Here is a 273,915-nt window from a genome sequence, read left to right as displayed (position 1 = left end):
GACACCTGTTTTCATTGCCATAAACTACGATCATTCATTTGTCTCCATGGAGATTGCTTTTATTTTGTGGAAAACTCCAACAAAAACATCTCCACGGTGAATAGAAGGTATCAGACCCACCTCATCCACTTAAAATCCTATATAGTGCCTCTTTAATTCATACAAAATTTGAATCTTCAATCGATTTTATGAGCTCAACATTCCACGACATGTTTCTAAGTGCCCTGTGCCCGCTTCTGTCCTCTGTGTCCTATGTGTGTCCTGTTACCATGCATTCTGGTGAAAAGTGCAGTTTGAATAGTGCATCTGTCCCTGTCTGTGAGTGGACCTGCTGTTTAGGCCTATGGCAATGTGGGTCGTACCAAATGCTGGCTAAAGAGGGGGGTGTTCTCCTGTGAATGTAGCACGTGCTGGAATAATGTGATTTCAAATACAAGCTGGATACAATGTGAAACAAATCAGATCAACACTGGACCTTCAAGCAAGATTTACCATTTTATGTGATTTATTGTTTTTATTTATACCGTAACTTCAACTTTTAACTCGTTGCTATGCTAACGTATGCAATGGATGTTTCTGAAAATGGAGGTAAGCCAAGTGGATGCATTAGAAGAGAATTCAGTTAGGCAAAAATATTGAATCTAACCAAGAATAAATACTGAAAAGACTGCAACAAGTCACAAGTAATTGAATCGAATCATAATCTGGTCTTTTAAAATATTCTTTAATTTCGTCAGATTTTTTTGTTTAAAAATAATTTGCCAAAAACTAAATCAGTACTAACACTACATTAAAATATTATTGATAAGAAATAACATTAATTAAAACTAGCCTAAACATGTTAACTTTTGTATCTGGTACTATTTTTATTAAGCTCTCTACGTTTAAGTTTGATCATATTAGTTTCAGAATTTACATTTCCATTTGTTTCAGTCATTTTGCAAGGTTTTCACAAAAATACAACAAAAAACTTGCTTGTAAATAATATGACTTAGTTGGTTTGTGTGATTTTGTTTTGGTCTTTTTTGTTTTTTGGCTGTAAAAGGCTTTCTGACTGGCCAAGGACAGAGCCATTGACACCTACAGATGCAGCAGGATTTTGAAAGTAAAGCGAAACAGAAAACTCGATTTAGCCGAAAATGACTTACGTACTGTAGCTATCGATCCATATTCGTTTACGTTATCCTATGAGGCCAGATTTGTGAGTTTAGAAAGAAGCATTTCCTTGGTCCCATATTGTTGACAATACTTTTGCAGCCACCCTCTCTGAGCTTGACAGTACCAGCTAAAGCCCTTTACTGCTGACAACATTTCAGATCTAATATATATTTTTACAGTGTCAGCGGGTTCTGTACATCAGGGTTGTCCGGAGATGTTCTTGGTCAGCGTTATGTGTTGTAGTCTTACATATAAGAAAATAGGAAATAAGAGCAAGGCTATAGCTACTGACAAATACATGTGGAACGGTGGTACTTGAAGCATTCTCTTGTTAAAATCCATAGAACCAAAAAAACACTTTCTTTATAGTAACTACACCTCAATTAGCCTTAATAAACCATGAAGAAAGACTTAATTCATCATGAACAAATAGCTAGTTCAGTTTAAATGGTTTGCACCTGTCCAAAGTTATTCCTCACTTACCTAATTACTCACCATGATGAGTTTATAAGCACTTTTCACAACTTTCAGGGGCTAGATTGGAGTTTTGACATCACGATAATGCTAAAAATAACAAGCATGCTAACCATCCACTTCCTGATTATCGGGCAGAGAAGAAAATGCTTTATTATGACTAATTAAGGTGCAGTTATTAGTGTCACCAGGATATTTGAACACCAAAAGGGTTAAAATAATGAACGTGTATGGACTTTAAAAACACATAGGAGCAATTCTTGATTACCACTATAGCTAATTGCTTGATATCCAGGTGAAATTCATTGGTACTGAACTAATGTATTCAAGTATTTAATAACTTACAATGGGAAAAATATTTGAAAGTTAAAAATCCACTTTGTTTTTCCTTTTAAAAAATTGTAAAGTTTATTTTCACGCACAATTACATTATAATGTTTACTCAGCCAGACTCTTTAGTATGCCAATCCCTTTATTGTCCTATACCTGAGCCAATTCAACACTGCCGATTATGTTCCACACTTACAAATGAATATTATAACATTCCATAACAACAAAATTAATTTAAAAATGGATGCCAATTTTCCTGTTTACAGTTCCAGAATTTAAGGGCTTGGAAAAGACATTTGGACCACTCCTCTATTGTAATTATACGTCGTCACTTTTGTCTATTAGTTTCATCTGTGGATAAATGTAGTGCAATTTTGGATTTTTAATGATTACTTTTTTTTTTTTTTTTTTGGCAATGTCTGTCGATTTGTTTAAACTGTAGATATTATTGTGTAAATATTTTGGATTGTAAAATTATTGTTTACACCATGGCTGTTACTGTAAATGACCCATTCAAGCTGTTTTATTGCTGTAGATTGATTTTTTTCATTTCAATTTTTAATGAATTTTAATAATTATTTTGTTGTTACTGTACGTGAGATTTTTGGCTTGTCAGCAACTGCACTTTTTCCTCAGCCTTTATTCCATTAGCTCATTGTACTGTACTTAAAAATGGTCCTACATTTTCGAGTTAAAATATTATTATTATTATTATTATTATTATTATTATTATTATTATTATTATTATTATTATTATTGAAGCATGGATTGTCATGGACCTGTCAATAAACGTTGTGATTCTACAGTCATATGGTTTGATCAGATTCTGGAACTCAGGGTAGAGCCGCTGCTCCTCCACATGGAGCCTGTGAGACTATGTTTAAGGTGCCACCTTGAAACCAAGGGCCTTGTCCAGACCACAGACTGTGTATATAAATGGACATAGGACTCACTGCTCCTCTCGACATGGAGGAGCAGTGACTCTACTCAGAGCTCTTCCCATGTGACAGTGCTCTCAGGGAGTGCCCTGCCACTCTGTGGAGGAAACTTGTATCCACGACCACTTATCTGCTTAACACGATCTTGGTATTTTTATTTTGCTATTTTGTCTGTAAATCAATATATGGACATTTTAATAGACAAACCTAATCTAACAGACAAATCAGGTGCCTTCTTTCCCTGAGGTTGTTCCCACTAGCATTAGCAACATCTTTGATTGACAACGGTGACAAGTGCCCACTCCCTGCTACAAGATGGATTCTTGCGATGTTGAATCCATCTTGCATCCATCTTGCATCCATCTTGCATCCATCTTGCATCCATCTTGCATCCATCTAGCGTTTAGGTTTGTGTGGAGCTAAAGGCGAAGTGCCCACCAGAACCAAAACAAACAAGACAACGTCACTTTAGACTATTTTAGCTTCAATATGGACAGTTTGGTTTGTGAAAAACATGCAGAAGGTAAACGGTTTGTGGATTTGTGGACAGGGAAGATGTCTGTTTTTCATGGACTCCCTTAGTCCACTTCTTTATACAGTCTATGGTCCAGACGTGTTTTTTTAGGTGTCTCAAAGGTAGCACCAGCATTAAACTCACATATCTCCATAAAGACAAGCAGGTTACAGGTCAGCTCTGTGGTGGGGTGACCCTGCAGATCCTAAGAATGCTTATATTTACAAGGTATTTTCTGGTCATAAAAACACCTGTTGTTCAATAAATGCAAGACAAATACATTTCATGCCATACTGTTGAACATTCCAGGCAAGGAGACAATTAGGTGGACCCCTTACCAGAAAGGTTACATAGTGCACCTTTAACCTCAACCTTAAATAAATGGAAAGATGAGATGACCTGACTGGTCTGCAACAGGTACAATATTGTCATCTGTCTTTCCTTTATTTATTTTTTTCATGGTGCACAAGTCTTCGCACATCTGGTTGTATAAACCAGCACCCACTTGCTACACTGCAGCAACAAACACTAATGACTTTCCAATTCTCTCTCCTAAACTTAAGTCTGTAGCATGACCTTTTGACTGTGTCCGTCCACTCACTGTTGTATCCCCTCCCTCCTCCTCAGACCCCCACAGTCTTTATCAGCCTGACATTTCCAGTTCAGTGAAGACGGAACATACTATTATTTCCCCATGTTCGGTTCAATCTGCCACTCGCGCCACAAAACAAAGCCCAGCCCTAGCAAGCTAATTACGGGCCATTGTTCGCTCCAGCCTGCAGCGCGCCTCTGATAATACAATAGATAGACTTTGACTCCTGCAACTTTGAAGAAACAAAGAACGACTAAGTTTGTCTTGTGAAGGTTCTTACACGGTTGTTTTATAAGCATGACATGTATAGTCTACAAAAGAAACTGAACAAAAGGAGAGGACTTCTGGAGGAGGACAAAAGGGAGAGAATATGTGCAGTTATATGATGGCACAGAGGTTAGCGCACGTTGTATTGTCGGCCATACTCATACCACCTTGAAAATGCACAATCTCATATTTTCCTGTGCATTGCCCTTGGGTAAAGTATTCACCCACTTTACCTCCTGTGTGTGAGTCAGCTACGTTCACTAAAGGTACCCAATTTTTTCCCCCATGTATTGGAGCATGATTTGTCTCGCCTCAGTACATATATATTGCATAAGCAGCTCTTGACGTCAAAATAAGTCTGCAGTTTATTGTCTAATAATCATAAAATCATTGCGGTGACTTTGGATGCTCAGAATGCATAAGGTAAGTCAGGAATAACTTTGAGCCTCTGCAAACCATTTAAAATGAACTAGATCTGTTTTTCACGATTTTAAGACAATGAAAATCAGGTACAGCGCCTAAAACAGGGGTGTCAATCATGCGGCCCGGGGGCCGGATCTGGCCCGCCTACAGACTTGATCCAGCCCTCAGCTGATTTGTAATTAAAAATACACTCAGCAAAAATTGATTTTTTTTTTTTTTTTTTTTCCCTTATTGCTAGCAAAATAGCATCATCAAAACCATAGCACTTAAAAGACATTTTGAAATTGGCAGCTCCTCGGGATATGATGCCTGATATTGATGCACTTGTGCAGACTAAAAGATGCCAAGTTTCTGGATCAAAAACGAAGCATGACTAAATCCTGTAAAATAAAAAAGTAAAATGCTGATGATTTTAGGTCTGGATCTTTTTTTTTGTTGTTGTGTTTTTTATGTGCAGAATGTTGAGTTTGTCGTAACGGGTGTGTGTGGCAGACCAAAGGATGCAGACTCGGGGAATATTTACAGGATTTATTGTAGAAAATAGGACAATGTACAACCAGTGGGTGATCCGGAGGTGAGCAGGTGAGCAGGTGAGCAGGAACACAGGACACAGGAACAGACCACATGAAGGGACGACAGGGCGACAGGCAGACCAGACGGGCATAGGGCAGAGCAGGCAGGAGACATCCAGGACCGGAGCACGACAAGAACACAAGGGCGACAGGAATGCAGGCAGGAAAGACGTGACACGACAGGGTCAAGTGAACATGACAATGATCCCGCGCTGAGTCTCCTCTCCCAGCTCCTTTTATGCCCAGCAGGCATGTTGATTGCACTGATGGGCTGCAGGTGCGCACGGGAGGAGCCAGGAGCCCAGCCCAGATCTGGCAGGTGAGGGAGGGAAGGAGCACGCAGGGAGGAACACCAGGAGTGGTCATGCGGATCATGACAGAGTTCAAATCATTTCTGTATTAATCTGCAGATGCTCTAATAAAATCTAAATCTTTTTATTTATTTATTTATTTTTCAAAATTACTGTATTGAATTGTACTGCACAAAAATGAGACAGTTTCAGGTTGTTCTTAATATTTTATAAAGGAACAGTTCTCTTCAATAAAAATATTTTACATGTTTCGCAGCACAAATGTTTCGACTTATTGCTAGTATTTATGCTGTGAGTTTTCTGGTCTGGCCCCCTTGAGATCAAATTAAGTCATATGTGGCCCCCAGACCAAAATGAGATTGACACCCCTGTCAATATACAATATACTGCCATTGTGTCCTTTGGCAAGACACTTCACCCACCTACATTTTGGAATATCCAATAACAAGCTATATAGTGTAAACCATAAAGACATTATCACTTTTTATTGTCCTTATCGTATTATTCAATGGGGTAAAGAGTGGGAGAGACATTCGACAAGACATGAGAGACACGCTAGCACAGAACCAACTACCAATGACGACACAGACAGTTTAAAGGTATTATCAAACATCTTTATTTGAACTGGGGCACAGTGATGCAGCGTAGCATGGACTCCCTGTTACATACAGACCACATGCTAGTCCGCTTAGCATTAGCGGACAATGTCAATCTTCAATATCTTAACATTCTGTACTCAGTCACTTAACAATAGCACAAAAGGTTCTGCTATGTTTACATTTCTCCATACCTCACATAAAACAATACGCTTTATTTATTTATTTTTTTATTGGAAAAAAAAACCTAAAAAAAAACAGAGAACTTTGAAGAGTATTTTTGGAATGCCCTTATTAAAAACCATATCTCAGTACTGTTCCTGCTTCTCATCTTGTACATACTGGTTGCATTCACTTACAGTTTCTTGAGCTAAACTGCCTTGGACTACAGCCTAAATGGTAAATATGTCATCTTTACATAGGGGGATTATTCTAGCCTCTGTTCTGTGCGGCAGTAGGATTTTAACGGACGTGGGCGGAAGATGCATTTTTATTGGCTTTTCGTGGACGTACTGCGGCGCGTATAGTAGGGGGCCATCTTGTTTTGTTTACATGATGTCCTGCTGGTGCTGTGTGGACTCGCTCACCACCTGGAAAACAAAAACATAGCGTTAATGCATGGAGATTTAAAAGTTAATAGTGGTCAGTATGGAAGCGTGTACAACTTTGTGTTACCAATTACAACATATGAGTGTGTTGACCAAAAAAAAAGTGGAATTCTGTGAACCAAACAAACATTTTGGCCATTGAAAGTAAAACAGTGGCCTCAATAGTAGAAATGACATTAAAAAAGACTTATTTTGGGTCCAACCTAGTAGATTTTTTTGCGTATCTATTATAAAATTATTATATTATAAAATATCCATCATAAATACTTAAGATGCACTATGTAACTTCTAGTAAAGGGCTTGCTTGTCTCCATGGAGATGTTGTTTTGTTTCTCAGACAGGAATGTTCCACAGCATGGCATTATTTAACTACGCTAAGATATTGATTACATATCTGTAATAATTTGCATGAATTCTTAAATAAAGACAATGTTTTTAAAATAAAGTAACATAGTCCTCTGCCTTGAGAAACTTAATATCTTAATTTTCACTATATTGTCTATTTCATACATTAAATTAACAGTTAGAAGTGATTATGAGTATTTAGTTCTTGCTTCCGTGCTCCCTGGGTGACAAAATGACCAGTCATAGATATTACCAAATCTAAAGGTGCATTATGTAATATTTCCAGTTGAGGGTCCTACACCTGATTGTCAGTTTGTTCTTGTCACCTGGAATATTCCACAATAGCAGGTGACGTCAACAGGCCCGTTCAGTTCTGTTAGAGCAATAAAAGCAATTTTCTTCGAGTAAATGCAAGATATCTAAGTATGATGACACTGTAGAACTTTCCCCAACAGAAAAGTTACATAGGGCACCTTTAATTAAGATACAAGTGAATTAAGTGAGGTTGACATAAATAATGGTCCATTGAGTTAGTTTGATGATTCACAGGGCCACTTCAAGCTTTATAGGGGCCTTTTAAGATGCCTTTTATTTTATTTTTTTATTTATTTTTTTTTTTTTTTGGGGGGGGGGGGCACCATTCTGAAGAACTACAATGACTAGATTTGTACATAACATAACTAAATTTTCAAATTGAGTAAAGGTAAGGTATAAATAGATGTAAAGGTATCATCAGATTTTGCTGTATTTTATATTTTTTTGAATATAATCCTCCTTTGTGGCTTTTCCCCCCTATTTTATTTATTTATTTATTTATCTATTCTCGTCTATTCAGTCTCGTCTATTCAGAGAACCAGAAATGCCCGCCCACAGTTGTGCTCAAAGTGGTCACTCCAACCAACATGATGACAAAATATTATGGAACCCATCATCTAATCCAATCTAAAATCTAATACTGTACTCCTAATGCGATGCTGAATATTTAACCATGGAGCCCCCTGGTGGTTTGTGTGGCCCAGTGCATGTGCTTTTGGTAGAAATGGCCCTGCAGATGGATTGTGTTAGTTTTATTTCCATTTGGTTTCATGTTGTGCCCACAGTCCTTCAGTGGTTACTCTCAGTGAGGATGGACTTACAGCGTGGGCACTAGCACCCTGGCTCACACAGTACTTCATCTGATGGACACAGCACATGGACATGAGGATGAAATGAGCATGATACGTGAGTGGGTTCTTGTCTGGTTCTAGTCTGGTACTGGTCTGGTTCTAATTTGGTTCTGGTCTGGTCTTGGGCTGGTTCTGGGCTGGTTCTGGTGTTGTCCTGTTTCTAGTCTGGTCCTGTCCTATTCCTGGTTTGGTTCTAGTCTGATTTTAGTCTGGTCCTGGCCTGGTTCCGTTATGGTCCTGGTCTGATCCTGTTTTTGGTGTAGTCCCGGTATGGTTCTGGTCTTAGTCTCATCCTGGTCTGGTCCGGTCCTGGTCTAGGTGAAATCCTTGTCTGCTCCTGAACTGGGTCTAGCCCTGCCTTGTCCTTGTCTGGTCTGGGCCTGATCCTGGTCTGGTCCTGGTCTCATCCTGGTTTAGTGCTGAAGTAGACTTGGTTTGGTCCTGTTCTAGTCCTGGTTTAGTCCCAGTGCAGTTATGGTGTCAGGGGAGCACACACCTCTCCGTCACGGGTCTCGATGGTCTTGATGAGCACAGTCTTCTTGGAGTGGACCTCAGAGGAACGCTGCTTCTGGGACTCAGGGCTGGTCTCTGTGGACAAACACAAACACGCATTAAAAGCCTGGAAACATACAGTAAAGCTGGTCTGAGGCAACATTTATACTTATAAATCATGAAAATTAAAGACCTGCGCGATTCCATGGAAATAGAAAGTTAAAAGCATACTTTGGAAGATTCTCCATGGAGATAGATACATTTTATGCCATACTGTAGAATATTATAGTCAAAAGAACAACATTTCCATGGAAACAAGCAGGAGCAGGCCCTCTTGCAGGCCAAATAAGAGAGAGGTTTGTGGAGATGCAAGCCCCAAAAAACATACTTTTATTTTAGCCTATTTCTTTAAACTAGAACATATAGAACATTTTGATATTTTGTTTTTTGAAATTAAACATCAATCTTGATGTAAAACAGATTAATAATAAAAACAGGTCCATTCAAAACTATAGAAGTGATAAGTCCTGCCTCTTTAAACTAGTATTGCACCATAGTAAGTAACAGATTTTCATTTATTTGTTTTTATTGTTGAATATTTGCTCCAAGACAGGGAACAATGTTATAACAAGGCAAAAGTTTTAAAAAGTCAATTTAGCATAATATGCCCCCTTAAAATGATTAAGAATACATCATTCTAATAGAATATCTAATATTTAATTTTCCCCAACATAATGAAACGTCATTATAATCTGCTCTCATAAATGTATTAATATTATAAAGACAAATACACTGAACTACTCCTTCACCAGTATGGCCTGTTTGCATAAGCAGCCCTCCAGTGAATTAGGTCATAGATGGATGTATATGAACAACCTCCACATATTAGCTATGATTGCTCATCTAAACCAATGTACGTAAACCAGCCACACATCTCCTCCCTGTGGCCACAACATGTCACTGCAGAACGTGACAGCTGCCATATACAGTCATGGGTTATATTTAGATATTCAGACATGTAAGACAGATGTCATCATTAATGTGCATCTAAATACAGTGACATTCATTGTGTCATAACACTTTATTTCTTTATTTAACACTTTATTCATTTATCGTGAATATGTCGAATGTAAAGCTTTGGGTCTTACCTCTAAAGCCGATGGAGGAGTAGGCAGTCTGCATGGGCAATGTGGTTGTGATCCTGTAACACAATGTATTATGTTTACAGGTAATAAAAACATTTAAACACAAAATAGAGCTTATAGATGATTAAAAAAGTTAATGTACACTCAAGATGTAGAATGGATTAATAGGACTATGTTTTAGAGACAATATTTTGAATGCAGATAACACAATTCCAGATGAAGTGTGTTTCAGTGTGGTGAGAATCATGTACCTGGTCTCCTCTCCTTCCAGCAGCTTCCTGTAGGTGGCGATCTCGATGTCCAGGGCCATCTTCACATTGAGCAGGTCCTGGTACTCCCTCAGGTGACGAGCCATGTCGTCCTGGAACAACAACAAAGGTGTCAGTTTACTTTCAGTAAGTTTAAATATAGACATATAAAATTAGTATCTCTCATAGCATTAGCAACAGTTGCCTAGTGCTAATATTATTACTGATCATAACCTCCCTGTCCATGCACACTGGTGGTGGGCTTTTCTTAGACTAATCCTGGACTGAAGCCACTTTTCCTAACTTTATTTATAAAGTTATATGAGTATAAAAGAGTTACTTCCTCAATAGCTTCGATATTGCACCATGCAAAGAAGCCACAGCAGTCTGGTCTACAGTTACAGATATTCATGCCAAAGTCCTTCTACTCATATCATAACACAAACATACTGCAATCTACAGATCTACACTATAATACTTTTATACTCTTGTTTTACAGTGTGGCATTTATAAAGCCTATAAATTGTTCAAAACTGTACATGTTAATGCACCCACATGGTTCTCATGAGCCGGATATTTCTAGTATCTCACTTCACTCCTGACAACGTACCTTCATCTTAGCGATGTCCCCCTCCAGGCGGCCGATGGTCTCCTGGTAGGTGCCGGCCTCACGGCCCATGCGGTCCTCCAGGTCCCTCATCTGGCGCAGCAGAGACTCGTTCTGCACAGACAGAGGCAGGTCAGTGGTGTCAGGATCTATAGCACTGCGTTCAGTGTGACAGTGTGTGTGAACTCACAGTGCCCTTGAGAGAGTCGATCTCACAGGTGTAGGACTGGATCTGGTGCCTGAACTCCATGCTCTCCTGCTTGGCCTGGCGCAGGGCGTCGTTGTTCTTGTTCACAGTCTGGTTCAGGTCAGACACCTGCAGCAAAAGCCAACAAACGTTTTAGAATCACAAGATCACACACATTTGTATGTCTAAGAGTCAGGCTCATTTTCAGCTCAATGGTGGGAATGAAATAAAGAGAAACTATTAATGGATTAACTAGTAACAGGTTTGGCTGAGGCTTGAGTCTAATTAGAATCAGCTGACTCCACTGTCCACTCTAAAAACTAAATCTACAGGTGGACAAACTCCAGCAACTGAGTTACACTGTTTTATTAGAAACCCAATTTGGGATGAGGAAATGTTGCCTAATACTTAAAATGAATAAATATAAATATATATCCTGGTTTAAATATATTTAAGCCAGGACTATAAATATAGGGTTAAGTATAACAATGCTCTACCTCATAACGCAGATATTCTGTATGCAGGGTGCCCAAACTTTTTTCCTTGGTGGGTCGAAATTAATATGTATTAGCATGTCTGGTAACCCATGCTTAGACTGCTGCCCCCCCGACCCGGCCCCGGATAAGCGGAAGAAAATGGATGGATGGATGGTAACCCATGTTTTTATGTAAAAAGACTATATGAGCTATCATCCATCTCCTGACAATCTTTTCAGTGTAACACTGAATCAAAATAAATATTTCAGCACACTCTCATAGGCCAAGTTTAGTTTGTGACTCCACTTGGGACACGTCTGTGTTAGACTGTACCTTACAGTTGTACCAGTCTTCCGCCTCATACTCATAGGTCCACATGTTAACCCAAGTTATAGCCTGTACCTTAGACTTGTACTTGTCCTCAGACTCATACTGTAGATCCCTGTGTTAGTCTATGTTATAGTCTGTACCTTGGACTTGTACCACTCTTCAGCCTCTGCGATGTTCTTGGCAGCGATGGCTTCGTACTGCACTCTGATGTCCCTGAGAGCAGCGGTCAGATCGGGTTTGGACATGTCCATCTGGACCTGGATCTGAGTCTCCTGCATCTGGCTCTGCAGCTCACGGATCTCCTGCCAAGACATAACATAAGGTTTGTAAGGTTTGTCTTCTACTCATACTATTATAAACCCACTCCAATGAATGCACTCTGGATACAAGCAGCTATTCAAATAAGTCATTCATTTATTTCTTTACATTTTTGGTCATTTTAGCAGTATTTTTTCTCCAATAAACTCTTTCTTAAATCAGGAAAGGCATTTTATCACAATGGTTAGCCTCTGTCATGCCTTTGAACTCTTTATATTTGAATTGTTTTTGAAAAGTCTATGGGAAAAACAAATGGAAAATTTATTTTCTGAAACCACAACAGGTCTCAAAGTGGGTGGGACTGTTGAGCTTCATAACTCAGCAGTCCTCTTGTTAATTTTTGCTCTCCACTCCTCCTGGTGGAAAAGACTAGAACTACATGTCCATTTTCACATTGAATCCAGTAGCTGGGTGTTGGCTAATTCCTGGACTGGTATGTCCCTCTGTCTGCAGCTGTCTCTCGGCCTTGTGCTCACTGGTTAAAAATACCCATGCATCTGCTCACACACGCAGCAGATGACAGGCCTCTTCAGCCAATCAGAGTGCACATAGCTCTAGGGTCAAGGGTCGACTCCCAGCGAGAGAGAAGCATGTGTCCCCATCCATAACTTCATATGGGCTTTGATGAACCGCAAATATTTAGCTATGTGTCAACAGAAAGCTGCCGGTAGCCTGGCTTAAAATATGTGAATAGAATTTTATTAAGTGACAAAGGTAGAAAAAAGTGCTAAGTGCTAATGGACCATATGGTGTGAAAATAATACAGAATATTAACAGATTCTATTGTCTATAGAGATTAAATACCATGCAAGTCACAATCTTAGTTTTATTAAAGATGGGATTTTAAGATTTTGTTTTAGATTTCATTAACATGACCTATATGTTACCCCAGCAATGAGGAAACATGTTCAAATCTAATATAACTTTTATTGATAACAATAGTAATACAGATTTATTCTTAGTTACAAAAGCATTGAATATGATGTCCCATTGATGTTACAATTTGATGTTTTGGTTCTCGAGATAATTATCCTATCGGAAAACAGAATGAGCCTCACATGAGTCTGTCATTTGGGTTGCCAGTTTCAATGCTAAAATCCAGTTGGTTTAGACCTAAAAGGCCTCTCTCCGATCTCAAACATCACTATCTAAACTTCAGCACCTGCAGCCAATCATTAAACAGTGCTAGTGCAGCCTCTGCAGCTCGGTGAGTGAATTCAGGAGGTTCTGAGCTTTCAAAACATATACTGATGCAATTGTTCAAAGATCAACAATATATTTTTTGTTTTGTAGGAAACCTTCAATAATGGAAGTGAAGTTAATACATAAATTGAATAGGGTGTGATTTTAATACTATCATTTCAGGTTCAATTTTCAAAATAAAAAGTTATTTTATTTTGATATTTGATATTTGTACATATTTAGGTTAATATTATGTTTCCCACCATTTCACAGATAATAATAAATTATTATTGATTTGATTAATTGTATTGTTCAAATAGCGAATCATTTCAATTGAAGATAAAGTCATAGTAATAAAGTTAGATAAAGTTGAGTTGCTAATCCATAACTTAATTTTAAAAATGTATGTATAAATTAATTCCTGTTTTCTAGATTCTTAACTGTATTTTAAGGTTGTAAGTTTTCTGAAATATGATATATCCGGATGTGTGTCATGTGATATCATATCTTTCTTTAGCCAGTACTAGAGCAGATAGAGTTACCCAGACTTTCAAACATAGCCTACGCTATATACATAGCCTGTACTACTATATGACTATAGCACAAGGAAGAATGTTATCTTTCACTGATGTAAATTCAGCTAGGGATGCAATAATAACTGAAATGATATTGTACTGTCAAAAGTCTCACAATATTTCAAATTACAAGCTGCTTTGCTTAAATGTGCTGTTTTGTTGCAGCAGCAGCAAAAAACAGAGAAAACAAGCAGAACTTGGTCCGAACTGGAATTGATTCTGTGACTTTCAGGTTAGGGGACCAACACTCTAATCACTGAGCCTACAATTCTACTAGCCTCTTCAAAATATCACAATAAATTCTGTACAGAACGTGATAAATATTGCACTGAGAAATTTAGATATTGTAACATCCCTAAACTCAAGACAGTATTTCCTTGTTCCTATATACTATCACTTGCCTGTCACTGTAAGCATATCACAGATCACTACTTTTGACTGTCAACCAATCACCTCTCAAGGAATTCTTATCAATAAATGCACTCTCTCTCCTCTCTGTCACCCTGATATTTTAGCTTAAACCATAATTTGTTAAACCTCTGGGCCAGCAGCAGAACCAACAGGCTCCTCAGCTTCTTCATCTCCTTCACCACCATCACTGTACAGGATATTATCTATCACACACTCCCTGCATCAGATTACTGATAATTCCCCTGGTTTGTACAGTTCGTTTCATGGAGGGCAGTTACTGAGGAGGTGAAGAGGTCCATCCAGAATAATGGTCACATGGGCTGAGCCTTTACATAAGCAAAGCCCAACTGCCCTTACACTTAACATTTGTTGACAGACACAGAACTTACCTCCTCGTGGATCTTCTTGAGGAATGCGATCTCCTCCTGCAGGCTCTCGATGCGCCTCTCCAGGTCCAGTCTGGCCAGAGTGGCATTATCCACATCCTGTAAAGAATAAAGAAAATAAAAGCCTTATCACATGTTCAATATTCAATAGACATACTGTATTTAGTGTAAATAGTGTAATATTTACATAAGTCTAGTGAATAAAGCTTATCCTAAAGTTTCCTTTGATAAAGGGTACAGCACTGAACAGAACATCTGTAAACGTTTACAAAGGTAACAAAGGTGTATTAATCACATTTGCATGAGTCTGTGTTGTTTTTATAGGTCCTAAATCCTTTGGGAAGCTATTTGAAATAGGGTGGAGAACTACTGTAGTTCCTGAGCTACAGATCAGAGACCCCTGCTGTAAAGTATAAAAATGCTCAAAATGTAACTTGTCAAGTTAAACCCTTGATATATTGTGTACACAGTGTGATAGTGTGTGTACTTACAGCTCTGAAAGCAGACAGGTTATTCTCAGCCTCTTCTTTCTGATGAATCTCCTCCTGCAGTCTGTAAACAAACAAGAGAATGAAATGTATTTCAGTGGAAGTAAATATTTACAGGTAATTTAAAGGCATTGAAAATAGATAGAGATGTTAGAGAACATACAAATCAGAGATGGGTTTTTCCATGGTCAATTAAATCTAGAGCAGCTTCACTTTTAAAACATGCATTTTCTGGTTTCACCTGCTTGTATAGACAGTTGAAATTGAGCATTTTGTCAGTTCAGAGATTACCTCTCTAAGCCCCAGTTAATTGTGTGTACTATGTGACCTTTAAGGACTCTAATAGTAGACCCATTCACTCCTGACTGTTCTGTGCTCGGACCTGTTGCCCTTTGACTTTGCCATTGACTTTTAAACCTTACTGGGTGTGAGCGGTGCAGCTGCTGTCTAAAGTCACATTCTGACTGAACCAATGCCATAACACTAATAAAGACGTCTGCTCCTGCTTTTACAGGTTTCCACTGCTGGTATCAGCCCGCCCTGAGCCAAAAGGACTAGGTGATGAAAACATAGACACTGGCACTTCGTTCTAACTGGGCTGTCGGACATTTTGAAATCAAAGGCGATCAGAAGCTAATATTATGTATTAGCAAATTATTGTCATTCTTGGTTCCAAACAATATGATACATACAAGTGAATTTTTAAACTTTGTGGTAGAAAATATATGACAATTCTTCTTTAAAAGTGCACTGTGTAACTTTTCTGTGTACTTGCATGCACGTCTTGTTATTACTTTAACTGAAATATTTTCTCCACAGATCTGACCTGTGACTGTAATGCCACTCTGTGAAACATTCCGGCAGAGCAGCTACATCAAGCGAGTGGCAGACCTTTCACCAGAAAAGTTACATAGTGCCTCTTTAAGTAAGTTTAACAGGTCTAACATCTTCATTTATTCAATTATAGGCATTTTATTACAAAACAGTTAACAAAAATACTTTTAGTTTAGTAAAGTCACTCATGTCTCCATGGAGATTAAGTTTTATTTCATGCATTCTGTGCATTTATGCAAAACAACACCATCAAATGCTTAAAAAGTACCTTTAAAGCATTTGAACAGTAGTTTTCAGTGTAGTACTTTATTGTTACTTGACTAGGTTACTTCCTGCCATTTACCCTTTGACCTCTCATCATATGCAATCAGTTGTTGCCCTATTTCCTTTCTATATTGTTTGTGGAACTGTTGTTTTAACATCTGGCTTGACACATGTTTTTCCATTTCCACATGGGAGGACGGTAGAGATGGTCAGCGATCAACAAGAGGCATTGTTTGGTTGTATCAATAAAAGTCATAGACTGTAAGAAATGGACTAAGGGAATGTGATGTCACGCATAGCATTCGACTCCAGTCAAATGAAGCTCATTGAGGCGAGCAGTTAAAAGGGCAAGGCTGTTGAAGGTAACACCCCTTCCGGCCTGCACCACTGGTTTAGCTTGGAGTGGGCGCTGTCAATCAAACCTGTTGCTAACGCTAGAAGAAATGACCTTGGGGAAAGAAGGTGCCTGATTTGTCTGTTATTAATGTTCATGTCTGGATTTACGGACACAATAGTAAAATTAAATTTGCAGGATCATGTGGAGCAGGTTAATAGAAACATTTTAAGACCAAAATGAAGAGCCTGACAGCAGCAGTTATGGAGACAGGGGCTGCAGTTTTTCAATAGAAAGTGAATTTGAGGCATGTATTGGAGGAATGCAGTGGCTAGCAAGTGATCTATATCCATTTATATATACAGTCTATGATAAACTAGATTTTTTTATGTCTTAGAAATGTGAAAAAGACTAGTTTCTCTTGAATAGTTTGCAGTGGTTATTCCTCAGAGCGGATACAAAATAACACTCAATGCAGAAGACAAATTTCCCTACAGGGACAATAAAGGGTACCATAACTTTACCTTTAATGCTAACAACAACTAGCATGCTACCAGTACACTGAATACATTTGAAGTCTATGTGAATGAGTTTAAATTTTTGAAATACTAAAAGTAAGTACAGGAACGTGGGCGGGGATAGTTGAAAAACACATTTTCTGAGCGTCAGATACAGGACATTACAGGATTACTCAAAGATGCAGGAAATAATCGAAAAATATAACTGTGAGTAAGCTAATTATCGGGAAACACCATTATAGCATGGGTCAAAGCTCATAGAAGTTTGCATAATATGTCTCCTTTAGCTACATACTAATTGTCTGATGTCACTGTCGGTAATAGGCTGTCACTTTCATTTTAGCTAACATGGCTAATTCCGATTTGTCATCAACTGCTCAGAGCACAAGTTAACATAAGAACATAATATTAGTAACAAAGCTAGCTTCTCTAGCTTATCATGGACATTTGCACTCATTCTGTGCGTGTGTGCCACAGCTGTCTGAGAGGATTATTTTGAGCTGAGAGAAGCAGGTGCTCTGGCTACTCTTCACTCACAACCATTTCAGCATGTCTGATCTGAAGGAGACTGTAGATACCAGGTCAAGCTCTGACAAGCAGCACTTAAAGTCTGTATACGTCTCATTTAATCTATGTTAAAATGTTGTATCCTCATCAAAAACATACCCAGAGCTGTTTTTGTCATTCACATGTTTAACACACAAACAGAAAACACTTGTGATGTCAAGTGGCAATAGGAGAAGTGCTCCAGTGTGTTTTTACATTCCATCTTCAGTGGAATCATTTGGATGATTTCAGCCCTGGAATTGCCGATCTCTACTGGACTAAAGGTAAAGCTATTACCTATCACCACATGACATCACAAGGTGGCACAGAACATTTTGAACTTAAATGAGTAAATAAATGAAGGATTACGCAAACACGTGTGAATGAAACAAAACACAAGTTCAGATATGTTTTTGAGGAGGTAACGGCATTATAACATGGCTTAAAGCTCACAAGAGCCTATTTTGTTTAATATAGGACCTTTAAAAGCAGCAGGACTAGAGCTGTGATGCACGAGGCAGACTACTGGACACAAATAGACTGTTTTGTAACACTCCCACTTGTCTGTGTGTGACTAATGTGGTCTGTCTCGTTCTCTCAGATAGTGCTGAGAGCCAAGAGCTGAGGGCTGTGCTGAGATCCACAAATAAAATGATTCCACTGAACAATAAGCCCATATCTCTGTATTTATGCAACTGCTGATGACTCACAGAGTTCAGGTGGGTATAGACTGAGACATATTGAAAATATGTCCTGCTTGTTTACATTGTGAAACTAGTTTAACAAAAATTATTTGAATTTGGATCTAGTTTTTCTATAAACTATGTTTATCTATATTATTTTAACGGTAAACCAAAGCTTGTGTGGTCAGCCTTCTTTGGGGGTTATCTACTATTGTACAATATAACAAGTTTTCTGATAGTTTTGTGAAATTACAGCATTTATAAAACATTTAACCTAATTGTCACAGATGTCACTACTTATAGATGTGAATTTGTGGTTTTGAACATGTCATTGAGAATATGTGCCACAGCAGCTAATGCATCACGCCTCCATTGTTCATTTGAAAGATTCCCATATGGATTATTTAATTTAGTCTAACTTGGTGAAAAAAGTGTGTAAGACTAATTTAGATTACACTATGATGTTTATGCACAGGAGTAAAACCATGGTATATTTGTATGTAGCTTTCTTTCTAGTAACCAAAAAAGGGTTCATGCGGCAAGGTTGTCCACTTAGCCCACCTGAGTTTGAGCTTCTGCAGGTCGTCAGCCAGGTTGTCTCTCTCCACCTCCACCCTGGCTCTCTGATTGGCCATTGCTTCGATCTGCCTCCTCAGCTCCCTCATCTCCTCCTCATACATGTCGGCCACGCGCCCAGGCCCCTCCCTGACCCTCAACTTCTCCACTTCTGCGGTCAGGGCGGCGTTCTGCTGCTCCAGGAAGCGCACCTTCTCAATGTAGCTGGCGAAGCGGTCGTTGAGGTGCTGCAGCTCGGCCTTCTCATTGGTCCTGGTGTTGAGGAAGTCTTGGTTCATGGCGTCGGCCAGGTTGAAGTCCAATTTCTCCCCAGAGAAGGTCCTGAGGGCGCTGGAGGAGCCGATGCCAGCCCCTGCCCCAGAGGACATTCTGGACAAACAAAGTGAGCTTAGATAAAATATTTTTACCCAAGCTTAAAATCAAGGAAGTTGCTTATACTGGTATAATGAGGCAATACTGAAAGCCAACATCAATAAATAAATGTCTTACTGCTGTAGTTTTCATATTTAATTTACACCGGAAATTATTCATTACTTTATTTTGTATTTATTTCAGCAAATCATCAGTAAAATATGTCTACACATAGAATATAAATAATTGTATTGGAAACTCACTAATGTATGTTGTAAGACACAGTATTTCTGACATTCTTAGTTCAAGACATTTTGAGTCTTATTATTTTCAATGGCCCAGTAAACTTCAAATAGCATAACTTAACTATGGAGTGTGAAACAAAGTGACCAGAAATATTCACGGTAAATAAAATGTAGTACCTGTAGCTGGAGAGGGACGGGGATCCCATCGTCTTCACTTCATAGACCCTGGACATGTGGCTGGAGCTGCGGCCTCCTCCCAGAGACGAGAACATGGAGGACATGGGAGAGGAGCCTACGCCGGTGCCGAAGGTGCGGCGGTAGGATGAGGCGTTCTGGGCGGAGGACGAGTAGGACTTGCTCATGGTTGCGGTGGCTGGTGTGAAGGGCTCGGTCTGGAGGTTTAGCTGGAGGTGCTGAGACCCAAGTGGGTGACTGGAAGTGGGATTGTGACAGCCAGCACCTCTAAGGACATCTATTTGTAGACACACCACACCCACTGCAGCCTGAGCCCAGAGGGGTGGTCCAGTCCAGGAAGGATGGCAGTGGGGGGAAGGGGGGGTCCACACAGACACCATCAGAGTCCAGTTGAGTGTGACTCAAGGCTTTTGGTTAACTGTGTTGCTTTTTACATTTAGCATAGTATCACATTTGAGTATAGTCAGAACAGTTGCTCATTTACCACAAGGCCTGAGTTGTTATTACACACTAAAAACTGAGAAAATATGATAAGAAACAATACATTTTCTGAAGAATAAGCATCAAGAATAGAAACTGAATTTGCCAGTATCATTAACAGCAAAGCCTGCCCCATTATTCTCTTTGATATTCAAATAGTAAAAGCTAAGAATGAGTAGCAACTTCACAGCAGATATTAAAGAACACTATTCAAATGAGTAGGAGATGAAATGATCAGTTAAATCCTCTTGACATCTCTCCTCTACACACCTTGTTTGGTTGACAGAGAAAGTAGAGGTGCAGCATTTAGTGAAAGTGACTAAGCTTCACTTCCTTCCATTTACTAAAAAGTAGAATCCTGTAATCAACTGAGGTCCATACTTAACCAAGAAAGAACGTATTGAAAACCTAAATATATCAGTATTGGCATATTTACATCAGGTGCCCTTCCTGACCCAACTTCTCTTGAGTCTGGGCTCCTTGTGTGGTAATGTAACCCATGACCTCTCACCCCAAGTATGGGGTCACTGTCCATTTCACATTTTTGGAAACTAATGAATACTACTTTTGACCTGTGTCTTAAAACAAAATGACCATTACCGTAGGAATAAACAAACATGTTTTGTCATTGGATTTGCTGTATATTTTAAAATCAACAGTTCATAGCATATGGTATATTAGCATTAGCAGAAGACAGACACGTGCATTAACTGCTCATTCTAAGTGCAATTCAGTACAGGTCTAAACTATGTGATGAGCAGGTAGTCACATAAGAAGGCCCAGTATACACAAGGGAATGTTAAATGAAGTTAATAAATAAGTTTAATCTTCTGTTAATCTAATTATTAGTTGACCAAATAGCAATTTACATTTGATTTTCAACTTTTACTCCTGTCTTAATTTCTTAAAAATGCACTAGGTTTTCTGGAGGAAGGTCCACCACTTGTTTGTTTCCATGGAGATATTATTGCTTTGTTTGTAATGTTCCTTAGTAAGGCATTAAATGTATCTGTCTTGCATTGATTCAATATCAGGTGATATTGCTAAAAGATTTGTTGAAATACATGCATTCCTTAGCCTGATGTCCACTGGTTTGCTTTGCTTTCGGTTCAGATCATAAGTGTCTCCATTGTCTAAAGTGAAAAGTACTGCCCACTCTGAGTAGTCTGAAGCAGACCCTGGAGGACTTGATCTTGTCATAAATTTCTATTTCCAGTTATGGCAACTCAACAATGTTGAGCCAACATGCTCAGCAAAACAAAGCTAGCACATTATCAGCTGTATCCTGTTAATGGATGCACGGCACTCGAATATAAAGACGTGAAATAATATATTTCCAGTGCATTATATGTCTAACATGAGCCAATCCTATGTATTACATACACTGGGGTTGGCACATAAAGAGAGGTTAAAGCACGACGCAGAGGCACAGAGAGGTGAAATAAAGGCAGAAAAAGCTGATGATAAACCTGTTTTTTAGCTTTAGGTTTAGCTATGTCTCAGTGCCACAAACTTGGAATTACTATTTTTGTGAATTGAGTATAAATCATATATGGTTTAGATTTTATTTATTAATATTACTTATATTTGGGTGATGTCAGTGTCTCACATAGCAGAGCCCTGCCCCTGGACTCTAAGCCATGCCCAGAGCACAAAAAAGACCCACGCCAAGGCGGCCCCAAGCGAACCTAGCCAATGGAAAAGAGGCATTACTGTGAGCAGGGTCACCTCTACAGAGATCTGATCTCTAACTCTGCCTTGTCTCCATAGAGATACATTGAATACAATACAATGTATGGCTGAATGATTTGGGAAAAATATCTTTTGTTTGTGGTTAATCTTGTAGCCCTAATACAATGCAGAAAAAGTTACTTAGTGAAGAATGCTTGAAGAATGCACATTCTTCACACCCCCACTCCTCCCCGCGCCCTGTGTCCCCTGGTTGGGTCATTTCTCACTCCTGTGGACGCCTGTTACCTCAGCTGTCCAGGGCTCTGCTTTCACACAAGGCCACAAAAGATCTGATGGGGGGTGGGGGGTGGACACATGAATGAGTGAGTCAATGGAGCTGGAATCTTCGATATAAACTATGGGTCATTCTGGAGTTGGCTAATTTTAATAGAGTCATGTCTAATGGTCAGTGATGTGTCTGTTTAATGGAGAGGTCTACAGCCAATCCTCTGTTAGTAAAAACATGTGATTTGGAGCAGACACAAAACTTCAGAGAAAGACATTGGGCTGTTTTTGTGTTTAATAGCAATTAAATGTCTGTCTTGGTTATGTTCACAAAATCAATACTGAAAGTCATTTTAATGCTGTTTTTGAAAAGAAATCATAAATTTGAAAACTGAAAATGATTTTTTGTCATAACTACTTTGTAGCTACGCCTTTGTAGCCTCCAAAAAGGATGGATTATGATATTTACAGAGAAATGATTTGTAAGATAACATAAGTCTGGATAAACTCTGGATGTTAAGTTAGACTGCAAATAATAAGGTTTCTCACAAGCAATAATAAAGATCAGATCACTGTGTTGTAATGTGCATTTTTGCAGAAGAAATACTATGGCATATTGTTTATTTAACTTAAAGTGATAAAAAGGTTAGGCTCACGATGAAATTTTGTGAAACAATATACATTACAAGCCTACAATTGTTACAGTGAACACTTCTTTTCTGGGTGCTATGATAGGGTGAGGAGCTCAGTCATAGTCTCCGTATGCCTCCTGGACACCGGCCTGGGGGATGTCCTGCGCATGTCCCACCAGGAGGAAAGCCCTGGGGAAAACCCTGGACACGCTGGAGGGACTGGGGAGCTGGAGGAATTGGGAAGTCTGGGAGTCAATGCTCTGACTGCTGCATCAGCGACCTGGCCCCGATAAGCAGAAGAAAATGGATGGAAAATGGTTTATAAGGGCTTGAATAATAAAAATTTCAAAAAAAAAAAGCCTTTTGTTTGAGCACAGTGGTGGCAACACAGGTCGGAAAGTAGATTTTGATTTTGCCCAAGTACAAGGACAGCCAGCTCCCATCAAAAGAACACATTACACGTTAACAGTACACAGCTGAGGGTCTAGTTTGGATGGTGTGTGAGACAATGTGAAAGCTGCTGTTTATAGAGTTCATGCCGTTTGACCTTTGGAGCTCAGGCATGTCTGGTATTAACTTTGACCAATGTTTTGATTTTTATTATTACACAAAATCTAAAGAGGATTACTGAGTGGCTTTTTCTTACAGTGAGTTGAGAGAGATAACTTTACTCTATCCTTGACAAACGAGGCTATTTCCTGCCCCTGGTGTTTCTTCTGCTATAGTCTCTGTGCATTTAGCCTGCTTATATAAGAAACGCTGCAGTGCCACTGATTGGGCCTGAGCAATGACTCAAGAGTATCATGGACAAATTCTATGCTTTATGCTTCAGTGACCTTTACCTCGCCAGCCAATATACAGTCATATAGTGTGTATAACTATCTCAATCTACCTAGAGTTATTTTTGTACTTGTGCTGTTTCCTCATCTATTATAATATTCATGAATACACAGTACATACATTTGCCGTTTTGGGCTGATGTTGTTAAGACTCTGCTGTATAGAATTATTGCTATGTTAATCTCTGTTTACAAGTGCATGGTAACGGCAGAGGAATGGTCTTCAATGCCTGTGCACTAATGCAATGGTTACATAAGAGTCTCCTGTATGCCCCAGTCTCATACACAAACATGGTCCCTCCAGAGAAAGTATGGACGCCTAGTAAGAAATAACATAATATAAACTCTGAGGATCGCAATTGTCATCATTATTCACAAAAAATCACTTTTCTAGAACATGCCATAATCATGTTTCAGTTTCCTGTCAACATTTTAAGCACTTTTCACCATTAAAAAGATATCATAGTTTGTTTTGAATTGTTAATTGCCATAGTAACGGTACTTAGTTTTCATCACTTTGAAACCCATGGAAAGGTCATCCCAGATAGAGAAATTACACAAATACAAAAATACATGTTACTGAAGTTGAGTAGATTTTTGCGGTACATTTTTTAAACGTGAGTATAATTTTAGCCATGTAGTTGTTATTAGTTACATTTAAAAACAAGTCAAGTCATTTAAAAACAAGTCATCACACACATCACATCCCTGCATCGTCTGCTCTAACTGGCCAGAGCTCAGAGAATATGTGGATTGTGGTTTAAAATGATTAAAGTAAACTTGTTTGAGTTATATAAGATATTGATCTTAAATGCTGCAAAAAATCTGAGTAATATTTTTCATGTGCACTTTTTACTTTTACTTAAGTACAATTTTGGCAGCAGTACTTGTAATTGAGTACATTTTAGCCATGTAACTGTACTTTTACTTGAGTACAGCTTTACAGAACTCTTTTATTCAATTAGCTAGTTGGCGATTATTTAGTCACAATTATCTGATTAGCACTTGTGATGTGATGCTTGTGAATGAGTCGGCTCTTTTGAACAGTTCATTAACATGGATGGTTGGAACCGGATCTCATTTTTGTAAAGAGCCGAATCTTTTACGTTCTAACTTTTGTGCTTGTTTATAATGATTAATGCTGAACCTACACAAGCATCACCACAGAAGCCATGCTCATTTCTCTCTGTGATTGGTTAGTCGTTAAAAAGAGTTCTCACATTAACTTCTGTCATACAAATAAACATAAAAAGAGCCAGTCTTTTGAACAACTCTTTGACATGACCCGAACCCACAAAAGAGCTGAAAGTCCCATCACTAGCCCTAGCGTACAATAAATAATTATGATTATGCCCAAATCTTTTCATAGCTCTAGGAATCAAGATTTGTGACAATCCTAAAAGAACAGGGTTTTTTTCCCAGACATAGTAGCATCATGAGCATTACTCGAAAGTCCATTTACTTTAGAAACCCTTAGTGAAAACATATCCCCTTCCTCTCCCATGGCTCTGTACGACAGCTGTATAAATGATCTGGACGAGGTACAATATGGCTTTAATGACCCCTGACACTCACATTTGATCTGGATGTTTGTTTAGTGGGATTTCCCGCTGAACTAAGTGCTGTCGTGGTGTGAAGTCAGCCGCTCGTTTCGGTCAGCATTAGTATATTAGCATGTGTCTGCTCATTTGCATTGTGTCAGCTGTTGTGAGGTCAGTGCTATTTTAGCCACAGTTTGTCCGGAGTTTTGTGTCACTGAAGGCCTTTTCACATTATGATCATACTTTCTCTAAATGTTGTTAGCATATCCCAATAACTATGGGCCTTAGGCAGGGTCTTGGACAGTAACTTCGACAGTCAGAAGGAGATACACATAGACAACCACTGTGAGATCCTTATGTTAAAGGTGATAGATAGCTTCATTGTTATTATCACATTTTTAAATTTGATTTTTGACTTGTGTTCAAATTCATTAGAATATCTTGTTTACTAGTTCTTAGGATATATAAGCAGCACGCAGAGTTGGGCTGGGCTTGTGTTGTTGGTGCCACTGTGGGGTTTCAGTGGCTCTATTAGTATTAGTAATGTTGTTGTGTCCTTAGGCAAGACACCTCACCCACATTGCCTATTAAATAAGTGGTGTGTGAGTGTGCTGGTGGTGGTCGATGGTGATGTGAAGTGCTTTGGGTGTCATGAAAGGTGCTAAATAACTCTTGTCTGGCCAGCCAAAACCACACACTTTGACAAAACTTTACAAACATGTGTGGATCTGAAATCATGCCCTGTCTTTGTGATTTCAGATGGATGTGATTGACAGGTGGATTAACCAATCAGAGAGATGCATGGTTCAATTTTATCAAAACAAACATGGACTCTTACAATTAAGAAAGAGACAAAAATAACAATGCATATCTGGGGCCTGTTGTACCAGTGACGGCCGTTCTCTCAACTTGCACGGGACGAGAAAGCTTTTTCCAAGGCAGACATAAGTTGAAGGCTTCACCCACTCCTTCATCATTTCAAGAGCTGGTCTACCCTTGGTGGGGTCATAGGCTGCATCCATGACCTCTGCCTTCTGTATATCGGTCAGACCTGAGTGGTCTGACCATAGATCTCAGCGACAGCCTCAGATAGCTCCATGTGCAGAGCGTAGCATGAGGTCATTCACCACACAGATTTCATCCCAGAGGATCAGGTTTGGTGTACCCCAGTCCAATTGTTGGCCCATTTCCCCATGGTAACTGGACAGCAAAGACAGAGTATTCAGCACACATGCAGTCTGTGCTGCATATTTATACGTGCACTGAAAAATGGAGGAAGTGAGCCTTTCTTTTATTAGGCAGGGGAATGTTACTTGAAGCTGAGATGGTGTGGTGATTAGGATGCAGGTGGCCTGCCACTGAGGACTCCACTGAGGTTTCAGCCAACTCCAACTCTTTCATGCCAGGTTTTTTCAGTTTAGAGTAGCCCTTAACAGGGAGCTTGCTCCTGAGCGGGCTAGTGACTCATGTATGTAATTAAAATTTACAACAAACTTACATACAGCCCTTTTTTTAATCACAAATCCATAAAAGAGCTGTGTAGTCACACTTGGTACAGTTATCTCTTCACACTTAAGTATTCAAATAAAGCTTTATGCATACTCTTAGGGCAGCAGGTCGACTAAAATGAACATTGTCCTGTGCTGGATATTTAAGTCTAATAGCCAATATGTTACAAAATTATAATTATTATTATCATCATGTTGAGAGTAATAAGGCCAAACACTAAAACATCAAAGTGTATTTCATGTGTTACAATTATAATCATTACAATGTGAAGAATATGAATAATATTTTCATTCATAGCAAATATATACAAACGTTAGCATTTAATTGTGCATTTTAATAAACCCATTTTTCCTCAGTGTTGTCTCATCAAACATGCCTTATAAACCAGAAATAATGAGTGATCTGTGATGCACAGATTGAAAGCTGGGGTGATATTTTGATACCCACACAAACTTCCCGTCAGTGGGCCTCTGACACGCTGGTTGCTACACAACCGCAGACACATACAGCTCCTATCTGACCCAACATGCTTAAATTAGCCCTCACATCCAAGCATGACTGGGAAAATTATTTTTGCACATGCTATAACGCTCTGAAAATACCTGCGCCAGCCGCTAAAGGTACAGGCTATTTAAGGCTCATGTAGGTAAAGCTACATGAGCAGAGGAGTAAATGGTGACTGCGTGATTGCACACTCGTATGCAACATGTTATTTTTAAGCACTGGGAATTTCAAGCTAAGTTTAGTGTGACCTCAAGGATAAAATAAAAAGATAAATTAATGCAACATCCACTCATCATTTCGTTTAAGGCTGTTTTTCAAACACGCTCTACCTGATTTTTACTGTCTTAAAAACGTTAACAACTCAACTAGTCTGCAGTGGGCCAAAGTTATACCTGACTTACCTGATGCATTCAGTGCATCCTCATTATTCACCAAGATGAGTTTATAATTGCCTTTACAACTTTTAAAAGAGCAGACTAACAACAACTAACATGCTATGTAACTTCTCAAAAGCTCCACAGTAAATGGCATCAAACTCATTTATCTAAGTTTGATTTAATAACAAGTGTTTTCATTGATAAAAACAAAAAACAAAAAAACATTCTTACAGTAATTATAGTTATTTCTCCACAGACTTGTCTAATTTGTGGCAGTTATGCCAGAATTATGGAAAATGGGGCATGTTCTGCCTCTACATAAAGGTGGGAAAACTAAAATTGTAAATAATTTCTGGCCAATATCTTAATTACCTTGTCTAGTAAAATGTTTACACAAGTAAGTTACAAACCAAATTACAATTTACTTAAATTAATGCTCCATTTTGAAGTCCATAGTACTGTCACTGCAACCGCAAAAGTTTTAAATGACATTTTTACAGCCCTTGACGACAATCAAGATTGTGTAGCTCTGTTTATTAATTTAACTAAAGCTTTTGATTCAATAGATCACAACAGTAGTAGCCAATGGGTTTAAATCAATTGTTTTAATTTTATGCAAAGGTGTCCCCAAGGATCAATTTTGGACCTGCTACTTTTTATTATATTGATTAATCCCATTAGTTGCACTTTAAGAGAGAGCCTCATGCATTTATATGTAGATGATCATGTTTTGTATGTGCTCCTTCTAATGAAATCTAACGATTTTAAAACTGCAGCAAGATTTTAATGAAATCCAAAATTCCCTCAGAAATCATAAATTATCATTGAATGTAAACAAAGTATATTATTTTTTTCTAAAAAAAAACCAAACAAACAAAAAACAAACAAACAAACAAACAAACAAACAAACAAACATTTAAGTGATGTATAAGCTACAAATTTTAAACACTAAATGCTGCATTGTTTGAAAGAGTCACCACAATTGATGAAAACTTTCTTTATGTACTCCCAAAAATGAAATACATTTCAACGATATACAAAACTAGATACACTGGTGCCGCTAATGTATTTTGATAATCTGGTGATAAACATTTATAATCACCATACGTGATTATACGCATGGACCATGCGTTTCCCTGATTGGCTAATCCACCTGTCAGTCACACCCATCTGAACTCATATCTGGTATTGGAGAAGTGTGTGTTCCTGGCTGGCCTGGAAAATAGGGTACTGCAATCTAACTATAACATACAGATACAAAGCTAAAAGGGAGTCTTGTTGTTGATGTGTGATGATGCTGGGTTAGTCTCAGTGTCACAGAAATTTGGATCACCTTACAGCAGGGTCCCAGGTTCAGGTCTCACACCGTGTGGGGTCTGTCAGTGGACAGGTGGCACGTTGTGTTTGAGTCGGTTTCCTCCGGTGCTCTGGTGACCACCTGAATGTGCACAATAATGTTTAGATCCAGAGAAGGCAGCACTGTGTTTCATTGACTGAAATGGCTCAAATCCAAAGCCATTTTAGGAGAATGTACTGAAGAAAACATAGAAACTCTACAAGAATTTGAGTAAAATTCTAAATACAATGTTGATAAGTATGTTTTTGTGAAATTAGTAGTCTAACCTGTCATGCACTTTAATGGGCTTGTTCGCACTGTCCCTCTTCAAGATTCATGGTTTAGCATCATTCATCCACTGACCTTGTGAATGCATCCATAACTCACATGGAGAGGGTCAGGTCGGGTAGAATCCAGAACGCAGCAGTGTGGTCTTCTTTCTGAATGCATCTTTTAATACCACATGTTCGGTGCTTGGTCACTTCTGCAGACTTCACCATTGTCAAACTTGTCGTTGTGAAAGAAGGTATCAGTGATTTGAAGATTTTGTGTATTACAAAACTTCATGAGACAATTTATGGTTGTGCCAAACTAATAAACAGTATATAATCACCTCAAGTGATTCAAGGCAATACCAGTGAGGATGACAGACAGAGATGTATGATGAGAGGCTATGGTGGGCAATAATAGTCCTCTTTTATCTACATCTTCACCTTTTAGCTTCTTGTATGATCATAAAATCACCACACAATATATACTTAAACTTTTCTTGGTATTGCATTGTGTAATATTAGAAACAAAATAAGTCTTATTGACTTCCAGCGTGCCCTGGTCAGACAGTGAGTGGCCTGAAATGCAATGGCGTCTCGGTTTCATCACTCGGGGTGTTCCAAAGGTATGTGTGTACTCGTGTTTGGATTGTCACCTAGCAACCTTTTATGAGGGGTAACGAGACCACTACAATTCACCTTCATAATACTTAAAAAATGTGGATGTGTTTTTATCATTCAATGTAAAATAGGGTTGTCAAAAATCTGACATTTTTGTATTAGAAAGATTTTGTACTAATACCTGTAGTTTAACCACTGATACTACTAATACTTTAAAAAAAACTAATATTTTATTTATATACATTTCATGAAGATTAACTAAAAAATAAGCACTCTTTGTATAAAATATTCATTTAATATACATTTTTATTTAATATTAATGTTTCCCTATTTACACAGGATAGTAGCCCTATATAATATAATAATATATTTTTAAAGAATAAAAGGGTAATAATCAGTGGATATCCCAATGATGTTTATGTCAAGAGCAGGATTCAAACTGTTAACTTTTGAATCAGTGGACAAACACTCTACGAACTGAGCTACTGTCCCCCTAAACAATGAAATAAAACTAATTATGCAAACTGTCGCTGCATTACTGAATGTTGAAAGGCAGAATAGATCAGTTCTGAGCCTGGATGTAAACATAATAATACATATATAATATGTAATATGTACATATTAGGGGGCAGGTTGTTCCACAGTCTGGGGCCAGTGACAGAGAAAGCCTGATCACCTCAGTGTTTGGGCCTTGGCTCTTAGAACTTCCATTAGATCAGGGTTAACATTAAGGCTGTGATTGAGTCATATAAGAAGGAGTAAGACCATTAAAAGCTTTAAAAACAAACAATAAAATGTTAAAATGTATTATAAAAGAAACTGGAAGCCAGTGGAGTGATAAAAGGACTGGGGTGATGTGCTGACATCTGGGTGTGTTGGTCAAAAAACTTGCTGCAGCATTCTACACGAGCTGGAGGCAACTGGGGGCAGACTGGGAGACATTACAGTAAGGATTATTTATGGATACCGGTTAGACCAATCACATTGTTCCTTATATCCTCAGATCTCACCTCCTCCCCCTCACTCTCTCCTTAGTCCTCCAGGTACTGCCCACTTTAGCAGCTCTATTTGAAATACTGTTGTGGGAGGAATTTATGTGCTTAGTCCCACTTTAAGCAAGGCTAGCAGCTAATAGGAGGCTCATATCGTGTAACGATGATTTCAACATTTCAACAATATTTTCAGATGACTATAAAGACACTTTAGTATTAACTAGTGTGAAATAAGATGATTTGAGTTGTACCTCCTCTCTCATGTTGCTGTGATGGAGTTTGATCAGTCCCTCACTAGTTCTCATGGCTCTTTAACTCTTGGCCAAATAGTCCTCTGTGTCCAAAAGGTCAGTCTGTTTCCTCTCTTCTTCATGATCCATTGGTCTTTCTTCTATAAAGATTAAAAGATAATATTTTAAGTGTTAATTATTATTTATTTGATGTAATTAGTTGCTTGCCTTTAGCTTTAATATTTGAAGGTGCACCAACTGTTTCTGTTAAGTGTGGCTGGACAATGTGCGCAGGCCTGTCATTCTGTACTGCAGAAATATAGCAGTAGAGGGCAGTAACACCCCACACACACAAAGCCAAAACCATAGTCTGGCCAAACTGAGGAAAGTGAGCAGCAGAGATTCTTTGGTGGAGGAGATTACAACCTTATTATACAAAGAAATATCTATGTTGGTGAGTGAGTCGTTCCTAAATCATGATTTTGCATATACACACATTTGGTAACGTTTGGCTTTTTGTGTGAATCTGACCAAATTTGTTTACTAAATTTACAGCATACAAATCTGAATCCTTAGTGTTGTCACAATACTAAAATTAAAACTTCAAACTCCATTAAGATACAAAATAATAGACTCAACAGTCAATACAGTACTACTTTTAATACCTAGATTATAATTTTAAAAGTTCTTTTTAATGCAATATTGTAGTTGTCAACACCAAATAATACTATTTGTTTATTATATCATGTGGTCTTACACTAGTTCTGATGATGATCCTAGTTCAAAATGAAACTGTTCATTAAAGGTCACATTTTATCCAGTTATGTGATTTTTTTTCAGTATTTATACTTGCTTAAATGAGTATCCAGTTTCGATACTAGTTTTATGATCGATATTAGTATTTGATTTTTGGCCACCAATTTGCTAATAAGTAGGCTAACCAAATTTTAACCAACATTTTATCTGAAAATTATATTCCAAATGTAATATTAATATAACTGAGATTAGGTAAATAATTATGTACTTTAAGACTATATAAATAATCTTAAACAAATGTGTTCTTGAGTTTAAATTTAAATGTGTATTTTCCCATAGACAGTATATTTGTCCACGGCCTCTCATTGGCTCAGAGCTCGTCACGTGACCGCGCTAACGCTAGCTCCAGTGTGTGTTGTGTTTTGTTGGTTATCTCCTCTGGTAAACAGTCCCTGGTAAAGCAGCAGTGAAACGGGAGCCAGACCAATCTCTTCTCTGTGCGTGTTCAGTTCTGGTTTTGCTGCTGAAAAAGCACAGGGAAAGGACCACATCTACGCTTTTGATCCTGGAAAACTGCGGGAAAACTACCGACAAACCGGGTGGGACGGATCGGGCAGTGACCAAAAGCAAAAGGTGGGGAAAGTGTGGAATACTGTAGCCGAAAGAGGCAGCTCCAATGCGGACTGGCTGGTAAGGTAAGTCATCGGGAGAGCGATATCATTCACTTATAGAGTTTGTATCGATCGGGGCTTGTCTGCGGTTCGTGGAGGTTATCACGCGTGTAAAATGTAGGTCATTGTGTCTGTGGGCCGAGCCGAACCGCGCCGAGTCGAGCCGAGCGCTGCCGAAGGGAGTGTGCTGCATTCAGGGCCGCAGGGAGAGAGGGACTGGCTCCATGCTCCAGCAGCATCAGACCATGGATCAATACAGGATTAGTTAGATTTATGGAAATACTCATTTTGATAAGTAATGGTTTAGTTCTGGTATGGTTCTGGTTTAATCTGTGGTTGGTTCTGTTTGGACATTTACTACTATTACTATTAGTTACAGTAGTCCTGGTTCAGCCCAAGTTTAGAACTGATTTCGACCTGGTTTGCTTATTTAGTGTTTCTGGTTTAGTCCATAAATCTGAAGGTAAGGCAGTGAAGTGTACAGTACTAAATCAGTTCATCTACAGATAGAAATGAGGACACTTTGTTGAAAGCTTGGAGACATTGGGCCATTTATCTTCATGAGGACACGCATGTGCACACTCTTCTCCTGGTTGTTCAGTTTAGTCCTTATGTAGACCTGGTTTGTTTTTATGTGATGTGTGTAGTAAGTGGAAACACACCAATAACACCAATAATATGGTTCTCCAAGTTGTCACACCAAGTACTACGTAACAAATATTTGGTTTCCCGAGAATCACCAGATCAAAACAAGACAAAACCATATTTAAAATGGGACTTTACAGTGGTTTAAAGTAATTGCAACTGAGGAGTAAATTATAACTACCACAAAAGAGCATCTAAGTACAATTGTCTCTGAATTAAACATATATTAGAACTGCAGAGGACCCAAAGTAGCCGAGCAAACGGCTGAGCCAAAAAAGATCCTTAAACAACCATTATTGCAGACTCCAAAGAGCCAGACTCAGTCAGTACACAGTGACATGGACATGAACTACATCTCATAAATAGTGTGGTCAAACTGGATGGTCTGTGTCAGTCTAATGCTGCATCTCTAAAAGTAGTCGACCAGAATTATTCTACATACATTGTTGTGAACTGTCAGCTTGTGTGTTTGGGTTAGATCTGGGTTAGATCTGGGTCAGATCATCACCAGTGCCTCACCACATGTCCATTTAGTCGACTAGTCTTGATTATTATTGCATTGTGTTTAGGTTTGCAATACGTTTTAATAAACATTTCCCTGGCTGGGGATTAATAAAGTATCTATCTATCTATCTTATCTATCTTATCTATCTATCTTATCTATCTATCTTATCTATCTATCTTATCTATCTATCTTATCTATCTTATCTATCTTATCTATCTATCTTATCTATCTTATCTATCTTATCTATCTTATCTATCTTATCTATCTATCTATCTATCTATCAGGTTTACATTTTAAACACGTCCAGAAAAATTGCCAAAATGACTGAAATATGAACTCACAAACTAATACGAGAATCACATTTCAGAACATAACACAACAAACAACAGAACTAAATTATAGGGTTAGCAGTTTAATAGAAGTTTTTATTCTGAATTGTTTGTGGGGTAAATTGTGGTTGGCTTCTTCAAAAAATTGCAGCCGTTGCAGTTTGCTAATAATTGATTTGATTGTGATTAATGTTGCAACCGTACTTACACATACTGTGTATTTTTTTAATACAGAGGTATATCAGCCTGGTCCCCAAAAACCTGACTGGGCATGCAATCAGATTTGTATTTGAGAAGTGTGTATTATGGATCCCATGCAAATCATTTCCCCCACAAACAACATCTCCTGTCTTATTGTGCATAAAAGCTGCTAACCCTGTAGATTAGATCTGTACAAACATGTTCTGAAGTGTGAATCTTGTATTAGTTTGTCAGTTCACATTTCAGTCTTTTTGCCAAATTCTTCTTGGTACATTTAAAATGTGAACTTTTGAACAGAGTCCTTTTATTAAAGCTAATAAATTGCAAATCTAATTCCAGTGTTTATTGGAAATTTTTTTTCCTGAATCAAAGTTCTCTAAACTACCATACAATCAGAGAGAATAAAGCATGCAGAAGCATAAATACAGTGTTGACTGTTTTCCACGTGTTTTTACTGCTTCTACTGTCACTGCTACTGCTAATGTTACTACTGTCCCTAAAACATGATAATAAAACTGAATAGTGAAATTTCAAAAATATTTCACAATAATCCTGTTCGTAACTTTGAGTTGATTTTTTTGGGTTAAGAAATGTGCAAATGTTTTTTATTAGGACTAAATGTTTTTCTTGGCACACCCGGGTCTCGCTTATGTCATTGTCCCAGTAGACTTTTGTCCTCTCCTTCTACTATTACTATATCATGTGTGTTGGAGACATGCCATATGGTCTGCCTGATACATAACTTAAATGTGCACTATGGAACTTTTCTGGTGAGGAACCAGCTATCAGCCTGTCTCCATGGATGTCATTGCTTTGCCTGGAATTCCCCCAGAATGGTATTAAATATATCTATCTCCATGGAAACAAGTAGATGATGCCACTGGGTCAAGTTACAGGTCAGATCTGTGAAGAGACATTCCCACTCACAGTGAAAATGCTTGTTTTTCAAGGTATTTTTATTTATTCAAGCTGTAATAATGCAAGAAAGATAAACTCAGTGTCATACTGTGGAAAATTCTAGGCAAAACAATAATATGATAATAAAGCTGAATGAAGGTAGTCCTGACATGAAGGTAGACCTGGCCAAGCCTAGCGACAAGATCACGGAGAATGGGCTCTTAATGAAGTGCCCCTTTGGCACTGAACGACTGGTCAAATAGCAATAAAGACAATAAAGTGTATCTTACTTTACTTTTTATCTCCATGGAGACAAACAGGTGGCAAACCTGTGTGTGAATAAAGGATTTGCATATTGTTACATGATCCCTATCTAACATTGATTCTTGGGTTTCCATAGATGTCTAATGTTACGATGGAAGCCACCACCATCCTCCCTATCCTCAAGAAGAAGCTGGCCTTCCTCTCAGGTACTGCACATGCCCAGATCATTCCATGAACATCATAAAATACATGATGATAACTGTAGACATATTTTGTGTCCAGGGGGTAAGGACCGGCGCAGTGGCCTCATCCTCACCATCCCTCTGTGCTCAGACCAGACCAGCATGGAGGAGCTCAGTGCCACACTCGACTACCTGCTCAGCATACCCAGGTATTTGTTATTTTGACTTATTGTGACCTCAAGAACTGCTTATACAATATATATGTGCTGGGGCAAGACACATTTTGCATTTGAGCTGTTGAAAAACTTCACTCTGTCTTTGTGTCTGTATTTGGCACAGTCTTTGTTTTTTCATGTAACTATTGATCAGTGGGGAATAGAACAGCTCATTTACATAAAAATAAATGGTTTGTTTACCCCCACGAAGGTGTTCTAAGCATCCATAAGTAGGCATTCTCTCATAAGTAGACTGTGTCTATTATTATTAGGGCTACACGATATGAGAAAAAGATGTGATATTCACATATATGTTTTGTATTGCAGTTAATACCCCATAAATGTAAAATACACCCTCTTTAACAAAGATGGTAATAAAATCCATTGTCCATTTTACTTTCCAAAAACAGTACACACCTGTAAAATGGAAAAGTTTGTGCTGTTGAGATATATTTATTTTTGTGAAATATTGATTATTGCGTCAGCCAAAATTGAGATATCAATATTTTCCTGAGATATTGTGCAGCCCTAGTATCTGTGCATGAGCTGGAGGACAGGTCTGAATTATATGATGGAATTTGCTGTTTAACTGTCAGATTGCACATAACCTCAGAAAGTGATGGCATTACTCAACCCCAAAGATGTGATTGTTGTCAGCTAAAATTACTTTTAGTCATAAGATTAATAAGACAAGTTTGTGGAGCCAATCTCTGATAAACATGATAAGGTTCAAAAGCAGCAAATCTCCAGTAGAGTTACATAGTCTCCAGCCCTGCATCTGAAATCAAATCTTAAGGCATGAATAAAACTTATCGGAGGTAATGATTTCTTATTTTTTGTATTTATTTATTGATTTGACAGGGACAGTACATTGAAAACATTGCCACCATATAGGTCACCGATGTCCATGTACATAAGGCTTGTAGCCACAGGCTAATTTGCAGCCCCCGTCCCTGGTTAGGCTGTTAAAGGACAGAAAACAACACAAATAACACACAGATACAGGACAAAAAACAAAACAATAACATTAAAAGCATTGGTCCCACTTGTCCCTATTATATCCAGTTTTAGTGTTCAGATTTCTGATTTTCTTTAAGCCACTTTTTTACTTTTGTGGAGAAAAGTCTAATGTCCATCTGTGACTTGAACTCCAGAGGCAAAGAGTTCCACAGATGTGAAGCCTTCACTGAAAATGCTGTTTGATCCAGATCTGTGCGGCACATAGAAACCTGTTTTCTCTTTTCAGTGAGAAGTGTAAGGCTCGAGGCTTCACTGTGATCGTGGACGGCCGCAGGTCTCAGTGGAACATCGTCAAGACTGTGGTGCTCATGCTGCAGGTAACCGACGGCAACAAGACTATAGCCACGGGACCATTTTCATAGATGTCTATTTTGAATTCATTTATCATGCATTTATTTTGCATTCATTTGTGGGATATCACTATACCAGGGCAAAACTAATATGTTAACTTAGTGATTTGGTCTGTACTAAACTAGACTATGGTAGTCATTAACTGCTAAAAAAAACTAATGCTTGATTCATGGACTAATGCATACAAAGGTCTTAGCAAAAATAGTCAATATTAGTGTATTAATGCAAGTGGGGGCAGGGAGGGCCATCAGAAATCGCCAAAAGAGCTTGAAACAGCCCTGAAACACAGATTTTAAAAAATGTATCTCAATTTTCTGATAAAGTTATTTTCGAATAAAAAATAAATACTACTTTGGCTTGGTAAGTTGACTAGATTTTTTTACACTAATATTGACTTTAAATCCAGGCTCAAAACGGTTCTGTTTAGCTGTGCATACGACTGAAAGGTTTTTATTCTGCACTCTTCTCTTTTAATGTTAATTTTATGATGATTATTTGTGATTATTTATGTTTTGATTTGTGTGATTTTAATGTCTTTCATATTCTGTAAAGCACTTTGAATTACCTTGTGTACGAATCGTGCTATACAAATAAACTTGCCTTGCCTAGATTTAGGGGGAAAAAAGTGTATTAACATAGTGTTGTTGTGCAGAACGTGATCCCGGCGGAGGTGTCCCTGGTCTGTGTGGTCAAACCGGATGAGTTCTGGGACAAGAAGGTCACTCACTTCTGCTTCTGGAAGGAGAAAGACCGGCTGGGCTTTGAGGTGGGTCTCATAGTAATATACAACATTGAACTCTGAGCGTGGGCTACAACAGATCATCTGCTTATTGATATTTTTATTGTGAAATTTTGCCCAGAGCCAGCAGCAGTAAACTGGTTTATCAGACACTGAGAACAAACCAACTGTCTCTGATCATAAGACCTCTGTATAAGACCTGGGGGAGAGACTCTAATTATAAACTAGGGTTGTGTAATTAATTGAGTTTTAATTGAGTTCAAGGTTTAGTCATTTCTAATGGTCAGTGTTCAGCTTAGGTCTTTTTAATGGAGAGGTCTACAGCCAGTCCTCTGTCAGTAAAAACAAATGAACTGACTTATTTTTATTTTTTTCTGATTTGTTCTGCTGTTGTTGATTCTGTGTGAACATGTCTTTGCTTGGCTCCAGAAACAACTTTTCTTAGAGTAGTTGTTCCAAAAATATGAAATGTCTGTGAATACAAGGTCCTATGCCATATTCTAGGGCTTGTCAGATACAAAGTGAAGAATCTATAGCATACTCTGGAATACATATGATTCTTGGATTAGTGCATCAAATCATATTCCACTCTTCTCTCAAAGGCTACTGCTCCTGGACATGTTTAAAATGTATTTAAAAATAAATTGAAAGTGTAATCCAAATTGCAGTACATCACAAATGTTACAGATTTTGGTGTGTTCTCTTAAAGGAACACTATTGGGGTATTCCATGAAACTTGCTAAAGCCAAAGACGAGCTTATTTAGGAAAACCAGGCTTGTCAAATCCTCTGTTCTGGTCCATCAAAGACACTGATCAGAGTTGGCTCTGAGTTGCCATAGTAACAAGAACCCGTGCTAACTGTCAAGATTATTTTAGCTTTGTCTTCGCGAATGTCAAAAAAGAAGAACCTTTATCTGTGCATGCTGTGGCTTCTCTCTCGTTCAGTCAGATCATAAAAAACATCACACTTTGAGCCCATTTTCAGTGGTTTCGTTGCTCCGTTGACGTTGCTTATTTCTTTAATGGAACAAGTTGAGGCTTAAGATGGAAATGGAGCTAGTTTCAGCTCAGGATTTTAGGATAATCTTATGTTACTTTGATGGAATACCCCCTTTGTGACTTTGGAGACCCCCTTTGGAGAGTCTGCCACCTGAGCTGTTATTGTTATGTTTGAACTCACAGTAGGACATTAAACTTGTCTATCTCACATTTATTCAAATAGAAATGTTTTACAGCTTACAAATACCTTTAAAAACATTCATTCTCACTGTCAGTAGGCCTGTTACAATAACACATTTTGAAGGATGATATATGGTTGAAAAAATATTGATGATAAACAGTAATATTTCATATCTTTATGCCGCTGACACAATAGTTCTAAAGTAAGATTTCCCCCAAAAAACGATTCCATATCTACAGTTTTGTTAATGAACTGGATCTGCAATAAACAAATGAAATGCTTTATGAGTCATAGAAGTTATTTTTCAATTCTCTACAGCTCAGATCTAATCATAGAACAGAAAAATGACCAAAAGTTTCCCACTAGTACAAAGAAAAAGCACCCACGAGAAATATTGTTCCATTCTTCATATATTGACGATAATTTGATATAATATTTATTGTGACAGGCCTAACAGTCACGGAATTGGCTTCTCCAAAGATCTGACCTGTAACTTGACCTCTAACTTCTCTCCTTGGAGATGGATAAGTTTCATGACACACTGTACAACATCCCAGGCAAATCAATAACGCGGAGACAAGCAGGCAGCAGATCTTTCATCATAAAAGTTATATAGTGCATCCTTAAAGCCAATCTTCAATTCCACCATTATAAGTCATGAAACAGTTGTTGATAACAGACTGTATGTGGTTTGTAGAGCAGCTGCCCCCGAGCACCCCACACCTCATGAGTCACATCAGGAAGGAATCTCCCACAGCTGTGAGCGCTCGGATCTACACAGTGTCCTTTCAATCACTGCATTTATTTTAAGGGCTTGTTTAGATTGGTGCTTTTTGAGCTTTTTTCTCTTTTTGTACAGACTTAAAGAAGACCATATGCTTATGTCCATTATATAGTTATAATCTATGACACTCATGGATCATTATGTTAGAACAAGATCTGTATGTAGCCCCTGCTCCGAAAATCCAATCACAATTTGGGTCGCCAGTGCCTTAACTTGCAGATAGAAGTCGCATACAAGTTTTTCTCATGCTCAGTATATGGATAGGTCACGCCTCATGTGAAAGCTCAGAACCTCCAGAATTCACTCACTGAGCTGTAGAGGCTGCACTAACACTGATGAATGATTGGCTGCTCGTGCTGGGATTTAGGCAGTGGCGTGTGCTCAGAGCAGTTAAGGCAAGCTTGTCCAATGACCTCTAAAATCATGTTGTGTCAAAAGTATAATTAAATAGTTTTGAAAAAAATATCCAAATAATCCTGTCTCCTGCTGTTTGAAACATGGTTGAAGTCACGGTGTCCTTTAGTAAACCCTACTGACCTCTAAGCAGACTGCATCAATCACGGTTCAAAACGTCTCATTAACTTCTGTGGTTGTGCTTTGATACGGAGGCCTTGCGGCACTATACTCTCAATGTGCTTTACAACCAGAGAAGCCAGTAGATTGTTTTAGAGGCTTCCACATGCATATGGGGCACCACAGTCAGCTCAAACAGCGATGCATAAACCCAAATTATAGCTCCATGGGAATTGGACATCTCAGGAGATTTGTAGTGTGTGCACATGTGCAGCAGAAGACAATAACAGCGACGTCAACTTTCCACACAAGTGACAGTAATAATTTGCTTTTAGCTTCATGTTTTTAGTGATCAGATGGTATTTAGAAATACAGACAGTTATTTAATCAAACATGAGCTAGTTTCAGGGCTAGTTTGTTTGAAATGGAGGATCTGAAGTGAGCAGTAAAGTGATAGTGACTGGGGCAGCTAGGAGACGCCTGGTCTGTGTCTGCGACCTGTGTGTTTATGAAACGACAACGTTAGCAGAATAATGGGAATATTACTCGTGTGGGGAGGAACATCTTGATGTTCTGGACCTGCTCAATTTCTGGGAAAGATGGGACGTTTCTTCAGGAAAAACGTGATTTTGATTTGCATCTGTGAGGTGAGTGTGAGTGCTGTTCTAACACAGGGCTGTGTTTAAGGGGACGTTTGTGACACGAGGCTGTATTATAAGGGCACCTGTCTGAGCAGTTGTTGTTAGTATCTCTTTGTGCATTACGCCTGCTTGCCTACCCATAAAAGTCACTGCACGCTACTGGGTTTAGGGAGTGACAATTTAGATCAGAGAGAAGCATTTTAGGTTTAAAACAACGGAATTTCTTCATTGAAACAGGCAACTCAAATGAGAGACTTCTGTGATGCTCATTCTGCTTTCTGATTGGATAATCGTCTTGAGAACCAAAGCACCAAATTCTAACATAAGCAGCTTGGCCATAATGTCCAGTATTTTTATAATTGATAATAAATTAACATTAGAATTATTAGCAGTAAATGCTATATTTGGTTTGAACATGTCTAGATATGAGGACACAGATAGGTTGTGTTTATGAAACTTCAAATAAATCTCAATCCTACATACAGCTCCTTTTTAATATTTGGTGAAAACATCATGTAGTCCTAATATAGAGCGAAATCGACTCTTACACTCGATATGTGAGCTCGAACAGTCCTTATCACATTTGCTCCTTAGGTGTGGCGTTGCTTACTACAGAGAATCCTGAACGCATCACTACACAGCCAGGCTGGAGATGGAGGGTAGTAGACAAATGTTTCCTGAATGCACCACATGCCCGAGCTGTAATAGAATAGGCCCATTGTTTAAAGAGTGTTGCAATCGCCAGTCCAGTGCCACTTCACTGACCAGCAGGAAAATCTGTTAGAAACTTTAAACTAAAATTATTTCTTGTAGAGTCTGTCACACCATATGGTTTTGTCTGTTTTATTCTACTTCCTAAGGCTACATATTCTATTTTGTTTTCCATATGCCAGATTTGCAATAACATTACCAGAATGATAATTTCTTTCTCTAACAGCATAAAATTTAATAGTTGGGTAGGTTCATAAAATAAAAAGTAAAAAAAAGGATGTAATAAAAGCATGTTTTTTCCGTTATGGTTGTGTTTATTGGACTGAAAAATGCAGAAAAACATTCATCCTTAATCTGAGTGAATTTGCATCTTCACAAACCTACATTTCTTGGCCTGGAGGATCTTGTTTCCATAATCTTCTACAGTATAACATAAAACTTGTCTATCTCCATGGAGAATGTTCCAAACTATGGTGTCAAATCGAATCTGAATCATGCAGATGACAGGCCGCCTCCAGAAAGTTACATACTATCACTTAAATTTGCATTCCATGTATCAATAATTAATTCCACAAAATACATTCTACAGTGCACATTTTGAGTTTTATATTGTGCTTGACGAACCAGTAATAAAGGTTTAAATTTAAAAATTGAGTTTACTTTTTTGCTAACTGTAGTACGATAACTTTTTTGACTCTCAAAAAGTATTGCTCAACAGTACACAGAACTTTTTCAATGGAAATTTCTAAATATAGTTAGTTTTTTCCCCTCACAAAGCTGCCATCTGTTTTTGGTGAAATGGATAGTGCGGCACTGGTTTTATAATTTCATAGCAAATCAATTCGTTTTCAGGAATAACTAATAACTATTTGTAATATTTTGACTGCAGATGTAACTCAATGTGATATGAAAACTCACCCAAAACCTCCCATACCCACTCTCCTACTTAGCCCTTATTTTTATCTTTTCACCTTTTAACTTTTGACAAGCTGAAGACAAACAGTATGTTCGCTGTTTGTAGTTGTGAACATGCCTGAACATACATTTGTTATAAAGACATTTGTGATCTCACTCCCCAAACTCAGTAACCATTAGAAGTCTCTGTTGGAGCTTGTCAATGTTCCAGATGTCAATCCGAAAAATGGAGTGGTGTTGTACTCTCTGTCAAACTGCCTTAAAGCAGACCTGTTTTGCAAAATAGACTTTTCAGAGCTTTTAACCATGTTATAGTTGCTTCCCCTTCTCAGTTAGCCTCTTGAAGTTGTATTTGGAGTGATTTGTACATGTTTGGACAATCTTCAATTGCTTATTTTCAACTCCCATTTTCACTGCCACCAGTACACGCCAACTGCTCTGTACTTCATTCTCCAATTTTATTGTCTAAATCTGTGGTACACATAGGATTCGGCAGCATTGTGTAGTCATCTTGGTACAAATGGGGGGAAAAAAATTGCAGCTCGCTAGCTTGATCTGCAGCTGTCCATCGGAGGGGCCGACACCTTCACGGCTCTTTGTTGTGATGACGTTTATGGCGATGTGAGCTCCCATTGGGCACCAGAGTTTTCTAACGCAGAAGTCAGCTGACTGGTTTCTTTTTAAATTAATCTAAAACAACTTAATAAATATCCAAATTATAACATACTGATTTACGGGTGTCATAGATTATAACTATATAGCAGACACAAGCACAATAGGTCTTCTTAATGTGTTCCACAACAAAGACATCACTATTTTCATCTAGAAGGTTTCATATTTTTAATAACATTACACTCGCACTTAAAGCTAAAATACCCAACTTTTTTCTCTTAAATTTGTGACTTTTGTGTCTTGTAAACAGAACTTTGTGACAAAAATCAGGCGGGTAGATGCTGCCTTCATCTAATTATAAAATATTTGATTTATTCCAAACTTGAGCCATGGGCCATGTGAGTCACTATGTTGAACGCTCATTGACTCTTCAGGCTGTCAACCCTGCCTCACTTTTCTGTCTGAAAAGCTAAAGCTAAAACTGTATTAGTGACCAAATAATTCATGCATGTGACAGTGATGTGCCAAGAGGTTTGTGAGAGCAAGGGACTAGTTAGATTAGACAGATTTAAATACATAGTACGTTTTTCATGGTTTGAAAATCCCAGGTTTAATGTTAAATTGAAAACATAGTTAGCATTATTATATTTCCTAATTGCCTCGTTTTTTCTAGTGTTAATTTTGGTGAAGTTTATTATTTTACTTCCTGGTGGGACACTGACAGCAGATATGACATACGTAGAGGTATTTCCATAACTGTTACCCTTGTTAACATTATACTGACGTACTTATCATAGTTTTACAATTTAGACAGTAGTACTATCCCACCAAACCAAGTAATAGGGCCTAATTAGAAAAAAAAAACATAAAAATGCACCATTGGCTGTTTCATTCCATTCCTAAAACCAAATCGCTCCAAAATTTAATCCTCCCCATAGCATGTTATAATCACACCCTAATTCTACTATCTGATCCTTCCCAAAAACTACACTTGGAAATCCACCGTCTCCTCCCGTCTCCATGGCAACCGTAGTAAGTCCAACTAAATGTGGGTCAAAGCGGGTGTAGTGTTGTTAGGCCAACCATCTGCTTCCATAGTATATTCTAGTGTACCGGAGTGCTACCAAAGACCGGCTCAGATTTCAGAGTACTCTACGGGGACACAGGAGCTATAAAGGTTCATATCATGCAATGGAGCAACCTATTATGGGATGTCGAAAGGAAAGTAATGCAAGAATAAATCAGCCAGTAAGGACGGACCGGTGTCAAATATCTCGGAAAGATTGTCTCTCCACTGGCATTTGCAAACACACACTCACACACACAAAACTAGTAACACTAATAATGCAGTAAATCTGTACTATTATTAAAAATGTAATCAAATTCAATTATATTGATGTTTTTAAGATATTAGAAATTGGAAAATCAAGTTTATGATAAGAAAAGTACCAACTAATCTGATAAACAAGGAACCAGTGTAGTTGGTTTTCACATTTTTTGCACAGGGTCACGTTCTGCAATAGGCGAAATCTGCGAAGTATCAGCTTTATTTTTTACAATTATATATGCTTTAAAGCTATAAAACTCCTCACCACACACTTTATACACTTTTCTCAGACAGGCATTAACATTTTCTCACATTTCTCTCTTGTTTAATGAATTAATAGTGACTCACATGTATTTCACAGTTCCTCTGACCGTGCCTCTTCGTCCTGGTGCCGCTCCACTTTAGTGTCAATCAACATTTATGTAAATTTGTGTGAACACATTCTGTACTGCACGGAGGAGATTGATTTGATGGACAATGGTCTACAGTCCCTTAGCCAATCAGGACGCAGAACAGAGTGTGCGTTCAGATGCTGTAAAAAAGCATGTAAAATTGTACTTAAAAAATCTGCGAAACAGCAAGGTCGCAAAAGGTGAACCGCGGTATAGCGAGGGACAACTGTATTTCATGTAAAAGTCTACAGCGATTTAAACATTAATATTCCTCACATCCCTAGAATCCTAATTGTTCACCATAATGACTTTATTAGCACTTTTCATGACTAGAGAGGTATTTGTTCTGTTACATCAATGCTAACAACAACTAGAATGCTAACCGCGCACCAGCATTACTTCCTGATTCAAGGTTAAAATCGCTCACAGTCATCTCATTTTAATCCTAGAGCTACTTTTACATATATAGGTCCTCATACAGTCCCTTTTAAAGGTCCTATATTACACAAAATAGACTCTTGTGAGCTTTAAGCAGGTTATAATGTTGTTACCTCCTCAAAACCAGAGAAGAACTCGTGTCTTGTTTCATTCACAGATGTTTAACAGACAAATCCAAACAATTCTGAGTATGTTTTTGATGAGACATTCTAACATAGATCAGAAAATTGCTTAATATTGTGCCTTCTAACTACAGTCATATTTCTGATGGATTGAAAAAGATATTGCTCACTTCAATAGATTTTATTTGGCGTCACAATTCACATTTTAAAGTGAATTTCAAATGAATTCTTTCCATCAAGAAGAAGGGACTAGTTTTTAAAAAATCCAACCAGACCTTTCCAACATTCCAACATCTGGGAAATAATTTAGAATTTGGAGTAAACTGGATAAACGTGTTTTGCATTAAAAGTTGAAAAGCTGCCATATTGTTCCTCTGCCACTTTCTCAGTCATAAAATTGTTAGTTGTTCTATATGCAGCGCACAGGGCTACACATACAGGGGTTGGCCATTAATTACAAAGGCTGCTTGTGCCTAATTTAGCGGTCACTGGTGAGACTGGAGACTCAGCTGTGACCCAGTTTGAGCCCCTTACAAAGATCCTGCAGAGACGTGTGTGGGGCTGGTGTGGAAGTGGACAAAATATGTTGACATAAATGTATTAAAGCAAAAGCATAACTTATCTAAATTGGTACACTGTTATTTATTTCAGTCCACCTCATGATGTCATTGGGTGGTATTCCAGAAACACTGCTTCTCCTACACCATCACCAACTTCATTATGATAATTTATGATAATTTTAGGAGCTATTGCTTTTAGCCTTATCTAAACTGCCTCACTCTTTTGTGGCGCATTAGAAGATTGACTAATTGGCCCTTAGATTCGCACTTGACCTCTGTATGTTATTTAGTCTTTGGGCAAGAGTAGTTGATTAGAAAGTGCATACGACATTTATAGTTATGATTAGACTGCAGTTTTGAGATTTAAAAGAGAAAATTGACTTCTCGGTAAATCACTCAGAATCACTCCTTTCCAGTTTACCCCTGATATTTACATAAAAGAAAATAAACATGCAGTCTTTAAGCTCATAAACCACTATTCGACTCACTTCTGCATTTCTGCGACTGTGTATCGATACTTTGAAGTGACTGGGGGTGTTCTACATGTATTTCTATGGTGGAATGCTCAGCAGTTACCATGGTGATACAGAAGATTATCTGAAAACTCAAACACAAAACGCATTTAAATGACACTTTTTCAGGAGCCTGTGATCGATACAAGTGTTGATTGTCATGTTTAGCTGTTTGATTTTCAACTATACAGATGAGAGGGACTAACTGAAAAACTGTTGGCTAATACTAGCTAGCTTGTGACTGTAATTTTATGTGTCAGAGAGTCACCTGTTGTAGTTCCAACTAAGACAGGTCTTTAGGGTGAAATTGTGTTAAAATAAGCCTCAGATTAAAGTTTAACTTGAGTAACAGAGCTTCATACAGAGTAGTGTCTACAGCTAGCGTCACAGCCCCAGGGAAACACATTAGCTGCAAAGTATCCATATTAGCATGCCGGTCACATTGCTGCATGGTTGCTTTTGTTTGTAAATGAGTAAATTTTATGTATTCCCCCGAAGAGACAATTGTAAAAGCAGCACTTTGTGACAAAATCAAACAGCTGTGCACTGTCTAACTGTCAGCTATAATAAACAATTTTATCTCTCATAAAGCAGGAAGTAAGCTCTAAAAGCAGCGCTCTGATTGGCTACACTTGGGTGGTTCATCTTGGTTTCACTTTGCTGTTCTAAAGTTATGCACATGCCCAAAAATTCATGCATGAGGACTTTAACAATGTGCCAAATCTCTCCAGGGTTTAGAAGTCAGGTATCCCAGCTTTTAGGGTAGAAAATTGATAGATTCTAGTTGGAACTATTTACAATGTTGTCTGCACCTTGTTAAATTGTTAATGCTTGGTCTTGCTTTGTTTCCTGTCAGGTGATCTTAGTTTCGGCCAATAAGCTGACCCGGTACATTGAGCCGTGCCAGCTCACAGACGACTTCGGAGGGACGCTGGATTACGACCACAGCGACTGGCTCGGCAAAAGACTGGTACAGATGCACTTTAACTGGGACAATTGGTATTCTTCTGGCTCTATGACTTATGAATTTATTTTCTTAGGTGTTTGAGAAGTTCACCAAAGAGTCCACCTCCCTCCTGGATGAGCTGTCAATCATCAATGAAACAGACAAGAGCAGTGCATTGGACAAAGACAAGTACGGAGAACAATATTAAAAAGTCAAATAGGGTTGTACCATAAAACAAAAAAACATTATCATTATTGCAAGAAATATATCCCTTGTATTTAGTTTGACTAGTAAATAAACAGATTTACATTTTTGGTCTAAAATTAATTGTACTATATTAAATATCAAACTTCTGACATTTATGACGGCAATTAAAGCCTTTTAGACACAAAAAATCACTACAATACAGCTTTTTACATAGTCTTTCTTGAAATACATGGGTAGAAGCTACAATTCTTAAAAAAAAAGCACTGACTAATGATTGGCTGCAGGTGCTGGTGTTTAGGTGATGATTCAGATCAGAGAGAAGACTTTTACTTTTGAACTAATTGGATTTCAATATTGAACCTGGGAACCCAAATGAGAGACTCATGAGGCTCATTCTGCTTTTGGCTTGGATAATCTTGAGAACCAAAATAACAAATAATTGGGACAACATGTCCAGTGCTTTTGTAAAATAAGGCAATTGAATCAGCATTACAATTATTATCAGTAAACGCTAAATTTGATTTAACAAGTTTACCTTGTATCTGGGGACACAGCTGCTGACACACAGGACAAGTTTATGAAATTTTAAATAAAAATCTTACATGCCTTTTGTTTAAACCTCTTTTAGAAATTGTTTAAAGAATGATAAAAATATATATATATATATTATTTCATTCAACATTTTTACACTAATATAACCAAATCTTGTTTGTTCTACAGACCAGCGGACTGTAACCTGCTGCCGTCATTTGACCCTGAAACTGTCCTCCAGAGCGGTAAATATCAGCCACACACTGCCCCTTTAAATCCTCGCACGATCCAGCCACAATGGGATTAAGTTTAGCCTCAACAAATCCAAATTCTGTGTCCATAATGTTTCGAGGTGCATTTCTGTCTTTAAATACAGAGGAAACAAAGAGACTAGAACTGCTCTGCTGGGCTTGGGTTTAGCCAAGCTTATAATGAGTAAATCAATATAGGAGCAGTTAGCGATGGGTCGATATGGATTTTTACAGTTTTACAATTGTTTTTATATATATTTTTTTTATCCTATACCGATTTTTGTTCTGCTGCTTTAGCAACAACCACTATTTTCCGATGTCAATATTTAGCTTTTAAAATCCGTAGCAAGCTCCACAAATTTATTTTACATTGAAGTACAGATCACAAATTATTTATTATTTTTATAAAAGTGAAAAGATAAAATCCAAATATGAAATTATTAGTTACACATATATAAACATAGAGCCATATAACGCTCTTCTGTTTCCATGGTTACTCATGAGTCTGTTCAAAAAGACAAATCTGATGCACTGAGGACAAACTGGGAATGATACATGGACACAGGGACATATGGAGACTGGGGCAGCCCCCCAAAAAATGAATGATTCTGTATTGACACTGCCCATCCTTAGACAAGCAGTCGTAGCAAACTTTGTGACAAGAGGTCGGTAATGTCAGCCGGCCAAGTTAACACCTGTGTAATTGTATAAAGTTAAATTCTATAAAGTTATGGAGCATTTTTTTCTTTTCAGTATTTGTGATTTCTCCATTTAGTTGTTGCAGCTTGAAATGCCACTTAATTTTAATCCCTGGATGTTGAACCTAACAGCCACTACACAGAGGAGCAGCTATTAAAACACGAATTACAAACCAAGAATCATTAGTGTTTTTTCTGTCTGACTTGGACTCCAGCTCCTTCAGTTGTCTGGGTGTTTCCAGTGCTGTTCTGACATTAGCGCTTCAGTCCTCAGCTCCTCTGTGTGCTGTTTGTGAGTGTGTGAGAAGAGCCTCTTTGTACGTGGTGCCACTCTGTTCTCTACTCCTTCCTCTCCTCCTCTCCATCCCTCTCTTCCTCTCTTCTCTCTCTCTGTCCTGCTCTCAATCCCTCTCTTCCTCTCTCTCTTCCTGTCTCTTACAATCAGAATAAGCTTTAATGTTATTGTCAGTGAGCAGAATTCACAAACCAGGAACTTGCTTCAGTTTTAAGGCGCAACATAAAACAAAGAACAATAATGGTAAATATGAGCTATGATAAAATGAAAAAATGAAGGCCTTCATTAAAAAAAGGTAAATATAAAATAGAGTTTGACTGAATGTATACAGTATGGGCAGAACAACCGTGCAAAACTCTTTCTCTCTCCCTCTTTTCCTCTCTTCCTCTCTCTCTCCCACATCCTGTCCTTCCCTCTCTTGCTTCTGTACACCTATCTCATTCTCTCCATCCACTCTTCTCCTCCGTCCTCCCTCCTCTTCATCTCTCCGTCTACTCTGCAGTCTAATAATTTCTTCTACTTTCCTTCCTTCGCTCAGTCTTTCCCTCCCTCTCCTCTACAGTCCAATAATTGTCTTTTTATTTGTCTTTGTGCATGTTCCTGGTCTGTCCTCCTTTCTCTTATTCTTACTCTTCCTCCCTCTCTCTCTTCTTCCCCCTTTTTCTCGCACTTTCTCCCGTCCTCTCCCTCCCTCTCCTCTAAAGTCTAATAACTGTCTCGCTTGTTGTCTTTGTGCATGTTCCACAGTGATCCTCCTTTCTCTCCTCTTTTCCATCATTCCCTCCATCTTGTCCACTCTCCCTCTCTCCATCCTCTCTCCTTTGCTTTCTACCTTTCCCTCCCTCTCCCCCTCTCTCTTTTCCTCTCTCCCTCCTTCTCCTCATTCTCTTCTCCTTTCCTCTTTCTCTCTGTCCCTCCCAACAGTTTAATTATTGTCTTGCTGGTTGTCTTTGTGTGTGTGCCACATGTGTTTTGGCCTCCTTTCCCTGCCTCCCTCCCTCTCTTCTCCCTCCTCTCCTTTCCTCTCTCTATCCCCCCCCCCCCCGTCTCTTCTACAGTTTAATAATAGTTTTTTGCTTGTGTTTGTGCGTGCGCCACTCTGTTCTGCACTGCTCTCTCCCTCCCTCTGTTCCTTCCTTTCTCTCTCTGTCTGTCTCTCCCTCCCTCCCTCTTGCCGTCCCTCTGTTCTACAGTGTAATGATTGTTTTTTGAGTTGTCTTTTTGTCTTCCTGTTCCAGGTCATGAGTTGCTGTCCGAGCTCCAGCAGAGGAGGTTCAACGGCTCTGAGGGGGGAGTAGGGCCTGGAGGTGAGGAGGACACTGTGCCTGATTGTAAACTGTAACGGCAAATTATTGGTAGTGTTTTAGACCTCCAGTAAAGCTTAATTCTTGTAAGAATGAATATTTGTGTGTACATATTGCATAAACACTCTATACATCTGGCATTTTATTGATTGCAAAACTTGGAAGAGCCTGATGCGTCTCACTTTGGGATGAGAGCCTGTGTTGTGTAATAGTGGTCCACCCTGCTTCACTTTTCTGTCTGTTCTGTTCTAAAGCTGTACGTTGAAAAGACTTAAATACCTCATTCCTCCTTTCATGGTTTGAAAAATAGTACTTCAGCCCCAGCGTCAAATGTCTGTTGTATATTATCCTCAGGACCGGCGTGGTGTCCTATGGAGGAGGAGCTTCTAGCCCAGCCTCAGGTGATGAAGCTGCTGGACTCCCTGAGAGAGCAGTACACCAGGTACCAGGAGCTGTGCAGGCAGAGGAGCAAGAGGAGCCAGCTGGAGGACATCCACACCAAGGTCATGCAGGTGAGGAAACGTAGTGCACAAGCACACTTAGACACACAGGGTGAAGACCATGGATAGAGAATTGAAATGACAGTATGGTAGGACTGAGTGATTTAGGATCAAATATGTAATTTTAATATTTCTGACAAGCATTGCGATAAGATTTGCTACAGGGTTAGCGTTTTTTCTGCAGAATAAAACAGGAGATTTTGTTTGTTTGTGGAGGAAATTACAGTACTTCAAAAGTCAAATTGCAGTTTATATTTGTTTGTGATTAATCTTGCAGCCCTAACAGTGACTGCATTCAATTTAGATATGCAAACAAGATATAGAGTGATACAAATGACTAAAACTAAACTAGGAGTGTTTTTTAAGGGTGTAAAATTAATACAGTTTTATTAAATCAGAATTTGTTTCACATCAATGATAAGCTTGTTTGTTTTTTTAAAATAGACAGGTCTACAGCCAATCCTTTGTCAGAAAAAGCATGTGGTTTGGAGCAGATGCAAGACTTTGGAGGAAGTGTTAATCAGTTACGTTAAATTGCACTGATAAAAGTCATTTTTAGATTCATGAAAAACATTTTAAAAGTCACTTTGTTGTTTTTGTTTTTTTTTGTTCGCCAAGTCTTTGTTCATTTTCCAAAAAGTAAAGAGAAAGAGAGTCAAAATCTAACTATATTTGATTTTATGTTCAAAATATCTCTCCGTCTCTTCCTCTAGCTCAACTGGACGAAATAATACATACTAGTATCCTAAATTGTAATTTTTATTATAAGAATTTAGAATGAAGATGCAACAATGGCTGTGGTTACATTCACACTTAAAATCTCCTTATTATAAGATTTTTTGAGACTTTTAAAATGAATGAAAGACATAATCAGTGATATCGCTATAGCTTACTTAGCCATAGCAACAAACCCCAAAATGTCAATCTTCCCTCCAAATATCCTCCGGTCATTATCCCCATCCCTCAGTTCTTCTTTCCTGGATCTCAGAACTAGGCTAACCCCCTCCAGCTCTGACCCACAATCCTCCAGCCTCTGTCCTCAAGCTCCTCTCCAACACAGGCCCTTACCCATCAGCCCCGGCACTTACCCATCAGGCCCGGCGGCTTCAGACCACATAATACCACATCCATTCACACATGTGTAATCAACTGTGTGTGCTGGTCCAGGGGTCGGGGGTCAGCGGTTTACAGCCCACAAGAATGTACAAGCAGACGGAGATTAAAAGACTGGATAATTACATGAAACTGATCAGAAACAACTGGGCAAAGCTCCAAATGTAAAAAGCCAGTATAAGGCTGCAGTTTGAATTTATTTTAATTATTTTTTCGATCAGTCGACTAGTCAAATGATTATTTCTATTGTACATTTAGGGATTTTAATCTTATTTTTTATCAAGATGAAGGTAGGAATAGCTAGCTGACATTTTCTAGATTGAAAATAATTACAATGAGTATTAAAATGTTTTAATAAATTTATCAGAATAATTGTGACTAATCCACTATTAATCATTGCAACCATAATCCAGTATTTGTATGATCCTTTTTTTTTTTTTAGTAAAGATGCCGTTTGAGTCTTTCTGACCCCAAAGATCTTGAAGTAATGTGCAATTCTCCACCAGTCATTCCTGTAAATGTCTCCTACACATTTTACAGGGCCTTTTTGAACTTTTAATCTTGTTAAAGCCACAGTATGTAACTTTTCATCCAAAGGCTACACTCGTGAGTGGGCTTGCATAATATTCCACAAATTCCACAAATATTCCATAAAGCGTATCTATTTCCAAGGAGAATGTCCAAAGTATGGTTTAACTTTCTATTTCCACAGAGTCATGCTACCTCCAGAAAGTTACATACTGTACCTTTTAAATAACTTCCTTATCAAAATATACTTGAAATTAGGACTGGGCAACAGGATAAAAAACAAATCACTTCTTAGTTCCTTCATATTGATACATCACAATTTTTAATTTGTGTTTCTTATTAAAACAAATGAAAATGTATTTCAATATATAATTTGCCTCACTTTCCATCATCTAGTTATAAGCTTTCTGATACATCTATTGTGTGTACCATGAGAGAGCAGGACACAGTTCTGCAGTAGCTCTTAAAAAATGTATAGATGTACATACTTTTTACATATTTGTCAAAGATGCTATGATGAATATGCATCAGTATGTGTCTGAGTGGAGTTTCCAGGTCAGACGGCGGTGCTGGAGGACATGATAGTTTACAGCATGTTGTGACATTTGTGAGTTTGGAGATCAGGATTTGTGCCTGTGGCCCTGTTCATACATGTGCCACTTACCGGTGCATATATACGTCCGTACAAATGTGCATCCATGTGCCATAAATACTCCCACTACCACTGTGAATAACACACACGGGTCGCTAAGTGCAAGTGGGAATGTGCTTTGCAACAGTGTAGTGTGATGAATAATGAATCATTTCTGCTACTTTTTCTTTGAAAGCAATTTGCAATTTTCCAGACCACATATGAAGTAGCCTGGTGAGCCAGTCTTGAAGATGTATAAATATTTATCAGTGCAGAAGCTCAGGGGATTGAGAATCCAAACAATCTTTGTATTGAAGAGGAAAAGAGTTTGTGGTGGCTACATTTTGGATGTGTAAAGTTAACCGCTTCCCTCTCGAGTGCCTTTTTTATTTGGGGTATAGATGGGTCCTGCAGGTTATGTGCAGATGGGAGCTGGCCAAGAAATGATCATTTCATAGCCTGACTGCTATCTCACATGTCATGGCATCTGTGCATTTAGGTGTGAACAAGAGAAAGAGAGAGAGCAAGAGAATGGGATGTGAAAGTCAAACCCTTGTTTGTTTTAAATTATTATTTGTCTATGTTCTATGAACTCCTAAAATCATTTATTGCGCAAGGAGCTACATATTGTTACCAGTTTAGTGCTTTCAGGAACTTTTCAGCCTGAACCAGAAAAACTAAATAAAAAGCCGATGCATCGGCTGGACGGGTCAGAGTATGGCAAAATTGCGGGACCCATAAGTACATGTGAATCACTAAACCAGGCCTTGACACTTCGCCAAACAATCCAAACACTTTCTGATAGTTGTCTTCTCATTCTCAAGGTGGTGACGTGGCTCCAGGGCCCAGGTTCTGAACTTCTCAAATCCCATCAGGCCATAGGGGACTCCATTAGGGCTGCACAGGCTCTGCAGCAGAAGCACGAGGAGATCGAGAGCCAGCACAGCGTGAGTACTACTGCACTAAGAAAACTACAATACCACAACACAAAGCAAAGTACCGCAGTTCTAAGTAAAGTGACTGTGCCCACCCCCTTACCCTTTGTGCTCTGCATGCGTGTGCCTCTTGACAGGAGTGGTTTGCGGTGTACGTGGAGCTGAACCAGCAGATCGGCGCCCTCCTCAGTGCGGGAGAGGAGGAGGAGGTAGCTGAGCTCAAGTCTCTCCAGCAGCAGCTCAGTGACGTGTGTTACAGACAGGCCGCTCAGCTGGAGACCAGGCAGAACGTCCTGCAGGCCGCACACAGCTTTCACAGCACCGCACAAGAGGTAGGCTCATGTGCACTGGTGTCTCCTTTTTATGGAGAGGATCGTGATACAATAGAAGTATTAATTACAAAAGCACATAACCAATATTATTATCAAACACTGGAAATGATCGAATATTTATTTATTTCTTTTACCAATACTATCATCCAATATTTGACTTGCTGCTGTGGCTGATGATCTCTGTATTGGAAAATATCAGTTAGGTTTATAAAATCCAATTAGATACAGTAAAATTCTAACTACATAACTGCGGCTTAACTGCCTAAACCTAAGCCAATCTGATGTATCAAGGAAAAACTGAGAATGGCACATGGGCAAACAGAGACTGAGGCAGTGCCAGGAGAAATATTGGTTCCAAATATTGGCTACATTTTAAATATTGGACTGATATGATATGAGGGGAAACCCTATTTTTAGAACAAATATATTGCCAGTCCCTGTCAAACATACTGTTATTTCAGACTAGTTTGTTTCCCTTTCAAAATAATTTGTGTGGCATATAAGACCACATTATTGAAACTGAAGCATACTCAAACCCAACTTGATATCAAAACCTACGGAGCGGCTTTAGAGCTTAACCATGAAACTTATCTATTGGTTATCGGTGCCTCTCCACAGATTTGACCAGTAACATGGCTTTGTGCTGTCACCTGTTTGTCCTCATTGAGATTTCTACATTTACTGCCATACTGAGAAACATTCTAGGAAAAACAGTAACATCTTATGGAGACGAGCAGGTGCTGGACTCTCCACCAGAAATGTTACCTGGTGCTACTTGAACTAATTAAGTACTAGAATTAATTGATGCAGATATTGATAATAAGTACTAGAATAATTGTATAACATAAAATTATATCTTGACATGGAAAGACACACCAATACATTAAACAGATCTCCAGTTTGAGGAAAAGCCTTTCCATCACAGTCAGACGTCATGATAAAAGTGTGCTAGTGTAACTCTATGGACAATAAATGGTTAAGTGTGTTGTCTCCCCACAGCTGTCCCAGCAGCTGGACAGTCTTCTGGGCATGCTCTGTGCAGACGTGGCTCCGGCTGATGGAGCTGCCATCCAACAGAATCTGAAAATGCTGGAGGAGAAGCTGCAGACTGTGGGTGCGTGACTGTACATCCTAAAGTGTGTCACATTTGAGCATGTTATTTTAATTTTGTATTACATTTATGTGCTATACCTGATTTTTACTGTCTTAAAAATATATTTGCAGTGGCCTAAGGTTATTCCTTATACATTCTGAGCATCATAATTATTCTCTGTGATGACTTTTTAAGCGGTTTTGAAAACTCTCAGACATGAGAGTGGAGTTTTACCGTGACAGTAGTTGGCAATAATTACCATGCTAATGCACACTTCCTGATTATCTGCCAACACTTAGTAATTTGATGCAGACAGACAGCCAATATCTGTACTGGAGCAAGATGTATTTGCTCAAAGACATGGGAAAAAATCTGGCAGAGCCCTTTAACTCCTAGTTCTATCCTTGTTTTGTTTTCTCTGACCAAGAGGGCGTTTAACTGTTTTGCTTCACAAAAATGGAATACACTTCAAGAAAAAGCAAACAAACATGGAGACGTTGGTGACAATTGTTATTTAATAAACTGGTAACGAACTTTTATACTTACACCTGCTCCTGTTTTTCATGTTTATAGGGATTTATATACTTATTTGTTTTGTTTTTTCTGTTTGTATTGTATTTTAAACAGGGCACCCATTAAAAGGGAAGCCCAAGTGCTCTCATTAGGTTCCCCTTCATAAATATCGATAAAAAAAGCCCATATCTTATTATTTGTGCTTTTGTCATTTGTCAGAGGCGGGCCTGACGTCGCTGCGGCAGAAGGGGGCATTGTTGCTGGAGCAGATGTGTGGGCAGACGGCGTGGCCTGTAGAGGAAGCAGACGGGGCGTCGGAGGAGCAGCAGGGGAATGTCCAGCAGATTCAAGCGGTCATGGATGAGATGCAGCTCCGCAAGCAAAGGTCAGAACTCAACACCCACCACTGAACATAAACAAATAAGAGACCAAGAATAAACACAATCGATGCACAGTTGGCAGTTTGATAAGTGGAATACATAACTTATTACACATACAGTGTAATAACATACAGTGAGTGGAGAAAAAAAGCAAAAAAGTCCCCACTAGTACAAAGAAAAAGTACTCACTCACTCACTGTATATATTGATCCACTAAAAATATTGTACAATTAGTGCTCACCATCACAGAGTATCAGTAAAAGAATCATGAATGAATAGATAGAGCTCAGAGAGATTTTTCATGCATCTAAAGCACAATGTACTTAAGATCAACTCAGGCTATAAAAAGTAACTTGATTTTGCTACTTGACAAAATGTTTGTTTTCCTCAGGTGTGAAGACATGGTGGACGTCAGGAGGCTCAAAATGCTACAGATGGTCCAATTGTTCAAGTGTGAAGAGGATGCTTTACAGGTCAGAAACATGAAATTCAAAGTAGCCTACCTAGCCTTTATTGGTTTACCAACTGTACTACAATCACAACTGAACCTGGGTTTCCAGTGCCTTAACCCACAGATAGAGGACACATACAAGTTTTACTCATTCTCAGTATATGGACAGGCTATGCCTCATGTGAAAACTCAGAACCTCCAGAATTCACTCACTGAGCTGCAGAAGCTGCATTAGCAATGAATAATGATTGGCTTCAGTAGCTGAGGTTTAGGTAGTGACCATTCAGATCAGAGAGAGGCATTTTAGCGTTAAACTAACTGGATTTCACATTGAAACTGGCAACACACAGAAACACTGATGTGAGGATCATTCTTCTTTCTGATTGATTTTAAGGTGCTTTTATTGTTTTACCAAGCTCTTTCCTGTCTCAGTAATATTTATTTATCTGGTCTGCTTTTATCATATGAGCCCTCTTGGACTCTGAGGTCCTCAGGTAGTCTTCTTTTAACTGTCCTAAGAGTTCAAAGGTGAGGCCTCATTCAGTTTTTACAGACCCTGCCTGTGAAACTGTCTACTTGAGGTCAGCTACAAGTGTTCATATTTTTAAAAGTCCTGTCTCTCGTCCTGAAATTATAACTGTCACTTTCACTCTAGTTATTAATGTTCTGGTTATAGCTTATGGCCTGTACTCTTAATGATTTGAGTCTTGTGTGTGATGCAGTCAGTGGAGTGGCTGGGTGAGCTTCTGGATGCGTTGCTGAAGACTCACGTCCGACTGGGAGACGACTCTCAGGAGACCAGGACCATGCTGGACAAACACCGCAAGTTTGTGGATGTTGCTCAGGTGAGGCTTTCAAATCTCATGTACTAAAGATTTATAACATAACATTCAGATGTTATAACATAACAGATTCATAACATAACAAGTCTTCAATATCAGTTGTACAAAAGGCTCAAGTGTCTAAAAGCTGTTTGAAGGACCTTACATAGATATTATCTACTTTTATGAGCTTTTAACCATGTTACAACAGTGTTTCGTCATCATTAGCTAGTGCAGAGTTATATTTTAATAAAATAATTAACCATTGGATTTATATAGCACCTTTCATGATAACCAAAGGGCTTTACAGTGCATTATTCATTCACTTCAGACTCAGTGGTGATAAGTTACTATGGAAGCCACATCTGTCCTGGGACAGAGGGATGGAAGTGAGGAGAATGCAGGAAGAGTCACGGAATCTCTGCCTCCGACAATCATCAACACTCATGCACACTCCACATTCATACTAGGCAATGTGTGTGTGTGTGTTTTTTTATTTATTTCTTAGGTATACGTATGTACATTAGATATGTTACATACTACAAAGTTTATAGTCAAGGCTAATTTGCAGTGTCCTCCCCTAAAAGGGTTTTACAAAAGGCAAAAAGACACAGGATTATATGATAATATCCCACTGGTGGACCAGTCTAGGTTCAGTTTCAGCTCAGGGCTTAAGGAGTTCCAGAGCTTGGCGCCCTGGACAGAGAATGCAGACTGCCCAAAGAATGTTTAGGTTGAAGTGTCTTGTTTAAGGACACAACGACTGTGTTTCTCCCTGGCACCCCACTGTGGCAACTTGTATTCCCAGTGGTCTCTCATCTGTGGCTACGTAATATTTATAGCCATTTTTCAACAGTAAAAACAAATAAATGAAAATCCACTGCTTGCTACTATGAAATGCCACTCTGAAGAGGTGTTTTGAACAGGAAGTCAGTGTACGTCCCAAAATGCGTCTTCTTTAAAGCAACGTAAATATTACCTGTGACTCTTGTGCTTTCTCCTCAGAGCACATATGACTACGGTCGCCAGCTGCTCCAGGCCACGGTGGTGCTGTGCCAGTCTCTCCGCTGCACCACCCGCTCCTCGGGGGACACTCTGCCCAGGCTCAACCGTGTGTGGAAGCAGTTCAGCGTAAGCGCCGACCAGAGGCAGGCGCGGCTCGAGCTGGCCCTGGACTTCCACACCGCAGCAGAGAGGGTCAGTACACTCACAGGACCTTTCATGGAGTATATGCATTATGTGGGGTGTTCATTCATTCATTGTGCTAGTTTCTCTATTAGGACTAGATGAGAAGAAAATGTTGATGTTTGATCTGTGAACAATTTCGCAAGAATGTGAAAATTAAGACTCTGGATTGCAATTAGATTTGAGATGAGACTAAGCATGTAAACTCCGCTCACTACCACATTTCAAATACAGCTGCTAAACTGGGCAATACCTGGAGGACTAAAGAAAAGGGTGAGGAGGGAGGAGGGGTGGAGTCTGGATATATGAGGAATAATGTGATTGAACTAACAGGTATCCACACTTCAAACTCTGCCCCTGCAGTCAGGTATTTGTAATAAGAAATGCATTCTCCAAAGGATGCTCCTAAAGTGTCTTACATACTGGAGGGACAGATCTATTAGACAATGTGAATGAAAGTGAATTAAGGATTTCACTATTTTTTGGTCATGGCTGTGATAATTGTGAATAATTCGAAATCACTGTTTTTTTTCACACAATAATCATAGCTCCAAGATGTGATGTCTCTAAAGTTGAATAGTACAGTATAATTTTAATAATTTTAGACTTTTTAAATAAAAAGAGCAGAAATCTGTTTCAGATGGATGACCTTGGCACTATTGTGACTTGCCTAGTTTGGACATGACTTTTAAGAAGTACACATAGTGAATATTTGTGTGCATGCTGTGTGCATGCTGTGTGCAGGTGTTGCAGGAGGTGTGTGTGGACCCAGCTGCTCTGGATGACGTAGACTCTTCAGGCAAGGCTCTCCTGGACAGACTCACTCTGCCGGTCATCTTCCCCGATGGGTAATCACCACATACATTTACTGTGTCCTAGGTTGTCCTCACCTTTGAGAATTTGATGATCTTTCTGTGGGCTTCAGAAGTTAGGACTGTTGCCATAGGAATTAACAATTAAAAAACAAAATATTATGTAGCTAAAGGTGGCTAAAACCCATGAATATAAGAGAGACAAGAAACTTTAAGACAGAACTGGTTTACCCGAAGGACAAAACCTGGAGCCACAAACAAAGCAATGTGCTCTACTTCATTCAGTGTAGTGAAGAGTGCAGTGAGCTTATACTGGAGAAACTAAACAGACACATAGGAGAATGTACCAACACCATTGTGAGAGCAGCTCGGGACCCCAATCTGCTGTACAACTCATTCTCAAAGCCACTAAACACTCCTTTGAAGATAGTGAGGTACAGATCTTAGCCAAAAAAAAAAAAACTGTTTTAGAGGGGAGTTAAAGAGGCCATTACAAAACAAAATATTATGTATCAGATAGCTAAAACCTGTGACTATGACTTTCCTGTTTTTAAAAGAAATGTCCTCATGATCCTCAAATATTGAATCTTATCATTACTTCTTTGGATCGGCTTCACAAACTTGTCAATCTCAATCTTATATCTTAAAGTCTTTTCAACTTTTCATCACATCTTTGCGGTTAAATAATGGCAATACTTTCTAAAGCTTTTGCGAAAAAATTATTTAAGTTAAAATCAACTAACTGTTGATTTTCTCAGTCAATTGTAGATGTGTTGACCTGTTTTATGGTTAATATCCCTGTATTTACTGGGCTTATCCACATGAAATTGTTTAACTTTCATACATATGACCACTGCATGTAAAAATGTATTTTTTTTGTACTGGGACTGTCAAGTAACTCTGCCACCAACATAAAGCCAAAATATTGTTATATGTTATCCAGAAAAAACTATAATATACACTGTGTAACCTTAGCAGTTTTTTTTGTTTTTTTTATTGTTTTCTAAAATTTGTGAACTTCTAATTTTGACAACAGTTTTAACAACAAATCAACAACAATTTTGATAATCTTGAACATACGCACCTTTGGATAAAAAAATGTGTACAGACAATTAGAATTTTGGTATTCTTTTGATCCAGTTCAGATTGTTATATTCAGTTAAAGTTTGTTTTGTAATAATATATGTATGTCTACGGTCAATCCAAAATCCATCTTGCACTTTTTGGCACAGTAAGTTCAGTAATTTATTTATTTATTTTTATTTTTTATTAGTCAAACGGTGTCAAAATAAAAATTTAAGAGATTAAACCAAGGCCAATCTGAGTTTACTGTAAAATGTGAAAATGTATTTTACTGTCCAAAAACAGTACTTTTCTGTAAAATGAAGGACTTTCTGTTGTAGCAATATATTTATTTTCGACATTGCGATTATAATGTGCATCCCTAGTCTGAGTATATATAACTTTTAAACTGTTTTATTCTCCAGGAGCGAGCATTTCTTTGGCAGCCCCAGCGACACAGCGGTAGCAGCTGAAGGCGTCAGAGAGCGTCTCCTGCTGGTGGAGGAGCGGCGGTTACAACTGCAGGCGGCGGGCATCGGTTACCATAACGAGGAGGAGGAAGGGGAGGGCCATGAGGAGGAAGAGGCGGGGCTTTTGAAGAGACAGGACTCTAAACTGGACGTGATTGGAGAGGAGCTGAACGAGCGAGACGAAGGGGAGGAAGAGGAGGATGAGGAGCTGCACAGAGACGAACAGGACTGTTGAACTCAGATTATAATATAAAAACAAACTTTAACCATGATTATGGAGATCTGGGGTCTACGGAGGCTACATCCAGGGGCTCATCCAGGGGCTTGCTACATTTTGCTACATGTCCCAACATTTCAACTAACATATGCGTGAAAGGTGCACTATGTAACTTTTTCTGATGGAGACTCTGCCACCTGCTTGTCTCCATGGAGATGTTAATGCATTGTCTAAAAAGATCCACAGTCAAGATAGTCTCCATGGAGAAAGTCAGTGATTACAGGTCAGATCTGTGGAGAGGCGACCCCGCTCACAGTAAGAATGCATGTTTTTCCAAAGTATTTTTGACCAATAAAACTTTTGGGATTAAATTAATTCTAGATAGATGAGTTTAATGCCATACTGTGGAACATTCTAAGCAAAGTGAAAGAAAAAGTTCTTTATCTTGCAATATCAACTTTTTTGTAATAATCAAACACAAAGCCAGTCTAGTGGATTTTATATTCCCAAATTTGCTATGTGCTATATGATAATGCTGTTGGGTGAGTCAGTGTGTCTCTACTGTAATAATGTTAAGAGGGGGTATTATGCAAAATATATTTTTTGAGCTTTCTACCATGTTATAATGTTGTTTTCTCATCAAAAACATGCATAAAGAGGGTTTTGCTGTGATACATACATATTTGAGTAGGACCTGGGAAAGATTGCTAAATTACTCAAATCCCCGTCATGGCTCGTTTCTAGATTTTAGATTCTGTCCAATGCTCAGCCCACAAGCCACGGCATCTATGCAATTCTCCCTAAATGTACAAAAACAGAAAACAAAACTGTACACAGCAATTTCACCAACCTGATGCGATGCAGTAGCTTCATTGGCGGGATGCACGGGGGGAATGGCTTTGGGCAGGGAGCAAGTCAGCGCGTCAAAAACGAGAGTGAAACATATAAAACATGTCAATATGTTGTTTTCAGCGAATACAGCATTTTCAAAACAATAAAAGGTGATCTAAATATGTTAGGTGTTAGCAGTTAATACCCCATTGAAGTAAAATACTCCCTCTTTATGGTACACTTTATCGTCACCATAGGGAATTGTGTCCCCTGCATTTGACCCATCCTTCAATGCCTCTGGTTTAAACCTGTCAGGAGCAGCAAGACCTCCAGATTTTGATTTTGGTCTGGACTGCCTTAGCTGGAGGATTTGACCTATTGTGCATGTTTTGGGTTACACGGTTGCAATTTGTTACATCACTAAATCATTTTATACATTGCTTTCACTACGGACAATCAGTCTGCTTATTGCCTTGCTAGATGAGTATAAAACTGAAAAATAATAGCTCACACTAAGACTGGGACTAAGCAGGACTCTGACCTCTTATTAAAGTCTCCTGAGAATAATAATGTATGAATCCTTTATTCAAATATCTTAGAGCATTCAAAGAAAGTATTTTATCAAACAAGTACTTTAGTGTTTTTAAAAATTTGGGTGAAACCTTGTTTGAGCCACTCAGCCAAAATGTCCTTAAACGGCTCACATCAATCTACTCTAGCATCTACCATGTGGAGTTCAACCAAAAGTGTGTCTAAAGGAGTACTTCTGTTAGACTGTTGTCATTGGATACACAGAGGAAATCAGACAAGGGCTCATTTTAACTGAACTTTTGTTTCAATCATTTTACACATATTTAAATGTATTTGAATAAGGGCTGTGTGATACAATGGGAAAAAAGTAAAATGTTTTTTCATCATATTGATCCATTACAATTTTTTATTTTATAATTTTTTATATTTAAACATTGATGACAGTATTCATTTTCTGAACCTAAACGAAATAGTTAATTGTCACTTAAGTAATCATTTTAAACAAAAAAGTCAAATTTGTCAGTAAAAACATGCACTGAATTTGGAAGAACAGAGGATGAGTTGTAGACCTCTCCACTGACGACAAGCTGATCATTGGCCATTAGTCATGACTGAATCTTGATCTTGATTAAAATTCAATCAATTTCACAGCCCTAATTTGTTGAGTTTTTAATTGTCTCTACCACTTGAATCTACCACACTGAATATCTATCATATCCTATCATGTGCAGCTTAAAACACGTATGAGAAAAAGTAAAAAAAAGATGTTGGTTAAAGGTTTAATAATATCTGCTTTGGATGTAGCCTGCCAGCCCCAGAGCCTCATTTATGACCCTATGAGCTCAAAGCTACAGCGAGTTTGTGGTTCTAAACTACAAAACCTCTGCACTAAAAGACTGAACACTACATTTCCCATCAGCCATCTGGAAAAAAGCCTAATCAAGCCTGGACTGTTACTGGACTTGTGATATTTCTGCTTTGTAATACTTAGACTATTCCAATAGACCAACATTCCCTTTTCCCCATGTGCATGCAACGTGTTACCGAAGTCGAAGGGAACAACTGAATTTTCAAATATGGAGGCGCAAAAAGTCATTTTTTAAACTAAAGTCTCATGTTTCGCTGGTGCTAAACTGAATCCTGTGTGTGCCTCTCTGTCTGCTTCTAGCCTTTGATTGTTCCTTTGTGCTAATAAAAACATTTGGTGCCAATGACTTGTGGAAAATTGTGTGTCAATTATGAAGCAATATGTAACATGCAGCATGTTAATGGTGTCAAACTGGCAATGTGGAACTTGTAAGTATCTTAAAATTATAACAAATCCAAGCCTGCTAGATTACTTAACATTAAATCCTTGCCTACAGTATAGACAAATATGTTAGCAAATTATCTCACAGTATGTTCCACAATAGTCAAAGTGTCATTTTAAGCGTTTTTTCTATAAGGCTTTGCTTCATTTGAAACCTTGGAAACCTTTGCTTCACCAAAATGCGATGCAATAGCATGTACCTCACCAGAGGGCGCTCTGTGCGTGAAGGCCAACGCGGACCTAGATGGCCTTCATGATGGATGATTTGACGTGCAGCAAAATTGCCGCCTTTATTATTCATATTATCCATTAGTTGTTGTTTTTTTTTTTTATAATGCGTCTTTGACATGTATTTTTAGAGTGCATTAAAGTGAATGGGGAGGACCCACTGTACGCGCAAAGCGCGTCCTGAGCAGCACGTTGTGCGCGTGTGTTAGACGCGTGCGCTCTGGTGCGCGTTTTCTTGAGGCTCTCCTTGGCCCGGACAGTTTTTAAACTTTTAAGTGTGATGGGAAAAAATTCAATAATTAGAAACTTGTTAATTGTTGTTTTATTTTTTTAGTTTTTTTGTATATGCGGAGACAATAATAATAATAATAATAATAATAATAATAATAATAATAATAATAATAATAATAATAATAATCCAAACATACACGAGCAGCAGCAGGATCAGTTGGGCAAGGCGGAACTTTTATTTAAACCTCGTTTCGTTTGCGGTCGGACCATAATAGAAACAGGAACTCAAGATGGCGACCTCTCTGCTTCGGATAGGGCGAGTAGCTTCTCTCAAGGTAAAAGCCTCACAAACGGATTAACGCAGCTTAACATGAGCATTATTCTTCTGCAAAAGAAGGGGAAAGGGCAATGAAAGTAAAATATTTGAAAAATGTAAATAATGAATGCATTTAAACAACCAAGTAAAGCGCATATTTCACTAAATTTAAAGGACACACACTTCCTGAACTGAAGACGCTCCAAACATTCAAACCAACGAGTGGAAAGATATCATTTTTTATTTTTTTTGTCTTTGTTAATTTAAGTTAAATTAGATTTATCTTAGATACAGCATTCAAGTCACCAGTAAACTAATGAAATATCCATTCAAATGTTACCAGCAGGTCTACTCAAAGGTTATTCTGACGTCACAACGTACTCGGTTAAAATCAAAATACAGCTTTCACCTTTTATCAGAATCAGAAGACTTATCGCCATTGTCAGTGAACACAGCTCTATTATATTTTTTTATGTTTCTTTTGTTATGATAATTAAATGTGGACGTTTCCAGGATTATGTATTATTGCAGGTATTTTTTCTACATAAAATAAATGCCTAATATTCATATATAAATAGTTTAAAGGAGGTTTAAACTACTCTCTCTATAGCATTCATACACTGTAAAAAATGTACTTGGTCGATCACAGGGTCCCTCACAATTCGATCCAATAATATCACAATTTTGCAATACATGTTATAATTGATATATTGCGCATGATATTGATGATGTATCTCTATTTTTAAGAACTGAAACAATCGTATTGCATTGTTAAATCACTTCCTGCAAAAACTATGAAATGCACCCATTTTAATAATTAAAACAGTATGTGTGTGTATGTGTGTGTGTGTATATATATATATATATAACATACATACATACATACATACATACATACACCCCCCCACACACACCCACACACACCCACATACACACACACCCACACACACCCACCCCCACCCACACACACAGTGAGGCAAATAAGTATTTGAACACTCAGTGATTTTGCAAGTTCTCCCACTTGAAATTTTCATCTTAGGTACATGTTGCATGTCCACTGTGAGAGACAATCTAGACAATCTTAAAAAAAAAATAAAATCTGGAAATCACATTTTTTATATATATATATATATATGACATGTATGTTTTATTAATAGGATTCTGTTCAAAGTTCACATTTTAAGCATGAAAAGAATCACATTTCAGAACATGTTGATATAGATCTAAACTACAGGGATAGCAGTTTTATACAGAACATTGTGTTGCTTGTATCTGACATTACAGTACTTAAAAAAACTGCAGACTTTGCAATTTCCTAATTGTGTCCATTCAAATTGTGATTTCAATACCAAACATGAGTATCACCGTATTTCAAGATTTCAACACACTAACATCTAAAGAAGAAGAAATTATAGTTGGTTTTCAGCTACTTTCCATGATTACAAAAACATGTGGAAATTTGAATAATGTTTTCACTGTTTCTGTTACAGTGTCTCCAGCTGGAGAGCCTGTGTGCTCTGAGGAGTCGTCCTGTTGCCAGACTGTGTACTGGGGCCAAAGAACCTGCCGAGGCCAAGAGTAAGACCCACATATTTTAATAACTGAAGGAATACTGCGTTTTATACATATAAGCATATGACCTTTTGTGTGTTGTGTAATCATTTTCTCTCAATTTCACCATAAACATAATTCTTTTATTATCATGTTTGAATCTTTTTTTAGTGTTAACAACAGTTATAGTCTGTATTAAAATTGTGCTTTTTAATTCCATTTACCAACAGTGTGTTTAATGTATATTTATTATGTTTAATGCTACCTCATATTAAAATTGATGAAAATATCTGGTACTAGATTGGCACAGCTGGAGCAAAGCGACCCAGGATTGTTGATTTCATCCAGACTTCTTTTAATGATTTACATACACTTTAAGAATCTTTTTGTATTTTCAATTTGCAAATTGTAGCTCCTGCTAGACTCAAATGTTTTCTCAACAGTAGATTGCAGTATTTTTTTAAAAACACAAAATATAAAAGCAATGTCTTGTAAACCTGCACCTTACGCATTCATTAAATTAAAAATTTGAATATTTATGACCATCATTATGACAATCAAAATAACACATTTTGAATGCAGTCAATCTTCTGTTTCTGTACCTGTATTTTAAGTTGACTAGAAAATGCAGCAGATTTTTATTTCCATAAAAAGTATAAACAACTCCTGTCTGTATTTTTAATGGCAGCTGCATCTTCCATTCTTCTGTTGAGAATACATTGAATGTCGATCTGTATGTGCAGCCCTAACACTTTATGACTGTTTCCTCAGCAGCAGAAGCTCCAGATGAGCGAGCAGCTCTTCTCTCCTACAAGACCTCCGTTGCCTTTCCAGTTAAACTCATAGACCCTGGACTTTACTCACAACAGCCTTTAGTTGCAGCAGCAGAATCTGTAGTTACATCTACAGCTAACCCTGAAATAACCACAGAACCTCAGACAGAAAGCCCTTCTCCAGAGCCTGTTATTACAGCTCCAGAGATTGAACAAACTGGCTCAGCTGAATCTACCTCAGAACCAACCGAACCTGCTCCAAGTGCAAATGTTGAGGCACTAGCAGAAATTTCAAATCAGGAGCAGGTCCTTGCAGCTCCAGAAGTTGCTGTGTCTGCAGAGGGAACTGAAGCTACTCCATCAGAGGCACCAGTGGAGGAGCTGGTTGATTCGGCTCCTGTCGTTTCAGAAACCGCTGGTCCAGAATCAGTTGTTGTAGCAGCTGAAGTTGCCGCGGTCTCCCCAGAAGAACCCACAGCAGCTACTGAAACCATACAAGCCCAAAGTGCTGAAACTGCTGAAGCAGAACCTGTGGTTAGTGCAAGTGTGGAAGAACTTGTTGACTCTGCCCCCGTGATTCCAGAAACTCAAGAGCCAATCATTGCCGAAGCTACAGCCGAAGCTACAGCCGAAGCTACAGCCGAAGCTACAGCCGAAGCTACCGCCGAAGCTACAGCCGAAGCTACAACTGAAGCTACAGCTGAGCTTACAGCTGAACCTAAAGCTGAAGATGACACTCCGGTATTGGTCACTACCTCAGAAAGCGGTGTCAAATCGGATTCCTCGGAGTCCGGTGGAGCTCCGGTTGATGCATCCTCTTCGTCATCCTCAAGCGATTCTGATTCTGACTCTGACTCGGATTCAGACACAGAAGATGAGAAACCAGACATCAAAACACAAGCCCCTGAAGTGAAGGAAGATGTGATGGTGGACGTGGCTCCTAAAGCTAGTCCTGAGAGTATCAAAATAGAGGCTGAAGATTTGGTGGATCCTGCCCCTGAGATTCTGACCACAGCTGAAGCTTCTGTTGGTGAACCAGTGGCTGCTGCTACAGAACCACACATTGTTGAAGACCCCATCATTGAAGAGAAGGTGGAAAGCCCAAGGGAAGTTTGTCTTGATGCGGCACTAACTGAAGCCAGTGGAGCTGTAGAAACCCCTCCAGAGGTTGTGGAAGATGCTAAGTTAGTGCAGGAAGGTGCAGAACAGGCCCCGGAAGTTCTTGCAGCTGCCCAGGAAGTAGTCGAAAAGGCTCCTGAGGTGGTTGTACCAACTGAAGAACTTGTTGATTCAGCTCCTGAGGTTGAATTATCTGCTCCAGAAGTTGTAGCGGTAGAAGTTGCCAAGCCAAGTGAAGAAGTTTCTGAATTGGCTCAAGAAGTTGTAGATGTTGCCCCAGAAGTTGTTGAATCGACACAAGAGATAGTTGGGACTCCCCCAGAAGTAGTTGTGTCAACCCAAGATGTTGCTCCAACAGCCCAAGATGTCATAGAAACAACCCCAGAAACAACAGAACCCACCCCAGAAGTTGTTGAATTGGCACAAGAAGTTGTTGAACCAGCACAGGAAGTAGTTGAACCAGCACAGGAAGTAGTTGAACCAGCACAGGAAGTTGTAGAACCTCTTGCATCAGCCCCAGAAGAAGCTAAAGCACCTGTAGAAACCCCAGTAGAACCAATCGAAATCCCCATTAGTGCTTCTGCGGAGGCCAGCGTGGAGGAGCTGGTGGACCCTGCTCCGGCTGTGGAGGCCAAAGCCGAGGAGGAGTTGGCTGCGGCCGAAGCGTCTGAGGGTACACACTCTAAACTCCCCCTTTGAAAAGCAGTCAAAACACGTTGCCTCTTTTTACAATCCCCTTCGCACGAAACACTTCTCTCTGTGGAGCGCAGAGGTGTTAACCCATGCCACTCATTCTAGCTCATGCTGCATCCACTTTCATTGTGTCTCTGGGCCAATTTCACACCTGAAATGAAGCATTGGTTACAGGCGAAGGTAGTAATTTCAGTGCAAAAAATATTCTTATCAGGGATGGGACTATGACAAGTTTTTGCAGACACATGAAAAATTATCATGTGATTACATTTAGTTTGAACAAAACAACGGTAAAGTGCTGGTAAGTTAAACCTATAGAAAAGCAGTTGCTCCAACAAGCACAGCTACTAAAATCAAATCAAATCAAATCAAATAAAATAAATACAAAATTGTGAAGTGAACTGAACCACACATAAACTATGTCAAAATGCCGTTCTCACCTTGTTGGAATTGTCTCTTTTGATCAGGAGTTATTGAATGGTTATTTTCTCATATCTTGCCCCGATTGTAAAACAAAAACACAATTTAACCAGCATGCTGGTAATTAAATCAAATTGGTTCATCATGCCATTACAAAATTTCAAAAGCTCTGTGGACAAATGTTCCACTTGAATATCAGTTTAATATTTTAAACACAAATATTTGTATTCATATGAATACTCCCATCGAATATATTTATTTTACATTTCTTATAAATCTTTACCAGATTTTTAACATAGGAATGTAGTCATAAATGCATGTAGCCATAACAGGCACTTTATTTTTATTATATTATATAAGTGAAACATAGGGAAAAATAGCCTATGCTCTATATATCTTCTTGATGTGCTGTGAGATGTTTTATATTTCCTTGGTTCTAAAATGTGTCTCAGTTTTGATTTCAGGCACAAAATGGCTTCAGGTGTGAAATTGCCCCTAAATCCTTTCCCATATTTAACAAATGCGTTTAACCTGCATGACCTGGTCCTATGATTCCTCAATCTGCCATTGTTTGTGCTTTTGCTCCAGATTTGCGCTAGATTTGGCTGCTCTCATTTGTGTGCCCTGCTCTTATCATCTGGCTTAATCGCTTCTCTGCATATCATCCCGCTTGTAGGCTTTCTGTTTTTCAGTTGCATAAATGTCCATTGTTTTAAACCCTCGCTATGCCTTGCAGTTCATCCTTATCTGGTCAGTGTTGGTCGTCTCTACATCTTTTGGGCTTACTCAATTCAAATTCAGGTTTTACATAGACATAGTTCAGAGCTTTGTCACCAGCAGAGGGAGTCCTTGCACAAGAAAAGGACAAAGAAATGTATGATAATTATTTGCTTATTTACATCCAGCAAATGTGTTACTCATTAATTATGATTATAGTTTTTATTTTTTTGTCTTTTGTGTGTATTCAATCATAAATATAAATCTTCAACTTTAGCAAAAACTTGAATTTGAATAAAGGTAAGCCCAAGTGTTCATATAATTTGACCCACACCACCAGTATATATTTATTTATAGTCATTTCTCTATTTATAGTCATTTCTCTATTGGCTTCATTGCTTTTATAACCTGTTTTATCTATAACATTTGACTCTTTTGAATTCCAGGATATCTACAGTATACTGACTTTTTTGTGCCATGTAATGTTAATGTTAAGGCTAATGTTAAAAGTGCACATATTACAGTCCCGTCCGGACCAGATGGTGACCAAAAAAGCCTGGGTTTAACTCGCGAAGCAGGATTACACATCTGAAAAATCACATTTGTTTACCGCATTTAAAACCATAAATTTGTAGATTGGCCTTTTGGTTCCTGTCTCCACACTTCACCGACCAACTGGTGAATCCTGCTTCGAAACTACGACTTCTCTTCCCTTCTTTCTGTAGAAATAACGTCCCTTTCTCACTTGGAGTTCTCTGTCTGTAAACAATGATTGCCTGTGTTGCAGATTGTACATGTGTAAGGTTCATGGTAATGTTAACGTCATGGTTGGAGCATGTTAAAGGGGTTTCATCAGGTTGAAAGAGGGATAATCAGTTGTTTCTGTGGCTGATTTGTTCTGGATGAACAGTCTCCAGAACCACACTGGAATTGTGTGTCCATGTTTTGGCAGGATGTGTTTTTATATGAAACCAGTGTGAGAAATTCCTGCTCCTCTTAATTTATATGTGAAATTGATACTATACTATACTAGAATACTGTTAATTTAAGTAAATGCCAATACTAAGGAAGAGGCTTGATTGCTATGTAATAACAATTTAGAATTTTTCAAAGGTGCACTATAACTTTTGTTGCATCTGATTGTCTCAGCGAAGATCTAATTGCTTTGCATGATTGGAAACACAGTATGGTTTCACAGTATGGTATTAAACTTGTAACCAAGTTACAAAGTTGGCTGTGACATATGCTTGTCTCCTTGGAAATAGACAGGTCCGATTTGTGAAAAGGCAACCTCACTCACTGTAAGAAAATATGGTTTAAGGTATTTTTCGAGGTATTTTAAGCAATAAAAACTATATAATTGAATAACTGCAAGATAAGGTCTAATGCCATGCTGTGGAACATTGCAGTTAAAGCAATGATGTCTCCACTGAGACAAATGGTGCACCACCATTGATATTTTCATGTGGTCTTATACTACTCCTGAAACCTCACAAACACAATGAATATGGAGCATAGAGTTCCAGTGTGTTGTGGAGACTGTATGTGAGTCCTCGGCCCCAGCCCGTTCACACCGTGGCGTCTCTGGCTCGGCGGGGGGTCAAGTGTCTGGCCGTCGTTAAGGAAGCACCTCCCTGACAACCGCCTTTGTTCATGTGTGAACTTATGATAATGTACTGCCACCTTTTCACTTTTAGCATCCACTCTGGAACTGCAGTGACCGAGAGACAGCCTCTGACACAGGTGTGAGCAGGGTGGAGTGGAGGAAGAAGAGCCAGGAATAGATGAGATTAGAGCAAGAAGCGAGAGAACATGGATGAACAGACTTCACTACAGACCATGCTTTCATTGCGTAGATACACTTGTTAATTAATGAGCAATAGTGTGTTTAGACAGTGCTTTTACCACAAGGCTAGTTTTGTTACGATAGTAAAATTTCAACAACATTTTTTGGCATTAAATGGTAGTACTTACTTTATATGCTACCATGTGGTCTTATCGGTGTAATCACTCATCCAGGTAGGTTTCATAGTGGTCCATGGGTGTATACTAGTCTGTGTGTCTTATATATGTTCCGATACAGTTTAAGACCATTATAAAACTGTCCTGTGAATGGGATTTTTTTAGTATTGATACCTGCTCAACCCTGATAATTTACCACGCTCTGGACAAAATTATAGACCCATCTGAGAGGGTGACAGAGGGGCAGTCTGTAAGGTGGAGGTGTTATTGCTCTGCCTGGATTGTTTCAAAGTAATGTATTTTATCATGTATTTATTCTATTATAGGTGTTTTTATTGCTGAAAAAATACATTAAGCGGGGTTACCTCTCCACCTGTACCTATAACTACCTGTAACTTGGCCAGGTACCTCATCTCCACAGATAGATCAGCCTAATACCTTAACATCTTTGTGTAGACAAGCAGATGGACCATGCACTGGAAAAGTTACATCATGCACCTTAAAAAAAAACAAATTGCTATGGCTTGATTGAAATGCATTGGGGGGAAAAAGGGAGACAAATAAATAAATACGAAAGATGAGAAAAAAACAAAAAACTTTAATACTATCAAAAAGGCTAAATTAGATTGAATTGAGAAATGTTGAAGTTGAAGTTTTGTTTCTTGAAATGATCATTTTGTCAGATGAAGTGATTATTAAATTTTCTTTTATCAATGCATTAATTCTTTTATCAAGGCTCTCCTTAAAATTCCACCCCTGACTCAAACCTGTTCAGAGGCTCATTCTCGTGTCTTTTTGAGGCAGTCCTGCTCTGATTTGACACATAACATTCATTTCACCATATCTGCCAAAGCACTGTACACTCCTTCTATATTGTGTTTTTAATCCACATTGTTTCCTTTTCGTTCAGAAGCCGCAGCTCCTCCAGTGGAACCAGAGGAACCATTTGATAACACTACATACAAGAATTATGATCACCACAGCTACACGCCGTTCACCTTTGCTGACTACGACTTGGAGATGGCCAAGTACAGACTGCCCCAGCCCTCCTCTGGACGCCCCTCCCCCAGGCACTAGACACTGCACCTTTTAAACAACAGATATTTACCTAAAAATACTATGTGGATGTGCACTGAGCTAATAAATCTAGAAGTTCAATCGTTCTGGAGATAAAATTTGGATTTTGTGCGCTTAAAAGAACATGTTATGTTGAAGTGGTGTGAGCAAGTACACTGGTTAACTGATTTTAAAATATGTGGGTAAATCAATAAAACTAGGCCCTTTGTTCCAATATAAAAAGCTAGACTTGCGCATGACTAAGAACTGAACATGTAAAATTTCATACAATTTTTGGAGTTGGCTTGTGTAAAATAGCATCAGAATGAGAGAAAGCATTTCACAGTATTGTCCAAATTGTATAATTTAATGTTTTGGAGAACTGTTATGACAATAAAGTGGAGAAGAAAAGTTAAAATTTTTGTTCTTGGGCTATTCACTCTATCCACATATGTTTAAAAAAAAAAAAGCATTTCACTGTTAAATAAAGCTTAGTGTTCTAGAGGGAATTTGGAGGAGCATTTCCATCACCTACTTTGTTTCATTACCACCAGTTGACAATGTAAGGACTGTAGTTCAGAAGTTTGTTTACCATCATAAGGACCCAGCACTCAAAGACATGAACCCTCAAGATACTGTGATAATGTTCCAGTGATAATCCATTCCAGTCTTGTACAGCCTGGTTATGCTTCCATTGTGGGGAGTATTATACCTCTCATAATGATGAAGGCTAAGACAAGGACTTGGCGAGCAGTGAGTGCTCTGTACACCACAGAAGTACAATTTCTCTATCAATAACCTATTTCAAATAAATGAAGTTAAATCATATAGGGAGGTAGTGACCACAAAAATATGTTTATAAACATAATTTTACATATTTTGTCATCGTATAGTAAACCCAAGTTGACTTCATAAAGCTGGTTTTGACACGTTTCATTTTAGGTGTCAAAATAGTCGAGTCCACCTGTAATTTAGGCCAAATTAGGCGGTAACGCAGTTTCACATTATGGACACCAGGTAGCGAGTTAAAAAATAGACTACCAATGTTGGCGCAGCCTTGTCTTGTGTTAACTTTTGTTCTCTCCGCTCTCTTCCCTCTTCCTGTTCTGCCCTAATTGAATGTAAAATCTGAGCACACATCAAACACTTCTCTGCTGCCTTGGGGCCTTGTTAGAATAAAGCTGAGTCCATGCTTCTATTTTAATGATGTCACTGGCCCACTTCTGGAGATGCACCAGCTCAGCCAATCAGAGAGCTGCATTCTTCCCCTAGCACATTTGCATAATATAAGCCTATGAATTTTAAAATGTGGTTTACACAGTTAGACAATGGGATGAAGCTGGATATGAATTCTAGACAAATAATGTATGAAAATTATAAATGATGGTATCGCGAAATTATGGGGTATTTTACCTATGTAGGTCACTACTTTACATACATTCTTATACATTCTTAAAACCTCTGTTGTTGCAGCCTTACTGTTCAAATTAGGCCTGTCATGATAACTAAAAGTGCAACAATAATTACAGAAAATACTGCTTTAAATAATAATACCTTTTTAAATGAACCATATTATAAATTGGACATGTATCATTAAAAAGTCACAATGAAACCCTCATATTTGTTATCATGTATAATGAGTCCTAGATATGCTAATTATTTGACCTTTTTATTGCACCACAAAGAGATGAGAGTAAGCACAAGGTCAAAAATATTTTCATCTCTGGCTTAAAGGTTCTATACCACACAAAATAGATTCTTGTGATTCTTCTTTCAGCCATATTATATTGTTACCTCCTCAAAAACATACCTGTTAGTTGTGTTTTTAATTCACACATGTTTGAGTAATACTGGTTTATTAGTCTGTCTACATCTCCAAAGCTCAAAATGCTCTATTCTAGCTTGTGATGTCATGTAGTGGTAGTTTTCCAGTTAACAGCTCCTTTTACGTTTAGTTCAGTAGAGATTTGCAAATCCAGGTCTGAAATCATCCAAATGATTCTAGTAAAATACATGGCGTATAAAAACACACTTCCTGTATTACCACATGACATCACAAGGTAGAACAGAGTGTTTTCTGTTTGAGAACGCAGCCTAAATATGCAGGGTTTCTGTGTTAAACATGTGTGAATGAAACACAACACAACTCTATGTCTGTTTGTATCAAGAAAACAACATTATGTAATATATAGGCTCCTAAATGAACAACAAACTTATGGTTATTTATGATGAACAGTAGTTGCAAAATGTTGAAAGGTTGTTATTATATATTGCAATTATCGTTTTGTTTTGGAGATAGAATGTCAAGTATATATATATTTTTTTATTAAAACTGTTGACAATTTCCTCAAAAGGGAAGGAAATATCTGGTAAAATATCCTTAAAACTGTTCAAAGTGATATTTCTGCCATTTTGTGGTTAACTTTATGGTCCATTCACGTTTTGTGCAATAGGCCTCTTGAACCGCAACCAAGATATTTACAGGCACATTTTTTATTAACCCAAAATAGATTACAGACTAAAGACTAAAAAAAAAAGATCTAACAAATGTCATTTTTGTCAATATTACTTGCCCCTAATAATAGCCATTGTGCATATTGTGAGTAATCAACATTAGTATGAGGTAGAAATAGATTTGTTTATGCATATAGCTCAAGATAACAGTGTGAGGGTGTTGCTGTACTGCCATCTCCCAGGCAGGAATAGCAACCTTTGAGAATGTACAGTCTACAATCCAAAATTACAACTAATACTCTCGTCTTGACGCAGATATTGTTCCTTAGCACGCTAAATACGAGCCGCAGTGGAGATATTCATAGAAAACGAGGCCAGTGGATATCATTTCCACTGCTTTGGTCCCAGACAGACTCACACTTGAGGGACTGGGCACGTCATGAGTCCGCCCACTACATCCATATTCATGAGCAAAGCGCCCTGCGTGCCATCCATGGCCCTTACGCGATGACGCAACGTGACAACTGCGGGTCCCGATTGCTGCAGCCGCTTGTCAGTGTGACGAAGATTGGCACTCAGGTAAGCTGTCACTCAAAATCCCTCTTTTTCCGTTCCCTATCAATCAAACAATCTGGGCCGCACGCAAAAATGCCCCAGGGCGAGCGGCGCGGACCTAGACAGGGCAGCGGAGCGCGTTTTTCGGCAATCAAACGGAATCGGGCAGCGCTACGAGAAGAATATAAAAAAATCAGTCTAATGCGAGGCAGGGGCTGAGTGAGGGAGGGGGTAAAAATGTCGGCGTTTTGGGGGCTGAGTGAGGATAGTGGGGAAAGCAAAGGCGAGCAGAGAGAAGCGAGGCCCGGCCGAAAGAGAGAGAGCGCGCGGAGGGAGGGGAGACACGGGCCAGCTGTCCCCGTCTGATTGATTGAGTGATGTGGGGAGATTTTTTGATAAAGCGGCGGCTGGCCTGTTCAATACTGTTAACATTAATATCAGTCCAGTCACATTTGATGATTTACGGATGCGATTGCTGTTCATTCAATGGCTGTTTGTTTCTAGCCGCTGAACCATACACATTGCAACGCCGTATCAATCCGCTGCTGGTCTTTTTTTGTAACAGGCTAGCCTAGTTAGCACTGTTTTTTGGCAGGGGATCCTTTTGCTAAATATGGCGCTTCGCATTTTGGCTTCACACAAACACGAGAGGCACTTTTCAGTTAGCCTAGTCGCTAGCCGTTAGCCTGTTAGCTTAGCCGCGGTGCAATGAAAACAACAAAACCAGCCTAAGAAAACTGGTTCGGGTGAAATATTGTGTCGCGTTGGTTTGTAAAAAAGATTTGTGGACTGTCCCCGGTGGTTTTAGCGCAAACCCGTATCGCCTCAAGTGTCTCCCTGAAGCTAACACGGAGCTAACGCCATGCTAATGCTACATCCATCGTGGTGGGTGTGTAAACATAAGCTCCCTATCACTACAACACAGAAAAGCGGTTTCCTAGCTTCCCCTTAGAACAAAAGATGATGTTTTTTGTAGACGAGCCACAATAATAGTTTCATTATTGTAGATCCCCTGCTGTTTTGTCAAGTTGCATGGTTGTAAATCTCAGCCAACCCTCGTTCACCTTTTTGAGAGCCATACCGAAGCAAACCAACAAAAGCATTGAATGAACGCCATATCAGTTACTTTCAGTATTTTCTTTCATATTTTCAAATTGTATGCTTATCACTATTTACCAACTATATAACATAATAGTGCGATGATTTGTCTTTATAATATAGGCATTCATGTATTGTACTGTTTTACATGCACTGTGCTCACGTGGAAATTCTAAGGGTGAAAGAATTTGGCAATATTGTGAAAATATTTTGTCTAAAATCATAAGCATGCATTAAGCTTCTGAGTTCAAACTATATTGTCTTGACCCAGCAGCATAAATTTCGTACTACCTCAATTCATGGGTTTCAGACAAACAATTCCTTCCTTGTTTGAAGGACTATGTAGAGACCCGGTGAGGACCTTTTCCCATTCAGAAGATATAATTTTGATTTGCTTAATTGCTATGACCACAGAGGATCGTTATCAAAGCTTGAAACCCCTGAATAGGCTATGATTCTATTTCTTTTGATGCAAAATTGTTAAACTGATGAATAATAATGTATGCTTAAATGCACACCAGAGTATTTTAAATGAGACGTTGCATCTCTATAATATCATTAGCCTCCTCACAATAATGCATAGTTGTGCCATAGGATTCCAATACCATGCTGTTAGATAAGATGTGGTTCTATCTCCTGATTAGAACATAAACAGTGTGAGAGTGCTGATGTTGTCATTTTGTCCATGTCCCAGGTGGGTTGTCTGCAGTGCTCTATAATGCCCCAGCTCCTGCAGTGTGAGCAGTGAACCATGGCAGCCCAGGTTTCTATAGACAAGTACCAGAAAGGAGAGCAACAGGTCAGTCTCACCAAGTGTAGTCATGTAGTGTGTCATATGAAACATGGTCAATCATGAACCATTCTTTACATTTTTATTTGATTTCATAGTGCCTTTTGTGAGAATTAAGAATTTTGTGAGGAGAAGGCATATTTGGATAGAGTAGCCAAAATGTATACTTTAGTAAGAGTGATGATAGTTTAAAATATTAGTCAAGTAGAAGTAAAAAAAGTAGTGACCTAAATAATTACTCAAGAGTAAAAACATTGGGAGATACTACTACTTCTGTACCAATTCAGATGTAAAATTGTTTATCTGTTTATGTATTCTGAAATGACTTGACATTAAATAATGCACAGGTTCTGGTCATTTTGTAGGGTACTAGACAATGACTACAAAAACAAAATATCTGAAGGTAAGGTGCAAGACTCACTAACGTTCAAATCATTTAATATTGTCAACATAAAGCTTTTGCCAGCTACAGTGGAAGAGTAACCAACACTTGTACTCAAAAGTACTGTTGCACTGTAAAATATATTACACAAATTGCAGTCAAAATCATCAAAAAGTTACTTGATCACTGCCCATCTCTGGGAAAGATCTGATTAAGCACCTCAAAATTAGGATTATGCACTCTTCTAATCTACACTAGTTTTAAAATCATGAATCACAAAACATAATATTTTTTTCCTTCAACTAAATATTTTTTTCATCTGTTTGTTTTATTTGTCCTTACTTCTACTCATGATGTCTCCTTGTGAAATTTTGTGTATGCGTAAGCGTGAGCATAAGAGTGGTGCCTGGCTGCTCTTATGTAAATCTCCCACAGACACCTCTTTCTTCTGCTGCCAAGTTTGGGAGCGAGTTGTGATTCAAGAACAATCTCTGACTAATCAGAATGTTCCACCTCGGGCCAGCCTGTATTTTTAGCTCAATCTCAGCTTTGTGGGCAGTTGTCACATGCTAGCTAGCAGAAGGGGCTAAAGGCAGCTAGTGGGGGTCTGCTGAAAAGAGGCTCTCATAATAGTAATGTTGGATCATAACTGGGTCATGTGATCAGCTGCGGGGGACAGGTGTGTGCGGGGAGATGCATGGGGAACATCAGCTTCTTTAAGCTCATGCCAGGCTGACAGCAATTCAAAGTCAATTGAATATAGGTCTAAAAATTACAAAAATATGTTTAAGTACTTTGCTGATCCTGTAGTTTAGACAATTACAAACATGTTCTGAAATTCACTGTATTAGTTTGGCAGTTGATCTTTAAAAAAAATCTGGCCATTCTTGGACAGGTTTAAAATATGATCAAATGTGTTCCAAAACTGTTTAGCCCTATGTGTTAATAATTGCATTATGGCAATATGTTGTCATACACACACATTTTTATATTACTTTGCAAATCACCATCATCAAGGCTTGTCCCTCAACAAATTGACAAAATTTGTTTTTGTGAAAAATACATGAAGAAAAAAAAAAGATCGGACCAGCTGCTGCAACAAAATTGTCAGATAATCACAATAAATAGATTACAACATTTTCATTCTACTTTACAACCGGTTTTCTCAAACAATTCTATGATTTATTTAAATAAATATAGTGAAAACTGGTCAGAAAAGTGTCAGCCTTAGCAAATTTAGTCATTAAACAGGTGGTAGAAAACAAAACAAAAAAAGATTTTGTATAATACCATGTTTTAATGTTTTCCCATCGTCAAAATCGTCACATCCCTGAAGAGGGTTTAAATGTCATCCATGCATCCGTGTTTGAGAAATCTAGTGATCTCTCCCGGGCCCTATTCTCCTTACTGTTAGATGTAAGATTCAATGCTCAGCTTACAAGCCTATGTCACCCATACTCCGACAGAACAGTTGTCTATAAATCTATAAAAGGAAAATTGAAACTTATAAAACATGCTAATACAGTGTTTTCGGCAAATGTAGCATTTTCAAATGAATAAAAGGTAAGGTTATCTAATGTTATCTAAATATGTTATGTGTTAATAGTTACTACCCCATAGAAGTAAAATAGCCCCTCTTTTATACTCCATAGAAGTGAAATACCCCCCTCTTTAAAATGAGGCACAGGATGAGCTGTACCTATAGGACATGTGAGACATCCTTTCAGGTCATGTTTGGGGCTGTTGGTCCTGTTTCTTTTGTTCGGTGAAGTGAGTGCTCTCATGTGACTGTGGTGCTAAAGACCCTCTTCTGTCTGTTTACTTAAAGTGTGTCTGACACTTTGGACTACTCATTCTCTTAAAACACAGTTAAAATCAGTATATTTAAGGGTTTACAAAAAATTTGACGTCATCTTCCCCAGTTTGTCCATTTTTTAGTTTTAAATTTTTACTTCCTGGCTGGAAATCATGACATCAAGTTAGCGAATTCCATAACTTTTACCAAGCAACCATGTTGTACACCAGGCCAAAACGTCTGTAATGTACATAGAGATTATTATTAAATAAATAAAATGATAACACCTTTTATGTTCTTGAAATAATGTTTAAAATTTGTGAAGAAATGTGTTTCTTACGTGTAAATTGTGCCAAAGTTTTGGACAGAATTCTCCCTAGTATCCTGTCAGCAACATTCAATTCATGAAATTCTCTAAAATGGAACTCTTTACTTCCTGTAATTTTCAACCCATTTTCAACTTTTCTTTGCAAATTGCTTCTTGATTTGTTTAAAAGTCATTTATCATTTATATGTACACCAAGTATTATCCCACCAAATTAAATAGAAATTGGAGAACCATCAAAACCTGTCACATTGTAAGGCCTTTGGCTCTGCCTCATGTGACCTTTATACACCAGAGTGCCTTTTATACTCCTGCCACTCTGCATCCAAACATCCAAATTTATCCCTTTGGGATACTAGGGCTGGACAATACATCTCAAATATTGGTATCACAATAATGGCTAAGCCAATTATTGATAGAAGAAAATAAATGTTGTTGCAACAACATAAGGTTCTCTGACTTAAATGTACTGTTTTTAGAAAGTAAAAAGGGTATTTTAATATTACCGTAACTAGTTTAACATATTCTGTCAAAGCATGTTATCAGATATTTCAACAATATTGTTACAGCAATAGAAAACAAAGACATTGAGCATCTTTATTGTGCATCGCTTTTGTTTACCTTTATGAAAAATTATCTTTTTGATATTTCTGTCACGTGAAACACAACTGATTTTCTGTTAAAGTAATGGTACACTCATCATTGCCTTTTCAACTGCCACCATTTCATTTAAGAGCTCCTTTTGCTTTTCTTTCGGCCCATTTCTGAATAGACCATTGAACGTTTAAAAAGACAAAGAATGGGGATGGTCCAATAGAGCGGATACTGATATCTGATTTGTTTTGTTGTTGTGGCTGATAACCAATATTTGCTGATACCAAAATCAATCTTTTACTTTTTTAAGTTATAGTAAAGTTTACAAATTAAATAACATATAAATTCATATTTTCACTCATTTAGTTGGCTCAAAAAGACAAAGCTGATTCACTTAGGACAAATATCAAGGGAGAGTATGCACTCCAAAAAGAATTAGAGGTTGAAAGTATTTTAAATTCAATGTAATGACAATGACAAAAGTGAATGAGGGGTAGGACTCAATAAGTTCTCAACTTCTTCCTACTCCTTTTGAGCACAAATGTATGTATATATCTTTGCGCAGTATGCCCTGTACATACACAAACAAATACAAAAATAAAAAATTGATATACCATTCCTAACCAAGAAAAGCCAAATTTCCAGCATGTTCTCATACTGTGTGCTTGTAGATGCAGGGCGGCGTGAAGGTGGATAGTGAGCCCGATCAGAAGTTCATGGAGGGGGCACTGTCTGAGGGCCACAGTCCCAACACAGAGCCACAGAGCCCGATGGACGCAGACAAGGCCTCCATCTACAGGTAACAGTACGCCGCTAACTCCCAACTTGCTCCAAATACATGCATGAAACTTCAGTGGTAACAGTCAAATCTTTAACTTTTGCTGGAGAAAACAAATCCAGGGGCAGAATCTACTTTGACCTGCCGGCAAAAGCTTAAAAAAAGTGTCACAATATAAATTTTTTTAAGATTACTATGAGAAAAAAACACACATGAAAAGGTCTTGAATCCATTATTTAAAATAAGTATTTTGTCAATATTGCCCATACATGGGATGCAGAGATGAAAATCTAGCAGTTACCATGGCAATTAACAATTCAAAAGAAAATATTCGATTTTGTCAAAGGGCAAAAGTCCTGAAAATATCACCTATAAACACTCAACTCATGAATGGTTAACCTTATTTCACACCACACCATGGCTCTTGTGAAAAGTGGCTTATTTTTGACTGCCGACAAAAACATTAGAGGCCCATGTTGTAGATAAAAACTTGATTCTATTTTGATGTGATTCCATGCACCCTCAGACACCCTCTGTTCCCGCTGCTGGCCCTGCTGTTCGAGAAGTGCGAGCAGTCCACCATGAGCTCAGACTGCATCACGTCAGCCAGCTTTGATGTGGACATCGAGAACTTTGTGAGGAACCAGGAGAAGGAGGGCAAGCCCTTCTTCAGCGAGGATCCTGAGCTGGACAATCTGGTGAGAACTTGAGCTATAACCATGTGACCAACATGAGGCATTTCACACACATGCTCTAATGTGACCCCTGACCCCAGCATCAGCTGAGTGGAAAGGGTTAGTCTCACTAACTGTTAAGTTAGCGTTGGTTTTACTTTTTTGTAAACAAAGAGGCTTAAGATGCCATCCATGCATGTTTGAGTAATTTTGCGATCAAACGAAGGGAAGGCTTTAATAATGCTTTAAGTAATGTAGTATTGCAGTAAATTTAGAACCATTCCTTTTCCCCTAACCCCACTATGTGTACCTCTGAAGTCCACTCTGACTGCTCTTGTCCTGCTGTGCAGATGGTTAAGGCCATCCAGGTGTTGAGGATCCACCTGTTGGAGCTGGAGAAGGTCAGTGACCTGTGTAAGGACTTCTGCAGCCGCTACATTGCCTGTCTTAAGACCAAGATGAACAGTGAGACTCTACTGAGCGGAGAGCCCGGCAGCCCCTACTCCCCTGTGCCCGGACAGGCCCAAGGCTTCTCCCCCACCAAGACTCCGGTACGCCTCCTCTCAGTTACACTAAATTAACACACAGGTTCTGAACAAACCACAGAAATAATGCAATATATGACTGAATTTAAAAAGACATTTCTATTCTACACATTGCATTCATCATTAACTCCACCATCACACTTGATAGAGTGACTGTGTGTTTGGTTGGATCATTGGCACAGTATGGTTTGTGCCAGTCTGCTCTACAGCAACTGTGGCTACCAAACTAGCTCATCTCTAACATCGAGACAGTCGGTTAGTGTGAAGTGTTTTGTTGAAGGAAAGATTTATAATGGGCAACAGCAGTAGTGGGGATCTGAGTGCCAACCTTCGGGTTAGTGAATGATTGTCTCTAAAAAACTAGCCATGGTTAAATGCACACATTTTAAACAAACGCTAGACCACACAATTAACTTCCCATATTGAGAACAAGTACAAAATGTATGTTTGTGTGCTGTCCCTTAGACGTCCAACTCCCTGGGTGCCCTCAGTCCTCAGGGCCAGATTGTGGTCCCGGCCTCAGCCCTGCAGCAGGGCAATGTCACTGTCACAGCGGTCAACCCCACTCAGGTGGTGGCAGGTGGGTCCTCCTACAGCCTACAGCCTATCGTCTACAGTCTGTGTGAAAGTGTTTCTAATCACATCCCCTCTGTGTGTCTGTGTGTGCATGCATGCGTGCAGGAGGCACCGTGTACCAGCCCGTCACCGTGGTTACTCCTCAGGGCCAGGTGGTCACACAAGCCCTGTCCCCTGGAACCATACGCGTCCAAAACAATCAGGTAACCTGCCATGCACACACATTCTGATTGTCTTAGCGGGGAAGTATTTTAGCAGGATTACAGGAACATTATAAACACAATACTATCATGTCATAAAGATCAAGCCACATAGTAATGAAAATAATGAATATTCAGATTTATGTTCTCATTGAGTACATTTTTAATTTAAGGTAATACAACTGTTAGCTTTGACTTGACATAAGGTTATCTATTTCATAAGGGTGAGTTGTTGTACAGTTGTATGGAGTATGGTATGAATATCGTCTCGTATCATTCACTAATGAATGAATTCAAAATTAATCTAATAACTGACACTGACTGCTCCTGTAGCTTCAGCTGCAGTTTCACCAGGACATGAACCTGTTCAATCACGACGACAGCTCCTCCAAGAACAAGCGCGGAGTCCTGCCCAAACATGCCACAAACGTCATGCGCTCATGGCTCTTCCAGCACATTGGAGTGAGTATTCTGTTAGCTGTGCTCCTGACTAACTGTACATGAGACCCTGAGCCTGTGGCTGTGTCTGCAGCACCCCTACCCCACAGAGGACGAGAAGAAGCAGATCGCCTCTCAGACCAACCTGACACTGCTGCAGGTCAACAATTGGTGAGACTCCCCTTGCGCACTGGTCTCTTCACAGGTAAACTCACTGTGAGAGTAACTCGAGTGTGTTTCATGCAGGTTCATTAACGCACGGAGGCGGATCCTGCAGCCCATGTTAGACGCCAGCTCATCTGAGACGCCCAAAACCAAGAAGAAGACTCCCCAGAACAGACCGCTGCAGCGCTTCTGGCCCGACTCCATTGCAGGAGGGCCCACGCAGCAGGTCACCATGCCCGACGGTACGCACACACACAGTATCACACACTGTCACTACTGTGGAGTAGTGCGTCTACTGCAAACTACTAAGGAAAGTTTCAGATCTTAGTAGTTGTAGTTATCTGGGGTCTCATTTATAAAACTTTACATAGAATTCTTACCAAAAGTTTATGTAGGGACAAAACACAGATCTCCTTCTGCCTCATCTCTGAAAGCCCTTATGTGCAGTGTTTCAAATTTTTGGACCAGACCACTAATTTCTGTGTCAAGTTGCCTTTTTATAGGTACAAACACACGCCTTATAAATGAGACCCCTGGACAATGAGACACTAGAACTTTAGAGCACCTTTTAGATGGAAAATGATTTCCAGATGGCAGTGGAAATGTCTTGATTTCAAAACCACTGTCGAGATGACTACTGCTGAAATTTTTTCTACCTTGGAGCACTTATGGACAAGTGATGAATACACTTGTTTCTAAGTCTCTTAACCAGAATGATCACATACAAAACACATTTATTGTAAATAAATATTTATTTTAAATAAACAATAATACATTTAAATAGAGACATTGTATACAACATATTTACAGTTTAAACAAGACAGAGCCTACATAACACAGCACCTGAGGGATTTGTAGTTCAGTTTGTGTAACTGAATTCTACTGGCGCTGAAATATTGGGACGGGGCAATAATTTATGATTATAATGTAGACTTTAAATTCTAGAAATCCATATAAATAATATAAATGAATATAAGTAAGTACATAGAAACTCAAGTGTATTTAAATTGTGCCTTTGTTGTGTTCTATGACTGCACACAGGCACCATGGTGACAATGAGCATGGAGGGCCTGCAGAGCCTGACGTCAGATGGGGCCACACTGGCCGTGAGGGAGGTGATGCTGGGGGGACACAGTGAAGATGAGTCAGGGGACAGTGAGGACGACGACGACATGTCTGGGCTGGGCCTGGACCAGGACCCTCTGCAGTAGACCTGTCCACTCCTGTCCACTCGACCCTGTTCAGACCCTGTTCAGACCCTGTTCAGACCCTGTTCAGACCCTGTTCAGACCCGGGGTACACGTGTGCCCTTCCCTCCCCCTTATGCACATGTGGAGCTGGGACTGAGGACTCTTCATGTTCACTCCACTGTGTTCAGTCCCACACATTTGATCAAAGCCATGGTTTGGTCTGTGGCCATTTAGGGCAATCTGAGGTTAGGGAATCATTTAGTGAAGCTTCTGCTGTAGGAGCATTCTTCATATCAAACATGTGACCCACAGATCTGAGCTAATGTCAGCTCTGTGGGTCAGCTCCAGCACATGTCCATTTAGATTTCACACAGGTGTAAGCTGTAAGAGGTTAAACTCTACTGTGGAGCACAATTACAAATGCCATTGGGAATGGCACTGTGTAGTTTATTGCTATCTTGAGGACATTTGATTTGACCAAGATACTTGACAGAGCTTACCTTACAGGTATTCACAATGACCTGTAATCATGTTGCTGTATAGGACTAAGGCTGAGCAAAGGGGCGACCGTGCACTGTGCTGCACTACACTGGACTCTGGGTCTGAATGGGGCCGCTCCTCAGCACAAAGGACAGCTTGGACATGATCTTCATTTCAGAAAGCCTTTTTTAAGTATTTAGTTGATGTAGACGAGTGCACTTTTTGTATATTTAAGCTGAAAAGAAGAAGCAGGCCCAGGCAGGAGTAGTGTTGAGAACACAGGCTCCTCTGGTCCTGTCGGCAGGCTCGCCTGGCCGCTGCCGTCCTCCCGCCCGCCCGTCGTCTCATTTTGGATGCCAACACTTAAAGTGATTTGTGTAAGGGTTTGTCCTCACTTTTGCATGCTTGTGTTTGAGTAGATGTGCACTCCTACGACTGACTCCACCCAGACAAAACGGTGGAGAGAGGCTTATTTTTATATACCAACATGACTAGTGTTTCATTTTGTGTTCTGTTTTGTAAGGAATATTTATGTACAGATTCATAATTAAAACTAGTGACCCTGTTTTCCAGGGTTTGTGAAGTTTTCTAAAACACAAATTTGAATGCTAATGAGAATTGCTATTTAAATTGGTTTTAACCTTCAAGACTAATGCAAGGCCTTATCTTATGTTTGTTTTATAGAAAAAAATGTTGCCAGGAAAAGCACAAAGAAAGGTGATTTGGTCAAAGACACTAACTGGTCCAGGCTGGTCAGGACAGCTGAGTTTTTGTGTGTATCCACAGTCAGTGTTATCTGCAGGACATGTCCATGTAAAAGCCACAAATACTGCACTAGATTTGAGTGGAATTTGGGTTTGTAGGCCGTACTCATTCAGAGACTATTGAAATGACAAGTAGACAAACCTTAAGCCCACCATTTGAGTAACTATATATCATACAAAATCATATTTTGAGCTTTTGATCTTGTCATAAAAAACCCACCTGGAGTTCAAAACATTCAGTTCCACCTAGTGACATCATTAGATGGTTATCCAGGAAATGCTCTTCCTTGTTTTTAAAGTTCATACATTTTCACTAGTCTCATTTTGGTCATTTCAGTGTGCAAACTACCTACCCTTAGATGCATCAAAGCTTGTAGCTCTTGTTTTTAGCCTAATTTGACCTGCTTCAGTTCTCGATTTTTATGCTCTAGACTGGAATCTGTAAATTATGTTTTAAAACATTTTTTGTATGTACAAATAGTGAATAATGCGTAATATAGTAGTGATGGTATCAGATCAATACAAAAATCACAGGTATTATCCAAATACTACTATTGATACGATACTAATGAATTTTGTACTAAAAACTGTACTCCTCTACCATAAAGAATTTTACCTTGGCATGTAGAGGCTATAATTATCTTTGCTCCGCCTCAGCTGCTCTAAATATTACATTTATGTGCAGATAAGCTAAAATATATAAGAAATTTATTTTTAAAATTATTTTAATTTGTTTTGGGTTTTTTTATTTAAAGTATGTATTTTTATGTCAATAATTGATACATTGTCAGTATCAATACATCACTATGCTATAGGGCCTCTTAGTACTTCCTTAAATAACAGTGATCTGATCAAGGACAAACAGGATCATGGAACATCAAGAGAATACATTTCCTATCCAAATAATTGCAGCGATTTGATTTGTAAATTGCGAGCATTGAATTTCCTAGTTTAAAATGACTGCATTGCTCTAGTAGCCTCTTATTTTCTTAAAACCGGTCTGCAATTGCATTTTTTAAATTGTATTGTGGCTTATTCCTGCAAATAACACCGAAACTGGATTAACACACACTTTCCTGCTTTCCTACCACTCGGACATTTTTTCCATGTGAATTGTTACTTCCATATTGTGTATATCACTTTTCTTCTTCACTGGACCGTAGCAGGTGCTCACAAACCTTGCTCTCTCCAGACGCACAATCCCCTCTGCTATTCTCAATCACTCATCTCCCACGGCGCACCCCACTGGACTGTTTCTGCTGCACGCTGTTACGTTTCCTCTTCCAAGGATCACTTATCACCACAGGATGAACTTTGCATCACTTGGCAAATGGGACAAATTGTCTTTTTACTGCACAAACGGCGCCTCCCAGTGGTGAAACATATGTACACAGTCAGGATCGCAGTAATACTTTCTATCTCCTGTAAAGTTGACTTGATCTGTGAATATGGCGCCCCCTACTGGTTTCAGGGGTGTACGGACTTGTCACTTGGATCCACACTTGTCTTGCTTTTTAAAAAGAGTTGTTCACTTTTCTCTCGTCTGTTTTGCCTTAGAGCTTTCTATTTTGGAATAAACGATGCCTAACTTGGGCTTCTGCTCCTCTGTCTTTTTTCTTCATTGTAAAAGGGAGGTTTTAGGCACACTTTGGTTTGCAGTTCTCTGGTCGATTCAACCAGTATCGATGCTGAGGTCAGTTGGCGGTGATGGTCGGGCTGAGTGCTTCTCTCTAAAAACAAATTTAAATGACATTTTGTTAAATACAAAGCCCTCACAATCTTTTAACAGTCAAACTTTACCCATAATAGGCCTAATAATGTTCCAGGTTGATGATGAAAAAGTAGCAGCTTGGCATGACTTTTTTCTTGCAAATTTGCTACTTAAAAAAAAATATATATATTATTTTGTTTCTCACAAATCAGGTTTTTGCAAAAAAAAAAAAAAAACTGGTTTAAAACTAGTTTAAACATACAAATCTGCACAAAAAAGTGAAAACTATTCTTCCTTTTTTTTGGTCCATAAAGTGGCCCTAATACTGTTGTACAAAGGTTCAAAAATATAGCCTACATTAGTAAAAATCATATGAGAAGAATTAAGTAAAGAAGTGGAACAACCCAATAAACCTTTGGTTCACTAGTGGTAAATACATGTATCACTGTGTAGCAGTGGCGGACCATATTTACAGGTACAACAGTCTGTAGGTCTATAGATGCCACAGTGACCACAGTGTCAGTCTGTGTGCTCACCTGTGGATCACACGCACTGCTGATCCACCACAATATGTATTGGTTTTGACTACACAGGGGCCTTACTGCTTTAACGCATAACATACCCACCACAATGCATCAACTGATACGACCACACAAGTGCACCCACCGAGTCAACAACTGAACATGAATATACTGGGCAAAATCATTTGTTTTACTTTTTTTGCTGAAATGTCAGAGTAAAATCTTAAATTTAACAATGTTCTTGCAAATGTAACAAAGAAACAGCTTGCATGTCTAAATGACGTTAGCATGAGTTACAAATAAAATGTTTCAACTTTGTAAATGTCACTGTTCCATGTTGTACAATTTGTAAAGACTCAGACCCTGACCTCCATCTCCTGTCGGATCCAGCTCAGGCTCTGTGTGATGCGAGTGTACACGCCCGGTCTGTTTGGTTTAGCGCAGCCCATGCCCCAGCTGGTGGCGCCCACAAGCTTCCACAGAGAGGAGTCAGACGGACAGGCCAGAGGACCGCCACTGTCCCCCTGGTACAACACAAACACACACAACACACAAGAGCTGGGAAACTCAATGGGGTAAAATGCAATATTCAGATAGAGACTAAATATGAACATTAAAAAAGTCACTACAGACCCAGGTGACATCAACCTCTTTCAATGTTGGATCTTTATGTCAGGAAAATTTAAGTTAAATTAACCATACACACATGTCACGCTGCACTATGCAACTTTGCTGTATTTATTGAAGCTTAGGATTCTGCCTGTTCCTTTCAGCCTCTGTGTAATGTCTGAGTGAAGAATAAACTGAAACTGAGATGGTTTGTCTCCATGGAGATGTTGTCTACTATGACATGTAACTCCAAAGAGACAAACGATCTTGCTCATAGTGAGAATGCATGTTTTTGAAGGCCATTTTTAACTATAATAATCCTTGTAACTGTATAAATGCAATCTATTTCACAATATGCATTGTATTTGTATATTTCAGGCCAAGTAATAACATGCATGAAACTAGCAGAACCCCACCAGAAAAAGTTAACATCTGTTAAGTTTATTTGCATTATGCCTTATAGATGAATAAGAATTTCAAAATCTCTGTCCTCAGATACTGTATGTCTAAGTAAACATGAAATGAAATGAATGAAATATGAACTATGATTAAAACTTTTGACATGATCTAAATGTCAATGTAATATTTGGGTTCAGCAGCCGATGATGAAAATAAGCTCCTCACTTTGGGCTGGCGTGTTATGATGTGTCCTGTGACAGGTGAAGGTATCTCAGGTCCCCAGGTATTACCACTTTAAACCAGTTGAAGTGCAGGTTACAGCTATCGCCTTTCAAATAGAATCTTTAGCATTGAAATAGCTTAAGTGCTATGCTAGCGGGTAGAGTTTACCTGGCAGGAGTCCACCCCTCCCTCCAGGTATCCGGCACAGATCATGCCCGGGGAGATGAGGCCTGGGTACACATCGGGCTGGGTGCACACTTTAGTGGAGATCAGGGGCACCAAGGCAGAGCGCAGCACCACACTCGACTCTCCTGACAACGACAATAACAAATGTTTAAACACTTCAACAGGACTCAGAGCCAGAGCCAGTGGGACCATCTCTGATTAAAGACTCAACAAAGAGCTGCACAATAAGAGCAGATAAATGATGGCGTAAGAATACGTTTGACTCACTTTAATAAAAAGAAAATGTAATAGTTAAACTTTTATACACACACCTGCACCTTTAATGATTTATATGGACTTGTTTGCTTTTCTGCTTGTACTGTATTTTAAACATGGCACCCATGAATAAGAGTCCAAGAGCTTTCATTGGGTTCCCCTTTATAAATAAAGATAAATAAATAAAAACTGTATCAATGTAAAACCTAAAAGACCAAAACAAGACCGTTGCAATTTAAGAAGGTGATGAATCCCACCACTGCACATCACATACCTGTCCTGTGTAAGAATATGGTGTGTGAGGGAGTCTGCCCCAGGACAGCTGTGGTTACAATAGTGTGGAGTAGTCGTGTGTAGGAGGATAATGCACAAAACTGTAAAGCATCTGGGAAAGGGCTGTATGCTTTATTATTATACAGTATTTAGCCTGATGTCTCTCTCATATTTTGTCGATGACCAACAACTAAAACACCTTTTTAAAACATTCCTCGGGTTGTGTAAAAGCCAGTGGCAGAGGCATGAGGGACGACAGACTGGAGCATCAAATCCACTGTGCTTACAGACTAAACCAAGTAGTGACCAAAGGGAGGCAAGAACTTTTATTTTAAGACATAAAATATTATTATTTCATTGAAATAAAAGACTTGGAGGATGTATATTCTTTTATTTACATGCACACATGTAAATGACTACATTTTGTGGGGAGGTAGTGAGGTAAGAGGGAGACATTGTCAGACAATCCAAGTTTTGAGCGTGAGTCTCATGTCTACACTGACCTTCATCCTCAGTGGCTCCCCAGCCTGAGATCCAGCACATTGTCCCCTCCACATACACCTCTCCATGGTTAGGCAGGCAGATGGGCTCCACTGAACCTGGAAGAAAACAATTCAACATAATTGTGTATAGACCAATGTCACAGCTCATTCAGCACAAATCTGACAAGTTTTCAGGCTGGACCACTCGTTTTCATCCTTGTCATCTTTTTATAGATCACAAACTTAACGTGGAAAGTCAAGTATGTAACATTTCATTCACAAACATAAATGAAACCTCTGACCTGTAACTTTGCTTGATGACACCACCTGCTTGTCTCCATGGAGATAGAAAAGTTTTAAAGTCCTACATTACACAAATTGACTCTTGTGACTCAAATCCATGTTATAATGTTGTTACCACCTGTAAAACTCAGAGTTGTGTTTTGTTTCATTCATTCATTTCATTTGAGAAACCCTTTATAATGTCTTTACATCTCCAAAGCTCAAAATACTCTGTTCCACCTTGTGATGTCATGAAGTAACAGTTTTTAATTTGATTATAGTGAATGTGCATGGAGTTTAAACAAACAGTGGAGCACTTCCTGTATTACCACATGACATCACAAGGTGGAACAGAGTGTTTTCAGTCTGAAAGCAGAACGCAGTCTAAATATGCAGGGTTTGTGTGTTAAACATGTGTGAATTAAACAAAACAAAACTCAAGGTATATTTTGATGAGGAAACAACATTATAACATAGATCAGACAATAGTGTTATATGGGCCCTTTAATGCCATACTGAGGAATACTGCAGGCAAAGTAACATCTCCAGACAGAATGGGCATTTTTCATACTATGTCTTGTGCGTTAAAGTCTTACCATTGAAGGCAAGAGGCTGGCGTAGCTTCATGAGTGCGATGTCGTAGTTGAGCTTCCCTCTGTAGCGGGCGTGGTAGATGATCCTCTCCACCTCCAGAGCCTGAGTGCCGTACCCGGGCAGCTCTGTGATCCCGACGTACACGCCCCACTCGACAGGATTTGAAAACCTGCATCACAAAAACAATAAACATCTTGATTATTATGGCCAAATTAATTGCGATTAACAATAATATGACAATAATTATTAAAAGGGACTGTATGGGTGTGTGTTTTTAGTTTCCAGGTGATGAGGAAACAACATTATAACTTCAGAAAATAGAGTAATATCGGCTCTTTAAGAAAAAAAAAAAGCTGTTTTAGCTTTTGGGGTGTTTGTCTTGAGTCGTGTGTTGGGGAAGTTACTTAGAAAAAGTTGTAAGTTACATATAGTTAAAAATGTAAGTATTAAGTGGCTCAAGAAAGGACTGAATGATTTGGGGAAAATATCTTATTGTGATATTAGTAACAAATATTTACCATTTATGTTTTCATGAAAGGATTCTGTTCAAAGTGCACATCTTTAACTGATCCAGGAGATTTGGCAAAAAGACTGTATCCCATTTCAGATCACATTTCTAAACTACAGGGTTAGCAGCTTTTATGCACAATAAGACCGGATTTTTTGTTGTTTATGGAGAAAATGATGCTACTTCACAAATTGCAGCCTTAGCGATTTGATTATTGTGTCCATTCAAATTGTGATTTCCATTGCGATTAATCTTGCAGACCTAATATATATGAAAAAATATGTGTTTTTGTTTGACGAGAGACATTTAAATAGAGGTAAACCACAAATGAGTTGATTAAACTACCTCAAATGACAACTATAGGACAGTTTTGACAGTTAACAGTTGACAGAATTTAGTTTTTCTTTACTATGGATCATACCTGGACTGAGGGATTACACAGACTGACAACACATGAGTTAAAAAATGATTTGTTTTTTGGAATATTAATCTTTTGAGTAGGAGTGGATGACAGTGACAAAACTGTATATCTTTTTTAATCTGACCATTTTAGCAACCCATAATCAGAAATGTGATCAATACACATGGTCACATCACTGTACAAGAAAACTGCTCAATAATAAACATAATGAGGGTTTGTAAACAAGTGTTGAGAGGAGATCTGAGTGGAACCGGAGTCTGTTTAGCAGCTCATTAAACTGGACTCTGCGTTGGTGAGAAGTGCTATCTCCTGACACAGACACGTGAGACTTATATGGGCCACAGACTGAAAATCACAAGACCAACCGTTACTGTAAAATGTAAACCAAACCTGACACAACGACATGTAAGATACACCAGGGCTTCCCCCTACTACAGCACTATGTAAGGAAAAAGTATTACATGAAATTATTTTTTTTTTATTTTTATTTTTTTTAAATATAATTTTAGTACTTATTTCACAAAAAAAGCTAATAATAAGATTGAATAATAATTTAATAATAATAATTTCTATATTTATTTATTTATTTAGGTGAAGTTTACAATTTTACTTCCTGGTTGGACAATTCTGGTTAGATAATTCCATATCTGTTACCTTAATGTAAACAAGGGCAAAACTTAAATTACTCTAAATTAAACAAAAATTATGATTAGACAAATAAAAATAAATGGCAACATTATCCTGTTAATCAATGCCTAAAACGGTTAGAAAAATGTTCTTCTTGTGCGTTGGATGGAATTTTCTGTGTTGATAACATAGGTAGAGCCTTTATTACTTCCTGTATTTTTTTAGCTGATGTAAAAATATGACAAATATTTACCACAGGAACTATCCCACCAAAACAAGACAGAATTAGAAAAACATGAAAACCTGTCAAATGTGCTTTAATTCTGATTCAAATGTGCACTTCAGCCACATGTTTGTTTCCATGGAGATATTAGTGGATAGTTAGATGGATATATTTATAACTTTAGCTGGTGAAGATAGATAAGTTTAATGCCATACCAGGGAACATTCTAAATAAAGCAATAACATCACGGAAACAAGTGGTACTGGATGTCTACAAGAAAAGTTCCAGGGTGCATCTGTAGTGTCTAAAGTAACTGTAATGAAAGTGATGAAAGTGGTTTGTGAGGTGGAGAATATAAAGAGACTGACCCGTAAACGCAGTGTGCAGCGGTCAGCACCCACTTGGACGTGATGATGGAGCCTCCACAAATGTGCTCTCCTTTGTACTGGAGGCTGACCTGCCACGGGAACTGACCCGCTCTGGACATGTTACCACCCACGATCCTGGTGCTGTACTGGGGCCGCAGTCCACACTCTACGTGTACATGGAGACATGACTGTAACATACACTACAGGGGTTATACCAGAGGCTCAGCACTGCAGACGAGGGAGGGAATGGGAAGAATGTTGCACTATTGAGAGGTCTTTGAAATGTAAATTACAAATTAAATGATAAAACTTCTTAATAATCCTAATCATCACAGTGATGAGATTATTATAATGGTTTACTGCATGTATGTGCACATTCACACAGAGCAGCACCACACTGATTTTTCTTTTTTTTAAATTTAAACAGGAGAGTCCCACTGGAATCAGATTTGCCCTGCCTCTAGACGGGAGTGTATTAGACATGTTTAAGTGGAACCTGACACAGGGAGAACATGCAAACTTTGAACTCCACCTAGAAAGATCCCACTCATCCAGCAATCAAACCTGGGACCTAATTGTTATGAGGCTAAACTACTTGTCACTCTGCCACTGCTCTGAATGAAATAAGTCCTGCTAACTGTTTTCTGTAGTTCTACTGTACTTGAGATCCTGCACACATCACCACAAAAGACAACTTCAAACAAATCCTTTCTTCATCTCCTTCACACTTATTATACACGTCCACACTGAACAAGCCATATTTGTATTTGTTTAGTTATGCACTAAAATACAAATAAATCAAAAATAAATTTAAAAAGTCTTGATTCTTAAAGTGTCCTTGACCCTCTATAGAAGTCCACACAGACATGCAGTATTACAGCAGCACAGCACATCCTCTCACCTAAACATTTGAGCGTGGCCACTTTCCCCGAGGCGCACTGACTTTTACTGGGATGATACAAACACATTTCAGAATTACCCCCAAAACACCCATAAAGGTAAAAACAGCCTTATTCAAAAGTAAAAACAGCCTTATTTGCACAATTGTTAGTGGAGGGCATTTAGTAACATTCATGTCTCATACAGCATTAGTATGTTGTATAGGAGCAATTCCAGGGGTGAGAATCACAATGGCATAAGAGAAAGTGACATTCTGAGTTTAATTCTCTAAAACATGATTTAAAAGTAATTGCAGGGTTATGTCTGAATATAGCAATTTCCTGTTGAAATAAATAAATGGCATTTATTTTTGTTTGCTTCACTTTTCTTTCTCCGGTACATGATTTATTTCCCATGTATTTGAGCAGAATGTGTCTTGCCCTAGTACAGATATATTGTATAAGGAGCTCTTGAACTTAAAATAAGTTCACTGTGCGCTGTCCACATGTAATTATAAAGTGTTTTATTGTCCAATAATCAGGAAGTGTGCACTTATCATGTTAGTAGACATCTTTTCTTTTTTATTTCTGAAAAAGCCCTGGGTTTGTTGTCATCCTTACTCACCCGATGATGGTCATGTTGTGCAGCTTAACCACTCCCCCGTGAGATGAGTCCAGAGACACCAGGATGTACTGCAGCTCCGGCTCGATGGAGTTCACCGCGGACGATGACGATGCCACATAACTGAAAGTAAATTTAGGGCCTTGTATAGAGATGGTTTACCTTGTCTTAGGGCCTGCACCCAATTTTTCTCAAGTATTTGCAGTACTGACATATTGTATAAGCAGCTCAAAATAAGTCTAGTTCTGTCTGCATCGAATTATTGTCAGATAATCAGGAAGTGTGAGTTAGCATACTAGTTGTTATTAGCTTTACTGTCACTGCAAAACTCTTAGAGAGATGTGAACCACTTATAAACTCATCATGGTGAATAATTAGTATGTTCAAAATGTGTAATGCACAAGGTAAGTGAGGAATAACTTTGAACTGTTTAAAATGAATTAGACTAATTAGATTAACTGCCAGCTCAGTCCTTGTTATCTTAGCCTAAGTCATCAGAGGTATAATACTCCCTACAATAGAAGCATGGCCAGGCTCGAAAGGACGCAAGCCTCGAGTGCTGTACTGATGGTAAATAAACTTCATCAAAACTCCTGTCCTGTCGCTGAAAGTTAAGTAGTTCTCCTTTAATGTGCATGTTTGGATGTGGGTGTGTGTTGTACCTGTTGTATCCCAGCTGCCTGCAGGCCGACTCTCCCAACCAGATGGTCCAGTCATCAAAACACACTGTCATCCAGAGCCCTGCCCTCTGCACCTGCACCACGGAGCTGCGCCCGCTCAGACGCACTGCAGGGGGTAAAACGAGCAACCCCACCCACAGAGTGAGCAGTGTTTCATTTCATCAATGTCACATTTTTGCTGACTAAAACTAAATAAAAAGTCATCATAAAGACTAAAACTATGACTAAAATGTGATATTTTTGTCAACTAAAAGTACTGGTATTTTTGTCAAATGATAAAAACTAAACATAAATTAATGAAAAGAACGCGTAGAAATCCCAGAGCCTCAAATCTGAGCAAACATCAATGTTGGTGAAGTGTCTTGTCTGAGGACACAACATCCCAGTAATAACCTGGCCCAACCCTGCTTAGCTTTAAAGACCAGACAGGTTCAAGCATTGGCCAAGTAGTATTAGTTCATTTTATTTACTAATCTATTGTCTTGTCTTTGAATGATCTTTGCCTTTAGTAGTATAGATCTTTTATACTGATGTTACTAGTAGACCTGTCACAAGAAATATAGACAATAAACCATAATATTGAAACTAGTTTATGCCACTGACACAATAACCCAAGAGCAGATTTAAACCTCAAAAACTATTCTAAACGTACAATATTGCAAAAAAATCGAGCTACAATAAATAAACAGCAGAATCAATCACTTAAATACTTCGTTTGCATCTGTAATGAGTCATAGAAGTTATTAATTCAACTTTTTAAAACTTAAATCTTATCGTATAGCCAAAAAATAACCAAAAAATTCCCAGTAAAGCATTTAGTACTAGCTAAACAGGATATGTTGGTGTTTTATGTTTATTTTCCTGTGTCTCATATTATCTGTATATTTGTTTTTGTTGACTTTAATGTGAAGCACTTTGGTCAGCTGAAGTTGTTTTAAATGTGCTATATAAATTAACTTGAACTGAAGTGGTGCAAAGAAAATGTACAAATGAGAACTATTGACCCTAAAAATATTGTTCCAGCTTTCATGTATTGAACTATAAGTAGATATCGTGATTATGTGAAAGGCCTAGTCATTGGTACTGACCACAGCTGAGCTCGTCCTCTCCGTTCTCACACTGCTCTTTGCCGTCACACTGCAGGGAGGTGTGGATACATTTGGTTGTCGCTCCGCACCTGAACTTCCCAACACAGCTCAGCCCCACTTTGGACACATGTACATACACAAAGAGTTACTCAGGGCTCGTGGGTTGGGATGCAGGAGATACACGCAATCACAATTAGAATAACTGCAATTAGTACCAGTAAATCACAAAGATGCAATTATTTAAGTAATTTACAGATAACAAAAAAGAAATCATGTCTTATTTATGTATAAATCCTGCTAATCCTGTAGTTTAGAAAGCTACAAATAGACTCTGAATTCTATTATAGTTTTAGTTTTATTGCATATTTCAGTCTTCTCTCAAATGTTAATGCTCCACCACGACATGTTTAAAATGTGCACTGAACAGAATCTAACTTTTAAGAGAACTGCAATGTTTGTCAGAAAAATCACATTTTGCCACACAGACTTGGGAATTATTGTTTAAAAAAATCACAATTAATAGAGCACTGAGGTCAGATTATGTTTATTTATTTTTAGAGAATAAGTGTGCCAGTACCCTATATACACTACCAATCAAATGCATAAGTATCAATGTGAGTCCTATACTCCACCCAGAGCCCTGAGGTCAGCTGACCAGCTCCTGCTGCTGTGCCCATAGCCAGGCTCAAAACCAGAGGAGCCTTTTCTGTGGCAGCGCCCTCACTATGGAACAGCCTGCCTCTGCCTGTAGCACAGTTTAAGACCTGGTATTTTGTTCTAGCTATAGAGGATATCTTAGTGTTGTTGTTTTTTGTTGTTGAATGTTTTATTGTTCTTTGCCTATGTGTTGTATTTTATGTTTTTGCTGACTTTATGTGAAGCACTTTGGGCAGCTTAAGTTGAACTTTAAATGCTATATAAATAAAATTAAATAGACTTGAATGTATTTCCTTAATGTTTACTACTTTGTACGTTATGTATGTAGCCAGCGTCCTTTGTCGACATCGCTGCAAACCCTTGGCCTTCTCTCAAAGAGCTTCATGAAGAAGTCTCCTGAAATGGCTTTCACGTCTCAGCTGTGCCTCTTCAGGGTTAAGAAATGCCAAGAGTGCAAACCAGTGATGAAAGCAAAGGGTAAAGGCTACTTTGTGGAATCTAAAATATAAAACATGATTTGAGTAAATTCACACTTTTAGTTTACTACATTCCATGTGTGTTCATTCATAGTTTTGATGTCTTCAGTGAGAATCTACAATCTGATTTATCTGAATAAGATAATAAAAGTTATTATTATTATTATTATTATTATTATTATTATTATTATTATTATTATTATTATTATTATTATTATTATTATTATTATTATTATTATTATTATTATTATAAGTGTGTCCAAACTTTTGACTGGTAGTGTATCATAGGAGCTATCGTTATAGTCTAGTGATTAACGCTGCAACTAACAATTATCTTTGTAATCTAGTCAGTGATAATGTTTTTGATTAATCGACTAGTTATTGTTTCCTTTGGTGTGTGGTTTAGAGTCTGTATAATAAGATAATAAATACAATTATCAAAATACAATTATAATTTTTATTCTGATTAATTGTTGCGACTCCACCTGTGACACATCATGCATATTACTCTGTCTTTATTGTAAATCAAATGTTCTAGCCCTGTAGTAAGTAGTATCCCTTTCAGCAGTATCACATGTCACCGCGGCGACAGTGTAACAGGACTGACCTCCCAGACCGATGCCCAGTGACAGAGTGATGACCACCACAGCGGTCACACTGATGAGCAGCTCCAGGCGGTGGTCCCACACGCGCTCCCACACGGTCTTCCTCAGGTCGTCCTCTGTACACACACACACACACACACACACCCCCCCACACACACACACACACACACACTACTCTGAGACTTTTCTAGAGTCTATGTGAGCTTTGTATTCAGCTGTGCAATGTGACACAATCTAGAGCTGGGAATCAGATGCCACATTTTAAAACAATCATACTTTATTTTTACCCTTCACTGTTGGATAAATATACCAGTATTTAGAGTATTAGCACACTATTGTTTTTTATACACTAGCAACATAAACTCTAATGTTCATATTTTGATTCACGGACACAATAGCGAAATAAAAATACCAGGATCATGTAGAGCGGGTTAATACGAACATAAGACAAAATGACGAGTCTGACAGCAGCAGTTACAGAGAGAGGGACGACAGTTTTTCAATAGAAAGTGAACTGGAGTCAAGGAAGTCAGAAACGTGCCCATGATCACTTATTATTTGGAAGGCAGCGGCTAGCAGATTAGCTATGTCTATTTATATTTACAGTTTATGAGTAGCACACAATGCAAATGATGGTGATGTAAAATATAAAATAGCCTGTTATATATTTTCCATCACTGTTATTTGGGTTAGGCCTTTAATCTTTTGGTGCCCAACTAAAACTTCTTGAATTTTACTTTCAGAATCTGACACTGTTTGACTGCTTGAAGTGGGACTAAACGCTTAAACTCTGGGCAGTGCCTGTGGACTAAAGAAGAGAGTGAGGCGACAGGAGGGGTGTGGTTTGGAAGTATAAGGAACAATGTGATTGATCTGCTTGGTCTAACAGGTATCCACACTTCAAACTCCGACCCTGTAGCCAGGTGTTTGTAATCAGAAAAATATGGCTGTAATCATTGCAGTCCTGCGTGATATCACCAAGTACTTGAAATGGCCACTAGAGCCACAACTCTGTATTTTTTTGTTTTTGTTTTTGACCAGAAAGCTGCAAATGTACCTAATTTGCACTAAAATTAGCACACAAAAAAAAATCTAGGAGCAGTAGACAATACTATTAAAACAAGTAGTAGTAGTAGCAAAAGTTGATTTAGTGTTTAATTACACTTTCATGTCAAGTCTTGCTTTGTTTTGAGTATTACAATAAAACTATAATATACATGGACCATTATTTTACATTTTGTTCATTGTAAACTGTGAATCTTACAATTACTGGTAGATAGGAGAGGTGGGTGGGGTTAGGGGGTAGGTGAAAACTGTAATTTTCTGAGCACTCATGCCTCAAATGCAGGACAAAACAGGATTACTCAAACACACGATTCAATGAAAATTCAACTCTGAGCACGTTTATAAGGGAATGCTGTTGTAACGTGGTTAAAAGCTCATAAAAGTCGATTTTTGATGTCTATGTCTCCTTGCTATCTTTAATAATCTGTTGGCTTTTGATGCTAACAGTGTTCCTGATAACTTAACAACCTCCACTTCCAAAAAGCCCGAAAAAGAAAAATCAAAATTCTCTAAAATGTCATCACAGATTTATAGGTTAAAAAAAAGTTCTTCTTACCGTTGAGAAAAGGCTGGACTTTGGTGACAGGCATACTGGGGCTCGGGGCAGTGGGTGGGCTGTCCTCTAGCTTCCCCTTCTCTGATTGGCTGTTGATGGGCTCGTTGGCAAAGCTCCCCAATGGGCTGACGATGAGGGTGTTGGGGGTCTCCACAGTGGGCAGGTCTTCTTCAGTGACCGACACCACCTCTATGTTCTGCTCTGACAACTCCTGCGCAAAAAATATACATGTATTCAGAAAACACCTGGCTTTAATTAGGCCACTGCAGGGTGATGTCACATAGTACTTGAAATTGCAGTGACCGTTTGAGGCAACACACACTCAGTTTTTGATTGACTGACTTTGATTTATTACCTGGTTTGCACTACATCGCCCAAAGAAAAGTAAAGTGGGTCTAAACTTAAACCTGTAACTGTGGACTAAAGCAGAGAGTCTGGACATATGAAGAGCAGTGTCTGACAGGTGTCCACTCTTCAAACTCCGACGTTGCTGCCAGATGTTTGCAATCAGAAACACCTGGCTGTAACTGTGGCAGTGTTTTGTGATGTCACCAGCTGCTTGAAATTGCAGTGGTCACTGAACACAGCATACACAAGGTTTTACACACTTTTGACCAGAAAGCTGCCCACCTAGTTTGCACTAAAGATGCCAAAAAATGACAGCGAACAATAGATAATGCAGTTAAAACACAATATATGCAGTTTAGTGGTGAAAAAAGTGTTTAGTTCGACGTTAATAGGAACAGTAAACGATTCTATTAAGACAGAAGATTTTAATTTGGTGATTTTTTTAACCCAACATGTATGACCTGGACTCTGAACCCTGGAAAAATTGCAAGTAAGTACAGACCAGTGGACGGAGGTCATTTTCTCGAAATACATCTTTGGGTCTCTCTGTCATTGTTAAAAGCTTGTAAAAGTAAATTTGACCTGTGTTTCCTTTAAATAAACACATATTTTAAACAACATCATCAAAATAATTTGGTTTGGATCAACATAAATTGATTACATGGAAAAAGGTGATATTACATGATTAAATAGGGTTAATGGTGAGTTTCTCTGATTGGTTAATCTAGCTGTCAAGTGCATGTATGTACACATTTAACTAAAACATACATATAGGCCTGTCACAGTAACATATTTTGAAGTTTGATATACTGTTTTGCTGAAGTAAATATATCAATATAGTATATACTGAAACTAATTCATACCACTGACACAATAACTGAAACCATAAAAACTATTCTAAACAATATTGGTTAAAAAAATCATAAGCTGCAATAAATAAACAGCAGAATCAAACACTTTAGTACTTGTACTGAGGCATAGAATTTATTAATTCAACCTTTTACGGCTTGAATCTTACCATATAGGCAAAAAATGCAGTGCAAAGAAAATGTACACGTGATAAATATTGACCGCAAAAAATACTGTTCCAACTTTCATTTATTGTATATGTCAATATAGTGATTATTGTGACAGACGTACACACTTAACATTATATATACAATTTAATCACACTGTTTGCCTACTGTTTTTACTAATTTTGGGGAAGTTTTTAATTTTAGTTCATATGTCGAGGTATTATGTTTTAGAACTTATAGCTATACTTTCTTTTTTCGACACAAACTGCAACTTGATAAGGGATAAACGGATAAATATCCTATCAAACTAAGAAATGATTTGAAAAACTTGAAAGCGTGTGACATGCACTTTAATCTGAAGCCCCTCCCTCTGGTTGTGTGTGACTGGTGATTGGTCGGCCTGAGCATGAGTTTCCTGAAGACACTGTTACCTCAGCACTATGTAATACTAACCCCAACATACATCCAGACGCCCAATTTAGAGGACAAGCTGTCATGGCAACACAGACATAGTGATGCGATACTTTAGTCCTGTTTATATAATTAACATGACATAACATTTGATAGTATAGAGGCAATCTGAAGTATATTCCATTCCAAGGCTGAAATGATCCAAATGAGTCTAGTGAAGTGTATGGAGTTTAAAAACACAGTGGAGCATGTCTTACACTACCACATGACATCACAAGGTGGAACAGAGTGTTGTTGTTTCAGAGAATAACTCAGCCTAAATATGCAGGGTTTGTGTGTTAAACATGTGTGAATGAAACGAAACACAACTCTATGTCTGTTTGTGATGAGGAAACAACATTACAACATTTATTTATTTATTTATGTATTTATGTATGTATGTATGTATGTATGTATGTATGTATGTATGTATGTATGTATGTATGTATGTATGTATGTATGTATGTATGTATGTATGTATGTATTTATGTATTTATTTATTTATTTATTTATTTATTTATTTGATAGGGACAATGCACATTAATGAACATCAGTATAGAACAGATGTAAATATTCCAAATTTAAGATGCAAATATTCAGAATTTTAGCTACAAATCTAGTTTTCATCCATAGTCCCTAGGCAGGCAAATACATAAAAAAAATACAACATGCAATACAAACAGCACAAACAAAAGTCTAGTGGTCACATGACTGGTTTGTTTTCAGCCATAGTTTCAGTTGTGTTTTAACATAGATCAGGAAATAGCATAATAAAAGCCGTTTAATCAAGAGGAGCAAAGGACAAAAATAATAATTTGACTTATATTTTGACCAAAGCGAAATAAACATAATTCACAAATGATAACATATTCTTCAAACCTCTTTTGACCCAAGCTACAACCAGGATGACCGACATGAACACACCACTAAACGAGGTGACCACAACTAAATACTTCAGCAAAGGCAAAGCTAACCACATGAAATTAAGTTTAGCTCTGCAAGAAAAAAAAGAAAAACAACACAAAAAACTATATCATTATTAAACCAAATATTGGACTAAATATTCTTCATGTAAAAATCACTACATCCACACAAAAGTCTAACCAGTATCGACCTTGTTTACCATGTTAGGTGCATTTAGTTGACTACATTTAACCCTTTACAATTCTGCCTATTTTAATTTTGTTATTGTGTTGTTAATGTATCTGTACCTCAAACTAATATTACTCAGGCAGAGGTAAAAACTAGAGGTCCAAGACATTATTCAAGTAGATGTTTGGAGAATCTACTACTCAAATAGTTTCTCCAAATTTTAGAGCACTGTTACACTGTGCGATATATTACTCAAGTAAGAATAAAAGTGTCTGACAACTCAGAGAAGAAGCTACTCAAATAAATATGTCTGAGTGCTGCCAAAACCTAAACCCACATGAAGGCCTGGTACCTCCTTGACAAAAATACTTCCAATAAATACTAGGCCGATACAAACTGACAAAAATATCATGAGTCTAGACTAATACTTTTTACAGTAAAAATGTAGTTGTGGTGTGTTTTAGTCATGATTACCTTTGATTTTATTTTTTATGTGACAAAACAGAAGCACTCGTCCAGAAATTGGGAACTAAGCTGAAATGTTGAATTAATCTCTTTTATTAATTTTGATCAGCATGATCAATGAGTTTTCAAACGACTGGTCATAAAATGGCAAAAGGCCCAGAACATTTTGTCAGTACTCTTCAATACTTCTTGATGGAACATGTTTGCAGACAAGGACGCTTTTAAACCACAAAATCAACATTTATCATCTAGTGTTCCAAATGCTATTATAGTCTAACTGTAAACATTTGATATTTTAAAATATGTTCTATGTCTCACATATAGTGATATTATTGTACAGTGAGTCCTGTGTCTATTGTACAGAATCATGAGGAACTTTATGAATCCCAGCCCTACCATGGACACAACTTTAAAGAAGCAGGGTTGTCAAAAGTATTGCTACCCAGATAATAATCAATACTAAAACTTGGTACTCATTTGAGAAAGTACTGAAAAAAAATAAATAAATCATAGAAATACAATGAAACAGGCCCTATCCTGAATAGTTTTATGGTCTATTTTTGTGTGGAAAACTTGAGCTTCCCTTGAAACATATAAAAAAAATATATCTTTTGAATACATTTTTATTCGGCATTTGTATTATTATTTTTGTATTGAAATCAGTATAAAGCAATCAGAATTTTTTGAATTTTAAGTATTTTAGTATCACGACAACAGTGTCATCTTTACTCACCGCTTCCTTTTGAGAATCCCCGTTTGCAGCCGCATCTGAAAAGAATAAACGCAGAAAATGAGCCAAACTTCCGGGCATCCTGCTTTTTGACCACCAACCCGACTATCCCCACGTACTGGTGTCTCCGAGGTCCATGCTCATTGTGGTGCCATCCAAAACCATCTCCCTCCCTCCCGGTTGTTCTCGTCCCGACCTCTTTGTCCTATACACTTCTGGCTATTGTCCTGATTCCTTATTCCCCGAAGTAGTGACTCGTGCCGTGACTGCACTCCCCCCTGACTGAGACACCTGAGCGGGTGAGGTGAGCAGGGGATCAGGTGACTCGGGGGAGGGAGCGTGTGGAGAGAAGGGGAGGGGTCAGGTTACAGGTAGCTATGGGAACCGTGGAGGGCCAAGCAGCAGAGTGGTCACCAAACTGGGGGTCCGCTGCCCGCACTTTCCAGCTGCTCTGCCAATAATGAGCAACATGAAAGAAAGTGAGTTTTAAGGGTCACTGAACTCCAAAGATGAGGATAGTGTTTCTTTAGCCTAGTCTAGCGTGGACTTTTAGCCACGGTAGTTTGTGATACAGGTCAGAGAACACTGGGACAGACTGGGACAGATGTTTTACTCTACAGACAAATTGCTAATCATGGAAACATATCCAAAACTGCTAACATCTCCTCTCTCCGTAACTGTACTGGTGAGCTGAGACTAAAGACTATAAACTAGTTGTGTTTCTGCATTTGTAAAAGTGAGTAAATGAAAGGGAATCAGTGAGAGCTCTGGTGAGGAGCGTTGGTTTTTACTGTTGGCCACAAAAGATTGATCATAGACGTAGTGAGAGGAGGGCTCACTGTGACCACGACCTCAAAATATCAGACAGACTTGATATTAGTTGCAACTCTTCTGTGGTCTGTGATGCACCTGACAGCCAATCAGAAACTTCTGTGACGTAACTGACAGCCAATCAGAAAGCCTATCAGAACCTTCATCACACAGGTTTCTGATTGGCTGTCAGTTAAGTCACACCCTTCGTCAGACAGAGTCCTTTTTAATCGATATAAAACTATAATGGATATTTACAACAGGTGTTATCTCACCAAATTAAATCAAAATTTGAGAATCATAAAAGCCTGTCATACACACTTATAAAACTCATACTCATAAAGACAGCATCAGTCATAAAACTTCCCTGACGTGTCCCTCAGACGACTGAGTCTTCAGTATAGACATGATGAGGCTGGTGGTGGAGAGTTTCACATTTAAAATACAATGATATGAAGCAATGTCCAGGTCACTTTCTTTCAGTTTTTAGTTGAATAAACAAAAAGTCTTGTCTCTCTTCACATCTGTGTCTCTATTTCTCTCCCTCTCTTTCGCTCTTTCTCTCTCTGTCTGTTTGTCTCTCTATCATTGTTCCACCTCTCTCCCTCTACCCCTCTCTCTCTTTTTGTCCCTTCCCCTGTCTCCCTTTCTTTTTTTATCCCCCTCTCCCTGTCTACCCTCTCTTTCTCTCTCTGCCCCTCTCTCTTTCCGTTTCCCTGCTCTTCCTCCTCTCTCTCTCTCTCTATCTCACTATCCTTGCCTCCATCTCTTTCTCTCCTTACCCACCCTCCCCCAACACACACACTCCATCTCTCCCTCCCTGTTTCACTTTCCGTCCCACCTTGTTACTCCCTCCATGTCCCCCTCCCTGTAACTCTCCCTCCCTGTCTTTGTCTTTCCCTCTGAATCTCTCTCTCTCTCTCATGTCCCTTTCTCTGACCCCCCATCTCTCTCTCCTTGTTTCCCTCCTCTTTCTCCTCATCTCCCCACCGTCTCCCTCTGTCTCTCTGTTTGTCCCTCCCTATTACTTCCTCTGTGCCTCCCTCTGTCTGTTTCTCTCCCCCTCACTCTCTCTCTCTCTCTCTCTCTCTCTCTCTCTCTCTCTCTGTTTATCCCTCTCCCTTCCTACATCCCTGTCTTTCCCTCTCACATGACTTGGGACCACTTTTACAGCGGCACACGTGGGAAAACATGAAGTTCAAGCCTTGTAAGGTGGACATTTCTTGGATAAACAATTGTCATTATGATGGTAAAAAACAGATATAAACATAAAATAATAATTTCTCACCAAATACTGACTTGACCTTGTAATAAACGTCCATATTTATATTGAGCTGATTTAGAAAACTAACACATTCTCAACACCAGTTCTCTGTTTATCAATGCACGCCACTCATGTCAGGATCAAAAATAGTATTTCCAGTAGATTAATGCATTAACACTAGCCAAACAAATGCATTACATAAAGAGAGGTTAAAATGCAGGGTAAAGGCGCAGAGAAGTGAAACACCTGCAGAAAAAGCGGGCGATAAACAGGAATATGTTTTGTTTTCTTGTGTACTTAGCCTACTAAAGTATAATTCAGTAAAGATTTAGATTTTACTCATAAAGAAAACATGACGTCAGTGTCCTATGTAGCATTAACTCACTGCTCTCAGGTTTCCTCTCTAAAGTCTCCCGAACCCAAAGAAAAGAGCCACTGGTAAACAGCCTTCCTCTTCTACAATTATTGCACCATGTACCAATACGCAAATGACGTTAAGCCCATTTCACTATAAACATTTGAAATCTTGTGAGGTGCGTTTACATGACACAAAATTCAAATTGTTCCAAGAGAGTTCTGTCAGCTGTAATTATTATGCAGGCCTAATCTATGATATAATGTTTTATCTTGACAGGTTTAATTTAATCACCTTTTTTGCATGATTTAAGCAAACAGTTGCAACTATAAACTTCTTCAGTCCAGTTAACAGAATTGGATTTTTCATACCTGGACGACTCAGGGACAGGGTCTGCACTGGATATTTTTGGTTGGAGGAGCTATGGAGGTGCACGCTACACATGTTTATTTAGAGTTTTATATGGATGCGAGCTCCCTCTATCATGTTTGCCTCGTAAGCCCCTGTAGTGACTTATAAAATCTAATATGGGGTTAGTTTTTATTGTAGTGTCATTTTGAACATTTTTAGATTGGATGTGCTATGAAAGTGGGACAAAAGCTTTTCTGGGAGTTATGGGGGAGCATTGGCTATTCTATGGGAGACTCGTGCTCCTATACGTGTTTATCCCTTTCCTCTGCACATTATAAAGTTCTCGTACATGCCATTTAGTGTGAGTGCTTGGTTATATACGTAGTTATGTGGTATGTCACATATGTCCAAGTATTGAAAATGAACAAAAATAGGTTAAAGGAGATGATCAGTTATAGGATTCTCTGTACAAAGACGACACAAAGACTTGCATACAAAAATAAAGTTTTATATTTATACATTTATGATACAATATTTGCAAAATAACAGAGCATTTTACAGTTAACAGGACTCTAAACATCGTCCTTTTCCTCTTCAATGAAAAGTGTATCGATCTTCTCAATGTCTTTCTCAGTAAGACATGTCCATCTCTTAGTGTCCTCCTCAGACGTCCTCGGTAAGAAGGTTAACATGAAGTTTTATTGTCAACCATGAGGACTTTTTGACCCATGTCTCTCGGGGGTTCCTGCTGGGTAAGAAGTGTGCATAGGGCTCGTTCAAGCTGGCCCTCGTCCCCCTCTTGACCTCCCTACGGTGGGACACGCCCAGGTAGAGTTCAGGATTCGTGCATGTCCCTCTCAAAATGTCCTCCATGCATTGGATTTTTATAGTTCCTTTCATGAAACCCAAAACATTTTTAAGAAATGCACACTGGGCTGTTTGGGGCTGATGCTCGTCTCTCTTGGCATCCCCGCGGTGGGACAGGCCCATGTGCAGTTCAGGGTAACACATGTCCCCTCTCTCAGTGTCCTCCTCACAGTTACCCCCTGGATCAGACGGTGTCCTCTCAGAGTGTGCTCCTGGGTAAGAAGTGTGCACAGGCCTGGTTGGGGCTGACTCTGGTCGCCCTCTTAACGTGGCCACGGTGGGACAGGCCTAGGTACAGTCCGGGGTAGCGTTCGGAGGAGTATGTGTTATAGTGGTTCTCCAGCAGAGTCTCCTTAAGGTGACACTCATCCATGAACCTCTCCTTGAGACGCAATAGATCGGATCAACAAAAGGATTGTGGCTTTAAAATCAATTAGTAAGTCTAGAGATATCATCGCTCATAAGAAATAGGGCTGGGACATTAATCGAATTTGAATTGAGATTGAGTCAGGGGTCAGGGGTCAGGGGTCAGTGGTGAGCTAAGGTGTTTTTAATGGAGAGGTCTACAGCCAATCCTTTTATGTTAAATACACACTGATTAAAAGTCTCATTTATGACCTTGAAATCAATACGTTTTTGTTTTTCAGTTTTTTACAATTGAACTGAAAATCGAGATAGATAACAAATCTAGTTTTGTTTTTTTTGTTTTTTTTTACTATATTGCCCAGCCCTAATAGTAAGGTCTTTATTCTGCCCATAGCTAATTTTGTCTTCTACACTTGACCCAATCTTCAATGCCAGGATCGTTGAGCCAGTCTTAGTCAGGACTACCCACCCAGATATGACGATAACTTACAAACTCCATACAATCACACCCAGGTGACCCGGGACATGAACCTGGAACCTTCGTATGTGTGTGTGTGTGTGTGTGTGTGTGTGTACTTACCGCTGCATAGACCAGTCCTTTCTCATTCATGCACAAGTACAGTTGGCTCTTCTCCCCCTGGATGCCCACCACTCCCTGCCTCATGGAGAACACCTTCAACCAGCCTGGAACACTCAAGGGGAGGGTTAGTGTTGCATTGGGTTGTCAACAAAATAAAATAAACAGACACAAATTAATTCTAAATAACTACACATTGAATATGTCTCCCCTGATCTCTTAAGCCAGGGGTGTCCAAACTAAGGCCTGGGGGCCAAAGACCAATTTTTATCGGCCCTCAAGCCTCCTGCTGAACTGGCCCAGTTGATCATAAACAGTACTTTTAACTGCAAATTAAACTATTTCTACCACTATAACCTCAAACATCACATTGCATTGTGATTGTGATCACTGGTCTGTGGCCCTCCGCTTCAAATATATTTTGAGATGTGGCCCTCGATAAAAAAAGTTTGGGCACCTCTGTCTTAAGCTAAGCATCGCTGGGCTTGGTTATTCTTTGGATGGGAGACTATTGGGAATACTAGGTGCCACAGCAGTGACTGTAGTGCATACTGCTGTTGTGTCCTTAGGCAAGACACTACACCCACATCGCCTTGTATAAATGTGGAGTGTGTATGTGTGCTGGTGGTGGTTGGAAGGGCTGATGGTGCAGATTGGCAGCTTTACTTATGTCACTCAGCAACACATTTATGTAATAATAATAATAATAATAATAATAATAATAATAATAATAATAATAATGTCTAGTTACTGGTGTAATTTATTGCATTATTCATTCAGTCCAAACTCTGTGGTGGTTGTTATTTGTGTAGCCTCAGCTGCCTTGGGGTAGACTGACAGAAGTGAGGCTGCCAATCTGCACCACCATCCCCTCCAACCACCACACCACGTTCAGGACCGACCTGCACATAGTATTATAACACATTCATACATAGGCTAGGTGGGTGAAATGCCTTGCCCAATGACACAACAGCAATATGTATTTATATCCAGAACATCTAGCGTAGCTGTAGAGGTACATTAGATCTGAACCTGAGTAACAGCTGAAGCATCTATCGCCCGCTCTGATGTGAGGAGTCTCATATCTGTGCTCTAGGATGGATAACACGACTGTGATTGCTCATTTTAGACACTTATCTCCTTCAAAGCATATCCATATAAATGTCTTTAATGGGTTGGGTTCATGTGACATCTTAACATTTTGATTGGTCCATGGTTTAACACTGAGGGGGAGGGCAGGTAGGAATTCTATGGTAGAATTTGAATTTAACTGTTAAAATGCAGATGCAGAGTTGTGTCCTGTTTATGGTTAATATCTCTGTAATTACTGGGTCCATTCACATGAAACAAAAATGGGTCGTGTTTCAGAATGCAGTTACTTTCCTAAAATCAAAGGAATACGTGGCAGTACTTTACACATCACAGTTTTCACAGTTTAAATTGCACAATATTAGAGATATTACCCATAAACCAGGTCAACAAATCTGCAATCTGACCGTTAAAGGGCCCATATTGTCCTATTTTCTGATGTGTATTTTGTGATGTTGTTTCCTCATCACAAACATACTTGGAGTTGTGTTTTGTTTCATTCACACATGTTTAACACACAAACCCTGCATAATTAGACTGAGTTCTTCTCTCAAACAGAAAACACTCCAAGGTTTTCCACCTTGTGATGTCATGTGGTAATACAGGAAGTGCACCACAGTGTTTTTAAACTCCATGCACCTTCACTAGAAACATTTAATCATTTCAGCCCTGGAATTGCCGATCTCTACTGAAGTAAAGGTAAAAGGAGCAGTTAACTTGAAAACACAAAGTGGAACAGAGCATTTTGAGCTTTGGAGATGTAGACAGACTAATAAACCAGAATTAATCAAGCATGTGCAAATAAAACAAAACACAACTCGAGGTATGTTTTTGAGGAAGTAATAACATTATATCATGGCTCACAAAAATCAGTTTTGTGCCATACAGAACCTCTAAACAGCAAATTATACCAAATAATTCTGACCTGTCTCCCGTTCAGTTTAAACTACAGGGATTCTCCAATGTTCTGATCTCATGTGGATCTAACCTGTTCATGGGTTTCAAGCATAAGGATTCGTTCCTGATCTGAAGGATTTGGCAACGGTCTGTCATTGTTATAGCAATTCAAATCAAAATATATCATTTGAATGGGCAAAGGTGCTCATAAAACCCCTAACATTAGGACTCCATAACTCCAGAACTCTTGAACTCCATAAAGAGTCTGATGTGTTTTTACATGGTCCAAAGTCATTCATGCGTTTCATAAAAAAAAAAAAAAAAGTTTAAAATTGTGGCAACACTAGTTAAAACAAAGGTCAGAGTGAAGTCTAATTTGAGTAACACAGCTTCAGAGAGAGCAGTGCTTCCAGTTTGATGTCATCAACATTACTAGTAGGATGAAGCTGTTTAAAATGTATCAATTGTGGGTTTTCAACCAACTCTATATGTCCCATGTCATCCTATACTTTTCAGAGGTTAAAAACTCACAGGACTCATTAGGACTGTGCACTCCGCGGATCACTCCTCCGGACAGGATCTGCAGGTGGAAGCCTATCCCCACGCGGCAGTACAGCAGCTTCCTCTGGAGGGCGCCACTGTTCCACAAAGGGACAGGATCTGAGAACACACAAGAGCAGCTGAAAAAGGAGAGATATACCACAAGTTTGATTTATTTTATGATAAATATGCAATCTAGGGTTGCAAAAATGTCAAGTGTATTGAAAATCGCGTATCAAAACAAAACATTTTGAACAAGTATCGATACTAAACCTCAACAGGACAGAAATGAACCTTTCCTGAATCACAACAAGTATAAGACCCATAGACTAGTATATGCCCATGGACCATTATGGATCTTGCCTGGACGACTCAGGATACACAGACGACACATCTTACACAGATATAAGACCACGTGGGAATATAAAAGAAAGTACTATAGTTTAATGTTGAAAATCACATTCTATCGTTTAAAGAAAGAGTGTTCTTTAATATCATTGTGGTATTGTAATCAGAATTGAGTATCGAGTCTATTCCTCAGCTATACAGAGTTTGACATTTTTGTATCATGACAACACTACAATATATCGCAAAAGTATCGATATGAAGCTATAATTAATATCTCATAGTATATATAGTATATAAAGTATATTGTATTAACACCAAAGTTCTCCATCTGACAGAAAATTGATGGATGTTTTTAAATAGAATAGGCAGATTTTGTTTATTATTTTCCCTGCTCAAACCTAAATAAGCCTTGATTTATGCTTGGTTTTATCAACGGAAGCACAGATATTGACACTGGTATTAAGTATTGGTGCAATACTGAAAAACTTGCAAGATTAAGAATCGGTTCCATGATCGTTTTAGCTGTGTTTGTCCTAAAAAAGTCTCATAATGTATGAACTTTTCTTTATATTAAGCTGTTCAGTGGTAATGTGAAGAATAAATAACAGTTACATAACACTGTTATATCTCTGTAATAAGTCAACTGTGTTTAAGGAAATAAGAGCCTTTTTCATCTGCACCGGTATCAGTTAATATTGGGTATTGGCAGTAAGTATCAATATCTATGTCAAAACTAAAAAAGCTGGATTGGTGCATCCCTAGTTTTATTTATGTTAAACGTACAGTACAGTTAGTTCTATGGAAATAGAAAGTTAAAACTAAACATTCTACATGGAGATATAGTTAAGAAATAAGATTAAAGCCAAAATACATTTAAAAAAGCTGTTTTTGGGGTTAAAAAAAAAAGATTTGGTTTGATTATTTATTTAAAATGATTGTGTCATAAAGTATATTTAAATGTTACAGTAGAATCGATATGTCTTAAGAGCCATATCCCACAGTGCAGTCTGTTCTGATCTCAGCCCTGAAGCAATCACAGAATTATGAACCTAAACGACAGTAGTAAAAAGTCTACTACATTTGTGTAACTCGTGATTCTATTTGCACAATCTATTTTTAGATAGAAACTAAATAATAGTCATTATTTTTGCACATACAAGCATTTGAGATGATCTTTAAAAGGTGCATTATGTAACTTTTCTGGTGGAGGGTCTGCTACCTGCTTGTCTCCATGGAGATGTTATTGCTCCACAGTATGGCATTTAACCTTATCTCCATAAAGACAAGCAGGTGAATCCAGTTTTTGTTCTTTAATGCACTGAAGCAAATGCAAGATTGAGGGGTTAAATGCAAACATTCATGACCTTCTTATTTTGCACAGTACATCCACTTTCCATTTTGTAAGCTCAAAATGCACCCGGTGTATCACTTTCATGGCTTATTTAGCAAATTACACAAACCACACTTGAAACACTGATACTGACTGAATATTTGTTGAAAATATGAAATATGGAAATATATTGTGTTAAAATATCTAAAGGGCCTGTATTAGTCTATTATCTGATCTATGTCATAATGTTGTTTCCTCATCACAAACAAACTGTACCTGGAGTTGTGTTTTGTTTCATTCACTTGTTTGACACACAAACCCTGCATATTTAGTTCTTCTCTCAAACAGAAAACACTTGTGATGTCATGTTGTAATACAGGAAGTGCTCCACTGTGTTTTTAAACTCCACACACCTTCACATGAATCATTTCTACTTTAAAATTGACAAACTCTTCTGAACTAGTTAGAATATTTATTTCAAACCTGCACATATAATTCACATAATTACATAACAATACAGACACAAATACACACATGCATAGTTTGAAAAGAGGATGGATGAAGCAACTAAAGGTAAAAAGAGCTGTTCACTTGAAAACTACCACTTGGACCTTCTAATATATTGTTTAAAATGAGTTCATATGTTAAAAATAGCCATTTTTAACATATGAACTTTATTAATACGTTGCTTTATAAATATATTATTAGAATAAGTCCAATAGTAATGAAGCAGTAGATCAGTGGTACAGCTGGTATGACATGTTTAGGTTGTGTCCTGGGGCAAGACACTCCATCCTCCTTGCTTATGTCAGTGTAATTTTGTTTTCAGTGGATTAATATTACAAATTGCAATATAGACAAAACTATCAAATCAAAAAGGCTCTTGTAGTGTAGTTAGTGGGTCATATATTGTCCTCTCCAACATGTTCTGAAATGTCCCTGTGTGTCAGATGACCTCCATGTCTCTAAATGAGGTTTTATTCTGTGTAAAACATGCTAACCCAAATGTGAAAATGAATCTTATTTTTTTTACTCAAAAATCAAAATCCAGTTAATCAGAAAACTCACTATTGCATATTCTCCCCAATTTCCCCAATAAGAAAAAAACATCTTACCTCTTCTGGCTAAAACCTCACTTGCGTGCTGGCTCAACAGTCCTTTGGGCTTCACCTCACGCCTTGTGCCAACTTCCTGTTTCTGGGCGCCGACCGACCAATCACACGCTCCGAAACCAGACAGCAGCAGTAGCAGTATCCCAAACACATCCATAATATCCTGGGCTTGGATTTAAAGTTGGTTACACTGGACATGGCCTACTTATACAGGAATAATCCAGGTTTAAGAAAACACACACATTCCATTTCAGGTGATATGTTTCCACGATGGTCGGACTGTAGCACCTGCCCCATATGTTTAGAACAGAGCAGAGAAGCAGCTTTTAAATATGTTATCATGGAGTGACGTTGTTGCAAACTGTCTGTTCACTCACAATCAGAGCTGATTGGAGGTTTCCTGATAACAATTTAAAGACACTCAAAACTTAGAGCAACAAATAATAAGTTAAAGATGCACTGTGTAACTTTTGTGGAAGGGTGGAATGCAAGCTGGTCTTAAAGCCACAGTATGTAACTTTTGCCCTTTTTGCTGATAATCTACGCCACTGGCCCTTCCAACAGTCACACACACACCACATTCATACTAGACAATGTGGGTGAAGTGTCTTGCCTAAGGACACAACTGCAGCATGAACTCAGAGCTGGAGTTGAACTGTCAGCTCTACTCTGTTTGTGTTTTTAGGATTAATTTTTTTTTCTGGAAAAGGTTAGTTTCCAAAATATATCTTGACTTCAATGTGTATGCAACTTTCTGAAGGTGTCACATCATCTGCATGATGCCATAGAAATAAAAAAGTTAAAACCATAATTTGGAATATTTCCATGGAGACAGATACATTTTATTCCATAATGTTGAAGATTATAGCTGAAGGAAGAATATTTCCATAGAAACAAGCAGGAAGAGGTCCTCCTCTAGGCCAAATAAGAGTCAGGTTTGTGGAGATGCAAACCCACTCACTGTTTTTCTACATTTTTCAGTGCAATAAACACAGCAAAACAAAACAAAAAAAACATGCTTTTTTACTCTTTTTTTTTTTTTTTTAATTTAAAGTTAGAGTACATACTGGTGCAGTTTGAAATATGAGATATTCTACATTATAATTTTTAAATTTCTATTTTTACATTTCTGCCACCAGTTTTGAAAAAGTCCTGTTTTACCTACTTGTGAATACTGCTTTTGTGCACTTGGATAAGATTGACTCATCTTATCTCCAGTGTAGAAAAAGGAAGTAGAAAATCACTCAAAGCAATGTCTAAATATTACTAATGCACAATATAGTTGTGAACACTTACCTGTATATGTTGACTCCTTTATATTGCATATTGAGATTCTTAACATTTTCTTGGAGTTAAAAATACATATGTATAATTAATCTGAGGTCAAAAGTATTGGTCATATTGTGTAGTGCTGAGTAGTGTGTTCTCATGCACTGGACACATTATTCTGTTTCCCTTGTATTATCTGTGAGTGACTAGACCTACTGTTAACTATGTGTGCGAAGTATGTGGGCCCTGGAGGGACAAAACACACCTGAATATGTGCAACTCAAAAGAGATAAGTCAAGAATACACAAGATAATATAGTAATAATCTACAACTTGTCAAATAAGAACAGATGCTTTTGAAACTATAAACACGTGGGAAAAGTTGTTTACTGGTATCGGGTACCATGGCATAGACTCAATACTTTAGTATCAATACCTGCATAAATGACTATGTAGTTTTGATACAGGTTTCGGTATCGCTTAGTAAGGGTGTGCTAAAATACTGAAATATCTATATATTGTGATACTAAATTTGGTGTTACAGTATTGATATTGTGGGCCACTGTATCAATATATCACCAATAGTATTTTTTAAATATATTTTATGAAATTATTTTGGGACAGTGCTACATTTTGCTTTAGCAAAAGGAACCTTGGTTATGCAGGATCCTTGACATTTGACATATTCACTGTTTGGTACGGAAAATGGGTGTGTTTCATATCAATTTTGAGCAGGTGGTGGTTTAACAAAGAAATACTATTGATGGGGAAAAAATTGATACATCATACAATATCATGTCCAATATATCAATTATCATATGTATTGAAAAATCATGGTATTATTGTATCGTGAGCCATGTATCGAGTGTTGTATCGAATCATGAAGGACCCTGTGATTCTCAGCCCCATCCTTTAGCATCTGATTTTTGCTACTTTTAACAACCCTATTTTGTAGTTCGGGTTAAATAAGTTTAAATAATGAACACAATTTTGTCACTGCATTCTTTAATATTTAAAAATACTTTAAATGTAGTAAGATTTCTGGTGGTGGGTCCAACACATGCACAAGTCCATGGAGATAGAAAGTTAAAGCCAACCTTTGGAACATTCCGTATAGAGGTAGATAAGTTTTAATGTCATACTGAGGTTGCCTGGCAAATTCAGAATATCTCTCTGTATTTTTTATACAAATTGATATCAGCCTGGTCCCCATGCCCTCCTGTCTTTAGCCTGGTCAAACATGGTCGTGCAATCAGATTTATTTTTTTTCAGTGACACATGAAATGATCTCACCTTAGATTAATAGTTTAGAGCTTCTCTTATTGATTGTGCAGGAAGCTATGATGTTTTTCAGCCCCATGTTATATTTTTTCCTTTATTATTATTGGCTAATCCACCTGTCAATCACTCCCATTTCAAATGAGGAGATTCACCAGTAACCAGACTTACATCTTCTAAAGTACTGAAGTGTGTATTATGGATCCCACGTAAATAAAGTGGAGCATTCCAGGAACAACAACAATTCCATGGAGACAAGCAGGTAGTAGACACCATACCAGGCCAAGTTACATGTCAGGTCTCTGGAGAGGCAAGCCTGCTCACAGTAAGATGGATACATATTAATAGTGCATTAGTCAATGTCTTTGGTTGAAATGTTATGCGGCAGGGCTGAAACACAAACGCCAGTATGCGTGTATGGGATTGTAAACTGTGACGTCACCTCTGGGTCCAAGATGCTTCAGCTGAAACTAATGGAGAGGTTTACAATTTCCTCTTTTTAATTTTTTTTTTTTCGTTACTACACATCTCACGTTAAAATTAATTGCATTTGTTTAATGCTAACAAGATTTTAAGTGTACCAGGGAGTTTGAGGTAAGACGGTAGGCTAGGCTAGGTCAAGTTAGCGTTAGCGGTGACCAGCAGTTTGTGAGATGCACACACTGGTAATCCTATGTTATGGAAGATTATTACTATATTATTCACATATTTAATACAATATTTTAAAACATATGTTTTTCAACGCTAACTGTCTCTTGTTTGATGAATAAGGAACAAAAACAAAGCTAGAAATCAGCGGAGAAGTTGCCGGTTGGACCCATAGTTGGTAGAACAACAAACTAAAGCACAATTCAAATACATGCACAGATATCAATAATTCATAGTTTTATTTTACAGTAATAACATTTTAAAATATAGTTTCTGCATTTTAACACAGTTGATCTGGGAAGAGAGACTGGATAAGAGCCTTGGATGGCTTCAAATTCTGTTCATGATTTTAAAACTTCAGATATTATGAAATGTACGCAAGCCAGTTTGTTGTTTCTATAGCGATTATGTAGATTTGAATATTATTAACTTAACGATCCATATGCATGATTTGTAATAAGACATGTTCATTATAAAATACTTGCTCAAATTATAAAGTGCAAAAAAACAATTGTTTATATTCAGTTAGTGAGAGTACATTTTTCTCAATGGGTTGTATGCTATTCCTGGGAAGTGAATAGAAAATACTATAATTCCTAATCAAATTTAACAGTGTGCTTCATTGTGCAAATCATAAAGCAGGTATTCACATTATATCAGATGTATACAACCCAGTGAGAAAAAATACATACAAATATTAAACAAGTAAATGTTTAGTACAAATGTGTGTTGTATTAACCTGACTAACCACACATTCTTCGTATGGAATTCTACACAGAGAAAGTCCATCAGGTATTGCTTCAAGACAGTTTAAAGAGGAACTAAACATGAAATCAGTGTTTTTTCTGCAATTAAACTGCACATGCTGTTACAGTAGCATTTTATATTGTTCCTGGTTCATTTTTGCCATTTTAGAACAAACTAGGTTCATTTGCAGCTAATTTGCAGGCCTAAAACTGTCAAGGAGTGACAGTTTTAGACCCCCTGCACTCTCCCCTTTAGTCCTTCTGACCCTGCTCCTCTTTCTCCCTCACGCTCCTCTTTCTCCCTCACTCTCCCCTTTAGTGCTCTCCCCCTTTTAGTCCTCTAGACCCCACCATTCCTCCCCTCACTCCCTCCTTTAGTCTCTCCTCTCTCACTCTCTCCTTTAGTCCTCCAGGTCCCACCCCTCCTCTCCTCTCACTCTCCTCTTTAGTTCTTTAGTTGTGATTACAATCAGATTAGCTATTTACGTGATTTTTTTCTATTGTCAAGCAAATACACTACTATTAATAAACCAATGTATTTCATGTTTGTAGAGGTCTGTACTTCACTTGGTTAGCAGCTTTTACACGGAATAAGACCCCATGGCATTGTTAGTCTGTTAGTCCCCCTTTGGAATCCCATATATATGAAGCAGTACCGGATGACCTTCTCTGCAGAATATAATGATAAAGTGGTGGCGTGGTGTAGCCAGGCTGTGGGCTAAGGCTGCTCTCAGGGCGGTTTGGCACAGTTGCTTGTTGTATGGACAGGAATGTTCAAGTAGACAGTACATTCTTGAGTGTGTGCAAGAGAGAGCATCAGGAGGCACCTTTACTCTGGAGCTTGGACAGCAGCATCTCATTCTTACGGCACTCCTGGTGATACAAAACACACATTATGTTATTGAAAACCTACACCTAACTGGATTGACAAACAGGTTTCTCGGCACGTTACACAGATGTTTAAGCTATACTTTTTATGAAATAGCTATTCAGATCTGTACATTTGTAGCATGTGATTTTCAGCTTTCCACATTTTACTGGTCTCAATATCGTGAACCCCAAAGTGTTCACAGCCCAGACACTTTGCAGGCATATCACTTTGGGGGGTTCTGCATATATATCTATAACAGAATGTTTAGCTATTACCATGTGGACACATGACAGACATTAGCAAACACAGTCTGGTTTTCACACAATCTTAAAATGTACAAGAAAAAAAATACTAAATAGATTTAAACAACATTTTCAGGAGACTGTTATTAATACGAGCATTCGTGGTTCCATTTAGGTGTTTGATTTTCAACAGAAAAAGTGAGAGCGATTAACTGAAAAACTGTTAATGCTAGCTTGTGACTTTATTATTTGAGAGGAACATGTTTTAACTACAAAATCAGATCACCTGTTTTTGTAGTTCCATGTAAGTCAGATTGTGTTAAAATAAAGCTCAGATTAAAGTCTAACTTTAGTAACAGAGCTTCAGACAGAGCAGTGCCTCCAGTTAGCTTCATCATCCCAGGGAATGCTGGTGGCATCAATTGCAAAGTATCAATAGTCCCTACAGCGTGTGCCAAGTCTTCCCCAGGTCTCCTCCCACTGGGACATGGCCTAACACCTCTCCTGGCTTTTCACTACGTGGAGGAGCAGCAGCTCTACTGCAACCTCCTCTTGGGCTTCACTATCTCTAATGGAGCTGATACTGCACTGATCTGTCAATAACACACTCCATCTTTCCCTAAATAGAGACGTGAACAAGACCCCAAGGTGCTTTATATGAATGTTTTCTTTAACTTTTGTTTACAAGAATATAATATGTACATTTTACATCATGCAATGTTTTCAAGTAAAATAATACATGTTTTGTATAAAATTGGCCAAAATCAACCAGATGTAGAATGTATATATCTGCAAATTGTATGGGGACAAATTCAAATGTATTGCTTAATATTGTTAGCATATAAGATACAAAATTTACAGAGGGTATTTATTATCTTATTTAGTATTTGAGTAAACTATATTTTCCTGAAAACTGGCATAAAAAGCCAAATGAGTTAACACAAATATGTAAGTCTTAGAATTAGACAGTGAGTTTATTGAATCCCAAAGCCTAAGTAGAGCCATGGCTGTTTTTCTTTACTCAGGCTGTCTTTGTCTAATTAATATTGAAGAGTGATTCATATTCAAGTGTGAAAGGACAGCAGCAGTGTCTCTCCCTCACCTCTTTAAAGTCTTTGACGGTTTTGAAGTAAAGACGCTGTTTGTCCAGCAGCTCCAGGTACTCATCGTTCAGCTGGTCTCTCCTCATCTTGTTCTCCTGCTTTTTCTTCTCCATCTGACCACACATACACACAGACAGACACACACACACGTTACATTGTTCCTATGACTGACAATGCAACTCCAGTTTAAATGTAGAGGCTGTACCTTTATCCTGCTTTGTTTGATGCCCTCCACGATCTGCTCCATCTGTCTGAGGAACTGCTCCTTGGCTCCAGCTGACGACATCGCCCTGAAACAAATTAAACACCATTTAAATGGACCACTATGCAAACACAGATAATTTATCATGTAGATATCCTTTATTAGTAAGGTTTTATGATTCCTGTTTTAAAAATCACTGTTGAATGAGTGAGTTGAGTACACCATTTTTGTAGTTAATTGGCCCAATTAAAATGTAAACATTTTAGAACATGTTGATGCTGTTGTCACTCTAAAGAAACATGTTCGTTGCACTTGTATCATCCTTCAACTTCCATTTTGCAGTAGAACATCCAGACAAACATTGGCCCGAGAGAGGCCTACTCCACACAGGTGAAGTCAAGATCCGACATGCTGACCGGAACCGGTTTCAGGCACCGAGCGCTCTCTAGAGATCCGGACAAGATTTGATGAACATGATCGCTGCTTCCTTTGCCTTCACTAGACACCAGCCCTGTAATCCTGTTTTCTCCTCCTGTTGTGCCTGTGGGACTTGACAAGCAGCAGGTATTCTGGTGATGATTTTGACCATTCCAAATTTGGAGGGAAAAATTCAGTGTACCTTCCCCAGGTAACACACATCCTCCATGTGCTCGTTGATGTGAAACATCGTGTGACAATGATATTGAATAGCAGCTGAGACCTTAGTTGTTGGAAGGCTTGACATAGCCAGACATAAAATTATGAAAATCACAAAAGAGTAAGAAAACAGATGTGTAACAGAAGCACAGCCAGGCACAGGCGCCAAGTTGTTACCTCTGGAGAATCAGTTAACTACAAATCTCTATGTGAAGGAGTCTTTCAACTACAGCTGACTGAAGATATGCAACTTAACCCTTTCTCCCAATGCCAAATGTAAAGACTATAAACATTGTGGCATTAGATTTTGCCCCATCCTTACCAGAGATCGACTGATATGGGTGTTTTCATGGCCCATACCGATTGTTCACAATCCAGAGCAACTGATGGCCATATTTGGGCTGATATATGGGGCCAATTTGGATTCTTTTCCCCAAATGATGTAATTAAAATTTACTACAATTCCCCCTAAGCCCCTTTTTTAATCAAGACCTTTAAGAGAGCAGTGCATCACATTTAGTGCAGTAATCTCCTCATATTAAAGTATTAAAATAAAGCATTGTGTGTATGATCTAGGCAGCAAATCAACCAAAACAAAATATCACCCTATGCTGGAGATTTATGGCTGATACCCGATGCTAAAAAATATCTGTCAGATATACATCGCCAACAGATATATATCAGTCTATCTCTATCCTTATTCATAAGGATAGAGATAGATAGGATGCCACATATTCACCCAGCTACATTTTCAATGAATGATCCTTGAAAAGTACCTGGCTACTTCACTTATGATCTTTGGGTACAGGGAGTGGCCAGGGCTGTACTCACTGCTGGAAATTGTCGTGGATGGAGTTGAGGAGATTGGCCTCCTTCTCCAGGTACAGCTTCTTATCGTCCAGTGTGTTGTACAAAGTAAAGAACTGCTTCGTCTCCTTGTGAGTGGCAGACACTGAAAATATGAGCACAATCTAAGCTTTATTATAGGCAAAACTCATTTTTGATATAAGAAACAGAAAATTTTATTAAACATGTGAACATATCAATTAAAGTTTATGATGAAGTCACTGCTAAAAGAAAACAAAAATATATTATGTATTTATTACTGAAGAAATTGTACTTAAATAAAGATGCAAAATCAGAAAATTCATAAGAAAATAGACTAAAAGCTTCAAAAGTTACTAATAATCAAGGAACAGTGTAATATGGGCATAAAGTGATATTTTGGCATTCTCATTTTGCAGTTAATCTTATAGTCCATCCACAGAAGTGCTACATTTGAACCACAACCAAAATAAAAATAAAAAAAAACTGCTGAATGTTATTCACCAAGTTTGATTTTGAACTTTTGGAATAGAAGTACAACCTAACATTCTTGGATTTTTTCTTCTCATGTTAAAATGTGTTGTTAAACCTGCTGTATTTTAGATGTGAATCTGTAGCCATGATGTGACTGTGAGTGGGTGCATGGTGGGACCTTGGCTGTAGAGCTCGATGAACCTCTTCTGGTACTGGGTAAGCTCAGCTCGACTGGGCACTTCGTCAATCTTCCTCTGAAGAATGGCGATCTCTCGGTTCCTACGCGCCTGGATAACAGAGGTAGAGCGACAGGTTACAGACAAATAAAGATCAAGTAAGAGCTTTCTTAGAGGACTTAGTTATGTTTTAACTTTATAGTTATATACTGCTCCATTTACACTGTCCGTACAAATGTTTGGGCCTGAAAACAGGTCTTGATGTTTGGTTTCAATCTATAATACTGCACTTATTTTTTTAAATCTACCAAGGTTTGAACTTTGAGAGTGTTTAAACAAGAGAGAAATGTGATAAAATGTTATTGCCTGTCTGAGAAAAGTGTATAAAGTGTGTGGTGAGGGGTTTACAGCCTTAAACTACATAGAATAATTGTAAAAAATAAAGCTGACTACTTCGCGGATTTCGCCTATTGCGGGTTATTTTTAGAACGTAACCTCCATGATAAACGAGGGACCACTGTATTCATCTTTTCTGGGGGAAGGTACTGTTATGAAAGAAAGGAAATGTTACTGCTTTGCTTTGAATGTTCCACAGCATGGCATTAACGTTGTCTATCTTGAATGTGACATAGTGCACCTTTAAATGGACCAGGTGTCATGATAGATCTCTATTGACTCACACATCTTTGTTTGAAATAGCTGCTGTATCATGTGTGTAATATGCAACATAAGCAGAGACCATGCTGTGAAAGGGACTTGTTCTCAAATACTCAGGACAAAACAAACTGGTGACTGAAGGTGTATGTGAGCAGGGCTTGTGTCATGGCTCTCAAATCTAATCTAACTGTGTGTGTGTCAGGAGATTACATTACCATGAGCATTCGGATCTTCTGCAGCTTCTCTCTCTCTGCGCTGTGTTGTTGGTCTATTAGCTGGTTCCTCTCCTGGGGAAATACAGGCAATAGAACAAAGTCGGTATATGATTTTGATTTCATTTGGTGCATGTTGTAAATATAATTGATTATTTCAACAAATAAGTTAAGTAAATAATGTAGGCCCATAAAAAAAATAAAAAAAACTTGAGCCAAAACTGGAAAAAAATGTAACATTTTTAGCAAAATCATGTGACAGGTACTTTTTCACATTGTTAGTAAAATTCTATTTCAAGATTTTACTAAACTGGGATGTGTTAATCTGTCAATGAAATGCCTTTCCCTGTATTTTGGATGGAATTGCTAGTGTTAATGACATAGCTAGAGGCTCTTTTAGAAATCAGCGCTACATCCTGTGTTTTTGTGCTTTTCTCTCAACTTTTTTTCCACAAACTGCCACTTAAGTGATGTAAGACTATGATAAATATTCACCAGAGGTACTATCCCTATTCCAAATCCTCCACCTGTCAACTAGACCCTCTCCCTACTGTCCTCATCAAAACCTCCATCCCTGCACTGTCCCCCCTCATAACTGAAATCATTCACTCCTCTCTCACCTCCGGTACTGTTCCCTCCACCCTCAAAACTGCTGCCGTCACTCCGATACTCAAAAAACCCGGTTCTGATCCCTCTGACCTCAATAACTTTCGTCCCATTTCAAACCTACCCTTCATTTCCAAACTCCTTGAGAAAACAGTTGCTGCCCACCTCCACACTCATCTTTCCTCCAATAACATCTACGAACAATTTCAATCTGGCTTCCGTCCCCTCCATAGCACTGAAACTGCCCTTTTGAAAATCACAAACGACCTCCTCCTCTCTGCTGACTCTGGTTCACTCTCCATCCTCCTCTTGCTAGATCTCAGTGCAGCATTTGACACCATTTCACACTCCATCCTCCTAGACAGACTTTCCTCCATTGGTGTCTCTGGTACTCCCCTCTCCTGGTTCCACTCCTACCTCTCAGATCGCTCTCAGTTTATTCAGCTCAAGTCATTCACCTCACACCCCTTCCCTGTCACATCAGGTGTTCCTCAGGGTTCTGTCCTCGGTCCTCTGCTCTTTCTAATCTATCTTCTCCCCCTTGGTTCCATCTTTAGAAAACACCACATTCACTTTCACTGTTACGCGGATGACACCCAGCTCTACATTTCCAGTAAACACAACTCTACACTTCCACCCTCCTCCCTGACAGACTGCCTCACAGAAATACAAACCTGGTTCACCTCAAACTTCCTCAAACTTAACGGCAATAAAACAGAACTCTTACTCGTCGGCACCAAATCCACCCTAAGCAAAATAAATCCTTTTTCCATATCTATTGATGGCTCCTCTATCTCCCCCTCCCCTCAGGTAAAGAGTCTGGGTGTCATCCTCGACAGCACACTTTCCTTCACCTCCCATATCAACAACATCACCCGGTCCGCCTATTTCCACATCAGAAACATCCACCGCCTCCGTCCCTCACTCACCCCACACACCACCGCCATCCTCATCCATAGCCTGGTCACTTCCCGTATTGATTATTGCAATTCTCTTTTGTTCGGACTCCCACAGAAATCACTTCATAAACTCCAACTGGTCCAAAACTCAGCTGCCCGCACTATCACACACACACCCTCCCATCACCACATCACACCTGTCCTGCAACAGCTCCACTGGCTCCCCATCACGCACCGCATACACTACAAAATCATACTCCTCACATACAAAGCTCTCCACAACCTGGCCCCTCCATACCTGTCTGACCTCATTCACATCTCCACACCTGCCCGCTCCCTCCGCTCCTCCTCTTCCCTGCACCTCACTGTCCCTCCTGCCCGTCTTGTCACTATGAGGAGCAGAGCCTTCAGCTGCTCTGCTCCCCAGCTCTGGAACTCCCTCCCCCATGACCTCCGCAACACACACTCACTCCCACACTTCAAATCTAAACTCAAAACTCATCTGTTTAGAAAGGCCTTCTCATCCTGACCACTCTGACCATAACTGCACTGTCTTTTAATCTATATTTGTTTTTAAATGTATTTTTAATCATTTTACATTGTTCTATTTGTATTGTATATGCATGTATGTACGGCGACCTTGAGAGCCTTGAAAGGCGCCTAACAAATAAAATGTATTATTATTATTATTATTATTATCCCACCAAACCAAACCAAGTCATATGTACTTTAAATGTCAACAATAAGTCTGTACCTTCTCTTCTTCATTGTCCTGGCCAGATGCGGTTTTCAACTTCTCTATGTCCTCCTGTAGTCGAGTCATCTCCTCCTGCAAAAATACAGTGCAAATACAGGCTAAACAAGGATTTTGTGCTTGTATAAAAATGTATAATATTTAACATTTATACCAAAATTGTTGTTAGTAAAGCTAACTTTTACTGACAAAATGTATAAACATGAAATGAACTTCTAAATGTGTAATGTGTCAGTCTGTTTTCTTTCAGAACATGTTTGTACGGTTCTAAACGACAGAGCAGAAAAAGACAGTTGGTCATGGAAGAAATGATAGTAGCCTTTGCGATTTGCCAATTGAATTAATCCAAATTGCTATTTCAATCTGATTTGCAGCCCTAATCTGATTCATACTGGGCATGTAAAGTGCCTAGTTAAATTCTCCTCTATTGCCCTCACCCTGCAGTGTGTCTTAAACTCGTGCTCTTGCTGTTTCAGACTGTCGTTCATGGTGACCAGTGATCGCAGCTTCTCCAGGACTCTGTAACAGAAATACATGAGTGATATGATCAGATCCTCCATGATCAAAGTCTGTACTGAGAAGTAGAACCATCCTCACGTGGGGTCAGCGCTTTTCTCCATCTCCTCCAATGTCAGCAGCTCCTTCTCCAGCCTGGAAGACTCCTCTGTCACCTGCATCACACACATAGATTAGACTTATATGGACGAATTTGGAGCCAAGTTCCATATCTGGAATTACGACCATGAGTGTCAAACCAACCAAAGAGCCAATCCAGAGCAAGGCTAATGAAGGTAAAGCGCCTTGCAGCCCGCACCACTGATTTAGCACAGAGTGGGTGCCTAGCAACGCTGTCAAACAAACCCGTTGTTAATGCTACCACGAGTAACCTTTAGGGAAGAGGGCACCTGATTTATCTGTTATTAATATTCATATCTTGATTTATGGACACAATAGTGAAATAAAAATACCAGGATCATGTAGAGGGGGTCAATATGAACATTTTAAGACCAAAATGATGAGGCTCACTGCTGCAGTTACACATGACAGTTTTTCAATGTAAAGTGAATTGATTGGTCCAGTCTCCAAGAGATCGTTTTAAGGGGCATAAGGGGCACAATAAATTGAGAGCTATCATTATACACAGAATATCAGATTTGTGTAACAATGAATTTGAGTGTCTGTGACTGCTTTTACCTCTGTAAGTTTTCTCTTGGCCTCATCACAGCTGGCTTTCGCCTCTTCGTGTTTGGCTTGCAGCTGTAAACATAACAAATGCATAAACATCTCCATAGTGCAGAATGAGTTGGTTGTACAGTACACATGTGTCTGCCCTAACCTCCTCCAGTGCCTTGCTCCTCTGCTGGATCTGTTTGTGCAGTGAGGCCACAGCTCGCCGGTGCTGCTGTAAGGGCCCATACCGCTCTGACAGCTCCTCTGACGACAGCTCACTCTGCTGTGGGAAAACAACACAACAGTATGTGGTCACACAATACAGACTCATGTTATTCAATATACAGTATGTGCACCATTTCAGTGACTATTTAGTTTTGTCTCAGCCTCAGTTCACTAAAATATCATCTATAACTAAATCTATAGAACAATTAGTCAAACAATTTAAAGGTGCATTATGTAACTTTTCAGTTGTAAATCTGCTCATCTCCATGGTGATGTTATTGCTTTACCTGGAATGTTGCACAATAAGACATTAAACCTGTCTATCAACTTATCCACTTATCTTGGAATTAATTGTTTTTCAAGTGAGCAATAAAAGCATATTTAAATGAACAATTTTAACTGTGTAGAAGATTTCAATATTAATATTGAAATAATATTTATTTGTAATTATATTCTTATTAGTATATAGTTTTGTGAATTCACATTTGGAGCTGTAATGAGTGTTACGTTTTTATTTTATGAGCAAGACTATTGCAATGACAAAATATATTAGTCTTTGACTTTCACGTACCTTCTCCTTGTATTCTGAGGCAATCTGCTTGATCTCCTCAGACTGCAGTCCTACTATCTGCCCCACTGCACTGGCCGTCAGCTTCCCCTGGAACAACAACATGACGTGCAAGAGTCCATTTTCACAGAGGGATACAGTGTTACTTCACGGTCCCCACATGGAAATTAGTTTCACAGATGTACACATTTAGAAGAAACGCCATTTCACAGGACACACATCAATGACAGTAAAAACGGTGATAATACAAGAGTAAGGCATAACATGGTTTACAGTTCGTTCAATATATTGATGGCTACACACCTCCTCTATCGCCATGGCAGCCATGTTGGTCATGAGGGTTTTAATCCGCATCTAAACAAAAGACATCACCAAATTATTGCAACATAACAAAAGCATTAAGAAATCAATGTAAAAGTATGTTTATGTGTGTAATGATTTTTACATCATCATGATAATGTGATTTATTTACAAGGTATAAACCAGGATAAACCCAGTTCTAAACTAAACCAGCAGGCCAAATTGGTACTAATAAGGTCTGAATTCAAGGACTCCCAGGTACGACCAATAAAAGTGTACAGTACTGCAGTGCTCTAGGTACTGTCCTGAGTGTAGCCCTGACCTCCTCCACCTCCTGTAGGTCCTGCTCCTCTGACATGTCTGCTCCTGATGGAGAAACACCAGACACTGTCTTCTGACCATCCACCTGATAAACACGATCAAATACAAACAGCTTTACAATACTGTTGGGAAGAAAGTTGGGCAATTAGAAAGTTATGTGAGAGCATCAAACTAAACAATCCATATTACACTATGGTTAACATTATAGTAATCCATCTGGGATTTTCAATAACAATAAAATACATACGTCTTGTGAATTATCCAAAATTCCAATCATTAATTTGAGTTGTCACTCCTAATTTTATCCTAAACTGTCCATTTTAATACATATTTGTTTTTATTTAATTTTCTTAACTTTAAAGGTACACTATGTTACTATGTAACTTTTCTGGTGGAGTATTGTGGAGTACTGTGGAATAATCCAGGCAAAGCAATAGCATCTCCATGGAGAGAAGTAGGCAAACCCTCCAGCTGAAAAGTTACACAGTTTAAATTACAGCCAAATTGTGATTGCACTGTTTAAACTAGCAGATCATTGCACAGCCTTATATTTCATTTGAACTTACTTTGTCTTGTTTGGTCTGTTTGCTGAACCCATACCTCCTGAAAAATATTTGAATTAAACATAAATTATTAATATTAACTAAAAGGAAAGAAAACTAGTCACACAACCAATGAAACGCCATGCCAAATATAAGCAACATGGACCATCAAAGAAATCCAGTATGCAGCCATCATGCCTGAAGTGTGTCCACAACACATGACACGCGGGGGGGTTACTTACAAGAAAGGCAGATTTGTCTGTCTACAGGGGGAATGGAAGAGATGGAGGGATGAGAATGAGAAAAGCATGTAGAGAGAGCTTCAGGAGGCAAGAACACAAGGTAGGGGTGGGCAGTATTTTCTATATTCTCTCAATAAAGATAATCAGATCATATGTTTTGCAATGTATCAGAAGTAGATAAACAAATGCAAAAATATTACATTTTGCCATTGTTCTTACTATTGTATTGTGACATCTATGCATAATCACAATTTACAGCAATGTAAATCAATCCTGACATTCCTACAGAAAAAAACACAGATTGGACCTTACTTTTGAAAGAATGTAGCTGGCTAAATTATTTTGTGTAGTAATATGAGATAGTTAGAATGACTCGAGGATATAGAACTTTAATAGTTTCAAATGGGTAGTTTCTGAATTTAATTTTGTGAAAACATTTGTTAGAGGGGTCAAAGTAGATATGATACTTTATATAATACAGAAATATATTATGCTCTGTGAAGCCATCTATGATCAAATATACTGATAGAATAGACATTGTGCAAATAAAATTTTCTTCAAAATATTAATTAACAGTAAATTCTACCATTCTGATTGACTCTACACCTCAATTTTAAAACTAAAACCTTATTGAATATGTTAGGTGAAACAATCCTATACAGCAGTACCTCTGTTGGATATCCAGCCTGTCAATATATAGAGTATATAAACATTTTTAATGCATGTACTGACCTGCCATATTCCAGCAAAGTGGATTGGACCCTGGACTCCTCATCGGTCAAATCGGCTGCATCTCTTTGTCTCCTGTACTTCCTCTGTGGTTTGTACACATCCTGCAACATCACAGCATAGTTAAGAAGAGGGTAAACAGAATTAATATAATGTCTACGTAGACACTTTCAAATCAAATGCAGCTTTTTCTGGTAACAGTTCTAATGGTGAATTCTTCTTGATTACCAAAACACTGGATATGATGGCCAAGTTGTTTGAATACATTTCTTGTGAACCAAAACACTAAATTATAACACAGTCAGAAAGCAGAATGCGCCTCACATGAGTTTCTCATTTGGGTTGCCATTTCCTTGCCGAGATTCAGTCATTTCTAATTTTCAATGATCACTTTTGGTCTTTTTAATGGAGAAATCTACAGCCAATTCTGTGTCAGTAAAAGCATGTGGTTTGGAGCAGACTTTGGAAGAAGACATTTGACATATTTTTGGTGTTAAATGGCAATGATTAAAAGTTGTTTTTGTTTTTAAGTTAACTAAATTATTCTAAGAGCAATTTTTATTTATTTTTAGTAAGATTTAATTTTCTGTATGTTTTAAGTGAAGCATCTACGAAGCACTGAGCCTCCCCACCAATAATATTACACATTATTTTATAACTGATGGTTACTATCATACGTAATGTGAGATTTGAATATTGAGACTGATAATACAATACTAAATACTCACCAAAACTTCCAAAACCGTTTTTACTGCTTTGCCTTTTCTCTGTTCAAACTCTACATCCTACAGACAAGAGGAACAATCAATTACATTTTTTAAGGAATTGCACATTATTCCATACAACATTTTAAAAAATGTTGGTTTTAATCCACCCTTACCTCTGGCAGTTTGTGAGTTTTGTTGAACTGTGAAATAGAATAGGCCCTGATATAGTCACCCATCTCCTCTCGAGTCTCTATGGCACGTTTCACCAGCCACTTCAGAAGCAAAAACACAGCAAATGGGTGATCAGTGAGGGGAAGAATACTTGAGAATGCATTTAGCCAGAGAATACTGAGTACTTGCATTAAAATGTATTTTGAAATGTATTCTGTTACATGGTGCAATCAGAGTACTGCATTTTGAACACAATAGAATGAAAGTGATTCCGTCATGTCTTTTTTTTTTTTTTTGTATATCTAATATGTCTAATATTTTGTTTTGTTTTTATCATGAGATCTAAACAGTCAATTTTACTATTTTTGTGTTAAATGGCACTGATTATGAGTCTTGTTCATGTTCATGAAATCAATACTGAAAGCCAATTTTATATTGTTTTTTTGGGGAAAAAAACAAAACAAAAAAACAAACAATAATTAAGATTTAGCATGAGGGGGAAAAAAAATTCCTGGGGTACATTGAGAACCATGTCTCACTTGTATGACAGGGTAAATGTGTATAAAGTCCAGGCCTTGGATTTGATGTGGTTCCAGCCGGTGCGGACACTTCATTTTAGGCAAGACAGACACGATTTTCTCTGTGAGAGCTCTGGAATCACACACAGCAAACTACTTTAAGACAAACAAGAATATTTGGGCTGAAATATAATGTTAAAACCTTGTACTATAATGTTTAACACATGTATAGTATAACTCAGACAGCAGGGCACTCACATCTTTTGGCCGATAGTGGAGTTTTCCTGAAAAAGCAAATCTACATCTACATCAAAGTTACATGTTGTGATGCACCAGGTCATTCCTCCAACCACCTGCAAAGAGAAACAGGGAGTCTTAACTATAAAAAAGACAAATGTTCTTCATCAGGGCTGCCTATTGTATTAATGTTTTTCTTTATTTAGCCAATTTGATGGGAGTGAGAATATAATGGAATGGGCCTTATCTCATCAGATCTCAGAAGCTAAGCAAGGCTGGGACTGGTTAGTATTTGGATGGGAGATCGCTGGGAATATCAGCTGTTACAGTGAGAAGCTAATGGCAAAACTGTCTTTGTGTCCCTAGACAAAACACTTCACTCACATTACCTTGAAAGTGGTGTGTGGAGAAGCTGATGGGGCAGATTGGCAGCCTCACTTCACTTCTGCCCTAAGGTAGGTGTGGCTAGAATTGTATCTTACCACCACATAGTGTGGCGTGAATGAATAATGCATGGGATTGTAAAGTGACTTTTAGTGTCTGTAAGTGCTACATAAGACTAATGCATTACATATCATTGTTCATTTTGTCCAGACCTTATCAAAAGGTGACAGCCCTTTAATTCTGGCTCTGAAATATCCGGCTGCCAACAGCAGCTCCAAGATCTCAGCCAGTTTAACACTCTGCTCCTCATCCTCTCGGGTCTCCACCTGTCACAAGAGCGGGATGGATGAGATCTGTACTTCTCACATTTACAAGCCCTGAACATATCTTATTTAAATACTGGTTTGGTCTTGGATTCACCCCTGTGTTAGATGTGGATTAGTCCTGTTTTGGCCTTGTTTTAATCATGATAAAGTCCTTATGGTTAAGATATGGTTTAGTCTTGGATAAAATACATCTTAATTAATCCTGGTTAAAAGTGTACTATATAACTTTCAATCCACCACTTCCACGGATATGTTACTGCTTTGCCTGACATCTTCCACAGTATAGCATTAAACATATTTGTCTCTATGGAGAAAAGTAGGTGGCACAAACAGGCCAAGTCACGAGTTGGATCTGTGGATAGGTAATCCTGATCAAAGTAAGAATGCATGCATTTCTGAAAAATAAAAACATCTGTTTAGTGTAGTTAAACAAATGCAAGATAGATAAGTTTAACACCACACTGAGAAACATTCCAGGCAAAGCAATAACATCTCCATGGACAACATCAGGTAGGAAGATCATCCATCAGAAAAGTTACGTAGCTCACCTTTAAAGTTCTAGTCCTGGTTTAGTGTTCCTTGTTCCGAATATGTTAATTATTTTCCCATTCAATACACCAAACTAAACTGCTTTGGTACTAGATTCAAATGCACTTAAAAGCCCCTTTAAACGTCTTAAGTGTACACAAAGCTTGTGTATATGAATGCTTTTAAAATATTTCATTTAGACTGATTGATAATATTTTGAAAGGAACAAACTAGAGGCTCTGTCAGTTAGCTTGCTCTGTAGATTGCTCCAAATGTTGCCCTCCTTAACAGCCATTTAAGGCCTATTTTTTCTTAACCTTTATCTTTTTCGGGTATCATTTGAATAATACAATAACATATACGGATGTACCTGGATAATATTTCCATCCTGATCGTATTGGGCGCCTATTTTGGAGCCTGTTCTGACTCTGTGAAAAACTGAAGTCGCCGCCGCCATCTTGGCCTGATGTTGTGAATGACAGGTCACATGACAGCAGCGGAACTACAACAATTTACATTTTTACGGTATAAAATGGGAGTTTCAACAAATAATAAATAAATAATAGGCTCAAATTTTGATTCCATTAGTTTAAAAAAATGTATTCTTAAATGTGAACTATAAATAATAATGCATAAAAATAAATTATAATTACTAAATTGTGAACAATTATCGTTGACGTAAAAGTGTGTGTGTAAATACTCGACTCTGAATCATCGTTATTCGCTGTATTTGCGTTTAAGTGTGGAAAAAAGAGGAAAAAGAAAGCATTTTGCGACTTTGCCTTTACTACGGCAAGTCCGGGGTTTACGGCAGTGCAGCTTGCTTTGCGGCACACGTGTGTACAGTCGTTTTGGATCAGTGTGTCTGCTGCAGCATGGCCAAAGTTATGAAGAAAAAAGTAGGTAAAATGAAGGTGAAGAAGGGCAAAAAGGTTAAAAAGCGCCAAGAAACGAACGGCGACTCTTCGGGTGAAATGCAAGAGGAAACCGAGGATTTTACGGCTGTTTCTGGGGCAGTTCGCTACGACGATGATGACGGGGAGGAGGAGGATTTGAACCCGGAGATAAGCGCAGATGAAGAGGAGGCAAACGAGGAGGATGAACGCAAAAGAAACAAGTTGGTCCAAGCCATCAGTTCCATGGGAGGTGGGCACCGGAGCACGCGTCTGGAGGAGAGGTCCGAAGCAGTGATCCAAGTGTCCGAGTTCGGCGTGAACGCTGTAGGAGAGGGATCAAAGATCGAGCTGTCAGACCTCATCCCCACTGCCACCAAGAAGGCCCAGAAGCAGATCGAGACCCTCCAGCGGGGCCGCAAGACACTCGACACTCCACTTTCCAGGTAACTAGTGTTTAAAGCACCTAAGCTCTGGAACATGTTTCAGATGGATAGTACTAATGCAGAAATAAGGAAGTAACAGACAAAACGTAGAAAAAAAAAGTGATTTCTTATTATCAAAGAGTACAACCTAATTACACAGTACCCCACTTTAATGAGCTGATGGTATCTTAATAATAGTTTCTATAGTTTGTGTTCTTGTTCATACAAGGTCTGTTAAAGAAAGCATATTGACCTGCTTAAATTTTACTTTGTTTTAGTTATCTATTTTTTGACAGACCTATCATTGACTACTAAAGGACAGTATCATTTTTCTTTGAACTTTATTATTAATCTCATAGTAGGGCCACAACCTTTATCACATAAACATCGAAATCACAATTCAAATAGTCAAAGTAAAAGGCGATAAACACTTTTTTTTTTTAATAACATCATTCCTCTGCAAACAATCTTGTTTACCCTGTAGTTTAGACTTCTAGATATGGTACATGGTCAATGCATGTGATTCTTGCGCCAGTTAGGCTTCTCCCAGATATAAATTCTCAACAAAATCTTACTATTGCACAAATCTCAAATGTATTCACAATTTGAATGCTTCGCAGAAAAATTGCAGTTTGATATCATTTTGTTGCAGTGGTGGAAGGTAATGTAGTATAAGTAGTGAAGTACTGTACTTAAGTAGAATTTTTAGGTATCTGTACTTTACTTAAGTACATTTTACAGTGTATACTTTTTACTTTTACTCAACTACATTTGGGAGGAGGTATATCTACTTTCTACTCCACTACATTTTTAACTAGACTGAAAAGTAAAAAACATTTTTAGTATGATTTAAGTTTTCAAGTTCAGCCAACAGCTTTGAGCAAACAAAAATAAATACTCAAAATTCATAAGAAAAACTTAAAAATCGTTTTTGATAAATATGACTTCATTTAACAGTTAAACAAATTAACAACACCTGTGTGAAATATTTTTACTCTTAAAGTACACTTTTAAACGGGTACTTAAATACTTTTACTTAAAAAGTTACTCAAATAAAAGTATCACATGAAAATCTATTTATCTCTATATCTTTTACTTAATTAACAAAATTCAGTACTTCATCCACATCCATTGTTTGGTTGTAAAATTGTGTAGCCCTCCCTCACATTGTATGGTTCAATATTTTACTTTTTTTCCGTAGAATTGCCCGGCCACGCTTATAGTGCCATTATTATTGTTATATTTTAAATCTTGAGACCAATAATGTGTTTCATTTGTTATATATATATATATATATATATATATATATATATATATATATATATATATATATATATATATATATATATATATATATATATATATTTATTTTATTTTATTTTATTTTTTTTAAGCACTGTAATACTTTTTTATTAATTCTTATATTCCTACATGTGTTTGAGTTGAGCATTGAAGTTGGCAGATAAATTATTATAAAGCAGTTTTTTTTTTTTATTTAATAGTTTTCTTTTCTTCATTACAGACAGGAGACGGAGCGCATTCACCGAGACATCGCCTTTCAGAAAGTGTCGGATGAGGTGTCTAAGTGGAAGAGCGTGATCAAGCAGAACCAGCGTGCCGAACAGCTGCTTTTCCCATTGAACCAGGAACCCTCAGGGCCCAAACCCATGGAACATGTGGTGACTGCATGGAAAGCCCGTACACCACTAGAACAGGAGATTTTTGCTCTACTCAACGCCAACAAACAACCCATACACAACCCTGTTCTCACCCCCGCTGAAGAGGAATCCATCAAAGCTATGAGTTTGGAGGAAGCCAAAATCCGCAGGGCTGAACTCCAAAAATCCAGAGCTCTCCAATCATACTATGAGGCTAAAGCACGTCGAGAGCGGAAAATCAAAAGCAAAAAGTACCACAAAGTTCACAATAAGGCGAAGCGCAAAGAGATGTTAAAGCAGTTTGACGAGATGGTAAAGACCAATCCCGAAGCGGCTCTAGAGGAGTTGAAAAAGTTAGAAATGGCGCGGATGCAAGAAAGGATGTCGCTCAAGCACCAGAACAGCGGGAAATGGGCCAAGTCGAAAGCTATTATGGCAAAGTACGACGAAGACGCGAGGAAGGCGATGCAGCAGCAGCTAGAACTGAACAAAGACCTCACACAAAAGGTGGTCACGGCTTTGAATAACGATGAGGAGGAGGACAACGAGGAAGAGGAAGGAACAGAGGAGGTTCTGCCGGATTTTGTGAACGACGCAGAAAAAGCTGAAAATGTGGCAAATCCATGGATGAGAGGAAAACTTACAGAAGAAGAACAAGAAGAAGAGAAAATATCTATGATGGTGGATGAAGCGGTTGTGATAGAGGAGTCGTCTGAAGAGGAAGAGGAGGTGAATGAAGAAGAAGCATTGCTGAGAGAATTTGAAAATAGGCGTCAAAGGCGTAAAGAGGAAGAAAACCAAATGGCCGACCAGGATGAGGAAGAGGAGGAGGATGTCGTTGCTGAAGATGAGTTGTCAGAGTTTACGTCTATTATACGTGGGTTGAAGGAGAAGCCAGAAGAACTTATTGTGGACAACTCAATGCCACTAGTTGAAGGTCTTACGAGGATTCAGACATTTGAGGATGCAGAAAATCTAGATCTGGAAATGTCTGAAAATATCAAAGACGATGTGACTGAAATCGTACAGCTGGAAGAAACCACAAAAGAACCATCACCCAAAAAAGCTAAAAAGAGAAAACGCAATATCGAATTGAAAGAAGTTCTGACGAAAGAGGCGAAAGTTGTAAATGTCCCACTGAAATTCACGACAGAAGAAGCAGAAGAGGAGGATCTGGAGGATGAAATACACCAGCGTGGGCTTATCAAAGAAGCGTTCGCAGGGGATGATGTTGTTTCTGACTTCCTAAAAGAAAAACGGAAACAGGAAGCAGCTGGGAAACCAAAAGTGATCGACTTGACTCTCCCAGGATGGGGCGAATGGGGTGGGCTGGGATTGAAGCCGTCAAAAAATAAACGTAGAAAGTTTAGAATCAAAACTGGGCCAGTTGTACAACGTAAAGATTCAAAACTTCCAGAGGTGATCATGTCAGAACAAAGGGACAAAAGTATCACCCCGCACCAAGTTAGCAGTCTCCCGTTTCCTTTCGACAACCACACGCAGTTCGAAAGCACAATACGCTGTCCACTGGGAAGGACGTGGAACAGTGAAAAAACTGTCAAGAAGGTCACCCAGGCCAAAGTGGTGACACAGCTAGGGGCCATCATCGAGCCAATGGGACGCGAGGAGCTCAAGAAATCTCAGCAGAATGCGTCCCATCAGAAATCACAGAGTCAGACGGCAACCAATCAGAAAAAAGCTCAGCCAGAGAGGAGGAAGAAACAAGCACAGAAGCGGAAGAAACACAGGGAGTAGGGACTGTTTTGAAAATTGCTTTCTGTTTTAAACTGGATACAAAAAGTTTCAGAATAAAGCTTTAGTTAAAATGCTAACTATTGTGGATATTAGAAAGTGAGACTTGCATATAAAGATGAGGGTTGTTTTGGGGGCATATCTGCTTTCACTTCAGACTAGGTGAAAAGTATGTAAATCTGCTAATCTGTATATTGTATATTTGTCCTAAACATTTGCATTAAGGCAAATTAATTAATTTGACTGCTTGGATATGGCATAAAGTCTATGTAATAAAATACATTCTGGAGTGCTCTTATTTTTTTCTATATAGTACTTCAACTTTGACTATCTTTGTCTTTCTTCATAAGAATGTTAATGAGTAATAAATAAATGCAAATTGGGTTTAACATAAAACGCTCTACATTGTCTCGTATATGTAGAACTAATGGTGTTCAGCTTGCCCCCAAATAACAATTATACATAGTAACATGTTAACTGATATATATTTTAAACTATTATTCAGTGGCATATGTTTACAATTATTTGTAGATGATCTGTGACTACATCAAACCTTTAAGAGGATGGATTATGTAATTTAGCCATGTTTTTTTTTTTAATAAGACCTGAAAAAAAAATTAAGTAGTGGTACTTAATCTGCAGTTTGGATCTACATTTTATTCTTAGTGCTTTGATGCCACCTATTGGCAACATGTGACTTTGATGCCTAGGTGACCAATTCTCACGTATCAAGTACATAAATTGATTTATGCCAACATCTTGTTTTATTGTGAATATATTTCAAGATCAATACATAGACCTATAGAATAATTCAATACATTAGCAGTTTAATATCAAAAACATAACAGTCATATATCTAGAGTTTGAAACCAGTGATGCTGAAGACATTTCTTTAATAGATTTTTTTTGTTCAAAAGAAAAATCTGACAAATTCTTCAAGACACTACTATTATGACTATGATAAATCTTCTACTTTCTACTCAACTGCACTTATTCAGGTTATTTTCTGTTTAAAAATATTGTTTCTATTTTGTAGAAATGGGTCTGACTGATATTGGGTGTCTAGAATTTTCAGCACTCACCTATCTAATAAAGGCAGAAATAAGCAGGGTTCATGTCATGAATGGCCTAATTTTAGCCTTGTAAAAAAATACATATCTATAGCTACAAGAGGGACTTAGATAATCTACTAGACTATGTGCTGCTATTATTTATGAATCACATTTTTATTAGTGTTTGGCTAATCAAAACACATTAGGCACTATATCATTTATCATGTTTATTGATATATAATACTTACAATGAATAACATCTTATTAAAAACATTTACCTTGCACCAAAATGTGAAAAACTGAGATCTTCTCTATTAACTGATTAAAGTGAATCAGTGAAAATGGAATATTTACAACTGTGGTAATATTAAAACATAATACTTAGTAGCAAAACAGTTACAGTACATTGTAATAACTAGTCTTTTAACAGTCCACAGTATATTTCAGTCCCAGAGTTCAGGTCTGATTGCTTTAGTCCACCTCTTCGATGGTGGGCCCCTGAGAGCCTCCGCGGGCCTCCTCTCTGCAGGTGCTTGTGGGTGGGGCTCCTTGGTAGAGCTTACTGATGATGGGGTTACACACTTTCTCCAGCTCCTTCTGCTTGTGCTGGTACTCCTCCACCTCAGCCAGCTGGTTGTTGTCCAGCCAGCTCATGGTCTCATCACACTTGTCTAGCAGCTTCTTGCGATCGTCCTGGCTCAGTTTGCTGCTCACTGCCTCATCCTGGATGCTGTTTTTCACAGTGAACACATAGGCCTCTAGAGCGTTCTTGGCACTGACCCTGTTCCTCTGGACTTCATCCTCAGCTTTGAACTTCTCAGCGTCCTGCACCATCTTCTCAATCTCCTCTTTGCTGAGTCGGCCCTTGTCGTTTGTGATGGTGATCTTGTTCTCTTTGCCGGTGCTCTTGTCCACGGCCGACACATGTCCTGTCTGTGTGCCCCTCCCTCAGACAGTCAGCTGTGTTCTAGAGGCTCTGCCAGAAATGTTGAGAAAATACCAGAAAATAGTAATAGTTGAAGTTTAGGGTTTTTTTTTGTGAACACTACAACAAAGATTGGTATGGTGGTCAAAAGGGTGTTTGTGTTATTAAGTAATACGTATGAAATTAAAAGCCATTCAGCTGAAGAGTATTTTTTATAGAGTAACAAGATAGAAATGATTGCAACATATTGTTAATTGTAAGATATGTTGTCCATGTAAATTGAAATGAACATTAAAACAAAGAGTTCGATAGTAAAAATAAATAAATTGTCATATTATTGCACACAAATATAGGCCAAACTGTGTATGTTATTTGACCAGTTAAAATAAGAAAATGTACATAGTGAATTATGAAAAGGTTATATTTTGGAAAAAAGGTGACATTTTTTGTTCTTATTTTAATGTATATTTACTGGAACTAGCCAAAACTGCTTAGAAAGTAAAAAAGTTTCCTGTCTGACAAGAAGAAAGTTTTTGAATTGTTCTTGTTATATGTCAGATGACTTCATTTGTAGGTTTTTTCACCCAATAATGTTTTGAACAGAGCATGTACAATGAGAGCCTTGATCCTCAGCCAAAACATCTGATTAATTCATGAAATAGCCAACACTGAGACCTCATCTAACTAATGGTCATTTTGTTTGGTTTAAACAATATTGGAATGATCAACATTGTGGAATATGAAGATTTATTTATGTGGGCCTAACTTAGTCTAAATTGATAAGTACAACTGATATTTTTTATACCACAGTGACAATAGTTTAACCTACTCTGTTTATCCTATATCTGTTTACATTCAATGACATAAACCGTTTTAGATTGACTGAATGCTGTGTTTGTATGACTTTTTGTTATAATTTTATATCATTATGTCACAGGCATAACGCCCACCTGTTACTTTTACACTACTATAAATGCATTTAATCTGCTTACTGAAATTGAAATCCAAACATTTGGTGATTTTTTTTTTACTCCAATAAATTTTTACTTCACTGCATTAAGAACAATGACAGAAATCACAGAAGTTCATCTTTCATCACATTTATTGAAAAAATATGTATATATATCTATAAAAAACATATTTAATGTTCAAGTTTGACACATTGAAGTTGAGTGTAGTGTTTTTACTCCAACTCAGATCACCTCATTTCATGACTGGAGGTTAAAGTGCAAAGGTTTTTTATAAATATATTAACAGTCAAGTATTTACATGTAGTTTATCAATATAAAACATAAGTCTTAAGTGCCAAAGGCAGACAGTTGTAAATACATAGTAATAAATAGTCTTTAACAGTCCACAGTAGATTTCAGTCCCAGTGCTCAGGTCTGATTGCTTTAGTCCACCTCTTCGATGGTGGGCCCCTGAGAGCCTCCGCGGGCCTCCTCTCTGCAGGTGCTTGTGGGTGGGGCTCCTTGGTAGAGCTTACTGATGATGGGGTTACACACTTTCTCCAGCTCCTTCTGCTTGTGCTGGTACTCCTCCACCTCAGCCAGCTGGTTGTTGTCCAGCCAGCTCATGGTCTCATCACACTTGTCTAGCAGCTTCTTGCGATCGTCCTGGCTCAGTTTGCTGCTCACTGCCTCATCCTGGATGCTGTTTTTCACAGTGAACACATAGGCCTCTAGAGCGTTCTTGGCACTGACCCTGTTCCTCTGGACTTCATCCTCAGCTTTGAACTTCTCAGCGTCCTGCACCATCTTCTCAATCTCCTCTTTGCTGAGTCGGCCCTTGTCGTTTGTGATGGTGATCTTGTTCTCTTTGCCGGTGCTCTTGTCCACGGCCGACACATGTCCTGTCTGTGTGCCCCTCCCTCAGACAGTCAGCTGTGTTCTAGAGGCTCTGCCAGAAATGTTGAGAAAATACCAGAAAATAGTAATAGTTGAAGTTTAGGGTTTTTTTTGTGAACACTACAACAAAGATTGGTATGGTGGTCAAAAGGGTGTTTGTGTTATTAAGTAATACGTATGAAATTAAAAGCCATTCAGCTGAAGAGTATTTTTTATAGAGTAACAAGATAGAAATGATTGCAACATATTGTTAATTGTAAGATATGTTGTCCATGTAAATTGAAATGAACATTAAAACAAAGAGTTCGATAGTAAAAATAAATAAATTGTCATATTATTGCACACAAATATAGGCCAAACTGTGTATGTTATTTGACCAGTTAAAATAAGAAAATGTACATAGTGAATTATGAAAAGGTTATATTTTGGAAAAAAGGTGACATTTTTTGTTCTTATTTTAATGTATATTTACTGGAACTAGCCAAAACTGCTTAGAAAGTAAAAAAGTTTCCTGTCTGACAAGAAGAAAGTTTTTGAATTGTTCTTGTTATATGTCAGATGACTTCATTTGTAGGTTTTTTCACCCAATAATGTTTTGAACAGAGCATGTACAATGAGAGCCTTGATCCTCAGCCAAAACATCTGATTAATTCATGAAATAGCCAACACTGAGACCTCATCTAACTAATGGTCATTTTGTTTGGTTTAAACAATATTGGAATGATCAACATTGTGGAATATGAAGATTTATTTATGTGGGCCTAACTTAGTCTAAATTGATAAGTACAACTGATATTTTTTATACCACAGTGACAATAGTTTAACCTACTCTGTTTATCCTATATCTGTTTACATTCAATGACATAAACCGTTTTAGATTGACTGAATGCTGTGTTTGTATGACTTTTTGTTATAATTTTATATCATTATGTCACAGGCATAACGCCCACCTGTTACTTTTACACTACTATAAATGCATTTAATCTGCTTACTGAAATTGAAATCCAAACATTTGGTGATTTTTTTTTACTCCAATAAATTTTTACTTCACTGCATTAAGAACAATGACAGAAATCACAGAAGTTCATCTTTCATCACATTTATTGAAAAAATATGTATATATATCTATAAAAAACATATTTAATGTTCAAGTTTGACACATTGAAGTTGAGTGTAGTGTTTTTACTCCAACTCAGATCACCTCATTTCATGACTGGAGGTTAAAGTGCAAAGGTTTTTTATAAATATATTAACAGTCAAGTATTTACATGTAGTTTATCAATATAAAACATAAGTCTTAAGTGCCAAAGGCAGACAGTTGTAAATACATAGTAATAAATAGTCTTTAACAGTCCACAGTAGATTTCAGTCCCAGTGCTCAGGTCTGATTGCTTTAGTCCACCTCTTCGATGGTGGGCCCCTGAGAGCCTCCGCGGGCCTCCTCTCTGCAGGTGCTTGTGGGTGGGGCTCCTTGGTAGAGCTTACTGATGATGGGGTTACACACTTTCTCCAGCTCCTTCTGCTTGTGCTGGTACTCCTCCACCTCAGCCAGCTGGTTACTGTCCAGCCAGCTCATGGTCTCATCACACTTGTCTAGCAGCTTCTTGCGATCGTCCTGGCTCAGTTTGCTGCTCACTGCCTCATCCTGGATGCTGTTTTTTCACAGTGAACACATAGGCCTCTAGAGCGTTCTTGGCACTGACCCTGTTCCTCTGGACTTCATCCTCAGCTTTGAACTTCTCAGCGTCCTGCACCATCTTCTCAATCTCCTCTTTGCTGAGTCGGCCCTTGTCGTTTGTGATGGTGATCTTGTTCTCTTTGCCGGTGCTCTTGTCCACGGCCGACACATTCAGGATACCATTGGCGTCAATGTCAAATGTCACTTCGATTTGAGGGACGCCTCGGGGGGCAGGGGGGATGCCCGTCAACTCAAAGCGACCCAGCAGATTGTTGTCCTTAGTCATGGCACGCTCCCCTTCGTACACCTGGATGAGGACTCCGGGCTGGTTGTCAGAGTAGGTGCTGAAGGTCTGAGTCTGCTTGGTAGGGATGGTGGTGTTGCGTTTGATGAGAGCGGTCATGACTCCTCCGGCCGTCTCGATGCCGAGGGACAGAGGAGCCACATCCAGAAGCAGCAGGTCCTGAACCTTCTCAGAGGTGTCCCCGGAGAGAATGGCAGCCTGGACAGCCGCACCATATGCCACCGCCTCGTCTGGGTTGATGCTCTTGTTCAGGTCACGGCCGTTGAAGAAGTCCTGCAGGAGTTTCTGGACTTTAGGGATCCTGGTGGAGCCTCCCACTAGGACAACGTCATGGATCTGTCCTTTGTCCATCTTGGCATCCCTCAGGGCCTTCTCCACAGGCTCCAGTGTTCCCCTGAACAGGTCTGAGCACAGCTCCTCAAAGCGTGCTCTGGTGATAGAGGTGTAGAAGTCTTGTCCCTCAAACAGAGAGTCGATCTCGATGCTGGCCTGAGAGCTGGAGGACAGGGTCCTCTTGGCCCTCTCGCAGGCTGTGCGCAGCCTCCTCAGGGCTCTCTTGTTCTGGCTAATGTCCTTCTTGTGTTTCCTCTTGAACTCCTCCACAAAGTGGTTGACCATGCGGTTGTCAAAGTCCTCTCCTCCCAGATGTGTGTCTCCGGCCGTGGCCTTGACCTCAAAGACACCGTCATCGATGCTGAGGATGGACACGTCAAAGGTGCCTCCTCCCAAGTCAAAGATGAGGACGTTACGCTCCCCGGAGCGGCCTTTGTCCAGGCCATAGGCAATGGCGGCGGCTGTGGGCTCGTTGATGATTCTCAGGACATTGAGGCCAGCGATCACACCTGCGTCTTTAGTGGCTTGTCTCTGAGAGTCGTTGAAGTAGGCCGGGACTGTGATTACTGCGTTGGACACTTTCTGGCCTAAGTAGGCCTCTGCCACTTCCTTCATCTTCACCAGAACCATGGAGGAGATCTCCTCAGGGCTGAAGGTCTTGTCTTCTCCCTTGTACTCCACTCTGATTTTGGGCTTGCCTCCGTCACTCACCACATTGAAGGGCCAGTGCTTCATGTCGGCCTGCACGGTGGTGTCATCGAACCTGCGGCCGATCAGCCTCTTGGCGTCAAACACTGTGTTGTTGGGGTTGAGGGCCACCTGGTTCTTGGCAGCATCACCGATGAGGCGCTCAGTGTCGGTGAAGGCCACATAGCTGGGGGTGGTCCTGTTGCCCTGGTCATTGGCGATGATTTCCACCTTTCCATGTTGGAAGACTCCCACACATGAGTATGTGGTGCCCAGGTCAATGCCAACAGCCACTCCTTTTGCAGACATCTTGGTTCTGTATTGGTCTCCTGAAAAGCAATAAAAAAAAAATGTTAATTTGAAGTAATTTATAGTAACTATAAGTGTAATTACAACTGTTATAATAACTAGACTACTTATCATTTTACATTGAATATTTATTCTAAAGATAAATATTAAAATAATTTCAATATGTTTATACTGACTGCTAGACATCTAAATAATACTTCTCAAATACAATGATTTAAAAAATTGACAGTCTTCAAATATTGTCTAGAAAGTAGTGTAGTTACTTACAGTTCAATCAAAGAGATGAAAGTTATGAATAAGTCTGTAGTCCCAGTGTTCTTCTTTCACTGCTCTGTATCTCTGTAGAGTCTCGTGCTCTCTGTAGTTCGCTGTGGCTCTCTGTAGTTCGCTGTGGCTCTCTGTAGTTCGCTGTAGTTCGCTGTGGCTCTCTGTGGCTCTCTGTGGCTCTCTGTATGTCGCTTCTTACGCAGCTCTTCTGTTTTAATCGTCTCCTCTCCTGCCTCGCTCTGTATTTACACTCTTCCCGCCTTCTTCTGGCTCTTTCTGGAAACCTCCCGCCCCTTCTGTGATTCTGTCCAATCAGAGCGTTGAGCGACAGTACAGCGTGGTGACGTCATGGCACGTTACCGTCTGCGCGCCCCTCCCTCAAACATTCTGCTGTTTTCTAGACTCCGATAGAAACGTGGAGAAAACCCTAGAAAATATCTCATATTTACTGTTGAGGGGTTTTCAGAGGATTCATTGACGCCTTATGCAATAGACTAAAACTATACTGTCTTACTTAAGCCGTTTCAGAATGATTTTGCTATTAATATGCTAGGCCTATTTTGTTCTTTTTGTGATTATTCTATTGATAAGAATTGAATTGTATTAAAAAAAAGGGGTGGGTAGTATATAGAAAAATGGATATGATATTGCAACTGTTCTAACGATATGCAAAATTAGAATATCGAGTATATCATCTGTAAATGAAACAATAAAAAAATACACTAAAAAGCTGAGTAAAAATGAAATGGGAAGAAACATCGAGGTAATCTCCCAAACAAAAGTACAGAGTGATACTTCTGCGCTTTAGTTAATTTTATTTTCCATTCATGTTTTGTGCAATACTCAAGACTTTTACACTCACATTTAGCACATTCCTGATCCATTGTTAAAATATTGTTGAATATCGTGAGATAATGCAAAAAAATAAAAAATAAATAAATTTTTTAAAAATCGAGATATTGGGGGGGGGGGGGGGGGGGGGGGGGGGGGGTTTGTCCGTATTTTTTTTTTTCATTATCTCACGATATTCAACAATATTTTAACAATGGATCAGGAATGTGCTAAATGTGAGTGTAAAAGTCTTGAGTATTGCACAAAACATGAATGGAAAATAAAATTAACTAAAGCGCAGAAGTATCACTCTGTACTTTTGTTTGCATATCGTTAGAACAGTTGCAATATCATATCCATTTTTCTATATACTATCCACCCCTTTTTTTAATACAATTCAATTTTTATCAATAGAATAATCACAAAAAGAACAAAATAGGCCTAGCATATTAATAGCAAAATCATTCTGAAACGGCTTAAGTAAGACAGTATAGTTTTAGTCTATTGCATAAGGCGTCAATGAATCCTCTGAAAACCCCTCAACAGTAAATATGAGATATTTTCTAGGGTTTTCTCCACGTTTCTATCGGAGTCTAGAAAACAGCAGAATGTTTGAGGGAGGGGCGCGCAGACGGTAACGTGCCATGACGTCACCACGCTGTGCTGTCGCTCAACGCTCTGATTGGACAGAATCACAGAAGGGGCGGGAGGTTTCCAGAAAGAGCCAGAAGAAGGCGGGAAGAGTGTAAATACAGAGCGAGGCAGGAGAGGAGACGATTCAAACAGAAGAGCTGCGTAAGAAGCTACACACAGAGAGCCACAGAGAGCCACAGCGAACTACAGAGAACTACAGAGAGCCACAGCGAACTACAGAGAGCACGAGACTCTACAGAGATACAGAGCAGTGAAAGAAGAACACTGGGACTACAGACTTATTCATAACTTTCATCTCTTTGATTGAACTGTAAGTAACTACACTACTTTCTAGACAATATTTGAAGACTTTGTCAATTTTTAAAATCATTGTATTTGAGAAGTATTATTTAGATGTCTAGCAGTCAGTATAAACATATTGAAATTATTTTAATATTTATCTTTAGAATAAATATTCAATGTAAAATGATAAGTAGTCTAGTTATTATAACAGTTGTAATTACACTTATAGTTACTATAAATTACTTCAAATTAACATTTTTTTTTAATTGTTTTTCAGGAGACCAATACAGAACCAAGATGTCTGCAAAAGGAGTGGCTGTTGGCATTGACCTGGGCACCACATACTCATGTGTGGGAGTCTTTCAACATGGAAAGGTGGAAATCATCGCCAATGACCAGGGCAACAGGACCACCCCCAGCTATGTGGCCTTCACCGACACTGAGCGCCTCATCGGTGATGCTGCCAAGAACCAGGTGGCCCTCAACCCCAACAACACAGTGTTTGACGCCAAGAGGCTGATCGGCCGCAGGTTCGATGACACCACCGTGCAGGCCGACATGAAGCACTGGCCCTTCAATGTGGTGAGTGACGGAGGCAAGCCCAAAATCAGAGTGGAGTACAAGGGAGAAGACAAGACCTTCAGCCCTGAGGAGATCTCCTCCATGGTTCTGGTGAAGATGAAGGAAGTGGCAGAGGCCTACTTAGGCCAGAAAGTGTCCAACGCAGTAATCACAGTCCCGGCCTACTTCAACGACTCTCAGAGACAAGCCACTAAAGACGCAGGTGTGATCGCTGGCCTCAATGTCCTGAGAATCATCAACGAGCCCACAGCCGCCGCCATTGCCTATGGCCTGGACAAAGGCCGCTCCGGGGAGCGTAACGTCCTCATCTTTGACTTGGGAGGAGGCACCTTTGACGTGTCCATCCTCAGCATCGATGACGGTGTCTTTGAGGTCAAGGCCACGGCCGGAGACACACATCTGGGAGGGGAGGACTTTGACAACCGCATGGTCAACCACTTTGTGGAGGAGTTCAAGAGGAAACACAAGAAGGACATTAGCCAGAACAAGAGAGCCCTGAGGAGGCTGCGCACAGCCTGCGAGAGGGCCAAGAGGACCCTGTCCTCCAGCTCTCAGGCCAGCATCGAGATCGACTCTCTGTTTGAGGGACAAGACTTCTACACCTCTATCACCAGAGCACGCTTTGAGGAGCTGTGCTCAGACCTGTTCAGGGGAACACTGGAGCCTGTGGAGAAGGCCCTGAGGGATGCCAAGATGGACAAAGGACAGATCCATGATGTTGTCCTAGTGGGAGGCTCCACCAGGATCCCTAAAGTCCAGAAACTCCTGCAGGACTTCTTCAACGGCCGTGACCTGAACAAGAGCATCAACCCAGACGAGGCGGTGGCATATGGTGCGGCTGTCCAGGCTGCCATTCTCTCTGGGGACACCTCTGAGAAGGTTCAGGACCTGCTGCTTCTGGATGTGGCTCCTCTGTCCCTCGGCATCGAGACAGCCGGAGGAGTCATGACCGCTCTCATCAAACGCAACACCACCATCCCTACCAAGCAGACTCAGACCTTCAGCACCTACTCTGACAACCAGCCCGGAGTCCTCATCCAGGTGTACGAAGGGGAGCGTGCCATGACTAAGGACAACAATCTGCTGGGTCGCTTTGAGTTGACGGGCATCCCCCCTGCCCCCCGAGGCGTCCCTCAAATCGAAGTGACATTTGACATTGACGCCAATGGTATCCTGAATGTGTCGGCCGTGGACAAGAGCACCGGCAAAGAGAACAAGATCACCATCACAAACGACAAGGGCCGACTCAGCAAAGAGGAGATTGAGAAGATGGTGCAGGACGCTGAGAAGTTCAAAGCTGAGGATGAAGTCCAGAGGAACAGGGTCAGTGCCAAGAACGCTCTAGAGGCCTATGTGTTCACTGTGAAAAACAGCATCCAGGATGAGGCAGTGAGCAGCAAACTGAGCCAGGACGATCGCAAGAAGCTGCTAGACAAGTGTGATGAGACCATGAGCTGGCTGGACAGTAACCAGCTGGCTGAGGTGGAGGAGTACCAGCACAAGCAGAAGGAGCTGGAGAAAGTGTGTAACCCCATCATCAGTAAGCTCTACCAAGGAGCCCCACCCACAAGCACCTGCAGAGAGGAGGCCCGCGGAGGCTCTCAGGGGCCCACGATCGAAGAGGTGGACTAAAGCAATCAGACCTGAACTCTGGGACTGAAATATACTGTGGACTGTTAAAAGACTAGTTATTACAATGTACTGTAACTGTTTTGCTACTAAGTAGTATGTTTTAATATTACCACAGTTGTAAATATTCCATTTTCACTGATTCACTTTAATCAGTTAATAGGGAAGATCTCAGTTTTTCACATTTTGGTGCAAGGTAAATGTTTTTTAATAAGATGTTATTCATTGTAAGTATTGCAATGCTGGACTTTGCAATAAACATGATAAATGAAATAGACTGTCTACTGTGTATTGATTAGCCAAACACTAATAAAAATGTGATTCATAAATAATAGCAGCACATAGTCTAGTAGATTATCTAAGTCCCTCTTGTAGCTATAGATAGATATGTATTTTTTTTTACAAGGCTAAAATTAGGCCATTCATGACATGAACCCTGCTTATTTCTGCCTTTATTAGATAGGTGAGTGCTGAAAATTCTAGACACCCAATATCAGTCAGACCCATTTCTACAAAATAGAAACAATATTTTTAAACAGAAAATAACCTGAATAAGTGCAGTTGAGTAGAAAGTAGAAGATTTATCATAGTCATAATAGCAGTGCCTTGAAGAATTTGTCAGATTTTTCTTTTGAACAAAAAAAATCTATTAAAGAAATGTCTTCAGCATCACTGGTTTCAAACTCTAGATATATGACTGTTATGTTTTTGATATTAAACTGCTAATGTATTGAATTATTCTATAGGTCTATGTATTGATCTTGAAATATATTCACAATAAAACAAGATGTTGGCATAAATCAATTTATGTACTTGATACGTGAGAATTGGTCACCTAGGCATCAAAGTCACATGTTGCCAATAGGTGGCATCAAAGCACTAAGAATAAAATGTAGATCCAAACTGCAGATACTAGTACTGGAGGTTAACACGGAGTAGGCTGGAGCAATGGCATTTTGAATACATGAGGATGGAGATTACTTAAACTTGTAGTAGTAGAACTGAATCACACTCCAACTAAGTCCAGGTCAGTGTAAAATGACTTGTGTTTGTTTAGCTTTGTCTTTATTTGAAGGGACAGTGTACAGAGACATTAAGATCATAAAAACAGAGATGTTCCACACCAGATTAGAGCTAAACAGTGAGTTTCCATCTGCAGTCCCTGATTTACACAAATCAATGATACATTGCAGTTACATTGAGTCAAAAGTAAAAGCAGTTCACACTGTCCACTCTCTGAGCCACACACACAGTATCACATTTTAAAGTGAAGCATGAGCGATTTACAAACCCAGGAGTTTCTCTTATAACAGACACATTAACCACTTGCACAGTTCACTGTTACATCAGTCCATAGATACAAAAACACAATACTTTTACTTGTCTCCTGTTATTGACTCACTACTTTAATTCCTCTCAGTTTTGAAGAATCACAGGTGTGAGGCTAAAAGAGGAGAAAATGTTTTTACATCAGATTTGAAACACATGACTTGCCCCAGTCAATTTTCTCTATGTGCAGAAGAATGAAGAAAAGCTGCTTTTTCATATCATGAATGAGTCAGAGAAGTCTCTCCTCAGATCCACCACAGACACAGAGTCACCTTCCCTCCACACCCCAAACCCAGAAAATAGAGGCTCAGTGAAGGAGGAGCTGAAGGTGTGGAGGTGGAACAGTTCTCCATCAGAGCGGACCTCATAGAAGGACAGAGATCCAGTCTCAGAGTCCAGGAACACAGACACTCGTCTTGAGAAACAGGGGGAGGAGGAGGGGAGGTCTGTGTGTCTGTTGTTGTGATAGAAATAGTAACGTTCACTAAAGATCCTCAGCCTCCAGGACTGATCATTGCCTCCAAACCAACACTCCTCTCTCTCTCCTCTCCGTCTGATTCCTCTGTAACTCACTGATATATCAACCACCACTCCACTCCACTGCACCTCCCAGTAACAGCGCCCCCTCAGGCCAGTGGAGCTCAGGACCTGATAGTAGCCTGTAAATCTGTCCTCATGATCTGGATACTGCTGCTCCTCTCTCACACAGGTCACTGTCCGTTTGTCCTCAGACAGTTTGAGTTTTCTGTGAGCTGTGTTTGGATCCAGAGAAAACTCACAGGAATCTGAGGACACAAACACGTCACATCACTTCTTGTTCCTTGAAATCAGAAAAGTTGTATTTTCTTTACATTTTAAGCTGTAATAATACATATGAAAAGCTATAGAGCAACTAGATGTTACGCAATTCCACCAAACACCACCTAACTCCACACTGGTGTAAAGGAGAATGAACAAAGTTTATTGGAGTTTCAGAGATTGTGGCCAGGGCCTTACATTTACAAATCTCCAGATTAATGAGAGAAGTGTATTTTTCCAACTAAATGGGCAGTATTTTTCTATTGTAGGCCACAATGGTTCCCTCTTGTTCTCTGTCACAGACCTGGGTGTCTGTTTGGACCCTGACCTGGTTTGGTCCAGGACTCTCTTGAACCTCAGAGACTGGCCTCCAGTTGGTGCCCACAGTTATGTTTTTATTATTATTTTATTGTTATTATTATTATTGCTTATGTTTTTATTTGCTTGTATTGTGCTTTTATTGTCTTTCTTATTCTGTAAAGCACTTTGAATTATGTTGTGTACCACGTGAAACACAGTTTGAATAATTGGCTGCTGAGAAATGTCAACTGTAGAAAAACAGTTAAATCAATGATTTCCAGATGTTTATGACATTGACACAAATTATTTATAATTTGTGGTCTGTAAACCATCTGCACATTAGTTAGAGCAGAGTTTTCAACCCTTTTCAGTTGTGACCCACATAATAACAACCAACGGTGTTTGTGACCCCCAAACATAAAGAAAAATGTGTCCCTGCAAAATGGTAAAGTGGCCTAATGTCTAATGTTTAATGACTCACACTTCCTCAGACCTGGGACCATCCACTGTTCTCCAGCAGGATCCAACCTGAAACACACAAGTCCAGTTCAGACCAGACCAGAGACCAAGACCTGGACCAAGCATGGATCAGAGACCCACTGAACCAGGACCCACACCTGAGAGACTGCAGGGGGCAGTGGGGGTCATCCCGTAGAGAGGCCAGGACCTCAGCTGAGGGTCCGGGATGGTTGTAGCTCAGGTCTAGCTCTCTGAGATGGGAGGAGGTGGAGCTCAGAGCTGAGGCCAGAGAAGCCCCGCCCCTCTCTGAGACCAGACATCCAGACAACCTAAAGATACACAGTATTACATTCATGTGGACATACTCAGGCAGTGTATCATGGGAGTGTCTCACCTGAGCGCCTCTAGTCGGCAGGAAGCACTCTTCAGTTCCAAACACAGCTGCTTCACTCCTGAGTCCTGGAGGTCGTTGTGACTGAGATCCAGGTGTGTGAGACTGGAGGAGCTGAGGACTGAGGCCAGAGGACCACAGATGTGAGGGGACAGGCCACAGCATTGAAGACTAAGAAGACAGAGGGACATTAGAGATTACAACAGAGCTTCTCAAAGTGTGCAGCACTCCTGTTTGGGGGGAGCATGAGATGTTAGGGAAATGTGCGCACGTTATGCTTAATTGGTGGCAAACACCCAGTGTCAACTCAGGGTTACTCTCTATGAGAGCAATGGAGGAGTGGAGCAGCCTGCCTCTGTCCCCTGATCCAGGGGCATCGGACTGGGGGGTTAAAGGGTACTGTTTACCAAGGGGCCCTTCACAAAGTCTCTAATAGGCATTTTTCATTAGACGACATGTAGTGCAGGCCCACCAAGACAATTTGTACCCAGGGCCCACACTTTGCTGTTACATCCCTGCCCTGATTTCACACACTGCCTCAGGTTTAGGATGAGCCTTGGCTTTGGCCACTGCACTGTGAGCTCTTTCCCTCTTCCTCCTTTCCTGCAGATCAGCCCCTCTGCACTTTGACCTTGGAGACACTCAGTCTGAGAAAGCCTATTTTACATGTTACAAAGTGGCTTAAGTATAACAAAGTCAATGTTTTGGCGTGGCCATCACTAAGCCCTAATCTTAATCTATGTGCAAGCAAGGAGACCAACAAACTTGACTCAGTTACACCAGTTCAGTCAGAATGGGCCATATTCCTGCCAACTATTAAGAAGCTTATGGAGCCATACAGTTTAAAGGCAATGGCTCCAAATACTAATCAAATGTATGTAAACTTCTGACTTCTGAAAGTAATGAAAAATTCTAGTCTAAAATTATTCTCTCATTATTCTGGCATTTAGCAAATTTTGGTAACCCTACTTAACCTAAAACAGGAAAAGTTCATTCTGATTTCATGTCAGACAGTGAGAACAAAAAAGCCTATGTGTCTTTTTATATAAACATATGTAAATGTCTGATTTCAATTTTATATAGTGCAAACTTTTTAAGTTTTACTTATTTGTACTACAACTTCATCCCAACACCTCCTATGTGGCATTTTTAACTTAAAAAAATCTATTATTACTGATGTAATTTGTTCCTACCAAAATCCAATTTAAGATTTCTACAGTCTGAGGAGAGAGGGACATTAGAGACTAGAACCATGACAAAAGAGTTTAAATACAGTCTGGACTCACAGGGCTTTGGTGGAGGCTTTGACCACTGGCAGAAGATTCAGGAGAGCTGTCTCTGAGCGTTGGTATTTCTTCAGGTCAAACTCCTCCAGGTCTGAGTCTGAGGACAGTAACAGGAAGGACAGAGCCGACCACTGGGCAGGACAACTTAACCTGGAGATCCGTCCTTCTCTCATGTACTGCTGTATCTCCTTCACCAGACTGTGCTCGTTCAGCTCGTTCAGACAGTGGAGCAGGTTCAGGCTTCTCTCTGCAGACAGACCCTTTTCATTCAGCTTCTGTTTGATGTATTTTACTGTCTTCTGATTGGTCCAGTCACTTTCTGTTTGAGTCAGCAGACCCTGCAGCAGGCTCTGATTGGTCGGCAGAGACAGCCCCAGGAGGAAGCACAGGAACAGGTCCAGGTGTCCGTTTGGACTCTGTAAGGCCTGGTCCACAGCAGAGCAGTGCAGAAAACTCAGTTCAGTCTTGTTTTTGAACAATCGAGCAAAAAAAGAAGTTTGTTGAACCTCCAGCAGGTTGACTCCAGACACTGTGAACATCTGATGGACGTGAAGAGCAGCCAGAAACTCCTGCACACTCAGATGGATGAAGCAGTAGACCTTGTCCTGGTACAGGCCTGGCTCCTCTCTAAAGACCTGTGTGAACACTCCGGAGTACACTGAGGCCACTGCAGCGTCCAGCCCACACTCACTCAGGTCACACTCGTAGAAGATCAGGTTTCCTTTCTGCAGCTGCTCAAAGGCCAGTTTTCCCAGAGACCGCACCATCTCCCTGGTCTCTGGAGTCCAGTGAACGTCCACCCCTGATCCCTGGTGATACTTGATGTTCTGGACTTTGGCCTGAACCACCAGGAAGTGGATGTACATCTGTGTGAGAGTCCAGGGCAGCTCTGGTTCCTGTGTCTGTTCCAGAAGCTTCTGTATAACTGTGGAGAGGATCCAGCAGAAGAGCGGGATGTGGCTCATGATGTGGAGGCTGCGGATGCTCTTGATGTGGGAGATGACGGCTGTGGCCTGGTCTCTGAACCTCTTCCTGAAGTACTGCTCCTTCTTTGAGTCAGTGAACCCTCGCACCTCTGTCACCATGAAGACAAACTCAGCAGGGATCTGATTGGCTGCAGCGGGGCGTGTGGTTATCCAGAGGTGAGCGGAGGGAAGCAGGCTCCCCCTGATGAGGTTCACCAGCAGCACATGCACTGAGGTGGACTCTGTGGGGTTGGTCAGTACTGGGGTTCGGCTGAAGTCCAGAGGAAGTCTGCACTCGTCCAGACCGTCAAAGATGAAAAGCAATTGAAGCTGTTGGAAGCTGAAGAGACCTTTGGATAGACTGAAGAAGTGGTGCAGCAGACCCACCAGACTGAACTGTGTGTCTCTGAGCACATTGAGCTCTCTGAAAGTGAACGGAAACAGCAGCTGGAGGTCCTGGTTGGCTCTGCCTTCAGTCCAGTCCAGACAGAACTTCTGAGTCAGCACTGTTTTCCCTACGCCGGCCACGCCCTTTGTTAGCACCGCTCTGATTGGCTCTGGTGAATGTGGGCGGGCTTTAAAGAGGTCTTCACATGTGATGGTGGTCTCTGGAGAAGCCGGTCTCCTGGATGCAGTCTCCATGTGTCTGACCTCATGTTCCTGGTTGACCTCTGAGGCTCCGCCCTCTGTGATGTAGAGCTCTGTGTAGATCTGGGTCAGGGGGGTGGAGTCTCCTGCTTTAGCCACGCCCTCAAACACTCGGCTGAACCTCTGCTGCAGATGCCTCTTCAGTTTATCTCTACAAACTCCAACAGTGTTTCCTGAATAAAAACACAAACAACTGTCAACTCAACCTACTTCTGGTTTGTGAAAAAAACTTCTTCACAAGAATGTCATGAAATAAATTATTCATTTTTAATAGTAAATTTAAAGTAGTATCAGTGAATGGCAGTTAGTGAGATGTAAACACTCTTAATTCTATGTTATGGTAGATTATTCCTACATTATTTACATATTTGATACAATTTGTAGTTCAAAAAACACAAACTGTTTTATTTTTGAAAGGTAATTGTCTCTTGTTTGATGAAAATCCAAGATACAAATTCAATCCAGAAGTGACAGCTGTTTCTCAGATGAATAAATCATCCACCTAATGTACCAGGGTCAAAGTACTTTCTGTGAGCCTAAAACACCTGTAGACTTTTGTTACTGTGAAGTCAAGTCTGGTGTGGTCTGTTCCTCAGATGGACAGAAACAGAGTTCTTACTGTCCTGTAGGCGCTGAGCCAGCTGCTCCTGGTCCATCCTCCTCAGGAAGTCCAGGGTGATGTTCAGAACCGCCTCTCTGCTGCTCTGCTCCTCCTCCTCACTCTCAGAGCATTCTGGGTAATCTGAGGCCAGGAGCCCGTGGAGCCTTTGCAGCTGCTCTTTGACAAAAGTCAGGACGTCCTCCTCCAGACGCTGGAACAGAACAATAAGAGAAGAGATTTAGTCAAAGAGAGTACCTGACGAGCACCTCAGAGAACCCCACACATGCTCCACTTGTGTGGTACTCACCCTGAATATGGCGTCCAGCTGCTCCTTTGTGCCTGGCTCCCTGTAAAACAATAAATTCATCATCATTAATTTATTCCAGACTCATGGTCCATAAATGAACACAATAAGAGACAACAGTAAAACAGGGTTATAAAAGACAGTCAGTGTTTCCATAAAGAGCAGTGGTTCTGCACAGCAGTAAACCTGGGACTCACCAGCATCATCACCACAGAGTTCAGACACTCATTTAGACCACAGATGAATTTATACATCAGGTTTGTCATGAGAGACTGAACTGAAAGGTTTTAAGAAGACTCCCGCACAGTACCTCACTCTTGGTTTAACGTTTCAGTCCAGTGAGATGTTATTGTGATTGGTTGAAGACTCTTAAGGGGGCAGTCTCTTAACTTACATAAGAGGAGCAGAAGGAGTTGACCCCAAAACTGAGGAAAGTCAGAGGGACCAAAACGTTGTATTACTAAAAGTGACCCAAGAGTGAGACAGGGTGTGGGAGTCTTCTTAAACCCTTTCAGTCAGGTGCCTCTCCTCCGTCGCACCTGTCGCTCGGTCAGGTGTGCAGAGTCTACACAGAAACGTTGTCATGAGAGCCTGAAAAGTGTTAACACAAGCCTGACAGAACAGGAGACTGGTACTTCAGTGCCATCATGTACTCTGTGGTCTGCTGGGGCAGCAGAATGTGTGTGAGGGACGCTACTAGACTCAATAAGATCATCAAGAAGGTCGGCCGTGTGTCGGACAGGAGGGTGTTGGCCAAAATCAGGACTATTCTGGACTGTCCCTCCCACCCACTCCACAATGTGCTGGTCAGCTACAAGAGCTTGTTCAGCCATAGACTGTTACTGTCATGCTGCTCCACTAAGAGACAACCCTAACCCCATGAACCCAAACCCCAAACCCCTTACTGCTGCTCCACTGACACAGGACATCATTCCTGTCTGTCACCATCAAACTGCTGAACTCTGAAGTCTCACTATACAATGAATGAATGAAGTTTATTTGAGCAGGTACAAGAAAGAAAGTAAGCGATCACAAACGATCACATTTATCATATAAGATTTGCTAAGCAGAAGTAGATACTTATATTAGCTTACCCCCCATCTTTATCTACAACAAAAGCAACACAGCAGTTGATTACTGACAGAAGCATAAAAAATAAAAAAAACCCATAATAATAATACGTATGAAAATTCCCCATACCAACAATAGATGCACCAGATGCTTGTACCGTTTCTTAATTCACCTTGTGTTATGTGTATGTGTCAATCTTAATTCATGCACATGCCCATACACACCCCGTGTGCGAGGGCATGTGCATGCATGTGTTATGTGTGCATGTCAGTCTTAATCCATACACGTGCCCATACACACCACGCGTGCATGTGCATGCATGTGTTATATGTACGTGTCTGTCTGTGCACATAGATACACACAGATTTGGCCCAGCCAGAATGAACATGATAATGCACTAGTAGTGTACGGTAACAGTAATAGAAACCTAATAAAAATTTACATTTCAGAACTTGTTACCAAACCATAGGTGAGTATTCATAGTTTTGATGATGATCCCTCTTCAGTGACATAGTTTTTACATACATTTACCTTGTACATTCTTTTAAAGTTTACTAATGACACACTGCATTTTAAGCTTTTATCTAGTTCATTCCATAGGTCAACTCCACGTTGTGTAATGAACATACTTTTCAGAGTAGTACGAATGCACTGTTTCTTAAAGTTCATTTGACCCCTCAGATTATATGTATTATCTCTATTTAGGAACATGTTTTGGATATTATTTGGAAGAAGATTGTAACATGCTTTGTACATATTTTGCAGAGTTTTAAATTTAACTATATCTTCAAAGTTAATTATTTTCAGCTTAAAAAACAGTGGATTCGTATGTAACCAGCATTATTGCCTTTTTCTGAAGGATGGAGATATTATTCACATTTTGCTCTTAAACCATCCCACAACCTGGACGATCTCAGTCTCATTGACAGGGCTGAGGAAGAGGGAGCTGAGATTGGAGTTTTCATAGACTTACTGTATTTATGATCTGAGATTTATGATCTGATATTTACCATTTAAAAACCCTGTAACATAAAGAATTACCTCTTGGGGGTGAATAAAAGTAATTCTGATTCTGTTCTGATTTTGAAATGCAGTTGAAAATTTTATAAAAATGAAATACATAATATACTGTAGTGCAGTAGTTTCACGTTGGTGATTTATTCAGGACAGTCCTGGTTCAGAACAGCTGATTCTGAGACCTCTGTACAATCTGTAGAAGACCCTGTGATCCTGTCTCACACTGAGAGTAGCTCCATTAAAACATAGGATCACTGTTTGCACTGATGAAGGATGAACAGCAGGTGACGCTGTCCTCAGAACATGCCCAGAGCTCTGGATTAAGAAGGTTTTACCTCTGGTCTTCAGGAGGAGCTTCTCTAAAGTCTGGAGGATAGGCTTTGGAGCGGTCACTTTTCAGAGACATAGAGCTGGGAGCAGGTTTAGGTCTGGGTTTAGACCCGGGGCCAGGTCCAGGTGACTCCATGTTGTAGGAGCTGGAATCAGAAGAAGAGTCCATTTGAACAAAACATACAGAGATGTGTCCTGTTTAGAAGCTCTGTTCTCCAGATGTGGAGTCACTGTGAAATGTGTCTATGTCCTGCACCCAGAGGTCTGATGGGTCTCTGTCTCCCTCTGCTGGACACTTGTGACTTAACAACTTTTTAAAATATTTTACTTCCTGCACTTTAGGATTATACCATGATTAAACCAGTACCATGCACATCCAAACAGAACTAAACTGGGACTAAATTAAGACTAAATACTGAACTGGTCTCAAACAAAACCAACCAAGTCTACACCAGGTCACAAAAGGATGGATTAAAAACTGATATTTGACATTTGGTCAAACATCTTACCAAATTGTTTGTAGTTTGACCATTTTGAAAATGATTTTGTTTCCTGGTCGGTCATGTGACATTTATAGTTCATTCTAAGCAATCACCTGTAAACAAGGACCAAAGCTTCACAAATTTACATAAGTTATTGTCTTACAAATAGAAATATATGTCTACATCTTTATTTTCTGAATGTCTAAACTGTGCTGTGCTTGTAAATGTCCTGCGTTTTGGATGAATTCTGTGTATTGTGGTTAAAGACAGAAGGCTCCTGTTTAGAAATCAGTGCTATTTCTGTGGAGCTGAACCGAGGACACAGGACAAGTCATTGTTCTATGATTTTATAAATAAATCACAAGAAAAACTCACTGCGTCAGCGTCGTCTCTGAGCAGGTTCTTTACTTTCAGGTTTACTGTCACCTGAGGCAGAACCACACCTGTGACTGAGGTGCAGTATCACTGAGCTCCAGCAGAGGGCGCCACGCTGTTGTTCTTTGAATGGCAGAGGCAGGAGAAAAACAAAGTTTGAACAGTTTTATTGAAGAGTAACTTAGAAATATATCAGTCATCAGAATGAAACAAACAAAAACTGTATAATCCAATCCCAAATCCAATTTAGAGTTAATTAAAGCCTATTACTATTGTTGTTTTTATTATAATAGGTCTATTTTTTCACTTTCTAAATGATTTGTACATTTGTTGGACTCAAGATGATGGTAAAGGGGGGGATCGAGTCCCGCTCGGACCAAGTTCTGTCGTTGTGTCCTTAGGCAAGACACTTCACCCACATTGCCTAGTATGAAAGTGGTGTGTGCTTGAATGATAGGTGGTGGTCGGAGGGGCCGATGGCGCAGATTGGCAGCCTCGCTTCTGTCAGTCTGCCCCAGGGCAGCTGTGGCTACAATAGTAGCTTACCATCACCAAGTGTGGAAATGAATGAATAATGACTATACTGTAGCGTTTTGAGAGGCTTTGACAAGCCTGTAAAGCCCATTACAAGTGTAAGCCATTATTATTAAAGTGCTTATCCATTGGCAGATAATTCCTTGGATAAAATAAAAGTCCAAATGTGTCATCTTTGTGTCCCTCTAAACCTCTTCAGAAAACACTCTTGTTATTGACAAATATATTTTTAAGAAACAAAAACCTTTTCCCTCAGAGTAAAACTTGACTTTTGTATTTTAGCAGCTCTAAACTGTAAGTTACACCTGTGCTATGGTTTTATGACCTGCAACATTTGAACGTTTCTCTGAGGTTGAATCTAACCTGGTCTGATTGTTTTTTTATGAGCAACTTTAGGCTTTAAATATAAATCTAAAAATGCAAAATAACTTCCTCTTTAGAATATATATGTCCATTATGTGTCTAATATTTCATAGTGTATTATATCTGAACGTGCTGTTAATCAAAATAATGGATATGGTTCAGTGACGTAAGCACGCAGCCCAGACGCAGACACGTGACATCTGAAGCGGGAGGTCAAATGTTCCTGATTTAAAAACTTTACTTTGCTGTTTTTAATAATAATATAATAATGCCTTACACTTGTAATGCGCCACAGCTGCCCTGGGGAGACTGACGGAAGCGAGGCTGCCAATCTGCGCCATCACTCTAACCACTGAGCCACTGTTTTTTGCTGTTAAAAACTTAAATTAGGGCAGTGTTTGATCATTAAACTCATACGGATATATCTCTGTTTATTCTGTCAGTTTTCAGAGGGAATTTCATGCTAATTTCCACTGTTTAAGTTGATATTTTAAGAAAACTTATGTGTCTAATATTCCTTGTGGAATATTAGACACATAATGGACATATATATTCTAAAGAAGAAGTCATTTTGCATTTTTAGATTTATATTTAAAGCCTAAAGTTGCTCATAAAAAGAACAATCAGACCAGGTTAGATTCAAATGTTGCAGGTCATAAAACCATAGCACAGGTGTAACTTACAGTCTACAGCTTCTGAAACAAAAGTCAAAGCAGCATTTTCTAGGAATGTTCCATAGTATGGCATTCATTTGTTTTTACTGTTTTAATACGTTGAAAAGCGTGCATTCTTCCTTTGAGCAGCTCGCCTCTTCATAGATCTGACCTATAGTTTGTGTTATTGGCGTCATTATGGAGAAATGTCAGTTTAATAATGCAAAACAGAAGAAACACCAACTCCTGAAGTTCTACTGTGTCTGTGCTTCAGGAGATGTTCTACACTGGACCATCACTGAAGAACTGCAAACATTTGAAATCAATATTTATGTGAGCATCAGTGTAAGGTGAGTGCTTTTATTCACTTTCCCTTAATATCATATTAGTCACATTTTGAGATAAAGTTACATTCAAATAGGCTCAACTCTGAAGATGTTTTGTGATGCTGTTTATTGTGAGTGTCATAGCCCTGTGTGTGCAGAGACATGAACGGAGCACATCTATACAAGCCAAAGCTAAGACTATGTCCTGTTATTTCAACTATGTCCTAACACTGACTCTAGTTTATTTACAACCAACATTAGAGCTTAGTGTTTTCACTTTCTAGAGCTCATTTCTCTGTTATATGGGCTTGTATTTGATAATGAGCTGCTTTATAATTCTGTTGTTTTTTTTTTTTTTTTTTTGTTGTTGTTGTTTTTTTTTATTTTATCTTTATTTATACAGGGGGGACCCAATGAGAGCACTTGGGCTCTCTTTTTCATGGGTGCCCTGTTTAAAATACAACACAAACCAAAAAAACAATCAAAACAAATAAGTCCATAAAAAACATCAATAACAAGTGCAGGTGTGTGTATAAAAGTTTGTTATCAGATTATTAAATTGCAATTGTGTCACCAACGTGTCCAGTTTTGCTTTTCCTTGGAGCATATTCCATTTTTGTGAACAGCCAAAAGCCCTCCTTCCCATCTCAGTTCTGGTGTGGCTCGTCCTTAGCCTTATGCAGTCATGTGATCTGGTGTTAAATGTTCCGGTATCAATAATTAACAAGCAGGTGAGGTATTCTGGCAGTTTTTGAAGTAATCCCTTATAGATAAACTTAATGCAGTGCTGTTCTCTTCTAACAGACAGTGATGGCCAACCCACTTTTTCATAGAGCGTACAGTGATGAGTTTCAAATCCATCACCTGTAACAAAGCGAAGGGCGGAGTGAAATAGTGAATCCAATGGTTTCAAAGCAGAGGCTGAAGTCTGCATATACACCACATCCCCATAATCCAGTACAGATAGGAAGGTTGCTTGCATTTCTTTTCTTTTCTCATTGGGATACAATATTTGTTTCTGTAATAAAATGATAATTTAGATTTTAAACTGTTACATAATTCTGAGATATGTTTTTTAAAGGACAAGTTTTCATCAAGCCAAAACCCAAGATATTTATAAGTGTCGACTCTTTCAATGGATGTACCATTTAGTGTGTAAAGGTTTGTAGCTTGCATGTTACTGAAATGTTTTTTAGAAAAAATCATATACTTAGTTTTACTTGCATTCAAAAACAGCTTAAGATTTATGAGGGAGTTTTGGATTTCATTAAAATCTTGCTGCAGTTTTAAAAGTGCCTGATCAGCAGAAGGAGCAGTTGCATACAAAACAGCATATAAATGTATGTGGCTTTCTTTTAAATTATGACCAATAGAATTAATAAAAATAGTAAAAAGTAGGGGGCCCAAAATTGAGCCTTGGGGCACTCCTTTACTTAAAGTTAAAAAATCTGATTTAAAACCATCGGCTACTACTGCCTGGGTTCTGTTTGAAAGATAATTTTGGAACCAGTTACATGTAGCATTGTCAAATCCAATCTGCTTCAGACGGTTCAGGAGGACTCCATGATCCACTGAATCGAAAGCTTTAGTTAAATCAATAAACAGAGCTACACAATCTTATTTATCATTAAGGGCTGAGAAAATGTCATTTAAAACTTTTGCGGTTGCTGTGACAGTACTATGCCCTTTTCTGAAACCTGATTGATAAGACTTCAAAATGGAGAAATTATTTAAATAACCTGTAACTTGATGTGAAATTAACTTTTCTAAAACTTTTGCAAGACAAGATAATTTAGATATTGGCCGGAAATTATTTACATTTTTAGTTGTCCCACCTTTATGTAAAGGCAAAACATGTGCTGTTTTCCATAATTCCGGTATAATTGCCATTTGAATTGACAAATTAAAAATATGTAAAAGAGGTTGAATTAAATATGGGGCAGCTAATAAAAGAAGTTTTGGATCGAGATCGTCAGCTCCCGTGGACCTCTTTGGGTCTATGGAGCGGAGAGCATTTAAGGCCTCCATGTAACTGAAAGGTCTTAAAGAAAAAATGTGGTTATCTGTCCGAGGTTCAGATTCAACATAATCAAGATCAGAAGGACCGTCATTGTTCAACATATCACATACAGAGATAAAATGTCTATTGAAAGCATCACATATTTCCTCTTTAGAATTTATAATACCGGAATCTAATAAAATATCAGTTGGTAAGGTATAATTGTTAGGTTCAGAGAGGGATCTGATTGTCCTCCAGAACTTAGTTGGATTTCCGTGGCTCTCTATCAATGCAGACATGAAGTAGGATGTTTTTGCCTTTCTAATTGCTGCTAGACATTTATTTCTCTTCTGACGAAAACATGCCCAATCCAACTCAGACCAGGTTGTGTGAGCGGTTTTCCAGGCAGCATTTCTTTCTCTAATTAATTGTGCAGTTTCTGAATTGAACCAGGGATTATTACAATTTTTCATTGTAATTTTTCTTTTAGGCACATGCCGGTCGACAATTTCATTAAATGTGTTAATAAAAAAGTTCAAGGCCATATCAGGGTCAAGGAATGCTGATGTTAACCCGATCTCATTTTTATATAGGTCAGAGATGAAGGCCTGCTCATTGAAATGTTTATATGATCTTCTGACCTTTACACATGGATGCGTCTTTTTCATTTTTGTATTTCGGATACATCCAATTGGACAATGGTCACTCAATTGACAAGACTGTTGACCACTTACATTTCAAATTTGAGGTCAATACCTATAAAAATGAGAGTTTTACAATCATTTTATCATGAGTAAGTCCAGGCCTCTCCACACCTATCCGAATGAAGACATTTGGAGAACGTTTGGAAAAAGTGCAATAACTTTTGAATGTTTCAACCCACAGACATCAGTGAGGCTCTACTAAAAACTCACACTGAGAGGAATCTGTATCTGCACACCCAGCTGCTCTATTACTGTACATTTATATATCAATACACAAACACAATATAAAATGTATATTTGTATATAAAATACAGTCAAAACAAGTGCTATGGGTCAAAATAAATATATATTTACAAACCACACACTGCAAACAATCAACAAACACACACACACGCTTTAAAATGTAAACAAACACACACTGGAAACTGAGAACACACTGTACATGATTGTACAGTGAGACAGTCATTCTGCAACTGTGGCTCAGTGGTTAGAGCTTTGGTCCCACAACCCGAAGGTTGGAGGATCGAGTCCCACTCGGACCAATTTCTGTCATTATGTCCTTACTTCTGTCATTGTGTCCTTAGGCAAGACACTTCACCCAAGTGGTGTGTGCGTGATGGTTGGGGGGCGCAGATTGGCATTAGCTAATGCTAATGATTACACATGATACACATTTGACCCACAATTAAGTGAATAGCAGAATAAACCACACTTACCGATCAGGAACAGCATCCAGTCCATCAAAACATAAGGTCCCTCTGCTCCTCAGTCCATCATGAGATCTTCACTCGGTTCCACGAACCGCTCCGGGTCCGAGATACCTCTAGTTTAACTTGTACAAACATCCACAGTGTCCTCGGTCGCGCACTTCCTTTGTTTTGTCCGTTTCGTCATGTTTAAAACGCAAAAGTGCTGCGTAAAATTACGCAACTCGCGCGCGTAATTTTACGCGCGGATCTTTGTATCCAGCCTCGGCTTGTTACGCACGCAGCAAACTCCGTCTGTTTGCAGTAAACCACTGCATGTCACGCATCAGCGTGTTCCGCAGTTCATGGGCTTTAAGAGGAAAACATCACTAAACGTGTGTAATGTAACAGCTTGATTCTACAAGGGGGAGAGTGGGGCGTACTCTTTCAGTCATCTGTAGCTCTCATTCACTGTCCGCGGCTCCAGTAACCCACAGCCCCCACCTTATTGGCCAACTTTGATGCCAATCACAAGCTAACAAGTTTGTTTTGCACTGAGGAACAAAGTTGGCGCTGTCAGAAGTTTATTATGCCTGAAACTGACAAAAGAAATGCAGAGAAGCGACGGAACAGATTTCACTTTCCTGCAGCAGATTGGACATGGAGGCTCTAACTTCCTTTGTGGACATAATTTCTTGACGGGAACTTTGTGTGAATATGTTGATGTTTGACAGAACCAGAGCGCTCAATGGTAAGTGAAGTCCAAATCCACATTTCTGACTTCTCTGTAAAAACGGCTTTTCTGTCAGCACTGTGGTGATTAGAGGTGTAAATGGTTTACATATTCAGAAAGCCCGCGGGCGGGCCGTCGGAACGCTAAGTGGTTTTAAACAAAAAAGCTATATTAACACTTGAAAGCTGCATGTCTTTAAATATTTTTGTTAAGTGTCACAGTGGATCCAACTAACTTTCTTTTCTTTTTGTATACCCCCCTGGCATTCTGTGTTCTTATTCTGTTCTGTACTCTACTTTGTTAACTTTTAATTTAATTTTATAATAAAAAAAAAATAAAAAATAAAAAAAAAATAAAAAAATCACGGAGAATGGAGGACAGACTTGTTGCCCACAACTTTATAATGTGACGTTGGCAGATTATAAAGACTGGGACAAAAAGGACCTTATCTGGAGGATGATAAGTGGAGACGCCAACGCATGCGCAATAGACCTGGCCTGACCTGGCTAATGGCTAATGTTTACTGTGAGGGACCTTATCTGTGCATTTGTTCATCTGTGTTTACCATTAGGACGAACATAGATTAACATGAAAACAAGCAAAAATTAAGATAGCATTAAGATAGGATGGCTGTGGACAGAAGTGAGATGCTCTAGAAACACAAGGTTCTTTGAGTAACATAATCTTAACAGAACTTCCTAGGTTTGACTTGTTGTGGTGCCACAAATTTTTTAGTGGTCGTCTTTGTAATTTTGTATCCTTGAAAATAAATCTTCTGCTTCTGTGCAATAATATGTTGTAATTTAATGTTGTTGTTTTTTTTGTTCCCTCTTCCAGCAGTCAAAACTGTTCTCTGAAAACATTGTCCAGATGCCTACCTGTGAAACTTTTTCTAAAATTCACCCCTCTTGGACGAATGAGAGACTACGCAGTCTGCCTTCCAACTGAGTTTATTTACACGTGATTGTAAGTCATTTTAGCATATATTTTATGAAAAAAATGTAATCTATGCAAAAAAAAACAACAACTTAGAATTCAATGGAAAATGGATGAGTCAATGACAAAATGACACACCACCAACTCACATACTATACTCGACACATCAATCATCTTGAGTTTGTACTGATGGCATGGCTTCAGTTGACATGTGGTTTTCTGGTGATATTCTGACAGAAACACTGCCACAAATTAATCACTGCAATTGTGTGTTGTTAAATGCTGTTAAATGTTTGTTTTTTGTTTTTTTTTGTTTTTTAAGCCTCAGTGACCATGGCAAAGCAAGCAGAGGGTGATTAAAAGAAGTCTTTTAGATGTCAGTTAAGAATTCTGTGCAAGATGGGACAGATGGAACAAAATGAGCGATTCCACATGATGGCCTCTCATGTGGCTCATGGTGAGTGTTTGGGGTGAATGATGCATGCATGGTGTATGTGAACAAGAGTAAATTAAAGGCAACAGAGTTAAGTCTTAACTTAACACTTAAGACTTAACATTTCTCTCTCTCTCTGACCCGACACATATGTTGTACTCTGAATATGAACTATTGAGTTCAGGGAGGAGGTACAGGGTACCACTGTGTAGATATAAACATTCATTTGTACCTGTTTCAGTGAAACTGTTAAATAATAAATGATGTAGAAATGAGTGATGGTGTGTTGAGAGAGATGTACTGCACCCTGGGTATGGTTTCGTTTGTTTTTTGTGGTGTGAGCAGCCCATTGGTCCAAGAAAAAATTCTCCTAAGTGAGACAAATAAAGAAATCTTGAATCTTGAATCTTGATATAATAAAAACAAAATAGTAAAACAATCCAAATAATTCTATATATCAGACTGAATTATCCATAACTATTTTAAGTGAAAGCATTTTGGTTCTGAGGAAGTTGTTGCGCTGGGGAGGAAATTAACGTTGCACAAATATTGGCTAAGGCGAGGCTATGCTAATAAAAAGATCTATTTTAAACACTAAACTAAAGAAACCTATTTTCTTTCCCTTAAGTTAGGTTTTTGGAGATGCTTGGCGTTGGTTCCAAGACACTTTATCCAGGAAAACAGCAGGTAATGATGTATTTTTAATTTAAATGATTTTGGCCTATCAAGTGAGAAACTTTGAACTCTACTGTAGCCTACATGTGCACAAACCATGTTGTTCAGGCTAATATGGTTTAACACGACTTGATGATTTTTACTATTATTATTGTTATTATTATTTATTTATGTATATATGTACGTATTTATTTCTACATTCGGAGACGTCATGCGTGAGCCTCTGGCGGTCACGTGACGTTTACATTTGAATTGTCATAGTTAAATACAATATCGAACCGCCCTGACCTTCGGGGCACGGTGGCCGAGCGGTCTAAGCACCCTTCACCATGCGGATGCAATATGGATTTCTAGCCGTACCTCATAGATGAGGCCGGGCTCCGCACGAATGAAGTGTGTATGGAGAGACTGGTTTAGAGTACCGGTCTCCCACCAAACCCGCCTCCATTCACCTGACGTGATATGCCTCGGCATTCAGGGATGGTTGGCATTTTGCTGCAAGCCACAAGGTTGTGGGTTCGATTCCCGGATGGGTCCCACTCTTTGGGCACTGGATAGCAGGTGGTCAGGGTTCTTATTGCCCCAGTGGGATCTGGGTCAAAACACATGACCCAAAATCAATAAAACTCTATTAAAGGTGTAATGTGCCTATGATTGTTCATTTTTGCTCAATACGTATTAAAAAAAACAAAAACAGCATGCAATGTTAAAGTGAACAAAGTTTACCATAAAACTGTAGCAAACTAACCATGTTGATACTTTATTTGAAACTCCAAATGTATAAATCCCAAACTAGACACCGCAGACATCATTTTTTGTTTTGTTTTTTTCGTTTCACAAAAATATGCCCGCTTTTGATAGGAGGCCTGCAGTATTTCAAAATGCTGTTTGTACAACAATAGTTTGTTTTGCTGATAATTATTGGTCATTTCAAATGTAAATGAAAACTGAGTAGATGTTTTTACGCCTAAAATTGTGAGATTGAGTAATAAGTATATCTTTTGTAGGTCCTGATGCAGGTGAAAGGTCAACTCCATCTTGTCTGGCGTTGGTTCATGTATTGCAGCTCTAATCAAGGGACGGTGAATTTTCTGGAAGAAAAAAAATGAGCATTTCATAAAAGACATCTAAAAATGGCATTCAAAGTTAAAGAAGCACCTAGCATAGGCAAGACCTGTTATTTTATTTTTACTGCAGATGCTGACTGCTTGTTAGTCTCAGTTAGCATTTGAGAGTGATACTTATAATGTAAAAAGCTTTATAAAATCAAGTGTAACAAACAGGCTATTTGTTACAAAAGTAACAGCACTTTACACCCTTCACTATATGCACTTTAAATTGCACTTACACTTTAATAGCACACAGCACTTTGAACATTATTTGCACTTTAACAAATAAGACAATTGCACGCAAAGGATTTTAAAATGCTTATTTAACTTGTCTGTCCTTTTACCCAATTTTAGATCTGGAGTCACAGTGGCACTTTAATTGAAGCTGTGTGTCCTGGAGGGAAAAGAAGACACATTTAAAGTTAAGAGATAATAATTGATTCAATTGGATATGTGCAATATTATAGTGCAATACTTGTTTAGGAATGTTTTTAAGTGTTTGTGTGTGTGGTGTAAGTTGCAATGTTTTAGTGAATAGTGTTTTAAGGATGTTTAACTTACCTCCTGTGTCCAGGTGTCAAAGGGGTCCCTGGTGAAAGAAGTTCCCTTAAAATGGTTCCGGGGCAGAACCAAGGCAGGGAATGTGTAGAGGAGGCATGTCGGGGATTTTAAAGGGTTTATGGGTTTTAAGTATATTTGGTCTTTGTTTTTAGGCTTTGTGTGTGTGTATGTGTGTGTGTGTGTGTGTGTGTGTGTGTGTGTGTGTGTGAATATGTATAAAGTTAATTTGGTTTATGGGTTTATTTGGTTTTATGGAGGTTTAAGAGTTTAAAAGAGTTAATGTTATTTTTAGACACCCCTCTTAAGTAAGACTAGTTTTATCCAGTTGCTGGGACAGTATAAAAGGCGCCTGAGACCAACACACAAGGTTCTGATGCTGGAGGAGACACTGCTCCTCAAATCTCCATTGCACAATACACTTGCACTTTGGTAAATTATTTAAATTAAAGAAAAAAAATGGTGGACCACGCCAGTGCTGCTGTCTTCTGTCTCACATCCTACCGCTAAAGGCCAGCCTACGTTATATCAACAAGGAGATCTTCATATTTCAAAGAAAATATTTTTGTTACACTATACGCTCTGTGTGTACAACTATAGGGTTGCCAAATTATTTGTACATGTATTCTTATACTCCTGGTGAAGGTGTGAATCTACAACTTAAATATTGTTTTCATAAAGCTGCAGAGACCTCATTTAAAGGGCCCATGTCAGTTGTGTTTTGTTTCATAAATATGTTTAACACAAAAACTGCATATTTAGGCTGAGTTCTTTTTTCAAACTGAAAACATTCTGTTCCACCTTGTGATGTAATGTGATTAATACAGGAAGTGCCCCACTGTGTTTTTAAACTTTATACACCTTCTCTAGAATCATTTGGATTTCAGCCCTAGAATTTCCAATCTCTACTGAACTAAAGGTAAAAGGTAGCTGTTAACTTGAAAACTAGCATTCCCGGGTGGGTCCCTCTCTTCGGGCACTAGATAGGTCGTCACGGCTCTTATTGCCATGGTGGGATCTGGGTCAAACACACCCACCATGGCACCTGCAGCTTCCCGTTTACACTATAAACACATGCGTGAGTGGAAATGACTTGAAAATTAGGTATACAGGGTCTATTTGTTTGGACAGGTTGAACTCTAGGTTTACCCAGTGAAATACTCTTCTACGCATGTAAATATGTAAAACCCAAATTTTACATCTGGTGAGGACAGCAGGGAAAATTATGGGCTGTGCTGTCCCTCTGAGTCCTCAAGAACTTTGCGAACAGGCCATGAGGAGACAGACCGGGAGCATTCTCTCTGACCCGACACATGTGTTGTACCCTGAATATGAACTATTGAGTTCAGGGAGGAGGTACAGGGTACCACTGTGTAGATATAATAGATATAAACATTCATTTGTACCTGTTTCAGTGAAACTGTTAAATAATAAATGATGTAGAAATGAGTGATGGTGTGTTGAGAGAGATGTACTGCACCCTGGGTATGGTTTCGTTTGTTTTTTGTGGTGTGAGCAGCCCATTGGTCCAAGAAAAAATTCTCCTAAGTGAGACAAATAAAGAAATCTTGAATCTTGAATCTTGATATAATAAAAACAAAATAGTAAAACAATCCAAATAATTCTATATATCAGACTGAATTATCCATAACTATTTTAAGTGAAAGCATTTTGGTTCTGAGGAAGTTGTTGCGCTGTTGTTTTATATATATATATATATATATATATATATATATATATATATATATATATATATAACACCAAAGGAAGACCAAATCGGTCACTGTTCAAATGCACAACAAACAGATGGTATTTCAGCAAACTCAGATGTATTAGAAAAACTGAAGTAAAACATGGACAAATGACTAAAAGGGTTTTAAGAGTGAGTATTACACTTCTATGAGGTATTAACTGCTAAAACATAACATTTAGATCACTGTGTTACATTTTATTGTTTTGAAAATGCTGTATTCCCGGAAAACAATGTATTAACACATTTACTAAGTTTCACTTTCATTTTTTGAGGCTGAGTCTCCTCTCCCTTTGCCACTCCCCATTCAGAACGCTATCACAACACAATCAGCGTGCATCCCGCTAATGCAACTACTGCACATCATGACGGGTTTGTGGCGTAGTGTATTGTATCATGCTTCTGTATATTTATGGAGAATTGTCGTGGGAGCATGGATGACGTAGGCTTATGGGCTGAGCATTGGAGAGAATCTGGTTAAACCAGAATCTTACAATTAACCACATGATTTTAATGAGAAAACATATAACATGGCAGCAATAAAAATAATTTGCATAATACTCCTTCTTTAAAACGAAATAAATCCTCATTTCATTTTGACAGCTCCTTGCCAACTCCTGATATGGTCATTTTCAAGAGTCACAGTAAATTGATGTTCCAGTCTTTTTTCTCCCATCTCCATATCTTCTCCATCTCACTTCCATTCTTCCGCTACTTTTCCTCTCACAGAGCAGGTTTGGGTTGCTGAGTAAGGAGAAGTCCAAATCTTTTCTTTAGCGTGACCCTGTGTCTGGAAAACTTGTCATCTGGAGAAAATCTAGCTGGATGCGCCGAACTGGTTGGCTGACCGTCTGGAGCCACTTTCTATAAAACAAACATGGACATGAATAAGACCCAGTGGAGACACAGGGAGGGCATCTGAAACACAGGAACATTTCAGAACATGTTTGTAGAGGTCTGGACTACAGGGTTAGCTGCTTTTACATAGAATAAGACCCCATAGAGACGGTTTTATTCAGGTTTATAATACCAAACTAATAGCATGTAGATTGAAATTTCGATTTAATAACAGCCCATTTGAACATATGTTTTTATTTTTATCATAACGCACCACTAACGATCAGAACAAATAATTTTTGCAGTATATGGCTATATTTGTTTAACTTTTTGGTTTCAATTCATCATAATATGAATAGTTTTGGTACATATGTAAGTACTGGCATTAAAATGATCCTCAATACTTGTTTTAAAATGCAAGTAAATTACAAGACTGGCAACATCGCAAAATAAATGAAAGTGTATTTATTTCACAACATGAGGTTTGAAATAAATATACACTTTAGCAATCACAACAACAACACGATGCTATCAGCTAACTGCCTTTAGCGTGTAGACTGTGTGTACAGGCCACAGTGGCTGGTAGTGCTCAGTATTCAAATACAGAAGATCATAATACTGTATTTACTTGAGTAATTATTTATTTAATTATGCATTTTTACAACAGCTTGAGTAATTTAGTTTTAATGTAAAATAAGTTGAATTCATTTTTGGGCTAATGCATTCTCAGTGCAGCAGCTGTAATGCACAGCACACTGGCTTCTATACATATACTGTTACCATGGCTACATATACTGTTAGCTCTCAGCGGATGAACGCACGTGGCTCACTTTGGGAGAGGACCGTGACCCATGAGTCACAGCACTAATCCTCTGATCCACTCACTCTATGGTACTATTAGTCCTGATTTATGTTTATTTATTATCCTGATCATATTTATCGATATTTAAAGGTAATCTTAGTTTAATAATAAAAAAAAAAAAAGATGCTAAATCGCTATAGATCATATTTTACAGGCTGGTATAGAAGACGCAAAGATGCGCGCGTACTGACGTCAGCGCGTACGTGCGCGCTGTTGTTGCCAGTCACGTGTTTCAAACATTCTCGTATCTATGCAAACTTTGCAAACCTCGGCTGCGCCAAAAATCTGCATTTGAGAACTTTATTCGACGATTTCTTCGGACAAGACATAACTTTGAGACCCAGACTTCACCCAGACTTCTACGGACCGCCTCCTGACTCCGACTAAGAGACTTCTGTGAGAAAAACACGTGAGGTTTGTGACTTTACAGGTTCACGTTAGTCCTTATGGGGTATTACACAGAATACAACAGATCATGTTTACAGTGAGTTTATACAAAGAAATGTGCGTCCTTGTGCGTTTATGATTTCCTTTTCATACAAAATGCATACTGTATTCACTTGAGTATGTATGTATGTAAGTATGTATGTATGTATGTATGTATGTATGTATGTATGTATGTATGTATGTATGTATGTATGTATGTATGTATGTATGTATGTATGTATGTATGTATGTATGTATGTACGTATGTACGTACGTACGTACGTACTCTTGAGTTAAAGTTTTGTCTAATTTCTCTTCTCACTGTGAGTAAGATTACAAGCGTTTGTCGACAGTACTACACTATTTGAATATTTGTGCTATAGCGTCGGATCCTATCGTCGCAGATAGAGCGGGTTGCGGACTTTCCAGCAGCGTAACTCCGCCCAGTCGAGCTCTCGTGTAAATTCAAACGGCGTCTCAAAGCGGAGACACGGGGCTATCTAAATATTTTACCGTCATTACTGTAATCTGCCTCTGTTGTCCTGAAGGTGACGAATGAGAGCGCGGGGGCTGCGGGGTCATTTATTCTATGCGTAAAAGAAAAAAATACGGATGGATGTGTAAAATAGAAGTAGTTGCGTGGAAAAAAAAGCAGTAAATTCTGATACTTCGTTTAACATGATTTTTATGGCTATAAAAAAAGACAAAACCGTAATCAACATGATTAGCTCTGTTATCGCTTTCAAACGAAAAATGCAGTCTTTCTCCTGGCTGTCAGAAGCTTCTGCCCGAACTGTGCATCCCTCACTGATTCCATTCAATGCAAGTCAGAGCAGTAATTATGAACATGTAAGAAGTTCAATTGTGTTGTGCAGTATTATCTCATGACGTTGTGCAGGTACATCAAAATGCACTGTACATGTAAGAATTCATAAAACATTTACAAATAAATATATGTTTAACATTTTTGTATTAGGTGGTAGATCTTTCAGACACGATCATTTTAAAAGTAGCTCACATACTGAAAAAGTCTGAGCACCCCTGTCCTAGGCCTACACCCATATGAACTAACTACACCCATATGAACTAACTACACCCATATGAACTAGCACCACTGTTGGAGCACCACATTCTGTAAAGGTTTCTTGCTCTTAGCTTGAAAATGATTTGTTGACTTCTGTGAGAAAAACATGTGAGGTTTGTGACTTTACAGGTTCACGTTAGTCCTTATGGGGTATTACACAGAATACAACAGATCATGTTTACAGTGAGTTTATACAAAGAAATGTGCGTCCTTGTGCGTTTATGATTTCCTTTTCATACAAAATGAAAATGATTAGGCCACAGACAGAGGCTGATAGTGCTCAGTGCTCAAATACAGCAGATCATAATACTGTATCACTTGAGTATTTATGTATGTATGTATGTATATACTTTTAGTTGACCTGTTATTGAAGAAACAGTACTCTTACTTGAGTTCAAGTTTTGTCTAATTTCTCTTCTCACTGTGAGTAAGATTACAAGCTTTTGTTGACAGTACTACATTATTTGAATATTTGTGCTTCTTGCGCTGTTCCTTCAGATACAGTTTTATTTTGTAAATTTTTATGGTCTGTCATTTGAACATACAAGATTTTGTGCATTATTAAAATTCTGGACTTAACCTTAGACTACAAGAAGACCATATATTTTCACCTACTGCTTTTTGCTGTGTTGTACAGGACACTTTAGAGGTCCACACAGTGCGTCAGATGAATGTGTATGTTGAAATAGAGATGTACTCACTAACTGGGTACCTCTTTATAAAAAAAATATAGCTGACCTAAAAACATGACAAATTCACTATATTAGTTCAGGGTAATACATAAGAGTTTGATAAATCAATCAAAATACTGTTGATCTAGTACTGCAGACATGTTAGACATCGAGAGGCCAAAAAACTGGGTAAGGCCAACTGCCAACTGTTATTTCAAAACATTCACATGCATTTGGGGTTATTAAATACAAAACTAAACAGTACCTTCTAATATAACATGTGTGCAAAGAGCTCAACAATTGTTGTTTTGCCATGTGTGTTCAGCTTTTGGCATAAACTGAAATTTTAGAAACAAACGTGAGAAGCGTTTTGGTCTCTACAGTTTTGTCATTTAGGCCCCTTTTCTTGGGTTTGCTGTGTTCCTTTATGGGAGGCTTGTTTGCAGCATCAGTGTCTGACACAAATGTTTCTCTCCACAGATCTGTGTGAGACACAGCCCAGCTGTGCTCCGGACGTCCAGACCTCCTGCAGGCGTCCAGACCTCCTGCAGGCGTCCAGACCTCCTGCACGCGTCCAGACCTCCTGCACGCGTCCAGACCCTCTGCAGGCGTCCAGACCCCCTGCAGGCGTCCAGACCTCCTGCAGGCGTCCAGACCTCCTGCAGGCGTCCAGACCTCCTGCAGGCGTCCAGACCTCCTGCACGCGTCCAGACCTCCTGCACGCGTCCAGACCCCCTGCAGGCGTCCAGACCTCCTGCACGCGTCCAGACCCCCTGCACCCGTCCAGACCTCCTGCACGCGTCCTCACATCAGAATCTAAGTCCTCACACACTCTTGTGCACAAAGACATACACATTTACTCAAACACACAAACACACACACCCCCTCACACACTCTTGCGCACACAGACATACACATTTACTCAAACACACAAACACTCACACACTCTTGCGCACACAGACATACACATTTAGACCCCCTGCACGCGCCCAGACCTCCTGCAGACGTCCAGACCTCCCGCAGGCGTCCAGACCTCCTGCACACGTCCTCACATAAGAATCTAAGTCCTCACACACTCTTGCGCACAAAGACATACACATTTACTCAAACACACACACACACATACTCACACACTCTTGCGCACACAGACATACACATTTACTCAAACACACAAACACTCACATATACTCACACACTCTTGTGCACACAGACATACACATTTAGACCCCCTGCACGCGTCCAGACCTCCTGCACACGTCCTCACATCAGAATCTAAGTCCTCACACACTTTTGCGCACAAAGACATACACATTTACTCAAACACACACACACACATACTCACACACTCTTGCGCACACAGACATACACATTTACTCAAACACACAAACACTCACATATACTCACACACTTTTGCGCACAAAGACATACACATTTACTCAAACACACACACACACATACTCACACACTCTTGCGCACACAGACATACACATTTACTCAAACACACAAACACTCACATATACTCACACACTCTTGCGCACACAGACATACACATTTAGACCCCCTGCACGCGTCCAGACCTCCTGCACACGTCCTCACATCAGAATCTAAGTCCTCACACACTCTTGCGCACAAAGACATACACATTTAGACCCCCTGCACGCGTCCAGACCTCCTGCACACGTCCTCACATCAGAAGATAAGTCCTCACACTCTTGCGCACAAAGACATACACATTTACTCAAACACACAAACACACACACATACTCATACACTCTTGCGCACACAGACATACACATTTACTCAAACACACAAACACTCACACACTCTTGCGCACACAGACATACACATTTAGACCCCCTGCACGCGCCCAGACCTCCTGCAGACGTCCAGACCTCCCGCAGGCGTCCAGACCTCCCACAGGCGTCCAGACCTCCTGCACACGTCCTCACATAAGAATCTAAGTCCTCACACACTCTTGCGCACAAAGACATACACATTTAGACCCCCTGCACACGTCCAGACCTCCTGCACACGTCCTCACATCAGAAGATAAGTCCTTACACTCTTGCGCACAAAGACATACACATTTACTCAAACACACAAACACACACACACATACTCATACACTCTTGCGCACACAGACATACACATTTACTCAAACACACAAACACTCACACACTCTTGCGCACACAGACATACACATTTAGACCCCCTGCACGCGTCCAGACCTCCTGCACACGTCCTCACATCAGAAGATAAGTCCTCACACTCTTGCGCACAAAGACATACACATTTACTCAAACACACAAACACACACACATACTCATACACTCTTGCGCACACAGACATACACATTTACTCAAACACACAAACACTCACACACTCTTGCGCACACAGACATACACATTTAGACCCCCTGCACGCGCCCAGACCTCCTGCAGACGTCCAGACCTCCCGCAGGCGTCCAGACCTCCTGCACACGTCCTCACATAAGAATCTAAGACCTCACACACTCTTGCGCACAAAGACATACACATTTACTCAAACACACAAACACTCACACACTCTTGCGCACACAGACATACACATTTAGACCCCCTGCAGGCATCCAGACCTCCTGCACGCGCCCAGACCTCCTGCACGCGTCCAGACCTCCTGCACGCGTCCAGACCTCCTGCACGCGTCCAGACCTCCTGCACGCGTCCAGACCTCCTGCAGGCGTCCAGACCTCCTGCACGTGTCCGGTCCTCCTGCACGCGTCCGGTCCTCCTGCACACGCCCGGACCTCCTGCACACGCCCGGACCTCCTGCACGCGCCCAGTCCTCCTGCACGCGTCCAGACCTCCTGCAGGCGTCCAGACCTCCTGCACGTGTCCGGTCCTCCTGCACGCGTCCGGTCCTCCTGCACACGCCCGGACCTCCTGCACACGCCCGGACCTCCTGCACGCGCCCAGTCCTCCTGCACGCGTCCAGACCTCCTGCAGGCGTCCAGACCTCCTGCACGCGTCCGGTCCTCCTGCACGCGCCCGGACCTCCTGCACACGTCCAGTCCTCCTGCACGTGCCCAGACCTCCTGCACGCGTCCAGACCTCCTGCACGTGTCCAAACCTCCTGCAGGCGTCCAGACCTCCTGCACACTTCGTCACATCAGAAGCTAAGTCCTCACACTCTTGCGCACAAAGACATACACATTTACTCAAACACACAAACACACACACATACTCACACACTCTTGTGCACACAGACATACACATTTACTCAAACTCACACATACTCACACAATCACGCACTCATGAAAACACACACACTCCTTCCTTCTCTCACTGCTCCTACTATGCCCCTGCCTTCTTCTACTATGCTCCTCCCTGCTGCTCCTGGTATCCCTCTCCTTGCTGCTCCTGTGATGCCCATCCTCCCTCCTCCTGCTAAGCGGCCCCGAATTCATCCTCCTGCTATGCCCCTCCCCACTACCCTCCCTATGCCCACCTCCGCTGCTCGTGCTAAGATCCTCCCTACTCTTGCTAAGGCCCGCGATGCTCCACATGCTGAGAGTTTCCCTGCTGCTCCTGCTATGCCCCTAACTGCTGCTCCTGCCCTCCCTGCTACTCCTGCTAAGCCCCTCCCTGCTACTCCTGCTATGCCCCTCCCTGCTTCTCCGGCTATGCCCCTCCCTGCTACTCTTTCTATGCCCCCCCCTGCTACTCCTCCTATGCCCACCTCTGCTGCTTCTGCTATGCCCCTTCCTGCTACTGATGCTCAGACCTCCTGCAGGCGTCCAGACCTCCTGCACTCATCCAGACCTCCTGCAGGTGCCCCTCCCCACTACTCCCGCCGTGCCCATCCCCTTATGCACCTCTCTGCCTCCCTTGCTGAGCTGCTCCCTGTTCGTATTGTTAAGGCCCCCCTTGTTCCTTATGCAAAACGCCGCATTGCTCCTCCTGCTAAGGTCCTCCCCACTCCTCCTGCTATGCCCCTCCCTACCACCCCCACTGTGCCCCTCCCTGCTACCCCCGCGGTGCCCCTAATCGTTACCCCCACTGTGCCCATCCCCGCTACCCCCGCCGTGCCCCTCCCCACTACCCCCGCCGTGTCCCTCACCTCTGCCCCGGCCGTGCCCCTCCCCTCTGCCCCCGCCATGCCCCTCCCCTCTGCCCGCGCTGTGGCCCTCCCTGCTGCTCCCGCTATGCCCCTCCCCAATACCCCCACTGTGCCCATCCCCTCTGCCCCTGCCGTGCCCCTCACCTCTGCCCCCGCCATGGCCCTCCCCGCTACCCCCGCCATACCCGTTCCCACTACCTCTGCCATGCCCCTCGATGCCGCTCCCTCAATTTCCCTCCCTGCTCCTCTTGCTAACCTCATCCGTAATTGTCTTGCTAAGGCCCGCCCTGTTCCTGATGCAAAACCCTGCATTGCTCCTCCTGCTACACCCCTCCCTGCTGCTCCTGCCATTTCCCTCCCCACCACCCTCACTGCCCCTGCTATGCACCTCCCCGCTACCCCCACCATGCCCCTCCTCATTACCCCTGCCATGCCCCTCCCCGCTACCCCTGCCATGCCCCTCCCCACTGTCCCTGCTATGCCCCTCCCTGATCCCCCTGCCATGCCCCTCCCCGCTACCCCTGCCATGCCCCTCCCCTCTACCCCCGCCGTGCCTCTCCCTGCTAGCCCCGCCGTGCCTCTCCCTGCTACCCCCGCTGTGCCCCTCCCTTCTCCCCCTGCCATGCCCGCTATGTCCCTCCCTGCTCCTCCTGTTAAGCCCCTCCGTGTTCGTCTTGCTAAGGCCCACCCTGTTCCTTATGCAAAACGCCGCGTTGCTCCTCCTGCTAAGGTCCTCCCTACTCCTCCTGCCATGCCCCTCCCCACTGTCCCTGCTATGCCCCTCCCTGATCCCCCTGCTGTGCCTGTCCCCGCTACCCCTGCCATGTCCCTCCCCAGTACCCCTGCCATGTCCCTCCCCAGTACCCCTGCCGTGCCCCTCCCTTCTGCCCCTGCCATGCCCCTCCCCACTACCCCTGCCATGCCCCTCCCCGCTAACCTCACTATGCCCCTCCCTTCTGCCCCCGCTGTGCGACTCCCCCCTACCCCCACCATACCCGTCCACGCTGTCCCTGCCATGCCCCTCCCCTCTACCCTCGCCGTGCCTCTCCCTGCTACCCCCGCTATGTCCCTCTTTGCCCCTCCTGTTAAGCCCCTCCGTGTTCGTCTTGCTAAGGCCCGCCCTGTTCCTTATGTAAAACGCCGCGTTGCTCCTCCTGATAAGGTCCTCCCCACTCCTCCTGCTATGCCCCTCCCTACCACCCCTTCTGTGCCCCTCCCTGCTACCCCTGCCGTGCCCCTCACCTCTGCCCCGGCTGTGCCCCTCCCCACTACTTTTGCCGTGCCCCTCCCCTCTACCCCTGCCATTCCCCTCCCCGCTACCCCTGCCATGCCCCTCCCCACTGTCCCTGCTATGCCCCTTCCTGATCCCCCTGCCATGCCCCTCCCCGCTACCCCTGCCATGCCCCTCCCCTCTACCCCCGCCGTGCCTCTCCCTGCTACCCCCGCTGTGCCCCTCCCTTCTCCCCCTGCCATGCCCGCTATGTCCCTCCCTGCTCCTCCTGTTAAGCCCCTCCGTGTTCGTCTTGCTAAGGCCCGCCCTGTTCCTTATGCAAAACGCCGCGTTGCTCCTCCTGATAAGGTCCTCCCCACTCCTCCTGCTATGCCCCTCCCTACCACCCCCGCTGTGCCCCTCCCTGCTACCCCCGCCGTGCCCCTAATCGTTACCCCCGCTGTGACCATCCCCGTTACCCCCGCCGTGCCCCTTCCCTCTGCCCCTGCCGTGCCCCTCACCTCTGCCCCGGCTGTGCCCCTCCCCACTACTCCTGCCGTGCCCCTCCCCTCTATCCCTGCCATGCCCCTCCCCACTACCCCTGCCATGCCCCTCCCCACTGTCCCTGCTATGCCCCTCCCTGATCCCCCTGCCATGCCCCTCCCCGCTACCCCTGCCATGCCCCTCCCCGCTACCCCTGCCATGCCCCTCCCCACTGTCCCTGCTATGCCCCTCCCTGATCCCCCTGCTATGCCCCTCCCCGCTACCCCTACCATGCCCCTCCCCTCTACCCCCGCCGTGCCTCTCCCTGCTACCCCCGCTGTGCCCCTCCCTTCTCCCCCTGCCATGCCCGCTATGTCCCTCCCTGCTCCTCCTGTTAAGCCCCTCCGTGTTCGCCCTGTTCCTTATGCAAAACGCCGCATTGCTCCTCCTGCTAAGGTCCTCCCCACTCCTCCTGCTATTCCCCTACCCGCTACCCCTGCTATGTCCACCCCCTCTGCCCCCGCTATGCCCCTCCTCTCTGCTTTTCCTCCTCCTCACCTTAACCCTTGCTTGGATCCTCTTCCTATGGCCCTCTTTTCCTCTCTCACTCCTTGCCCAAAGCCCCCCTCTGCTCCTCCTGCTAAGCCCTGCCCTACTCCTCTTGCTAAACCCCTCCCTGCTCCCCCTGCTTTTCCCCGCACTGCTCCACGTGCTAAGCTCCTACCTATTCGCCTTGTTGAAACCCGCCATGTTCTTTTTGTTAAGCCCCGCGTTGCTCCTCCTGCTAAACCCCTCCCTGCTCCCCCTGCTTTTCCCCACGCTGCTCCTCGTGCTAAGGCCCTCTCTGCTCCTTGTGCTAAGGCCTTCTCTGCTCCTCCTGCTAAGGCCCTCTCTGCTCCTCGTGCTAAGGCCCTCTCTGCTCCTCCTGCTAAGGCCCTCTCTGCTCCTCCTGCTAAGGCCTTCTTTGCTCCTCCTGCTAAGGCCCTCTCTGCTCCTCCTGCTAAAGCTCTCTCTGCTCCTCCTCCTAAGGCCCTCTCTGCTCCTCCTGCTAAGGCCTTCTTTGCTCCTCCTGCTAAGGCCCTCTCTGCTCCTCCTGCTAAGGCCCTCTCTGCTCCTCCTGCTAAGGCCCTCTCTGCTCCTCCTGCTAAGGCCCTCTCTGCTCCTCCTGCTAAGGCCCTCTCTGCTCCTCCTGCTAAGGCCTTCTCTGCTCCTCCTGCTAAGGCCCTCTCTGCTCCTCCTGCTAAGGCCTTCTTTGCTCCTCCTGCTAAGGCCCTCTCTGCTCCTCCTGCTAAGGCCTTCTATGCTCCTCCTGCTAAGGCCCTCTCTGCTCCTCCTGCTAAGGCCTTCTTTGCTCCTCCTGCTAAGGCCCTCTCTGCTCCTCCTGCTAAGGCCTTCTTTGCTCCTCTTGCTAAGGCTCTCTCTGCTCCTCCTGCTAAGGCCTTTTTTGCTCCTCCTGCTAAGGCCCTCTCTGCTCTTCCTGCTAAGGCCTGTCTTGCTGCTTTAGCTACACTCTCGGCTGCTATTATCATTTCATCATATCATATCATATCATTTCTGACCAGGGACTCCACAGAGTCCACTCCCAACTAACTATAACATTGTGTTATATTGTACATAGGTGTGGGAAAAAAAATAAATTGAGTGATATTAGAAGTATTAGTATTCTCAAGTTTTGTTGTAAATAGTGTGTTTTTAGTGTTTTAGTGTGTTTAGTGTTTTAAAAGGAAAAATGAAAAAAAAAATGCTTTTTTCTGTTGTAAATAACCTCCTGCTAAGGCCTTCTTTGCTCCTCCTGCTAAGGCCCTCTCTGCTCCTCCTGCTAAGGCCTTTTTTGCTCCTCCTGCTAAGGCCCTCTCTTCTCCTCCTTCTAAGGCCCTCTCTGCTCCTCCTGCTAAGGCCTTTTTTGCTCCTCCTGCTAAGGCCCTCTCTGCTCCTCCTGCTAAGGCCCTCTCTGCTCCTCCTGCTAAGGCCCTCTCTGCTCCTCCTGCTAAGGCCTTCTTTGCTCCTCCTGCTAAGGCCCTCTCTGCTCCTCCTGCTAAGGCCCTCTCTGCTCCTCCTGCTAAGGCCTTCTTTGCTCCTCCTGCTAAGGCCCTCTCTGCTCCTCCTGCTAAGGCCTTTTTTGCTCCTCCTGCTAAGGCCCTCTCTTCTCCTCCTGCTAAGGCCCTCTCTGCTCCTCCTGCTAAGGCCTTTTTTGTTCCTCCTGCTAAGGCCCTCTCTGCTCCTCCTGCTAAGGCCCTCTCTGCTCCTCCTGCTAAGGCCCTCTCTGCTCCTCCTGCTAAGGCCTTCTTTGCTCCACCTGCTAAGGCCCTCTCTGCTCCTCCTGCTAAGGCCTTCTTTGCTTCTCCTGATAAGGCCCTCTCTGCTCCTCCTGCTAAGGCCTTCTTTGCTCCTCCTGCTAAGGCCCTCTCTGCTCCTCCTGCTAAGGCCCTCTCTGCTCCTCCTGCTAAGGCCCTCTCTGCTCCTCCTGCTAAGGCCCTCTCTGCTCCTCCTGCTAAGGCCCTCTCTGCTCCTCCTGCTAAGGCCCTCTCTGCTCCTCCTGCTAAGGCCTTTTTTGCTCCTCCTGCTAAGGCCCTCTCTGCTCCTCCTGCTAAGGCCCTCTCTGCTCCTCCTGCTAAGGCCTTCTTTGCTCCTCCTGATAAGGCCCTCTCTGCTCCTCCTGCTAAGGCCTTCTTTGCTCCTCCTGATAAGGCCCTCTCTGCTCCTCCTGCTAAGGCCTTCTTTGCTCCTCCTGCTAAGGCCCTCTCTGCTCCTCCTGCTAAGGCCCTCTCTGCTCCTCCTGCTAAGGCCCTCTCTGCTCCTCCTGCTAAGGCCTTCTTTGCTCCTCCTGCTAAGGCCCTCTCTGCTCCTCCTGCTAAGGCCTTCTTTGCTCCTCCTGCTAAGGCCCTCTCTGCTCCTCCTGCTAAGGCCTTCTTTGCTCCTCCTGCTAAGGCCCTCTCTGCTCCTCCTGCTAAGGCCTTCTTTGCTCCTCCTGCTAAGGCCCTCTCTGCTCCTCCTGCTAAGGCCTGTCTTGCTGCTTTAGCTACACTCTTGGCTGCTATTATCATTTCATCATATCATATCATATCATTTCTGACCAGGGACTCCACAGAGTCCACTCCCAACTAACTATAACATTGTGTTATATTGTACATAGGTGTGGAAAAAAAAAATTGAGTGATATTAGAAGTATTAGTATTCTCAAGTTTTGTTGTAAATAGTGTGTTTTTTGTGTTTTAGTGTGTTTAGTGTTTTAAAAGGAAAAATGAAAAAAAAAATGCTTTTTTTCTGTTGTAAATAACATGTAAATAGTTTGATTCTTGTGTGTGTTAAGCAAACAAAAAAACATATAAATAAAATGTTAGGGATCAGCTATTGTGTTTTCTGTTCCCACTCTTCTTGTCGTGTTTCTTCCCACAGAGCTGGTGGTGACGAGGGATCCTCCCCCTGGTGCCCTGGTGGTTTTCTTTTCTTGTTTTGTCAGGTTTTTGTGTGTTGGCGGCACGGTGGCTGAGTGGCAACACTCATGTCCAACCAAACCCTGGTTTGTGTGGAGTTTTTCATGTTTCTCCCCGTGTCTGGATGGGTTTTCTCCGGGTACTCCGGTTTCCCCCATCAAACAAAACATGAACACCAATAAAAATAAAAAAGGTTACTTAAAATACAGTTCACAGTTTTTGTCCTTTGTGTTCAATGACACCTTTGTTCAGTGGAATACTTCTTGTGAAATATATAGAACAGTTACAAACTAATAATACATTAACTTCCAGTACCTGGTTTTCATGATTAAGAGGTCACTATTGTAGCATTTGTGTCCACTGCACATAGCAACACACTAAACTTTGAGGTGAGAGAATTTTCCTTGTGTTCAAATTGATAGGTGACCAATGAGCAACTTTGTTTCAAGCATCACTAAAATAAACAAATCTGATTGCACAGTAGCCTACTGTTTGGCTCGAGACATAACAAGGGAGTGGTGCCAGGTAGAGACCGATATCCTGTTTAAAAATACAAAGGTATTTAGTGTGGATTTGCCAGGTGACTAGTTAATAGTAATTCCATAGTTTCCATAGTCCCCCCTGTGTGTGTGTGTTTGTTTGGGGGTGTGGGTGTGTGTGTGGGTGGGAGGTCTGCACAACATCTTCATGAGTTCAGGTGCATTTCATAGGTGTGCGCCCCCTGGTGGCATGTGTCATTTATCTTCGCATTAGTAAATCAAGCTTGATTTACTAAGTTTGATGTAGTGCTGTACTGCTAGAAAATACCTTACAAAAATAAAATGAAATAAACTGGCACGGCATAGAAGGTAAACAGCGCCCGCTACTGGTATTAAAGTGGTTTAGCCACAGATCAAATTGAACCTTCCCAAATACCGAATCATAAACTACAATATCCCACTTTATGTACAACTAATCAGTGTTCTCTGGTTTATAGACTATGAATGTAAAAATTACATTGTTACCTCTGTCTCTCTTATTACGTTTTCACAAGGTATATTTTGTTAAAGTTATGAAGTAGCTACAATTGAGTAAAAAAAATCACCTCGAACGTTATATTTGCCTATTGATATTCAATCTAAACAGAAAGAAACGGCTGTGACGACGACATCTTGACTTTTTTTCTATTAAATAATAAATCATTAAAAATAACATACGTAATGTACGTATCGTACGCTCAAAGACAGCGGTGGAAGTGCGGTCCGTGGTGTGGGCCTGTCCCACTTCAGCAAGATGGCGGCTACACTGAGGAGGGCAGATTCTCCACCGGAACCTTGAAACTACACTTTTGAAGAGTACTTCGTAAGGACCCTTGAAGGGTGCATTTGGCGAATTGAGACACAGCCATAGACACATTTCACAGTGACTCCACATCTGGAGAACAGAGCTTCTAAACAGGACACATCTCTGTATGTTTTGTTCAAATGGACTCTTCTTCTGATTCCAGCTCCTACAACATGGAGTCACCTGGACCTGGCCCCGGGTCTAAACCCAGACCTAAACCTGCTCCCAGCTCTGTGTCTCTGAAAAGTGACCGCTCCAAAGCCTATCCTCCAGACTTTAGAGAAGCTCCTCCTGAAGACCAGAGGTAAAACCTTCTTAATCCAGAGCTCTGGACATGTTCTGAGGACAGCGTCACCTGCTGTTCATCCTTCATCAGTGGAAACAGTGATCCTATGTTTTAATGGAGCTACTCTCAGTGTGAGACAGGATCACAGGGTCTTCTACAGATTGTACAGAGGTCTCAGAATCAGCTGTTCTGAACCAGGACTGTCCTGAATAAATCACCAACGTGAAACTACTGCACTACAGTATATTATGTATTTCATTTTTATAAAATTTTCAACTGCATTTCAAAATCAAAACAGAATCAGAATTACTTTTATTCACCCCCAAGAGGTAATTCTTTATGTTACAGGGTTTTTAAATGGTAAATATCAGATCATAAATATCAGATCATAAATACAGTAAGTCTATGAAAACTCCAATCTCAGCTCCCTCTTCCTCAGCCCTGTCAATGAGACTGAGATCGTCCAGGTTGTGGGATGGTTTAAGAGCAAAAAATCACAGGATTGTGATGGTTTGGATATGAGTTTAATAAAAAAAAAAAGTCATACATGAAGTAGTCAAACCTGTAAAACACATATGTAATTCATCTTTTATAACTGGTAAATTCCCATCAAAAATGAAATTTGCAAAAGTATTGCCAATATTCAAAATAAGGGACAAACATTATTTTCGTAATTACAGGCCTATTTCGCTGTTGCCTCAGCTATTAGAAATCCTCGAAAAACTTTATTGTGACCGCCTTAATAACTACATAAATAAATACAATCTACTACATGATAGCCAATATGGCTTTAGAGAAAACCGTTCCACTGCACTTGCAATGATCGACTTGGCGGAGGAGGTGAGCAATAGCATAGAAAAAATCAAATATGCCCTTGCAATTTTTATTGACCTAAAAAGGCATTCGATATGATTAATCATTCTATCTTAATCAATAAATTGAAGAAAAAGAGTATCAGGGGCTGTGCACTGCAATGGCTCACATCTTATTTATTAAATAGAAAGCAGTTTGTTCAGATGGGAGAGCACGTGTCCACCTTGAGGCACATCACATGCGGTGTGCCTCAGGGTTATGTGCTTGACCCAATTCTCTTCCTATTATATATGAATGATTTGTGCTTCATTAAAAAAAAAACTTAAACTAGTGCTTTTTGCGCTACAATTTTGTGTTCTGGGAAAAACCTGCAACAGTTGATGTCAGAGGTCTCCAGGGAAATGACTAAATTAAAACAATGGTTTGACTGTAATAAATTGTTGCTAAATTTAAAAAACAAAACAACTCAATTTATGGTTATAGGAAATAAAACAATTGACACTGAACTCAAAGTGATCATAAATAATGAAACAACTGATGAACATAATTTCCTTGGGGTTATCCTTGACCATAAACTATGCTGGAAGTCACAGGTTACTAGTGTGAAAAACAAAATAGCTAAATCTATAGCAGTTTTGAAGAAATCCAAATGTATGTTGGACAAAAAAGCACTTTATATTGCACATTAATACTGCCTTATCGTAATTACTGTACTGAGGCATGGGGAAATACTTATAAGACAAATGTGAATAATATCTCCATCCTTCAGAAAAAGGCAATAATGCTGGTTACATATGAATCCACTGTTTTTTAAGCTGAAAATAATGAACTTTGAAGATATAGTTAAATTTAAAACTCTGCAAAATATGTACAAAGCACGTTACAATCTTCTTCCAAATAATATCCAACACATGTTCCTAAATAGAGATAATACATATAATCTGAGGGGTCAAATGAACTTTAAGAAACAGTGCATTCGTACTACTCTGAAAAGTATGTTCATTACACAACGTGGAGTTGACCTATGGAATGAACTAGATGAAAGCTTAAAATGCAGTGTGTCATTAGTAAACTTTAAAAGAATGTACAAGGTAAATGTATGTAAAAACTATGTCACTGAAGAGGGATCATCATCAAAACTATGAATACTCACCTATGGTTTGGTAACAAGTTCTGAAATGTAAATTTTTATTAGGTTTCTGTTACTGTTACCGTACACTACTAGTGCATTATCATGTTCATTCTGGCTGGGCCAAATCTGTGTGTATCTATGTGCACAGACAGACACGTACATATAACACATGCATGCACATGCACGCGTGGTGTGTATGGGCACGTGTATGGATTAAGACTGACATGCACACATAACACATGCATGCACATGCCCTCGCACACGGGGTGTGTATGGGCATGTGCATGAATTAAGATTGACACATACACATAACACAAGGTGAATTAAGAAACGGTACAAGCATCTGGTGCATCTATTGTTGGTATGGGGAATTTTCATACGTATTATTATTATGGGTTTTTTTTATTTTTTATGCTTCTGTCAGTAATCAACTGCTGTGTTGCTTTTGTTGTAGATAAAGTTGGGGGGTAAGCTAATATAAGTATCTACTTCTGCTTAGCAAATCTTATATGATAAATGTGATCGTTTGTGATCGCTTACTTTCTTTCTTGTACCTGCTCAAATAAACTTCATTCATTCATTGTATAGTGAGACTTCAGAGTTCAGCAGTTTGATGGTGACACAGACAGGAATGATGTCCTGTGTCAGTGGAGCAGCAGTAAGGGGTTTGGGGTTTGGGTTCATGGGGTTAGGGTTGTCTCTTTGTGGAGCAGCATGACAGTAACAGTCTATGGCTGAACAAGCTCTTGTAGCTGACCAGCACATTGTGGAGTGGGTGGGAGGGACAGTCCAGAATAGTCCTGATTTTGGCCAACACCCTCCTGTCCGACACACGGCCGACCTTCTTGATGATCTTATTGAGTCTAGTAGCGTCCCTCACACACATTCTGCTGCCCCAGCAGACCACAGAGTACATGATGGCACTGAAGTACCAGTCTCCTGTTCTGTCAGGCTCGTGTCAACACTTTTCAGGCTCTCATGACAACGTTTCTGTGTAGACTCTGCACACCTGACCGAGCGACAGGTGCGACGGAGGAGAGGCACCTGACTGAAAGGGTTTAAGAAGACTCCCACACCCTGTCTCACTCTTGGGTCACTTTTATTAATACAACGTTTTGGTCCCTCTGACTTTCCTCAGTTTTGGGGTCAACTCCTTCTGCTCCTCTTATGTAAGTTAAGAGACTGCCCCCTTAAGAGTCTTCAACCAATCACAATAACATCTCACTGGACTGAAACGTTAAACCAAGAGTGAGGTACTGTGCGGGAGTCTTCTTAAAACCTTTCAGTTCAGTCTCTCATGACAAACCTGATGTATAAATTCATGTGTGGTCTAAATGAGTGTCTGAACTCTGTGGTGATGATGCTGGTGAGTCCCAGGTTTACTGCTGTGCAGAACCACTGCTCTTTATGGAAACACTGACTGTCTTTTATAACCCTGTTTTACTGTTGTCTCTTATTGTGTTCATTTATGGACCATGAGTCTGGAATAAATAAATGATGATGAATTTATTGTTTGACAGGGAGCCAGGCACAAAGGAGCAGCTGGACGCCATATTCAGGGTGAGTACCACACAAGTGGAGCATGTGTGGGGTTCTCTGAGGTGCTCGTCAGGTACTCTCTTTGACTAAATCTCTTCTCTTATTGTTCTGTTCCAGCGTCTGGAGGAGGACGTCCTGACTTTTGTCAAAGAGCAGCTGCAGAGGCTCCATGGGCTCCTGGCCTCAGATTACCCAGAATGCTCTGAGAGTGAGGAGGAGGAGCAGAGCAGCAGAGAGGCGGTTCTGAACATCACCCTGGACTTCCTGAGGAGGATGGACCAGGAGCAGCTGGCTCAGCGCCTACAGGACAGTAAGAACTCTGTTTCTGTCCATCTGAGGAACAGACCACACCAGACTTGACTTCACAGTAACAAAAGTCTACAGATGTTTTAGGCTCACAGAAAGTACTTTGACCCTGGTACATTAGGTGGATGATTTATTCATCTGAGAAACAGCTGTCACTTCTGGATTGAATTTGTATCTTGGATTTTCATCAAACAAGAGACAATTACCTTTCAAAAATAAAACAGTTTGTGTTTTTTGAACTACAAATTGTATCAAATATGTAAATAATGTAGGAATAATCTACCATAACATAGAATTAAGAGTGTTTACATCTCACTAACTGCCATTCACTGATACTACTTTAAATGTACTATTAAAAATGAATAATTTATTTCATGACATTCTTGTGAAGAAGTTTTTTTCACAAACCAGAAGTAGGTTGAGTTGACAGTTGTTTGTGTTTTTATTCAGGAAACACTGTTGGAGTTTGTAGAGATAAACTGAAGAGGCATCTGCAGCAGAGGTTCAGCCGAGTGTTTGAGGGCGTGGCTAAAGCAGGAGACTCCACCCCCCTGACCCAGATCTACACAGAGCTCTACATCACAGAGGGCGGAGCCTCAGAGGTCAACCAGGAACATGAGGTCAGACACATGGAGACTGCATCCAGGAGACCGGCTTCTCCAGAGACCACCATCACATGTGAAGACCTCTTTAAAGCCCGCCCACATTCACCAGAGCCAATCAGAGCGGTGCTAACAAAGGGCGTGGCCGGCGTAGGGAAAACAGTGCTGACTCAGAAGTTCTGTCTGGACTGGACTGAAGGCAGAGCCAACCAGGACCTCCAGCTGCTGTTTCCGTTCACTTTCAGAGAGCTCAATGTGCTCAGAGACACACAGTTCAGTCTGGTGGGTCTGCTGCACCACTTCTTCAGTCTATCCAAAGGTCTCTTCAGCTTCCAACAGCTTCAATTGCTTTTCATCTTTGACGGTCTGGACGAGTGCAGACTTCCTCTGGACTTCAGCCGAACCCCAGTACTGACCAACCCCACAGAGTCCACCTCAGTGCATGTGCTGCTGGTGAACCTCATCAGGGGGAGCCTGCTTCCCTCCGCTCACCTCTGGATAACCACACGCCCCGCTGCAGCCAATCAGATCCCTGCTGAGTTCGTCTTCATGGTGACAGAGGTGCGAGGGTTCACTGACTCAAAGAAGGAGCAGTACTTCAGGAAGAGGTTCAGAGACCAGGTCACAGCCGTCATCTCCCACATCAAGAGCATCCGCAGCCTCCACATCATGAGCCACATCCTGCTCTTCTGCTGGATCCTCTCCACAGTTATACAGAAGCTTCTGGAACAGACACAGGAACCAGAGCTGCCCTGGACTCTCACACAGATGTACATCCACTTCCTGGTGGTTCAGGCCAAAGTCCAGAACATCAAGTATCACCAGGGATCAGGGGTGGACGTTCACTGGACTCCAGAGACCAGGGAGATGGTGCGGTCTCTGGGAAAACTTTGAGCAGCTGCAGAAAGGAAACCTGATCTTCTACGAGTGTGACCTGAGCGAGTGTGGGCTGGACGCTGCAGTGGCCTCAGTGTACTCCGGAGTGTTCACACAGGTCTTTAGAGAGGAGCCAGGCCTGTACCAGGACAAGGTCTACTGCTTCATCCATCTGAGTGTGCAGGAGTTTCTGGCTGCTCTTCACGTCCATCAGACGTTCACAGTGTCTGGAGTCAACCTGCTGGAGGTCCAACAAACTTCTTTTTTTGCTCGATTGTTCAAAAACAAGACTGAACTGAGTTTTCTGCACTGCTCTGCTGTGGACCAGGCCTTACAGAGTCCAAACGGACACCTGGACCTGTTCCTGTGCTTCCTCCTGGGGCTGTCTCTGCCGACCAATCAGAGCCTGCTGCAGGGTCTGCTGACTCAAACAGAAAGTGACTGGACCAATCAGAAGACAGTAAAATACATCAAACAGAAGCTGAATGAAAAGGGTCTGTCTGCAGAGAGAAGCCTGAACCTGCTCCACTGTCTGAACGAGCTGAACGAGCACAGTCTGTCCTTCCTGTTACTGTCCTCAGACTCAGACCTGGAGGAGTTTGACCTGAAGAAATACCAACGCTCAGAGACAGCTCTCCTGAATCTTCTGCCAGTGGTCAAAGCCTCCACCAAAGCCCTGTGAGTCCAGACTGTATTTAAACTCTTTTGTCATGGTTCTAGTCTCTGTCAGCTTTTCCCGGAGGCACACCACAAACAAAAATCCAGTAGGCTCAAGTAGATCCATAAACCAGGTTCTTTATTTCGGCAGAGGCATGATTTAAACTGATTCAACACCATGATCTCCTCTCTCCTAATTTTACATCTCCAGAGTGGGCTCTATATACTAGTAGCACACGTCACATTCTCTTAATGATTAGCTTGGAATATACAGACATGTACATGTTATCTGGGTTCACTGAAGACAAAGTCAGCATGCTGATCTGGTCTTTCTTAAGAAACACACGTCTTGCACGTCTTGGTACAAAAATGCACATAGCACTTCCACGTCCATGTATGTTCCAAGTACATTATGACATCATCGTGCCACACTGGCACCCACAAAAACATACAGGTCAAAGTATAATATATCAAGTATAATAATATCATGTTACATGAAACATTAATCTCACATCTCTAATGTCCCTCTCTCCTCAGACTGTAGAAATCTTAAATTGGATTTTGGTAGGAACAAATTACATCAGTAATAATAGATTTTTTTAAGTTAAAAATGCCACATAGGAGGTGTTGGGATGAAGTTGTAGTACAAATAAGTAAAACTTAAAAAGTTTGCACTATATAAAATTGAAATCAGACATTTACATATGTTTATATAAAAAGACACATAGGCTTTTTTGTTCTCACTGTCTGACATGAAATCAGAATGAACTTTTCCTGTTTTAGGTTAAGTAGGATTACCAAAATTTGCTAAATGCCAGAATAATGAGAGAATAATTTTAGACTAGAATTTTTCATTACTTTCAGAAGTCAGAAGTTTACATACATTTGATTAGTATTTGGAGCCATTGCCTTTAAACTGTATGGCTCCATAAGCTTCTTAATAGTTGGCAGGAATATGGCCCATTCTGACTGAACTGGTGTAACTGAGTCAAGTTTGTTGGTCTCCTTGCTTGCACATAGATTAAGATTAGGGTTTAGTGATGGCCACGCCAAAACATTGACTTTGTTATACTTAAGCCACTTTGTAACATGTAAAATAGGCTTTCTCAGACTGAGTGTCTCCAAGGTCAAAGTGCAGAGGGGCTGATCTGCAGGAAAGGAGGAAGAGGGAAAGAGCTCACAGTGCAGTGGCCAAAGCCAAGGCTCATCCTAAACCTGAGGCAGTGTGTGAAATCACGGCAGGGGTGTAACAGCAAAGTGTGGGCCCTGGGTACAAATTGTCTTGGTGGGCCTGCACTACATGTCGTCTAATGAAAAATGCCTATTAGAGACTTTGTGAAGGGCCCCTTGGTAAACAGTACCCTTTAACCCCCCAGTCCGATGCCCCTGGATCAGGGGACAGAGGCAGGCTGCTCCACTCCTCCATTGCTCTCATAGAGAGTAACCCTGAGTTGACACTGGGTGTTTGCCACCAATTAAGCATAACGTGCGCACATTTCCCTAACATCTCATGCTCCCCCCAAACAGGAGTGCTGCACACTTTGAGAAGGTCTGTTGTAATCTCTAATGTCCCTCTGTCTTCTTAGTCTTCAATGCTGTGGCCTGTCCCCTCACATCTGTGGTCCTCTGGCCTCAGTCCTCAGTCCTCAGCTCCTCCAGTCTCACACACCTGGATCTCAGTCACAACGACCTCCAGGACTCAAGGCGCTAGAGGCGCTCAGGTGAGACACTCCCATGATACACTGCCTGAGTATGTCCACATGAATGTAATGCTGCCTCCTTGTGTCCACATGAGTGTAATACTGTGTATCTTTAGGTTGTCTGGATGTCTGGTCTCAGAGAGGGGCGGGGCTTCTCTGGCCTCAGCTCTGAGCTCCACCTCCTCCCATCTCAGAGAGTTAGACCTGAGCTACAACCATCCCGGACCCTCAGCTGAGGTCCTGGCCTCTCTACGGGATGACCCCCACTGCCCCCTGCAGTCTCTCAGGTGTGGGTCCTGGTTCAGTGGGTCTCTGATCCATGCTTGGTCCAGGTCTTGGTCTCTGGTCTGGTCTGAACTGGACTTGTGTGTTTCAGGTTGGATTCTGCTGGAGAACAGTGGATGGTCCCAGGTCTGAGGAAGTGTGAGTCATTAAACATTAGACATTAGGCCACTTTACCATTTTGCAGGGACACATTTTTCTTTATGTTTGGGGGTCACAAACACCGTTGGTTGTTATTATGTGGGTCACGACTGAAAAGGGTTGAAAACTCTGCTCTAACTAATGTGCAGATGGTTTACAGACCACAAATTATAAATAATTTGTGTCAATGTCATAAACATCTGGAAATCATTGATTTAACTGTTTTTCTACAGTTGACATTTCTCAGCAGCCAATTATTCAAACTGTGTTTCACGTGGTACACAACATAATTCAAAGTGCTTTACAGAATAAGAAAGACAATAAAAGCACAATACAAGCAAATAAAAACATAAACTAACTGTGGGCACCAGCTGGAGGCCAGTCTCTGAGGTTCAAGAGAGTCCTGGACCAAACCAGGTCAGGATCCAAACAGACACCCAGGTCTGTGACAGAGAACAAGAGGGAACCATTGTGGCCTGCAATAGAAAAATACTGCCCATTTAGTTGGAAAAATACACTTCTCTCATTAATCTGGAGATTTGTAAATGTAAGGCCCTGGCCACAATCTCTGAAACTCCAATAAACTTTGTTCATTCTCCTTTACACCAGTGTGGAGTTAGGTGGTGTTTGGTGGAATTGCGTAACATCTAGTTGCTCTATAGCTTTTCATATGCATTATTACAGCTTAAAATGTAAAGAAAATACAACTTTTCTGATTTCAAGGAACAAGAAGTGATGTGGCGTGTTTGTGTCCTCAGATTCCTGTGAGTTTTCTCTGGATCCAAACACAGCTCACAGAAAACTCAAACTGTCTGAGGACAAACGGACAGTGACCTGTGTGAGAGAGGAGCAGCAGTATCCAGATCATGAGGACAGATTTACAGGCTACTATCAGGTCCTGAGCTCCACTGGCCTGAGGGGGCGCTGTTACTGGGAGGTGCAGTGGAGTGGAGTGGTGGTTGATATATCAGTGAGTTACAGAGGAATCAGACGGAGAGGAGAGAGAGAGGAGTGTTGGTTTGGAGGCAATGATCAGTCCTGGAGGCTGAGGATCTTTAGTGAACGTTACTATTTCTATCACAACAACAGACACACAGACCTCCCCTCCTCCTCCCCCTGTTTCTCAAGACGAGTGTCTGTGTTCCTGGACTCTGAGGCTGGATCTCTGTCCTTCTATGAGGTCCGCTCTGATGGAGAACTATTCCACCTCCACACCTTCAGCTCCTCCTTCACTGAGCCTCTATTTTCTGGGTTTGGGGTGTGGAGGGAAGGTGACTCTGTGTCTGTGGTGGATCTGAGGAGAGACTTCTCTGACTCATTCATGATATGAAAAAGCAGCTTTTCTTCATTCTTCTGCACATAGAGAAAATTGACTGGGGCAAGTCATGTGTTTCAAATCTGATGTAAAAACATTTTCTCCTCTTTTAGCCTCACACCTGTGATTCTTCAAAACTGAGAGGAATTAAAGTAGTGAGTCAATAACAGGAGACAAGTAAAAGTATTGTGTTTTTGTATCTATGGACTGACGTAACAGTGAACTGTGCAAGTGGTTAATGTGTCTGTTATAAGAGAAACTCCTGGGTTTGTAAATCGCTCATGCTTCACTTTAAAATGTGATACTGTGTGTGTGGCTCAGAGAGTGGACAGTGTGAACTGCTTTTACTTTTGACTCAATGTAACTGCAATGTATCATTGATTTGTGTAAATCAGGGACTGCAGATGGAAACTCACTGTTTAGCTCTAATCTGGTGTGGAACATCTCTGTTTTTATGATCTTAATGTCTCTGTACACTGTCCCTTCAAATAAAGACAAAACTAAACAAACACAAGTCATTTTACACTGACCTGGACTTAGTTGGAGTGTGATTCAGTTCTACTACTACAAGTTTAAGTAATCTCTATCCTCATGTATTCAAAACGGCATTGCTCCAGCCTACTCCGTGTTAACTTCCAGTACTAGTATCTGCAGTTTGGATCTACATTTTATTCTTAGTGCTTTGATGCCACCTATTGGCAACATGTGACTTTGATGCCTAGGTGACCAATTCTCACGTATCAAGTACATAAATTGATTTATGCCAACATCTTGTTTTATTGTGAATATATTTCAAGATCAATACATAGACCTATAGAATAATTCAATACATTAGCAGTTTAATATCAAAAACATAACAGTCATATATCTAGAGTTTGAAACCAGTGATGCTGAAGACATTTCTTTAATTGATTTTTTTTTGTTCAAAAGAAAAATCTGACAAATTCTTCAAGGCACTGCTATTATGACTATGATAAATCTTCTACTTTCTACTCAACTGCACTTATTCAGGTTATTTTCTGTTTAAAAATATTGTTTCTATTTTGTAGAAATGGGTCTGACTGATATTGGGTGTCTAGAATTTTCAGCACTCACCTATCTAATAAAGGCAGAAATAAGCAGGGTTCATGTCATGAATGGCCTAATTTTAGCCTTGTAAAAAAATACATATCTATAGCTACAAGAGGGACTTAGATAATCTACTAGACTATGTGCTGCTATTATTTATGAATCACATTTTTATTAGTGTTTGGCTAATCAATACACAGTAGACAGTCTATATCATTTATCATGTTTATTGCAAAGTCCAGCATTGCAATACTTACAATGAATAACATCTTATTAAAAAACATTTACCTTGCACCAAAATGTGAAAAACTGAGATCTTCCCTATTAACTGATTAAAGTGAACCAGTGAAAATGGAATATTTACAACTGTGGTAATATTAAAACATACTACTTAGTAGCAAAACAGTTACAGTACATTGTAATAACTTGTCTTTTAACAGTCCACAGTATATTTCAGTCCCAGAGTTCAGGTCTGGCTGTTTTAGTCCACCTCTTCGATGGTGGGCCCCTGAGAGCCTCCGCGGGCCTCCTCTCTGCAGGTGCTTGTGGGTGGGGCTCCTTGGTAGAGCTTACTGATGATGGGGTTACACACTTTCTCCAGCTCCTTCTGCTTGTGCTGGTACTCCTCCACCTCAGCCAGCTGGTTACTGTCCAGCCAGCTCATGGTCTCATCACACTTGTCTAGCAGCTTCTTGCGATCGTCCTGGCTCAGTTTGCTGCTCACTGCCTCATCCTGGATGCTGTTTTTCACAGTGAACACATAGGCCTCTAGAGCGTTCTTGGCACTGACCCTGTTCCTCTGGACTTCATCCTCAGCTTTGAACTTCTCAGCGTCCTGCACCATCTTCTCAATCTCCTCTTTGCTGAGTCGGCCCTTGTCGTTTGTGATGGTGATCTTGTTCTCTTTGCCGGTGCTCTTGTCCACGGCCGACACATTCAGGATACCATTGGCATCAATGTCAAATGTCACTTCGATTTGAGGGACGCCTCGGGGGGCAGGGGGGATGCCCGTCAACTCAAAGCGACCCAGCAGATTGTTGTCCTTAGTCATGGCACGCTCCCCTTCGTACACCTGGATGAGGACTCCGGGCTGGTTGTCAGAGTAGGTGCTGAAGGTCTGAGTCTGCTTGGTAGGGATGGTGGTGTTGCGTTTGATGAGAGCGGTCATGACTCCTCCGGCTGTCTCGATGCCGAGGGACAGAGAAGCCACATCCAGAAGCAGCAGGTCCTGAACCTTCTCAGAGGTGTCCCCGGAGAGAATGGCAGCCTGGACAGCCGCACCATATGCCACCGCTTCGTCTGGGTTGATGCTCTTGTTCAGGTCACGGCCGTTGAAGAAGTCCTGCAGGAGTTTCTGGACTTTAGGGATCCTGGTGGAGCCTCCCACTAGGACAACGTCATGGATCTGTCCTTTGTCCATCTTGGCATCCCTCAGGGCCTTCTCCACAGGCTCCAGTGTTCCCCTGAACAGGTCTGAGCACAGCTCCTCAAAGCGTGCTCTGGTGATAGAGGTGTAGAAGTCTTGTCCCTCAAACAGAGAGTCGATCTCGATGCTGGCCTGAGAGCTGGAGGACAGGGTCCTCTTGGCCCTCTCGCAGGCTGTGCGCAGCCTCCTCAGGGCTCTCTTGTTCTGGCTAATGTCCTTCTTGTGTTTCCTCTTGAACTCCTCCACAAAGTGGTTGACCATGCAGTTGTCAAAGTCCTCTCCTCCCAGATGTGTGTCTCCGGCCGTGGCCTTGACCTCAAAGACACCGTCATCGATGCTGAGGATGGATACGTCAAAGGTGCCTCCTCCCAAGTCAAAGATGAGGACGTTACGCTCCCCGGAGCGGCCTTTGTCCAGGCCATAGGCAATGGCGGCGGCTGTGGGCTCGTTGATGATTCTCAGGACATTGAGGCCAGCGATCACACCTGCGTCTTTAGTGGCTTGTCTCTGAGAGTCGTTGAAGTAGGCCGGGACTGTGATTACTGCGTTGGACACTTTCTGGCCTAAGTAGGCCTCTGCCACTTCCTTCATCTTCACCAGAACCATGGAGGAGATCTCCTCAGGGCTGAAGGTCTTGTCTTCTCCCTTGTACTCCACTCTGATTTTGGGCTTGCCTCCGTCACTCACCACATTGAAGGGCCAGTGCTTCATGTCGGCCTGCACGGTGGTGTCATCGAACCTGCGGCCGATCAGCCTCTTGGCGTCAAACACTGTGTTGTTGGGGTTGAGGGCCACCTGGTTCTTGGCAGCATCACCGATGAGGCGCTCAGTGTCGGTGAAGGCCACATAGCTGGGGGTGGTCCTGTTGCCCTGGTCATTGGCGATGATTTCCACCTTTCCATGCTGGAAGACTCCCACACATGAGTATGTGGTGCCCAGGTCAATGCCAACAGCCACTCCTTTTGCAGACATCTTGGTTCTGTATTGGTCTCCTGAAAAACAATTTTAAAAAAAATGTTAATTTGAAGTAATTTATAGTAACTATAAGTGTAATTACAACTGTTATAATAACTAGACTACTTATCATTTTACATTGAATATTTATTCTAAAGATAAATATTAAAATAATTTCAATATGTTTATACTGACTAAACATAAATAATACTTCTCAAATACAATGATTTTAAAAATTGACAGTCTTCAAATATTGTCTAGAAAGTAGTGTAGTTACTTACAGTTCAATCAAAGAGATGAAAGTTATGAATAAGTCTGTAGTCCCAGTGTTCTTCTTTCACTGCTCTGTATCTCTGTAGAGTCTCGTGCTCTCTGTAGTTCGCTGTGGCTCTCTGTAGTTCTCTGTAGTTTGCTGTGGCTCTCTGTGGCTCTCTGTGGCTCTCTGTGGCTCTCTGTGGCTCTCTGTGGCTCTCTGTGGCTCTCTGTGGCTCTCTGTGGCTCTCTGTATGTCGCTTCTTACGCAGCTCTTCTGTTTGAATCGTCTCCTCTCCTGCCTCGCTCTGTATTTATACTCTTCCCGCCTTCTTCTGGCTCTTTCTGGAAACCTCCCGCCCCTTCTGTGATTCTGTCCAATCAGAGCGTTGAGCGACAGTACAGCGTGGTGACGTCATGGCACGTTACCGTCTGCGCGCCCCTCCCTCAAACATTCTGCTGTTTTCTAGACTCCGATAGAAACGTGGAGAAAACCCTACAAAATATGTCATATTTACTGTTGAGGGGTTTTCAGAGGATTCATTGACGCCTTATGCAATAGACTAAAACTATACTGTCTTACTTAAGCCGTTTCAGAATGATTTTGCTATTAATATGCTAGGCCTATTTTGTTCTTTTTGTGATTATTCTATTGATAAGAATTGAATTGTATTAAAAAAAGGGGTGGGTAGTATATAGAAAAATGGATATGATATTGCAACTGTTCTAACGATATGCAAAATTAAAATATCGAGTATATCATCTGTAAATGAAACAATAAAAAAATACACTAAAAAGCTGAGTAAAAATGAAATGGGAAGAAACATCGAGGTAATCTCCCAAACAAAAGTACAGAGTGATACTTCTGCGCTTTAGTTAATTTTATTTTCCATTCATGTTTTGTTCAATACTCAAGACTTTTACACTCACATTTAGCACATTCCTGATCCATTGTTAAAATATTGTTGAATATCGTGAGATAATGCAAAAAAAAAAAAAAAATAAATAAATAAATAAATAACTTTTTAAAAAATCGAGATATTAGGGGTTTTTTTGTCCGCATTGCCCACCCCTAATTGAAAATAAACATTTTAAAACTTTTAATCTAAAAAAGAAAAAAATATCTTTATCTTAGACTCATTCAGATCTTAAACTTTGTTAAAATATTACCCAGACAAAACCCTTGTTTAGGCTATGTACACGTCAAAACATGTAGATTTCTGATGGCACATATCTAGACTGGAAGAAAGAATAGGATCATACATGTGTGTGTTTTTAATTATGCACTTTCAGACAGCTTTCATGGAGTTTGTTTAGCCCTGTACACTTTTAACACGAGACATTTAGTTGCATTGCTTCATAAGTAAATAAATAGAAATAAACTCTAATAGGCAATAGGCATCATGAAATATAAAGTAGCTTTGCTGATTATAGAGTCCAAATTGATTGCATTATGCTATAACACTTTTTGCTTTCTGTCCTACTTCTAAACAACCACTAGATGGCGACATTACTTTATTAAAGGTACACTGCATTTTGTGATGGGGTTCAGCCACCTGCTTGTCTCTGTGGATATGTTTTTGCTTTGCCTGAAATGTTCCTCAGTATTGCATTAATTTGTTCTTTGCATTTAGGCTACGTGTGTTTGTTGCTCAAAATACCTCGAAAAACATGCATTTGTGAGTGGGCTCATCTCTCTGCAGATCTAATAATAATAATAATAATAATAATAATAATAATAATAATAATAATAATAATAATAATAATAATAATAATAATGATACATTTTATTTGTATTGCACTTTACATTTCAGAGAAATCTCAGAGTGCTACAGACACAGAAGAAACATAAAAACATTATAAATCAGAAAAGGTAATAAGCATATAAAAAGACATTACAATTTACATTTGCAAACATTAAATAATTAATAGCAGTAGTAATAACAGTTAAAAGTCATAAAACTTGATAAGACTTTTTAAAAAAGAATGTCTTAAGGCCTTTTTTAAAGGCCTCGACACTTTGTGGTGCCCTCAGAGACTCTGGAAGGGCATTCCACAATTGAGGGGCAGCAGCCTGAAAGGCCCTGTCTCCCATAGTGGAGAGTCTGGTCCTAGGCTGGTGGAGGCAGTGAGTGGTGGATGAGCGGAGATTGTGTGAGGTCGTATGTGGGGTGAAGAGCTCTGTGAGATAGGCAGAGGCAGTTCCATGGATGCACTGGTAGGTGAGGAGGCAGATTTTGAAGTGTATCCTAGACTGGATAGGCAGCCAGTGAAGTGAATGGAGAACAGGGGTTATGTGGTCATATTTGTGCCTCCTCGTCATCTAACTTGTAACCTGGTCTTGTACCATCACCTGGTTTTCACAACAAAGGTAGATGAGAAGTGATAGATTCCAGGCAAAGCATTAAAGTGAACCTGTTAAGCAAAATCAACTTTTTAGATGTTTTAACCACGTTAGACCATGTTGTTTCCCCTTCTCATTTACACTCTCGAAGTTGTATTTGGAGTGATTCATGCAAGTTTAAGTAATCTCTATCCTCATATATTCAAAACATCATTGCTCCAGCCTACTCCGTCTTAACCTCCACTGCTAAATGCTTCCTGCTCTGTACTTATTCATTGTCCAATTTTCTTTTCTCAATCAGTGATACAAGTATGATTCGGCAGCATGTTCGTTCACTGCATTGTGGCACAAATGACTTTCTTGATAAATTTTAATGTATATTTTTCATGACTACATTGTATTCAGATTCCTTGGAGTTTAAATCCTTTTGTGTCAAGATAGGCCATAGGTCTCCTCCAACCTGAGCTGAGGAGTCTTTAAATAATCGGCAATAGAGTTCTCATCCTATCTTTACTGTATCATTCTTTACAGGAAATATTGCAGTTTCCTAGTGTTAAAATATTTTTTTAAAAAGCACACCTATATAGTACTTTTAAATCTGTTTTTTATATAACATTATCTTTAGACTGGTCAGTCTGGTATTTTCTCCATCTCTGTTTATTTACTGCATTGTGTGAATGAACACTTTGCTTTGTTAATGTAGGTGGGGGAATATTCAAGATGATACTGTGTAAATTGTGTTTTAGTAAATGTTTGGGCAAAACAATGTGAAGGCAAACCTAGATGTTTTCTTTTTAATTATGTTTATTACAAAATCCATTTCAAATTTCACTTAAAAACATTCCAACAAATAATAATCGTATTAAATATGAAAATGTGTACCATACAAGTACAATGTGTATCGTTGCTCTATACATTACAAATTATCTTAGTTTGTGGCAGAAAGATAAAGTGCACAAGTATTTACATGTAGCTTATTATAAAACATTATACTCTAAAGTACATAGTAATAAATAGTCTTTTAACAGTCCACAGTATATTTCAGTCCCAGTGCTCAGGTCTGATTGCTTTAGTCCACCTCTTCGATGGTGGGCCCCTGAGAGCCTCCGCGGGCCTCCTCTCTGCAGGTGCTTGTGGGTGGGGCTCCTTGGTAGAGCTTACTGATGATGGGGTTACACACTTTCTCCAGCTCCTTCTGCTTGTGCTGGTACTCCTCCACCTCAGCCAGCTGGTTACTGTCCAGCCAGCTCATGGTCTCATCACACTTGTCTAGCAGCTTCTTGCGATCGTCCTGGCTCAGTTTGCTGCTCACTGCCTCATCCTGGATGCTGTTTTTCACAGTGAACACATAGGCCTCTAGAGCGTTCTTGGCACTGACCCTGTTCCTCTGGACTTCATCCTCAGCTTTGAACTTCTCAGCGTCCTGCACCATCTTCTCGATCTCCTCTTTGCTGAGTCGGCCCTTGTCGTTTGTGATGGTGATCTTGTTCTCTTTGCCGGTGCTCTTGTCCACGGCCGACACATTCAGGATACCATTGGCATCAATGTCAAATGTCACTTCGATTTGAGGGACGCCTCGGGGGGCAGGGGGGATGCCCGTCAACTCAAAGCGACCCAGCAGATTGTTGTCCTTAGTCATGGCACGCTCCCCTTCGTACACCTGGATGAGGACTCCGGGCTGGTTGTCAGAGTAGGTGCTGAAGGTCTGAGTCTGCTTGGTAGGGATGGTGGTGTTGCGTTTGATGAGAGCGGTCATGACTCCTCCGGCTGTCTCGATGCCGAGAGACAGAGGAGCCACATCCAGAAGCAGCAGGTCCTGAACCTTCTCAGAGGTGTCCCCGGAGAGAATGGCAGCCTGGACAGCCGCACCATATGCCACCGCTTCGTCTGGGTTGATGCTCTTGTTCAGGTCACGGCCGTTGAAGAAGTCCTGCAGGAGTTTCTGGACTTTAGGGATCCTGGTGGAGCCTCCCACTAGGACAACGTCATGGATCTGTCCTTTGTCCATCTTGGCATCCCTCAGGGCCTTCTCCACAGGCTCCAGTGTTCCCCTGAACAGGTCTGAGCACAGCTCCTCAAAGCGTGCTCTGGTGATAGAGGTGTAGAAGTCTTGTCCCTCAAACAGAGAGTCGATCTCGATGCTGGCCTGAGAGCTGGAGGACAGGGTCCTCTTGGCCCTCTCGCAGGCTGTGCGCAGCCTCCTCAGGGCTCTCTTGTTCTGGCTAATGTCCTTCTTGTGTTTCCTCTTGAACTCCTCCACAAAGTGGTTGACCATGCGGTTGTCAAAGTCCTCTCCTCCCAGATGTGTGTCTCCGGCCGTGGCCTTGACCTCAAAGACACCGTCATCGATGCTGAGGATGGACACGTCAAAGGTGCCTCCTCCCAAGTCAAAGATGAGGACGTTACGCTCCCCAGAGCGGCCTTTGTCCAGGCCATAGGCAATGGCGGCGGCTGTGGGCTCGTTGATGATTCTCAGGACATTGAGGCCAGCGATCACACCTGCGTCTTTAGTGGCTTGTCTCTGAGAGTTGTTGAAGTAGGCCGGGACTGTGATTACTGCGTTGGACACTTTCTGGCCCAAGTAGGCCTCTGCAACTTCCTTCATCTTCACCAGAACCATGGAGGAGATCTCCTCAGGGCTGAAGGTCTTGTCTTCTCCCTTGTACTCCACTCTGATCTTGGGCTTGCCTCCGTCACTCACCACATTGAAGGGCCAGTGCTTCATGTCGGCCTGCACGGTGGTGTCATCGAACCTGCGGCCGATCAGCCTCTTGGCGTCAAACACTGTGTTGTTGGGGTTGAGGGCCACCTGGTTCTTGGCAGCATCACCGATGAGGCGCTCAGTGTCGGTGAAGGCCACATAGCTGGGGGTGGTCCTGTTGCCCTGGTCATTGGCGATGATTTCCACCTTTCCATGTTGGAAGACTCCCACACATGAGTATGTGGTGCCCAGGTCAATGCCAACAGCCACTCCTTTTGCAGACATCTTGGCTCTGTATTGGTCTCCTGAAAAACAATAAATATGCAAAATTTGTTAATTTGGACTTTTTTCATCACTTGTGTAACTACAACTATTAATTGTTAAAGCGTAGGCTACCTGTCATACATTAATTTATTTTACTTTCCAAAAGTACTACTACTCGTACTAAGACTACTTTTAGACTATTTTACACATAGTCATAATGACTACTAGAAATCTATGTAAATAATGGATCTCATCAGGTGTGAAAAATTTCTCCCAGGTCTTCAAATGTTCTATGAAAAAAAAACAAAAAAACAAAACAGTGTAGTTACTTACAGTTCAATCAAAGAGATGAGCGTTACCAAAAGGTCTGTAGTCTTGGTGTTCTTCTGTCAATGCTGTGTATCTCAGTAGAGTCTCGTGCTCTCTGCAGTTCTCTGTAGTTCTTCTCTTGTGTCGCTCCTTTTGCAGCTTTTATGTTCTGATCGTCTCCTCCCTTTCTCGCTCTGTATTTATTCTGTTCCCGCCTTCTTCTGGCTCCTTCTGGAAACTTCCCGCCCCTTCTGTGATTCTGTCCAATCAGAGCCCTGAGCGACACTACGGCGTTATGACTGTGCCTCGTGCGTGCTCCTCCCCTTCCCATCGAACATTGTCCCGTCTTCTCGGCTCGACAGAAACGAGGAGAAAAGACCAGAAAATAGGTCATAGTTCCTGTTTTAGATGTGAGCAGACAACTTGCCCCACATGTCTGTTGGTCCACTATAAGTCTCAAGAAAAGTAGTCGTTGTTTGCATTGTACACAGATAAATTACTTCTGTCAATTACAGATACTTCAAGAGTCATCTGTGAATAACTTTGTCAGAAAAAAATCAGTTGCAAATATTAAAAGAGCCTAATTTCCACCAGAGCAAGACTAGAAAGCGCGGCCCTTTTCAAATCAGGGATAAAAACAAACGCAAACATATTAAACTTAAAATAAAAGTATTATACAAAGGCTATTTTAAATTCAACTCTGCATTTAGACTACAAATATAAGTCCGCATTTAGAGGAATGACATACAGCGCTATTTTAATCATCTCACAATTGTGGGCAAGACATTATAATCTTACCCACCGAGACCATCTTTGTTTCCGTTTCAGCACTATTTATTAATTGCATACTGCAGAAGAACCACTAGATGGCAGTATTGTAGCACTTTTGCTGGAGGACTCATGGACAGCTCAGTTCCATTTAAACGTATAACGTTTTTTTTTTTTAAATTATTATTATTTTTATCATTTGTTCTTTTTTGTTGAATATAAATAAATGTTACCCATAACTTTGGTTTGATCCTGCTATTGCTGGGTTTCAGATGACATCACAACACTCGTCTTTACTGTTTTGTTGACTATGGAGCTGTTAAGTGATGACGTCATTTCCGGGTCCAATTAGAAACTTCTCATCTTGTAGCTTTGTTTGTCTTCTTTATTAATTAAGCAAGAGAAAATTACTTTTAAAAAAAACATGTTTAACCACAAATTGTATCAAATATGTAAATTTAAAAAAATGTAAATAGTAATAATATACCATAACATAGGATTACCAGTGTGTATATTTCATTGCTGCTCACTGCTAACGCTAGCTTAGCCTAGTCTAGCTTCTGTACCTCAGCCTCCCTCGCACACTTTCCGTCACAGGTATAACCATTGATCCATGCTTATGACCACGTTAGCTTTAAACAACTTCATTCTCGTTATATTGTGAGATGTGTTGTTGCTAAAAAAAAAAAAAAGTTAATTATAAACATGTCCATTGTTTTCAATCAGATGATGGACCAGGAAGTGACATCACACTTAACAACTCTATATTTGAGGTGAAATACTTGGCCATATCCACAGAATATCAGCCACACTTCTCTTGCAACTCCTATCGTCAGAAATATGCAACATGAATAGGCTAACAGTTTAGTAAGAAACAGATCACCTCTCAGTTATTCAATATCTTCTTCAAAAACACTGCACCAAAAACCCTGGCTCTTCCACTGGACCGCATCTGTTCAAATTACCTTTGCTCTTATCTCTATATTTTTTCCCACTATAGCGCGCAGTCGATCCTTTACAGAGAGGGAGAGAGAGCAGAGGCTTCGGAGTTGGGTTGAACCTTCACACTTGGGTGACGGAGCATGGCGTTGGCACCTTGACGTCTCTGTATTTCACGTGATAGACACTCGATTAGCGGCGGCGAAATAGACTATGCATCAGGACCTGGTAAAAAGCCTGTCAGGTCTGCGCAACTAGCACCGAGATTTCCATTACCAGTCTGTGCAGAGTTACTAAATCAGTCACCGGCAGTCTTACTCTCTATTGAATCCGAACTGCGAGCAATTATGGGGTAGCCAGACCTTGGGATGCCCTGGTGGAGGGATAGAGGGAGGAGGGATGGGAGATGGATGGAGGGGTAGAAGAGTGTAAATCAGAGTGCAGTGATGGAACGCGCGTGTCGCTGAATAAGGCCCATTTGCGCGATGTGCTTAAATGTTTGCTCTGCGCTGAAGAAACGGCCACGACTAGCTAATATGTAACGCAGACTTATGTAGAGTGGACTGCATAGTGTACTGGGGAGGGTTTGCATCGGAGTGTGAGTGCCCTGGGGTAGACTGATGGATGCGTGGCTGCCAATCTGCTCCATCTGCCCCTCCAACCTTCGCCAGCATACACACACACACAAACACACACACACACACACACACACACACACACACACACACACACACACACACACACACACCCCCCCACACACACACACACACACACACACACACACACACACACACACACACACACACACACACACACACACCAGATTCATACCAGGCAAGGTAGGCAAAGTGTTTTGCCCAAGGACAGAAATACAGTTTTCCCTAGAGCCACTGCTGTCCCACTGTGGCACCTCGTATTCCCTTCAACCAGGCCCAACTTGGACCACATCTTGGACAGCACAATGTCTTTGCTTTGCTGACTGAACAATAATACAATAACACTCTCCTTAAACGTATGATTATTACATGACCTTTATTTTTCTTCAACAAAACAAAGCTTACAATGTGAACTGTTGGGTGGCCCATGTAGAAATGCAGTTCATATCCATCTTCTTCTACTTATCCGGGAATGGTTTGCAAGGGACGTAAGTACACTTCCCTACGCACACACCAGGGAATAGCTTTAACCTCACAACACAATATTTATTTAATTTAGGCCCAGTGTTGGCTCCACTGAAGAGGTGAGTCAAAAGGGGTGAAGAGCAGGGAGAGACAATCACCAAATCATCACAGCTGGGAATCAACTGCAGTTTTCGTAACAATATTACAACTCATACAGCCAACGATCAAGTAATATTGTGAGTCTTTTGATACTATGGTATAACAAGATCCTTTCTACTTTCCATTAATTTGAAAGTGACATGAGTTGCTTTATGAACGAATCTCTTGATATAGCTGCAGTTGCATTATGTTGGTCCAGTTGAATCGTCCATGTTTTCCCATATCAGAGCTGTGTCCTGTCCTGATCTCTGCAAAGGACTCTCTCTCTCTCTCTGGCTCTGCTCCGGCTCTGTTCTGGCCCACACCTCAGCTCCTGACAGCTGTAAGATTAACTCTTGGCTGCGGCGGCGCTCAAGCACACCAAATTAAATTAATGGAACAAATTTGCCTCCTAATTAAGATGAAAATAGGTGTCAGTTGTAACCTTGCTGAGCACTAATTATGTACAAATGATTTATCATGTGTTTGGCCGTGATCGGAGACACTGCGGCGCGCGCCCTGTTAAGAGATGCCGCCTGATTAACGCTGACAGGAAGTGCGAGGAGGAGAGGAGCCGACCAATCAGAGCAGAGCATGAGTTCGGGCCGCAGTCCAACCCATTACGCACGTCCACTGAGCAGCTGAGCACCGCGGAGGAGGATACTAACGTCTGGCTATGGGATTGTATTGTTTTATAGAACTGTTGTGAATGAGGTTGTCGGATAAACAAGTCGGCGGTTTGATCCCTGCTTGCGGTCTGACCTTGGGCAAGTTAAGGACATAGTCTCAGTTATGTCCACAAAGGAGACATGCATTACTCTTTCAAAATTATTCAATTCAAATTAAATATCTTGATCCTAAATCATTTCACTTTCAAGATAATTCTGACAGAAACACATGAACTTAAGTTAAGACCCAGTAAATAAATGAATAAAGTCAAAACTCCTCAAGATTAATAAGATGAATTCAAGTGTTTTATCAGTGCTGTAGTTATGCGTTTTTGCAGCGTATAAAGGTTGGTAGTCTCACCTTTGCATCCTTCGTGCTTAAGCTCCTGTGATTTTAGCTAATTAAGTTAAAGCAATGGAAATAGAAAGTTAAAACCACACTCTGTAACATTCCTCATGAGATTATAGCTAAAGAAATAACATTTCCATAGAAACAAGCAGGAGAAGGCCCTTCTCCAAGCCAAATAATAAGAGTCAGGTTTGTGGAGATGCAAGCCTGCTCACAGTAAGGATGCATATTATTTATTTATTTATTTTATGTATTTAGTGCAATAAAAACAACCAAAATAAAAAAATAAAAAATAAAATAAATAAATAAATAAATTAAAAAAAAGCTTTCATGTGGTTGGGTAACACTGGATATTAATAAATACATTTCCACAGCTTTTATTTTCAAAAAAAAAAATAAAAAAAAAATCTATAATCTGAAAATGAGAAATAACCAATATCATGTTGATTTTAAAAGGAACTAATTAATGTTTGAATGAGCTTGCCCTAAAAGCACCATTCCCCCCTTACTCTACCTCTAGTGTACAGTACCTTCTCTTCCCAGCGGGTGGCGCTATAACCAAACCCTGCCTTACCTTTCACATATCATCTTGTACTTCCTCATTTTGTGCTCAAATGTGCAATGTACAGACAGATTTGGTCATAGTGTGCAGTGATTAGCATTTGAATAGCAGTCCCTAGTGGGCGCTATACAGACACAATTAGTAATCAGTGTTGTGCAGCCATGAGATCTGCTCCTGTCTGCTGCTTCAGTCATGTGCATGGAGACAGGGACGAGGAGAGAGGAGGACATGTTTGAATTGCCAGGTTATTGTTAGCTCAAAAGGAATATGTAGCCTGCGCCGTGTTACTGGTTTAAAAGACTTAGATCTGCTACAATCACTCTGAGCAAAATCAGACCAGAGATTACTGCATTTTGTGCTTTAATAACTGTGTGAAATACTATTTTAAGTATTTCAGGACTTATACTTGAACACATTTTTTAGGCAATAGTTTAGCATTTTTTCCCTTCTGTACCTATACTACTACTTAAACGAACTGTATGTAAATGGTAAATGGTCACAATTGTATATAATGCTTTTCCACCTTCAAGGCACTTAGAACATTTTATATTAAGGAACCACTCACCCATTCACACACATATTCATACACCAGTGTACGCAGACACTGTGTACACTGTAGGATGTAAGTGGATCTGACTGCTCTACCAACTGAGCTACTGTCGCCCTTTTATCATGTAGCCTGTGCTGTAAATGTATAAAAAAAGGTTCTGCAATCACAACTGCACCTAGAGTCTTAACCTGAAAATAGAGGACACGAACACATTTTTCTCATTCTCTGTATATGGAAAGTTCATGCCTCTGTTTTTCGAATTACTATACTTGCCCTATTATGTTGGATAGTACCCGTGGTAAATATGTATCATAGTTTCAGTCAAGTGAAAGTTTGTAAAAAAAAAAAAAAAAAAGTTGAACATTAAAATTATATCCAGAATGTAATGGAAGACAAAATGAAGGTTTTGTATTTTTGGATTACCATCTCATGATATCAGGTGGTGGTGGTGGCAAGCAGGTGACAGACCCTCCACCAGAAAAGTTACACTTAGATAATCTACTTACATTATGCAACCACCTACCACTGAAAAAAATAAAAACACCACAGGTCATCTCCAGTTGAATCTATGGTTTTGGATGGTCTTTCTTTTTGATGGCGATGGCGTGGTTCCATGGATCATATGGAGGAGAGGATGGAGGAATGGAGGGAGGAGTGGAGAGGTCAAAGGGTAATCTGACAAATGGGAGAAGTGAGTGGGACATGGGGGTCTATTAGTGACTGCTACACTCCAGTGAGGATCAGATTTAAGGCCTACAGAACCATGCCACAACTGCAGACACAGTTCAACTTATCACCGCTTCATTCAATTTCGATGATATATTTTCTGTAGGTTATATGGGGTTAGGTTATTTCATATAAGCTGCTCCATTCTCTATCTATGTTGGAACATTGTATCCTCATGAAAAACATACCCAGAGTTTTGATTCATTCACATGCTGTCTTTTAGTGAGCAGGCCTTTACGATAGTCTAACATACTGAAGCCAAATGCACGGATAAATCTCTCCAAGTCCGGTTTAGACAGTATAGCTTTGATTTTTTAAGGATTTTTTAAATGGTAAAAAGCTGCAGATGTTATTGATTTGATGTGCCTGTTAAAAGTTTAAGTCTCTGTCCATTATTACCCCTAGATTTCTAGCCTGACTTGAAAGTTTTAGAGAGAGAGACTATTAGAGTGACAAATTTGGAGTCGGGATCCATATTTGGAATTCCGACCGTGCGTATCATAGCAACCAAAGGACCAATCTGGAGCGAGGCTGTTGAACGGAAATGCTCTTCCTGCCCTTCGCGCTGGTTTAGCAGGGAGCAGGCGCTTAGCAATGCTGTCAATCAAACCTGTTGCTAACACTATCAAGAGCGAAATAAAAATACTGGGATCATGTAAAAAAGGTTAATTCAAACATTTTAAAACCAGAATGACGAGCCTGACAGCAGCAGTTACAGAGAGAGGTGACAGTTCAATAGAAAGTGAATTGGAACGCGGTGGGTAGCAGGTTAGCTCTGTCCATTTATATAAACAGTCTATGGACACGGCTAAAGTTTTCCAAACCAGATTTCAACTTCCTTCTAGCCACTATCTGTCCTCTTTGCCATTGGCCCAGTTTCCCCCACATCCTTATATGGCATTGTCCAGGTGTGTGCAGTGCGCTCTGATTGGCCACAAGCCCCTGCACCCCGTCTGACCCCGTTCTGCCGGAGGAGATAATTGCTTGTCAGCCATAAATGGAGAGATTAATGAATTCATTAGCAGCCGCGAGTTTAGCTTTTCACGGCAGCACTTACGCCTATGACACATCACGCCTATTGTTTTACTTGCTAGTTAGCCGCCAACAATAACATTCACACAGCAAATTGCCTCATACGTGAAGAGAAGCTGCGTCCTTATCCCGCGCTTCGGCAAATAATGCGGACAAAAGCAGCCCAAATCCCGATTCTTCATCTTAATTACCTTTGTTAGCACGTTGGGTGTGCGAGAGGGAGACGAGACAGGATGCATTAATCCACATTAGCAAAGCGAAGCAGTCAAGTGTGCGGCGCGGTGCTCGGTAGCTAACTCTCTCCACTTAATTAGCAAACATGTAAACATAATGTGCAACAATGTTTATTCTGAAATGTACCAAGCAGCTAATGAAGGATTGTGGATGTTTCTGAAGCAGTGTTGAAGCTGTGGTGGTAGAGCATTTAAAGGTGCACTATGTAACATTTCTGATAGAGATGTGATAGCTTTGCCTTGATCTGGACACATATAAGCAGTAAAACACTTCAAATTGACTGAATGCACAATAAATAGGCCTATATTTAAAGCCAAACTGCGGAAGATTCCAGTCAAAGCAAAAACACCTCCATCAAAAAAGTTACATAGTGCACCTTTAACCATACAGCACAGTTATAGATGGTGCATTTTGCAGTACTGTTTTTATTTAATGGCAAATCCAGCATAAAAACTGTGATTTTTATACAGAGGGATATCAGTCTAGTCACCAAGTCCTCCATAACGACTCAAGTCTGTACCAAACATGATCATCCAATCACATTTGATTATTTCAGTGGCACATGTGAAACGTATCGTTTTTAATAAAATCACATTTCTCTCACCTCAGATTAACAGAGTTTTGTGCTTCGTTTATTGATTCTACAGAAATACGCAATGTCTTTCAGTCCCTTGTGATATTTTTTCCTTTCTTTTCTTGTCGTAAGTTTTGATACGGACGGACCTTGCATGTTCCTGATTGGGTAGTTCACTTGTCAATCACACCCATCTGAACTCTAACTTTAACCGGTGACCAGACTCACATCTTTGTAAAGTATTGGAGAAGCGTGTATTCTGGATCCCAGGCAAGAAAATAGTGTGAAAAATAGTATGTACAGTAGAAAAGACTATGTTCTCTGGTCTCTGGTCTTCTTACTGGCTCAGACTAAAGACTAAAGTCAGGAACCCCAGCTTTAAAAGATCAAACTTATTATCATGCAACAGCTCTGACTGAACATAAGCACACACATTATGAAATACAAGGAGGCCAAGGGTAAATGGCGTCCTCCACAACAGTGCATTGGCCTGACCTAACCCTTCACACACACCTGATTTGGTCAGTGGTAGAAAGGTACATAATACAACCAAAAAAGTACTGCACTGTAAGTATTTATTTATATATTTTTTGTTTTCAGTTTGCCTAGTACACCATGTGACTTCCTCTATATTCCATAAGGAGGAAATCCTATCGAAGTAAATTATTTTAACTGGTATCTGTACTTTAGCGTCTCTGTACTTTCTGCTTTCTGAACAGTACATTTTTTTATGGCATGATACAGCCTGCGATTAGTTTTGGTTTTGCATATTCAGTGACATTTAAACATTTTTGTGTTCAAGTCTCAGTATTGTGCAAACTATATCTGTGTGAAATATTCAAGCGCTTCAATACTGACACTTATTTTTTATGCAGTATTTACTTTTACTTATTTTGTGTCTGTACTTTTGTTCATATAACAAAATTAGTACTTCTTCCAGCACTGGATTTGGTTAGATTATCCATTATATAATTCATCACACAATTAATCAACAGCCTGCAGCTTTGGATCTGCGGCCCACCCAGGTCCTATCCCTGTCACAACAAAACACTCTTCAAATCTCCCGGTGACTCGCTCTGTCTGCTGGCTCTGCCCTCATATTCAGAGACATTGTTCTTGTACTTTGTCCAGGTGTAGTACCAAATTCAGTCCCAGTTTAGTCGTAATTTTGGTGTATTCTATGTGGTCTAAACCAAGGCTACTGATGCATTTAGCCCAACTGTTTTTGTCTGGGATCCAGAAGGAGTTCATATGGACGTGATTGACAAGTGGATTAACCAATCAGGGATCCACATGGTCAGTTTGTATCAAAACAAATATGGCTTCTTGTGAGGGGAAAAAGAAAAGTAAAAAAATGAGCAAAGCACTAAACTCTGAGGTGAGGTAATCTGAGGTGAGAGAAATGCATTGTTTGTAAATGACAGGTGACCAATGAGCTCCTTTGTTGTGTCACTGAAATAAACAAATCTGATTGGACGAAGTGGAGACCAGACTGATATCCCTCTGTATAAAAATACAGAAAGATATAAGGCAACTACTGTTTTTTTCTTTTACAGCATTTTTATTGATTGTACTGATTTTATGGACTGCTCTGATTAAGTGTCTATACTAACTCATTCTGTAACTTTTATCTCTGTATTGTATAGATTTATTATGTGTTTCTGCACCTATGCACAAATTTCCCTTCATGGAACAATAAAGTTTTATTAAAGAGGGGATATTTTACATCTATGAGGTTTTAACTGCTAACACATATTTAGATCACCATGTTACTTTTTGTAGTTTTAAAAATGCAAAATTTGCTGTTTTATAAGTTTCACTTTCATTTTTGTGTGTCCACTCCTTTTGCTCTCTGTGCCAAGTCTAACCCCCTTCAGAGCACTATCACAACACAATCAGTGTGCATGAAACTACTGCACATCGCATCAGGTTTGTCAAGTTGTTTTGTACAGTTTTGTATCACGTTGTTGTATATTTATATATTATATATTTATCGTGTGGGAGCATGGATGATGTAGTCTTGTGGGCTTAGCCATGTACAGGCTCATACTGCTAACGGTAAGGAGGGTTCAAACAGAGCCCAGGACAGATCACTAGATTACTCAAAAATGCATGGGTGACATCTAAAACCTTTTCAAGCATGTTTTTTGATGAAGGAACGTTATAACATGGGTGCACACACACACTGGGTGCGCACACACATTCACCACATAAAAAAACAAACTAAAACAGAACTATATCCGAAACTAACCTAATCTAAATTAGGACTAACCAATGACTAGAACAGGACCAAACCAAATAAGGATTAAAATCGGCTCAATTTAAGACCTAATAATGACAAGTGTGAACATCCCCCAACTTAACTGCACCTTATTGTGTTTCATCATAACACACATGAAGATAAAGAACATGACTTATCAAACAGAGCTTTAATAACATCGTAATAACACAACAGCTTTCACATGCTGAGGTCTAGCATCTCGTTTATGTTTTTGTTTTGTCCCTTCTTACTGTATTCAACATGAACCACAAACATGTTAGGATACAAAACCATACTGTTATTTGACATCACCTGGAACCACTGGTTTTCAACTCAAACTCTTTAATACTAGAAACTGTTACATCTGTACAAGTTGTGTTAGACACAGAGGACTATAAATAAACATTGTATGAGTATGGTCCTACAGTATGAAATTTTCTGGATTTTTGAATGGTTTGTGGACATTTAAAGAAGACATTTTAAGACTTTTAGAGTGGAACTAAACAGTAAATCCACTTTTTGTGATAATAAACTGTGTATATGGTGTTTTAATAATAATAATGTTTACTGTTACTGTTTCATTTTTTGGCAATTTTAGTGGAAAAGGTATACGCAGCTTTCTGGTCATAAACCGGGTGCGTGCTGCCTCCAATGACCTCCAATTTCAAGTACTATGTGACCTCACATGATTACAGACAGGTGTTTCTGATTCCAACCACCTGGCTACAGGGGCGGAGTTTAAAGTGTGGATACCTGTTAGATCAATCACATGGTTCCTTATACCTCTACACACCTCTTCTCCTCCCCTCACTCTTTTTTTTAGTCCACAGGTGCTGCTCAGCTTAGCAGCTCTATTTGGTGTTTTTATTTTTAAAAACTGTGATACTTGTCAGTTCTGCATGTATGATCCCAATTGAGATTTTAAGATGGTAAATACTAAACTTAGTCTTCATGTTGGACTGTGGCCTCGGGACCTGGGCCAGGAGCCCATATTTACAGATAGAATAATCTGTAGCGCTATAGATGCGCTCACCTGCAGCGGTGCGCTGGAGGAGGCGGGGCTCAGCCAGCCTGTTTTAATGCATGGAGAACACATATCCTGCTCATCCTTCACAACATTTAGTGCTTTTGTTGACTATGCAAACTGCCTTACTGCTTAAGATTTTCCATTATACAATTCCTCACACATCAACATCCTGCAGCATAATGCATAAAATACCCATCTCAATGCATCAGCTGATAGATACGACCACATGAGTGCATGTGCCGAGTCAGGACGCACCATCAACAAGTGGACATGACTATAATAGACACATTTATGTTTTCTCTTTAGGCTATAACCCAAGTAACTGCATATAGACTGTATGAAAACACCAGCACCTCACTGACCACCGCTGTCTTCACTAGACAAGTACTTTCACTTGTACATGTCGCCATCTGACGTGTAATCCCAGGCCCGGGTCTAGAGAGGTGCAAAATAATGACACCTAACGCAAGAGTAATGTCTTTGCACCCCTTTGAAACTTTTCAGTTTTGTCTGCACCCAGGCCTGTGTAATCCACAGGTCCACTGGTCCTGACGGCACATTACGATTCAAAACTAGTATTTACCTTTCTCCAGTCAGCTGCAGTGGGTGCTGCCATCATCATTTGGGTTGTATTATTTTATATGGGGCTGTCAGTGTTCACAGAAAATAAGTTCTATGTGGACTACAAAGCCATTTTAAAGTCTCCCAGAGAATCGGTGCATTGTTGAGTTGTTGGTCACATGAACATTGAACATTTTACACAAATCAACCTACTTTATAATTCTCCATGGAAATGAATGATATTCCCACTTAACCAGAAGTGCGCCGCAAAAGTGGTCGTGGTGGAATAATCGTTTTTTTCTATGACTTTTTTCTGGCCAGTTATATAATGCCTTTGATGTTTGATCCTAAGCTCTAATAATAATTGTGATTTAAATGTGTTGGTGAAATGAAGCACTCAGCACCTATTTTAAAATTGAAAACCTGTTTGAGTGGCATTTATAAAAGTAGAAAAATTACAGTTTCAAATATGTGCGACAAACTGGCTAAAATTCGTGTCCCTTTTGAAAATCTATATATATACATTTAGTACTAAGAGTATTAAACATGCCAAAACTGAAAAGCATCATAGAAAGAGGACGACAAAATTGACATACTGTATAATTTACCAATAATAATAATAATAATAATACAGTATCTTCAGTTTAACCAAAATGTGATTAAAATGTGTGTATACTTTAGTTTTAATTGTTTAAATTTTGCTCAGAAAATAGACTGGGACACATATGCTTTGGTATATAAATGTTACAATGGTAAACTTTGAAAACACAGAGGAGCATTTCTTTGATTACAGCCAAATCACTTTTTCAGGTTTTGTAAATGTTTGGTAGTTTAAAAAAATTATATTCTAATTTTGCATATCTTAAAAAAACAAAACAATTTATAGATAACTATATAGACCATGCACCTCTATATAAAAGTACCAGTTCATGCTAGTCCAGCCAGTGTTGGTAATAAAATGGCATCCTGTAACACTGCATCTGAACAGCTGAATGTAGAAGAATATCATATAGATACTAATAGGTTGTGTTCACGTTCTATAATTTCATACTTTCAGATGGAGGGCAGGGGCCTGTATAACTCTATGGGAGAGTCACTGTTTTAGAAAGATCCACTAATATTGAACCTTATTATTTTAGTTCAGGATTGGCTCCACAAAAGTCTTAAAGTCCTTTCAACTGACAACAATCACATCACTGTGGTTGAATAATGGCTCCACTTCTGAAACTATTATGAAAAAGTAATTTGATTTTCAGTTTAGTTTAATCTTAGTTTTAATAAGACGTTGAACTTTGTGCCAGTTTTTGTTTCATGTGGAAAGATCCAGTAATTATAGACATTAACCAAAAACCAGGTCAACAAATCTGCAATCTGACAGTCACACAGCAAATTCCACCACAGTATTAAGACCTGTCCTCCAGCTCAGTCTTAAACTATACGGATTATAAAATGTTTCTGATGTGACGTGAACACAACCTATAGAATGTGCGTTACATCCTGAGGCTTTGATACTGAAGACGTTTATATTGTTTTGGTTGACAGTCTGACCAGCCTCCTCCAGCAGAATTGCAGATCTGCTTTTAAAAATGGCTGATTTTTTAGTCCCAAATAAAGCCAAAGAATTTAATTTCCTTGTTCCATGAGAGTTTGGAAATACTGAGTTCCAGAGTGAGCAGTTAGACTCGGAGTTCAAAAAATGTCTTACAAGCACCAAACTCCGGCCTGAATGCTCAATCCTGGTGCATCTTCTCCTGGATGAACTTGTATTCGTACTAAAAGAGAGACAAAGCAAAAAGACAATCACATTCTGGAAAAAAAAATAATTTAGATCTACATTTTTTTTTTATTATTAAAATGACTGTAACCAATTTTTACACATGTATTTGAACAAAACTTATCTTGACTCAGTACAGATATATTGTATACGCAGCTCTTCCAGTCAAAATGAGACCACTGTGTATTATTTGAATGCAATTACAAAGCATTTATCCTTTTTCCTCAAATCAGGAAGTGCGCTGATAACATGCTAGTTGTCAGCATTATTGAGACAGCAAAACTCCAGTCTGGTCTCTGAATGCTGTGAAAAGCGCTAATAAACTCATTGCAGTGACCAATTAGAATGCCAAGAATGCGTTTGGAAAGTGAGGAATAAGTTTGGGCCACTGCAAACCATTTAAAATGAACTAGCTCTGTTTTTTATATTTTAAGACAGTATAAATCAGTTACAGCTACTTCAATATGAATTATGCATTATAATAACTGCAGGCAACATGAACATTGAAGACATGGCTGAGATACTCACCAAAGCCAGTTGTCGTCCGATGTTTCCCATGGTGATGACTCCAGCGAAGAAGATACAAGGCAGCCAGGAGCGGATGTACAGGAAGTCTGGAGACGTGTACCTAAAGAGAACAAGTAATCCTTTCAAATAATTACAGAGATATTAACCATTAAACATAAATCTGCAAACTGACAGTTAAACAGCAAATTCCACCACAGAATTCAGACCTGTCCTACAGCACAATCTGATTTAAGATTCTACAGGTCAATGTTATTTAATACAGATGTGAGCAGGTAAAATTGATATTGTTAAATGCAGATTTCTTTCGAGTTCTTGGGTTTAGTCACTGATAGAAATGATCAGGTTCAACATTTGTGAATTTACCTTTTAAATACATCACAGTAAAGTACAATGTAATCAATAAAAAAAAACATCATTCTAGACTCTGAAAACCACCAATTGATGTTATATGCAAAACTATGAGTTTCTTTCCATTCAAAAAGACAATATTTTGTCTTCTGCTTTTAATCGCTATGGCAACGGTCCTCATTTCCATTATTCTGAAAAGTTATGGACCGAGTTTGAAATGTTAACATTTTGAAGAGACTACACCCACATACAAATACAAGCACAAAGTTTGCAACAGTAAATCCTCCATAGTGTTATTGACATACTGGAACAAGCCGTTGTAGACCAGCAGCTGTGTGGCGAGCGTGGCGAGCAGTGCGATGGTGACACCCAGGCCGAAGCCACTGCGAGACCGGTCGAAGGTCCACCACAGGCCAATAGACAGGGCCGCCAGGGTCAGGGACAGCTGCACGTTGTTAGCGAAGTCCACTTTCTGATGCAACACGCAGTCAAAGAGCAAATCTGGTACTGCACAGTTACAATGGGACTAAGGGGAAAGGTCGACTGGCTAAAAACTGGGACATAGCCACTGAATATGATTCATTCCACAATCGAAAAACACCTCTGAGGCCTAGATTTAGCTTTGTCTGAGTGCTGCGGTCAGTAATTTTTTCCAAGGGTCGACAAATTTATGTTAAAGGGAACTGTATATAAGATTTTGATTAAAAAAAATCCGTAAACATGACCCAACTGTGTATCCAGATATAAGTTAAACATGTTCAAAGCTAATATATCTTTTACTGATAAGAAGTGTAATGCTGATTTATTCTTAATTACGGTAATAAAACATTGGATATAATGGACAAGTTATTTGTTATAATTTGGAGTTTTGGTTCAAGATGATTTTCCCAGTCAGAAAGCAGAATGAGCCTCACATCAGTCTCTCTTTTGGGTTGCCAGTTTCAATGCTGAAATCCCATAGGTTTAAACCTAAAAGGACTCGCTGTGATCTGAATTCTCACTACCTAAACCCCAGCAGCCAATCATGAATCAGTGCTAGTGCAGCCTCTGCAGCTCAGATAGCAGAATTAGTGCACTTGCCATTAATATTTCAGAGTCATTAAAAATAAAAATGGTACAAAGCTCTATGCACTGGGGGGAGGAGCAGTTCAAATGATGAGGCTAAAGCATAATAGCTACTAAGTTGAGACATATGTTAATAGTAAAGCTTTTTCTTATTTAGTGCTGTTGTCATGATAATATCATGTGTGTTTTTTTTTTCTTTTTTCTATGAAACTGTTATCCAATTTCTTAATTGTAAAAATCTAAATCCAACATCATCAACATTGTGGTCAGTATCTGCTGTTAATTTCTTTTCATTTTTGATATTTGGTCAAAATTAAACAAAATAAAAGAGGATAGTTGAAAGTGTTGGTTGTGAGGAGATGTTGGAAAGATTGAGTGGGGCTGTGGCCAAGCAGAATACATTTGGTTTATATTCCACTGCAGTTGTTGGTGTGGTTGTGTGTTTTGGGATTTTGTCTTTTGAACACTCACTGTTTTGGGTTTTATTTTGTATTTTAGTTTGTTTTTGGTTTTATTTTTAACATTTTAATCTTGTTAATTTATTCAATTCTAAATATATATACATTTTTAATAAACAAACAGGTGAAGGATACAGCACTGGCATGGTTGATCCCGACGAACACGGCCACGCAGCGCATCACACTGGACCACTCACGCTTGAACTTGTGTGGCTCCCCCAAACGGCTGTCGATGCACGGGTACAGCAGGCCGATCAGCGCTAAAACACAAATACAGCCAATACAGGAACAGGAACGCTCTAGGGTTAGGTAAAAACGTAAATTCTCTGAGCACTCGAGCCTCAAATGCAAGACAATTCAGGATTACTCAAACATGCATGAATCACTCCAAATATAACTTGAATAAAACAATGATGAAGAAATACTGGTTAAATCACTGAGTCACAGAGCTCACTCAGTGGTGTTGAGCTAAAGCTGGAGCCAAAAGCTACGGATGGTGTCACATTCCCTCAGTCCACTTATATATATATGCAATCTATGGTTCACCCTGGCTGCACTCAGGTCAAACCACCAACCCGACCAGTGACAGTGTGATAACACACAGGAATTACCTCTCATGTGACTAATTTCATAGCCCAAAGAATTGAGAGTAACAGGTTTACAGTGTGGTGTCTAGAGAGGAAGTGGGTGGGGCCTCAGGGGAAAACAAGTGTGCTCTGGAGACAGCTGCTCGGCATCGTGGGTAATACAGCACACTGCTGAATGTGCACACAGTATTGTGGTTGGAGTAATGTGGATGCTAATTACCAATTAAAAGAGATCTGACTGACTCAGACCAACCCCTTTGCTTTTTTTTCCAATAGAGAAAAGTATAGGCTGAGGGACAAGTGCCCTGGTCACATCACATGAGGTTGCCTGTTTTTGAAAATGTGGAAGGAACTGAACACTCCTACAGTGAAAATGTGGAAGGAGAGAATAATGCAAAAGAACCTAAATCAATTTTGTCAACTGGGCAAAGGTTTTAGAGTGAAGACATTTTGTCACTCATCCAAACAGCTTCTTCAGTTCTGGGTTATATACCTGAGGCCGTCCCGCAGCAAGGAGGGACCCACCAGGCCGAGGAGAAGATGCTGCTGAGCACATCTGGAGGGAACAGTGTCACGTTCCTCTGGACCTGCAGGAGGTTCAGCACCAGAGCCAGGAAAACACCCACCGAGAAGAGCAGGGCACCACGGATCAGCAGGTTAGTGCTCCTACACAAGCAGCAAGGGAGGGGATTCATTATAGCGGTGAATGCAACTTTTGTGTTTTTCTTCAGGTACAGTTCTTTAGCTACAGTATGTAAGTTTTCACCTGCACGACTCCATGGAAATAAAATGTTAAAACTACAACATTCTCCATGGAGCTATATGAGTTTTATGCCATACTGTGGAAGATTATAGTCAAAGAAAACAAGCAGGAGGAGGGCCTCCTCCAGCCCAAATAAGAGACAGTAGAATGTTTATGACTGTGATTTTCAACACTGAATGGTAGCAGTTTCTGGTATATTCCCATGTGGCCTTATATCTGCATAATCCCTCAGTCGTTCAGAGAGGTTCCTAGTGGTCCATGGGCGTATACTAGTCTATGTGGTCTTATACTTGTTCTGATACAGCTCAAGATCATTCTAAGACTATTCAGGAAAGGTTCATTTCTGTCCTGTGAATGTGACTTTTTTAATATCGATACCTGCTCAAATGAGTATCTAGTTTCAATATTAGTTTTAATATTGATTAGTATCTGATTTTTGATACTTTTTATACTCCGTGAGAATGAATGCAGCATTAGAGTTTGAGATACGGACTAAGACTGAAGAAATTTATTTATTTTTTTAATTTACCAGGGTTAGACAAATGTATGTTAAACAATTTCACTTTACCTATTGGTGATGATGGAGATGTAGGGGCCGCGTGGTTGCCGTGGCGCCTGCCCTGGCCCAGCCCAGTGCTCTCCTCCTGCCGCGCTGTCACTCATGGCGGTCAGTGTGAGGGACATTGGTCAGGACGTTTGGTCCAGAGCACAGAAATCGTCAGAGGACGTCAGTGCCTCATGTCAGACCTGGACACAGAAGAGGCACAGTGAGAAGACAATACTTATAAAACACTCACACAACTACAGAAATACTTTTAGCTTTTTTAAAGAGGGGGTATTATACATTTTTTTAAGCTACCATGTTATAACATTCCATGCATGAAGAGGTTTTAGAATTCATCCATGCATGTTTGAAGATTATAGCGAGGCCTGTTCGAACACGGTTAACTGTTAGATTCTGTCCAATGTTCCACCCACAAGCCCATGTCACCCATGCTCCCACATGACAATTCTCCATAAATATACAAAAACATGATGCAAAACTGTACAGAACTGATGCGATGAACAGTAGTTTCATTAGTGGGATGCATGTTTATTGTGGTGTGATAGTGTTCTGAAGAGGGAGTGACTTAGCACAAGGACTCAGAGTGTCAAAAACAAAAGCAAAACTTATCTAATACATTGTTATAGCTATTATAGAATTTTCAAAACAATAAAAGGTGACATGGTGATCTAAATTTGTTGTGTTCATACCCCATAGAAATAAAACTCTTTAAAGAATGAGTCATCAACGTAATCGATGACGTTGACTAGGAAATTACATCAACAAAGGTAGAGCAAGTTAATGTGGCGGATATAACATCTGAACATTCGTGCTGTATTTCCACACAGGGCACAGCAGTGCACGTGTGAGACACACACAGTCAGAGCATTTTCAGCTCAGAACAGTGTAAAATGTGAATGAGGGCTCCTCCTGTTCAAAAGCAAAGCAGACTTCACAGTGCTGCATGTGCCACACTGTTTACACTATCGGCTCTGCCCAAAACTTCATCCAAACACGAAATGTGCTTCAGGGAGACTAAATTTCTCAGCGGAGCTACACAGGCAGTTACTGTTAAAGCGCACATGTCCAACGTGGACTATAGGCTACAGGCAAAAAGCACTGTGGAGTGTACAGGCACTTAGTCGATTAATCGAAAAAAACAATCACTAGATTAAGTGATAAGAAATTTGTCATTAGTTGCAGACCTCCCCCTTTTTAAATAGACATAAAGATTGTATACATAATATCATCAGTTAACAGTAAAGTGCATTTTAATATATTTTTCTAATTTTGTCTTGGTTTAGTGGGATAGTACCTGTGGTAAATATTTATCATAGTTTTAAGTGGCTTGTGGAAAAAAAAGTTGAGACGAAAAGTACAAAAATACAGAAGTAGGGCCAAGGTCTAAAACAACCTCCAACTATACTACCAGTCAAAAGTTTTAACACAACCTCTCATTCAGTGTATTTTCTCTTTATGTTTCCTACTGTTTACATTTTATATACATACTGATGACATCAAACATATGAAGGGGATCCCTGAAGGGCCCCAGAAGCATTGCAGAGGGGGCCCCCTAAAGGTTATATACATAACAAGCATTTGTTCATATGTCTTTATATTAGTATTAAGGTCACATGAATATATTGCTTTAACATATTATATAAGGAGAAAACATAAACATTACATATTATTTTATATGTAGTGTAAAATATTACAGGGTCTTCACATCGATGGGGGGCCGCAGCATAGCAGACTTTGGGAATGGCTGAATTAGGCTCTTCATGTACAGTTTTTTGTTTGTTTTTTTACTTTTTATCTGCTAAATAATTCTTACGTTTAATTAAATACTGTGGAACATTCTGGTCAATCACATTACTAGAAAAGTTAGTGCCCCTTTAAATGTACATATTTATTGAACATGAATTTATACTTATTATCACGTGAAGTTTAATGACACGTTCCTGATGTTTTTAATGCAGATTTATCAGAGCTTATGTCTTAGAAAAAAAGGACATTTGTACTACTGAATCGATTAAAATAACTACTCTACTTTGTGATAGTACATGAAATAAAAACGTGAAATACTAAGAATTACACTTAGAAAAACAAAACCGATAATTCCGGATAGCAACACACAAATAAAGCATAGATAAATAGTAGTGACAGATGGGTTCTTTCATTATAAAAAGTATTAGCTTATCGTTAGCTTTACTCCAAGATCACTGCTACTGTTATGTTGAGCTCTATGAAAACACTTACCTTATGCTAACATAAAGCCTCCGTTCGTTCGTTAATACATTTCCAGCGTTTTCAAAGTTAGATGGATCCAAAAAACTCAAAATTATTCCAGTAAGACCCGTTTTTCTGTGCCAATGAAGCCACTTCCGGTAGTGTAAGCTGAGGCGCCGCACAGCCAATCAGAGCGAAGAGGAGTGATGACATAAGCGCGTTACAGAAGGTGACGTTTTTCACGCCAGATCCCTGGATTTAAATAAATAAATAAATAAATAAATAAATAAATAAATAAATAAATAAATAAATAAATAAATAAATAAATAAAAACAAACAGGAATAAACAACAACAACAACAACAACATTAATAATAACAACAACAACAACAACAATAATAATAATAATAATAATGAACAAATAAATAAATAAATAAATAAACTAACTGTTATATTGTTATTTTATTTTACTTCATTTATAATAGTTTTTGCCCTTTTTACGGCACAGAGGTGGCTCCAGTCTTACAAGTCTTACAAAATTTCAAGTCTTTTCAGTCTTGGCAAATGTTGCTATCTTCTGGATTTTTCTCCCCTTCCTTGTCACTTGCATGAAAGTGTCAACTTAATAATTTAGTCACTGTCTGACCTTCAATGACTCAATGGTGCATTATGTAACGTTTCTAGACTGGAGTCTTCCAACCACTTGACTCCATGTTATGATCGTAATGTTTCACAGTATGGCAATAAACTCTTAATCTTGCAATTATATTCTATACAGGGATGCCCCGATCCAATTTTTTGAGTTTCGATCTGATTTCGATTTCTGATTTAAGTATCTGCCAATACCCAATATCAACTGATACCAGTGTAGAGACTGAAAAAAAATAAAAATCCTTATTTCCTTTAAACAAAAATAAAAAAGACAAAACTGACCCAGTGTAGCTGTTATTTATCCCATAAGTAAAACAGCTTTGTGTAAATAAAAATTCAAACACTGTTAGACTTTCTGGGCCAACTACAGTAAATAGTTCTGCATCAATTTATTTGTCCAACCAGGAAATTAGCTAAACCGATCTTTGGAAGCTGATATCCAATCTAGCAAATGTTTCAGTATTGATGCTGTTATGATAACCTGGCTCACATCAGACTGAAGTATAGCACTCTGAATTGAATTCTACACAGAGTTTGTGAACTCACAAATATTGCTGGCCTGGTTGCCGATACGGTGCATGGCTAATTTCATAGAGCTCCTGCAGTTGTCATCACGCAGTTGTGTAATGACAAACCCCATACTGGCAGGAACAGTGAATGAAAATAAACAGCTTAGAAATGTTAACCGTAGAACAAGAGTGAATTAGCCTGCTGAGTATGTACAGCATCTGCACATTATAGCACATTGTGTTTCACATCATTTAAACTGTCACTATCAGTAAATGTTAAAGGTGCAGGACTTAAAAAACATTCACAAACATCTCCAAAGACCCTTTTTGATGACAGCAGAGCTTCAGTTGTAGCCGAATGAGGTGCAGTCTGAGTGAGGCATTAAAGTGCACTGTTAACATGCTAGTTGTTTTCAGAAGGCCTAGCACTGTTATTAAGAGCACTTATAAACTCATTGTGGTGAATCATTTGGATGCTAGGAATGTGTCAGAACAGTGAAGAATAATGTTAGACAACTGCAAACCGCTTAAAATGAACTAGTTACAGCACTTTTAATTTAGAGATGTTTTCAGAATCACCTGTTATGTGCAGTTTTGTCAAATTCAACCAGTAGGCCTATGCACATTTCCATCCCCTTTCCTCTCAGCCTTCAGTCTGAAACTCCTCTTCTCTCCCATAAAGCCCTGACCTTCATGTTCTCTGCACGTAGAGCCCCACAAACCCCATAAAGGCCCTGCTCTCTGAAATGACTCCTCTCCTGTGCTCTCGCTGAGGGATGATGGTCCGGACTGAAGCCAAACAGCACGCTTAAACCCCGTCACCGCATGAATCACCGCTACAGGGACATCCATCTCGTGCTAAAAGGTGACCACAAATGATCTGTGAAGCGGCCCATATTGATTGGAGCGCGCGGGAGGTGTCACTTTTAATGCTGCCATGGCCTGATAGCGTCGCCCGCTGACAGCCCCGGGCCCTAACTCCGCTCTGATAGATTTTAATGGTGAAATATTGATTTTGCTCTGGCCAAGGTCTGCCGGAGAGGGCCAGATCATTTGTTGGGCTAATGCAGGACACAGGCGGAGCAGGGTCCAATCAATCATTTTGACAGAAGAGGGAGAGGCAAGGAGGGAAGGGAGAAGAACAAGAAGGAGGTACAGTGCTACAGTGTCAGGAAAAAAAGGTGAGACTGTGTAACTATGTACAGTGTATTATCCACATCATCATTAGGCACATTTTATTACAAATTCTGAAGGACGTAACATTGGCAAGATGGTGATCATAGTGCCTGGGTTTCCTCTTCCTGTTCAAAGGCACAATTTTGAAGACTTTTCACCACTCAAAAGATGTAATTATTGAGATAATTTTTCATCAATTTGAAGCACATGGATAGAAAAATCCATGAATGCCCATGTAACATAACCTGGATCACTCCAGACTCATAACTCTGTGTAGCACTGAATGGAGGTCTACACATTTATCTATCTGAACGACTCTCACTGAAAGTGATCTGGAAAAGTCGAATCAACATGAAGATTATATGAATCTGATTGGTGGAAGTGTCACAATAGCAGAACAAGCCAAAAAAACCTAACTTTTGTTATAACCAGTTGAGATAAAAGCTCGGACATCTTGCACAAATACAGAAAGCACTTCCTCCTGCATGTGTTACAATAAAATAGTCTGTATTGACTCTAAATTAAGCTGAATTATGTCTGTTGGTACCATCATGTTTGGTTTGGTTCACTTGGGCACTTCACCTTTAGTTTCCACACAAACCTCAGTGCTGCTCTGTGATTGGTCCGTCTGCTGATGGGTGAATTTGAACCTTACAGCGGGAGCATCTAAGTGCAGTTAATCTTTAGGGGCATGCCAATGACAGAGGCATTGCTACCCAACAGGCAGGACAAGCTACTGCTTGGGGCCCCCAGGGGGCAGTATTTGGGCTACTATGTTCATTACAGCAGAGCTACATTTCAGTTGAATGGATTGCAGTTTCATTCTTCGGCCACATTAGAGGGTGGCATTAGTGAGACCTATTACTTTATACTGTCAGTCTTTGGCTCAGCAAGTAGCAATCCCACATGGGATAATGGGGCCATACCTGTCATTGTGTTTTAAAGCAGAAGAAGCCCTTTATACGCTTCTTATCTATGTTTAAGGAGAGAGGAAGGGGGTAGAGTGTGGTCTTGCAAAGACCATGACATTTTTCTCCTCACTGAGCTAGTGCCAGCCTGAAGTATTTCCACTGATTAAACACCAGTTATAGTCCTCTTCAATATATTTTAGTTTTTAGGTAAGTTTAAAAACAAGTAGCATTTTTACAATAACATAAACATCAGCACAATACAGTAATGTATGCTGTGCTAGTCCTAATTCTTATCATCCATTTGTCACACACTTCAGATGTGCTGGTTGCTCCTCACATAAGCGCTCTGTTCCACTCTCTCACTCCTCCTTGCACCTCCTGACACTCCGGGACAATCTGAATACTAATGCTGTGTTTACAGACAGGAGCCTGGCTGACGGCCCCGCTGCAGACCTGAAAATGAGGATCTCCAAGCCACGGCTCTATATCTGATTTAAGACAAGAGAGAAGAGAAGGGAGCGCACTAGCAGGTAATGTGTTGTGTTACATCCCAGCGCCTCGGCTCCACACTGCTGCCTCCCTCCGAACAGAAACGCTCTAATGGGAAGACATCAATCACAATCACCGCAGTGTCCTGGTTCCTGGTCCGTGCACAGGCGTATTCCGAGGAGCGGTGTCAGCACGGATAATAAGAGCTGCGATGTACCACAGAGAGTACTTATATGGAGCGGTAAATATGGTTGGATATAAATGTTTTGCAGAGAGGGAGTTTTTACGTTTCGAAGGTCCATAGATTGGTTCATTTTGTACTTTCCCCAAGGCTGGGATGGGACTGGAAAATTATTATTTAAAATTCTTGTCACAATTGCTGTGCGATGAATATGTATCACAATTTTACGATTGACACTGTGACCAAACAACTGTAGAAACCTTAATTTTCATTCATTCACTTTGTCTAATAGATCTCCATTCCTCCAATATGTGACCAATCAACTTTATGACATAAAATCTTCTAAATGATAAAGCAGCTTCTTTTCATGTGGGTGTTGGCCACTTGCTTGTCTCCATGGAGATACTATTGTTTTGCCAAGAATATTCCATATATTTCCCATTAATAGAGGAGACCGTGGAGGGCCATCGTCGTGTAATTATTGCCCCCAGTCCGATTTGGATCATTAGGTCTTCTGTTATGATTATTCTTCTTATATACATATCTCTATTTATTTCAAACTTTCACAATTTAGGCTGCACTTCCTCAAATAGCATCGTTAGATCAGGGAGGTACTCGAGGTTCAGAAATGCACCCACCAGACTGTAAATCAGGATGAGGGGGTGTACTAAGTTTCGCACACCTCAGATACAGTTTTGCAGCTGAACAGTGTCGCCCAAACAGTCAAAGTATGAAATAAACAGTGGTCCGTACGTAAGCGTAATAGTAAGTGTATTTTTGTCCCCACAGTCTAAAACTAAGCTCAACAAAACTGGAAATACAAATTATACTTTATGCTTTCCCTGAGATCGTTTCCGTCGCTTCCGCTCCCTACTAAACCAGTGGTGTGGGCGGGAAGGGGCGTTACCTTCAACAGCCTTGCTCCGGATTGGCTCCTTGGTTGCTATGATACTCGTGGTCGGAATTTCAAATATAGAACTCGGCTCCAAATTCCCCTCTATAATTCATTTGCCTGGAGCCGAACGCTGTGGGTGACGTCACACTCGCTTAGTCCACTTCTTTATACAGACTATGGCATAAACATATAAGTTCATATATTAATTTAATCAGTGCTTTATTGATCAATAGAGAGAATGAATGACATTTACTCCAAAAAGTGTAATAAATAAAATGAATCACCGTATAATAGTTGGACTGGCATTAAACTTATCATGCATTCACTCTATGGGGTATATTTGCTAAACACACATCTTGAAAAACATGCATTCATACTGTGAGTTTGTTGCCTTCCCACAGATCTGTAGCTTGCCCTGCTTGAAATAAGTGATGAGAGTTTTGTTACTAATATTCTCACTGTCCTCCTGTCCCTGCACTGGCTGCTGATTTGATTCCAAGTGGATTTTAAGGTTCTGCTGTTTGTTTCCTGGCACCACGTCCCAGCCGAGGCCCTACATCCAAGGAACTTCTCTCATGGTCCCCAGAGCCAGAACAAGAAAAACAACTCATGTCTTATTTATTCATATGAGTTTTTGATGTCTAGTCATTTAATGTTTTGTCGTTTGTTGTTTGTTTTTATGTTCTTGTCCTGAGAAACATCATGTGCACCTTATGGATGATGTAAAGACACTATACAAGTTAACACTGAGTAAGTCTCCAAGTGATGAAAGCTTTATGTTGACAATATGACATGATTTGAACATTTGTGTTTCTTGCACCGCTTCTTCAGATATAATTTATTTTATTTTTTTCTGTGTGTGTTTATCCTTACCTCTTATTCTTACTCTTTACCTTCTCCAAATAGTTTTATACTCTTATTATTTGAGTAACTTCTTGGACACACAATTGAGATTATTACTACGGTACTAGTTTGAACAATGACTACACGTCTGAGCAATAACATTAGCGAGTGGGTGTATTGGTCTGTGGTGTTAGTGGTTTTCCTAATGAACTCCTAATGAATTGTTTTCTCATGATTACTCTTTAGTTCACAGCCCTGGTAAAGACAGTACAGGACGTGTTTGCAAATGTTTTATAATGGATTTGATTATATTCACTGCAAAGACCTGAAGTATTCCTTTAAAGCACATGTTAAAAACAAATATTTTGTGAGTGAGAGCCAAAACCTGATTTTTTCTTACTTATTATTAGTTTGATTATCGCAAAAGCAGAAAACAGCTGATTGTCACATCTAATATCAGACAAAGGGAGAGGGTCACATTAACACCTTATTTTGGTTACACAAATGAAAAAATAAATGAGGAGATAGGTTTATATTACCTATTTATTCTTTTGTAATGCATTTGTTGATTATGTGTGTTGTTTATGAGTGTGCGATGAGAATGAGTAATGGTGATGGTAAAGTGCTTTGAGAGTCTGTAAAGAGCATTGCAGGTGTAAGGCCTTATTGTTATTAAAACTCAAATTAAACTTGGAATTCTCAAATATACTGTGTCATCTTATTTAGCACTTTTTTTTTTGACTAATATGGTTGTTTTTGTAATGGTTGTATATGAAAAAAGAACAATCCTCAAAGCAGATGAATTTCAGTGTTGTTTGTGTCCAGTAGAGGGCAGTGCAGCACATAAACTGCACATACACTGATCACTGCCACCAGAACATGCTCAGTTTGACTTCATCTTTTTTCCCTTTTCACAAAACACAACAAAATTAACATTTCCTAAACGTTCTTATTTAACCCTATTTCTGTTTATTCCTGTGTTTATTTCATATCTCAGGAAAGGAAAGAGGTCTATTTATTTTTCTCATTTTATACTAACATCAGACTTGATATTTTATGTATGTCCAGACAGTTGAAAAATTGGAACCGTTTCCTCATGTAGACCTATGTGCGTTGAAAAATAAATCACATTTAATGACCTGTTCAAATGTAGCTCAGAATTCCTCAGTTTTCGGGGCGGGCCCCGGGGCCCCGGGGGTCTTTGGGTGATGCCCTGTTTCCATGGTAACGGCCTGATGTGCATTTTAGGGTTGAACAAAAGCAGAGGGAGTATCACATGAGGCTTTCACCCTCATCTCTCACTCACAATTACACATTATATTTATGGATTTAGTTTACCTTTTTTATTTATTTATTTATTTATTTTTTTTACATTTTAACTCATCATTATATTATTTATTTATTTATTTATTTTTTTATTTTATCAAACTATATCATTATTATTTTATTGTTGTAAAAAGAAGACTAAAGATGTAATAACTGAAATGTACATTTGCAGCAAAATTATGTCCGTTTTGCCCCTGGCCTGTATGTGAATTTAGTAAGTATTTTTTTTAGTTTTTTTTTTTTTTTTTTTTTGTGTCATTTCTTTCTGTAATTTTCAGACAAACATAAATAGAAAGTAGATGAATTATTATGAATATTATATTAATTACAGACATCATTAGTAGCAGAATTTATAGTTTATAGTAATGCCTTTATTTTTTGTATTGCAACCATTTTACATTTGCATTTATTTATCCTAACCAATTTTCTACACAAAAAATATATGTGATGTACTAAATTTAAAATGTATTATATGACCTTTTATTTAATTATACATGTTTACGTCAGCATCAGAAGAGCTAGCCTATGGTTCTATTGTTCGCAATACAATTTTACAGCTTTATTTTAATTTAATTTCATATTTCAGCAACTTTTTTCTACAGTAAAAAAAAAAAAGAAATAAGCTGACCCAATTTAAATGCATTATACAGTATCACCTTTTCCCATTTCGTTATTTTATATTAAATCAATCAGATATTTCAGTTTATCTTAATTAAATAATGTGCTTTGGATCAACATGAGATAGTTAAATGTAAAAAGTGACATAACATACATAACATATTTAATTAGAACCAACGTTTCATTTACAAAGTGTAGAGTCAACATTATAATAACACAAACGCTTTACTATATGTGTTAAATTAATTCTTAGCATTTCCACAGGGAGGTTATGAGCAGGACAAAAGCCTTCACACATGGGCTCCAGAGTGTTCACCGAGGACTCAACCACAAGGTCAACAACAAGGTCACTTCACACGACTATACAGAAAAAAAGAGCTAAAGTCGTTTTATTTGAATGTAAACTGCTGTACGGCCAAGGGAAAAGTAGGATAGGGCTTTACATCACGGAAAACCACTCCCCCATTCACGCACACACATTCACACACCAGCGTACGCAGACACTGGGGGCGAGGTGGGTTCAGTTAAGTGTCTTGCCCAAGGACACAACGGTCGCATTCATCTGTGGGAGCTGGAATCACACCGCCACCCGCCATGTGGGTCAGTGGATTTTCCCGCTCAACTAATGATGTTTATGTCAAAAGCAGGATTTTGAACCACCAATTGAGCTACTGTCAGGACTATTGTGAAATTATGTAACTACTCTGCTAGTCCTGATTACTCCCAATTTCATCTTACATTTTTCGTTTTGTTTTTTAAATTAATTTAGTTTACAAGAATTCACGAAAATGTACCTACAAAATACAAGTCACATTTAAAAGTGCCTATTTTTATTGCTCAAAAATACCCTGAAAAAAACGTGCAATCTTACTGTGAGTGTGCTTACCTCTCCACTGATCTGACGTGTAAAAAGTAAAAAGAGCGTGACGTCTCTTGTTTGTATTGTTGATGACCTTAAAGTTGCACTGCGTAACCTTTCGTCTGGAGGATCCGCCATCTGTTTTCTCCATGTTGATTATTGTTTGACCTGGGATGTTGAACAGTAAGATTTTAAACTTATCTATCCCCATGGAGACAAGCAGGTGGAGCACATTACAGGTCAGATCTGTGGAGAGGCTAGAGCGTGCACAGTGAGGATTGCTTTTTAAATGTATAATTTGGTAATATAATCAGCAGCAATTGAACAAAAATATATATAGAAAAGTTGAATGCAATATAGCGGAACATCAAAAGCAAAGAAATAGTGTAACATCTCCATGGAGACAACCAGGTGGCAGAAAAGTTACATAGTGAATAAAAATAACAGTACATTTTATTTGTGTAGTGCTTTTCTTAACACTCAATGAATAAAATGTTTTAAAAAGTACACTTAAAAAACAGAAATAAAACTGAATATAAAAAATAGTAAACCTACTGTAGATGTGAAAAAATAAAACAATAAAAAAATAGAAAATCACATTAATTGCAGCACAAACATCTGACACTAGCTCCAAAGCCGCCTTGACCGTTAGGTGTGAAATCAAATTAAATCTTTGTAAAAGCATGAATCATCTCCCTGTGCTTCTGTCTGGACACGTCCCGTTCCCCTGTGACTCTGACATGTTAAACACCACCGGACATTCTCCACACTGTCTGACCCCACACATGACACGGCCGCATCCTAATCCCAGCGCCATGACCAAGCAGCACAAATCACAAGCTAATCCCTTTAACAGTGTGTGTGTGTGTGTGTGTGTGTGTGTGTGTGTGTGTGTGCAAGCTAAAGCAGAACCGATTGTAACATACCTGCTACGTTTGTGCGCAGGCAGCATGGGGTTAAACAAGTGAGGATTAGACCAGGACCGACCCGGGCTGCATAAGCTGTTGCTGTCTGTCTCTCCTCTGTCTGTGTGTCTGATGATGGATGTGGAGCATGGGGAAGCAGGGGTACTATCCAAAACCCGGATCGACAGTTAAGTTACATTCACTTGAGTAATGTTTTTAGACTCATTATAGTTCACTTAATTCCAAATAGCTTGAGTCTGATTTTTGCATACTCATACCAGTCACACTTCTTTGATCATTGTTCCAGGTCATTCCGGTCTATACCCAAAAGTCACTGACAGTTGTAAAAAAATCATAGCTCTTTTATTTCTAAATATTTTTCTTTTATTTTTTCTGAGCATTTTGAACTACCTTTCTGACATTAATATGAGCAAATACAGCACTGAGGAATGAACCCTGATTGTACAGTGGTACTTTTGAGTCTCATGGGTCAAATTCTGTGTTACCGTCGACATTTTAATACCAGAGATGCCCCGAGCTTAAATGCCATAATAAGTCGTTTTCAAAGACAGGGTGCAGCATGTGATCTCCACAGACCTGACTAGTCCCGATTTCTTCCCGTGGGGCGATCTTAAAGAAAAGGTGTTTGTGAATAAACCTCAGACAATAAATGACTTACGTAATATCAAGGATCAAATAAGAGCCATAAGCCCGGAAATGCTTTCAAATGTTACGCAAAGTGTGTTGGATCGGACCATTCAGTGTGAAAACAAAAATGGTGAACACTTAAAAAAACATTTTAGGTCATTTTTACTTCCCCTAGTTTAAATAGTGATATGTTCAAGTGTAAGTGAACAATTATAACCGTATATATTGACAAAAATCTCAGAAGGTTCAGTTTACCTACAGCTAAAATTTGGTGAGTATAACTTAAGAATTATAGGAGCTACTGAAGATTTAAAAGCCCTGTATATATATCTGAAGAAGGGCTCTGACCTGTGGTGTGACTGTGGAAAAAAAGGGACATCCAAAGAACTGCTGTGCTATTTTACTTTCTATAGTTTTAGTTTTTGGACCCAGCATGCAAGCATAACAGTTTTTGCATGTGCGCTTGTCTGTCTACATTACATTTTTTGTTTGAAATCCAAATGGGGCATACTGTTGTTGTGGCTGAGTGAAGGGGTTGGAAAACAAGAACATTATCATAAATATATGTGGATTTGTTGCTTCAAATCAAAACATCAAGACTTGCTCAGGCGTCAAAATCGTGTCAGACGTCTCTAGTTGGACGCGTTTGCGTTTGAGGACGATGCTCCCGCTCTGGACGTAAACATAATTGGTGGAGCAGTAAAAATCCACTGACCCACAGGTTGGCGTGCGGTTTCAGCTCCCACAGGTGAATGCTGTCGTTGTGTCCTTGGGCAAGACACTTAAGCAACCTCGCTCCCAGCGTCTGCGTACACTGGTGTGTAAATGTGTGTGTGAATGTGTGAGTGGTTCCTTGAAAAGACGGAAAAGCATGATATAAAAATGTGACAATTTACCATTTACTGTGTTTGAAACATATTGACACGCTGCAAATTTAGCCAAAAGTTCAGATTTTCCAACTCTGGCATTTGAAACCATGGGAGCGTTGGACTAGAGACACACGTACATAGACTTTGCATGTAAAACAGACGACCTTGATACAAACCTTAGACTTTTGTACACTCATTCCATGTCAGTTTTTAATCAGTTTTAGTCTGCATACATACACTTTTTGTTTAGGTACAGGTTTACAGTTTTTGAAGGCACCATGGATTTCTATTCTATATGCCATTTTGATAAAAGCTAATGATTCAAAAGATATACTATTGTGCTTGAAATTGTTAATCAGTGGGTCAACAACTTTCACTTGCACCTTTCACTATATGCACTTTAAACTGCACGTACACTTTAACAGCACACAGCACTTTGAACATTATTTGCACCCAGTTTTAGATCTGAAGGCACATTGGCATTTTAATTGAAGCTGCGTGTCCTGGAGGGGAAAGGACAAACTTAAAGTGCAATCCTTGTTTGGGATGTTTTTAAGTGTTGGTGTGTTGTGTAATTTGTAGTGTTTTTAGTGAAATAGTGTTTTAAAAATGTTTGATTAACCACCTCTGTCCTTGTGTCCAAGTATCAAAGAGTACCCTGGGGAAATGAGCTCCCTTAAAAAGGTTCCGGGGCAGGACCAAGGCAGGGAATGTGTAGGGGAGGCATGTTGGGCATTTTAAGTGTTTATGGCTTTTAAATATCTTTGGGGTGTTTTAAGGTTTACATGTGTTTAAAATATGTAGAAATTTAATTTGGTTTATTGGTTTATTTGGTTTTAGGGAGATTTGAGTTTTAAAGAGCTAATGTTATTTTTTTAACACCCCTATTAATTAACAATAGCGACAACCAGTTAGTGGGACAGTATAAAAGGCGCCTGAAATCAACAGTTCTGCTGCTGGAGGAGACACTGCTCCTTAAAACCGTTATTTGCACAATGCACTCTGATCTTTGGTAATTGGGGGAAAAAAAGAAATAAAAATTGTGGACCATACCTGTGCTGCTATTAAACACTGATAAAGAAATGATGCCTTTTTTTCCCCCCTTATATTTTATTGTTTTCAAAAGACATAACAATAGAACAATGAACAATTAGTCAGCTGTCATTTAAATACAATTTCCATTTTTCCCAGTGTTTTTGTAACCTTAGATTACATGTCAGACTCTCCATATCGCAAATTTCTTCCACAATATCCTTCCAGTTGCCCAGCGTAGGGGGTCTTCCTTACGCCATCTGTGTGTAATGGCTTTTTTTTGATGCTGCCAATAGTATCTTGATTAAATAATAGTACTTTTTTGGGATGTGTGCATCAGTGGTTAGCCCAAAATACATCGTTATGCAAGTTCTTGGCGGTGTGTACCCAAATATTTTCCCCATTTCTTTGCCCAAAGTATCCCAAAATTGTGTGTTACACTGCCAAAGCACATGTGCATGCCCCACATTATACTCCCTTATACTTTCACCACACAAAACTACAGCCACATACAGTAACTCAATGCTAAACTTGCTCTGCTACTGTTTACACATCCCGATCCCCCAAAATAGTAGTCCCAGCATGTAACCCAGCTCAACTTAACGCCTCTCTAAAAGCAGCTTAGACTTTAAAATGCCCCTTTAAGCTGAACTCAGTGTAAAAACATGTGGAGTGCACGCCGCCCCGTGAATATAAAAGGACTTTACCGGCAGCTAATCCCTGCTACAAGTCTCAGAAAAACCAATTTGTGCTGAATAAAAGGGCCGTCCTGCGCTAGCTCGGGCTGCGCGGGAGATTAGCCTTATTAAGAGAGCTCATTGTGCGCGCTGTCATGGATACCGCGATTACACACACACTCGCAGCCGAAGCCAAAAGCTATCCTCCGTGTACAAAGTCAAATCAATTATTCCCCGTGGTCGTCCCCTATCACCGGCTGCACACCTCATTGTCAACAAGCCAGAGGATGGAGAGGATTCATTACAAGGAGGAAGGTGTATTTGGTGTATTGAGAGATACTGTCGAATGTAGTGCCATGTAATGTTTGGAGTATGAGATTTGGTACAGGTAGGATCGATGTTTTCCTTTCGAATTAAAGCAGATGTATTATGCAAAGTGGATGTTTAAGAGCTTTTAATTGTGTTGGACTTATTTTCTCTTCTAATGTACCACTATAAAGTTGTCGGATGACGGGTTTTCAAAATTAAAAACTGGGACAAACTCGGATTGGGATGGTTGGTATAAATAAAATTGTAAAATATTGTCCGTTCTCGTACTTGTGGGTCATAATCTGGGGGTGTGTTTTTTGCCTTATGCTCATTTTCATTCATGGTTTCTATATTTTAGCGAAACAAATGACGATATATTCCCCTCTTTATCAGATTGGTCAAAAATAGGGACATTTCTTGTATAAAACTGGGACAAATCAGTGTTTTTTGATAAATCTGCTGGGACAAGGGACATGGCTCAAACCTGGGACTGTCCTGGGTAAATAGGGACGTCTGGTCACCCTGTGAAGTTGCATTTGGAGTGATTCATGCGTGTTTGAGTAATCTTTATTCACCTGGATTCAAGACGACATTGCTCCAAAAAAATGACGTTTCCAATGCTCTTTACCTATTTTTTACGTTTTTATTTTTTATTTTTATGTATTTTTAAAAATCTTAAGCAGTGATGAACTTTGGATTAAACAGGGTAACCAGCCATTTTAACAATAATAGAAAAAAAAAAAAAAATCCTCTGCTAGCATCCTAGATCTGCAGGTATCCAAATTCGACGCTGCTAGCATTGTCCGGCAGTGTGGCTCTTTGTTGGTTGACGTTTAGCGTAAAAGAGCAGGTGGAAATCAGCTCTGTAGTTTTGAACAGGAAGTTAGCGCATTTATTCAACGGCAGGTGTTTGTGTGGGTAAGAAAAACAACTTTAAAATCTCACATTTTTAGCGTAAGTGATGGTTCTGTTGTAGGGAGTATTATACCTCTAATGATGTTGGGCAAAGGGCTGAGCCGGCAATGTGGAGCGAGAACACTCTCTATCAGCCTGCTCGAGAGTCTAAATACATCATCTGTATCTGCAAAGCAACAATATCTCCATGGAAACACACAGCCAGAAAAGTGACATAGTACACCTTTTAAGTCCTCTTCAAAATATTCTGTCCTGTTAAATTTAAAGAGTTTATAATCTGTATTTTCTGACCTATGTTATAATGTTGTTTTCTCATCACAAACCTACCTGGAATTTTGTTTTGTTTCATTCTCACCTAACATATTTAGGCTGATCTCTTCTCTCAGACTGAAAACACTCTATTCCACCTTGTGATGTCATCATGTAGTAATACAGGAAGTGCTGCACTGTGTTTTTAAACTCCATTCACCTTTACTAAAATATTTTGGATAATTTCAGCCCTGGAATTGTCAATCTTTACTGAACAAAAGGTCAAATGTAGGTTTAACTTGAAAAATCTACCAATTCATGACATCATAAGGTGAAGCAGAGCATTTTGAGGTTTGGAGATGTAGACGGACTAATAATAAAAGATTACGCAAACATGTGTGAATGAAACCAAACACAACTCCAGGTGATTTTGATGAGGTAACAGTATAACATGGCTTAAAGCTCATGTGTAATATAGAACCTTCAATATATGTAACTAAGCTTTCTGCATTACTGAATATTTCTCAAATAAAATATATTTCAAACCCCCAAAGTATCATCAAACCTAACACTTGACCTCATGTTAAAAATCCCTCCTCTTATCAGTCTCTTTAAAACCCCATTAGGGCCCCGTGCCGCAGTGAGCATTACAAGTGTTTCTTCGGGTGTCCATTTCACCAGCCGGCAGGGGTCTATTTACTGATGTGGTAAGCGCTTTGACCTCTGACCCCGGGTGCTGGGGTAACGAGACAGTGATTTGTGATTGGTGCTGCATGAGCTAAAGAGACAGTGATTTGTGATTGGCCCCTGGTGGAGGTGAGGCCCCCCCCCCGCTACAGTGAACTCACAAAAAGGCTTCAGAACATCAGGGGTCCAGCAGACGACATTGTCAACTAATGTTACACAATATTTTATATAGTACAGTAATATGTATATGATTTTTTGTAGTGATTTTTCCATTTTTAATCTGTTATACTTAATGTTAAAGCAGACATATTGTGCTTGTGTCATCTCTATAGTTATAATCTATGACACCCGTGGATCCTCATGTTTTAATTTGGACATTTTAAATCACAATATTCATTTAAAGCGACTTAATAAAAGAAACAAGTCCACCCAATGGGAGCTCACATCGCTGTAAACGTCATCACAACGTCATCGCAATGTAACGCAAGAGTCATGTAGCTGTCGGCTCCTCCTCTGAATAGCTGCAGATCACTTTAGTGAGCTGAGGATGACTAAGTGATGCTGCCGAGTCCTACACATAACACCGATTAAGAAAATAAAACTGGAAAATGAAGTAACTACAGAGCAGTGGACGTATACCTGTGATGATGAAAACGGGAGTTGATCGGCAATATGGTGGCATGATGCACGACTCACTCCAAATCCAACTTCGAGAGGGTAAATGAGAAGAAGAAACAACTACAACATGGTTAAAAGCTCTGAAATAGTCAGTTTTGCATAATAAACCTACATTAACGACTTTAATATAGTGGCTATACCCACTTTTTCCCATGTATTTGAGCAAAATTAGTCTTGCCTCAGTACTAATATATTGCATAAGCAGCTCTTGAGGTCAAACTAGGTCCACTGTGAACTGTCTGCATCTAATTAGAAAGCATTTATTGTTTGATAATCAGGACGTGCTTGATAGTTGCTGATGGAAAAGCTCTGCTCTGTTGTGCAAAGGGCTGATAAACTCATGTGGTGAATTGATACTTAGGATGCGTAAGGTAGTGAGGAACTTCATTATGTTGGTATCACTTTATAATAACTAGTCTACACCTTAATTAACCTTAATGAAATACTTTATTAAGAATCATTCAAGCTTAGTAACTATTTGAGTGATATGTTCACACAATTATTGTATTACTGGCCACACATATTGGATATCAGTGTCGACTCAAACTAAAATTCATATCGCACCATTTCCTATGTCGTACAATCAGAAAACTACCAACATTTACACTCTAACATGATTAACCTTTTCCTTCCTTTACAGAAAACCGTGTAGTCTTTAAATGCACCACGCTGCTGGGGCCCTTGACCTCACTGATGTCACCCCTGATGAGCGTGACCACTTCAGGCTCCACACAGATCAGGGTTAAACGGCAGCGCTGGGCCTCCATGTCTGTGCTGGGGTCGCCCTGGGACAGGCGCTCTGTCAGGGGCCCTCTCTAGGGGCCCTCTCTGGGGGGGTCTCTCTGACTGGCTCTGTTGCAGCTGTGAGGATGAGCAGTGGGGAATGTCACAGTGGTGCAGATCCCAGAGGAACGTCATTAGCTCCAGACAGGATTTAGAACAAAACTGTTTGAAACCTGTGCGAGGACTAAACCAGGACTGAGCTACTGGGGATAAACTGACAGCACAGGTGGTTAGACATGGCTCTGGGAAACTTGGGGAGCGTTCAAAAGTATTCAGTGTAATACATGTGTTCGAGCTTAGACACCAGTGGAGGAGATGGAGAGGCTGAGGAGACTGATGCTTCTGCTGCAGCGGGAAAAAATGGGGCTGAGGGTAATTGTAGCTGAAATAATCGGTTGATAAAAGGGTTACTGTGTCCTACTTGTAGTTACTGTTCTAAGCGGGGCCTCATTAATGCTTGGATGACAGACCGCTGGGATTACCAAATAATATATTGTTTTATATGGACCTAGTTGTTTGTTTTGTTTGTTTTTCCTCTTGTACTGTATTTTAAACAGTGCACCCATGAAAAAGAAAGCCCAAGCGCTCTCATTGGGTTCCTCTGTGGGTGCACGTAAAGGAATGGCTTGAAATGTGATTGGTTGAGGGGTGTTGTAAATGTTCATAACAGTAATATCTTCAAGGTGGGCCGCTTTAAAATGAAGCAACGGACCGCCAACAATGTGTGTGGGTGTCACTTTGCACTGGACAACCTCGGTGAGCCCCAAAAATTAGTCCAAACTGTGCTTTTTCCCACATTTTTTCTGGTTTCTTTTGGGAAGGTAAAAGAACATAACAGTTTCTTCAAGACCCTGGATAAAAGCTGTAAAAACTCTGTCCTCTACCTGAGCCGCAAAGACCAATGGAAACGCTCCTTTAGAAATCCTAGACATTTGAATATTGTCTCCCAAATACCCACAAAGCCAAATGTGGAACAGCCCCTCTCCTAATGTTATTCAAATGTGCGGGTGTCATAGCCCGCTGTTCGAGTCCCATCAGATAAGTCCTAATGAGAGCTTTTTGACCTTGAACCGTGCCCCGCGCCAACCCCAAATCACAGCATCCAGACAGAACCAGCCCGCGACACGGCTTTGCTCCCTGGAAATGAGAGCCCACGATAAACCAGGTGTGAACAGGTTATCTGCGCTCAATAGACCCCTGACACAAAGGTGCAGGCTGGCTGTGGCCCCCGGGGGACCCCCCTCTCACACCGCTGGGCCCCTGGAAGCCTCTTCAGCAGACACATAATTAAAAAGATAAACCTTATGAGCAGGGCCCGCAGATAAGGGCCTGTAATGAGAGCGGCAGTTCGCGTTGGCCAATCGGAGAGTGTGAGGGGGAGCGAGGGGGGCGGTCCCGGGGGAAATAAAGCCCCACCTGTCAATCATCCGGAGAGATAAGTGCGGATATGGAGCCCGGAGCATCTGATAGGTCCTGAGCTGACACAGGAGCAGAGTCGACACGCTAAGGTCATGTTTTCTGTCAGCTAGTGTTATTATGGGATATTTAGCTCGTAAAGTCATATTCTGTGTCTGTATGGATATGTAATTGTGTCGTGTACGAGAGTGTTGACACGCATTTTATAGTGTTTTGAACGCAGAAACACATGTTCAAGTATAAATTTAATCACGTTACACTTCAAATACTCCATGACTGGATTGAAGGAATAAATAAATCCAAATAAAATAATACATGTAAATTATACTCAAGCTACTCAAATCTACATAAAAATAGCTCTTCAGGTAGGATATGTAAGATTTTCATTTGAATTTCAAAAATATAACCTAACTGTATCCCCAGACACAAGGTATAAATCAAATCAAGCATCATTTTTACTGATAACAATTGCAATGTAAATTTATTCTGAATTACAAAAGCATTGGACATGATGGACAAGTGGTTAGATTGTAATTTTGTGTTTTGGTTCTCAAGATGATTATCCAGTCAGAAAGCAGAATGAGCCTCACATGAGTCTCTCATTTGGTTTCCAGTTTCAATGCTGAAATCCAGTAGGATTAAAGCATTGAAGTATAATAAAATTTGGAAGATAAACCAAAGATGGCGTGCTGGTTTCAGTGGCCTGTGCTCATTGATGCATAAAGCCAAAATACTGTCCCAGCACCGCCCACTATGTGACGACAGAAACATGCACCGCGTGACTAGTTCTGACCAATCAGAGGTGACTAGAGCAGGGCTATAGTGACCAGGGCTAGGGTTAGGTGCTTTCAGGATTTAAAACTTCTAAAATGTTCATGTTGTGAAATAAAAGAAGAATCCCTACAAAATCTGACCTTAAAAATATATATAATCAAAATTTCCCCAGGACAAAGTTTAGTTTAAACCTAAAAGGCCTCTCTCTGATCTGAATGGTCAGTATCTAAACCTCAGCAGCTACAGCCAATCATGAATCAGTGCTAGTGCAGCCTCTGCAGCTCAGTGAGTGAATTCTGTCCATATCAGATTTCAACTTTCTGTTTAAATATGTCATTTCAAGAAGTTTTCACCATTCAAAAGTTATAATATTGTTTTGAATCGTTAACTGCTATGTTTTTTCATCACTCTTATGCTGTATGAATACTAAGAATAAGAAAAACTTTTATGTGTCCTCTATATAAAGGTTAACACACTATATTCCACTGCACCCTGCTCTGGTCTAAATGTGGGAAAAGAGTATTGCCTAAGGACACAATTATAACATGGACCCATATATGCCCACCCACAACTGCAAAATGAAATGACTATTCTATTGTATGATTCATTTTGTGACATTCACTTCATTTCAGATGATTTGACTTTTTTCACAGTAAATCTCACATTTTTCTTCAACTTTATGCTAACATGCAAAAATCACTTTTGAAGTTAGAAAACACATTTTTTAAACCAACCTGAAAATCTTAGAACAAGCCAAATAGATTAAGTCTAATAAGTAAAGAATTCCAAATCAGTCTACTCAAATCAAGATCAAATCAAGTTTATTTTATGTTATATTTGCCGATTAGTAACAGCAGTCATTACCTAATTTCCACCTCCGTTTTCTAGTTCACTCATTTTAGGATTTGTGGTGCTTATATGACCTGACTTTGACTTGACTGGTTTTATTGTTTTAGAACTAGCAAAGTTAAACTGAACATATATGCTTTATTGTGCTCTATTTTATTGTTCAGTTGCTGTGCAGCACTTTGGAAACTTACAATTTGTCCAGCATAGTGTTAGATTTAAGAAATGGCCCTTCCGTCAATGTGCCCCAGAGTAACTGTGGATACATTAGTAGCTTACCACCACCAAGTGTGGAGTGACTGAATTAAGCCGTGAAGCTTAATTAAAGCGAGCTACTGTTATCAAAGCAATGTCTATACATTTATATATCTTTACGCTAAAAGCCTAAACATACAGAGGTGCTAAATAAAAAAAGCCCCAGAATGAACAATGGCGGAGTAGACATGTTGATTCTAAGTCACATCAGGCCTAAAGATAAATGCCTTTTGATAAGAGTCCGATCCACTGAACTGCACCCTCTCTGTATAACACCACAATGGAAACATCTTTAGCTGTGGGTAATTTTCCCATCAGCCCCGGCAGCGCTGAACCTTCGCAACCTGTATCTCCACGGCTGCGTAAGTAACAGATATGTATTCATAAAGCGAATAATTCCCAGCTTTCACAACACGCCTCCTCTCTGGCTCAGGCCCCGTGAGCAGGTGATTGACAGGCGGCGCGTTTCCGTGGCGACAGCGCGGATGCTCCTCCACTGTTTGACACAGCGCAGATTAGGAGGAGCAGACGGGAGGGCCCTCAGGTGGAAACGAACGCTAGCTCCACTTGTTCCACTGTGTTTACAAGGAGAGAGAGATGAGAGACTGTACAACACAGCTGAGAATGAGTACATATGGATCATTTTGTGTTCTTAATAATGCCTCTGCAGAAGGGATGGTTTAGGGAATTATGTTACTGTGTTTACAGTTAGAAATTGTATATATCCATTTATATCCACAGGCAATAAAGGAGCTGTACCTGCTTTTTAACTGTCTTAAAAATGTGAAAAACAGAACTCATTCATTTTAAAAAATTTGCAGTGGTCCAAAGTCATTCCTCTCTTACCTGATGCATTCAGAGCATCCTATTATTATTAATCACATTTCGTTTTTTAAGCACTTTTCACAACTCTCAGAGGCCAGAGTGAAATTTGGCATCACGTTAAAGTTAACACTAACATGCACTCAGTGCACTTCTTCTTTATCGGAGAATAAAAGTCAGTGCACAGCAGTCTCATTTTGACCCTAAGAGCTCCTTTTACAATATATGTGTACTGGAGCAAAGCAGATTTAAATGAAAAGTCAGGCACAGGCTCTTTAAAATCTGTTTCTTTGAGTTTGTTAATGAAATAGTACATACTATGTAAAAGTACAATATATTTTGCCCCTCTACACGTATATTCTAAAAATAGCTCTTGAGGTCAAAATGAGACCACTCTGTATTGTCTGCAACTAATTATAAAGTGTTTTATCATCTGTGAACCAAGAAGTAAGGCTCTAGCCAAAAGTTGTGAAAAGCATTTAAAAACTAATTTCCATGAATAATTAGGATTCTAGGAGTGTGCACTACACTACAAAATATTAAATGCTTGCCACAGTTGAACATCTCCGTAAGTGACACAAAAATGCAGGGTTAAAACTAAATTGCTCTCTCTGATCTGAATCATCACTATCTAAACCTCAGCATCTGCAGCCAATCATTCATCAGTGCTAGTGCAGCCTCTGCAGCTCAGTGAGTGAATTCTGGAGGTTCTGAGCTTTCACAAGAGGCCTGTCCATATACTGAGAATGAGAAAAACTTGTAAATGCCCTCTATCTGCAGGTTAAGGCACTGGCAACTCAGGGAAAACAATAAGATCTCAGGATACATACCCTCCTTTTAAAATGAACCTAAGATGCAAAATCAACTATTTAGTGATTTTAACCATGTTATAGTTTTTTATCCTTTCAGCATTTTTTATCCTGTATTCACGTCATTGCTCTGATCAGCCCTTGTTTTCACCAGAACTGGCACACGTCCACTGCTCTGTTCTTACTTTGTTGTCCAATTTAATTTTCTGAGTTGGTGATGTGTGTGGCATTCAACAGTGTCACACGGTCATTTTAGTTCAAGTGAAAACCAAAAATCCTGATGTGCAGCTATCCATCAGAGGTGCCGACAACTGCACGGCTCTTTGTTGTGATGACGTTTACCGTGACGTTGGCTCCCATTGGGCTTTGCAATTTTCAGATACTACTATTCATAGCCTTAGAATGAGCCAATACTGTACTGGGCTCAAACCTGGGACAGTCCACTTCATCCTCCTTTCATTCACATGCAGTATTTCCCATCTCTTTATCAGCACAACGAGATGCTTGTCCTTGACTTCTCTTATCAGACTTATCTAACACTGACCACTTCATCCGTCGTCACGTCCGTATCGACCCATCTGCATTCACACTTTGACGCATTCTAATTGACGCCTGATTGATTTGTAGCCTGGTCTTTAAGCTAACGTGACACTGGTCCAGAGCAGATTACATTCACAGACTCCCACAGTTTGAAAACACAGAGTCATTGTCCTCAGAAGGAAGTGTATTTGATTTATACACGGTGACATCTGGATTTAGAGACACCACTGAGGAAACAAGAGGGGATTCTGGGAAGGGGTATTTGTTGTGGTAAGAGGGGATTTCACATGTTGGGCTTATTAAAAGATTATGCTTTATTACTTTGTGCATGTCTAACAAGAAGTAAAGGTATTATTAGAGATATGCTAAATCATTTAGAACACAACATGTGTTGGAGCAGTATTCTTGCAGAGTGCAGCTCACATGAAAACACACAACAACGGGCTATAGGAAAAAGCCATGCAGAGGACTGCAGCAGAGACGACCAATAGAATTAATCCAGAACATTGTGGCCAGACCTGAGTCCTGGTTTGGGCCTCGTTAAAGGCTCATAATGCTCCTGTGCACTACAGACCCTCCATCAGAAGAGTTGGTGGAGTAGAGCCGATGCTCCTCCACATTGAGAGGAGCTGAGGTGACTCGGGCATCTGATCAGAATGCCTCCTGGATGCCTCCTTGGGGAGGTGTTTCATGCATGTTCCACCAGAAAGAAGCCCTTGGGATGACCCAGGACATAGAAGAGGGAAGTCTGGGTCCCTCTGCTCAGACTGCTCCCTCTGTGACCTGGCACCAAATAAAGCAGAAAAAAATGGATGAATGGATGTGTATAAGTGTCATCATTGTTTGTGGAACATTTTTAGTCGTGAAAAGAGTTTCTGACTTTCAAAAAACTTTCATAGAAGACCTTTGGGATAAATTTGTATGAAAGTTTTACACCTGGACTCACACATGACTGTGGTTAGGCACTGGGATTTTGTATTTAGAGTATTTAGAGTATTAAAAGTATAGTATAGCGAGAGGGTTTATATATTTTGTTTACCAACTGGGACTATAGTTGTAGAATGTGGGAGTTCCTGATCAGATCATCCCCTGTGGGAGAATGGAACCATTTTTAAAAATTGTATTGTATCAAGACAACTATGGGAGAACATATGGGCAATGAAAACAAAATATACTTACATATACAGCAACTTATATTATTTCAAATCTAAATATTCAATTGTGTTTTGTCTGGAACTTTTTTTAAAACAAAATATATTCATGAATCATTTCACAATCGATATAATTGTAGTATATACTGTTGACTGTCCAACCAGTCTTTTACTACAGACTTACATTATTTATCATTTGTACCTACACATTTTTTTTCCACCCCACAGCATTTCAGCCCTCAGACCTCCATCGACCACGTCCCTGCGACCTCACTTAAAGACCTGCTAATTGAATGACACCAGTGCTGCTCGGAGACCCATAAATACACATTTAGCCCAGACGTCCAGAGTCAATGGAACTCAATAGATTTATAACCCCTGCTAATCACCCGCTGTAGCCCCAAAGAGCGCCCGTGCATATGGACCTGTGTCTGCCTCCCTTATAAATGTTAACGACACATCAACGCCACATTATGGAGTCACGCTACACCGATTGTTCATTAGGACCCCGCACATGAGCCCGAGCGGGGGCCAAATGGTCGGGGGCCCCAGCCTAAGTGCCTGATGACCCGGAAGCAGCCGGTCATTGTCATTGAAGTGAGCCAGTTAGCGGCGTGCACGGAGGAGTGGTCTGAGAGGAGTGGGAGGCCAACAGGGACCAGAGGGGGGACCAGCGAGGATGTGAACCCCCCAGAGCAGTGCTGCTTCACTGGGCTCACATTCTCCACAGAGGCCCCCTCGCCCAGAGAAGAGGGATGTAGCAGAAGCTTCACAAAAGAGTTAATGGATGATTGTGATCTGCTGGTGCAGGGTCATGAAACAATGCACGGTATTTAAAGCTGCATTATGTCACTTTTCCACACTATGGTATAAACTGCTCTAGCATTTATTTATCTAATTACAGATATTTTATTCATTTTCATTATGTTTAGTTTTAGTATTAGGCAACAAATGTTTTTACTTTTTTTCTAGTGAAGGTGTATAGAGTGGAGCACTTCTTGTATTATCACATGACATCAGAAGGTAGGACAGAGTGTGTTTCTATTTTCAGCTTAAATATGCAGACTTTGATATGTGCATCAAACAAAACACAACTGCAGGTATGTTTTGAAGCGGAAACAACATTAGAACATCAGAAATATGGGCTCTTTAAAGAAGAATTAAGTAACTTTCATCAATAGAAAAAAGGCATCTTTTTAAACAAAATACACTTTCAGGGAACAGATTCAAAAGCTCTCTTTTCTTTTCCTTTTTTTCTTAATATAAGGCAGAATAATCACATACCAACATCAAATGTTGCCAAATATAAAAAAGAACCAGGTTTTCCCAGCAGAACTCTCTTTGGGTCATGTCGGCCATATTGCAAGGATGGTTCTCTGCAGAGAGGCAGCAGAGGGAGACGAGGGACGCTTCAAACACCCCGAAAATACATCTGTAACTATCACAGAGACTTACAAAGACGTTCAATCAGGTTTAAAAGTTCTGCTTTAAAATCAAGACATGACACAATGTGAGCAGACGACACCACACACTTGCAAATTTCAGGAAAGATTTGCTGCAAACAGAGAACAGCAGAAAAGTCATATGAGTGAACAGGGTTTGAAAAATGTAATGAAGAGGAGCGCCTTTCCATGAGCTCTTATTATCAGTAAAAATGAAACAAAAAGTTGAAATGTGTGTAGATTAAACCCTGCTTGTAGAAGAGAGCACAGACTGATTGCAGGTCCAGCCAGTTACAGTCACTCTAGTGTACATGTGATAAGAGAGAATAATAAAGTTTGTACATAATATTATTTGATGTTCTTTGCTCTAATTCTACAGTTTAAGAGCCGTCACTAGGCAACAGAGCCTCACTTTGATCGGCAGTAAAGTTCATCGCAAACAACTCTTTTACGTTGGAACTTTATGATTTGAGATTTTGGAGCTGTGATCCATTAAACAGTGGTTAAAGTGGTTATTTCACACATGGAATGGCTGAAGTAGAAGATACTATAGGACCATTGACATTTGCTCCACATAAGAGTAGTACTCATTTGAATACTTGATACTTGATACGCTGATGTACTGTACTATGTAAATATGTGTGCATGTATATACTATACTCATTTGCTTACTATTGCATTTGTTTTTTATGCTACGTTAAGAACACTTTGAGCCCTGGTGGAACCCCTAGTGTACCTAACATATGTAAATAAATGTGTACCATGTCTGTGATTATGTACAGTGTTTTATGCATTGCTGAATAACTAAATAAACATTTTTATATTAAATAATTTTTTTATAAACTTTATGAAGATCTTAAGTGATGTTAATGTACTGTGAACTTCTGTTAATTTATTACAGGTCTATAAATGCAATTTGTAGTATGTCTGAATTTAAATTAAATTACTAGATGCCCCTGAATGCCTCATAGCCACATGTTTGCTCCTCTTCTTTAACCTGCTGTAGACAGGTCTATAACATTTTGGGGCAAAGACCATTTCAGTTTGTTTAATGCCCCCTCTCCTCTCTTTGCATGTAAATGTAGTGACTGTAACGAACAGCAGATTTTCTCTTAACTGTTTTAATATAGTTTCTGATGCATCACACGTTTATTCTCACTGTAAAACAAGCTGTGGTGAGTGTGGACAGCACAAAACATGTGCTCCTCATTAGAGCTGTGTCAGGTCCACTGCCCTAATACCACACTGTCTGCTGCTCCGTTTGTTTGTTTGTTTGTGGTGGGATTCCCTGAGCAGCAGCGGCAGGAGCAGGAGGAGGCAGGGGAAAAGCTCAGGAGCTCAGCGGCAGGTAATGAGGGCATGTCTGACAGGTGTGAACACGGCTCGTATCTCTGCTGTGGAGACTGAAGTAAATGAAGTAGTAATTATGGAAGTAATCGTCACTAATCAACTATTGAAATAATTACTGATACTTTTTTGGTTGATTATTACATGCAAAATATACGCCAACAGACATTTTATAACAGTGACAGCACCATTATTATAGCACAAAAAAAAATCTTTTTACCTTTATCTGGTTAAAATGTATTTGAAGATCACAATGTAGACTACAATACAAGTAATCATTAAAAAAGATCACTGACTAGTAACTTTGACTTTGAAGTTGTATTCAGAGTACTGAGTGTATTCTTTTGTGTGGTCCACCGTACTGCATATATCATATACTTTGGTACTGAGATGCATTATATTATTGTAACATGACAGGAATAAGAACGTTTGTTATTTATCACTAACTGTGGGAAGGAAACTTTTACATACAATTTTAGTTAAGTAATTCCAAGTTTGTGGCCCTGTAAGACATAGCTAAAGCTAGAGTAAATGCAGAAATACAGAATTACTTCCTATTTATTGTCGGGTTTTTCTGCATTTATTTCACTTGCATGCGCCGTTTTAACTTCTCTTTATATTGGTTTGGCTAATATGATGTATTAAGTATATTTTCGATCTTGACGAGGGGACTGTGAGTGGATAAAAACAAAAAAAGCTGATGTTAATGTGCTCTAGCTTTGTTTTGCTGTTAAGTGTTAATTGTAATTTTAATTGTAATTAAGTGTTAACTGTGGGAAATACAGCGGTTTATCACAAAATTGGTGAGAAATTATTACTTTATGTTTATACCTGCTTTTTGCTGTCTTGTTTTTGTCTCCGCTCTCTCGTCCAATATTTCACTTATTAAGTTCTCCTTATAGTTAATGTGATCTGTGCCAATGCGACCCAGACCTCTCCTGGAGCTAGTACCCCTCAGGTCCTGGAGCTAGTACGCCTCAGGTCTTCTTAGGACCTGAGGGGTACTAGGGTTACACTTTAGGCAGAGGAGATATTTTTGGAGCGTACCCATCTGCTCAAAAACAAAATGATGGAAACAGCCTTTGATTTTAGGAAAGTAACTGTTTCCTAAATGAACGATGGATTGCAATGACATGATCTGATTAGCACTATCGGGGAAAAAACAAAAAGTTGAGATATAATTCTGTCAACACGGAGCCAACAAAGAAAGTTTAAAAATCGTTTAAAAGAAGTTACTGTAAATTAACCTTGTACCTTGTTTCTTATCATACCTCTCCTGTCTCCTCATGCTTCTTTTATCAGTTTTAGCATCTGTGGCCCAACACGGCTCCTGTCCGATAGCAGCGCCCCCCCACTCTCATTCTAGCAGCCCCCGCTCTCCCTCTCCGTCCGGAATAATGGTCCTCCACCGGCAGACCGTTAATTACTGCGATTCGGAGATACGGGCGGACACTGCGCCTCTGTAATCGAGGAGCTGTGCGGAGCCACCCCTGCCATTATACCGACCGGACCTATTTCCTCTCGCAAGCGAAGGCTAATTGGAATAAAACGCTTGCTACATTAGCCTCATAATGGGAGGCAATAATCTCTCGAAAATGTTCTTCCTTTTTAGCTTCAAATTAATTAAATACTTTTTTTTTTCATTAGAATCATTGCCGGAGTTAAAGTTAGCAATTTTAGCACCAAATGGATGATTTTAGCCCGATAACCTCTTTGCTCTGCATTGACTGGTTGTGCAAAAAGAGCCAATTAATAATGTCAGAAGGACTGGGATTGGTGAGGGGAGTGTTTGTGAAAAGCAGAGCCAGAGGAGCAGGTCTGGAGGTATGAGTCTGGACTCACCTGTCAGGGCTGTGTGGAGCTCGTTATGGAGGGTCTATAACAGAGGAGGAAACAACAGAGAGGACATAGACTTGCAGTAACACTGAGTCAAAAACAACAGAGCATCAGTCTCTAAGGAGTCTGTGTAAGGGTTTTTGAAAAGAGTTAGTAATGAAGCGTAGTTCTGAATTTCAAGGTGCAAGATATCGTATGTTAACTTTGTTTATTTGAATTTTGAAGGTGTTAATAACGTCCTTATAAAAATAATTTCTATTTCTTCCAGCCTGGCGAGCCAAGACTAAGGTTGATATGTGTAGAGCTCTGACTTGAGTTCTATCTATTATCAGGAATAACTCTGTCAATATAATTCTGAAAGAGAAAGGACTCTCAGCAGAGATTTGGCCAAAAACAAAACACCCAAGGGTTGTATTTCTTTTATGCTATATGAATGTGTAGCATCATATCTACAGTTTGTAATGCTTGGCACCTTGTTAGCAGGTATTAATAGAATGTTTTTGTTGGAACATCTAAGCTTTCAGCTCCAGACTGAGAGTTGTGCAGAATTGAACAGATCAGCTGGATTTGTGTGAGTTCATGTTGTACAATGTGACAATTCAGCGTCAGAATTTGAACAGAATGCAGAAGGGACTCACTGGACAGGCAAGCAATATTCATCCTCTTTGACCCCAGTGTGCTCCAGTTGTGTAAGTGTTTTAGTGTTATGTGAAGTCTGGTACTGCCTCTTTCTCTTCCAGAACTCCAATATGGTTTGTCATGATACACACTCTGCTTACTTTGGTTCTTGTTGAAACATTTCATGTACATAGCAGTTGATTTGTCCTCCTTTCCCTCTAAACCCGGTGAGTTCCGCCTCCCCAAGTGTCCCTGCTCCTCGTGGCATTGCCTTCCTCTGCTGTGACTGACAAAGTGCAGAGACCCGAGGAAACTATGCAGAAAGGCGTGGATTCCTCTCCTGTGTGGGCCTGAGTGACACTGTTTTTGGTTTGGGCTCCGGCCGGTGGAGCTGCTGGGGGCTGTGACTCAGTGGCCCCTGGATTCCTCCTCCTTCAGGTGGGCTCCCGGGGGGTTCCTGTGATGCTGGTCGTCAGAGTCACGCGCCTGTCAGTCACTCAACAGTGCTCTGAGGCCTGCACTTAGCTCAAACACTAGGCTGACATCCAAGACTGCAGGCTCTACACGGCCCTCTCCACACAGCTGTCAGGAGTCACACGTTAGCAAGGAATCCACCGCTACAGAGGCTACAGGAGGTCAGTGAGAATAGAAGTGGAGTCATCATTCTGGACTTTTTTTCCCTTTTGGTTTGTTCCACTTAAAAGAGACACTATGCAAATTGAGCTCATAACCAAAGTTTTCTCATTTACCATGGATTTGTTTCTTTTATTGAGTCGTTTTAGATCAATATTGCGATTTATAATGTCCAAAATATAAAATAATGAACCACCGGTGTCATAGATAAGGCCTATAACTATAGCAGACAAAAGCATAATATGTCTTATTTCTAGCTCCAATACCTCATATTTCATCATGATTAGTTGAAGTAGTTGAGTTTGCACTATTTGTCAAGGCCCCAACTTGTTTACAGCTTTCTTAAACTTTCACCTTTTCTCTTCACATACATGAGTTATTGTAAAAGTCTTACGTAACTTGCTTTCTACCATGTTATAATGTTGTTCCTTCATCAAAAACATGCCTGAAGAGGTTTTAGATGTCATCCTTTCTTCCATATAGTGATTAGTGATTTCTCTTGGGCCTTGTTTGAACCCTCCTTATGGTTATCTGTAAGCTGTAAGCTCACCCAACAAACATATGTCATCCAGTGGTCTGAAAAGTCACTGATGCGTTGTTGTTTTGGATTCTTAAGGATTGCTTTCAGCGTGTTGGAGTGAGCTGCTCTCTCTTATGTCTCCTGTGGCACTGTGATGACTATAATGTGTTTTGGGAAGTGCATTGCCTAAGGACACAGCAGAAAGCCTGAGGTCTGCGGAGGCTTCAAACCAGCACATCTCCTACTGTATGATCCAGTACTTCAACATGTGTATGTGGTGCATTGTTAAGCATAGCTCACTAAAGTTAGGCCTAAAAACATTGTTAATCAATCCCTCCATAACTGAACTTGTATGTCAATCCTTGTATACTCACATGAATAGAATAGTCTTTGTCATGTTTGAATTTTACCTGGTCAGAACCCGTCAGAACCACACACTTTGACAAAACTTTACAAAGACGTGTGGGTCTGCAACCATATCCTGACGTGACCTGTGTAATGTCAGAAAACCTATACATATCTGACACACCCATTTCGTTTTTCTTTCTACATTTCTCGCATCAGCAGTAGGTCAAAATGGGATTACAGCTTCTTTGCCTGTTGTTGCTTGGAGCCTTGAAGCAGTGAATTTAGTTTAAAAACACTTTTGTCTTCTACTATTGCCTACAGTGAGAACATTTTGGTACCATCTCTATCTTTGAATGACCTTGCCATGCGCTGTGTTCGATAGCTACTATTATCAGGCTTGAATATCCTGGGCAGTGCTCCCCTCTCCTCTGACAATGTGTTTTTTACAGACCTTATACCTGTAGTAGCTTGTGGGGCTCTGCTGGTAAAAGTATCATGTACCATCATTCTGGATGATTGATTGCTGTGTTTACAGTATTAATTGGTGACTTGTGAGACCTGCTTGCTCTAATGTCACGCTGTCACTACTTTGGACCTGTGGCTGTACTTACACCAGTGGTTTGTGAGTGCTCCTCACTTCAGATCCACAGCTATAGATTGTTCCCAGTGCATTGCATTACTGGTGCTGCCATTAGTAGCGTGTTACTACTGCCTTGACAAAAAAAAAAAATAAAGACATGATATTGACATCTTTGATGCATAATTGCTTGGCCCCTCTAACTCCAGAAGATGGCCATGTGTCTTGACACCTGAAACAAGCATTCACCGAAGATACTTGTTTTATTTGCACCTCCGTGCCATCGGCTAAACTGAAAGGACCACTAGACTGGCAATGGTTGAATGCTTTGTCTGAGATGACCCTACTCCACAAGCGCCCAAACACAGAGGCACCTGCAGCCAAGAGAAGTTATCATGATCAAGCATTATTTGCGAAGATGGACACTTTGGCCTCTGCAGTCGCTCAGATCAAGTCCTTGCTCCTGCAGCATGGCCTTCCCCCCTTGTGCCTGGTCCCACCCCTCATGATGATGGTGAGGATCGGGCTGACTTCAGGAAAATCCTATGTCCATAGCTGTATCGGATTCCTTGTTCAGAGCAGGTTGTGCAGATTACCTGGGAGGACAGGATGAAAGCTGTCACTCCTCTAGCCCATCTGTAATGAGCTCCCACTCCTCAAACCTGGAGTCCATGGGGACAGAACCGGAGCTATCCTCTGTTCACCAGGCCTTATCAAAACTTGAGATTGACACACCCATAAACGCTGCTCTTCCTTTTTTCAGAGTTTCCCAAAAGTCTGTGTCCAGCATTTCAGTTTCTTTGTAGAACACTGAGAAGCTCAAATGATGTTGGGCAGATCCCAAATCACTTACTTATTTCACAGTGGACTGCAAAACCTTGAGTGCTCTGTGGGACGCAACAAGGTTTTTATTGGATCGTAGGCCTTCTGTTGATGGCACTATTGCGGGCCTGGTTGTAGCGCCAGCTGATGCTCTCTGGCTGGAGGCTTGTTGCCTATGTCCTCAGTGCTGATTCATAGTTGACCTCATTACCAAGAGCACAATACCCGAGATCAGGGAATGGATATGGGTATGTATGGGTATCTATGGGTATACTGCCACAATTTCAGCCCATCATTTCTTGGTTGATGGTCAGTGAGTGAGGTCACATTTGTTGGTCTCTCGGTTTTTAAAAGATGACCTCTGTCTGCAATGTCCAAGGCTTACTCAAGTGCCTTCATAGAATTTTCCATTAGTCTTAGGTAGGATTCCACCATTTTAATCATTGATGGGGCACATTTAGATAACTATGTTACCGGCTATTTGTATGTTGAGAACTTACACTGACGTGACTGCTAGTCTTCGCAGGACAGACGCCCTGTTTGTATGTTATGGGGGTCACAGAAAAGGCTGTGCTGTCTCTAAACAGCAGCTCTCACATCGGGTTGTGGATGTCATTCTACAGGTATATGAATCCATGGGTCATCATCTATGCAGCTATGAGGGCTTTCTCCTGTACCAATATGGCTATGCCTCATCCAGTGGCACCAGCTATCTTGTCTTTTTCTACCATTTGCTGTTGATCTTGGTAAATGCATACTCCTCGCGACTTTGTTGGTATTAAGTCATCCAGGTGTGAAGCACCACTCTCTGGCAGTCAGAAGAAATGAAATAGAACAAGAGTTATACATGTAACTAAGGTTCTATAAATTCCCGATGAACGCCACAGTTCAACCTGTCAGTTGAAGTTATTGCAAGTGCATTTCAAAAGGAAATTTTGAGCTTCTTCAATGAGGCATGGCCTGCTCACATACTGAGAATGAATAAAATGTCCTCTATCTGCAGGTTAAGGCACTGGCAATCCAGGTTCAGTGGTAATGGGATATCTTTCAGAGAGTACTGTAAGAGTGTAGGCTACATGCAGTTCCTTTTAGTATTAGCATCTGAAATGAAATATCTGAAATACCTTAACCTCTACAACTTTTTGAAAACATGGATAACAAAGTCTGGTGTGTGTTAGACCAACACATAGAAGAAAATGTTCCAAAAGTGACAGGTTATCTAAAGAGCTCTCCACTTTGAAGAGCTGTGACAAACGACGTGTCAGAGGAGACTAATGCATGACAGCTCCAGTCACAACACATCTGTGACTCATGTACACGTCAGGCCACATCAACCCACTGCACGTCCACCGCCGCCGTCACAAATAGAGCCAAGAATTAGGCCTACAACATTTTGTGTCATTAGATTTGCTATTATGCTTCAGTTTTCAGTACTAATAATGCATATTTTCAACTCATTGAGGAGCATTAAGATTTGAGAAAAGACTGAAATCTGACTCGCTAAACTAATACTCACTAACACTCAAATTTTAGGTCATTGTATAAAGGATTAAACTACAGAGTTATCAAGTATTCTGTGGTTTGCAGAGGGCATTGCATTACATATATAATGCAAGTGTAGTAGTCATACCAGCATTAGTAGTAGTAGTAGTAGTAGTAATAGTCAATAACAAGATGAGCTTCTGATATCAAATAAATCCATCATTTCGTACACCCTGTACAGTTTTTAAAATTAAGTTTTAACTTTTTTTCATCCACCCTAAGTAAGAAAAACATTAAAATATGTAATTTGTACTTTAACTGAATAGACTCACAACATTCAACACTCACTTAACTGTGAGAAAGTGTCCCCCGGGGTTGTACCGGGAAATGCATTCTTCCCGATGTGTACCAAAATCGACGCCCTATTTTCAGGGTGGCCAGTGACCGCAGGCTGCTGCCAAATTGCACAATGACTGGTACTCCTCTCACCTCGAGCTGGGCCTGGAGTATTGGATTGATATATGGTTGTCACTTATTATCATTTTTAACAAACATAGTCCATGAAATGTCATATTGTCTGTTAAAGGGCCTGCACCTGTTTTTTTTGTATGTATTTGAGCAAAAGTGTGTCTTGCCCCTGTACAGATATAAGCACCTCTTGAGGTCAAAATACATCTGGTGTGTACGGTCTGCATCTAATTATAAAGCACTTTATTGTGTGATAATCAGGAGCTGCGTGTTAGCATGCTAGTTGTTAGATATACCATCACAGCAAAACTCGGCTGTGTTTTTAAACTTATCACCATGAATAATTAGGATTTAGGATAGGATGGTCCTTTATTGCTCAAAAAAATGTGCATTTTTACTGTCAAAGAGCTCACCTCTCCTCAGAGCTGACCTGTAACTTGGCATGGTGGCCTACATGTCTCAAAGATAGATATGTTTAATGCCATATTAGGCAACTTTCAGGCAGGAATAACATGTCAATGAAAACAAGCAAGTGGGAGATATTAAAGGTTGAGTTGACGGACCCTCCATCTTAAAAGTTACATTGTGTATCTTTAAAACCAAAAACAATAGTTAATAGTTCAAGGATGATGGTCATAAAACATACTACGTTTTGATAGTGTGACATGAGTATACTCATAGTGCTAATAAGAGACTAGGTCCTTTAATAGCATACTTTATTTCCTGACTCGTTTTACACTCCTGCAGTACCAACCTGACAGTGACTGCTAATTTCATCACTGAACTATCAAAGAATTTCAGTTCGCAACCAAGTCCCACTGGAATTTAAAGGCAATGTATCTGATTTTTAATGAACTTAACTTAAAAACGTGAGAAAAAAAACTAGTTCATTTTAGATGGTTTGCAGTGGTCTAAAGTTATTCCTCACAATTATTCACCGCGATCGATGAGTTTATAAGCACTTTTCTCAACTTTCAGAGACTGCAGCGGAGTTTTGCTCTCACGGTAATGATTACAACTAGTATGCTAACTGTGCATTTTCGGATGTTCAGACAATAGAACACTTTATAATTAGACTCAGACAGCGTGCAATGGTCTCATCTTGACTCTAAGGGCTGCATTTGCAATATATCTGGTAGAAAAAACCCTGCTAACTTTGAAGTTAAAATGATATACTTTATTATGTTTTCTCTGCCTATTTACATTTTAAATAACATATACAGGGGTAATATTAGAAGAGGAGCCAAAGAACCACATAGTCAAAGCTGAAGAGGGAAATATCTGACTTCAAGAGAAACACACACATAGTTCAAAAAGAGGATTCCTGTTTGAACCAATCATAGCCCAGCGTGAGACTGGCACGCACACGCACAAGCCAATCAGAGCTCAGCGTGAGACTGGCACGCACACGCACGAGCCAATCAGATCCCAGTGTGAGACTGGCACGCACAAGCACGAGCCAATCAGAGCCCAGCGTGAGTCCAACTTTCACATGATCAAATTTCCTTAAACATTTGTTCACAGTCTCCACACATCAGAGCAGTACAAGAAAACATACTCAGAGCTTATATAAGACTTGGGCACAACGAGGGTTTGCTTTTTCGAGCAACGCATGTGGACGGTGGTGCATATGGAATCTGGGTAGATATTTGTTCTTTTCTTTGCAACAGTCACAAGTTTATGAGCCAATGGAGTTTTGGAGCTGTCACGGTGCTTCTGATTTTTAGCTTGAGTACAAGTTCAGGGGGATTGGGTCCGATGTATGCTCAAATCAAACATCAACATGAACATTTCTCTTTCCATTTATACTACGACTAAACGAGGAATAAACCAAGGCTACACCAGGGCTAAACCAGGACTAAACCAGGACTAAACTAGGACTAAAGCAGGACTAGACCAGGACTAAACCAAGACTAAACTGAGGCTAAACAGGACTGAACCAGGACTACACCAGGACTACGCCAGGATTAAAGCAGGACTAAAGCAGGACTGCACCAGTGCTAAACCAGGACTGCACAGGACTAACCTAGGGCTGCACCAGGACTAAACCAGGACCTACACCAGGATTAAACCAAGACTACACCAGGGCTAAAGCAGGACTAAACCAGGACCTACACAAAGTTTAAACCAAGACTAGACCAGGATTAAACCAGGACTACACCAGGACTGCACCAGGACTAAACCGATACTACACTAGGACTACCCCAGGGCTACACCAGGACGAAACCTGCACACAGCTAAGACTGAACCAGACTTCAGTACAGCCTCATGTGTGATGGCAGCTCCAAAACTCCATTAGCCCATAGCCCATCGGGAGTGAGCTAAAGCCTATACACCCAAATCCCACAGACTGTCCGAGCAGGATTGAAGCACCAAACTCCTTAACCTGGCTGAATCTGAGAGGCAGCATAGAGTTTGAGCAGCTTCGCACAGTGATCACTACTGTCTTCCTCTGACTGCTCCATCTCAAAAAGGAAAGAACAAACTACAGAATCTCAGGTCCAGAGCCCTTCACCTATTTGACTCTGCGCTGTACTTAGTGCTGGCCCTCAGAACTGAGTTTCACTGCTCATTTGCCACGGCTCAAGGGGTTTTACATGTCGATCCACAAGGAAAAGATCAACAAATACCAAATCATTTGGATTAGCTCTCACTCAGTTCTACAAAGAGTGGGTTCATTTGGGCCATTGATGTTGTCTGGCCAATCCAGAATGATATCTCTCTGTAGTTTTTAGACAGATATAAGTCTGGTGACCACACCCTCTGTTGCGTCTCAAGCCCAGCCAAAAGTGATCATGCAACCTGATTTGTTTTCTTTTTGTCAGTGACTCATGTGAAACGAAGAAGTTCATTCATCACCCATCATTTACAAATAAAATACAATACCTCTCACCTCGGATTGACAATGTTTAGTGCTTCTTTCATGGATTCAGCAGAAATCCACAGTTTTTTCAGTGCCTAATTGGCTAATCCACTTGTCAATGACACCCATTTGAAAACACAGAGATTGACCAGACTCACATATTCGTAACTGTGTTTTTTTCCCCAGATGTGGAAAGCGTGCACTGCCACATCTGGGATAACGCTTCAGACTATAGCATGGGGTCATTACACAAGTGTACTAAGATGAATATATAATTATTTATTTTATTCTCATGATAACCCTCAGAGGGCACCGTGGTACTCACATGAACACAACCTGTAAAGACAAAGACCTATAAAGTCATGTGAGCAAAACCTATAAAGAACATTTCCCTATCAGAACACCCAGCTCCAATATAAATCCTAAACCCTCTAAGACGTCACTGTGAACCCAAATTCAAATCAGCCAATTTGACTTCACTATCCTTAAACTTCCTTTTAGTTCTTAGGGGGTAGGGGGCATTAAAAAAAACAAACAAACTACTATTTGGGGCTTTCTACCATATTATAATATTGTTCCCTCATGCCTGAAGAGGTTTAGATGTCACCCGTGCATGTTTGAGTAATTTAGCGATCTGTCCCCTGTTCAAACCCTCCTGTACGATTTGTCCATCATCAATGCTCCCACACAACATGCTAATACAATAAAAAGTAACCTGGTGATTTAAATATGTTATGGGTTAGCAGTTAATGCCCCATAGAAGTAAAATACTCTTAATATTTATCTGAAAGCAAACAAAAACCCCTAGAAGGTCACCCTACATCTCTTGCTGCTGCTGTTGTGGGGCAGAACAGCCAGTGAGATGCGTGTCCAATGCACACATTACCCCATGCTGGTGGCGCTGCTCTGTTCACACTCCCATTTACAGTGCGTCCTTGGCGTTTTGCATAAATTCAAACAGAGCACGGGGAGAGCAGGGCTGGTGCCTGGGAGATCTCGGGACCCCTGCTGGCCATCTCATTTGGATGTGTGACTGGGAACGAATCAGCCAGAATGACTCCTTACCCCTGTGCGCACACAACAGCACAGCTCAAAAGAAAACAGATGCAAACAGGAAGTTAGCTTTTTTTTTTTACACAGATTTGGGAAGAAGTAAATACAGGGCATGTTCTAAAGTTTTTTGTCCAATTTAAATATCCAACAGAAGCAGTTTTATTTTCAGGATTCTGAGTAGTGATATAAACTATGGAATCACCGATACAGATCTGATATCATGGCTCAGAGGGTTATTTACGGTAAATTTTTGTGTGCCTGTTAATGTGCTTTGATGTCATTGAAGGGCTATTTGTGAAATACTCATTCAAAATGATGATGGCCACCTGCTAACAGCATCTAATGGGAATCTAGAAGAGTAATTTCTTTCATATTTCCTTCAACCAACAGCTAATTATGATAATAGCCTCATGTCTTTATTTAGAACTCTTACTCTTATTTAGTACTCTTGGGTAACAACTAAATAATGCATTCCTCTGTGTTAGTGTTAGCAATAAAGGTAAGTCATGTCTAAAACAATAAAATAAAATAAAATAAAAAAACGGGAAAGAAAGAAGTTGATAACTAAATGTATCTATCCAACTTATTCCTTATACCCTTATACCCTTTGGCACATCATTTATATTTACATACATGAGTTCTTTGGCCACTCAGTTTTAGAACAGGGCAGAAAAATTATGCAGGGTGGCTAACATGACCAGATGAGGGCGCTATCCAATGGTAACTTTATACTTAACTTTATACTTAACCAACAAAAAGCCTGTCTATAACAGGAAAGTGAATACAAAAGGCAAACACAACCAACAGCAATCAGATGGACCACTGCTTTTTGCACAAATGTGGGTCATAAGAAAATCTTAATCTTAATCTTAGTTTTGTCTCACTCTTCTCTGCTCTAGCTACCCTCACTCTGATTGGTCAGAGCGGTCACATGATGAGCGCGCCGTGTGCATGGTGGCGTGGGAGAAGAGCACTACTGCACATGGTTAGTGGACTGCACAGCCACTGAACGTATCAAGCTGCTGAGGCTAATCTCACGGCATGTGCCACTTAAACGGGCGGCCATGTTTAGGCTCCAGGGCTTGGACTTGTGTTCTTGCTTCTATAATAGTTTACACTTTCTAAGGAGGAAAATAAAATGTACTCAATTAGAAGAGAACAGTTGTGTAATGCAGCTTTACGCCTGCCAAAGTGAATGACAGCTCCAGTATTTGATCACTCACTCTACTCTGGTGCACCTGCTTCAGACATCACATGACCTGGCCTTGGAATTCAGACCATGCCACCATACTTCCTGTTTTAGCCACAAATGAGATGTCTTTGGAGGGTCTCAACAAATCTGATATTTTATAATATTTAACACTAATGGTTTTGGTAGAATTGAAATCATTATGGAGAATGCTGCTCAAACTATCGTGATCAGAGATATGTTTTGATGGTTTGAAAACTGAATCAAATGCACTGGACAAGACTGACAGGAGGCCCTACATTGGACTGTGGCACCATGACCTTTGACCCTTCTCAGAGGTCTCCTGTGTCCTCTTTTCCTTCTGGAATGTCTCAGGACAGACGGCAACTCACCTTACACTTCACAGCAACAAATAACACATTTACTATAACGCTGTAAATATCAAGAGTTTTTTAGTTGTTTTTGATATATTTTAGTACAGAACCTAAAACACCAATGTTACGGGATCCAATTTTAGACGTTTTTTTTTCTGAAAACACATATCCTTACTGTGAGTGGATTTTTATTGCATAGACCTGACTTGCACTTGGCCTGGGGGAGGAACTGCTCCTGCTGGTTTCCAAAGAAATGTTCTCTCTGGCTATAATCTTCCACAGCATTGTATAAAACCTAAAGTGTCTATCTCCATAGAGAATGTCCTGAAGTGCATTTTTATCTTTCTATTTACCTGGAATCATACAGGCAATGTGCCACCCCCTGAAAGTTACACACTGTGCCTTTAACTTATTTCATTAGCTCCTTCTTCACCTCCAAAATTTGGTTTTGCAGGTTTCAGGTTGAGCAGGTGCACAGCAGTAACCATTCCACAGAGTGTCCAGAGGGGTCCTGACCCTCCGACCACACGCAGACAGGGCAGGTGACTTCAGGACAGGCATGTGAGCCCTGAACCCCAACCCCTGTGACCTCTGACTCCCACATGACACTGACCCCTGTGCACCTGCACCACCCGGACACAACCTGTTATAGCCCGGCCCTTACATATCTGAGGCAGCTCACAGACAGGTGGAGCGGCGCTAATAACCTGCCTGTAAACAAATAAAGCCAGCGCATTTCCCCTCCGTGACCCCAGGGGCACTGCATGTGGGTATATGTGGATATGTTTACTCTGGTGGCAGGTTGCATCAAAGCAGATGGACCAAGACTCAGGTACAGTTTAAACTTAATGAAACTAAAGATGCACTGATCTAGATCTTTTCAGTTGTGATACTGATTTCGATACTATAGCTTTAAATATCTGCCAATATCCTATACCAACGGATACCAGTGCAGAGACTGAAAACAGCATTTATTTCCTTAAAACAAAAATAAAATGAGTATATATCCTTCGATTAACTACTGAATAACTTTGAACTTGAATACAAGTTCAAACATTCTGAGACTTTCTGGGCTGACTACAACCAGTAAATAGTCTTATTACATCAATTTATATGTCCAGTCAAGATATCGGTCGAACCGATAACTGGAAGCCGATATTCAATCCTGTACATTTTTTAGATACCAGTATCACATCGGTGCATCCTTAAATGAAACACAAAACATCACTCTCTAAAAATTATACACATTATTATGTAAAAACAACAGAGCAGAAACCCCAGGGCTTCTCTGTTGAACAGGTGTCACCGTCACACACTAAAGGTTTGAAAACTCCAGCATTCAGCAGCACTGACGCTGTGTAATCACACAGGAGTGAATGAGTTTACAGGCACTGTTTATATGGAAATATGACCATTTATAAAACTCGATGTGTAATTCTTGCTAAATGTACAGTATGTACAGTACGAACAAAACACCAACTTCCTCAAACTTGCTTCGTGCTCTTCTGTACAGACCTCCTGTACAGACCTCCTTCTGCCTCATGTGTGAAACCACTGTCAAAGTAACAAAGAGTTTTTTGACTAGACCACACATTTTCACTTCAAGTCACCTTTTTGTCGATCACAAACTTAACATGAAAAGTTACATACATAACTTTTTTGTACCCAGGAAGACACAAGAACCTTTGGCGGTGCAGAAAGTGTGTTTGAGGTCACATATGCTGAAATAGATGACACGGTATGGGAACACAGAGTAAAAGCTTAAGATTAACTCAGATTCATCCATTCAGGCAATTTAGTTTTAGTACAATGTGATACTCAGGTTTATCACTTTACCACAAAAACTATATGGGGACAAAGAATGCTCTCTTTGGGTTTTGGTTTGCTATTGTTGCTTGAACCTTCATCGATAAGTTATTCATATGTTTAATGCATTCTTTTTTCTTTTTCTTTTTTCTTTTTTTTTTGAACCATGAACAGTTTGACTAAATTGCCTGGCTAGATCGCCCTTGTCGTGTGCTCTGCACCTGTCATCAGCACCAATTACTCTGAACCCTTCTGTTCCTCCAGATCTGACAAGCCAACGTTATTAACCTGATTCGAACGTGAAAGTCCATCAATGTTTGCGCTTCCAAATCACCACGGAAACGTCCTAATGAGCTGGTATCAATAGAAAAGTGACACAAAATGAATCGTGTTGGAGCTATCCTATGCGCTTGTAAGAATCTTTGAAATTAATATTGGACAAATTACACAGATTGCTTTGAGTATAATCACAACAATGTGTGACAGTCAGTGCACTTTACAAATGAACTGACACGACTCTGGACGCTGAGGGAGTGGGATGAGCTTTGAAGAAGTGGCAAAAATATTTTCGATGGCAAACTTTCTTTCAGTTGCATTCAGTTAAACCTGCTTTAAGGAGAGATTTTATTACTGAATAAGTCCACTTGCAGATTAAGATGCCTGTCCCTAGGGCCTGGACACTGGTGAGGAGGAGTTGGAGAGGTTGAGGAGGCTGAACCTTCTGGTGCTGCAATGGTGATTAGTAACCTGGCAAATCTAATCCACTTTATTTATATAACACATTTCATAAACAAAACTGTTTCCAAAGTGCTGCACAATGGAAATATAAAATAAAGTTCTATTTACATAGTTCTCATTAAGGCAATAACTATTAAAATCAATAAGAGCAAAATATCAATTAATAAAATGGTAAAACCGTAAACAATTAAATTAAATAAAAGACACAGGACACCACACTCCTCATATGATTTTATAAGCCTGAGAATAAAAGTGGTCTTAAGACGAGACTTAAAACTCTCCACTGTGGGTGCTGTTTGGACATGTGGGGGCACATTGTCCCATAGTTTAAAGCCAGTCACAGAGAAGACCCTGTCTCTCCTGGTTTTAAGTCTGGTCTAGGGCTACAAGAGCTGGGCCGCAGAGAACATTCAGGTTTTTAAAAGCAGGCTCAAGACCCATCTTTTTAGCATAGCTTTTGATTAGTATTTATCATTTTAGTTTACTTCTCTATTTATTTAGTCTTATTTAGGCTGGCTAGTGTGTTTATGTTTTACTTATGTTTTATTTACTTGTTTAGTTTTGACTTATTTTATTATTTATTGATTATTTATTTTATTATTTATTGACTTATTTATTAGTTTTGACTTATTTTATTATTTTTAATCATTTTAGATTTGCCAGTGTTTCCTCTGAGGAGCCCTCTGCACCGGGAGCTGTGGTTGGCTGTGGCTGCTGGGCCCTGGCTCGTGGGCCCTGGAGGTTTGGTCTTGACCTCATCTCTTCTCTGGGCCCTGGGCTGGTGTCCTGTGGCTGTGGGTGACCCTGTTCCTGGTGCAGATGGTTCCTCTGGTGGCGCTCTCTCATCTGGTTCATCTTTATCCAGCCTGTTCCACTTAAACATATTTTAAATGAAACTGAGGTATTTTAACATGTGTTGAGGTGGGGGGTGGGAGTGTGTGTTGGGGTGGGGGGTTGTTTGGTTATGATTATTGATGTGTTGGGGTTGGGTTGTTGGGCTGTCGGGTGGCTGGGTGGGTTTGGTGGGTGGGACTGATTTTAATGCTTTGTAAAGCACTTTGTGTTACTTTTTTTTTGTATGAAAAGTGCTATATAAATAAAGTTTGATTTGATTTGATTTGATTTGGAGCTGGCCCCCAGACTTCAGAGCAGGTGTGGGGTGTAAATTTGGATAACGTCTGTTATGTATTGTGGGGCCAGTGCATTCAAAGCTTTAAAAACAAACAGTTTTTAAAATCAACTCTAAAACAAACCAGAAGCCAGTACAAATACTAAAATTGTAGTAATATGGGCTCGTTTTTTGCCTCCAAAAAAAAGTGCGTTACAGTCGGCGGAACAAACAGATTTTTGACAATAGTTTATGCAACAGCAAATAACTAAAAATGTAGCACAGCTACGATTGAACGAACTTCAGTGCAGTTTTAACTGGGGTGACTTCTCCACCATGTTTTTAACATTATAAACTCACTTTTTTCATTGTGGAGTTCTGTCTCCCTGCGTGCCACTGAGTTGCAGGTCCACTCAAGTGTCTCCAAATGTTTTTCAAAGCACTGCAGCTTATAAGTGCCCAGCTATATAACAACAGTACAATTAGCAGCATTTCTCAGAAGCTGTGAGCCACGGGTACCGTTCATACTTTGCTCGTCTGGAAATGATGGACAAACCCTTTTCCTTGCTAGGACAGGTTGGCTAGCACAGGGGTTGGCCAACCTCTTCTCATAATATCCAGCTTTTCATGAAAGGCCTATCTTGAAAATGTCGTGGAAAGTACATCTGCAACCAGATCAATGTCTTCTCCTCCTTTGGCCATTATGGTTTAAAAATACAGCAACAGCTGTTGGATCTCCAGGTTTAGTTTGACATTCTGTAAACTGCCACCTTTCTGGCTCTAGCAGTACTTATTATCCAATCACATGACACGTACATGTCCAGTTTGCACAAGACCTTCTAGCTGGCCCGGAAATGCAGAATCGAGATCTGAGTGGCTATTGAAACTGACTGTGTCTGTGTCTACTGACAGTCTGAAGGCCCCAGGAAAATGAAATTTACCTGACAACACATGCCAGCTGAAATATAATTGGATAAAAACTCAACAAAGTGAGTTTAAGATGATATAAAAAGAACAGAGAATAGAGAATATTTTGTGTACATATTTATGAAAAACGTTTCTGAGCCTGACGGCTGTTTTTGTTTTTTTGGCCTACGAACTGGGCTAAGTTACACTAGTTCTGTCAAGAGGAATCGGCCAAAATTCCTGCCAACTATTATGAGAAGCTTGTGGAAGGATGTCCAAAACATTTGACCTGAGTCATACAGTTTAAAGGCAATAGTACCAAAAACTAATGAAATGTATGTAAACATCTGACTTTGAAGAAAGTAATGAAACATTGTCTAAAAAAGCCTTTCTCTCATTATTCTGGCATTTAGCAAATAAAATTATTTTGGTAATACTTATTTACCTAAAACAGGAAAAGACAGCGAGAAAAAAAACATGTGTCTTTTATATAGTGTATGTGAACTTCTGGTTTCAACTGTATATGTGGCCGATAGGCCACAGGCTCTCTTGGCTTCAATTTAAGACAATTTTGGTAAAATGAGGTGCAGCGCTGTTCATTTAGCATTAGCATTAGCATTAGCATTAGCATTTAGCTTGAACCACACGCGGCTCTGAAATACAGTTGCAATACCTCCTCCCCAACCTGTAGGTCTGGGAATGTTCATAAAGGTACGCCAATGAGGTGAAAGTGCGAAGAATGCAGACGACTCACCCACATTGATCCAGGTTTTCTTCAGGAAGAGTAAATCCAAATATTTGGAAGTGAAATCATCCTATAGAATGACGGTCTTGTTTGCTGCTGATATTGCATTTCTGAGTCCACATTTCAATGAAGAAGAAGCAAACTCAGCAGCAGGAGCTACCTGGCACAGCAACCTCAGCGTGCTGGGATGAGTGCTGCTTTGGCACCGAAGACTAGGCCGATGAGAGTGCACGGCCAAACACTCCACTTTCTGCCCACACACCGGGACCAACCACATACACGAGAGGCAAAGAGATAAAAACAGGCTTTGTAATCCAGAGAGTTCACCAGTGCTGGAAAAAGGGCAGGCAGGGCTATTAACTTGACTGAACTGCCACTGTACACTCCTTGGAGCCAGCGCTTCTTTAAAGGCAGAGCCCTCACCTGGAGCAGGTACTTGGCACATCAGTCAGGTGAGTGGGATGCAACCTTTTTGCTCTATTATCACAGAAAAAGGTGCATTCACTTCCACAAATCTTTTGAATTTTAAAAGCTCTGAGTGATCATCCATAGTCATTGAGTTAGAGATCCTCATGATGTCAGTTACAACATCAACAAACAATGGGAGAGACAAGCGACAAATCAGGAACCCCGGTGCCATCTTGGATCTCAGTTCACATCCACATAATTCCAGACTGATGTGGATTGAAGTGGACTGAGGTCCAAGATTTTGCCTTGCTGTGCTGTTGTGCAACAAGCACAATCAAACTAAATTAGTTGAGGGAAAAAGAGACATCGCATCCACAAATGTGCAAAGTGCATCCCTCTGTACAGTTTACAAAAACAAAATGTTCCATATTTCTGCATTCCCTAAATGTATAGTATGGGGGTAAATGTATATTTACTGATACATCAATTGAAGTGTTTGCTGTGTGAACCAGGGTGTAACAGGTGTCTGTCTAAAAGCAGCTATGGTGAACAGTGTGGAGGGTCAGAGCCCACCCACTGATCTGAATGTAACTCATAGTCCAGGCCATGACCCAGTGGACTCTCTCCAGAAGGACTCCCTCTGAACTCCAGGGAGCAGACAGGTGCGCTGGGGGAAAAAAACAATGCTGATTTTATGCTAGTTTAACAAGTTCTGGGAAAGCTGCTGTTGACTTGGATTAGTAGCTACAAAGTCAAGATCTACTCAAATCAATGTGTATCTTTTTTTTTTTTTTTTTTTTTTTTTTTTTTTTTGCATTTGGTTATTTGTATATATTGTATATTGCTGTGGTGAAAGCACATATATTTGATGTTTATTTGACGTTATTTCCTAGGCTGGATGTTCTTCTCAATGGGGATGGCGGATCTCAGCTGAAGTTAAGCACAGTGGGCAAAATTTGAACCTCTTACCCTCTAATCAGTGGGTGAGCAAAACCTTACCAACTACACCACTGTCACCTCATATAACAGTTATGGCTGAAATGTATAGTAAACATTTTATTGCTTTATTCACATTTACAACATTAACATACATTTTCAAAGTCAAAATCATTCTTGAATCAATCAGTGACATCAAATCCATAGTTACTGTGTGCAGCTCGCCTCTCCACAAACCTAGCCTGTAACTTGGCCTGGCAGTGTCACTTGGTTGACTCCATGCAGAGAAGTTGAACACCATACTGTGGAACATTTCAGGCAAAGCAATAACATCTCTATGAAGACAAGCAGGTGACAGACCAGAAAAGTTACATAGAGCCCCTTTAAAGCTCCACCACATAGATTTAATGAAAAAAATAAAATAAATAATAATAATAATAATAATAATAAAAACAAAAAAACAGACTCTCCCAGACTCTATTCAAACCCTTGAGTCAGCCCTAAAGCTCACATCATTCATGTTCCCACACGGCAGTTCTCCAGAAATATACAAAAACATGATATAAAACTGCATACAACTTGACAAACCTGATGAAATGTGCAGCTTCATTAACAGGATGCACACTGATTGTGTTGTGATGCCTCTCTTTAATACCACACATAAGTAAAATACCTTAAAATACCCCCCCTTTAATTAATACCCCCTCTTTAATACCCTCTTTTGTCCTCATTTTCTTAATAATATGTGTTTTGAATTGTGTTTAACTTGTACACAGAGATTTCAAAATAACTGTTGCCAAGTGTAAGTGATCCTATTGACAGTGTTCTCGGGTGCTTTCTGGAGTTAGTGGGACAGGTCAGTGCTGGTCTAGACTCCTCCGGGCTCATGTGTCCAGTGGCAGGTTCTCCTCTGTCAGGTGCTGAGAGGTCACCACAAATAGACCGTCCCGTTTCCCATACTCCTCAAACGCACTAACCTCAGGGCAGTGCAGCAATGACTCACCTTAGCAGCACCACTCACGAATATTAGAAGTTTGGCTATTTTGCCACGGTGTGCAAAATTTGAGTCAAAGAAAATGCAAATGATGAAGTTTTGCAGGTGCTGTCTGATTTATTACGACCATGAGGACAAAAGCAGGATGAAAATGTAGTACTCTGAGAAGCCTGTGCGCAGTTTGTGCACTGACAAGGCTTTGTAAATAATAAACAATGCTGAAAAATCACTCATTCACAAATTTTTAGATAATGACATGTGCTTTTGAAAACACATTGGACGGTTTGGAATATGTAGGTGCTACATACATCAATCTTACTTACTTACTATTGTCCTTAATGGAATAATAAAACATCTTTGGGTGCAGACTGGATAATGCTGTTGTTTCTAAATAAAAGGTATATGTAGCAATAGCAAACTGACAAAAACAATACAAAAAACTGACAAAAAACTGTTGTTAGAGCACTTGTCCGCCAACCAAAAGGTCAGAGATTTGATGCCTTGTATGTAGTTTTGAATGCAATGTGTGTGTGAGTGTTGGTGGTGGTCAGAGGGGCCAGATGACACAGATTGGCCACCTTGCTTCTGTCAGTCAGGGCAGCTGTGGTTACAGAAGGTTAAACACCAATGAGTTTGGAGTGAAGGAATTATGACCACAGTGTAGAGCTTTGAGATGCTTTGATAAGTCTGTGAAGCACATTACAAGTGAAATGCTTTAAATCAGTGTCTTTATTGCACTGCACTGTCAAAATATAAGATGTACTGTGGACATGGGAAAAACTGATGCATTCAAAGGTGATTCATCCCTTTGAAAGAAATCCAAAAATGCTGAACTGGACAATTGTAGAGATTGGGTCCACAAAAAAACAATATAACTATTGTAGCTCGAAGGTTTTCCAACTGACAATTGCACCTGTTTCACTGATTACACAAAAAGTCACATTCATTAATTTGTGCTCTCAGGGAAGATATTGAAATACTCCAGTTTTTTGTTTCATGTTGCTATGTTTCAGTTCAAACTTTTTCTTTATTGTCATCTCATCTGTGGAAACCTTCCTCTCACTCTGAATGCACAATGCCCTAATTACCAGCACTCATAAATAACTTATTCATTTGCTTTGAGGCTAATTCTTTTCAATTGCAATTCATAATATTTCATTAATATGTACACTATCCTGCATGGTGAGTGGCCAATTTGCGCTCAGCTAGCTAACGCCATCTACGATTCCTTTAATTACACAAGTTGAAATGGGATTAGACGCATTCTTGCAGCTTGTTGACGGGCGTGAGTTAGCGCTAACATGCTAGCCGCTAATAAAAGTGTGTCGCTTAATTACGGCTAGCGCAATATAAAAGGAGCGCGCCTGGAGAGTTGGACTTGCGGCCCCGCACGTAATTAATAAGACAACAATATGGCGTCGCTCATAATGCTACTAATAAACAAAATGAAAATACCGGGTTCCCTGATGACCTCCGCGGGGCTATGCTAACCACTTCTGAATGAGAAAGTGGTGCATTCAATGTTGCGTTTTTTTTTTTAACACTCTGAATCAGTGCGTCGCTACGGAGACAGAAGGTTATTGCTGATACGGCGAGGCTTTCAGGGCCTTTATCAGACACTGGAAACAATTAGGAGTGTCAATAACGAGGAAATAAGAGGGCTCCATTGTGAGGGGAGGGGGCTTTGTGGTGGGGGGCCCCTCCGGAGTGAACGGGGGCGACAGAGGGCGGGACCTTCCCCCAGCGGCGGAGCAGACGTGTTCTCATTACGGGGTGATAAGAGTGATGGAGAGGCGGCAGAGATGAGGCGTATGAATATGGGGACTTAACATGAGAAAGGACACTATGGTCATGATAAAATATTACTTAACCTCCAGACTTAAGGTGACTCTGGTTTGGCTGATGTGGGCAAAAAATAGATTAAACCTTTTCTACAGTTTTTTTTTTTTTTTCATTGAAGAACAAATGTACAGTGATGGATAGAATTTGCGGTGCTGATATGTTTGAATAAACCAAGTGCCCCTGGTTGTACACATGCTCCTTCTTGTGGTATGCAGACTTTTATGTGAACGTAGTTTTTTTTTATTTTTTGAGTCAATTTTATCCTCATTTCCCCCTTCTTTGCGTTATTCAATATTTAAACTAAGCTGTAGCAAAGGTGTGGTGCTATTTTAGAGTTCCTAAAATCCCACAAACCAGAAATCAATCCTAGAACCTTTTTACCCGGCAGGTCCAGAATATCTCTTTATATTTTTTATACAGATGGATATCAGTTTGGTCACCACTCCCTCCATTGCACTTCGGGCCAAGCATAAGCACAACTGTCCAGTCCAATTTGTTTATTTCAGTAATGCTTTGCTCATTGATTTTGTAAGAATGTTCGTTTCTGGTGTAAGCATCAAAGAGGACCAAGAGACTGAAACATAAAGTCAGAATGGATTAATGAGTTCCACACAGGTAAAGTGAACAATGAAGCAAACGACTCTCCAGAAAGGACAGAAGAGAGTCCTGTGATGTGCATGTTGCCAGATTTTATAGGGTCCCCCAATGTATGGGTGTGTGTGGGTGTGAGGAGGGCCCTTCTTCTAATCCGCAGGGCGCCTTCATAA

The 273,915-nt window shown here is 40.0% G+C and overlaps 18 protein-coding genes across 21 annotated transcripts; 7 read left to right on the top strand and 11 right to left on the bottom strand.

Annotated features, from left to right (window-relative positions):
• Positions 1–6,179: 6,179 nt before the first annotated feature.
• desma (desmin a) lies at positions 6,180–19,989 on the bottom strand. The gene is made up of 11 exons (XM_033987517.2): positions 19,668–19,989; positions 18,880–19,263; positions 15,143–15,203; positions 14,655–14,750; positions 11,920–12,081; positions 10,977–11,102; positions 10,790–10,900; positions 10,183–10,292; positions 9,935–9,987; positions 8,791–8,882; positions 6,180–6,765 (listed from the first exon to the last, which is right to left on the bottom strand). Exons 1-11 carry the CDS (start codon positions 19,850–19,852, stop codon positions 6,724–6,726), a joined length of 1,422 nt encoding a protein of 473 aa, XP_033843408.1. The 5' UTR covers positions 19,853–19,989; the 3' UTR covers positions 6,180–6,723.
• A 12,184-nt stretch (positions 19,990–32,173) lies between these two features.
• On the top strand, positions 32,174–64,304 carry sestd1 (SEC14 and spectrin domains 1). Its single transcript, XM_033986585.2, has 19 exons — positions 32,174–32,421; positions 35,375–35,444; positions 35,521–35,629; positions 36,882–36,972; positions 37,659–37,772; positions 47,310–47,423; positions 47,494–47,588; positions 48,327–48,382; positions 50,620–50,688; positions 51,040–51,197; positions 54,282–54,404; positions 54,530–54,724; positions 55,724–55,838; positions 56,550–56,715; positions 57,102–57,183; positions 57,884–58,006; positions 58,988–59,179; positions 59,912–60,015; positions 61,467–64,304. The coding sequence occupies exons 2-19, from the start codon at positions 35,375–35,377 to the stop codon at positions 61,744–61,746; spliced, it is 2,256 nt and encodes a 751-aa protein (XP_033842476.1). The 5' UTR covers positions 32,174–32,421; the 3' UTR covers positions 61,747–64,304.
• Positions 64,305–65,122: 818 nt separating this feature from the next.
• ndufv3 (NADH:ubiquinone oxidoreductase subunit V3) lies at positions 65,123–73,883 on the top strand. The gene is made up of 4 exons (XM_033986587.2): positions 65,123–65,193; positions 66,665–66,752; positions 67,500–69,290; positions 73,320–73,883. Exons 1-4 carry the CDS (start codon positions 65,149–65,151, stop codon positions 73,484–73,486), a joined length of 2,091 nt encoding a protein of 696 aa, XP_033842478.1. The 5' UTR covers positions 65,123–65,148; the 3' UTR covers positions 73,487–73,883.
• Positions 73,884–76,364: 2,481 nt separating this feature from the next.
• Positions 76,365–87,104, top strand: LOC117389028 (homeobox protein PKNOX1-like). 3 transcript variants are annotated; one of them, XM_055230337.1, is made up of 12 exons: positions 76,365–76,498; positions 78,267–78,371; positions 82,130–82,257; positions 82,763–82,934; positions 83,261–83,461; positions 83,921–84,035; positions 84,137–84,234; positions 84,565–84,693; positions 84,764–84,840; positions 84,916–85,076; positions 85,876–86,054; positions 86,093–87,104. In XM_055230337.1, the coding sequence occupies exons 2-11, from the start codon at positions 78,324–78,326 to the stop codon at positions 86,043–86,045; spliced, it is 1,299 nt and encodes a 432-aa protein (XP_055086312.1). In that variant the 5' UTR covers positions 76,365–76,498; positions 78,267–78,323; the 3' UTR covers positions 86,046–86,054; positions 86,093–87,104. The 3 variants fall into 3 exon arrangements, with proteins under 3 accessions (XP_055086312.1, XP_055086314.1, XP_055086313.1); XM_055230339.1 differs by lacking the exon at positions 76,365–76,498 and adding an exon at positions 76,551–77,359; XM_055230338.1 differs by lacking the exon at positions 76,365–76,498 and adding an exon at positions 76,551–77,363.
• Positions 87,105–87,982: 878 nt separating this feature from the next.
• Positions 87,983–105,815, bottom strand: tmprss3a (transmembrane serine protease 3a). Its single transcript, XM_033986451.2, has 14 exons — positions 105,797–105,815; positions 105,681–105,715; positions 101,577–101,787; positions 99,958–100,071; positions 98,218–98,334; positions 97,112–97,235; positions 96,453–96,572; positions 95,851–95,897; positions 94,950–95,115; positions 92,805–92,971; positions 91,948–92,043; positions 90,899–91,041; positions 89,869–90,024; positions 87,983–88,998 (listed from the first exon to the last, which is right to left on the bottom strand). The coding sequence occupies exons 1-14, from the start codon at positions 105,813–105,815 to the stop codon at positions 88,963–88,965; spliced, it is 1,551 nt and encodes a 516-aa protein (XP_033842342.1). The 3' UTR covers positions 87,983–88,962.
• A 3,708-nt stretch (positions 105,816–109,523) lies between these two features.
• Positions 109,524–115,740, bottom strand: fgf9 (fibroblast growth factor 9). The gene is made up of 4 exons (XM_033986450.1): positions 115,587–115,740; positions 112,785–112,913; positions 110,271–110,374; positions 109,524–109,706 (listed from the first exon to the last, which is right to left on the bottom strand). Exons 1-4 carry the CDS (start codon positions 115,738–115,740, stop codon positions 109,524–109,526), a joined length of 570 nt encoding a protein of 189 aa, XP_033842341.1.
• A 3,260-nt stretch (positions 115,741–119,000) lies between these two features.
• ccdc93 (coiled-coil domain containing 93) lies at positions 119,001–134,616 on the bottom strand. Of its 2 annotated transcripts, XM_055230335.1 has the most exons (23): positions 134,519–134,616; positions 133,507–133,620; positions 132,932–133,026; positions 132,695–132,806; positions 132,158–132,256; positions 132,006–132,062; positions 131,281–131,381; positions 130,549–130,569; positions 130,331–130,367; positions 129,766–129,849; positions 129,447–129,497; positions 129,147–129,233; positions 128,517–128,633; positions 128,375–128,437; positions 127,778–127,851; positions 127,618–127,699; positions 127,181–127,255; positions 124,925–124,996; positions 124,055–124,163; positions 123,409–123,529; positions 121,945–122,029; positions 121,739–121,852; positions 119,988–120,396 (listed from the first exon to the last, which is right to left on the bottom strand). In XM_055230335.1, the coding sequence occupies exons 1-23, from the start codon at positions 134,603–134,605 to the stop codon at positions 120,340–120,342; spliced, it is 1,914 nt and encodes a 637-aa protein (XP_055086310.1). In that variant the 5' UTR covers positions 134,606–134,616; the 3' UTR covers positions 119,988–120,339. The 2 variants fall into 2 exon arrangements, with proteins under 2 accessions (XP_033842227.1, XP_055086310.1); XM_033986336.2 differs by lacking the exon at positions 130,549–130,569 and having other exon boundaries at positions 119,001–120,396.
• Positions 134,617–134,966: 350 nt separating this feature from the next.
• si:dkey-251i10.3 (uncharacterized protein LOC553498 homolog) lies at positions 134,967–139,268 on the top strand. The gene is made up of 2 exons (XM_055230334.1): positions 134,967–135,487; positions 136,989–139,268. The coding sequence occupies exons 1-2, from the start codon at positions 135,024–135,026 to the stop codon at positions 138,877–138,879; spliced, it is 2,355 nt and encodes a 784-aa protein (XP_055086309.1). The 5' UTR covers positions 134,967–135,023; the 3' UTR covers positions 138,880–139,268.
• A 1,040-nt stretch (positions 139,269–140,308) lies between these two features.
• Positions 140,309–141,533, bottom strand: LOC129457268 (heat shock 70 kDa protein 1-like). Its single transcript, XM_055230371.1, has 2 exons — positions 141,529–141,533; positions 140,309–140,871 (listed from the first exon to the last, which is right to left on the bottom strand). The coding sequence occupies exons 1-2, from the start codon at positions 141,531–141,533 to the stop codon at positions 140,400–140,402; spliced, it is 477 nt and encodes a 158-aa protein (XP_055086346.1). The 3' UTR covers positions 140,309–140,399.
• A 690-nt stretch (positions 141,534–142,223) lies between these two features.
• Positions 142,224–143,380, bottom strand: LOC129457267 (heat shock 70 kDa protein 1-like). The gene is made up of 2 exons (XM_055230370.1): positions 143,376–143,380; positions 142,224–142,719 (listed from the first exon to the last, which is right to left on the bottom strand). The coding sequence occupies exons 1-2, from the start codon at positions 143,378–143,380 to the stop codon at positions 142,248–142,250; spliced, it is 477 nt and encodes a 158-aa protein (XP_055086345.1). The 3' UTR covers positions 142,224–142,247.
• Positions 143,381–144,078: 698 nt separating this feature from the next.
• Positions 144,079–146,359, bottom strand: LOC117388803 (heat shock 70 kDa protein 1-like). Its single transcript, XM_033986333.2, is given in 3 exon segments — positions 144,079–144,360; positions 144,362–146,031; positions 146,279–146,359. Coding segments are annotated over 2 exon segments (1,917 nt in total). The 5' UTR covers positions 146,012–146,031; positions 146,279–146,359; the 3' UTR covers positions 144,079–144,093.
• Positions 146,360–147,881: 1,522 nt separating this feature from the next.
• Positions 147,882–150,577, top strand: LOC117388804 (heat shock 70 kDa protein 1). The gene is made up of 2 exons (XM_033986334.2): positions 147,882–148,073; positions 148,323–150,577. The coding sequence occupies exon 2, from the start codon at positions 148,343–148,345 to the stop codon at positions 150,257–150,259; it is 1,917 nt and encodes a 638-aa protein (XP_033842225.1). The 5' UTR covers positions 147,882–148,073; positions 148,323–148,342; the 3' UTR covers positions 150,260–150,577.
• Positions 150,578–151,328: 751 nt separating this feature from the next.
• LOC117388894 (NLR family CARD domain-containing protein 3-like) lies at positions 151,329–160,673 on the bottom strand. The gene is made up of 9 exons (XM_033986448.2): positions 160,613–160,673; positions 159,761–159,901; positions 157,341–157,380; positions 157,052–157,244; positions 154,820–156,605; positions 153,537–153,704; positions 153,301–153,471; positions 153,165–153,211; positions 151,329–152,370 (listed from the first exon to the last, which is right to left on the bottom strand). Exons 2-9 carry the CDS (start codon positions 159,889–159,891, stop codon positions 151,799–151,801), a joined length of 3,108 nt encoding a protein of 1,035 aa, XP_033842339.2. The 5' UTR covers positions 159,892–159,901; positions 160,613–160,673; the 3' UTR covers positions 151,329–151,798.
• Positions 160,674–186,633: 25,960 nt separating this feature from the next.
• LOC117388806 (protein NLRC3-like) lies at positions 186,634–192,096 on the top strand. The gene is made up of 4 exons (XM_055230336.1): positions 186,634–186,803; positions 190,251–190,290; positions 190,387–190,579; positions 191,026–192,096. The coding sequence occupies exons 1-4, from the start codon at positions 186,640–186,642 to the stop codon at positions 192,069–192,071; spliced, it is 1,443 nt and encodes a 480-aa protein (XP_055086311.1). The 5' UTR covers positions 186,634–186,639; the 3' UTR covers positions 192,072–192,096.
• A 1,931-nt stretch (positions 192,097–194,027) lies between these two features.
• Positions 194,028–196,329, top strand: LOC117388893 (stonustoxin subunit alpha-like). Its single transcript, XM_055230369.1, has 5 exons — positions 194,028–194,060; positions 194,370–194,431; positions 194,527–194,697; positions 194,787–194,833; positions 195,592–196,329. Exons 1-5 carry the CDS (start codon positions 194,028–194,030, stop codon positions 196,161–196,163), a joined length of 885 nt encoding a protein of 294 aa, XP_055086344.1. The 3' UTR covers positions 196,164–196,329.
• Positions 196,330–197,432: 1,103 nt separating this feature from the next.
• LOC117389865 (heat shock 70 kDa protein 1-like) lies at positions 197,433–200,134 on the bottom strand. Its single transcript, XM_033987592.2, has 2 exons — positions 199,878–200,134; positions 197,433–199,634 (listed from the first exon to the last, which is right to left on the bottom strand). Exon 2 carries the CDS (start codon positions 199,612–199,614, stop codon positions 197,698–197,700), a length of 1,917 nt encoding a protein of 638 aa, XP_033843483.1. The 5' UTR covers positions 199,615–199,634; positions 199,878–200,134; the 3' UTR covers positions 197,433–197,697.
• Positions 200,135–202,989: 2,855 nt separating this feature from the next.
• LOC117388800 (heat shock 70 kDa protein 1-like) lies at positions 202,990–205,641 on the bottom strand. The gene is made up of 2 exons (XM_033986331.2): positions 205,491–205,641; positions 202,990–205,198 (listed from the first exon to the last, which is right to left on the bottom strand). Exon 2 carries the CDS (start codon positions 205,176–205,178, stop codon positions 203,262–203,264), a length of 1,917 nt encoding a protein of 638 aa, XP_033842222.1. The 5' UTR covers positions 205,179–205,198; positions 205,491–205,641; the 3' UTR covers positions 202,990–203,261.
• A 9,897-nt stretch (positions 205,642–215,538) lies between these two features.
• Positions 215,539–225,457, bottom strand: insig2 (insulin induced gene 2). Its single transcript, XM_033986891.2, has 7 exons — positions 225,302–225,457; positions 223,067–223,245; positions 222,229–222,401; positions 221,284–221,408; positions 219,931–220,097; positions 219,278–219,377; positions 215,539–218,747 (listed from the first exon to the last, which is right to left on the bottom strand). Exons 2-7 carry the CDS (start codon positions 223,180–223,182, stop codon positions 218,706–218,708), a joined length of 723 nt encoding a protein of 240 aa, XP_033842782.1. The 5' UTR covers positions 223,183–223,245; positions 225,302–225,457; the 3' UTR covers positions 215,539–218,705.
• Positions 225,458–273,915: the final 48,458 nt, after the last annotated feature.

Source organism: Periophthalmus magnuspinnatus, chromosome 21 (genome assembly GCF_009829125.3).
Source record: "Periophthalmus magnuspinnatus isolate fPerMag1 chromosome 21, fPerMag1.2.pri, whole genome shotgun sequence".
Classification (NCBI taxonomy): domain Eukaryota; kingdom Metazoa; phylum Chordata; class Actinopteri; order Gobiiformes; family Gobiidae; genus Periophthalmus; species Periophthalmus magnuspinnatus.
The sequence above is the reverse complement of the archived record's forward strand: the minus strand, read 5'-3'. Positions and strand labels throughout refer to the sequence as shown.

Excerpts from the sequence above, each read along its gene's own strand:
- desma (XM_033987517.2), bottom strand. The coding sequence starts at position 19,852 with ATGAGCAAGTCCTACTCGTCCTCCGCCCAGAACGCCTCATCCTACCGC. Across the intron at positions 12,082-14,654 it reads TCAAGAAGATCCACGAGGAG|GAGATCCGTGAGCTGCAGAG; the intron begins GTAAGTTCTGTG and ends ATGTCTTGGCAG. Across the intron at positions 10,293-10,789 it reads GGGACATCGCTAAGATGAAG|GACGACATGGCTCGTCACCT; the intron begins GTACGTTGTCAG and ends TTGTTGTTCCAG.
- sestd1 (XM_033986585.2), top strand. The coding sequence starts at position 35,375 with ATGTCTAATGTTACGATGGAAGCCACCACCATCCTCCCTATCCTCAAG. Across the intron at positions 56,716-57,101 it reads ATGCAGCTCCGCAAGCAAAG|GTGTGAAGACATGGTGGACG; the intron begins GTCAGAACTCAA and ends TGTTTTCCTCAG. Across the intron at positions 58,007-58,987 it reads AGTTTGTGGATGTTGCTCAG|AGCACATATGACTACGGTCG; the intron begins GTGAGGCTTTCA and ends CTTTCTCCTCAG.
- ndufv3 (XM_033986587.2), top strand. The coding sequence starts at position 65,149 with ATGGCGACCTCTCTGCTTCGGATAGGGCGAGTAGCTTCTCTCAAG. Across the intron at positions 65,194-66,664 it reads GGCGAGTAGCTTCTCTCAAG|TGTCTCCAGCTGGAGAGCCT; the intron begins GTAAAAGCCTCA and ends TTTCTGTTACAG. Across the intron at positions 66,753-67,499 it reads AGAACCTGCCGAGGCCAAGA|CAGAAGCTCCAGATGAGCGA; the intron begins GTAAGACCCACA and ends TTTCCTCAGCAG.
- LOC117389028 (XM_055230337.1), top strand. The coding sequence starts at position 78,324 with ATGGCAGCCCAGGTTTCTATAGACAAGTACCAGAAAGGAGAGCAACAG. Across the intron at positions 82,258-82,762 it reads GACAAGGCCTCCATCTACAG|ACACCCTCTGTTCCCGCTGC; the intron begins GTAACAGTACGC and ends ATGCACCCTCAG. Across the intron at positions 84,235-84,564 it reads TACGCGTCCAAAACAATCAG|CTTCAGCTGCAGTTTCACCA; the intron begins GTAACCTGCCAT and ends CTGCTCCTGTAG.
- tmprss3a (XM_033986451.2), bottom strand. Across the intron at positions 92,972-94,949 it reads GCTGCACACTGCGTTTACGG|GTTTTCAAATCCTGTCGAGT; the intron begins GTCAGTCTCTTT and ends TTTGTGATGCAG. Across the intron at positions 88,999-89,868 it reads GGATCCGACAGGAGATGGAG|AGAGAAGCACTCAGCCCGAC; the intron begins GTCAGGGTCTGA and ends ATTTGTTTTTAG.
- fgf9 (XM_033986450.1), bottom strand. The coding sequence starts at position 115,740 with ATGGATGTGTTTGGGATACTGCTACTGCTGCTGTCTGGTTTCGGAGCG. Across the intron at positions 112,914-115,586 it reads TGAGGTTTTAGCCAGAAGAG|ATCCTGTCCCTTTGTGGAAC; the intron begins GTAAGATGTTTT and ends GTGTGTTCTCAG. Across the intron at positions 109,707-110,270 it reads AAGGACTGGTCTATGCAGCG|GAGAGGTTCATGGATGAGTG; the intron begins GTAAGTACACAC and ends TTGCGTCTCAAG.
- ccdc93 (XM_055230335.1), bottom strand. The coding sequence starts at position 134,605 with ATGGCGGCGGCGACTTCAGTTTTTCACAGAGTCAGAACAGGCTCCAAA. Across the intron at positions 132,257-132,694 it reads ACATTTACCCTGTCATACAA|TGGCTGGTGAAACGTGCCAT; the intron begins GTGAGACATGGT and ends TTGCTTCTGAAG. Across the intron at positions 120,397-121,738 it reads CCGTCAAAGACTTTAAAGAG|GAGTGCCGTAAGAATGAGAT; the intron begins GTGAGGGAGAGA and ends TTGTATCACCAG.
- si:dkey-251i10.3 (XM_055230334.1), top strand. The coding sequence starts at position 135,024 with ATGGCCAAAGTTATGAAGAAAAAAGTAGGTAAAATGAAGGTGAAGAAG. Across the intron at positions 135,488-136,988 it reads CTCGACACTCCACTTTCCAG|ACAGGAGACGGAGCGCATTC; the intron begins GTAACTAGTGTT and ends TCTTCATTACAG.
- LOC117388804 (XM_033986334.2), top strand. The coding sequence starts at position 148,343 with ATGTCTGCAAAAGGAGTGGCTGTTGGCATTGACCTGGGCACCACATAC.
- LOC117388894 (XM_033986448.2), bottom strand. The coding sequence starts at position 159,891 with ATGGAGTCACCTGGACCTGGCCCCGGGTCTAAACCCAGACCTAAACCT. Across the intron at positions 153,705-154,819 it reads AAAGCCTCCACCAAAGCCCT|TCTTCAATGCTGTGGCCTGT; the intron begins GTGAGTCCAGAC and ends CTGTCTTCTTAG. Across the intron at positions 153,472-153,536 it reads TGCCGACTAGAGGCGCTCAG|GTTGTCTGGATGTCTGGTCT; the intron begins GTGAGACACTCC and ends GTGTATCTTTAG.
- LOC117388806 (XM_055230336.1), top strand. The coding sequence starts at position 186,640 with ATGGACTCTTCTTCTGATTCCAGCTCCTACAACATGGAGTCACCTGGA. Across the intron at positions 190,291-190,386 it reads AGCTGGACGCCATATTCAGG|CGTCTGGAGGAGGACGTCCT; the intron begins GTGAGTACCACA and ends GTTCTGTTCCAG. Across the intron at positions 190,580-191,025 it reads GGCTCAGCGCCTACAGGACA|GAAACACTGTTGGAGTTTGT; the intron begins GTAAGAACTCTG and ends GTTTTTATTCAG.
- LOC117388893 (XM_055230369.1), top strand. The coding sequence starts at position 194,028 with ATGCCTATTAGAGACTTTGTGAAGGGCCCCTTG. Across the intron at positions 194,061-194,369 it reads ACTTTGTGAAGGGCCCCTTG|TCTCACACACCTGGATCTCA; the intron begins GTAAACAGTACC and ends CAGCTCCTCCAG. Across the intron at positions 194,432-194,526 it reads AAGGCGCTAGAGGCGCTCAG|GTTGTCTGGATGTCTGGTCT; the intron begins GTGAGACACTCC and ends GTGTATCTTTAG.
- LOC117389865 (XM_033987592.2), bottom strand. The coding sequence starts at position 199,614 with ATGTCTGCAAAAGGAGTGGCTGTTGGCATTGACCTGGGCACCACATAC.
- LOC117388800 (XM_033986331.2), bottom strand. The coding sequence starts at position 205,178 with ATGTCTGCAAAAGGAGTGGCTGTTGGCATTGACCTGGGCACCACATAC.
- insig2 (XM_033986891.2), bottom strand. The coding sequence starts at position 223,182 with ATGTCCCTCACACTGACCGCCATGAGTGACAGCGCGGCAGGAGGAGAG. Across the intron at positions 222,402-223,066 it reads ATCTCCATCATCACCAATAG|GAGCACTAACCTGCTGATCC; the intron begins GTAAAGTGAAAT and ends CTGCTTGTGTAG. Across the intron at positions 221,409-222,228 it reads TTGCTGCGGGACGGCCTCAG|CGCTGATCGGCCTGCTGTAC; the intron begins GTATATAACCCA and ends TTTGTGTTTTAG.